Raw genomic sequence first — 277,122 nt, forward strand, 5'->3', positions numbered from 1 at the left:
ACTACTGGCTGTTACATGAGGTGTCGAATGACAGGTGATTGTCACATATATCCCTTTGTTTTTCATAGCTGCTTTATACATCAAATTAAGCTCTCTATAGTTGCCTACTTATGTGCCGAGCTACTGTAGGAGTGAAGTTTGTTTGTAGTAGGTGTGAATGTTTAAACGTGAAAACGAACCTGGGATCTAACCGCTATTTCCCCCCCCCCAAAATTCAAATCACAGTGCAGTTACCACAAAACATATTATTTTTTGTAGGCTATAAAGGCCTGGGGAAAGTTAGGAAGAGTCGAGCTTTATGAATTTTGTTATCGTTTTAATGGAAAGTGACATGTTTTCCATCCCTAGTTTGTAGATAATTCTTTATTACAATTTCCAGCCCTTTGTTCTTTTTCAATTCTTCGTTTTTGTACAGTGCCATTAGCTGAAGCTTTCATGTCTTTATCTGCGCTTCAAAGTGCTGCCGAGGGACTCAAGCATTCAGTTTATGAGTTTTCTGACTTGCAGTTTGTAATAACAACCAGTATCTTCCCTACATATTTCCCCGGCCACGGTGGTTTCCCAGTATGGATGCTATTCATTTTTCTGCACCTTACATGTGGAACAATCTCCAAAACACCCTGAAATTGGGGGAATTGGTGCCTCTAGGATTTTTCAGACTGCTGTTAGGGGACCCTTGAACTTATTTGTTTTTTATGATTGCATTGGGTGTATGATTGTGTGGATTTGTTTTTTATGATGAACGTGTATATTGTGCTTTTTTTGTATAGGTATATTTTTTTATCTACAGGGCTCACCTGCCAAAATATTAATACAAAAAAAGTGTGTGTGTATTAGGACACCCATTCCTCAGTTTCATATAGAATTTGCTGAAACTCATTCCTCTTGATTTCCTGTAATTCAATACCAGTGGGTAAAAATATGTGTGGGGGCACAGCGCAGGAGAAACATTAGAAGCATAGCTGCTGCTGGGAGCCAGTAGCGCCAGAGTCTTGAGTGAGTGGCCTGAAACCGAAATGAACATTTCTCCATGCCGAAGAGACTCCTGTGTTCTTGTTTCTAGTGAGGTGACCAGGAGGAGTGGGGCTTTTGGAAGAGGCAGGGGGGTGTCGGAAACGGTCTGTCTATATTTCAGAAGGCACAGTTGCGACAAGGCTGAGGTTTGGCTGGAATGGGAGTTCTGCCCTTTAAAGCCTTTGTGCAGCTCTCTGTGACTGGGTTGAGTTCAGCTCCTTAAAGAGGCAGACCACTGGGGTTACTTCAGTCTGAGGGGCTTGTGCGTTTGGGTCGTGGCTCCACAGAAGAGCACCTGACCTCCCCTGACTGCTAGCCTTACAGAGCAGCCCTGAGAGGAATGTAGGTTGTCACCAGAGCTATTTTGGCTATGTGCAGCCGCTAATGATTGTAATCACAGAGCAGAACGGGACTCTGAGAAGTTGCCGCCGTTCGTTTTTCCTCCCCAGCAGGTCTCTTGCCATGCTCACTACTGGCTCCCAGGGATTAGAGCGTTAGACGAATGGCACGTCGGCTCCGCTTGCACTTTGCGTCGAGGAGAAGCAACACGGATCCTCTGTCAGAGAGCCTGAGCAGCCATGGTGAGGAGAGTGGTCTCTGTGTGTCAACCCGCAGCCCCACAGAGAGCCTAGCACACAGCTCTGTCCACATGAAGATGATTCCAGGGCAGCTAGCCTTGGCTTTGCCTCCCCTGTCACCGGAGTACGGTAATTTACAGCGCTATTCATCAGTATTTATACCCAAGGTGAACACCGGCAGCGGCAGCAAGAAGAGTACTCTGCAGATCTCCCTGCAGCCCCGTGGCAAGCTGAATGGAGAGCTGGAGAACAGCACTGAGGGCGGGGAGCCAGGGGTCGGTGAGGTGGGAGCGGGCAGTGGCTCAGATGGGGGCTCCTGTAGAAGCAGCACGGCCAGCGACGCAGGCTACTGCAGCAGCAGCAGCATCTTTGAGCCAGAGCTCCCAGATCAGCGTAGGGCAGCCCAGGAGAGGAGTCTGCCCCGTAGGAAAGCCAGGGTCCCCCTGAGACGCTGCTCCTCCCTAGTTATATTTCCACGGAGCCCCTGTAATACACCACCAGCCTCCCCGGTCAGCCCTGTGGCTCTACCCTCCCTGCCTCCAGTCAGGGGCTCCTACCAGACTTCTCACCAGCTCCAGTTGTCCCCCAGTGAGCCCCTGCAGGAGGACGAGACGGGTACCTCGAAAGCGTCCATCGCCACGGCGATGAACGGCCTGCGACTCTCTAAGAGCAGCTTTCCGTCAGTGGAGTTCAGAGACGCCAGGCCCATGGTGCATTTTAACGTTCTCCTTCCGGATAAACCTAAAGACAAAATGGAGGAGTGTGAGAAGACTGACCGCTCGGAAAATTTAGACCGACACTCCAGTGTGCTACTGCACTTTGCCCACCAGCGACTAATGTCTGGGAAGGCATCTACAAACAGAACAACAGTCAATGTTGAATGTCCTGAATCTCCAACCCAGACCCCTCAATCGGAGGGTGAATGTGGCCCTCGCCACATTAAGCTGTTTCGCAGCACCTCGGCTTGCTTGCTCCCCTCAGCTAAACTTTCAGAGAGGAGCCACAGTGCCGGTCGCGCAGACAATGGAAATGGACAGGAAATGCCTGAGGAAAACCATTGTCATCATGCCTTACAAAGGAGCTTTTCTCTGGAAGTCCCCTACCATAAAACTGGTATTTCATGTCACGTTTCCAACCAAAAACTAGGTAACTCTCCACATGTGCACATCCATGTGTCCCATGGCTCTGGGGCAAGGGTCTCTAGCCCTGTCATTGATGTAAACACTAACCACAAAAGGGATCACATACAAAAGAGCCCTGCAAGAAAGACCACGGTGAGTTTTTTTCCTTCACTGGGTGGGGTAGGATAGGAGCTTAGCAGGGCTGAGAATAGAGAGAAATTAGGCCTATGCTTTGGCAAAATGTAGTAGAACGGGTGGTCCGTTTATTGGTTAACTTATGGAATTGATGTTTTCAGCTGTGTAGTGTGATAGTGTATTGGCTCATTGTGGTTGGTCTGTATTTGTACCGTTCACTTCTAACCTCAATAAATAGAGATAGTGAACACCACAAAGTGGGGTATTTATGTTTTACTTGTTATGTCCGTCACCCATAAGATGGCGTATATGAAATGCTCCGTTAGTTTCCATTTTAAATATATTGTGCTGTTTAGGTCCCGTGTGGCTCAGTTGGTAGAGCATGGTGTTTGCAACGCCAGGGTTGTGGGTTCGATTCCCACGGGGGACCAGTACAGAAAGAAATGTATGCATTCACTACTGTAAGTCGCTCTGCATAAGAGCGTCTGCTAAATGACTAAAATGTAGTAAAGCACTAAACCTACTCTCTAAGAGAGATGGCTGAGAGTTTGTGTGTAACTTTCAGTGATGTCCATTTGATAATGCCTCCTCCTTAATTTCTCAACGCTACCTCTCTTAATTTCTGATGCCATATGTAGTCTGTACCCTACATGTTGCTCTGTTTACTCAACCTTTGGGCTCCCTGCGAGCAAGCAGAAGCTAAGTTCAGTAACTGAGAAGACAGCTACAGCTAAGTCATGCGATTAACAAGCCCAATGTGGACGAACATTCAAAGGTATTCAGTTGTATAACAGTAAACCATTAACATACTTGAACCCAGGAAAATGCTAAAAGAGAGAGAAAAGAAAGCCTCCCTCATGTGATACTTGTCTGCGGCGGCCTTGTGAGTGCGTGTGTTTGTGTACACACGTGCTTTGGTTAAGAGGGGTTCTCCGTTTTTATTATTCTATTAACGCTTTGAGTAATCAGTTTAAGTATTTACCCCTGGCTAAATTTAGTTGCGAGAAAATCAGCCCCCCCTCGCTATAAATAAAGCTCCTCTGAAATATTCCCCCCGACTCCAGATAGTCTGGCCCGCTGTTGCACTGACCAGTCCTATGAATTCAAATTGAACAATGTGATACTAGAGTAGCGCTCAGTTATGCCAGCTATCCGCAGGCCTGGGGATCATGTTATGTAGGTAGTGGGTGTTTGGCGACGGAGCCTTTTACAGTAAAAGGATGGTGTGTTCCCTTCCTCGTGGGTCCCCCTGCTAGACCGTGTTTGTAAAGCATCATGTGTCAGTCCTCCCCCTCTATCACTCATGCAACCCTCGCTCCATCTCCCTCTTTGCATTTACCAGCTTGTCAAGTAAGACCTGCACCAGCAATTAGCCAGAGCTGTAACCTTTTATAACAGCTGAACTCTTATATAATCTCATTTAGGACATGAGATCCCCTCCGCTCCATACCTTTTGCTTAAGCCCAGCAGGTCATAAGCATCAGTGCTCCTGTTTTTATGACTTATTTTAATCCAGTGATGGCCTCTTAGAGAAGCTCCTCTGGAAACATAATCTGAATAACAGTTGCAAAACATGTTTATTACATTTATTCCACAGGACACTTTTGACATTTTTGACTGGTATATTCAACTTTAATTAGCTCCAATCAGTACTGTTGCCTGGCAATGGCTTGTGCCATTTCAAGAGGGCTGACTGATGCCATATGTTCCTGTATTTTGACTCTGTCTCAAAGTAAGAGTTATCTCTGATGTAGGGAAAAGTAGATACTCAAAACGCTGGTGTATGTGTAGCCTGTCAGTGGAGCGTGAAGAGAAGGAAGACAAAGGCGTGCTGCCAGAATTGTGCCAGTGTGGTTTAGCCACGTGGAGAGAGCTTTGTTGTTGGAATCAGAGGCGAGCCCACATGGCCTCCACTGTGGCTACATCTCCTCCCTCCTTACTTTGTCTCTCTCGTTCTGTCTTTCCCACTCTCTTCTTCCCTCTGCCTCTGTGTCCCTTTCCCATCTCTCGTGAGCTGACCATATGCCTTTTGGACATTGACAAGGCTAAGCACCATCTTGATCTGAGCCCTGATACCTCACTGAGCCTGATAAGTGACTGATTTCTCCTGGTCAATCGATACACCTTAATCCCTATTTGGTTGTTTAAAGAGTAGCAGCCCCAGGATCAGCTCAGTGTTGTGGCCAAACACAGAGGATAAACAAGACACCAAGCACAATAATGAAGAAAAGGAGAATGAGATGAATGACAGTCTCATAATGTAAACATTGAATCTCCCTAATCATGACGATCAGTCCCCAGGCAGTGAATTTCAAGAGTTCAAAGGTCATGCTCGTTATATGCATCCCATCTGAGTGTTGTCCTGGATGATGCAAGAATTACCTGCTTTTCCTTTCGATGTCATGTGTACAGATACTCTACAGTAGCATAGCTGTTGGCAAACACTTTTCCAGGACCAAGCTGGGTTAACTACAGTAATCGGACTCCACTGAAAATGAATAGCAGGTGACCGCATGCGTTGTTCCCTCTAATTTTTGCGGCACTGAGCAAATTTCAGGTCTGATGAGCACAAACTTCAACGTTGTGAAAATTCTCTGCAACTTCCGTTGTGAACACTTAGGTTGTACCCCCTTTAATTTACTGTTTTAACAGTGACCAGGTAGGCTACTGTGACTATTTGATCATAATCTAGGCCTACCATAAACAAACCTATAGAGAAAATGCATCAGATAACATTTTAACATGGAAACAGAGGTTCTATCATTCAGCCTACAGAAGGCCTACATTCCATGAGACTTTTGGAAAAAAACATGCAGGGCTTGACATTAACCTGTTTATCCACTTGTCCTTCAAATGAGGTGGTGACTGAACATTTTGTTTGTTGCAAGAAACCACTTTACAAAATAAATGCATTATTATTCCCATACCATTATTACAGAGAATCAGACACATTATGCTACCCTCTGCCTATTGGCTACTTAGCTTATTCAAGCCTGTCTCAAAATACAACGCTGGCCCTTTAAGACATAAAAAAAAAAGCTCTTTACCTGACTTGCTTTTCAAAGATGGCTATAAATGTTCACATTTTGTGCTCTTGTAGGAAGCAATCACTTCCACATTTCTGACTACAAATTAGCTATAACTGGGCTAATAAATCACTAACTAGCAAAGAATATGAACAAATGTACACACGTGGCTACACACGTGGCTCGCTTTGATCTCAAAACAAGCGCATAATAATCGTTCATGCTGTAAAACAGTCCAGTTCAAAGTGAATGGCACAAATCCAAATATGGCAATGGTCGATTTGCATATAGGTCTACTGCAGCTCTGATTGGTTATGGCGGACCGGTCTGTATAGAGTGCAGGCCTGAGTCGTGCCTGTCAATGCAATAGAAATCCTACTCCGATGTGCTCTGCCAACAAAATCTCTTGCATAGTTAGTTTTGCATACTAATTCTTTTTGTTTTGTTATGTTGCATTGAAAGTGGCTCTTGCATTGATTCGATCACAATTCCCACAGTAAAGGGACATGTTGATATTGTTAAATAATGGGGAGAACTCTAGAAAGTTGAGTGAAGTTCAATCTCGTGCTTCTCTGCGCAGGCTGATATTTCTTCTGCTTGGCAGTTCTGGGGGCGAACGTTAGAGGGAACATTGACAACATGTATGTTTTTGTTCTTTTTTTGATGCATCAGAGCACCAGAACAGGTTTTTTTCTAAATTGCCTTAGATCACTATCAAGGTCACAAGGTTTACTATCAAAATTGTGTAATTTGTTCCCCCTGAACTCTTACCTTTTTTATCTGGCCTGTGATCTTATCGAGATCTGAGGCAAAAATACAAATGTGTATAAGACCTCTTGTCTTGATGGATTTAGCTTCAGTAGAGAGAATAAATACAAAGTGAGTAGAGCGTATGGAAACAGTTTTTAAGATGAGAAAAGATTATGTGATTCGTCTTGTTTTCCATGTTGAGAGGCACACTTAATGTCCATGGATACGTGTATGGACGTTTGAGCAGAACAGTATGCCTGGCTGACCCAGTTTTTCTGCAAGCTGAGGTTTTGGAAGCTGCTACAGGAAGGGGCTTTGTTTTGTGGCAGAGTGGCTGCAGAGCAGGTGCATCCAGACCAGAGGACCCCACATGCAGACCCAGCTTTGTCCCTCTCTGAGGTGGTTTGTTGGCAGGCAGACTCTCTCCATGGAGCAGAAAATTGTCCTCTTCTCCTGCACAGACCATTAACGAACTCCTTGCAGTTGAAACACTTGGCCAAGGCCATCCTTTCCCTTACATTACCATCACAACTGAGGCTTAAAAACAGAGGCTAATTGCAAAGCATTCTTGTACTTATAATTATTTTTTATACATACCGGTAAGTGGATGTTTTATCTGATAAACCTCATCAAAACAAATCACTCCAGCCTTTCTCTACCCTATAATGGGAAAGGTCTGTTTAGTAGGAGCTGCACTTATTCAGAATTCTACACAGCTTTTTCATTGTTTTCTATTTTCATTATTGAACTTTTCTTTTTTTTTTTGAAAGGACATTCTTTATGACAAGATAATATATCCACCACACCGGGGCTCCAGAGACCGAGAGAGAGAATTCCTCTACTTTGTGGTTTGACCTTAATTTTCAACATTTGATGTGTTTTCCTGAGAGAACCAGGGCATTGAAGAAGAGGAAGATAATGAGTAATATAGTCTAGTACTTTCACATTTTGGATGGACTGTTTACTGCTCTGTTTGTGTGGAGGCCTTCCGTACATTTGTTTTTGAAAACCAGTTCAGACATTGAGTCAGGCAAGAAATATACATTTAGAAACACTACCTTTTGAAGTGGACTAAATGTTTTAGTTTAGTTTATTAATTCGACCATTTTAGAAAAAAAGCACACACAGAACTTGAAAATGCCCTTCACAGTATGGCAGTGAAATAAAAAATAAAAAACAGAGGAACAACATCTATCTCATCATTCCAGTTACATCATAAATGTCATTCATATGGGCACAGAAGACATCAAACATATTTTTACTTTATTTTTAAAGCTGCCCAGAGAGGATGATGTTTTTATGGACAGAGGCAACTCATTCCATTCTGAGGCTCCAGTATACAAGAAAGTACCTTTCCCAGCATTACTTCTGAACCTGTATAAGCACACATCAGCTACACCTGATCTGGTGCTGTGATTGTGTACATCCCTAACACGAGGAAAGTAATCACTTAGATATCTGAGTGCAGGACCATAAATACTCCTGTATTTTTATTTTATTTCACCTTTATTTAACCAGGTAGGCTAGTTGAGAACAAGTTCTCATTTACAACTGCGACCTGGCCAAGATAAAGCATAGCAATTCGACACATACAACAGAGTTACACATGGAATAAACAAAACATAGTCATTAATACTGTAGAACCAAAATAAAACAAAAAGTCTATATACAGTGAGTGCAAATTAGGTAAGTTAAGGCAATAAATAGGCCATGGTGGCGAAGTAATTACAATATAGCAATTAAACACTGGAATGGTAGATGTGCAGAAGTTGAATGTGCAAGTAGAGATACTGGGGTGCAAAGGAGCAAGAAATAAATAAATACAGTATGGTGATGAGGTAGGTAGGTAGATGGGCTGTTTACAGATGGGCTATGTGCAGTGATCTGTGAGCTGCTCTGACAGCTGGTGCTTAAAGCTAGTGAGGGAGATATGAGTCTCCAGCTTCAGAGATTTTTGCAGTTCGTTCCAGTCATTGGCAGCAGAGAACTGGAAGGAAAGACGACCAAAGGACGAATTGGCTTTGGGCGTGACCAGTGAGATATACCTGCTGGAGCGCGTGCTACGAGTGGATGCTGTTATGGTGACCAGTGAGCTGAGATAAGGCGGGGCTTTACCTAGCAGAGACTTGTAGATAACCTGTAGCCAGTGGGTTTGGCGACGAGTATGAAGCGAGGGCCAACCAACGAGAGCGTACAGGTCGCAATGGTGGGTAGTGTATGGGGCTTTGGTGACAAAACAGATGGCACAGAGCCGTCCAGAGTAGTGATGCTGGAAGGGCAAGCAGGTGCGGGCAGTGATCGATTGAATAGCATGCATTTAGTTTTACTTGCGTTTTAAGAGCAGTTGGAGGCCACAGAAGGAGAGTTGTATGGCATTGAAGCTCGCCTGGAGGTTAGTTAACACAGTGGCCAAAGAGGGGCCAGAAGTATACAGAATGGTGTCATCTGCGTAGAGGTGGATCAGAGAATCACCAGCAGCAAGAGCAACATCATTGATGAAAACAGAGAAGAGAGTCGGCCCGAGAATTTAACCCTGTGGCACACCCATAGAGACTGCTAGAGGTCCGGACAACAGGCCCTCCGATTTGACACACTGAACTCGATGAGAGAAGTAGTTGGTAAACCAGGCGAGGCAATCATTTGAGAAACCAAGGCTGTCAACTCTGCCAATAAGAATGCGGTGATTGACAGAGTAGAAAGCCTTGGCCACGTCGATGAATGCGGCTGCACAGTAATCTCTCTTATCGATGGCGGTTATGATGTTGTTTAGGACCTTGAGCGTGGCTGAGGTGCACCCATGACCAGTTCTAAAACCAGATTGCATAGCGGAGAAGGTACGGTGGGATTCGAAATGGTCGGTAATCTGTTTTGTTAACTTGGCTTTTGAAGACCTTAGAAAGGCAGGGTAGGATAGATATAGGTCTGTAGCAGTTTGGGTCTAGAGTGTCACCCCCTTTGAAGAGGGGGATGACCGCAGCAGCTTTCCAATCTTTGGGAATCTCAGACGATACGAAAGAGAGGTTGAACAGGCTAGTAATAGGGGTTGCAACAATTTCGGCAGATCATTTTAGAAAGGGAAGGTCCAGATTGTCTAGCCCGGCTGATTTGTATGGGTCCAGATTTTGCAGCTCTTTCAGAACATCAGCTATCTGGATTTGGGTGAAGGAGAAATGGTGGGGGCTTTGGCGGGTTGCTGTGGAGGGTGCCGGGCAGTTGACCGGGGTAGCCAGGTGGAAAGCATGGCCAGCCGTAGAGAAATGCTTATTGAAATTCTCAATTATAGTGGATTTATCGGTGGTAAGTATTTCCTAGCCTCAGTGCAGTGGGCAGCTGGGAGGAGGTGCTCTTCTTCTCCATGGACTTTACAGTGTCCCAGAACTTTTTTGAGTTAGTACTACAGGATGCAAATTTCTGTTTGAAAAGGCTAGCCTTAGCTTTTCCAACTACCTGTGTATATTTGTTCCTGACTTCCCTGAAAAGTTGCATATCACGGAGGCTATTCGATGCTAATGCAGAACGCCACAGGATGTTTTTTTGTGCTGGTCAAGGGCAGACAGGTCTGGAGTGAACCAAGGACTATATCTATTCTTAGTTCTACATTTTTTTTGCGTGGGGCATGCTTATTTAAGATGGTGAGGAAGGCACTTTTAAAGAATAGCCAGGCATCATCTACTGACGGGATGTGGTCAATGTCATTCCAGGATACCCTGGCCAGGTCGATTAGAAAGGCCTGCTCGCAGAAGTGTTTTTAGGGAGCGTTTGACAGTGAAGGGTGGTCGTTTGGTCGCAGACCCATTACGGATGCAGGCAATGAGGCAGTGATCGCTGAGATCTTGATTGAAAACAGCAGAGGTGTATTTGGAGGGCGAGTTAGTTAGGATGACATCTGAGGGTGCCCGTTTTTACGGATTTGGGGTTGTACCTGGTAGGTTCATTGATAATTTGTGTGAGATTGAAGGCATCAAGCTTAGATTGTAGGATGGCCGGGGTGTTAAGCATGTCCCAGTTTAGGTCACTTAGTAGCTCAGAAGATAGATGGGGGCAATCAATTCACATATGGTATCGAGGGCACAGCTGGGGGCAGAGGGAGGTCTATAGCAAGCAGCAACAGTGAGAGACTTGTTTCTGGAAAGGTGCATTTTTAGAAGTAGAAGCTCGAATTGTTTGGGCACAGACTTGGATAGTAATACAGAACTCTGCAGACTGTCTTTGCAGTAGATTGCAACACCGCCCCCTTTGGCAGTTCTATCTTGGCGGAAGATGTTATAGTTAGTGATGGAGATTTCAGGGTTTTTGGTGGTTTTCCTAAGCCAGGATTCAGACACGGCTAAGACATCAGGGTTGGCAGAGTGTGCTAAAGCAGTGAGTAAAACAAACTTATGGAGTAGGCTTCTAATGTTAACATTCATGAAACCAAGGCTTTTACGGTTACAGAAGTCAACAAATGAGAGCACCTGGGGAGTGGGAGTGGAGCTAGGCACTGCAGTACCTGGATTAATCTCCACATCACCAGAGGAACAGAGGAGAAGTAGGATAAGGGTACGGCTAAAGGCTATACGAACTGGTCGTCTAGCACGTTCGGAACAGAGAGTAAAAGGAGCAGGTTTCTGGGCACGATAACATAGATTCAAGGCATAGTGTACAGACAAAGGTAAGGTAGGATGTGAGTACATTGGAGGCAAACCTAGGCATTGAGTAATGATGAGAGAGATATAGTCTCTAGAGACGTTTAAACCAGGTGATGTCATCGCATATGTAGGAGGTGGAACGTTCATGGTTGGTTAAGGCACATTGAGCAGGGCTAGAGGCTCTACAGTGAAATAAGACAGTAATCACTAACCAGGACAGTAATGGACGAGGCATATTGATATTAGAGAGAGGCATGTGTAGCCAAGTGAACATATGGGTCCAGTGAGTGGTTGGGCTGACTGGGGACACGGCGATTCTGACAGTTAGCTGGCCGACGCTAACAGTTAGTAGGCCGGGGCTAAACAAGCTAGCAGTTAGCAGACCCGGGGCTGGCAAGCTAGCAGTTAGCAGACCGGGTTAGCAAGCAAGCAGATGGCAGACCGGGGCTCGCGGTTGGCAGACCGGGGCTCGCGGTTGGCAGACCGGGGCTCGCAAGTTAGCCTTTGGGGGACGTTGCGATGGGGGTAAGTCTGTTTTTGCCTCTTCGTGCGGTGACGTCGATAGACCAGTCATGGAATTAGTAGGGTTCCAAGTAGCTCTAGGTAGCTAGTAGGCCGCGGTTAGCAGAATGGGCCTTCAGCGGACGTCGCGCCTGAAGGGCCTGTTGGAATCCTCGGGCAGATTGTCGGTATTGCAGTCGTAGAGGATCGGCGGGGTTCCGTGCCCCGTACCGGCAGGAGAAGGGGTCCGGATATTGTAGCCCAGGAGTGGGCTTCGGTGGTAGCACAGGAGCCCTGGCCGGGCTAGCTTCAGGCTAATTGGTGGTTGCTTCGGGATGGAAACGCTAGCCAGGAGTAGTCACCCGGGATTGCGGTTAGCTAGTTGCTTAGATTCAGATGAAAATGTTCAGAGTTTGCGGTAGGAATCCGGGGATATGGGGGGGAAAAAATAATAATAATATGTCCGTTATGCTCTGGTTTGAGTCACGTTGTTCGAACTGGCGAGAGCTTTCCGAGCTAAAGGTTGGCTGATGACTGCTAGCAATGGTTTGCTGACTGATAGCTGCTAGGTAGTTAGCTGGCTAGCTTCAGTTGAGGGATTCCAGATCCGAAGTAAATAGAAATACTTTAGAAAAAAACAGACCACGCCACATTGGGTGAGGCGGGTTGCAGGAGAGTATTTAGAAGCTGAGGTTTAGGAAAATATTTTAAAAAGATATGCGAAGAAAAAGATGTAAAAAGATATATACAAGGGGCACGAAAAGACAGACGTCTGACTGCTATGCCATCTTCGATCTGTAAACCAAACCTAGTCTAATCTGGGACACCCTAGCCTCAACAGGCAGCCAGTTTAGTTCCTGAAAGCAGCTCCTGCCTATGTGAGTATGTGGACTCACCTTCAATACTACCCTGATCAGCTTATTCTGGGCTATCTGGAGCTTCCCCTTCATAAGTTTAGATAAGCCCCCAAACAAGGAAGTACTAGCATAGTCAAAATGGCATTGAATAAGGGCAGTAGCTAGCACTTTCATGGAGTCCTTATCAAGCAGCTTGGACTTTCTAGCCAAAAACTTAGTCCTGGCATTAACCTTCCCTAGCACTTTATTGGCCATGCTCACACCTCCCAAGCTTCCATCAAGGATACATACCAAGTAGCTAACAGAGGTTTTAGTAGTCAGCACCTCACCCCCTAACTCCACTCTGATTTCAGACGACCTACACAATTTAGGTCTGGATCCAAAAATAATTTCTTCAGTTTTCCCCAAGTGCAGAGAGAGCGTATTATCTCCAAGCCATTTGCTAATGTTAGAAAGCTCTGTGCTAAGTATGCTCTCCAACATAGTTTTACTTTTGTGAGACACAAGAAGTGTAGAGTCATCCGCATAAAAAAAAAGACTGCAAGAACAAGCATCTTTCATATCATTAATATACAATAAAAACAGCAGAGGCCCAAGCACGCTCCCCTGCGCAACGCCACAAATCATTGGTTTTGCCTGAGACAGTGAACCATTAACCTCTACTACTTGCTCCCTTCCTGATAAATAGGACTTTACCCAGCCTAGAGGGATACTGCTTAACCCCATGCCTCCAGTTTGGAGATTAGGAGACAGTGGTTAACTGTATCAAAGGCCTTCTGTAGGTCAAGCAGTACCATTCCACACAGATTTCCCTCATCAATCTCTTTCCTGATGAAGTCAGTTAAGTAAAGTAGACATGAATCGGTGGAGTATGTTTTTCTAAAACCTGACTGAAAATCATACATTAGACCCTGTTTGTTAACATATTCATACATTTGCTCATGTACAACTCTCTCCAGGATTTTTGACGTTACAGAGGATAGATACAGGCCTATAATTCCCAGGGTCAGATTTGGGAAAGGTACCTTGTTCATGAGAGAGATTAACGATATGCGTAGTACAAGGGCCAATTTGCTCAGCAGAATCTATAAGAAACCTTGCAGGAATATTATCCAGGCCTGTGGCTTTGGAGCGTTTTAAACTCTGCCAGCATACTGACTATTTTGGCTGTTTCTACCTTTGCAAAAGAAAAAGAGTTTTGCTGAACCCCTACCTCTACATTATACTTCTTGACTTGGTTGCTTCCATACAAACCAGAACTGGTGGGCACCTTGCTAACCAGCTTGCTGGCAACAGAAGTAAAAAAAAAAAAAAAAAAAAAAAAGAGTTGAATTAATTGTCAACCTCTGCTTTTTCATATACCATCTCCCACTTGATGTTCAGTCCAATACTGTTTTAGTTTGTTTTTGGTAGTACTACTACAGCCTAGTTCCTTAAATGATTTCCAAAGCTTTTTAGGGTATTTTTTGTTCTCAATTATTTTCTCAGCGAAGTAACCCCTCTTCGCTTCATCCATCCTGCTCTGTGCTTAATTTCTGTGACGTTTATATAGGACAAAATCATGCTGCTCTTGAGAGTTCTTACATTTTTTAATGACCTTATTCCTTGCTTGGATAGATTCTAGAATTTCATGATTAAACCAAGGGCAGATCTCTGCTTTACCCTGACCCGTCTAATGGGAGCCATCACATTCACCAGATCAAGGAATCTACATTTAAAGACTTCCCAGGCACTGTCTACCCCTACACTATCTTGCACAGGTGACCAGTCAATTTTACCCACTTCCTCCCTAAACTTTTCAACACAGTATTTTTTGAGTCCTCTGATTCAAACGGTTTTGTGACACTTAAATATATCTTTAAAAATCCTCCTTGTGCAAAATGTAATAAAATGTTCACTGATTCCATATACTATTACTCTACTGCGATATTTTAGATTTTTCAGACACCAATATTAAGTCAATCGTACTTTGCACTGTTTCACATGTCCCGTTGGGATCTTTTAGAATTTGGTAATCTACAAAAGTGCATAAATACATTGTGGGTTGGGCTATTCTTTTCGTAAACATCAGTATTGAAATCCCCTAACAAAATTATTTCCTTCAACAGAAGGAAATATGAACTTTGTTTCATCTCGTCAGTTGTAATTGTTTTATCCTTTATGTATACCATTAAATGCTGAGATATTTTAATGACTGGTCAATTGGAGTGTATTTGAGCCTAGCTCGGTAATAGCAATAACAAACGTTCATGTTTTATATTTTAGAGTGAAGAAATCCGAGCTCTTACTTGACAGTTTTAAAGTTACCCATTTTAAAATCCAGACTTATTTCACCAGCTGGAAACTGTTTTTTTAAAAAAAAATGGTTTTATTCCAACAACAAAACCTCTAAGTTGGCCTACTTTTGCCTGCCTTTTTGTCTGGTGGCTTTGAATCCATCATACACATACACTTCCTCTCTTTTTGAATACAATCACAATGCCGTATATCCAATATTTGGAAATAGAAATAATGATGATGACTTCGTAAAGATTCGCAAACTTGAGAAAATAACATTATCATTGCTATGACCTAGTCAGAAATACACAATATGTACAAAAGTATGTGGACATGCCTTCAAATTACTGGATTCGGCTATTTCAGCCACATCCATTACTGACAGGTGTATTAAATCGAGCACACAGCCATGCAATCTCCAGAGACAAACATTGGAAGTATATGGCCTTATTGAAGAGCTCAGTGACTTTCAACGTGGCACCGTCATAGGATGCCACCTTTCCAACAAGTCAGGACGTCAAATTTCTGCCCTGCTAGAGCTTCCCCAGTCAATTGTAAGTGCTTTTATTGTGAAGTGGAAACATCTGGGAGCAACAACGGCTCAGCCGCGAATTGGTAGGCCACACAAGCTCATAGAACGTGAATGCTGAAGCGCACAGCGCAGAAAATTGTCTGTCCTCGGTTGCAACACTCACTAACCGAGTTCCAAACTGCCTCTGGAAGCAACGTCAGCACAAGAACTGTTTGTCGGGAGCTTCATGAAATGGGTTTTCATGGCCGAGCAGCCGGAAACGAGCCTAAGATCACCATGAGCAATGCGAAGCGTCGATTGGAATGGTGTCAAGCTCACCACCATTGAACTCTGGAGCAGTGGAAATGCGTTCTCATGTGGAAATCTCGTTCTCAAGTTCTTATTTACAACTGCGACCTGGCCAAGATAAAGAAAAGCAGTGCGACAAAAACAACAGTTACACATAAACAAACGTACAGTCAATAACACAATAGATCAATCTATGTACGGTGTGTACAAATGTAGGGAGGTAAGCAATAAATAGGCTATAGAGGGGAAATAATTACAATTTAGCATTAACACTGGAGTGAAAGATGTGCAGATGATGATGTGCAAGTAGAGATACTGGGTGGAAAAGAGCAAGAGGATAAATAACAATATGGGGTTGAGGTAGTTGGGTGTGCTATTTACAGATTGGCTGTGTACAGGTACGGTGATCGGTAAGCTGCACTGACAGCTGATGCTTAAAGTTAGAGGGGGGGTTCCAGTCATTGGCAGCAGAGACCTGGAAGGAAAGGCGGCCAAAGGAAGTGTTGGCTTTGGGGATGACCAGTGGAATATTCCTGCTGGAGTGCGTGCTACGGGTGGGTGTTGCTATGGTGATCAGTGAGCTGAGATAAGGCAGGGCTTACCCTAGCAAAGACTTATAGATGACCTGGAGCCAGTGGGTTTGGCGACGAGTATGTAGTAAGGACAAGCCAACGAGAGCATACAGGTCGCAGTGGTGGGTAGTACATGGGGCTTTGGTGACAAAACGGATGGCACTGTGATAGACTACATCCAGTTTGCTGAGTAGAGTGTTGGAGGCTGTTTTGTAAATGACATCGCCGAAGTCAAGGATCGGTAGGATAGTCAGTTTTACAAGGGTATGTTTGGCAGCATGCGTGAAGGAGGCTTTGTTTGTAGTCCACATATTCTAAGTCAGAACCGTCCAGAGTAGTGATGCTAGTCGGACGGGCGGGTGCGGGCAACAATCGGTTGAAGAGCATGAATTTAGTTTTACTAGCATTTAAAAGCAGTTGGAGGCCACGGAAGGAGAGTTGTATGGCATTGAAGCTCGTTTGGAGGTTTGTTAACACAGTGTCCAAGGAAGGGCCAGATGTATACAGAATGGTGTCCTCTGCGTAGAGGTGGATCAGAGAATCGCCTGCAGCAAGAGCGACACCATTGACATCATACAAAGAAAAGAGTCAGCCCTAGAATTGAACCCTGTGGCTCCACCATAGAGACTGTCAGAGGTCCGGACAACAGGCCCTCTGATTTGACACACTGAACTCTGTCTGAGAAGTAGTTGGTGAACCAGGCGAGGCAGTCATTTGAGAAGCCAAGGCTATTGAGTCTGCCGATAAGAATGCGGTGATTGACAGAGTCGAAAGCCTTGGCCACGTCGATGAAGATGGCTGCACAGTACTGTCTTTTATCGATGGCGGTTATGATATCATTTAGGACCTTGAGCGTGGCTGAGGTGCACCGCTGACCAGCTCGGAAACCAGATTGCATAGTGGAGAAGGTACGGTGGGATTCGAAGTGGTCGGTGATCTGTTTGTTTACTTGGCTTTCGAAGATTTTAGAAAGGCCGGGCAGGATGGATATAGGTCTATAACAGTTTGGATCTAGAGTGTCTCCCTTTGAAGAGGGGGATGACCGCGGAAGCTTTCCGATCTTTGGGGATCTCAGACCATACGAAAGAGAGGATGAACAAGCTAGTAATAGGGGTTACAAAAATTTCGGCGGATAATTTTAGAAAGAGATGGTCCAGATTGTCTGGCCCAGCTGATTTGTAGGGATCCAGATTTTGCAGCTCTTTCAGAACATCAGCTGTCATGATTTGGGTGAAGGAGAAGCGGGGGCGGGGGGTTCTTGGGCAAGTTGCTGCAGTGGGTGCTGAGCTGTTGGCCGGGGTAAGGGTAGTCAGATGGAAAGCATGGCCAGCTGTAGAAAAATGCTTATTGAAATGATTGATTATGTAGATTTATCGGTGGTGACAGAGTTTCCTAGCCTCAGTGCAGTGGGCAGCTGGGAGGAGGTGCTCTTATTCTCCATGGACTTTACAGTGTCCCAAAACTTTTAGGAATTTGTACTACAGGATGCAAATTTCTGTTAGGAAAGCTAAGGCTAGCTTTTTCAAACTGACTGAGTATGTTGGTTCCTGACTTCCCTGAAAAGTTGCATATCACGGGGGCTATTCGATGACACCACAGGATGTTTTTGTGCTAATCAAGGGCAGTTAAGTCTGGGGTGAACCAAGGTCTATATCTGTTCTTAGTTCTACGTTTTTTGAATGGGGCATGCTTATTTAATATGGCAAGGAAACCACTTTTTTAAAGAGCAACCAAGCATCCTCTACTTACGGGATGAGGTCAATATCCTTCCAGGATACCCGGACCAGGTCGATTAGAAAGGCCTGCTTGTAGAAGTGTTTTAGGGAGCGTTTGACAGTGATGAGGGGTGGTCGTTTGACCCCGGACCCATCATGCACGCAGGCAATGGTCGCTGAGATCCTGGTTGAAGACAAAGAGGTGTATTTAGAGGGCAAGTTGGTCAGGATGATATCTATGAGGGTGCCCATGGTTACGGATTTAGGGTTGTACCTGGTAGGTTCCATAATCATTTGTGTGAGATTGAGGGAATCTAGTTTAGATTGTAGGATGGCTGGGGTGTTAAGCATATCCCAGTTTAGGTCACCTAACAGTACGAACTCTGAAGATAGATGGGGGCAATCCATTCATATATGGTGTCCAGGGCACAGCTGGAGACTGAAGGGGGTCTATAGCAAGCGGCAACGGTGAGAGCCTTGTTTCTGGAATGGTGGATTTTTAAAAGTAGAACCTTGAATTGTTTGGGCACAGACCTGGATAGTATGACAGAACTCTGTAGGCTATCTCTGCAGTAGATTGCAACTCCGCCCCCTTTGGCAGTTTTATCTTGTCGGAAGATGTTATAGTTCGGGATGGAAATTTCAGGATTTTTGGTGGCCTTCCTAAGGCATGATTCAGACACGGCTAGGACATCAGGGTTGGTGGAGTATGCTAAAGCAGTGAATAAAACAAACTTAGGGAGGAGGCTTCTGATGTTAACATGTATGAAACCAAGGCTTTTACGGTTACAGAAGTCGACAAATGAGAGTGCCTGGGGAATGGGAGTGGTGCTGGGGGCTGCAGGGCCTGGGTTAACATCTACATCACCAGAGGAAGAGAGGAGGAGTAGGCTAAGGGTATGGCTAAAGGCTAAAAGAGCTGGTCGTCTGGTGCGTTCAGAACAGAGTAAAAGGAGCAGATTTCTGGGTGCGGAAGAATAGATTCAAGGTATAATTTACAGACAAGGGTATGGTAGGATGTGAGTACAGTGGAGGTAAACTAAAGGCATTGACTGACAAAGAGAGGTTTTGTCTCTAGAGGCACCAGTTAAGCCAGGTTAGGTCACCGCATGTGTGGGGGGTGGAACAGAAGGGATATCTAAGGCATATTGGGCAGGGCTAGGGCCTCTACAGTGAAATAAGACAATTACTAACCAAAACCGCAATAGACAAGGCATATTGACATTAGGGAGAGGCATGTGTAGCCGAGTGATCATAGGGTACAATGAGTAGCACTCTGAGTCAGGGAGCCAATTCCGTAGTCGCTGCTACGCTAGGCGAGCTGGAGACACGGCGATTCAGACTGCTAGCGGGCCGGGGATAACAGATGGGCATCCTGCGACGTCGCAACGGAAGAGCCTGTTGAAACCACCTCGGACAGTTACGACAGACCAGTCGTGATGGATCGGCAGGGCTCCGTGTCAGCAGTAAAGGGTCCAGGCCATTTGGCAAGAGGTTTTGTAGCCCAAGAATTGGCTGGTGGATCTCTTTGGCTAGCCGGGAGATGGGCCTAGCTCGAGGCTAGCTCCAGGCTAACTGGTGCTTGCTTCGGGACTGAATGGAAGCAAGTCCCCTCAGCGATGTTCCAACATCTGGTGGAAAACCTTCCCAGAAGAGTGGAGGCTATTGTAGCAGCAAAGGGGTGGGACCAACTCCATATTATCAAATGTTATTAGTCACATGCGCCAAGTACAACAGGTGTAGACCTTACAGTGAAATGCTTACTTGCGAGCCCCTAACCAACAATGCAGTTAATAAAAGTAACAAGTAATTAAAGAGCAGCAGTAAAATAACAATAGTGAGACTATATACGGGGGGTGGTAGTAGTACAGAGTCAATGTGCATGGGCACCAGTTAGTTGAGGTAATATGTCGGTGTGTATATGTATATTTTATTAAGTGACTATGCATAGATGATAACAGAGTAGCAGCGGTGTAATGCAAAAGATCTGCGTAGCCATTTGATTAGGTGTTCAGGAGTCTTATGGCTTGGGGGTAGAAGCTGTTTAGAAGCCTCTTGGACCTAGACTTGGCGCTCTGGTACCGCTTGCCGTGCGGTAGCAGAGAGAACAGTCTATGATTAGGGTGGCTTGTGTCTTCGATTTTTAGGGCCTTCATCTGACGCAGCCTGGTGTAGAGGTCCTGGATGGCAGGAAGCTTGGCCCTGGTGATGTACTGGGCCGTACGCTCTACCCTCTGTAATGCCTTGCGGTCAGAGGCCGAGCAGTTGCCCTACCAGGCAGTGATGCAACCTGTCAGGATACTCTCGATGGTGCAGCTGTAAAACCTTTTGAGGATCTGAGGACCCACGCCAAATCTTCTCAGTCTCCTGAAGGGGAATAGGTTTTGTTGTGCCCTGTTCACGACTGTCTTGGTGTGCTTGGACCGTGTTAGTTTGTTGGTATTGTGGACACCAAGGAACTTGAAGCTCTCAACCTGTTCCAGTGCAGCCCCGTTGATGAGAATGGGGACGTGCTCGGTTCTCTTTTTTTCCTGTAGTCCACAATCATTTCCTTTGTCTTGATCACATTGAGGGAGAGGTTGTTATCCTGGCACCACACGGCCAGGTCTCTGACCTCCTCCCTGTAGCCTGTCTCGTTGTTGTCGGTGATCAGGCGTACCACTGTTGTGTCATCGGCAAACTTAATGATGGTGTTGGATTTGTGCCTGGCCGTGCAGTCATGAGTGAACAGTGAGTACAGGAGGGGACTGGGCACGCACCCCTGAGGGGCCCCTGTGTTGAGGATCAGTGTGGCGGATGTGTTGTTACCTACACTTACCACCTGGGGGCGGCCCGTCAGGAAGTCCATGATCCAGTTGCAGAGGGAGGTATTTAGTCCCAGGATCCTTAGCTTATTGATGAGCTTTGAGGGCACTATGGTGTTGAATGCTGAGCTGTAGTCAATGAATAGCGTTCTCACATAGGTGTTCCTTTTGTTCAGGTGGGAAAGGGCAGTGTGGAGTGCAATAGAGATTGCATCATCTGTGGATCTGTTGGGGTGGTATGCAAATTGGAGTGGTTCTAGGGTTTCTGGGATAATGGTGTTGATGTGTGCCATGACCAGCCTTTCAAAGCACTTTATGACTTCAGACATGAGTGCTACGCGTTGGTAGTCATTTAGGCAGGTTACCTTAGTGTTCTTGGGCACGGGCACTATGGTGGTCTTCTTAAAGCATGTTGGTATTAAAGACTCGGACAGGGAGAGGTTGAAAATGTCAGTGAAGACACTTGCCAGTTGGTCAGCGCATGCTCGCAGTACACGTCCTGGTAATCCATCTGGCCCTGCGGCCTTGTGAATGTTGACCTGTTTAAAGGTCTTACTCACATCGGCTGCGGAGAGCGTGATCAGTCTTCTGGAACAGCTTGTGCTCTCATGTCAGTGTTATTTGCCTCGAAGCGAGCGTAGAAGTAGTTTAGCTCGTCTAGTAGGCTTATGTCACTGTGTAGATTTCAACTGTGCTTCCCTTTGTATTCTGTAATGGTTTGCAAGCCCTGCCACATCCGACGAGCGTCAGAGCCGGTGTAGTATGATTCGGTCTTAGTCCTGTATTGACGCTTTGTCTGTTTGATGGTTCGTCGGTGGGCATAGCAGGATTTCTTATAAGCTTCCAGGTTAGTGTCCCGCTCCTTGAAAGCGGCAGCTCTAGCCTTTAGCTCAATGTGGATGTTGCCTGTAATCCATGGCTTCTGGTTGGGGTATGTACGTACGGTCACTGTAGGGACAACGTCATCGATGCACTTACTGATGAAGCCAATGACTGATGTGGTGTACTCCTCAATGCCATCGGAGGAATCCTGGAACATATTCCAGTCTGTGCTAGCAAAACAGTCCTGTAGCTTAGCATCTGCTTCATCTGACCAGTTTTTTTTTAATTGATCTAGTAACCGGTGCTTCCTGCTTTAATTTTTGCTTGTAAGCAGGAATCAGGAGGATAGAATTATGGTCAGATTTGCCAAATGGATGGCGAGTAGGAGCTTTGTATGCATCTCTGTGTGTGGAGTAAAGGTGGTCCAGAGGTTTTTTTCCCTCTGGTTGCACATTTAACATGCCGAAAGAAATTTGGTAAAACTGATTCAAGTTTCCCTGCATTAAAGTCATCGATTTTATTCTCCAAAGATTGCACATTTGCTAGCAGAATGGAAGGAAGTGGGGGTTTATTCTATCGCCTACGAATTCTCAGAAGGCAGCCCGCTCTCTGGCCCCTTTTTCTCCGCCTCATCTTCACACAAATCACGGGGATCTGGGCCTGTTCCCGAGAAAGCAGTATATAGTCCCCGTCGGGCTCGTCAGACTCGTTAAAGGGGATAAAAGGATTCTGCCAGTCCGTGGTGAGTAATCGCAGTCCTGATGTTCAGAAGTTATTTTCGGTCATAAGAGACGGTAGCAGCATCGTTATGTACAAAATAAGTTACAAATAAATGAACAAAAAAACACAATTGGTTGGGGACACGTAAAACGTCTGCCTTCTTCTCCGGCACCATTTTACGCAATTAATGCCCATTATTTTGGAATGAGATCTTCCACGAGCAGGTGTCCACATACTTTTGGTCTGTAGTGCAGTTAAAACCTTTTTGGGATTGGGTTGATAGATTTACATGGAAATTAAGTTTATTTTCACCAGAAACCATTCTTGCTCCCATACACCTCTGACTTGATCAATCACACACTCCACTCTTGGTCATTTTGATATGGCTGGTTTGACAGGTCTTTGAGTGATGTTAGTAAGCATGTGATTAATCCCTTAATAAGTCCCCTCTGTGATGTTCCTGAGAGAATGTCACAGAGCTCAGAGTAGCACCTTCACAGGCTGTACATTGTCCCTCAACCTGGACTCTCCAAAGCCTGCTTGTCTTGGCTTCACTGCCAAGGAAAGGCATGGGGAAGGAATGAGAGGAGGGGAACAGTCTATATCCGTTCAATTGAACCGTCTCCATACCACTGCTGGGCAGTTTGATATGCCGAGGGTGTTTATTTGGTCATGAAGCCGACCCACACAACACTGTGTTTTCAGTTGTTGATGATGTTGGGAGGTGGGTGATGTATGTTGCATAGGAACATGTTACAGTAACTGCATTATAGCAGTGGTCACGTTGGAGCCTCTCTAGAGACGTACTCAGTCAGAATCACCTTTCCTAGAAAGGACACTGCTCCACAACTACATATTAAGACATCTACTGCTCTAGCTATACTGTGGGCTGATAACCCCTGAATTATTCAATCCACATGTCTAATACAGTGGTTTCAAACCTTGGGGTGGGATCCCCTGAAATTGAAATGGGGTCCCCTGAGAAAATCTGCAATCTTATCAAACAAATAAATAACCTTTTTTCTCTTCAAATGGGTGTAAAATACAACCTTTTAGTGTCAGCCTCTTACAATAACCTTTTACACTATGTTGGGACAGCCTGCGGGATGTAAAATTGAGTGAATATGAATACACAGCATTAAAGGGCTACTTTGTGATTTTGGCAATGAAGCCCTTTATCTTTTATTTTATTGAACCTTTATTTAGCTAGGCAAGTCAGTTAAGAACAAATTTTTATTTACAATGACGGCCTAGGAACAGTGGGTTAACTGCCTTGTTCAGAAGCAGAACAACAGATTGTTACCTTGTCAGCTCGGGGATTCGATCTAGCAACCTTTCGGTTACTGGCCCAACGCTCTAACCACCAGGCTACCTGCCGCCCCTTTGTATCTGTATCCAGTATAAAGGAAGTTAGAGGTACTTTCATGAGCCAATGCCAACTAGCGTTAGCGCAATGACTGGAAGTCTTATGGTATATGCTAGCACTGCAGTTACATAGACTTCCAGTCATTGCGCAAACACTAGTTAGCAATTGCACTAACGTTAGTCAGCAACTTCCTTCAAACTGCACGCAGAGACATACAAATGCTATCCATGAGTTCATCTGACTCTGAGGAAGTAGATAAAGGGTTTCATTGCCAGAATCCTGACGTTTCGCTTTAACTAGATATCATTTTCCCAAGTGGGGTCATCTGCATTTTCTAATGTCAATTTGGGGTTGTGTGCAGTGCCATTTTTGGAACGGCTTGTCTAATAGAACTATGTGTATAATGTGCCAATGAATACATTTACAACTAAATCATCCATGAGGGCTGATGGAACATACTGTAGTGGTGCCGTAAAGGTGACTGTCATGGAAAATGATTATCTATCTAGGCCAGTCATGTGGTATAATCTGTGTGTGTGTGTGTGACTCATATCTTTTGCGCTTGAGCGGTGTGTGTGTGTGTGTGTGTGTGTGTGTGTGTGTGCGTGCGAGTCCACAAACATGCCAGATACATTGTAACCACTCCCTTTTTTGATGGACTCTCATGAATGACTACTGTACATGACTCCCCATTGCAATCTCTTATATCCTTCCACAGACACGTGATGACTTTCTGGGGCAGGTGGATGTACCATTACACCAGATACCGGTGAGCCTAGTGCAAGGAAATTGTTTATTTAGCACTTGTATAATGTATGTGGAAACCAATTCTCCTAAATCAACATGTTTCCAATCCCACGTCTAAAGGAGTAGGATAGTCTCTGCTGTTTGGTGTTCCATGTTCTCCTTTAGATATCATTTGTTGGAGATCTTTACATAGTTACTTATCTTCACCAATGAACTGTCATAGGCACACTCATGTAAACATAAACACCCTCATGTCAGAGTCCTTTCCACAACGTTGTCCATAGTTATGGAATTACAGTCCTCCATGTTTGTTACTTTTGCCTTCCTTTTCATAGCATTTACAGCAGACCTACCTTACATCTGTCCACTGTCTATACAGGACTTGTTTACTGTTGATATACAGTTACTGCATGCGTAGATGTTATACAGCAAATATCTTTATAGAGAATTTCAACTGTTTAAATACTTTTTATTTCAGACAGAAAATCCTAACATTGAAAGGCCATACACATTCAAGGATTTTCTACTTCACCCGAGAAGGTTTGCATTATTTCATGATTATTCAAGCCGCTTATCCTACCTGGTTGAACATGGATTTACTTTGTGACATTTTCCTTGACATTTTTATCACATTCAGTCTCTTGGCATTGCATAAATTAATTTGAATTATATCTTGAGTTCCATTCCAGTGAGTTTACCTTTCTTTCCTGAGGTGTATAAATTAAGCTCAAATAGCTACATAAAGTACATATTGATTTTTTCCTTGGAGAAAGCTCAATTTCATATTTGAGTCGGTCACAATGATATATTGTTGGAATGACATTTATTGTGTGTCTGATATTTGATACACCTAAGAGGCTCACATTACTGTTATTTAGAGAGTGCACTGTTTTCCATGTATATTTTTTGTTAAGTGTTTACTTTTTGTTTTGATGCAGTCACAAATCCAGGGTCAAAGGTCATCTCCGTCTGAAGATGACCTACCTACCCAAAAACAACTCAGAGGATGCTGCAGAACAGACTGAAGACATGGATGTAAGACCGCCACCCAACCTGCCTCCTGCCCTCTTTGCCCCCTGACCCCCTGATATTGAATATTCCCACGCCGTCACCCCCCCCCCCCCCCCCCCCCCCCCTTCTTTGATTATGTCTAATCTACGTGCCTTGGCTGTTGCTCAGCCGGCGTGCTTCAGTATATACATGTAACAGCATATTGGTGCTCAGAGCCAGGAGAAAAGACACCAGGCTCGTTTTACCAGTGTCAAGCCAAGATGGCTGATTGCCTGCCATCTCCATCCTGATGTAGTTATTGATAAAACCAGCCAGTCATCATTCTTGAACATGCTTAATGTAAGCAGTGGCTAGGAACACCATGTCCAAAAGGCCAATCTATATTTGTCTCACCATGGGTCCAGGGCCTTTAATGAATATGCTGACATCTTCCTTAGAATGATTTGAAGCCAAACTTCAGTAAAGTATGGGTCCCTATGCTTGCCACTGAATTTTCTGAGTAGTGGCCAAGACATTGTTTGACTTGAACAAACATGTAGAGGATTTGGGCAATGTTGACATCTGCATGTGCCATGTTGTGTAACAGTTTTTTGTTGTTGTGCAGCCTAGCTGGGAGTTTTTAGAGGGCCAGGACATGTCCGGTCCCAGGCACAACCACCTGCTGCCTGCAATGCCCCCTGGCTGGGAGGAGAGGCAGGACAACCTGGGCAGGACCTACTATGTCAACCACGAAACCAGGACCACACAGTGGCACAGGCCCATTGTACAGTAAGTCTGGGGTTCTCCTGTCATGTCTTTATTCTGACAGCTTGAACTCAATCTAGCGTTATTTTAACACATTGGTAGTATTGGAATACAGTAACACCTGGTTGGTCAAGAGATGAAAAGTTGAGTGTGTGTGTGTTTCCCTATGTAGAGACAGTCAGGTAGAGGCAGAGCAGAGGCAGAACATCCACATGGAGGCGCAGCACGCCTTCACCGCCCGCAGGCAGATCTCTGACCAAGAGGACTCCAACGACAGACAACAAGAGTCAACTGAGGTTATTTTCAAGTCAATCGAAATTCAATTAATGTATTGAAAAATTCACATTTAAAGTTAAGTCACTTTAAATTCAAATGTAATTACAGTTATTCTCCTGAATTTGATATTGAAATGGAGACGGTGTTCTGTTATATCCTTTTGCGGTCTCTGGTATATTATGAAACAACCGTATGTGGTGTGCGGTCCAACTATACGACCTACGTAAGATATATAGGTCCAGACCTATAAGGACCATATCTTACAACCATGTTTTCTGGTCCTAGCCCCTCTTTAGAGGCTGCTAACTGAGCAAATTACTAAATGTCAGAATAGTCCAGAGTGGCCCTTAACAGGATCAGGGTGTTCCTGGAAGTGTGCCCCCCCCCCCCAAAAAAAAAGATTGCCCTACTGAAATCATATCACATGTCAGTTTTATGTAATAACGTCACTCCGTGGCAGAATAAGCAGGCCAGAACTGTTTTCTTAGCTCACAACCAGATGAGAAGACAATGACTTAACACCATCAAGACATCCTTCAGAACAGATGGTAAACTCTTCATGTGTCTTGTTTCCTGTCTGCTCCAGAGCTGGGAAATCATAACAGAGGATGAGTCCACCTTCTACAACAGCCAGCGCTCCCCCCCTCCACCCCACTCCCCCCTGGAGTTTCACTCCTTCTGTGACGAGCTCAGTCGCCTCCAGGCCTCGGGTGTCACATCCGGCAACCGACGTACCTCCCTCCAGGTGAATAATTTACTGGCCAGCGCTGACTGGGCTCCCGTTACCAATCGGCCGACACCCAAAGCCAGACTGGGGATACGCTTCCTTAACAGGGTCCTTCCACAGTTCCAAGAAGGGACTGAAACACACTGTGTTAAAACAACACACTGTGTTAAAACAACACACTGTGTTAAAACAACACAGCTGTAATCAGTCCCTCCAGTATTTCGCAGGGATTTTTGGTGATATTCAAAAATGATAGATTTTGCTACGACAATTCTAACATTTTACATGGCAATATGCAAATGTTTTATCTGTGTGGCTTGATTGAACCATATTATGCAGTAAATGGGCACTGCTGATTGGTTGAAATTGCAAGCCCTTGCATAATATTAAAGAAATGTAATGCAATTACGGAATCCTTGAGGGACTGTACTATTTTAGTATTAGGCGGGTATTAGTGCCTGTCTAGAGCTGGAGAATATGTGCCTATTAACACGTGTATGGGTAATGACTGTGGTTTCTGTTGTCTTGCTCTCTTCAGCTACAGGGCCCTTCCAGTCATTCAAGTCACTCCAGTCGGAGAGGCAGTGCCCAGACTCTGACAGTAGAGGAGCACCCTGTTCATCCTGTGGTCAGTCATTCAAGTCACTCCAGTCGGAGAGGCAGTGCCCAGACTCTGACAGTAGAGGAGCACCCTGTTCATCCTGTGGTGTGTGTTACGTTCTCTGAATCCCCTGTGCCCGCCCACACACACACACACACACACACCGCATCACAGGGAAGCACAGCACTCCTGTATTACAGTAGTATTTGTGGGATAGGGTCATCTGAGCTCAGCTTCAGCATGTAAGTCTGGCTTCCATAGTTTTCCCAGGTGATATAAGAACAGTGAGAATGCAGTCATCAGGTTTGAACATGTAGCTCAGTGATTCAGAGGAAGTTATTGTTCTATTCACTTGAGGTATTGTATGGATTGTTTGATGCCTCTCTCTTTTTATGTTGTTCAATAGTTGTTAGCAACCTCAGCGGGGCTGCCTCCAGGCTGGGAGGAGAAGCAGGATAGTAAGAGCAGACCCTACTACGTCAATCACAACAGCAGGATAACCACTTGGACACGGCCACTCATCCAGGTAGGCTGCATTCCTCCTTTTGCTCTCACTTTCTCTCAAACCACAGTGCACTAAAGAAGTATTCAAAGTCATGTGAAAAGCCAATCAGGACCCACTTAACTTGTGTAGATACAGTGCCATTGGAAAGTATTCAGACCCCTTGACTTTCCACATTTTGTTACGTTACAGCCCTATTCTTCAAATGATTCGTTTTTTTCCCTCATCAATCGACACAATACCCCATAATGACGAAGCAAAAACAGGTTTCTAGAAAGTTTTGCTAATTTATAAAAAAAAAAACATATTACATTTACATAAGTATTCAGACCCCTTACTCAGTACTTTGTTGAAGCACCTTTGGCAGCGATTACAGCATTGAATACTCTTGGGTAGGACGCGACAAGCTTGGCACACCTGTATTTGGGAGGTTTCTCCCATTCTTCTCTGCAGATGCTTTCAAGCTCTGTCAGGTTGGATGGGGAGTGTCGCTGCACAGCTATTTTCAGGTCTTTCCAGATATGTTCGATCGGGTTCAAGTCCAGGCTCTGGCTGTTCCACTCAAGGACATTCAGAAACTTGTCCTGAAGCCCTATGTTGTCTTGCCTGTGTTCTTAGGGTCGTTGTTCCAGTCTGAGGTCCTGTCATGTGCCTTTTACTGAGGAGTGGCTTCTGTCTGGCCACTCTACAATAAAGGCCTGATTGGTGGAGAGATGGTTGTCCGTCTGGAAGTTTCTCCCATCTCCACAGAGGAACTCTAGAGCTCTGTCAGTGACAATCAAGGCCCTTCTCCTCTGACTGTTCAATTTGGCCTGGCGACCAGCTCTAGGAAGAGTCTTGGTGGTTCAAAACATCTTCCTTTTAAGAATGATGGAGGCCACTGTGTTCTTGGACCTTCAATGCTGTAGAAATGTTTTGGTATCCTTCCCCAAATCTGTGCCTCAATACAATCCTGTCTCTGTACTCTACGGACAATTCCTTCAACCTCATGGCTTGGTTTTTGCTTTGACATGCACTGTCAACTGTGGAGCCTTTTATATAGACAGGTGTGTGCCTTTCCAAATCATGTCCATTCAATTGAATTTACCACAGGTGGACTCCAAGTTGTAGAAACTTGAGGTCAAGGATGATCAATGGAAATGGGATGCACCTGCGCTCAATTTCGAGTCTCATAGCAAAGGGTCGAAATACTTATGTAAAAAAAGGTATTTCTGTTTTCACTTCGTCATTATGGGGTATTGTGTGTAGATTGCTGAGGATAATTTGGTATTTAATCCATTTTAGAATACGGCTGTAACGTAACAAAATGTGGAAAAAGTCAAGGGGTCTGAATACTTTCCGAAAGCACTGTAGATAATGTTGATGTAGGATCCAGTTCACCCTCCTTTCAGTATATCAATAGTGTTAATCTTCGTCTCTCCTTCCATGGTCCAGATAACCTCAGACGCAGCAGCCCAGGCTGTTCTGTCCCAGAACACCACTGTGTACCAGCCCCCCATGCTCTCTCCTGAGGGCTCCCCCCAGCACTCCCCCGGCTCACAGAGGGAGTGTGGCTTCATGCCGGCGGGCTGGGAGGTCCGCAATGCCCCCAACGGAAAACCCTTCTTCATCGACCACAACACTAAGACCACTTCCTGGGTGAGAGAGCAAGCACCTGCATACCACCACTCTTAAAAGGACATGCAGTACCAGTCAAAAGTTTGGACACACCTACTCATTAAAGGGTTTTTCTTTATTTGTATTATTTTCTACATTGTAGAATAATAATGATGTCAAAACTACGAAATAACACATATGGAATCATGTAGTGACCAAAAAAGTGTTAAACCAATCAAAATATATTTCATATTAGAGATTCTTCAAAGTATCCACCTTTGCCTTGATGAGGCACAGTCTTGGCATTCTCTCAACCAGCTTCATGAGGAATGATTTTCCAACAGTCTTGAAGGAGTTGGCGCATATGCTGAGCACTTGTTGACTACTTTTTCCTTTACTCTGCGGTCCAACTCATCCCAAACCATCTCAATTGGGTTGAGGTCGGGTGATTGTGGATGCCAGGTCATCTGATGCAGCACTTCATCACTCTCCTTCTTGGTTAAATAACCCTTACACAGCCTGGAGGTGTGTTTGGGTCATTGTCCTGTTGAAAAACAAATGATAATCCCACTAAGAGCAAACCAGATGGGATGGCGAATTGTTCCAGAATGCTGTGGTAGCCATGGTAGCCTTGAATTCTAAATAAATCACTGACAGTGTCACCAGCAAAGCACCCCCACACCATCACACCTCCTCCATGCTTCACGGTGGGAACCACACATCCGGAGATCATCCGTTCACCTATTCTGCGTCTCACAAAGACACGGAGGTTGGATCCAAAAATCTCACATTTGGACTCATCAGACTAAAGGACAGATTTCCACCGGTCTAATGTCCATTGCTCGTGTTTCTTGGCCCAAGCAAGTCTCTTCTTCTTATTGGTGTCCTTGAGTAGTAGTTTCTTTGCAGCAATTCGACCAGGAAGCTCTGATTCACACATTCTCCTCTGAACAGTTGATGTTGAGGATGTGTCTGTTACTTGAACTCTGTGAAGCATTTGTTTGGGCTGCAATTTCTGAGGGTGTTAACTCTAATGACCTTTTCTGCAGCAGAGGTAACTCTGGTTCTTTCTTTCCTGTGGCGGTCTTCATGAGAGCCAGTTTTATCATAGCGCTTGATGGTTTTTGTGACTGCACTTGAATTAGCTTTCAAAGTTCTTGACATTTTCTGTATTGACTGACCTTCATGTCTTAAATTAATGATGGCGTGTCGTTTCTCTTTGTTTATTTGAGCTGTTCTTGCTCTTGAATTTGACCAAATAGGGCTATCTTCTGTAACCACCCCTACCTTGTCACAACACAACTGATTGTCTCAAACGCATTAAGAAGTTCCACAAATTAACTTTTACCAAGGCACACCTGTTAATTGAAATGCATTCCAGGTGACTACATCATGGAGCTGGTTGAGAGAATGCCAAGAGTGTGCAAAGCTGTCATCAAGGCAAAGGGTGGCTACTTTGAAGAATCTCAAATATAAATAATATATATATATATATATATATATACTGCTCAAAAAAATAAAGGGAACACTTAAAAAACACATCCAAGATCTGAATGAAATAAATAATCTTATTAAATACTTTTTTCTTTACATAGTTGAATGTGCTGACAACAAAATCACACAAAAATAATCAATGGAAATCCAATGTATCAACCCACGGAGGTCTGGATTTGGAGTCACACTCAAAATTAAAGTGGAAAACCACACTACAGGCTGATCCAACTTTGATGTAATGTCCTTAAAACAAGTCAAAATGAGGCTCAGTAGTGTGTGTGGCCTCCACGTGCCTGTATGACCTCCCTACAATGCCTGGGCATGCTCCTGATGAGGTGGCGGATGGTCTCCTGAGGGATCTCCTCCCAGACCTGGACTAAAGCATCCGCCAACTCCTGGACAGTCTGTGGTGCAACGTGGCGTTGGTGGATGGAGCGAGACATGATGTCCCAGATGTGCTCAATTGGATTCAGGTCTGGGGAACGGGCGGGCCAGTCCATAGCATCAATGCCTTCCTCTTGCAGGAACTGCTGACACACTCCAGCCACATGAGGTCTAGCATTGTCTTGCATTAGGAGGAACCCAGGGCCAACCGCACCAGCATATGGTCTCACAAGGGGTCTGAGGATCTCATCTCGGTACCTAATGGCAGTCAGGCTACCTCTGGCGAGCACATGGAGGGCTGTGCGGCCCCCCAAAGAAATGCCACCCCACACCATGACTGACCCACCGCCAAACCGGTCATGCTGGAGGATGTTGCAGGCAGCGGAACGTTCTCCACGGCGTCTCCAGACTCTGTCACGTCTGTCACATGTACTCAGTGTGAACCTGCTTTCATCTGTGAAGAGCACAGGGCGCCAGTGGTGAATTTGCCGATCTTGGTGTTCTCTGGCAAATGCCAAACGTCCTGCATGGTGTTGGGCTGTAAGCACAACCCCCACCTGTGGACGTCGGGCCCTCATACCACCCTTATGGAGTCTGTTTCTGACCGTTTGAGCAGACACATGCACATTTGTGGCCTGCTGGAGGTCATTTTGCAGGGCTCTGGCAGTGCTTCTCCTTGCACAAAGGCGGAGGTAGCGGTCCTGCTGCTGGGTTGTTGCCCTCCTACGGCCTCCTCCACGTCTCCTGGTAGCGCCTCCATGCTCTGGACACTACGCTGACAGACACAGCAAACCTTCTTGCCACAGCTCGCATTGATGTGCCATCCTGGATGAGCTGCACTACCTGAGCCACTTGTGTGGGTTGTAGACTCCGTCTCATGCTACCACTAGAGTGAAAGCACCGCCAGCATTCAAAAGTGACCAAAACATCAGCCAGGAAGCATAGGAACTGAGAAGTGGTCTGTGGTCTCCACCTGCAGAACCACTCCTTTATTGGGGGTGTCTTGCTTATTGCCTATAATTTCCACCTGTTGTCTATTCCATTTGCACAACAGCACGTGAAATTTATTGTCAATCAGTGTTGCTTCCTAAGTGGACAGTTTGATTTCACAGAAGTGTGATTGACTTGGAGTTACATTGTGTTGTTTAAGTGTTCCCTTTATTTTTTTGAGCAGTGTAAAACATATATATATATTTTTTTTTATTTTTTTTTAAATGTTTTACACTTTGTTACTACATGATTCCATATGTGTTATTTCATAGTTGTGTTGTCTTTACTATTATTCTACAATGTAGAAAATAGTACAAATAAAGAAAAACCTTGAATGATTAGGTGTGTCCAAACTTTTGACTGGTACTATATATGTAGTTTTTCTTGATCAGGTCACATGATCAAGAAATACCCCCAGGTCCTACCTATAGGGTCTAGTCACGCATCATCATGGCCAGAATGACCAATTATCCACTGGACAATACTGCCATTCTCACTGCTCCTTCCTGTTTGTGTGACTTATTTCATGTTTATCTGGCTGATAACAGGAAGACCCCAGGTTGAAGATTCCTGTGCACATGAGGAGGAGACCTTCGCTAGACCCAACTGACCTCGGGCCAATGCCGGTAAGCTTTACAATGATATCATACCCAATAATAGCATTCAAAGAAGGCAATCAGCAGCCCAGTTTCATGAGCCTCTTAAAGTTGAAAGTTGCTGAGTGAATGGTTGATTTTAAGGGAAAAAATTATGTGAGTAATGTTTGTGCTACCCTTATCTTAGCCTGGCTGGGAGGAGAGGGTCCACAGTGATGGGAGGATATTCTACATAGATCACAGTATGTATGACATGTACTACAATTTGTCAAAATGAGTGAAAAATGCATACGCCTACTACCAATGCTGAATAAATCTGATGTATTTTCAGACACGAAGAACACACAATGGGATGACCCCAGACTGCAGAATTCAGCCATAACTGGACCAGTAAGTATAGACGATATTTAAAAAAGTTATAGTTAGAGATTTTTATTTATTAGATTCCGGTAGAGTAATTTTAGGGATGCAATATGGCCCATTCTCTTTTTGGAGTCAGGTTTTCCAGGTTGGCCATAAAACCAAATAATTCATCATGTTTTCATAATTGATTTCCAGTCATTGGATCTCCCCATCCTTGTCTATTCTAGGCTGTGCCTTACTCCAGAGACTATAAACAGAAGTATGAATACTTCCGGAAGAAGCTGAAGAAACCGGTAAGCATTGTTTTTCCGAAGACAGGGAATCATTGTAATTACTGAAGGCCCTATGCTCTTAATGTTCTGTTATTACAGCTAAACCTCACAAATAGGTCAGATATACAGCATATTCACACTGTAAAAGCCTATCTTGTCTTTCTCTCAATCATCCTCAAAATATCTTCTATGACATTTAGTCCAGCTACATCCCCTGACCTGATGTCCACTCATTCAGCATGCTCTATTTCCAATTCCAGGCTGACATCCCCAACCGCTTTGAGATGAAGCTCAGGCGGAACACCGTGCTAGAGGACTCCTACAGACGAATCCTGTCAATCAAGAGGGCCGACTTCCTGAAGGCGCAGCTATGGGTGGAGTTTGAGGGAGGGAAGGGCTTGGATTACGGGGGCGTGGCCAGGGAGTGGTTCTTCCTAATCTCCAAGGAGATGTTCAACCCCTATTATGGGCTGTTTGAGTATTCTGCAACGTGAGTCTCGATTTGAATGTGTTAGAATTCCATTTTCAGGCAAGGAAAAATGGAACAGGCCCTCAATGGGGCTGTTAGTGAATAACATCTCTGACAGAATTATGAATCATTTTAATTAGGGGATATGTTCTGGAATGGATCAGAGAAGGATTTGGATGGCTTTAGAGCTGTGTTAAGTTTCTCCTCTGCATGTTCTGGGGCAGGGACAACTACACTCTGCAGATCAACCCAAACTCAGGCCTCTGCAATGAGGACCACCTGTCCTACTTCAAGTTCATTGGCCGTGTGGCAGGCATGGCTGTCTACCATGGAAAGCTGCTGGACGGTGAGTCTCACTGCTGGTGATTTCACTCATGAACTTTGTCTGTTAAAAGTTCATTAATTCGTATAATAGTAGTGTGACACGAGTGGGTGTGTGTAGAGAAACTAAGAGCTGAGGACAGCTCTATGCTAGGGCCACAAGGATTAGGTGTGTTGAACAGATCCTGACATGTTATTTTTTTTTTAGCCTTCTTCATCAGGCCTTTCTACAAGATGATGTTGCAGAAGCCCATTACTCTACAGGACATGGAGTCTGTGGTAGGTACCTAATACTATCTAGATTACTCTCACATCTTCCCATCACCTAATCCGATAGTAGAGACAAGATAAATCAGACGCCTAAAACAGCAGTGTTTCACCATAAGTGGTAATGGTGTTTGTGTGTTGTTATTTCAGGACAGTGAGTACTTCAACTCTCTGAAGTGGATATTGGAGAATGACCCGATAGACCTGGATCTGAGGTTCACCATAGACGAAGAGCTCTTTGGACAGGTGGGGCCTGCTTCCTATTTGTTGATTGGCACAAGTATTTTCTATCTTGTGCCTATTGAGTGAAGGGGTTAAAATCAATGCTAAGTGGTACTCGGGTATCAGTCATGCTGACATCACATTTCCTCCTATTTAGACACACCAGCATGAGCTGAAACCCGGAGGATCTGAAATGGTAGTCACCGATGACAACAAGAAGGAATACATCCAGTAAGCACCAGAGCCCTCTGCTGGTAGAAAGAGGAAACATGCCACATACACACTGCCATGTAGTGCTGGTTACTTGTAGGTGACCCACAAGTCACATATTTGGCCTTAGAAGGGTTTGCAAATGGACAATTAAACAACCACCCACCACATAATGTCTGCATCATTAGATAAATTAGAAATTATTAGGGCTTTTGAATGCTTCCATTTAAAAATAAACATTTTCTTTCAGTCTTGTCATGTAGTGGAGGTTCGTGAACAGGATACTGAAGCAGATGACCGCATTCAAGGAGGTAAACACTAGGTTTTATTGAGATGTTGTGATAAGATTGAAAGAAATGGTTGACTTACTGCATGTTCCTCTCTCTTGTCTTAGGGATTCTATGAGTTGATACCCCAGGATCTCATCAAGATCTTTGACGAGAATGAGCTGGAGGTGGGTGTCATTCCTATCACTAAGAGATGTATAGATGACTGAGAGCCTGTCTTTCCAGATCGTTGAGTGATGTTCTGTCTGTTTTTTTCCCTCTCTAGCTCCTGATGTGTGGCCTGGGAGACGTGGATGTGAACGACTGGAGGGAGAACACCAAGTACAAGAATGGCTACTGTCCCAACCAGCCTGTCATCCTGTGGTTCTGGAAGGTAAGAGGAAACTCCACCACTAGAGCAGAAGCCTCTTGATTCTAGAGTGTTTTTGTTAGGGATGCACGGTTTATTGGTGACCATATCGGTATCGGACGATAATTGGTTAAAAATATTATGTCGATCTCTGTCTGATGTGGAGACAAAGTATCCGCAATTAGTGGCGGTGACAAACTGAGCGGTCTGTGGCATATTTTTTTAGTTGGGTGACGCAACTTGAAGAAAAACTCTTCCTTTGAATTTGGCTTTAGCGTCCAAATAGTTTGAGCTATTAGCTATTATTAGCTCATTCCTGAAAGCGAAACTCCCAGGAACACATTGGATATCAGTAAATATCTGATATCGGCCCAGAATTTCCACATCGGTGCATCCTTAGTTTTGGGGTGAATTCTCAATATTCATTCCAACTATTTGAATGATATTTTGTCATTCTCAGACTGTTCTGCTGATGGATGCAGAGAAGCGTATCCGCCTGTTGCAGTTTGTGACTGGCACCTCCAGGGTCCCAATGAATGGCTTTGCAGAGCTCTACGGTGAGTCCTCTTCTCTACTTCTCTGTATTAAGACTCATTTGTATAATACAGGGTACATTCTAGGTATGTTTTTAACCATTTCGTCATTACATAGATTGATATGAACTTTGAAACATGGATTCTGAGTTGTAACCAGAGGTGTTTGTATATGATTCTCTCCTCCTAATCTTGTTTTATGTTATGACATCACAGGGTCTAACGGACCACAGCTGTTTACCATTGAGCAGTGGGGAACACGAGACAAAATACCTAGAGCCCACACATGGTGAGTAACTAACAATACAGCAGTTTGGCTAATAGTCCTACCTGATTACTGCAACAAATGTGCATTTGAATTTGGTTCTATTTTACCGTCTTCAGCTTCAACCGGCTGGACCTGCCTCCCTATGAGTCGTTTGAGGAGCTGAGGGAGAAGCTACACATCGCCATAGAGAATGCACAAGGCTTTGATGGAGTGGATTAGGGGAGTGTGTGGCCTATGGCACAGATGTTAAAATGGCAGTTACTGCCAGTGAACTGAGGGCTAGCACCAAGTTTTGTGCCGTAGTTTTGTTTAATGCTGATAAAACACATAATATTCAGGTCCAGACCTGACCTGCCAACCGCCTGAGAAGATGGAGAACAATCACAGACAGCAAAGTCTTTGGTGCTCCTCTCTCCTGCACAGTGGAAGGGATGGATGATGAGTGAATAACTTCTTAAATCACTCTTGGTCTGTGAAGTTTACAAATAGTTTTTGTGTCTCGTAAATATGTATGTATACTTAAACCAGATCTATATACAATTTATCAAATGCATTATATCATACAGATATTATTGTTCATCTATGATAAACATTCTATCATGAGGAGATTGACATTGGACTTCGATATACATTACCGTATATACACTGGTGTCGAAAGGGTTCCACAGGGATGCTGGCCCATTACTCCAATGCTTCCCACAGTTGTGTCAAGTTGGCTGGATGTCTTTTGAGTGGTGGACCACGGGAAACTTGAGCGTGAAAAAGCAAGCAGTGTTGCAGTTCTTGACACAAACCGGTGTGCCTGGCACCTACAACAATACCACGTTCAAAGGCACATAAATCTTTTGTTTTGCCCATTCACCCTCTGAATGGCACACAGACACAATCCATGTATCAAGGCTTAAAAATCCCTCTTTTACCTGTCTCCTCCTCTTCATCTACACTGATTTGAAGTGGATTTAACAAGTGACATCAATAAGGGATAATAGCTTTCAGCTGGATTCACCTGGTCAGTCTATGTAATGGAAAGAGCAGGTGTTCCTAATGTTTTTTTTTACAATCACAGAGTATGTGTCTGAGAAATGGACAGTGAATGCACCTTTGTATAGCTTACTGGGGATATCATAGAACTGATGACTCCACATTAGACTCCATTGAAAAACCATGTTGCCATTGCGCTCTCATTCTTACACACACACTTGCAAAATATGTTTCCTCTGCTGTTTTTTTAATTCAGTGATGGATGTATCATTTTTTTTATTCCGCTATTCCAGGGCTCTCAACCCTGTTCCTGGAGCACTACCATTCTGGAGGTTTTCACCTCCAACCCCAGTTGTAACTAATTAATATAATCAGGAGCGCTAGATTAGGGTTGGACTGAACCTACAGGACAGTAGGTCTCCAGAAACAGGGTTGGAGAGCCCTGCTCTATTCATGGGTGTTATAGAGCAGTATAATACTCTATTTTTAGGAGTACATTTATTTTTTTCAAATTGCTCTATGTAATAATAACTCTATTGAATTAATATCAAGAAATTGATACTATCAATTCTCAAAGATTTCTGGGAAAAAAATTGCCTTTGATTTTCTTGAGGGAATTGACTGTACATATGCAGTGGTGTGCTCTATCAAAGAATGTATTGTATGAATGGTACAAAACATGTTTACACTATCTGGTATGTTTACAGATTGTTGATGAAGGAAAATATGGTATTTTTCATTTCTCTTAAATCAAAATGTTATACTTGTGTTTTTGTAAGGTAAAGCACTTTGTTAAAATAGTTATAAAAGTCTTAGTGTCTTGATCTTTGCCAAACTATCAATTTCAGAATGCATACGTTGAGTATGATTTCATGCTAAAAATCCTCTGCTTTTAAGTGCACATTTGACATGAGTACATTTTACTTGCCATGGAAGAAAAAATCACATTTCATTTCACTGGTAATTAAGACTTACATTACAAATGAAGGCATTGTAATTTATCATAGAATTTGATCATCCAAATCTTTGACATGCTCTTATCCTTTAGTTGAATGGATATATTGTTAACATCCGTTACTCTGTCATTCATTATTTTAAGAGATACTTAGTTTATGTATTGTGTCAGAAACGTAATTCTGACAACTAAGTGGATTTTCTATCAATGCTTTAATGAAATAAAACTTCTGTATCTTGTTGAAAACAACATGTTTTGATTGCATGCCAAAGTAAATGGCAACATATTTAGAAAAACGAATAAATGGAAAATGCCACCTAATCTTCTCCTTTCATATTATTCTGAACAAAAATATAAACACAACATGTAAAATGTTGGTCCCATGATCCATGAGCTGAAATAAAAGATCCCAAGCTTATTTCTCTCAAATCTTGGGCACAAATTAATGAGCATTTCTCCTTTGCCAAGATAATCCATCCACCTGACAGGTGTGGCATATCAAGAAGACGATTAAACAGCTTGATCACTACACAGGTGCACCTTGTGCTGGGGACAAAAGGGCACTCTAAAATGTAAAGTTTTGTCACAACACATTGCCACAGATGTCTCAAGTTTTGAGGGACCGTGCAATTGGCATGCTGACTGTAGGAATGTCCACCAGAGTTGTTGCCAGAGAATGTAATGTTAATTTCTCTACTGCCTCCAACGCCATTTTAGAGAATTTGGCAGTAGGTCCAACTGGCCTCACCACGTGTAACCCATGCCAGCCCAGGACTTCCATATCCGGCTTCTTCACCTGCGGGATCATCTGAGACTAGTCACCTGGACAGTTGATGGAACTGAGGAGTATGTATGTCCAATAAAGCCCTTTTGTGGGAAAAAACATTCTGATTGGCTGCGCCCCTGCCCAGTTGTAAAATCCATTGATTAGGGCCTAATGAATTTATTTCAATTGACAGTTTTCCTTATATGAACTGTAACTCAGTAAAATCGTTGAAATTGTTGCATGGTGCGTTTATATTTTTGTTCAGTATAGTTGTTCGATATTTGCAAGCCAGAGGATTACTTTTATTCTGCACTTTTTGATGACAGAATTTGTCTATTTTAAGACTAGTTAATTTCTCAAGACATGCAGCTCTTTTACTATTCAGTATGTGTCAGTATGTGTATTCAGTATGTCATATGCTCTTTAAGTCAACTGTGCAATAAGCACTTTTTTTTGTTATATACTTTTAAAAATAGCTTTTACCCGTCGTCACCGGGATACAGAGGTTTTGTTTGACCACAATGAACACTGCTTACATATTGGCTGTGTTCGCGCGCATCAAATCAGTGATGTAGTGTTAGTAAATTCGGACTGATTCTAACCCTAACTTCATGCACACATCCCAGTTCAACCCTAACCGTAGCTTCATGTCCACCATCCAGGTCATCCCTCAACCAAAACCCTAACACTAACCCTAGCTTCATGTCCACATCCCCAAATAAGTGAATGGAAGGCTTCCCCTCTAAAGCAGGCAGGGCTCATTCATATGATTCATCTTAACCACAACTGTCCTGTTTTCCCCCAAGCCCCAAAGTGCTGGCTAAAGACCAACCCCCCCAGACTGAAGGGTCAGGTGGTAGGTCACACAATTCAGGCCAGCCTTTTGGACGCTGCTGGGGTCAGTGAGGATGGGTCTGTATGGAAGCAGGATGACACTGGGCTTGTCCAGTAGCAGAAGGCCTTGGATGTGCCGGATACCCCCCACCCCCCTTTTAACCTATTGATCTGGCCCCAGAGCTCGACCTCCATCCATGTGCAGTTATATCTTCACTCCACCCCCTAACAGTGTCGTGTTGGCAGGTGCCCAAAACCAATTCCTAATTGAACATCCTCAAGAGACCCCCCCCCCCCCCTTCCCCCGTGAGGGGTCACCATAAATGAGGCTGCATCTTCACTTTCACATTTTATGTAAGCGCAGGTTAGCCTGGGTCACAAACAAACATATTTTAATACAATGATTTGTCAGGACAGTACTGTAGTATATCTCTACGCAGCCTACTGGATGTTCAGTTTTCGTGATGGATCACATGGTTGTAGTAATATTACATAAGAGGATCATAATGTGTCCACAATGATTGTTCAGACCAACAAACAATATTAGGCTAAGTGATTTTAGAGTTATTGCAGTCATAAGGCACTATACATTGTAAATCAATGTGAGTTCAAAATTAGCAGATCATACATTTTAAAAAAACACTCGTGTCACAAAGATTTTTTTTCCAATGAAGAATCATAAGTCCTTGCACTTGCATTTTAACTTGAAATATTTCACGAGTTCAGTTATATTTCCTAAAATAGTTTTGTATCACCACTTTTACACCTTAGCTTTCATTCATTTTCTCATTGTTGAAGTACACACCTTGATCCTTGACTGTGAGAATCGACTTTTGGTTTGGTTATATTTTGGGCTGGGGACACTCAAGGACACAACAGCTGGGCCTCGAGGCCCTGTTGCTGAATGAGAGTCCGGAGCGGGGAGGAAGGTCAAACTCACTCCATAATAAAACATGGACACTGGATCAATATCTGTATTTAAGCAGCAGCTGTCCTGCTCCTACCAATGCTTCCTGGTAATTGCTGAGCCCAGTTCTCAGTGGTGGAGAGAGTGCCTCATTTCCATGAACAGTTTTTTCTCCTCCAGAGTGACCATTTGCCGGTGAAGTTGCCCTGTTTGACATGGAGTGACTTTTACTGGCCCATGTTGAAACAAACACAAATGTATCTATCTTTACCCATATGCTTTAATAAAGGTCTATGTGACCGAAACATTTTAATTTGTCAGTTATGTTTAATTATGCAAGTATACACAATGAGTTCTTCTACCAGTTCTCTATATCCATGTCGTCACTTTCAAAGTGGGAACATTAGTCAAGATGTTATATGGACCAAATTTTTCAACACCTTCTTTCCGTTGGTCAAGTGTCCCTGAGTTGTCTTAAAACGCATCATACTGGTGTTGGAATACAGCCGTGTCCTTGAGAGCCATTAAAAATAAATGCATGGTGTAAATAGTATATGGCATTGGCAACTGATAGTGTGTAAGGCCAATATGCCAAGAGCTTTTAAATGTTTTAAGATGTAAGTGTCTGAGCATTATGCAATGGAGGTTGCTATTTTAATGACACTTCAGAGTTATGTTGTGGGATATTTCACTAAGAAAGTTACTGAATTATTGAGACTAACTGGGAAGTGTTATGATGCTCTGTCAACCTAAACACTTATGATAGGTAATTATCACCACCCTCTTTATTTTCCTCTTGTTCTCTAACTGTGGCTATTAGCAGTCTTAACTGCAACTCATTTGTGTTAGAATACAGACTCGTCATTGAGGGGCATTACAAATAAATGCAGGCTTGGAAGACAACATGATAACCAGTGGTGGAAAAAGTACCCAATTGTCATACTTGAGTAAAAGTAAAGATAGCTTAATAGAAAATGACTCAAGTAAAAGTGAAAGTCATCTGGTAAAATACTACTTGAGTAAAAGTCTAAGTATTTGTTTTTCGATATACTTAAATATGAAAAGTAAATGTAATTGCTAAAATATACTTAAGTATTAAAAGTAAAAGTATCAATAATTAAAAAATCTTTATATTAAGCAAACCAGATGGCCCGATTTTTTTATTTTTTTTATTTTTTTCATTTACTGATAGCCAGGGGGACACTCCAACACTCAGACATAATGTCACGTTCTGACCAGTAAAAGGGTTATTTGTTATTGTAGTTTGGTCAGGACGTGGCAGGGGGGTATTTGTTTTATGTGGTTCGGGGTTTGTTAGTATATGTGTTTATGTAGAGGGGTGTTTGGTTAGAGCATTCCGGGGTGTTTGGGTTATGTTCTTTATTTCGTATTTCTATGCTCTGTCTATGTTGTGTTTTTCTTTGTTGGCCTGGTATGGCTCTCAATCAGGAACAGCTGTACATCATTGTTGCTGATTGAGAGTCATACTTAGGTAGCCTGTTTTCGCCTGTCCCTTTGTGGGAAGTTGTTGTTGCACTGCTGTGTTAGCCTGCAATACTGTTCGTTCGTACGTTTTCTTGTTTTGTTAATTAAGTGTTCTAAATAAAAGAGAAAATGAGCACTTAACCCGCCGCGCCTTGGTCCACTATATACGACGACCGTTACACATAATTTACAAACAAAGCATTTATGTTTAGTGAGTCCACCAGATGAGGCCGTAGGATAACCAGGTCGGTTCTCTTGATAAGTGTGTGAATTGGAACATATTCCTGTGCTGCTAAGCATTCAAAATGTAACAAGTACTTTTTGGGTGTCAGGGAAAATGTATGCTAGAGGATGGTTCTAAGTAAATCTGAATGTACTTTTGAACAGAATTGTTGATAACCTAATATGAATAAGTGCACACACACACATAAATATTAGGCACAGAATATAACACATTGCCCTGGTTCTTCTAACAGACAACATGATAAATGATTTATTGCATATCCAAACTATCCACATGAACTACAACTCCAAAGCCATTTCCACACAAACACACTTTTCCTGAGGAACTGATGCTTACCAGGAATTAAATTCTGAGTAAGCAATAGACCATAGTCACACCTTGCACATTAACAACTGAGTTTCATGGTGGGTTTCCTCTAGTCATCATTCAGCACTGCACTCAGGGCATGATAGCTGTGCATAATGCTCCCCAGATCTGAGGGCATGTGGATCATATTCTCTCAATGATACTCAATCACGTTCCATGGTTGAAACTCTATATCCTTGTTTATTTAGGTATGTGTATGTCCAGGTGAATTATCATTCTAATTCCCAGGCCTCTTATCATTGATCCTGATGAGTCATCAAAGTAAAGGTCTGCTCCAGGTTTTCAAAAGGCATACGGGAAATTAACAAACCATATGCATTAATCACACATGTGTTGTATGCATTAACTTTCGTGTAACTTTACACTAATACCAGTAACACCTGACCAAAGTATACCTATGTCACTCATAAAAAAAATAGAAGTGATCAAGATGTTGGCCTGTGTATTGATTCGCCGACTGATGGTGGCAGAGGAACTCTCCCATACATCTCCCCCATGAATTACTCAACCGTAGAACGCAGCACTGGGTGGGTGGGGTGATGTCCATCTGCTCCGAGGAAAAAGTAATCCCTGCTGCGATCAGGAGCGCAGTCACTTTCCTCTTGGATTAGCACGTAGTTCGACTGGAGGTAGTGACTGAGAGAGTTAGTATGCGAGAACAATTTGAATAAATGGAGTCTTTTAAAAGGAAATTATATCAGCGCTTCCTGTTTTTTGCGTTTTTTCTTCCAATCTCAGGTAAAACAGTTAATATTGTGTTTGAGTTTGTCAAATTGAAATTATAGTGACTGATTTAGTGGTGGGAAAATGCCGAACTGGACATTGGAAGTGTGTCCATACTCATAACGTTACTCCTATCCTAATAGGGGTTGCTATTTACACTGATAAAGAAGTTAGTTGAAGTGTTCTGTACTAACGAATATTCAACATTGAAGAGTTCAGCCTTAGTTGCGATTTCTATAGATGAATGGACGCACTGCCACTGCCCGGAGTTTAGGGGGCAATGAAATGGCCACGCTGACCACTGACTGCTTCGTCTATTGCCCTATGTAGGCTATACATTTAGATAAACACAGAACCTATACACGTTTATGCTTGGTTTTTGCTTGTGTCTTGAGTTACATGATAACCCGGGTTTCTGCATAAAATTGTATACGTGCAGCACAACACAGTAATCAGATACACGTGGATTGTGCAATATTACCAGCCCTGGTTTGAGATATTGATAAACGCAAACGACATATAGGTTAGCTATTCCCAACTCATGTTATGTTCATTCAGTACATACAAATGAATTATTATATCAATATAAAAACTGGCTACTGATTTTCTCTCCATAAATAATCCACTTTGACGTTTGACGCAGTCAATTAAAATAGGCAATTAACAATTAATATAATGTGTAAATTGCTGTGGGAAGTAGCTGTCCCCCGAACATGGTGATCAGCTCAATGTTTAATATATATATATTGAAATTGATATCCAACAATTTAATTAGTGAATGGTGTTGGATTTTTTTCTTCTTCTAGTAGCCTACATCAAACCTTTTTGACAGCTTGTATTTTCCCCCTTAAGCAAATGTGTAGGCCAATTTGATTATCAAAGTGCATGTGGTATTTCTGAAATATATATAGTAGGCTATACTGGCCTATCATTTAAATAGGACATGCTTTCATCTATTCATTTATCTAATCTCCGGTGTTGGACCATAGAGACATGGGATGGGGTCCCACAGCTCAGATGGAACTTGGCCAGATCAAGTATAGTGTTTGTTTATTAGAGAATATGTGTTATAGAAAGTATTCAAGTGTTCTAAAGTGTTATGTGAAGTCTTATACTGTTGAACATGGCTCAAAACATGTTGCCTGGGTTTATTTAGCACTAGGGAATTCTGATAAACCAAAGGTAGGCTACAAGGTTTACTGTGCTAAAGTGTTAAATTAAATGGTTACAAGCTATTTGCATACAAAAGGCATGTAAAAGGATGTGTGAAGGTAGTGTGAATCCCATAGTTATCTCAGAATGGTTCAGAATAAATTAGGAATTGTTTAACATGAAACTATTAGTAGCCAACAGAGCAATTAACATTTCCATTAGGACGTTAGATGGTTGAAGCCATCACATTTGATTTGGAAAATTATAAAGGCTTTTGCTTCCTGCCTGGATTGTTACTTTATTACAGCTGGCAGTCTTATCATTCAAAGGGGAGCTACTTATGAATTTAATGCTGGGGAGTGCAGTAAAACATTTGTGACTGAATGGAGCCATGAAATCAGTGACTTCACAGCTTTATGAGACATGAGTAATAGGATTCAATTGGAGCAGAAAGAAATGAAATAGGAGTGCTGTACCTCAGTACACCGAGACCTGCTTGCTGTTGGATGGGCTCCAAGCCCTTGCCTGCAGGCACTATGATGTTAACATGCTTTCAAGTGTAGATCCTACCAATGCAATATGCCTGTGGACAAAGTAGAGTAGTTGTAGGTCCTGGCCTAGAAATGTCGCTAATTTCATCACATTGTGTCTTCTCCCACTCCAGCCAGGCACTGACTCTGTTCTCTTCTCTTCCCCACAGGTGTTTTGTGTTTTAGTGAGTTATTTTTTATCAAAGAGCCCCAAGATGTTACTGTCATGCGGAAGGATGCCGTTATATTGGACTGTCAGGCGCACGGAGAGTCGCCTATTGCCATCAGGTGGCTTAAAAATGGAGTAAAAGTTGTAGAGAACGAGCGCGTCTATATTCTCTCCAACGGCTCACTTTCTATTTCGGAGGTGGAGAGCAGGAGAGGAGACAAATCAGATGAAGGGTTTTACCAGTGCCTCGCTCAGAACAAGTATGGAGCCATCCTGAGCCAGAAAGTCTGTCTTACAATTGCAAGTAAGTATCATACTGGAGTTGTGTATAAGCATCACATGGAATAATGGAGAAGTTATGCAGGGCCTCCAACCTTTGGGCCACAGAAGATGTACATCATTGGTCATGTTTGTGCCTGGTCATGGGGAACTTCATAAACACAGTAGAAAAGTAGACAACAGTTTACATTGGATGTACATTGTACACTTACTTACTTAAGATAAGTAACATAAACCGTCCACATTCTCTTTCGAATCTCTTAGTTACTGTGTAGTTACATATAATTACCATTTGATGTAACTGAATAGGATCTGTGTGACTTATTTTAATGTGTTTAATACTTTGAAAGGTTAACCAATCCTTACTCTGAGGATGTTATGTCATAGCATGTCATAATAACATTTACTTGATGAACAAAGGAAGTCATGAGTCACAATTGTGTTTTCATCTTGAAAGCATGGTAATGATATCCACTTTAGAGGTGAGCTTAGTACAAGCCCCACACTATCAGCACAAGTTCTTAACTTCTTAGCAGGTATACAACTGAACAAAAGGTTTCATGTACACTCTTAGAAAAAAGGGTTCCAAAAGGGTTCTTCTGCTGTGCCCATAGGAGAACCCTTTTGGGTTCCATGTAGAACCCTCTGTGGAAAGAGTTATACATGGAATCCAAAAGGATCTACCTGGAAACAAAAAAGATTCTTCAAAGGGTTCTCCTATAGGGATAGCCGAATAACCCTTTTAGGTTCTAGATAGCACCTTATTTTCTGAGTGTAGAGCAACAATCCTCTGTGTTGAAATGATGATTTAACAGAGTGAGAGATCTTGCTTGTAGTTATCTGCTAAAATGTTTCAAGCTGACATAGTCATTGGGGAGTAGATGGAGACTTTACACTCTTAACAGGCATAAAATAGGCATTTCCCAGCTCCGAAACTGAGGAAAGGGGGTATTTCTCTCATCACCAGCAGGGTGCTATCATTTTCTATGTAGTCTGGTGCATCTAATCTCTCTTCTTTCTTCACCAGTGTAATGCCCAATGTTGCGTTTTGGGCATTCCGGTTATCTAATCCACCTAATAGCTGAGGAAAGGAAGGCATTGGAGGCTTCAGTGGTGGCATTGGGGGGAAGGGGGGTTACAGCCTTCAAAGTTCGAGGGCCTTAAGCCAAAAAGATACTCTGAGTGGAGGAGAATATGTCCATTGGTGTGCAAATGAGGGAGCTGCAGGTTTGAAAGGTTAGGAGCTGTCCAGGATGCCGGTTACACCAGTGCTAAAGAGCAGATGACCCCTATTCACTGGACTGGGCTTTCATGTCGTTGCTCCACGATCACTGGGAATTGTTCTTTTGGAATGCTTTTTTTCTCTTCCAGTAGCACATATATGAGCCTGCTGCCTATTCTTGTAAAGGGCCAGTGGAGTAGCTTTAGCCAGAGCTGCTCTTTAGGGACCCTGTTCCCGGGTGTCACCACCCCCCAGGCCATGTTTCTTGCTGTGCTTCTTTTGCACAAAAGAATTTGCCTTTTTTTCCCTCCCTTGCATTCCCTTTCACAGGAAAACCTGAGCTTTTACGTGGCACTTAAGACATGCACCCGTCCAAGAATTTTGTGATGGTTACTAATTCTAATTGTACATGGAAAAGTTAAGTCCTGATCCATGTAAAATTGGGCAGGATTGTTGTGAAATGATTTAGTTGTTAAAATTGTTAAAATGATTTACCGCATGGTTCCTGAAGAGCCCACTAGTTGGAATACTATTCTTTAGGAGCACATCTCCTGTCTGATACTGTATGATCCTGACAATCCACTGACAAGTAGATGTTGAGAGACAAGAATGTGTCAGTCCTGGATCAGTTCCTGATAAAATGTTTGCTTTCCAGATAGGCCTAGATTTATATGTAAAAGAGAAAAAGTTACTATTTTTGTATTTTTGGGCCTTTACAAGCACTTTTGAAATTACTCTCAGGGTAATCTCTCATGGACAGATCTACGTAAACATAACCGGTACCATCTCATCCGTTGGGAAGTAATGGGAATTGCTGGATAATGAGCAGCAGTAGTTACAGTGTTTGGGTTTTTCGCCACTGCTTATTTGGACAAATCACGATTGTGCAAGTGTAAGCATCTTTCGTATTCCGGAAGGGGAGGGAACATTTGGCCCGTAACTTGCGAAGAGAGAGGGTGAAGCTCCTCGTTCCGGTTCCGCTCCTCGTTGTAGCATCTCTTGATCCCTTCTCTTAACTTCTATGGGCTACGTGGGACACTAGCGTCTGCGGGACACACTATTCAACAGCCAGTGAAATAGAATGGCATGAAATACAAAACAGCAAAAATCTCATCATCTCATTTTCTCAAACAATCAACTATTTTACACCATTTTAAAGATAAACTTCTCGTTAATCTAACCACATTGTCCGATTTCAAAAAGGCTTTACGGCGAAAGCATACAATTAGATTATGTTAGGACATAAACTTCACAAGAAAAACCACACAGCCATTTTCCAAGCAAGGACATGCATCACAAAAACCAAAAATACAGCTAAAATATTCACTAACCTTTGATGATCTTCATCAGATGGCACTCATAGGACTTCATGTTACACAATACATGTATGTTTTGCTCGATAAAGTTAATATTTATATCCAAAAACTCAATTTTACATTGGTGCGTGATGTTCAGAAAATGTAGTCCCACCAAAACTTCCGGTGAATGAGCACATCAATTTACAAAAATACAAGACGTTGATAAAATTTACAACAGTTATTGAAAGAATTATAGATCTACTTCTCCTTAATGCAACCGCTGTGTCAGATTTTAAAATAGCTTTACGGGGAAAGCACATTTTTCAATATTCTAAGTACATAGCTCAGCCATCAAAGCAAGCTATACAGATACCCGCCAAGTTCTAAACTCAGAATTAGTATTATAAATATTCTCTTACCTTTGCTGATCTTCGTCAGAATGCACTCCCAGGACTCCTACTTCCACAAGAAATGTTATTTTTGTTCGAAATACTCAATTTTTATGTCCAATTACCTCCGTTTTGTTCGTGCGTTAAGATCACTATCCAAAGGCATAACGCGCGAGGGTAAATCCAGACACGAAAAGTCAAATAGTTCCATTAGCATTCGTAGAAACATGTCAAATGTTGTTTACAATCAATCCTTAGGGTCTTTTTAACATAAAACGTTGATAATATTCCAACCAGACAATAGCGTATTCATTACAGAGGAAAAAGAAGGAGCGGCGCGCCAAACGTGCCCGCGCAGTAAACAACTCACTGGTCCCAGGCAGTCCACTCATTGACTGAGCTCCTATTTTCTGCCCAGTAACAGGAGAAGGATGAAACACGTTTCTAAAGGCTGTTGACAGCCAATGGAAGCCTTAGGAAGTGCAACGTGACCCCACAGACACTGTAGTTTCGATAGGGATTCAGAAGAAGAACTACAATTCTCAGATTTCCCAATTCCTGGTTGGATTTTTCTCAGGTTTTTGCCTGCCATATGAGTTCTGTTATACTCACAGACATCATTCAAACAGTTTTAGAAACTTCAGAGTGTTTTCTATCCAAATCTACTAATAATATGCAAATATTTGACTCTGGGCCCGAGTATTAGGCAGTTTACTCTGGGCACGCTTTTCATCCGAAAATGAAAATACTGCCCCCTATACCTTAAAAAGTTAACATGTATGGACCCAAAACTTAATCGAGCACCTGAACAATTACTATCAGGACAATTGAGTGCAATACAACCTCAATCTTTTTTTGTTTTGGAAGATGCCACATAGACTTGTAGATGCTACACCAATAAAATACAGAGTTAAAGAGTCTTGATTTGCATGAGGTACATGAAAATAGTGACTGCCTTAAAGCCACTTAAACGACTCTGACCCTCTCACATGCTATACAGCGAGTTTCAGTCCGGTATTACAGTGGCCTGTGTCCTTACTGTGATTTTTACAGGACACTATGTGTTTGTAGTTTTATTAATTGAGAGGGTTTGCGCTTTTATATTATGAACTTAAGAGGTGATAAAGGCTGCCAGCGGAGTTTATAGGCTTGTTTTAAAGGGACACTTAGAGACCTGCTTGACAGTCTATCTGGAAGCTCATAAAATTTGCACGTACCTGAGAAATGCTCAATGGTAGAAAACAAAGGTGGCAGTGGGGGTTGTCGAGAATCACACACACACACACACATACAGTACACACACACACAATTTTGAATTTGCCGTTCCCTCATACCACAGCCTTTCCTTGAGTGTCTAAATGGCCAAACTTTATTGCATGGCCAGCCAGTGAGGCAGAGGCTAGTGGTCTCCTCACTATGGTTTTCTGCTCTGCTACTCTGAAGAATTAATGAAAAGCTTTTCACTCTGGCCTTCTTTGTCCACCTTGCCCCCAACTGCCCCCTGACTAAAATTAGTTATTTGGGGGCATTTGTTTGTCCAGAGATCAATGGTTAGGACAGCTGGGCCTATTCACTGCTGAAAGGGTAATTATGACAATGGCACGGCAGAGTGTGATTAAACTTTTTAAATTTAGATTTTGTTTTTGGAAATCTAAAATCAAATTTGATTATCCTAACTTCAATTATGCTTTTTCAATCAACTCTTTTTAAGTTGAGAAAGTGACTTTTTGTAAATGATATGACTTTCCGACATGGCCTATTTTTTTTGTATCCTTAGGTCTTAAGATGCTTTTTATTGATGTTACTGTGCCCTAGGTGTCGTTTATGACGCCCCTGTTTGCATTGAAAAACACTCCTCATTGAATGCTGTGAAAAGATTTCAGAGTGAGCGTTACTGTGGCTCTGAGCTTTTCATGTGTTTGCATCCTTCACCAGGAAGATTGTTTGTGCAACATGTGGGGACCTTTTGTACCTTCTGCCCAGAGGCTCTTCTCACCTCTGGCCTTAATAGATATCCCTCACTATCAGTCATGCTGCCAAGTCCTTTCTGACTCTGGCCTTTAGAAAGACTGTGGCATTATTTAACAAAAAATAACACCAAATTCCGTTCATAGTTTTTTAATTGTATTTATTTCACCTTCATTTAACCAGGTAGGCCAGTTGAGAACAAGTTCTCATTTACAACTGCGACCTGGCCAAGATAAAGCAAAGCAGTGTGACAAAAACAACAACACAGAATTACACATAAGGAAACGTACAGTCAATAACACAAAAGAAAAATAGAAAAATCTATTTACAGTGTGTGCAAATGTGGAAGAGTAGGGAGGTAGACAATAAATAGGCCTTAGAGGCGAAAATAATTACAATTTAGCATTAGTACTGGAGTGATAGATGTGCAGATGATGTGCAAGTAGAGATACTGGGGTGCAAAAGAGCAAGAGGGTAAGTAATAATATGGGGATGAGGTAGTCGGGTGTGCTATTTACAGATTGGTTATGTACAGGTACAGGATCGGTAAGCTGCTCTAACAGCTGATGTTTAAAGTTAGAGAGGGAGATATAAGACTCAAGCTTCAGAGATTTTTGCAATTCGTTCCAGTCATTGGCAGCAGAGAACTGGAAGGAAAGGCGGCCAAAGGAAGTGTTGGCTTTGGGGATGACCAGTGCAATATACCTGCCGGAGTGTGTGCTACAGGTGGGTGTTGCTATGGTGACCAGTGAGCTGAGATAAGGCGGGGCTTTACCTAGCAAAGACTTATAGATGACCTGGAGCCAGTGGGTTTGGCGACGGATATGTAGTGAGGGCCAGCCAACGAGAGCATACAGGTCACAGTGGTGGGTAGTATATGGGGCTTTGGTGATAAAACAAATGGCACTGTGATAGACTACATCCAGTTTGCTGAGTAGAGTGTTGGGGACTATTTTGTAAATGACATCGCCGAAGTCAAGGATCGGTAGGATAGTCAGTTTTACGAGGGTATGTTTGGCGGCATGAGTGAAGGAGGTTTTGTTGTGAAATAGGAAGCCGATTCTGCATTTAATTTTGGATTGGAGATGCTTAATGTGAGTCTGAAAGGAGAGTTTACAGTCTAACCAGACACCTAGGTATTTGTTGTTGTCCACATATTCTAGGTCAGAACCGTCCAGAGTAGTGATGCTAGTCGGGTGGGAGGGTGCGGGCAGCAATCGGTTGAAGAGCATGAACTTAGTTTTACTAGCATTTAAAAGCAGTTGGAGGCCACGGAAGAAATGTTGTATGGCGTTAAAGCTTGTTTGGAGGTTTGTTAGCACAGTGTCCAAAGAAGGGCCAGATGTATACAGAATGGTGTCGTCTGCGTAGAGGTGGATCAGAGAATCACCAGCAGCAAGAGCGACATCATTGATATATACAGAGAAAAGAGTCGGCCCGAGAATTGAACCCTGTGGCTCCCCCATAGAGCCTGCCAGAGGTCCGGACAACAGGCCCTCCGATTTGACACACTGAACTCTATCTGAGAAGTAGTTGGTGAACCAGGCGAGGCAGTCATTTGAGAAGCCAAGGCTATTGAGTCTGCCGATAAGAATGCGGTGATTGACAGAGTCGAAAGCCTTGGCCACGTCAATGAAGACGGCTGCACAGTACGGTCTTTTATCGATGGCGGTTAGGATATCGTTTAGGACCTTGAGCGTGGCTGAGGTGCACCCATGACCATCTCGGAAACCAGATTGCATATTGGAGAAGGTACGGTGGGATTTGAAATGGTCGGTGAGATGTTTATTAACTTGGCTTTCGAAGATTTTAGAAAGGCTTTTACGTTATAAAGATTTTCGAAGATTTTTGTTTGACGATTTTAAAAAGGTTTTATGTTATAAATGTGGGAAGACCATCCCTAACACCATCTTAGGCTAGTTCTGTTTTCAGATCTGGTTTCTACTCTTTGAAAATCCCTTTGTCCTCGGAGCAGACGCTCCCACTTTGAAGCCGGGCCTCCTTTTTTTACCTGGTATTTTTCTGAACAAGTAAATGTTACAGTGTTGAGTCAGAGATAATGATTTAAGTCGACCATTACAGGCAGGAAATGGAGGGTTTGAGAAACGTTAAATGTGAGTTGCCCTGAGGGAAACGATGAGAGGGGATTGTGTCTTGATGAACGGCCATGTGACTTAGTAGCTAACCACGTGAGTGCTGTCAATAGGCCTCCTCAGATTGATGGGGTTCTCCGTAGAGACATAGTCTCATGAGTATGATCCCTCCAGGCATCCTAAACCATGTTTCCAGAGGTTCACAGGGCATTACGCAATACACAGACATTGTAAAACCATATCAGTGTCATTACTCATATCCTTATCCATCGGTTCCGATGCAAGGTCTTACTGTGAGTGTGCTGGGATGTTTTTAGTTGATTAGAAAATTAGCTCCCAGTTGTGTTTTTTCGAGGTTACAAAACCAGTGTAGAGAATATATCTCGCTCATTGATGTCATAAGAGAGAATAGATAGGAGGCATAAAATATATAACGAATCACACACACATCCCTGATGAAAAGCATAGACCAGCATAGGTTGGTTCAGCACAGGTGCTGGTTTTGTTGTGTTTTCGTGGTGCCTTCGCTGTGTTTTTGTGGTGACGAGCCTTCGCTATGTTTTTGCTGGTGACCAACTTTACCTGTATTTTTGCTGGTGACCTGCATAATCAATTAATGTACATGCAAAAAAACACAACAAACAATTCTAAAAATCAACTGCAATAGAGCATGCCGGGAAATATGATAATGATGGGCATGGTCAGACCAGCTTGACCAGCTAAAACCAGCTTGGTCACTATTATACTACACCAACATAAGCTGTTATAAGTCCAAAACACAGTGAAGGCTGGTCACCAGTGTCCAAAATACCTCGAAGGCTGATCATCAGCAAAACCTGCTAGACCATACTGGCCAACCAGCATAGCCAGCTAGACCATGCTGGCCAACCAGCATAACCAGCTATAACATGCTGGTCAAACCAGCTTGACCAACATCTGACCAGCATAGACCAACATGGACTAGCAAATACCAGCATGAACCAGCTTGAAATGTATGCTGGTCTATGTCGTTTTTTTTCAGCAGGGATTTGGGACCATTTTTGACTACCCCGAAAAATGACACGCATGTAGTGCAAAGACACTTGGTCTCTGGAGTAAGCATACAGAATACAGGTAAAAAAAAACAGAGTACATGGTTGTAAGGATTCCTAATGCTGAACAGTTTACTAACTTCATATTGTGGTCCACAATAAAGCACCCGAATGACTATTCCACAGCAGACTTCGTGACTCCCACAAAATGGTTGTTTGACCCCACCAGCTCTCTCCGTGTGTGACCACAGCCCCAATGTTTATTTTGGTTGCTAAGGAATGTATTAGACCTGCAAAGGCTCTGCAGCATTAGGACCACAATAAAGGAAAAGCAAGCCTAAAGGCACAGTAATGGATTGAAGTGAATGTTTGAAATAATTATTTAAGAGAAATAAGTCTCTGAGCCTGGCTTCTTTTCTCCCTCATCAGCATCTGGAATGGTTTCCATGGTTTCCTTGGACTGAAGTTCCAGAGGTCCAAGGTTTCTTTAGATTGCCCAATAGATGTTAGGTACTTAGAGTACTCACGATTTAAATCCTCCCTGCAATAATGCTAGACATTCCTTCTCATTTATCAATTACTTCAACAGTCCCCTATCAGTGCCCACTCAATCTACAGGTATGTCTACCCCAAAAATGTGTTATGTTTTCAAGATTTATTCCATTGGCATCATCTCCTATTGGATTTTGAGCACAAAGCCTTATTTTGTGGTGACTTGTTTTCATTTTAGAGAAACAAAGCATGACACAATAATTGATTCAGAGGGGTTGGGTTAAATGCTTAAGACACATTTCAGTTGAATGCATTCAGTTGTACAACTGACTAGGTATCCCCCTTTCCCCTATCCCCTTAATTAAGTAGAAGACTGTACTGATTTGAAAATTGACTGTTTAAAACCAGCACTCTGATGAAGAGATTAGACACAATGAAAGCACTGTCTCTGGTGGGTGAAGGGCTGATGTTGAATGATTGGAGAACTTTGACACCAGATAAGAGATGGGAGGAGGGGGCAAGTGTCCCTGTCTTAACCCCACTCCCCCACTGGCCAGGGGACTGAGAGGTCACAGTGCTCATGGGATATGTGCTTTGTTTGGCCTGGGCCAATGACCATTGGGCTGTTCTGCAGGCTCTATGGAGCTACCTCCAGTAGCCTGCTTCCCGGCCCAGCCCAGCCAAGCCCAGGTCGCCCGGCCAATGATTGATTTGTGGGGCTTTTCAGCATTGCATTCTTCCCCGCAGTTGCCAGGCTGAGCATTCTTTTTCAGGAACCCTTATTATTTATTAAAGGGGGAAAAGACAAACGCGGTGTGGGGTCTTTGCACATTATGAAGGAACTCATCACTCAAGAGTTTCTTGGGTTCTGTTCCATTGGAGGCATTTAATTTGAAACTCATTAAATAGCCTCCTTTAAAGCAACACAAGGAAACAAAGCAAAGGATCGATTGGTCAACAAGCTCCTTTTGTTTCCACTCAGAGTTAAGGTTGGAGGGAGAGAGACTAGCCTGAGCTATTCTTGTTACATTGTGTGGAATACCTAGAACTCATTCCGATGTGTGACGCTGTCACGCCCTGACCTTAGAGATGTTTCTTTTCCTCTAGTTTGGTTAGGGTCAGGGTGTGATATGGGGTGGGCAATCTAGTTTTTCTATTTCTTTGTTTTGGCTGAGTGTGGTTTCCAATCAGAGGCAGCTGTCCATCGTTGTCTCTGATTGGGAACCATACTTAGGCAGCCCTTTTTCCCTCCTTGAGTTGTGGGATCTTGTTTATGTGTAGGTGCAGGTTATGCACTCCATGACGTCACGGTTCGTTTTGTTTGTTCTGTATTGTTTTGGTGAGTTTCCTTTATTAAACATGTGGAATTTTCTGGGATTCTCAGTTCTTTGCCACCCTTTGACCTTTCATAAAATGTGAGCAGCAAGCCAAGGCAGTGCCCATTTACATGAAACCTCAACAGTTTAATATTTACTGCTTGCTTGCTAAACTGTTTCCTCTCAATCCAAGCATTAGGCCATTCATGTGTCATTTGCGTATGACGTCAGGAAAGGAGCGTTCCTCCCCACCCACTCACCCTCCCATACTGAACCCTTCCCTGCCCAGCTCTGTCCACAGCCCACAACACAGATCTGCTGTCCCTCATTTGAATGAATTGCACAAATCAATATTACCATGTCAAACATTTGTCAGATCATAGTAATTATCACTGAAAAAAATGTTTCTAGAAATTGGTTGAAATCAAAACCAAATGCTTAACAGCTTTAATTGTGTTGTCTCTCTCTGACAGGTCTGATGACGTTGAATGCTAAAGTGGTTAAATGTTCTATTGGGTTCAGTACAGAACTGTCAATATTTGGACCTTGAGGATGAGGCCAAGGATTTTTGTTGAAGTCATAAATAGCTGTTCGCTTCTTCCTCTCTCTTGTAATGCTGTCCAAAGGAATCATCCTTCAGTCCTACTGTTTAACACTTACAGTAATGTTATTTGTCCTGTCACTTATGACTCATAAGGGTGGGAGGAATCAATACTCCTTTATACTTTCACTGATTATGAGTAGGGCCCAGAGGGTTTCCTGACCACATGACCTGACCAGGACCAACTCCAGTCCCTACCTAGTCATGCGTAGTGAAGCTGCAGGCCTGGCCCAGGTCATCTGCAGGATTAGGGCCAGTGTTTCCACTCAATTGCGCTGCAGATCGCTTTTGACAAAGCTGCCAGAGCAGATCCCCCGACCAGCCACTCTGGATCTGGCCTCAGTGCTCATCCACCTTGTTCCAATCAGGAGCGAGGAGAAGCCACACACATAGCCAGGGCCTTGAAGTAGATAGAAAGCTCCAGTTCTGTCCCCTGCTTGACCACTTACTGTGTTTGTCTACTGCTAGGAACCGAGAGGCCTGGAGGAAATTAGTGCTGCAGAGCAGAGCTCAGAGCAGAGCTCAGAGCAGCCATTGACCTGTTGACAGATGCCCTGGCTAAACTCTGAGCTCCGATGCCCCTCCAAAAAAAACGTAGGAATGTTTCTGAGTTACAGCTCAGAGAACAACAAAGTAAACCCCTGACCACAGAGGGATGCATCTGAATGCACACATATTCTGACTGTGCACACTATGAACATTTGCTTTATGGTTTGCTTTGCTGTGAAGATATTCTTTGCTTTTTATTATTAGTGGATTATTCATGCTCATTGGGCATGCTCAGTGGCTGTGTTGAACATTTCCATAACAAAACCTCTCCATACAGCCCGTATAGAACACATTCTTTCCACCTCATTACAAGTATTTTTTTTACCTACACAGTAGTGAGGTAGAATTTGTGCCTGTAGTGTGATCCTTCAAGCTATAGTAATTAGAAGAGAGCAAATAGCTGCTCTGAATATTGGATTCCCATTTGTTAAAGAGCATGTCCACTGGTGGGCTGGGATGGGGAGATTTGGGTTGATAGAGCACCCCTGTACTGTGGAGAGATCAGGGGGAAGGGGGACAGAGCTGGCCCCTGAAGTTTCTAAGGGAACCTTTGTCCGGGCTTGACCTGTCCACTGATCTGCTGTTTACTGAGCTTCTGGCTTCAGCAGACCTCTCGAAAACAAAGAGATCGGCCAGCTGGGAGGCAGGGCACGGAATAATTATATAGTTTAGTTCGGACATTGGTGAATGTGTTTTCAGTGTTCACTCACAGATTTTTTTTGTTGCTGTCAAATTTGTTTCTGTTTCTTAAGATAAGGGTGCAAAGTCTGCATGCCGCAAAACCTTAGAGGTTTAAATGGTCATTACTAATAATGGAACACCCATCATTATGTTTTGTGTTAGAGATTTGATTTATTGTGAATCCCCACTTTGTTCATGATCAATAGCAACAGATTTGTTTTGCAACTCGGCACCATCATCTTCACAGTAAAGCAAACCAACATCTCCCATCTGCACAGTGACTAAATGAAGAAAAGCATTATGCAAAGCGTTGTTCTACTGTAGTATGGAATGGCAGTGGACAGGGTTTAAGAGAAAGAGCACGTTAGCGGGGGCATTTCGTATCTGTAGGAAGGCAGAGTACTACCCTCCCAGTTTTAGGAGGCTCTGAGTGATTGATTGGCAGTTTGCAGAGAGCCAGCAGGGGAACGTCAGGCCACCCCAGCAGTGCTGGTCAGGATTTGTGGAGGTTGGAGGTCAGAGGTGGGGTCACTGCAAGGGGCAGATGGCCAGATCCTCTTTTTGTGTTTCTTGGCACAGGCATTCACCCCATCATTAGAAACAAGCTGGACAAAACATCCGGGTAAACAATAAATTATTTTACAATTTAGCTAGGTGGGTTTGGTAGTTATATATTCTCCATGTGGTTGAATGAAATCTTTAAGTAACATAAACACATTGTGAAAGGTGGAGAAAAGTCAAGTCACCTTTTCATTTATGGAGGCCTTGCTCAATAACTGGACACCCAAAGCTCCAGGGGGGAGGTGCATATGATGAGCATTTGCTGGCAATGCGTTTCAAAAGTCATCTGTAAGGTGACTGGAGGAAGTAAATGGTAAATGGGCGCACAGAGATAGTTGAAGGTATAATCTAGTCATTGTAGTGTGAGCCTCAGCTCATCTGCTTTATATTTCATTTAGGAGCATTAGGTGCCGCCTCTGGCGACCATCATCACTCAAAGGAGATGGTCAATCGCATATTTTGAGCAGCCATGGCAGTGACCACAGCTCGACAAACCCTAGCAGAATAGATTTTAGACTGAGGCTTAGTATTTAATCAATAAGGATCTCTCTGTTTGTCAATCCAGCATTTTTTGTATCTGGGAAGCTCATCCTCTCATGCCCCCAGGCCCCGGGCTACTGGGATGGATGCCTCAATGTTGCATTGCTGCTGTTGTGCAACACTTAGGAATGTGTTTGATGTTGATTAGAGGTTCCACATTTTGTTCCTCCATGGGAGCGTGTTGCTGAGGGATGGGCCCCTGTATCCGTTCAAAGATGGTCCCAATCCAATGCCTGCCTGCACTTATCTCCACAGCAAATATTCCTCTGCAGAGGGCTGCACTGGGCCTGATGCACAAGAGGCCTTACAGCTCAGAACTAATTCAATTAAAAATGCCCAAAGCAAAGTGGCCAGGGGCTCAGTGAAAGGATCAGCCCCCTTGTCTTCAAAAGAACTTTACACAAATAAATGGGCCTCTACAACAACTGGTGGGACACAACCCATTAGATAAGTTAGCATTCCATTTGAAAGTCAAATACTAGAAGTAAAGCGCTCTGCAAATTAAAGTTCAATGCAAAGTGGCGCAGCTCTCTAAAACTGGTCAGGATAGACAATGTAGGTTATGGATCCCAAAATGAATTGGGTTCATTCTGGCTTTGCTCATGAACGGTACATGCTCTGTCCGTGGCCAGTGGAAAAAACAAGGAGGTCTTTACCTTGAAATGTCAGAGGGTCAGCTGCGTTAAGGAGGGACAGAATTCCCCTTGCCGCCTTCCTGAAGACGACACGGAGAAGTTGTCAGAGTGCAGTGCGCTGATCAGGATTCACAGAGAGCCCAGTCTGGCAGTTAGGGCTTTCCCGCTGTTCAACACCACGACACCTGGAAACCCAGGTTACGTCCAGCTATCCATATCGGCCGTTATAGAGGCCAGGACCCAATCCAGTGTGTTTATGACGGGGTGGAGTTTACCTTTAGGCAAGGTTTCTCGAGAGCAGTGCTTGAGATTTACGTTGATTTTAAGTAGTACTCTAAGAAAGGTTTGTTAAGGATACAGCTAGAAGCGTGTGCTGTGTGCTGATTATCAGTGAACTTTGATGAGTGGTAATAGTTCAATTATTCAGACTTAAGGTGCAAGAAGATGTTGATTGGGGTCCTCTCTGATGTCAGTGGCAACAGCTGTTTAATCAGAAACGATGAACCATGCACCTAGTGAGGATTTGCCTCGCTTTAAACCTGAGCTCCTTGTAATCTTTTTGCACAGCTCCTCGTATGTTTTCTTCATCTGTTGGCTCCCCCCCCCCCCTCTTTTCTCCCCTAGCAAGCCTGCTGTGTTTGATGTGCGTTCAGGGTTTTTTGTGTGCAGAATTTAGAGAAGAGGGGTCATTTCTGTGATAAAGTTAGTGGGGGAGCCTCCGAAGGCAAACACTGGCTAGAGTATCTCATTGTTACACTGGGCTAGCGAGATAACTGAGCCTGGGGGGGGGGGGGGAGTTGGATGGAGAGAGAGAGAGCCCAGGAGAGGTACTCTGATGCCCCTCTCCCCTCCCCTCCCCTCAGACTACCTCTTCATCTGTGAGTGCTGATGGCTGCTCGCCCCTGCAGCACAAACAGCATCGGATGTGTGCAGAGGTCAAAGAGCACTGCAGTCTTTTGTTAATCCATTACTTAAGTGGTGCGCATTGCATTCTGAAAACATGCAGCTGTTTTGAATCTGAAGACACATGTCACGTGTATCTTTGAATTATCTGATTCCTTTTTCTCAGAGTAGTAAATGGGTGAAGAGGATTTTGTTTTGTGGTACTTGTTTTGGGTATTTCTGATGTAGTCTTCTTTATATAGTCCTTCACTGATGTAGCCTAGTACGTTGTTTGCACTGGGTCCCAGTTGTACCAGGGGTGGTTTGATTTGTTTATGATAATTATGTTGATGTTATCCAACCCTGGGGCTTTTTGGTAAATATTTGATTTATCCCAGTCCTTCCAAAAATGTGATTTAAATTGAGGTCTGTATCAAGAGCAGCACACCATCATTTATTTTAAAGTAACTGTCCAGCGTTTCCAGATTTCTATGAAATATGATGTATTATTAATTACAATATGAGTGAAATAGTTTTCTTTCCAAAATTTTTAATTAAGTGTGTTACAATACGGCTTTTCTGTGTTGGAATGGTGTGGGCGTGGGACACACTCTTTTCAAGCCACTTCGATACAAAGTGATTTTCGTAGCAGGTTTGGAGAGCATTTTCACTAACCCTAACCTTAACCCTTTTCCTAACCGTAACCTCAGTGTCCTAACATTGTTTCTTATTCAGGAGTGGCGTTTTTAAAAAAAAGTGGAAAACCCCTAAATTATCACATGATGAAAATCATGAAATCACAACCAATAACACTTTCACGTGTGTGTGTGTGTGTGTGGTGTGTGTGTGTGTGTGTGTGTGTGTGTGTGTGTGTGTGTGTGTGTGTGTGTGTGTGTGTATGCGCACGTTTGGAGAGAGCAAAAGGGAGACAAAAAGGAGGAAGGAAATATGTGGTTTATAGGTTACTGAAGAGTTCATTCCTCTTGCGCCAGTCCATGGCAGGGACTTTCTTGGCTGAACGTTTCTGTTAAGTCTCCTAACCTGCTATGAAAAAGTCATTTCGGTATCGAAGTGGCATGAAAAGAGTGTTTCCAGTGTGGGCGTACCCCAACAACAGAGTAGAATTGACTGGTCATATCATCCTCCTCAGGAGGATGACATCATCCTCCATGAGGAAATAGCAAGCATTTTTGAAACAGTCTGTTTGAGATACAAATTTTATGTGGGGTTTTTTAAGTGTTTTTTCTCCAATTTATGCTTTGGCCACAAATACGAGTATAGGATCGTGAGTCAACACAATTATTTGGGTATAAATTAACATATTATTAACTTTTAAAAGTAATATTTTCACTGGACAGTAACTTTAACAAACTATTGACCTGAGGTGTCATTAGTTGAAAAGGGGGATGGGAGTGGATGACCTTAATGGCTTTTGGGTTTTTTATTGCTTAGTGACTGAAAAAGGGGTTGGGCATAATGTTCTAGATTATTTTGTATAACTTTTTTGAAACGATAAACAATTTATTCTAGACATTGAACTACTTGCAACATCATTCTTAACGGTGGATAAGGTTTAGGTGAAATCAGTAATGGGACACACGCTGTGTACATGAGGGTTCTCATGGAGTTTAGTTTCCATACAGTTCAGGTGGTGTCTGAACTGTATGGATTCCAAGCAGGATGTTGCCAGACCTCTCTACCAATCATCACCGTTCGGCTGCACTAATCCCCCTCTTTATCTCAGGGGGATTAAAGTATAAAATCAGTGGCAAATAATATGTTGGTAACAGTTATAATGATGTATTAATTGCTATAAGCATATGAGACATATTATATCTGTTGTCTCTCTAGGAATAGACCTAGAGGTAGGCTGAATTAGGAATTAGATGCTGTGTGTCTGTGAGGACTGGGTGTCTGTGAGGACTGTGTGTCTGTGAGGACTGTGTGTCTGTGAGGACTGGGTGTCTGTGAGGACTGTGTGTCTGTGAGGACTGGGTGTCTGTGAGGACTGTGTGTCTGTGAGGGTTGGTTACATGTGATGTTGTCCTTTTAGGTTCCCACTGGCTGGCCATTCATCTGGCCTGTCAAAGGCCTCACTTTCAGTATCATCTTTCACTGACTGATCTTCCCAAACTCTGCTGCTCCGTGAGCGGGAAATGAATCAATGATCTCAAACAAAATGGATCAAGCTTCCCATCTTCCTCCACATGGTCTCGTCACCAGCTTTGGGCTTAATGACTCTGTGTTCAAATATAAAGAGTTTTATAGCAAGCTTATGAGGAATTTTATTTCAGTTAAAGTATTAGCAGTAGTCATTAGGTGGGCCACTAAAAGTTTGTGTGCATGGCACACATTTGACTGATTGACCTCTGCTCATGTGCGTAGATGTGCATATTAGAGGAGCTAATTAATAAGATGAGCCTAGCAGAGATTTCCTCTGCTCTCTGATCTCCTCAGGGTTTAATGTGCTCCAGCCAGGATGAGCTGACAGGTACATGTAACATGCTGGTTTGTTTAGGTTAGTTAGGGCCTCGGGATCCCCGTCTGATATCCGATGTCTGGTGCTTGTATAACACCTCATTTGAGGGAGAACTGGAGCTTATGCATTTTCAAAGAGAAGGTGAGAGACAGGGCAAGGAGAAAAAAACAACAGCTGATTTCAATAGCGGACTAACTTACATCTCAGGGCAAAAGGGTCTTCCTGTGACTGTCTTGATTAGACGGCAATGCATCAACACATGAACTCTGTCTAGGCTGTAAGGAGAGGAGGTCAGGGAGAGAATTTGTCTTGGAGGGGTAAGGTTGGATGGATTGTGGGGCTCTTCAGATCTTGCTGTCAACAGCCCTTGTGATTATTCTTGGCAAATGTTCAATCTCAGTGCTAATGTACAGAATTTAGGTTGATTTGAATAGGATAGAGATTTCTTGTTGGGACATGGCAGCTCCATGGCAAGTAGTTTCATGGACAAATAAATGAATAAAGGGGATGGCAGTTGGGGTAGTGATCATTTCAGTATAATTGTGCACATAGATTTACCTATTTTCAATGAAAATTGTAAGAATGAGATTCAGCTTCACAGCGCAACTGTCTCACTATCAGGCAGATACTGAAGTGGGTTGGCCTTTGCTGGGTATGGGCTTTAGTGAGATGGTAACCTGAAAGTGAAGTACTGTATATTTTTAAGATATGCCTGGCAGCTCAATATATTCCCTTATTTCCATAAATGTCATTGATTTCCATTTTAACTGAACAGTTCTAAGATACAGAGGCTTAGTTTTACTGATAGAAAGACATGTAACCTTATCCACCAAGATGAGCTGCCGAGCAAGAGAGGATATTGGGCCATGAACATACATTTTTGTGATGATTGGTCTTATAGATCCAAATGGGGGAAAATACAATACTAGAAAAACATAATTTCATAGTTCTTGCTTTCTAATGGCTGCATTACTAGTAATCATCTCTTCGCAAACATGTACTGTACATTAGAGAATGTGTCTACTCTTGTGGTACACAGTGTCTCACCATTCCTTGTTTTGTTCTGTAGGTATCTCCCCCTTTACAAATCAGCCAACTTCCATTGTGGTGACAGAAGGATCAGTCGCCCGTTTCACCTGCAAAGTCACTGCAAGCCCTCCTCCCATCATCACCTGGGAGTTCAATCGGGTCATGTTACCCCTGGCAACTAAAAGGTATGCATTCTCATTATTTCATTATCATGCCATGTCATTAACTTTATCTGTAGATGGCATTTGAGAGTATTGTAGAAGTCTATTACGATTTTAAACTGTACATGTCAGAGTGATAGAAATATCAGAGCTGTGTGCTCATCCACCATTATATATGATGTCAGTTGTATTGATTGTCTTTGTGTTCTTGTCTGTCCCAGAATCACAGTCTTGCCCAGCGGCGTTTTGCAGATCCACGGGGTGGAAAAAGGGGATGCTGGGAACTATCGTTGTGTGGCGACCAACATCGCCAACCGTCGCCGGAGTACAGAGGCAACCCTCACTGTCACTCCAGGTGGGAGATAGTGGAGAATTAGCACTCTTTTCAGATTTAAACATAATATATTCACAAGCATTGCATCAAACGTTATAAGCCCAATAAAAGCCAAGTTATATTTATGTTGAGTAGTGAAGTGGGCACCCTGGTCAAATCCTGTCTCCCCTCCACAGCTCCAAGCCCCAAACTGCCTCAGAGGCCTCGTATCATCGCCGGGCCCCAGAATGCCACTGTGTCCCTGCACCAAAGCACCATCCTGGAATGCATGGCTACAGGGAACCCCCGACCCCTCATCTCCTGGAGCCGAGCCGACAGCAAGTCCATCGATGTTTTCAACACCAAGGTGCTGGGCAATGGCAACCTCATCATCTCTGACATCAAACCCCAACACGGAGGAGTGTACATGTGCAGAGCCACTACCCCTGGCACGCGCAACTATACCATCGCCACAGCCAACATCACTGTGCTAGGTAAACACATGTTAGTCGTCTGTGTAGAGCTCCTATAAGTGTCAGTTGTTATTACAGACATCATTGTTGGTGTTTGTTACATCTAAGACGTTTCCCTTATTCAGCGCCTCCGTCCTTGGTGGAGTGGCCGGAGAGCCTGACCCGTCCGCGTGCGGGCACGGCCCGCTTTGTGTGCCAGGCTGAGGGGGTTCCCCTGCCCCACATCACTTGGCTGAAGAACGGAGAGAAGGTCCACTCCAACGGACGCATCAAGATGTACAACAGGTCTGAGCTCTAACAACAGATCAACTGTAGCTAATAACTCTCTGTTCCTGTTTGTCTCCCTCTCAATTCTTTATTTATATGATCATCCCATTGTTTTATAAATCCCTGCCTCCTAAACACCAACCATATTGTATGTTCTGCTGTATGTTAATTGAAACAGAATCCCTAATTCCTTTACCCCCCAGGTAAGTTGTCTTTGTTGATTGGAAACTCAGTCCCAATTAAAAATTAATCAGCCCTTCCCTACAGAAGAAAGGAAGCTGAATAATTTACTAACGTGCTAATGGCATTTCAGTGGATTTCCCACTAATTTGCTTCCTCTGCCTTGGCTTGTTAATGGTTTCTGATTTGAAAGAGAATGATAGAGCTGGTAAGCGACTGGTTAAGTATTGGTAGGGGAAACTGGAGGAGGGACAGAAGTCTAATATGGCCATGTGTGTTTTGTCCCACAGTAAACTGGTGATCAACCAGATCATCCCTGAGGATGATGCCATCTACCAGTGCCAGGTAGAGAATGAGCAGGGCTCTGTGCTGTCCATGGCCCGGCTCATAGTGGTGATGTCAGAGGACCGGCCCAGCGCGCCCAGGAACATCCGGGCTGACACTGTATCCAGCTCCGCCATCTTGCTGGCCTGGGAGAGACCACTGTACAACTCAGACAAAGTGATCGCCTACTCTGTGCACTACATGAAGGCTGAAGGTGAGATATGATAGCCAATTCAGGGGGAGCCTCTTCTATGTCTTGTACCTTTTCAAGCAGAAACTCTTTTTGATGTTGGCAGAAAATAGTTCATGTCATATGTATTAGGGCATTCCATATTAATGGCCTTGGTAGCCCCAGGAGTTAACAGTTAACACTGTTTAGAGTCCTGAATGCTCCGCTTCCTCCTTGCCCCCAGAACGGAATGTGGGAGATTGACCATCTGTTGTTAATAGTTGGTTGCTGGGCAGAGGTCAAGGAAAAAAATGATTACTGCACCAAAGAAAGAACAGCAGCTTGCTCTGTACAAACAGGACAGGCCTTCCATAGGCGATCTCAAGCCCTGTGCATGGGTTTTAAAGGTGCAGGAGCACCCTACACTAGATGAGATGCAGGATAGACAGGAACCGATCACAAGAATACAAGGGCTGCACTGTTGTCACTAGTCACCCCAGTCATTGACTGCTGGACCTTTAGCTTTCCTGGGAACCTGTATTGTTGATGAAGAGGCACCAAGAGTCACATTCAAACAATGTAACAGTTCAGCACAAATTTTATCCAGTTCATTCAGGCACTGTTGTTCATCGCCGGCTATGGAATACCATTGTATAGGCCAAATGTACGAATTCCATGCAGCAAAAGAAACACCTGCTAGGCTATGTAAGGATAAGGACGTTAACGGAAGTAAGTTCGAAAATCTGCCCCTTTCTCCTTAAATAACTGGCGTCTGTATAGGATTTGGTGCACTTGATTAAGATTACATGAAACATTCTGTCCGGTCTCAGAGAATGGCTGGCCGTTGAGATTGACAGGAGTGGTAGCACCGAAGAATTCTGCACCTGAGGTCTCAGACACAGAGCCTTGGCACTAAATGGAGGTTCTAATGAAAGAAGGAACTAATTAGTCTGTGTGTCAGAGTGTGCTAATCCAACAGAGGAGATTCTGTCAAGGCACTGGGACAGTATGAGCTGGACTGGGAGGGAGGCTTTGTGTGTCTTTTCAGGGAGGTTTCCTGGGCCTTTCAGGCCCCTGGACAAGGCCTTTTCTGTTTACTCTCAAGGATCTTGTTTACCAGGTCAGACTTCAGGCTGGACGATTCAATACGTCCTGGCTACAAGTGAGTCTTTTGTGGGACCTTCCTAATCTGTGCTAATTAAACTGCTATTAGGCTCAGCCAGCAATGTGGGAAAATTGAATGCTGGAAATTGGCTTGAGCAATGTTGATGAAATTGTCTATAAAAGGGGAAGGAACCAGTTTGATTGAGTTGACACTTTTTGTATATTGTCCATAGTGAATGGACCAGAAGCCCACCGTTAGAGACAGATGTACACCGTAACTTTGTAAGAATCAGGTGCCTCAGACAAGGAGGTTCCTAAAGCCAAAGTGATTATGTTCTAATTGCTCTGTATACTGAGAGAAATCATTGAATGATGATTATGGACAGTTATCAAAAGTTGTCTTTGTACTCAGAATGTATGCAAATCTTCATAGACCCTTTTATGATTAGGTCCCCCTTTAGTGCCCTAAAGAGTTTGCATTGAAGGATCAGATCCCCTCTGAAATCCTTGCCTGTACATGCAGCTTACAACTCTCTGGGTGGTAATTGATTCATTGATTAAATGTGTGTCCTTTTCTTCCCTCAAACCAGGCTTGAACAACGAGGAATATCAGGTTGTCATTGGCAACGACACAACCCGGTACATTATTGATGACCTGGAGTCAGTGCGGAACTACACCTTCTACATCGTGGCCTACATGCCCATGGGAGCCAGCCGCATGTCCGACCATGTGTTCCAGCACACCCTGGAGGATGGTGAGGCCTTGTCGTTAGCTCCCACATACACAAACATACAGTCCACCCTGGCCTTTATCGAGCTGTAACCCAGGGAAACAGCCATAACTGTCACCCCAGGATGAATAAAAACACCCCCAGATGAATAGTAAAGAGAATGCTTCATATTGATCCTGTAGTCATTGTGTAAGGTCTTCTATCACTCTAATGGAGGACTCAGAGGATGTTTTCCAGTGTGTTTAAACTGTAATGAATAGGCTGTAGAGAGTGGGCAGTACTGTAGGTCCTGTAATGAATCTAGTGGGGCTGAACCCTAGCTGTCTAATTGGGGTCGTCTCTAAGAGGTGCGCCAGAGGAATAGAGGAGTCTAATAAGGAAGGATTATATGGTGGACCACTCGGCTGGTTAAACATTAGTCAGGCTGATATTTAGAGATCAGTAATGACCCTCTCTACTATAATCTAACTCTCCACAAGGGCCCTTCACAGTTCACACCCCTCCATTAAATGTTTCTGCACTGTGCAACCGTGACCACCACTTATGATCAAGGATAATTACATTTCTTTCATATTCCACAGAAAATTACTGGCCTATTGTCCTTGATTTAGGGAATATCTGTCACATGATTGCATACCAGTCTAAATCAGGTTCCATCTATTTATTGTGTACACTTGCAGACTTACTGAATTGATTTTCCAGTATGATTGAGTGTGACACACAGTGAGCTGATTTGTATCTCTGGGTTTGTTCATTATAGTCTCAGTAGTTAGCTGTTACTTTAGCAATCGCAACTCTTCCTTTGGTCCCCACCAAAACACGATACAAAACAACCATAAATATAGACAGAAACCAGAGACAGTAACACAGTAATGAACAAGTTGGTGACTGTATAAGCCTCTACATGACCACTCGGTCTCCCTCTCCACAGTGCCCCTGCGTGCCCCCGAGCTCAGCCTCACCAGCCGCAGCCCCACAGACATCCAGGTGTCCTGGCAGCCCCTTGCAGCCAAGCTAAGCCGCGGCCGGGTGTCGGCCTACCGCTTGTCCTATCGTACCAGCGCCGACCAGGCTGTCACCCAGCTGGAGCTTCCTGGGGAGAAGACCCAGTATCTCCTGGAGGGCCTGCAGCCCGACACCATCTACCTCCTCCGCATCGCTGCAGCCACTAGCGTGGGCTGGGGGGAACAGTCAGCCTGGACCTCCCACCGCACCCCTAAGGCATCCAGCGCCAAAGGTACTTACACATGCTCCTCAGTAGTAGCGATGAGTTACTGGCTGCTCCCTGATGGGCCGATGCTCCAGGCATTCAGGCATGCACATGGTATTTTTTCTAAAGTTAAACATGTGCTCTGTGTGTCCCAGTCTTATGACTAGGTTGCTGCGTGCACATATGATGTTTGTACAGATATGATTACAACTAATCACTTCCAGTCAATCAAAGTCAAAAGACATACGTAAGCCATAACATCTTTGATGAACCGGAATTTCAACCTTAGATTTGTAAAGCTACCACATCACAGAAATAAACATGTAAGGCCTTACTTCCTGCCTTACTTCCTGCACTGACTTATCATGCACACTAAAACCATCATGCCTTGCAGGCGCATAGTGAGAGCACACTTCCCTCTACACATAGTCAATATAGGAGCAAAGAGGCTGGATTATCTCTGAACCTTTCTTCTTCCCAGTCCTCTGCTGAATGTGTGAGAGAGAGCCATGAGAAGAGCTTGCTCTAATAATCTTGTTAAGGCATTGCGTTTGTTACTTCATGACCTTTGGCCCGCTCTGTCAGTAACATCGGAATGGCTTCAGTCATGGGTCATAAAAGAGAGGCCTCTGGGTGGGAGGAAGAATAGTTCTGTTTAGAGCTCCATCTGAGCCTCAGGGGTGGGGGAGGGGACTGCTGCCCTCTCTCTCTCTCTGTCCCTTTGGAAACAAACAGGATCTTTTCTAGAATTCTGCCAGGATCATGTCTGCTGAATAGGCATTCTGTCAGTAGAACTGAGGACCAGGCTCATCTCTGCTAGTGTGTGTTTGTGCCTGGCTGTGAATCTGTGTGCCAGGCTGGGGCATGGCATGGATGTGCCTCTGGTTGGGGGCTGAAGGCTGGGAGCCGGTTATTTCCATCAGATAAAGCCAGTGAGCCGCTGGGTGGAGAGCATTCCTGTTTTCAAGGAACAAGACAAGCTACAGAGTCAACTTGCTCCCAGCCTGCCACCCTGCATCTCTTACAATACAATACTTTTTGGTGACTTTGCCCCTATTTGTCCAGCAAATTATTTATGGGAAATCTAAATAAGCATGTTTCTGCCATGTTAAATGGTTTACTCTTAATAATTTGGGTATCCCAAACAAATGTGTTCCTGAACAAGTCCTTCATTTGTTGTTAAGGACTAGCTAACCTTTCTTTATAAATAGTTGTGGACTGTCAATAGTAACAAGGCTCTGAATGGTATCTGAATATGAAGCAAATTGACCTTTATGAACACATTGGTGTGGCCTGGCCATTGGGCTTAAGGTAAAGAAGGCCTGATTGGGTAGTGGGGGTTGGGAGTGGGTGAGTTTCATATACTCCCTTGACTTGGTACTATTTCAGATAAGCTGGTTAAAATAAAGACATCTGAATAAAAATGAATAGTCATGCAGGTTGAACTCTGTATATAAGTAGTACAGAGAGATTCTGTTTGAACCTTACATCCTCAGAACTGTACTCAATAAATCAAATTGTATTGGTCACATACACATATTTAGCAGATGTTATTGCAGGTGTAGCAAAATGCTTGTGATAAGAAATAACACACACACAAAAAAATATGGCAAAGTTGCTTAGGAGCTAGAAGCAGAACTGCCATCTCTTCACAAAACAATTACATTAAATAAATACTCAGATGTTTACTGTGACTCTAACCACAGATCTCTCTTTGTGTCTCCCCAAAGGGACTCAAACCACAGATCTCTCTCTCTTCGTGTCTCCCCACAGTGACTCTAACCACAGATCTCTCTCCATTTGCGTCTCCCCACAGTGACTCTAACCACAGATCTCTCTCTCTTCGTGTCTCCCCACAGTGACTCTAACCACAGATCTCTCTCTCTTCGTGTCTCCTCACAGTGCCTCTAACCACAGATCTCTCTCTCTTCGTGTCTCCTCACAGTGACTCTAACCACAGATCTCTCTCTCTTCGTGTCTCCCCACAGTGCCTCTAACCACAGATCTCTCTCTCTTCGTGTCTCCTCACATTGACTCTAACCACAGGTCTATTTCTCTTCGTGTCTCCTCACAGTGCCTCTAACCACAGATCTCTCTCTCTTCCTATCTCCTCACAGTGCCTCTGGCCCCTGAGCTTCAGTTGGAGCCTCTGAACTGCACCACCATCATAGTGCGCTGGCAGCTGGCACCAGGAAACTCTGTCAGCGTCCAGGGCTACAGGCTGTTCTACCACGAGGAGAGCCAGGCTGAGAGTTCCCCCATCCAGCTGCGTGTCCAGGACAACAGGCACACCATTGGAGGCCTGGGTGAGTAGACTCCACATATTACACCCGCCCTATGATCTCATTGTTGCTGATGACATTTGTCTTGATTTTGGATTTCAATTGCAAGATTAAGAATATGTTCTAGTCAATGCATGGTTACACAATGAAAGTTCTCCTTAAATTGGATTCGGATCAAAGATGCTCTTAAAAAACATTTTCCTTGTCCTCACCAGGCATGTTTAAGGTCTTTTTAAGATCAGAAAAGCCCATTAGTTTGGCAAGGACAAAGTCTTTTCATGTGAGTTGTGGGGGCTCATGTCCAGAGGTCCAGAAAGAAGCCAACCCCCCATGACCTTACGGACGTGGCCTGGTTTCCAATGTATGTCCCCCCAACAGATTTAGAAATAGCTGCTAGCTGGGACTGAGGAAGGGGTGTTGGGGGCATATGCTGGTTCTCTGGCCTCTGGGTCAAATTCATTTTGCCAAGTTGGAGAGTGTGGAAGGAAAGGGAGTCCCACACCACTGCAGTGGACAACTGACCATCTGTGGCCAGAGGAGGTCAGCCAGGTGGCCAGCAGCTGAATTTTGAATCAGGAAGCTCTGGCACTAGACCAGGATTAGAAAGCATAAGGGGTGGGGGTGGGGGGGTTTAATACAGTATGTGTCCCCTTTTACCTTTTTGTTTTCTTGCTACAGTATGTGTTTTTGTTTTGTCATGGAGGGGTCTTACTGTGAAGGGGGCGATAAATATGACTGCAGAAACTTCCCCCATTTTGGCATCAGCTGTTGTTTAGAATGACACAAGGCTATAGTATTGAGTAGGTTTTAAAGTGCTGTACTTTATGAAATATTTGTTGTTTTGAATGGATAATTATTTTTCAATAGAGAGTATTTTTATAAAGCTTGAGGTAAAACCTATCGGAGAGATAAGAGAAAGAACATATGAAGTCTGGCTTTTTGTGTACATTCTCCTTTTCCTCATGAACCACATTTTCCTCCTGGAATAATGAACATAATGGACAAACAAGTTGTAGTAATGTGATATAGATAGATATCACTAAAACACACTTACTATGCCTTGGTTTTTCATTAGTTTCTCATTGTTTAATGTCCTCAAATGTGCTTGTTTGATAGAATAGCTGGCAGAGGTGTATTCCAGGGCTGTCTTTAGAGGAGAGGGAAGCTGTTATTGTGGAGCAGATTTATGGTGTGTTTTATGACTGCTGTGAGCAGAGCATTTGGAGGAGCATTCACATCAAAGGCTTTCATTGTGTTAGGCTTTAAGGGCCACAAAGAGACTTAATTGACCAAGAGTCAACCAAATTCAGCCCCTCACCACTGGTAACTGAGTCTTTCTGTAAATACATGTATGACATGTTGAAGAGAAGTATGCATCTCATTTATCTTCCCAAAGGTTTCCCCCCTCAAGGAAGAGCAGTTTAATTTGTCACGTATTACCGTCAGTGTGAGATAGGTTTTAGGTACGATTTCAGTGCCTGCCCATGGCACCACATTTTTACAACGTTGATTTCAGTAAGTGACGTGTTAAACAGAGAGACGGCTTCAGATAACAATACTGACTTGACTCAGTTTCCCCTTCGGATGTGCTTTGGTCATTTTGGTGTGACATTGATAATAAACCAATATGAGAAGTGTAACATTAAGTCATTTTTTTATTTTCGTGGACGTGACCCACATCTCCAAACAGGGTATTTTAATTAAAACGGGGTGTTCTCATCAATTTGAGTCTGCTTTAATGTCCATGTTTGCCCATAATTGAGTAGTCCCTGTTTCGATTTGACCTTCCAAGGACAGAACAGCAGTGGAAAAGGGCATTTCCCTATTGATTTTGTTCAATGTTGTTTGAGTGACAAACCATGACTTATGTCCTTTAATAAACTATACATATTGTTTTCTTACTGACTTTTAATCAGTCTACTTACTATTGAATTGATGAAGTGTTTTTCCATTAGAAAACACTCTGGATACTTCTAATAACAAGATTATTTACCCTCCATGGCATGTCTGAAGTAGAGAGCAAAATGGAGCTTCAATTAAAATGTTCATTGGATTTTATCCAGGATAAAGGATTACGCTGTAATGTGTCTGTTAGTAATGCAATTAATAGAGGCTTTAACTTTAACTCTTTACTTCACCCAAGGACACTTGTGACTTGTGACAGTCACACGGGTTTGGAAACATTTACATTTACATTTAAGTCATTTAGCAGACGCTCTTATCCAGAGCGACTTACAAATTGAAACCACAACCACACACAGACTAGAGAATGTGTTCGATCAGTCAGGGATTATGAACAACACCAATCTCACTGAGTGACTTGATAAGTATTTCAGATCCCTGGGACCTAAATTCACTTAGCTTTGATGTGGTAAAGACAACAAGCCAACCGTTACTGTATTATTGAGTCAATGTTGCTCTATTGTGCACAAATAACATACCTCTCTAACAGAAGAAAAGACATGAACATGGTGAGTTCTGAATCTGTAGTAGAAACAGACCAGCTCTGCTCTGGCCATTACTAAATGATCTCTTAAGACCATTCCACATGACTGAAAGGGCTCTCTAAGTTAGGAATGTGAGAGGTTGTAGCTCAGTGTATAAATGACATGGTGTTGAAATACTGAGGTCCTCCCATTCATGTTTATTCTTCCTGTGGCATAGTCACGGTTGAAATACCTCCCATACCTGTTGGTACCAGGACTGTGTGTACGGTAGTAGATTTATCTCATAGCTTGGGGCCACCTTGCCCATCGTGGAGTGGTCTTTTCTCTGGGAAAACATTAGTTATTGCATGCCTGGTGTCAGATAAAAGGTAGATGGGTATTAGTGAGCCCACTACATCAATAAACTGTGTGTGTGTGTGTGTGTGTGTGTGTGTGTGTGTGTGTGTGTGTGTGTGTGTGTGTGTGTGTGTGTGTGTGTGTGTGTGTGTGTGTGTGTGTGTGTGTGTGTGTGTGTGTGTGTGTGTGTGTGTGTGTGGGTGTGTCAGAGGGAGATATACGCTCCCCCTATGGTATATGCTGCTTTGTGGATCAGTGTGGGAGTTGACATTTATGGCCCTGGCTCAGACCCTTCTTGCTGTGGTCTGGGGGGCCATTCTCAGGGCAGAACAAAGCCTTAGGGGCCTGCAGGATCTGCAAAACGGCTGTAAAAAAAATCAGGTGACCACAAACAGCTCAAGAATTTCCCCACATATACAAACTGGCATCATAATTTATGGGGAGAGCAAAGCCTTGCAAGATTAACCCAACAGGCATGATGGGAAAATGAACCAGCTTCACTTTGGTGCATCTTTATGCAATGGCAGTAAGGGTTAGGCAGATTGTGTATTATTCTGAGGAAATTAGTTATGAACTTTTCTCAAGCAAAGTGAGTAAGGCACAATGAGTTTGAGGGATGTTAGTTTTTGTGATATCTAACAAGAAACATTTGGCCTTGAATCCACACACAGGGTGATTATTGCCCATTTTATATGTGGCAACTGAAGCATATCTTATCTTTGTGAGGGATTTGGTGTTGTTGAATGAACCAGGGCTAATACACATTTCCCTTTGACCAGGGTTTATTGTGAGTGGTGGTTAGTGCAAGCATGGTTGACTCCATACAGAGGGGGAGGTTTGTGTGGACACCTCTTATCTTCAACCATGGAGATCCCTGATAACCTTACCCAAACCATGTGTATTACTCACAGGTTTTAAATTAACACTTCAATACATTTCCATGAAGTAAAATTCCATATTTTCTCCTAAATTGCTTACAGAAAACTTTTGCAAGTTCTGAATTTATTCAGTTTTCTGAATTTATACAGAAAGCAAAGTATAACCTTAGGTCACTCCTATGTTTCAAAGAGCAGTTAAGCTGAACAATTGAGCTTGCCATATCTAATCACGTTTTCATTATATCGGCTATGAAATTGCCCATTGAAGAGTTTTGCTCTCTCGCTTCACCATTTCCTCCTATTGGCACTATTTATCATCACCTATTAAGTGACTTTTTATTTTTGTCTCTTGGTGTTTTTTCCCCCTTTTCTGCTCAGTTCCCCTGCTTGACCCTCCCCCCTAAGAGCAGTGTCCATAACCCTTCCTTTGGCAGGATTTAGCTTGCCCAGATTCCATGTCAAAGGTCATGGCCCAGATGTCAAAGCCTGCCCCCTCTCGCAGCCCCTCTCCTGCATAATTACTGCAGGCCCATTGTGCTGTGGGGCTGGGCAAGGGTGGGACTGTGAGACCCTGACTGCTCCTCTTCAGAGATTGGGGCCGAACAAAAGCCCCTGGGACTGTCCAAAGCCCGGCCAGCCTGACTGTGGACACCAGAGTGGACATGGGACAGGAGGGACAGAAGAGAGCTATGCTAGTGTATACTAATTCATTGTCTTTTCCTAGAGAAAGTAAAGATATAGGAACCTCACAAATATGTGCAATTAATTTCCTATTATTGTTTTCATCAAACAATAGCTAATTAGCATAACTAAATGTTTTCTGTAGCAAATGACAACAGTAGCCTAGTCATTGACCCATCTATAATGAAGAAATATAAAGAGAGAAGCTTCATATTTTTATGCAATCATATTATCAGTAATATTTTCTTTGATCGAAATTCTAAGTTGATGTATCTAATCTTTAGACGATACCACAGATTAAGACACTTTTAAGTATTTTTTTCTCCCCTCCTGCAAGTCACTTCTTTATCTTTCCCAATTAAGGCTTAGGGAACAGAGAAAGGGCAAGGATTCTGAGGGAGAAAAAAAGAGGCTCAACTCGTATTCCACACCCATGACCTCAGATTCCTTCTGAGTTGTATCTATGCCTGACCTGCTGGCTCCATTGAAACTCCTCAGGGCTAGGGGTCTTAGTGGCTCAAACCATACCCCTCGGACTCTACTACTGCCCATCCCCCTGCCTCCCATTGCCCTGACTCCACCCCCTGGACCCTCCCTGAGCCTCAAGGCCCTCAGATTGATCCTAGAAAAAACACAGTTGTTTTAGCTCTTGGAGCATAGTAAACCTGATGAGATGGTTGTTCAACAAAGTGGTTGGATTTTTCACAATGACTGTAATTGCTTTTTGATATGTTCAACTCTTTTGAAGACATAGAGCCTGCTCATCATTACAACATATATTTTCACACACATGCAGTGAATATGATCCTCTAGCTGTTTGTCAGATGATCAACATGGGTTACCCTTGGGTTTAGATCATCTAATTTAAGGTTTCCCAAACTCGGTCCTGGGGCCCCTCCTGGGTGCACGTTTTGGTTTTGCCCTAGCACTACACAGCTGATTCAAATAATCAAAGCTTGATGTTAAGTTGGAATAAGCTGTGTTTAAAAAAAATATATATTTCACCGTTATTTAACCAGGTAGGCCAGTTGAGAACAAGTTCTCATTTACAACTGTGTAGTGCTAGAGCAAAAAACTAAACGGGGGGCAGGTCCAAGTTTGGGAAACCCTGATCTAACTGTCTACATTTTATTTGTCTCTGAGACATGATCACAGAAACTGTTAGTAACGTAGAACTCATAAATGACTGCTTCTGTGACTGGAACTGAGGATAGGCATGACTTCAGTTTGTATCCACACTCCTGTGCTCCTCTCAACGTATGTGTCCTGGAGCACAGCCTAGTGGTCATGTTGTACACTGCATTACTGTTCCATGGCGAAAGGGAAGGGGGATACCTAGTCAGTTGTACAACTGAATACATTCAACTGAAATGTCTTCCGCATTTAACCCAACCCCTCTGAATCAGAGAGGTGCGGGGGGCTGCCTTAATCGACATCCACGTCTTCGGCGCCCGGGGAACAGTGGATTAACTGCCTTGCTCAGGGACAGAACGACAGATTTTTTACTTGTCAGCTCGGTGATTCGATCCAGCAACCTTTCGGTTACTGGTGCTCACTATTCCACTGATACTAGTGATGTTATTAGTACCTGTACATCTTCCCATGAAGTACTGCGATCTAGCTGTATAATTCTGTAAAGCATAGATGACGTTCTACACAGCCTATTACACTTACCCCTCTCTTCGGTTGGATAATGACGTGTCATCCCACAGCCTTTTACGTAGGCCTATGATGTGCTGTAAGATCTCATGTCAGGCCGTGCAGCACTTCAGTTTCCTCTAGACTAGACTGTATTTCAGTGCTATTTCGACAACTGATGACTGAAATGCAAATCAATATGTCCCAGTGTTTTCAAAAATAAACGTATTGAATTAACACTCACAGATTGAAGCTAATTTGCTTAGATTCCTCTGCTTACTCTGTGTGTAATGATGGGTGACATATTTTGAAATATTGAAGAACCTTGGAATTCCTAGGAGGCGGTAAGTCATTAGTTTGATAGATCCTCAGCTATTTCAGCAAGGTCCTCATGGTTGCAGCAGGAGCTTCCTGTAATTGCCTGTGTACTGATATTTTAATACACTGCAGCCGGTTCACCCAATACAGCTTATACTCTAGCTCAGCCAATTTTTCTGGAATGAGTTATACTATTGTTACGCACAAGACAGGGTAATAACACATTAATATGATGAAGAATTACCTTTCCAACCCAATCCTCCTTATCAGAATATGTCATGCACAGTAACCTGGTTATTCCAGGATGACAAGAGATCGTAGTCTAGGAGACAAATTAACCAATCAAAGCAGATATGAAGTGAAACATTTGGATAGTGTTTGGCCTGAACTTTTTATCAGTGGCCTGTTGGGTACAGAGAGGACATTTAACTTAGCAGCGTTTGTTCTACCTGGGGTCTGTAAGGCCACTGACTCTGGCCATGTGATTGACCGCTCTGTCTTTCCTAGGGGGGGGCATTGTCCTGTGGTTTAACCCCCACATCCTGGAGCTGAATAGGACTGACCACTGGCCAGCAGCTCTGGGTGGGGGAAGGTCTCTCCTACTCTCCCTGAAAAGGCAGAGTGATGGATAGAGGAGGCCTCTATTGTGTGCCTCAGTGCCCTGAGCAGGGCAGGAACTGACCTAGGGACTGGCCTCCCAGCACTCAGCATCTGTCGCAGAGCTCCACAGCCAAGCCTCACTGACCTCTCAGCCATGCTCTTTCTGATCCAGCCCACTGGTTGGAGAAATCACACAGCCTCTGGTTCAGTGTAATGCCCCCCAGTGGACAGACACGCTCACTTCCACTGTAGGTCACATTGGTCAATTTGAGGTGAAAGTCTATATGATGTATGCAAAAAAGTATACTATATCCATAGGCCTACAGTGAAAGACATGTAAATGTTGTTATTTTTAGACCCAAGGAAGAAGTACCATGTGAAGCTCCTGGCGTTCAGTTTCATAGGAGATGGCTACCAGGCAGACCAGACTATCAGCACCCCTGGATGTGTCTGTAAGTTCTTCACTTAAAGCAAGCAACCATTGTCTATTGAGACAGATGATAGTTATCAATCCTTCAACGCATGAGTACCTCTAACATAAAAAAAATTCTGTGTGTATCAGCGGTTCGTGATCGTATGGTGCCCCCTCCGCCACCCCCTCACCACGTGTATGCCAAGGCCAACAGCTCGTCTGCCGTGTTCCTCCACTGGGGGCGTCCAGCCTTCACCTCCAGCCAGATCGTCAACTACACCATCCGCTGTAACCCTGTGGGCCTTCAGAACGCCTCCCTGGTACTCTACCTGCAGACGTGAGTGTCCAATATAATACCTTCCTCTTCATACCCCATAGCACATAGTCATTTAACTGGATAGAGGGCGCTTAGTATGGTCATATAAATCAGGTTAGCACTTAGTACGGATTTAAGAATTTGCAGGTCAATTGCCAAAGTATTGGATCTGATTAATAATCTCCATATACAGTATATGTTCTAAATCCATTTTTATCATTGTGGTTCTCCTCTACAGTGCTGAGAAGAACATCCTGGTCCCGGACTTAGAGCCCAACACCAGGTATGAGTTTGCTGTCCGCCTGCACCTTGACCAACTGTCCAGCCCCTGGAGCCCTGTGGTCTACCAGAGCACTCTGCCTGAAGGTGAGCACCAACATGGCTTCATACAGCAGCACATGCTGTATAGATTAATAGAATATACTCTCAACCTTTTTTGGCTCCGATGGTATTTCCTAGCCTACTGAAATAGAATACTTACTGGAATTATTGTGCCTGTCTTAAAACTGCGTATCTCCCCAGGACTCTCGCAGTCACGTATCCATAAGGCTCTGCATTCTGCAAACAAATAACAACTAGAGCGCAACCACTTGACAGCGCCTTGCCAATGAGCTCTCATTTTCCCTCTAATGGGGTTTTGCTCTTCTAAGGATTAGAAAAAGACACACAGGAGCAAATTCATTGAACTGCACAGTAGTCTATATGCTCACTCTCTCACTGCATTATTACACATATCTACACATCTCTAGGGAAAAAAGGGATCATAAGCAAGGGCCATAGCTTGTGAGATGTAGTAATCCTTTTGAGTGACATCAAAGAACCTTCTCTGATTAAAATGTCGCTTTGGTCTAGGCCCTGGTTCAGACATACATTTTCAGTGTTCCTCAAAACTCATTATCAGTTACGAAGAGCAATTTTTTTTATGGCAGTTGTACATCTTCATCAGCGATTTAGCCTCAGGGTTATTAAAACTGGCATTTTTTCTTCCCCAGCACCTACTCTGCCACCGTCAGGTGTGAAAGTGACTCTGATCGAGGACGACACAGCGCTGGTGTCATGGAAACTTCCAGATGAGCCCAACTTGGCGGTGACACGTTATACCATCCTCTACGCTTCCAGGAAGGCCTGGGTAGCTGGAGAGTGGAAGGTGCTGCAGAGGGAAGGTGAGAGAGAAGAGAGAGAGAAGAGAGAGAGAGAGAAGCTGCAGGCTAAACTGGGCTGCAAAGACAGAGCCCTGCCCCAGCTCCACACCATAAAGGCCATTGAAAATCATTGGATAATTGGCCATTGGATAACCCCCTCCTGTTGTCTTACCATTCAAAGGATGGATTCCATACTTGGAGCTTTGATTTAGCACTGGGGGGAAAGAGTATGATCTGTCTTTGTGGCTTTAGGTCCAATATTCTCATTCTCCTCTTTTAAGTGAGTGAAGGACTTCAATCACTCAAGATTGTAATCATTCAACATGAAACACACTGGTCAAGAGTGCTGTAGTTACTATGGACTACTACCATATAGTTAATGTGGCCATAGCAACACACACATATGTTTTGTGTACCCAAAGGCCTGACGTGTGGCAGTAAGTATTACTGGCCGGCTGTGAGAGTGTCCAGCTCCTGGGTAAAAACACAGATTCTGGGTAGCATAGGCGTAATTGAGAGCAGATGACTCCAGGAAATGTGAGGCATCTGATCTTTCCTTCTAAGCCACAGGTGAGGGGGTCAAAAGTGAGGCTGTTCACAAAGCCATCCTGCCTTGCTCCAGCCCCCCACCACTGGAAATCAACCCTGTCGCCCCAACCGTTACTGCAGGGGAGCTGGGTGGTATTGGGAGGGGGGTTAGAGCCCTCTGATCCCTGACCCTCCGTCCTTTGCCTGACAATCTGGTCACAAATATCCCCTCATATGCCTCAGGTTTTTGTGTTTTTTTTCCCACTGAGTTGTATGAACCCCTGTTCTTCATGGGTCAGTTGAAAATGTGAGAGAGGAGCAAAAAAAATCAGGCCTGACATATTTCCTCCAGTTAATTTATTTAGAGATGAATTTGAACAGCTATATTTATTACCAAGTGGTGAATGACAACACTGCAGCGTGTTAAAACAATATTCACATTACCATGTCCTTTTATTGCTGAGGCTCAAATGGGTTGACATAGGTCACTAATCACATATTTCTCGGTGATAGGGAGCATCACCATGGCTCTACTGGAGAACCTACAGCCGGGGAACATCTACCTGGTCAAGGTGTCTGCGTCCAACGATATGGGAGACGGGCCGTTTTCACACTCCGTGGAACTGGCCGTGCAGAACGATGGCTCCACCTCCGGTCACAACCCCAGGCACTCCCATGGCTCAGCTACAGGTTAGTGACTAATGTTGACTAATGTTGTGCATACTTGGTCTGTCTTTCATTGACTTTCATGACAGGATTCCTCTTGTTGTCGTCACTTGACCTACTAGATGTAATTCAAATTCAATAGCTTGGCCTGCAGCCTTGGTCTCCTGCTAAATTATTTACACTGTAATACATCTCTGTGAATGTCAGGGGAGGTGATTGCCAGCTGTATTGATTTTGATACACAGTGTGGAGATGTAGTACCCACACAGAGCCTTGATAGGAGTGTATGTCTCCTGTGGCTGTCTCATCACTTGTGACAACTGTCTTGCAGTGTTCTCTAGTGGCTTCTACCACCTGGACCAGAAGTCGATGACAGGGATCATCGTGGGGGTTTGCATTGCACTGATCTGCATCATCATCTGTGCCTTCATCCTTGTCTGCAGAGGCAAAAACAGGTAACCATTTTAACAGATTTAGTGTGTTGTTGTAACTTGATATGAGATTACTTTTCTGACTGCCCAGTTGGTTTGGATAGAACCTCTTCTGTTATTTCTATATTCATATTGTATGATTGTTTGACAGGAAATCGTCAGCTACTAAAGCCATCAGGCAGGAGGCTGGTCAGGTCCTCTCTGCTTCGGTCCACCTGGGCTCTGAGGGCCAGGCTGAGAATGCTGATGTTATGGTGCCAATGGTGAGAGCAGACCACTTCATTGATGCCAAGGTAAGGGGATATGGCTATGTTACGCCTCTAACATTTCCTCTTGCATTATGTCTCCGAAGTACATGGAAAATAACCAATGTAGACAGATTCAGAGCACTGCAAATTTCATTTCATTTCCAGGGTGGAACAAATCTGATGATCAATAGCCTCGGACCAGTTTATCCAATCACTGAGAAGAGAAATAAGTGGTTTTCCTTCATTAATCAGAAAAAAATGAATGCTAAGAAAAGCCAGGTAAGAAAGATAACAAACAAAAGTGTTCAAGTAAAATAACATTACTTAAATAGAACATAATCGGAGGTGAGACCAGCAGATATTCCTCCCTTTATCCATTTTAATTCCCTTCTTTGTTCACCCTTTCTTACTTACTCAGATCCAGAGGAAGAGCCATGGAATCTGCTCGTACCAGCCAGGAGTAACAGTGCTGTGCTACGAGGATGAGTCTCTGTCGTCACCCAACCAGCCCACCTCCCTGCAGGTCCTGTTTGGCCCACCTTTTGACACAGAGGGCTCCTCCAACAGCGAGGGCAGCCACGAGACAGGCGACTCGGGCCGTTACTCTCATGACGAGACAGAGATGACCAACCTGTCCTCTGGTCCCAGCAGCCACCCTACGTCTCTGAGAGAGGAGAGCGGGGGGTCATTCTGCAGTCCTGCCAAGGAGAGTGAGGGGGAGCTGGGGGAGCAGTCTCACCTCGACCTGGAGATTGGAGACTCCATGGAGAAACCGTGCAACCATCACCACTATCAGGCTACAGACAATTCCCAGCCTGCACTTTCCTCTAGCAGTCTGTGTGACCTCCCATTAATCCCCCAACCCTAAACTCACTCCACTGTTTTAAAAGACAATGAGCAGAAATCCAAAAATCCAGGTTTTTGGAAGAACTGGGCTCTGATTTGGATTCTGGTGATTTCTATCAAAGAATCTTCTTCTAGTGAATGTGTACTCATTTTATTTTGATTCAATGTTTGTGTGTATGTGTTTGAAAGAAAAATCTCACCCACCATGAATGTTTCAAGAGATCGTCAAAAATGTGAAATGTGACTTACATTTCTGACATTATTTAAGAGTTTATCACTGGAGCAAAGTGTAGAGTGAGCCCTTCTTTTGCTGATTATCTACCTCAGTTTACCTCTCGGTAAACTCCAACTATATATTTAATGATAACGACTTATACCTGAACTATGTAAGGGGTCTCTTCCTTTATGGAACAACTGATACTTCCTGATGGCAATAATTAGTTTTTGCTAGGTAAGATTCGTCCCGTATTCATTTTCCTCCTTGTTTATAATGAAGTACGGGATTGTAAGGGTACTGCAGATCTCAATTAAAGCTTTGTTATTTTCTTCTTTATCACAGGTTAATTGGACTATTTCTCAGGTTACTTTACAATAAGCTTTGAGTGTTTGCCTATGGTAGATTAAGGGCCAGTACAATTTACTACATAAGTTGCTGGAATTCAATAATAAGCCAGTATGACACAATGTACTTTTCAGGTTATCCATAGTTTGTTAGTTTGTTTTCTTTGTCAATGTGCAGTTGCCCTTGCAATTCCTGTTTTATACTACCTCTTTTTAAGCATTATTTTGTTGTGTTATTATTTTCCTAAACTCAGGGAACTAGGTTTAGTACATTTGAAAAGCCATGTGTAATGTTCCATGGTTGACTGACAGGGTATCTTCTTAGTCCTGAACTGCTCATTGTAGAGGGTAGTTGCCATAGATCTGTATTGAATGTATCTCTAGAACATTGTCAGTTACGGTTCAGAGCCTTGTGATGCCCCACTCACAGGTGGAAAAACTTCAGTTTGAATTCAGTGCCTGTGGTATGGCAGGCTATCATTTTGGTTATTTTGGGAAAGAACATACCAAAAATGCTTGTGTCGATGTGTTTCAATACAGCAGACCTTAAAAGCTTTATAAATGGCCTTAATGGGGAAAGAGACCCTCAGATGTCGGAGACAAGCAGAAAGGATCATATACCAAAGTCCGATCCATCTGAGGTCCAACTCTTTTACACATTGGGATGGGAGAAGTGTGAAGAATGATTGTTGAAAACCAAAAGCGTTAAATCAGTGCGATGGAAATGAATGGAATGAACACCAAAAAAACATTTTATCTCTAAAGATATCTATATTTTTGTCGACGTTTATGTACTACTGAGTACAGATTGTAGTTACTTTTGTTCTTTAAGTAGTTGATACTTTACCATAGAGTAGGACAATAAGTTTAGCACTTGTCAGATTAGTTTGATTTGTTGATCACAGCCAATGTGCAGCGGTGACTGATGCTATCATACAAAGTAATTGTTTGCTCCCTTCGTTTGTTTTTGATCTCTCAGCGGGTCCCTGGGAAAATTACAATGAGGTTTTTCTCATGTATTAGACCAAAAATCTAACGCAGATCAGCTGAAATGCTGCTTCTAAGACATAGCCTTGCACATGTGTGCCCCCGTTCTGCGACCAACTGAGTTGAGATGCGGGTCCTCTCTCAGAAAGTGCCCCCAGGATTTTGTGCCCTTGATAATGGTTAAAATGACAATTAGAATCAATGTCATGCACACTAACCAAATCACCCTATTATTGGTTTTCTTTAGAGCTTTACTGTTGCAACTAGATGTGTACATTGTAGGGGGAAATTATATTCCGGAGCTATATACAGTATATTATATTGATTCTCATCCTACATTGCAACAGTATTTTCAATCAACGGATTTCTAACTAATAGGATGACAGTTTGCATGAAGTGTGACACAATCAGTTTTACTTTCTTTTGAATGGCAAACAATGTATACCAAAGAATTCAGTTCACTGTTGCGCATTGGCAAGAGATCCATTTAGACATTTATCTCTGCATGATATTTTCTCATTCTTTTGGTTCCAAAAGCTTTATCCCCATTTAGGTTTTGATTACTACTTAATAAATGGGTGTCTATTAGACCACAAACCAAGATGTAAGTGGTACACAATTAGTGCTTTTAAACATGCATTGTTATTTGTCATTGAAGCAAAAAATAGACAGATTTTTCTACATTCTTTTTTACTTTTTCTCACTGGAGGAGAAATATATATTATTGTTATTTCAATGGGGTTTCATATACCCCAGTTTTGGGAAAGTACCAACTGAATTTAGTTTTTTCCTAGATGCCTAAAATGTATTAATCTTTGATACGAATGTGAATACTTTAAACTGTTGTAGATGATCATTAGTCTGAAAAGCTGTGTTAAAATGTCAAGTTCATATTGTATATGGAATATTTGAGTTGTTTTTGCTTTTTATTTACATGTGTAATCCTCTGCATTGTTATAATGCCCGGTGACTGCAATCCAACTCTGATAACTAAAAACTGGAATAGACAAGTTATTATTGAGCAGTAACAGTATTGTTTTTGTCTTTTCAATTGTGATAAAGAGTAACCATAGGGTTCTCATTCTTATATATGTTTTCAGAATGTTCGAGAGGGTTCTGCATTCTCGTATTGGTTGTGAATGTCCAATAAGTGATATACCGTTGTCTACCTCAGGTTCCTCTTCCAGTTTTTGATAGAGATGTGATGGATGCTATAGTCAGAGGGGGTCAGTGTTATTCAAGAGATGGAAGAACGAGTGATGCAGATCCAGTCCTGGGTCTCTTAAATTTCAAGAGTTGTGTTCTCTTTTTTTTCTGAACATGTGAATATAAAGGGGTGAAGTGGAGGACTTCATAAATCATAATTCTCTGATGCTCTGAGTCCCCTTTTCTTCTGCAGTCACGTTTTTCTGTGAAGGCTGTGCTGCTGGCTTTAGCTGCAGTGGTGGAGCGCTGTGGGTCATTTACAGTTAAACTCAGGGGAACCCACAGCTGCTCCACAGTTGTAGTGAGAGTAGCTTTGGGACACAACATTGGGAGTCTATGTAACCAATACACACTCTCGTTGTTGTGTTTCAAAATTATAGTGAGAGCAGGCACAGGCCTTGAAATCGAATGTACCTTTTGTCATTATTTTGTATAAATGTTTTGTTTTCCTTTTTTCTGTTTGCTCTTTGATCACAACACCAACAGCTTTTCTTCAAGGTATTCAAGCAAGCCTTGGTCCTTACAACTTTCTTCATGACAAAAATGTTATAGCCTACTTGTCCAATTAAAGTAAAAAATAATTTAAACAATAAATAATTCTGAGAATGACTGATTGAGTTTAAATAAAAATAAACAATGTGAACTTTCTTGCACGTATTGGTATGTCTGTCCTCACCAATATTAGAGTACTATTATAAAACTATTAGAGACTGTATTAGAGTAACTAGTACATTTAGTACACACACATCAGCACTGATTATAGGTTAATTTGATATTGTTGTAGGTGTATGCAATAGCTAAGTTAGCTATACAAAGTACCAGATAGGTAACCATTTACAGTAACTGCTGTTACTTTTTCCTGTCAATAAACACCATCAGTCAACAAAAGATGTAGCTAATCATACCTTTCTGCAGCAGGTAGCTCTGCCCAGGCAGCTTTATCTTGTAGCAGGTTTAGGGACTAACTTACACTAACCACTACTAGCTAGTATGACTATAGCATAGCCAGTAACCAGGTACAGCTAGCTAGTCAACTTTGTTCAGTTGTTGAGTTTGTTATATTGGCATGCAAACTTTAAGTGCTGCATCTTAGCTAACATTAGTAATTTTATCTTCCTGTCACACTCACACAATCAAATCCTTTCTTTGTGCTACCGACCTAGGCTGTAAACACCCCCCTAAACAATGAATATTCTAAGAGGGGGTGTGTACATCCGGGTATGAACAAAATAAGAAACAAAAATCCCCAAATGTAATAAATTTTTTTGTTATTTGTTTTCCATTATTCCATGTCCAACTTTGACACAATAAATTAGAAAATACATTGACTTTGTTTTTCCACTCGGAAATCAAAATAAACTGTCACGCTCATCATAAGAAGGAGACCACTTAGAGTTCCACATGTTTAATAAATTTGAAACTCACCAAAAACAACACAGAAGAAAACGAAGCGTGACGTTCTGGGCTGCTCACAGGCAGCTACACAAAAACAAGATCCCACAATCACAGGTGGGAAAAAGGGCTGCCTAAGTATCATCCCCAATCAGAGACAACGATAAACAGCTGCCTCTGATTGGGAACCATACTAGGCCAACAAAGAAATAGACACATAGATATGCCCACCCAAGTCACACCCTGACCTAACAAAATAGAGAATAAAACAGGCTCTCTAAGGTCAGGGCGTGACAATAACGAAATGTACACGGACCCTGAAGTGCACTTGTAAGTTCATGTCCTTTGGTCCATGTTGTGACAATGGTTGTCTTCCACACCGAACTTTGGGTCCAAAGACTGAAGGCTTCCTCTTGTAGTCAGTAAAGGCCCCTCTGGCATTATCTTCAGTTATTACAGTCCATCCAATCATTGGTCTTCCCTTATCTGAAAAAGCAGCAGTTAATTACTGTTAATGGATGAGAAACATCAATACATAGATTGTTTAACCCCATGTGTATGACAGTAGTGCCTCTGGAGAGATCTGTAACCTACAAAAAAATGGTGTGGTGTCCACAGATGGCTGTGGATAAGAAACAAAAAAAATCTATAATGTAGCCTATACAACAACTTTATTATTTTAGTACAACATTTAAGGTTTTTGTAAATAATGTAGCCTATTCCTACAATAAAAACAACTTTTGAAGTGTGTAGAGTAGTAGTTAAGCCTATTAGGCTGCAACTCCTTATCATGACTAAGCAGATATCACTTCAGAAAATAAATAGTGCAAAACTCAACCAAAGAGAGTGGTAAATATGTAGTAAACCTCAAATAAACAGCTCTTAGACAGACAGATATTGCCTCTAAATATCCAGACTGGATTTATTAGCTTCCGCCCCAGTCGCATCATTACAGTACACCCACACTTCTGACGGAGCGGCAGTGTAGACACATTCAACATGCCAATGTGGAGGGGGTTCTGTGCTGTCACACAAAGGTTCCGTTTGTCAAAATCTAATATTAACCGTGCTTTACAAGTGCCAAACATGTGCCACGTGGAGAAATAAGTGACAATGATACAATGTTAACAATAATTTCCCTGCGTGACACAATATATCATGAAGTTGAATTTGTCTGCTCCTCCCAAACTTTGCAAACGATTGCAGCTTTCCTCGTCACACAGATAGTTGTGATTGCTGTTGGGGGAAGAGAGCGGTTGGGTACTGTTACCTTTTCAGCACAATTATGCACGTTTAAGTAATGTAAGAAGCTCTGTAATGTCAAAAGAACAGGATAAAGATACCTTCTCGCTCAAAAGAAACAGAGGTAATGCGCGTTTTTGATATTTTTCCCTTCCTGCGCGTGGTATGTTGCTGTCTGTGGGGGCACGATACGCTGCACACAAGTCTCGAGCATAATTACGACGTTGAAGGAGCTTATCGGCCTACCTCAAGGCCTTTGAAGTATTGAATGAAACTCAAAATAAATAGACAGCGCTGGCATTTTCAATTGAAAAAAAATATTGTAAACTATTAAAATCTAATTGACCTTGCTGACGTGGAAAGTTCGTCAAAACTTTCACTATCGGAATGTGTTCGCAATTGTGGAACTGCCACGAACTTAAAAAAATGTTTTTTAATGTAGCCAGCTGACTTTTTCTTATTGCCGTGAACGATATGGGAAGTGCATTTAAGTGACATCTCAGCGGTCAAAATATGACGAATCTTTTAATTTAGTTAACCGACTGTCTGAGACTTGAGTTTTACCTCTGTGGGACAAATTATGTTGCATAAACTGTAGGCCCTATTTATTTATAGTAACAAGATATAGGCTACAGAAATTGAAAACATTGATGATAATTAATCACATGCGCCAGTAGACGACTGTAGGCTATCATACAAGAGCTAGCCTACTGTTTTGCAATTATTCTTTTTTTATAACAATTACACAAACTAGCCCAGCAATGGAGATGTGGGTGGCTTTAATAGCATTGAACAACTGTTACATGTTTGACATATTTACAGAGCTGTGTGTATAGGCTAATAGATTACCAGGCCAGTATGACCCCCAGACCCAGTAGATAATAGATACCAGGCCAGTATGACCCCCCAGACCCAGTAGATAATAGATACCAGGCCAGTATGACCCCACTCCCCCAGACCCAGTAGATAATAAATACCAGGCCAGTATGACCCCCCCCCAGATCCAGTAGATAATTGTAGTGGCATAACAATCCAACACGTCTTTGTGATTGAGCCTTTAATGTACCTTTGCATCCTTGAGGAGCCTTTAGGAGGATGTTGGTTATCGACCGTGTATGAGGACTGGGAGGCTGTCAGGAGATCTATAGACCAGGGTTAGGCCCCAAATGGCATCCTATTGCCTATTTAGTGCACTACTTTAAAAGGGTTAGGTCCAGAGTTCCACTGTATTGATCTATTGTGGTAATAGACCCTGGAGAGGAGAGGAGGGGAGGCTACAGCTGAGTACTGGTAACCATACTTAGGTTACATGAATTTACAGCTTGCCGCATATCATAGGTGCAACTTGGACAACGTGATGGGGCAGCAAGCTGCCAAACATTTTAGATTCTTCTCAATGGAGAAGATTGGACCATTGAAATTGGGTTAAACTCCAAGAAAACAGTGTGCAGCCAGCCTTTCTTATAATTTAATCCTGACACTGCTTGCACATGGACTTCACGAAGGTGTAGGCAATAAGCCATTCATGAGAAAATTAAACAAATTCTGTGTTGTTCAACGTATTGGCATGCCACAAAAAAGTTTTCTATACAATGTCTGTCAGAGTGAAAAGTGTGCCTTGTAGTTTAATGGGAAACCTGCATTTTATGTGGCTGTATAACATTTTGTGTGGTTTTCTTTCTCAGGTAGAGATGGTGGGCTTGATGATCTAGGAGGGCCGGGTGTTCTGCTGGATAGCCCAGACAAGAAAAAGTGCAAGTCGAACACACAGGTAAAATACCAGCACAATAGTCTGACTTTCTGAGATTCCCTTTCTTTGTTATAGGTCGAAAATCTTGTGGTTTCCGATATTGACCAACCTCATTCAGTCAAACAATGCTATATCAAGACAAAACGAATATGCTGCTCACTTATTCATCAAACTTTTGAGAAGTTCTCTGAATGGCTGTTGATAGTCAAGTGTTTGACGCTGCTTGCATAGTTCTGTATCAACTACCTTTATCATTGCCTTTTCATGCTTGTCCCCAGGCTCCTTTCTTCGCTCCCCTATCCGAGTATGCTCCACCACCAAACCGAAGTGCCGACCACCTAGTGGCTACCAATCCTTTTGATGACAACTACAACACACCATCTTTCAAGCCTCTATCCTCTGGGAACCCATATTTTGGCCACCCGCACTACCCTAGCTGCAGTGGCTATGGCCTGCCCAGGATAGACCACCTCATGCCCAATAGGATGCCCTCTTCTTACAGGGGTCCCTACCAGATACGAAACCAGCTCCACCCTTTTGCCCAGACTCAAATGGGCATGGGGTTCAATCGACCCCCTGACTTTAACTATGGTTACCATGAAAATCCCAATTACGGTAACCATCCACCATTAAGTAACAACAACAGTAACATGCCACTTCCACCCAATCAGCCTTTTAGACCGGGTCCCCATGACAACTTGAATCAGGTGCATCTGCATAATGTGACCCAAAGCACTTCTCCTGACATGGGCCTGAGCTTTAGATCAGCAGTCAATCCAATTGGGAATCCACCTCCCCAACCCGGCATGGACTCTAGTCCTGGTTTTACTCGGCAGCAGCAAAACAACAGCTTTACCCAGTCCAATACACCCACACCTAAACAGGACATGAGTGAGGTGGTGTCAAGCAAAAGTACATCCCAGAACACATCTCCACGGAAACGAAGCCATGGCTCAGAGGAGATCATGGGTCAGAAAAACTCTGTCGACCTGAAATCAAAGAATAGAGGCGCGCTGGTCTGTCAGGGTGCAGGTCAGCCTAACACCACAGAGAAAATCAACGGCATCATCCACCCCATTAATGATTCCCTGAAGAAGTCCCCACAGTCAGGCAGGCACATGGAGGCAGCCCCCCTGGAGCGGAGTAGAAGCAATGGAGGTGGTGGTGTGGCCATCAATAAGACACTGATGCATCCCAACAGGCCTAGCCACTCCTCCACGGAGCCTGTGTTTCCATGTGGAGTATGCCTGAATGAAGTGAATGATGACCAGGAAGCTATCCTGTGTGAGGCCTCATGTCAAAAATGGTTCCACAGGGTTTGTACTGGAATGACTGAGACAGCTTATAACCTGTTGACAGCAGAGGTATCGGCAGTGTGGGGCTGTGACATCTGCATGGAGGAGAAAGGGGCACAGCTCCATAGAACAAAGGAGGTAACAGGGCAGCCAGCAGGGCAGCAGTCAACAGTTAACAGCGAGTGATATGGTCATGAATATGGGCCGACAGTAACATTATTCTATTTTACACTGGTCATTTTCTTTGGTATGCTTCCTTTGTAGGTGATTTTTCCTTATGTTTTTACGTAGGGTTTACAAAGGGTCACATTTTTACCATTTTGTTGTTTTATTTGACATTTGGTATAATTTGGATAGCAGTTCCTGTCCCGTGCTTAGACTGATGCAAAAGCTAGACTGAAGTTCTGTTTAATGTCATATGTATTCCCTATTTTTGGGCAGGTACCATTGTCAATGTTGATCACAATAATGTCATTCTCTTAATGAGGTCCTTACTGTTCCTCTCAACTTTCCTGGCTTAAGTTATTACAACATCAGTATGAGTAAGCTATCCGGAAAGGTTAACTGATTGACGGATGCAAACATATTCAACATTTTAATCAGATATTTTTTGCAACTTCTGTTATAGTTTGACAGATTTTGAGCAGTATGATTGTTTCCCAGAAAGTTGATAGTCACAGCTAGAGTGGTGTTCCAAAGCCATACACCTGTACTGTATGCTATACAACCAGAATTGGATCTGATACATTTTTTAGAAATGATTCGATACATGTGGGTTGTTCCACAAATTTGATGCCTTTTGAGATGTATAACTTGGTGAGAAAATGTTTGAAAGTAACAGGATTGAAGATGACATCTTAAAATCAGCCATAAATCCCCTTGTGACAGGGGAAATTGATGTTGTGTGTGCAACAGTGAGGGGCAATTGAATGCAAGCTTAAAAAAAAGTATAAATGTTCAAATATTTTTAGCCTGTCTAATCTATCTATGGGTAACAGGGTTGACGTGTTATGCTCGACCCACTCAGTTTCCCACCACAAAACACCAGACAATGGCCAAAAAGAGTAGAACCAGCTCACCTGCTTTTACACTAGGATTTGGCTATTAGATGTTCAATGTTTATTTTGTAAAAAAACAATTTTTAAATGGATCGTTTCACAATATTAAAACAAAAGTTCAGTTCACGTAACAGGGTTGACCTTAAAATGAGGGCCAGGTTTTTTTTTTTTACCTTAAAATGAATCACCAATCACATTAAATAAATAATCTTCAGAAATTACTTTGCCAAAGCAACAAAATAACTAGGGGTTTACAACTTGGATAAATCTTAGGGTTTAGTGGGTTAAAATCTCCCTGGAAGTCAGAGAGTGCACAGAGGAACATGTCAAAATTGTGGCACTTTAGCAAGTCTTTATTCATATTAAAAATCTGATTTGTTGAATTCTCCATGTGGTTTATATTAAAGGGCACTTTGAATATAACAAGCTTTTAAAATTCAATATTGGTGCACAATTTCTAATTAAAATATCAAAGGGATGCAAAATGCACTAATTTCGTGGAACGATCCATGTGTGTTTTTCAAACTGTTGATATTGAATGTATTTAGAGCCTTAATGAATTTAGTTTGTAAAACATTATGCAGATTAAGCTCATTTAAATGAACCTATTATATAAAAGACATGTTATACTCTAAAAATATGTTTTTAGTATGTGTGCACTTTGCTTTGCTCTAATTGTATTATTTTTGCACCAACATGATGCATTTAAATCAACATTTCTTTATATTTTGTTTTCATTTAGGAAAGGTAAAATAATATGATAATTAGTACTAAGAGATATGCTTACTGCATAAAGGGAAAATAACGTTGGTTCAAAATAAAACTTCTTTGTCAAATTATAGTTTCAAGCATGTCTTCCATTTTTGCTACTAGGGAAGGCAGTTTTAGAAGTAGTTTAAAGTAAACTAAATATATTTTCAAATTGTTTGCTTTTCTCATGTAGATTTGTCTTACTGTTTGGAGAACTTTTCATTAAGTTCGATATTGCAATATTTTGGTGATTCAACTATTTTCAAAATGTCTAATAAATCTATCCCGCCTACTTTCTATGGGAGGACATTGCTCAAGTTAGGCTTCAGCCCATCAGACATAAATATTGTTCAGAAATTCGTTTATATAGTGTCAGTCATTTGAAAAAAAAAAAAATCTAAATCTTCTATAAAACAAATCAAAACTACTGATCAAAACTACTCAACAACTTTTTAAACTACTCAATGTGGCATTGTGAATGTATACAGTACTGTGCTCAATTTTGTATAATGTAATTGTATCAATGTTTGCTTCCTTTTTTAACTGGTATGAACAAGCAGTTAATATTTACTGTTGATTCAGTGCTAACATCAGGATCAACAGCCTTACAAGTGTTTTGATACATCACTTCCAGATATTTTGCTTAATATATCAAGTGAAAAAAATGCATTTGTATGTTGTTGACTGTTAATTTATTAGCCATTTGTGATGTAGCTGAATATTGTGTGATCAAAATATTGATAATGTTTATAGGAATAATATATTATTACCCCATTCCTAATGAATTGATAATGGTTTTGAATCCGGTTTTATTCGACTTAACACAAAAATGGTCATGTACCAACAACAACAAAAATCATTTCAGAAGTACATTCCTTACAGAATAACAACTCCACTTACATATCTCGTTGTTTGCAAAGTGCAGTTAGCTTGATTTTCAAGTTCATTTTTCATAGATGATTGACAGCAGATGCCTTATTTTCTTGACAGTTTAAAATGTTGTTTATTGGTAAATGTAATGTATGAATAACCTGTATGCTCATTGTACATGCACATTAACTATTTGTACTTTTCCTACATCGATTGGCCACCAAAAAGGATATAATTTTCAGATGAGCACCTTATTATATTACCTTTAGGATATTGAATCTACCGGTACATGATATCAAATGTTAATTTCACTCGTTGTTACAACAATGTTATTGTGGGTTTTATGAAAATTATGCAGAGGTATATAAAAAAATGGCAAACAGGACTCAATTGTGAGGTCTGGTAGTAGATTAGATATGAGCCTCTGTAGCATGAACAATATGGTTTAATTTCTTCAATGACCTAAAGCTTAATTTGTTTTGTATTCTGTTCCTTATAATGAATGTATGCAATAATAGTACAGATTCCACAAACTTTTTTTCTAAATTGACAAACATTTTATTGTAAAACTTATTTTAATAAAAACAACTTTGAAATCGTGTCTTCGCTTTTATGTGTGAAATTTTGGGCTATCAGATTTACACCTTCAAAACAGACCTTCAAAAATAGCCCCTTAGAGCACTAGGAACACGACATCAGAACATTTAGAACTATCAGATATTCTTTGCTTCAACCCTTCAAGTCCAGCTGGGCTCTAGGATCTGATGGAAGGCTGGCCTGGCAGTGGCACTTTAACTGGCGCCAAACTTTGAGACAGGAAGTACACAAATCGTTCGCGGAAACAACTTTATTTCTTCTTTGGCAACCGCCAACAATGTAGCTACTACCACCACACAACAATTTAGCAAATCAAAGTTAACTATACAATTGGTTTGAAATGCCTTTGATTGTCAAAGATTACACATGGACACAGACAGAAACGATTGTTTACATAAATGTACCTTTAAAAGGAGTAAAGGTTGGGAAAGTAGACATATTTTCCACAGACGAATATCTGAAGGTAAAAGTTTTTGGGAAACACCCTAAAGCTAGCTAGCTAACGTTAGCTAGCTACCTATCTAAATGTTGTCAACAGTAGTAAATGGTCAATTGCTTTGGTTTGTCTCCTTCATTTTAGGTACATTTCCCCCCGTTTTTATTTGAAGCCAACCAGTTTGAGCCGATAGATGACAAAAGCACAGCAAAAATTGGAAATGGAGTTGCAGTTTTCACATTGCAGAAAAAGGAGACAGTGGGAGCACCTTGTGATTACTAACAGTAAGTCATTAGCTAACAGCAATATAGATATTAGTCTAGTTAGCTATGTAAGCGTTAATCGACGAGGGGCTATGTATTTGAAAATAATAAATGACATGGAGACGCTTTAGCGGAGTGGAATAAAACCTTCCATAGAGTTGCATTATTTTCCAGAGAACGCATTGAGAGCCCCGAGTTGATATCCCTTTTATACCATGGCTATACTTTTGCTGGAAATGTGTTCAACATCCACTGAAGTAGCTAGCAAGTTTACTAGATAGGCTAGCTACAGTAGTTGCCTTGGTAACCACACAAACAGACTTACTAGTTTAGCTAACCAAACCATTAGTCTTAGCATGCTATTATTGAAATCGAATTCAGCAATGCCAATAATGTTTTCAATTCGACTTTTACTTTCAAAAGCTGCTCCAACATAGAACATGTAAGAATGAACTAACGCCATTGAATTCTACCCTGCTGATATACCGTGCCTTATAGGGAAATAATGCACGCTCTAGAATGCACGCTCTAGAATGCCCCTAAAGCCTAACAGAAACAACTATTCAACATTGTCATGGACATGGGTATAAAGTAGCTGCAATACATTATGCAAAGTAGTCACAGTATTTTACAACTTAATTGTATGTATTACATTTGACCCTGATTAGTATTATTCCACAAAGAAGATATTATAATGTGTTTATCTGTGTTTATCTGTTTTAGATGACAAAGACAAATTGAGAGAGATCAGGTATCGAGCACTCCTGAAAGCCCAGATAAAGCTTGCTGCTGAGTCGAAAGCCAAAGCTACAAAAACACAAGAAGAAAGAAAATATGCACTGGAGACCATGATGATGGTGAGATACACTTGTCAAATATATTCTGTGTAATTTGTGCTAGGAATACATCTTAATTTTCAGTTCTATTATATTTTCAGCTTGAAGAAGAGGGGAGAGCCAGGATCCAGAAAATGAAGGATGATGAATATGAGAAAGCAACAGCAGAGTTGGAGGCATGGAAACTGAAGCAGGGGCAAATAGCAGAGGGGGAGGCCCAACCTAAGCTACAAAGTCAGAGAATCAAGGTTGACAAACAAAGCAAATCGGAAAAGATACATGTACCCAGAACATCAGACCGATGCAAGGTCAAGCATGGTAAATAACTCTGGTACAATCAAATTGTACATTCTGCAATCATAAGTTTGTTGACACCAGTTCACACCACGAGTGTTTCCCACAGCCCTACGAGAATCAAGAGTACCAGAGGAGGAAGAGGTATAAACTCATCTTTTCCCTTTCCACTTTCAAGTATTAACCAGGTTTTTCATCAGTGAATCTTTGGAACTGTGGTTTATTAAAGGGCAATTCCGCCACTTTTCAACCTCATATCCATTATCTGCAGCACCATACCAGTGTCTACATACTGTTTGTTAAAAGAGCACGTTTCTGTGATCTGTGGTTAAAAAGATAATAAGAACGGTCCTAAAAAATGCTTCTCTGTGACATCACAGGGTAGGATTAAAAATCAGAAAAACTGATTTTCAAATCCTGCAACGAGTTTCTTGCCAGAGGGAATGTATATTATTGCTCCCCACGTCACTGTGAATCGCAGTATTTGAAAATCACTGTTTATAAAATGTTTTAACTTTTGATTACGTCGTCGGGTAGAACATTTTCACTTAGAAACGTAGAAATGCGCCAATTTCACATATGTAAACACTGGTATTCTGCTGGAGATAATAAAACGTGATGGAATTGCCCTTTAAGTATGGGTATTGATTGCTTTGTCTTTACTGTAAACTATGGACACGGGATGCGTTTGTCCATTCTCGGTTCCATATTGGGAGGTAGCATCATGTTGTGTTTAATTTTTACATTTTATCAAGCCAACCCAATAATATACATTTTCTCTTTGGAACAGTGGCTTCAGAAGCAGGCAGAGGCCAGAAGGGCAATAAATGCAGACCTGGCAGAGCTGAAGGACCTGACAGAAGAAGAGAGGAACCCTGACTGGTTAAAGGAGAATAAGTAGGCTAATCTTGTCAAAGTCAGTGATTATCAAACAATTAAGTATGTTAATATTAAATGTCTTCCCTCCATGTTTTTCAGCAAATTATTTGCAACAGGTAACTACTTGGCTGCGATCAATACTTACAGCCTTGCCATGAAGCTTAACAGAAAGATTCCTGCCATATATTCAAGCCGTGCTGCTTGTCACTTGAAACTAAGGAATCTTCATAAAGCCATTGAGGATTCCTCTTGGGTCAGTATTCATCTTCCTTGTGTAAATGTTTTATTTTACTCAACAGCATTGGTAAAAGAGATAGTTGTATAGAACATGACATTACAATGGTTCTTCATACCCACAATCTCTGTTGATGCCACCCGTGGCTGGCAATGCAGGTGCCAGGACAAGAGCCCATGTAAGACGAGGCACAGCTTTTTGTGAACTGGAGTTCTATACTGAAGGTCTGTGCAACGTCAACAAGGGCATTTCTCAAGCCTCAAAGATACATGGCTCCCCTTGGAACTTTCTATTTTAGTTTTAGACCTCATTGTCATTCATACTTGGACATGTGAAATGCAAAAAAGAGAATACTTTAAACATTTAGTTATAGCACCTTTTGACTTTTTCTACGGATTTAAACAAAGTTCCATATTGGGCTCCGTAGTGGCGCAGCGGTCTAAGGCACTGCATCTGTGCTAGAGGTGTCACAACAGACACCCTGGTTCGAATCCAGGCTGTAACACAACCACCCGTGATTGGGAGTCCCATAGGGTGGCACACAATTGGCCCAGCGTCGTCTGGGTTTGGCTGGTGTAGGTCATCCTTGTAAATAAGAATCTGTTCTTAACTGACTTGCCTAGTTAAAGGTTAAACATATTTTATTTTTAGATTATATTTTGTTTGTTCTGCCCAGATTGAAAAGCCTACTGTCGCCTTGTGACTGAAATAATGCAGCTGTGGATATCCTAGGCCAGGAAGTAGGGACAGCTGGTTTAGCAGACTATCCCTACCATGGCATGTGCAGTCAGCTAAACTTTTAATATTCCTTGAAAAGATTGTCATAGGTCTTCAAGATTACCAGGCTGCTTTGAAGATTGATCCTCAAAATGAAGCTCTACAATCTGACACACAAAATTAGACAAATCATCCAAGGGAGTGCACCCTGTCCTGAATGAATAATACATGTTTAATACATTTGTATATTTTTTTGCAATGAGGAACACTTTCAAATGAATGCTGATAGCCCACCTGTTCAATGTGTTTATAGTGATACAATAAAAAAATAAAGTCAAACATTGTAACTTTCTCCTGCTATTAGTGTTTCTGTATAATGTCACATAACATAAGTGCAAGTAAAAATATGCTTTACTTTGTATGTAGAATGATACATGCATATTGTAGAACTTAAATGTACAGCTTTTATGTGTTTTCAGGACACCAATCATTGTCAATGGAGTGAAGGTCCACCGGGTAGTTTAATCAACACTAAGACAATGTTATACCATGTCAATCAAATCAGATAGTGTTTTGCAAATTAGGGCAGTCATATACCCTGCTTCGATCAAGACTTGTATTGAATGCATTGTCACGTAACATCCCACAGTTCCCAAGGTCTTCCGTGAATCTTTGAAAGTGGGTGGTAGGTACAGGGTAATGATTCAAATGTTGGAGGACTAACACCATAGTCACTTGAGGTGGTCTTGTGGGCTTTGCCCATGGCACAGGAGAATTGTCTTTAACCACTGAGGTCATCATACATGAGAAAACAGGGTTTGCACACAGGGCTCTGCTTTGTTCCTGCTGTTGGGGAACCGACATTGGCAACAGTCTACATAGAAGGTTAGGCGATGAAAAATAAAACACAAATATCAAATAGTCCAGGGTTTCCCAAACTCGGTTTAAGCAAAATACAACAAAGATTATGGATACTAAGAAGATACTGGTCTCTCCGCCTTAACAATGGGAGTCGATGTCCAAAAACCAGCACGCCTATCCTTTTTTTGGATCGGTTGATAGATACATCTCATTATTTTAACACTTTTTTAAATAGTCGATGAGGGTTGTTGACGTCGACCGACTGTATTCAATGTAGAGATGTTATGCTACTAGCCTCATACCATGAATATGCATAGCCATCTCGAGACAACTCCGATATAAAGTTTTTTTTTTGTCAAAGTTGCGGGGATGTCACGTGTCGTAATTATATCAGAACAACCTGAGCATTACGAAACTAATATTCATTTAAATAAACCTAATGTAGCAAATAAGCCATTCATTAATTTCCCCCCTCCGAGTTGGGCCTAACTATCTCTTTCCTTCTTCCGCTCTGAATATCAGCATGCGTTATGACTGGATTTCCTAAACTCGGTTGTGGGCCCTCCCCGCTGGGTGCACGTTTTGGGTATTGCCCTAGCACACAGCTGATTTAAATAATCAAAGCTTGATGATGAGTTGGTTATTTGAGGGGGGGGACTGAGTTTGGAAAACCCTGTTTTACGAAACACTACAAGGTTCAGACAAACTTTGTAAACTCCTAAAGTAAGACTTACCTTGATAGTTGGTTGGTGAGGACATACCTGTCATGGATTCAGAATGTTGGTTACCGTAGCTACCCTCCTTTGCAACGGTTTTGACGCGACAATTGAAGTAGATGTACTAGATCGGAAGGATCAACCTCCTTGCTTAATTTCTCTTCATTCTAAGCCTTGTGTGTATTATTATACAAACCTTACATAAAGTTGGGCGTACTGAATAAAGCCAACCCATTGACATATATTCATTGCAGTAGACTAAAATCATGAGTTTAGTATGTTTGTTTACATCTACGCATGTATTTCTCAGCTGGTCAATCACGTGATCCAGAAACCATATCATATTGGGACCTGTAGTTTCCAACTTTGGCAAACGACATGTGCTCACTTCATGCAAGCTCAAAATTAAATCTACAATTCCCCCTCGTCATTTAACACGTTGTTCAGTTTTGCAAAGGTCTGTGTTATTAGCGTCATGACAGCAGCATTCGCGTCCCGGCGGCAACATTAAGACTTCCGGTTCGACATTTTTTCTCCAAAACAAAAGTCTGCGGTAAAACGCTATCTGTGATTTTTTTCGCAGTTTTGCATTATTATAACTACATCAGATAATCTGAACTAAAGATAATTACTACTCTATATAAGATAATGTTATGTTTTTAATATGTAATTGTATATTATGTATAGGACTGGTGCTATGCTTACAAGTTTTTCTTGGTTTTTACAGATCCTATCACGGTTTGAATTTATTTCCAGTTTGCTTGAGCTGTATTCCTGGATGATTATATTGCCTAGTGGTTTATAGCCTCACGTGTTTTGTCCTAGTAGCATCCTCTAGTGGCGTAAAGCCTCGTCTTATCCTAGTTCTGTGAAACCATAACGCTATGTGCTGTACCCAGCAGTTGTCTTATTATCGTTTGCTAATAAATACGAATTATTTGGTAATTAAGAGTTTGTGACTATTTACCAATGCAACAGAACATAGCCAGCAATACAGTTCACTGTATATGGAATACATATTGAACTCTATCACTGTAGAGGAAAACGATTACTGTCTCAGCCAAAATTAGGTGCAAAAGACTCAGTAGGTTCTCTACTAACCAAATATTGTACCTAATATTTCTCTCCAAATGGACCCTCTTCCACTCATCACGAGTCAATGTAAACACAACATTATTTGGAGTGGTATGCCTGAACCATCCAAAGTTTGGCTAATTTGACAAAACACATTTCAGTGTATCCCTGCTTATTTATACATCAACCTACATCTCCAGTTACATGCTGCTCATCTGTATCAGTTGTCATAGAGCTTATGATTTCCTCATCTGTATGACAACTTGTACCACAACTTTCTATCTTTAAGTGGTAGTATTAATTCCCAATATCTTCAGTGTCTGAGATTTGATTGAGCAGCACCACTAACACTTCATCATATTAATTACTTGCTTCATCAGGATGAAACTCAGAAGCAGATTCTTGATCCTCAAAAGTGTGTACATTTTGCATATTAAGTTGGCAGTCTGAGGGTCTTCTCTGAGCAGTTGACATTCCATCATTTAAACTCTCCACAGGCAATTTGTTTTTGAACCTGAGCCTAATTTACATTCTCTGTTTGTACCATTTTGTTTAATTTCACCTTGTTGTCACTAGCAATAGAATGTATAAATGTGTTACAGTCCGCTTTAAGACTAAATCCATTTTGCAATGGCTGTACATGAACTCGACATGATTCTGAGTTGCATAGAAATGTAGCAAATTCTACATCCTTTTGACTATCTGGAGATAGTCAATTTGCACAGATATCACATGCTAGCATTGCTCATTTACTGTTATTTGGCCATTTACAGAAACAAAGTAGTGTTTTGGGTTTCTTTTAATGTGTGATACATTCTTCACCATGTTTATGTTTCACTGCATTTCTCCTTCCCACTCTTGTGTTTGATTGGTGTTTTTTTTTTTTATCAATTAGTGTACTGTCTTTGACTGTGTTGCACTGACTTAAGTTTGTGCTGTCACGCTTATCTCCTATGTCATTACATATGTGTCACAGCCTCAAAGGGTTTGTCAAATCAAGCTCTTACTCAATCTCATTAACAAGACTTTGAATTTTACTTCTATTCTTCTTCCACATATTCCTAAGAATTTTGATACTACGATTAATGACAATGGTTGTTCCAGATGGCCATTGCAAAGTTTTGTCAACTTCCTCCCAAAATTAGAACTCAAATGTATCATTATGCTGCATGACGGCATGTACTGCCATTGAACTAGCATAATAATCTAAACACGTATTGTATTTTTTCCCCCCTTTCTTTGGCAAGTCTTAACTTTCTGGTGCTCCCCAACATCACGACCACCCCCATACAATTTATGTGTCAAATTTGGGGCTTCAACAGTATTTATAATCTGTTGTGTGAAATTATTCTGATCTATGCTTTTATCAGTATGGTCAACTCCATAGTTAACTTTCTCACTACAGACAACAGCGTCACTACCAGTACAGTCAACTCCTACTATAGCACTAGGTCCACCCTTTACCACTCCTTCCGGTGACTCAATTAATTCAAGCACCTGATTAACACCAGTGTCCGGCACAGACTCCACCACTTTACTATCCCTGCCTATGCCTTCCTTTAGCTGCATAACATAAGCACATAGGCCTATATCAAAATTGTCATCTTTCCAATTAAGCCGCCCGACACAAATCCTTTCTGTATTTTTTGTAGCAGTTGGCCATTGCAGAATTGCAGAACTTCCTTAAAAAATGCATTATCAATCTTTTCACTGTGCTGCATAACATAATTAATTGCAATTGAAATAGCATAATAATCCAGAGGTCTTTGTGTCCTCTCTTTCAGTGTCTGAGCATGCCCTGAATTTACCCTGCTGCCTGTCCCCTTCTCCCCCTGACCACTCACTGATCTTACCCTGCTGCCTGCCCCCTTCTCCCCCTGAACCTTACCCTGTTGTCTGCCCCCTTCTCCCCCTTGATTTTACCCTGCTGCCTGTCCCCTTCTCCCCCTAACCACTCACTGATCTTACCCTGCTGCCTGCCCCCTTCTCCCCCTGAACCTTATCCTGCTGCCTGCCCCCTTCTCCCCCTGACCACTCACTGATTTTACCCTGCTGCCTGCCCCCTTCTCCCCCTGACCACTTACTGATCTTACCCTGCTGCCTGCCCCCTTCTCCCCCTGAACCTTATCCTGCTGCCTGCCCCCTTCTCCCCCTGACCACTCACTGATTTTACCCTGCTGCCTGCCCCCTTCTCCTCATGACCTTACCCTGCTGCCTGCCCCTTCATTGTTAATGTTTAAACAGTTATTTTTCATATATCATGAATAAATACAGGTTATTGACACTTTTATACAATTACGCGTGAGACTTTTATTTAGAACATTTTCAAAGTTCCGTGATCCGGAAGTACTATTTTTAGTGTTGCTGACGAGACGCTGATTGTGTTGTTGTTGAATTGAAATCGATGAAGCTATGAGGACGCAATTGTGACTGCAATATCAAGAATCGTTTGCAGAAACTCTTACTTTCTACGTTGGAAACTTACTGGGTAATGATATTACTGTCTGATGTTTTGTCAGGTTAGAGTGGTTTGTAAGTCATACTTCTTGACGTTACAGAGTAGGATAAGTTAGCTACTAACGTTAGTACGCCTTAGTTTATCTAACTGTGCGAGCGGCTAGCTATTACTGTTAGGTAGCTAGCAATAAACTGTTTAAATTTCAGTCTATCCAGCAGCTGTTTGCAGAAAACACCCCTCCGTTCGCATTTTCACCAGATTGTGTAATTTCTTATGATAATTGTTAGTTATGTGCATATAATAACGCTACATATGTAACGTTAGTTAGCTATATAGCCAGGTATCCATTTATTGAATAATCGATTGCGGATTGGACTCCTCATTTACTAATTGTAACGTAGTTGGCTAGCTAGCTGGCGACATCGCAGGGGCCGACGGCAGCATTGCAATCTTAGACAGTGCAGCTACGAAGGCCCCCATGCATTGAACCATGCACACCAAACTCGGTTTGTTTAAATAATATCAACACTACTCACTAGGCTTCGTTTTCGTTCACCAGTAAACTAGTTAGGTGGTAAAGTAACAGTATTCCAAAATGTTTTTGTTGTTGTGGTGGGATTGACATTTTACCCCCACAACCCACATTCTAGACAACCACTACTGTATCAACTCTTTTATCATGTTCTGCTGCAGAAAGATTATGCCTATACAGAGAAACATACAAACAGTTTTCGATCTCCACAAAAGTGGGGCATTGGTGCAATCATTACTTTAGCGTCTATTGACGATAGTATCTTCTGACCGGGGGAGTTGTGTTAAGTGCCCAGACGCTTACTCTAAACATTAACACGCATCGCTTGCGGTACTGTTTTGGAAATATAAGTAACGTGTCTTTCATATCAGTGAAACATTTTTTTTCCTATAAAAAACGGAAGGTAAATTACTACACACCTTTTCATAGGGTTAGTGTTCCCACACAGCCATATCTCCACGTTAGAGTGCTTGTTAGGATCTAGTGTGTTCAGAACACCCGTGTGTAAGCAGAGAGGAAGAGAGATGTCCAACTCGACAGAAAATCTGTCTCCCTCCTTTAGGTGGTGTTTTTTCGCATACTGAGCAAGGAGTTTTTGTATGGATGTCAATGAATTGTAGTTTACATGGAGCCAAATGTGGGCTAATGTAATGGCTGAAAAACCTCCATATGGAGAATGTTTTTTGAGAGCTAGACATTCCCCTGTCAACATGGCATGCATTATGCTGCAATGTCTGTGTACTGTTGTTGTGAACTCTCCTATCTCAACGTAATATCAGTGAACTGTGGTTTTATGCAGAATGACACATTTTGCATTTGAGTATTCAAATGTTCCTCGTGCCATTTTTTTAAAATTCCCAATGCGTTTTTTACAGTGTGCTCCATTGTTTTTACCAGCTGGCGGAGCCATGTCAGAGAGCTCAAGTGACACAGAGTCCTCCTGTGGGTGGACTATCATAAGTAATGAAGTAAGTCAAGTCTTCCTGACCCTACTTGGGTCCTTATTTGATTTCCCCATCAGCCTGAGCACCTGAGTCCCTTACAGCTAACCCTTGTAGGACCAGTAGTCCAGTACTAGGAACCAGAGCCCTTGAAATTCCTCAGTGCACTCTAATGGGACTGGCCTATGGATATGACTGTTACAGTGACTTACAAATTCAAAGTTTCATGTCATCTTAGTTACATCTTGAGTGCCTTTATGCCAGTCATTGCCATTATGCCGACTGTCTAGATTCATTTGAAAGTCTGATGGTTAATGTAGTGAACTGGAGATCATAGTATGCCTTCATGTAGGGTTGTCTGAAATGTGGTAGGCTAATATAATAGGCTTGTTTCTAAGGGTTCAGATATTGAGGCCCTGGGGCCAGAGAACGGCCTGGAATGTGGGTCTGATCTCCCAGAGAGCGCAGTGCTGGGGCCAGAGCTGCTGCAGGACCAACCCACCTCTCTCTCTGGTAGGAGTTACCATATGCCTTGTTGTGACAAATTAAAGCACTTTGAAATATCTAGGCCTATTACAAAAAAACTATTGATGACTGGGTTAAAACTGTTACAACATTGTAATATACATGTATCAGAAAAACACTACATAATTTGGTTTAACCATATGTAATGAAACACATTTATAGCGGTATTGAGATGTTATTTGCTCACAATAGATGGTGTGTACTCAACCTGTCTTCACATTTTAAATGTCCTCTAAATGTGTTTTAGCTGAGTGCACTGAGGAGAGGGGTGAGTCATCTCTTGATGCCACTCTGAAAGAAGAAACCTTAGACAAGACATTGTCTGCTTCTGAGGTGAGGGATAAAAACAAAACATTCTTCGGCTGTATATTTGTATGATTCCCATGTCGCTATGTTTCCAGTCCCTATGCCAACCATGTGGAATATCCTCTGCAGGCTGGAGGTGAGGTGGCCGGGGACGAGCATGTGACTCTGTGCTCCTCCAGCGACCACTCTGACATTGTGACTCTGGGGGACACGAGGGAGACTGAGCTCGGGCCTTGGGATGAGCAGACAGTGGAGGAGGAGGAGGAGGAGGAGGAGGGAGCAGTCAGTGAGGAGCTCTACCTGGGCACCTCCTCCAGCAGCCAGTACACCTTCAGCGCAGCAGAGACTGGTAGGGCAAACCAACACACCCTTTAGGGGATGTTTCAATGAATTCCAGTATGAGGTAATTTGGAGAATTTATATACATTTATATCTATCTTCGCTGGAGAATTTAGATACATTTGTATCTATCTTCGCTGTTCAAAGTTAGAGATGTTTGCATGCAAGGTTTGATGGTCTGGTGATGATCAAGCAGAGTAAGTGGATTAGAGAACAGATAGGGCATGACGACAAATAGAAGAAACCAACAAAGCACTCCTTCCTATCCCTTTCCCCTTGTCCTAAAGCCAGGCTGATGATGGGCCACTGGAAGCTTCCACAGAGTCTGTGGGACTTGGGCTGTCATCTGAAAGGGCAGATGTCTGGCAGCCGTTCTCTCTCAGGTGGTATAAACTGGACTGGTGTGAATATGATAGCGTGCTGCTTGTCTTGCTCAACACAGTGTAGCAGGCCTAAACCTGATAAGCTGTTGTCGGGGTAAATGCTGTCCGATGATGTAAACAAGTTCTGCTTGTTTTGAAAGGTGTTGCAATCGCCACTAAATGTGTGAAACAAAACACTTGCGTGGTATTTCGGCATGATGTGTGTTTGTTTAGACTTAACAACTGGAAGTTGCCCCAGTGATGATTTGGCAAAATCTATTTGGTTTGACAGATATACCTGATGTATAATTAGCCTATATATAATTCTTCTGAAATAAAATGTATTATCAGAATATTTGATTAGTTGTTAGTCTGGATCTCCTGTATTTATCTTTTAATTTTAGGCTAGTGGTCACCTCTGTGATCATGTAACCTAGATTAAACTTGATACTGAGGCATGTTGTTTACATGTTGCTCCTATTACCAGAGGGATGTCTTAATCAGATTTTGCAATCAATGGTTATTGTTAAGCAAAACATAAGCACATTTTTCACAGCAATGTGTGCCAGTTTTACAGGTTTGGCATTTCCTGTGGAAGACTAAAGCATTATTTTTGTTTCCCCAGTTTACTGTGCACCAACGTCATGAAGCGTAGCTTTACAACAGGGGTCTCCAACCCTGTTTCTGGAGAGCTACCGTCCTGTATGATTTTGCGTCAGTCTCAGTTGTAACTCGCCTGGTTTGGCTTTTCAACCAGCCTATTAGAATCAGGTTTGATAAACTAGGGTTGGAGTGAACCTACAGGACGATAGCTCTCCAGGAACAGGGTTGGAGAGCCCTGCTTTACAAAAAACTATGTATAGGCTTTAAAGGGGGCTTGAGCTTCCTGATTTGGCTTAGTTTTTTGGCTTGATCATTGAGAAATGCAGCAGCCATGACCGAAGCCAAATAAGAGTTGTCTTGGGGGGGGGGGGGGGGGGGGGGGTTAATGTGGGTGTCGTGTGTGTGTGTTCGCACGTGGCAAGCGTTTGTACATTCACTCTGCCAAAACAGTACACAATCACTCACCCTTCTAGATAACTTGAAAGGCTAACCAGGTCTTGTCTTGATGTTGCTTAGGCTAGTTACTGCTAGACAACTTATTTAGCCAATTAGCTTCAGCCGCTGGTGTGCCACTGTGGCAAAGTTGGTTTGACAATGAATAGCCTGTCTTTAGGGCTAGTTATGGGCTGTCAATAAATGACTGTGTAAATGTGCAACATGAAAATATTGGCCCATCTTTTAGTTGTCTCGTTCAATGCTTTCAATATTTGAATTTCCACAATTTATAGCTGGTTTGAGGTTTTTAAGTAAGTAAATTTGGCGCTATTGACATTTTTTTTAATGTTGTCCCATGTACAATGTGTTTTTTATTGATGGTCCCTAAATAGCCCAATAGGGGTATCAAATGTCAAACCAAATTGACCATGGGCATTACAATGGGGTCGCCAGCAGCTGAGCGCTGAATTGATGATTACTTGGGTGCTGCCAACTGTGGGCAGGATTGAAATAAACCCAACCCAAGGAAAACTGTTACGGTACCCATACATTTTTTCCCCCTATCTCACAAATCTTCATTTTGGACGACTGACTTTATGACCAAAATTATCCCATTTACACTTTGTAGTCAATTTTGACAGTAGAATAACTGTTTCTGACTCATATCGATGCCACATAGGCGTTTTCAAAATGAGAAGTATCTTTTTAGGACCCGTCTTTAATTATAATTGAATGGAAACGTGATATATTGCCATGGACTGCACTTTGCTACTAGATCAATGAGGGCAATTAAAACAATATTTTAAGCAGCAATGTGCTGTTAATTATTTTAGCAGCATAAGCATGGTTTACAAGCGTGTCAACCTTGTAATTATGGTTCAGTGCACTAATTATTCTTTGTGTGGGTGTGTGTATGTTGCAGTTTTCCCTGTGGTTGCAGACTCCAGCAGCAGTGAGGATGAGGGAGGAGAGCAGGTCACCCCAGTAGTGCGGAGGCGCAGGATGAGGAAGAGCACCACTAGCTCTGTGGCTGACCATGGAGAGGAGGTGCAGGAGTCTGGCCACAGTGACCGAGAGGAGACTCTAGAGGAGGAGCAGAAGGAGGTACAGGAGGAGGTACAGGAGGAGGAGGTGCAGCAGGAACCTCACATTGCTCCCCCACCTCAAGGCCATGTCAGCGGCACCCTTAACAAATGTATCCTACTAGCCCTCATCATCGCCATCAGCATGGGCTTTGGTCACTTCTATGGTATGCATCATGGGAAAGTATTGGGAAATATGTGATGAAGAATTTCAATGTTTCTAATTATGAGTATGGAATCATTGGTAAAAGTAATTCACAAGGAAGGCTGTTTTAGCAGTTTTAACATGTTGGTTTTGTGTTCTAGGAAAATTTGAAGGTACAGTATGGAGTGGATTGTTTGAGGGTAATTGTCAAACTCAACTTGCTTAGGCGCATATGTCATGATAATGTCATGTGAATGTCATGTGTCATTACCGCATCCGTAGTTTTGAATAGCACAAACTAAACCTATGTGTGTTTAGTGGGATTATGCAAAGCATGTCAAGTGCCTACATTAAGATATATTTGATCATATTGAAAGGATACACATGGATACACATCCTATTAAGATAGTGAAAATAGAATTACAGTGCTTCTGTTGACCTCTTGAATCCATCCTCATCAGAATGTTTATGTGTAGAAAAAAATAATTTTGTCATAGGGCGACAGGTAGCCTAGCAGTTAAGAGGGTTGATGTGCCCTTGAGCAAGGCACTTAACCCTGATTGCTCCTGTAAGTCACTCTGGATGAGAGTGTCTGCTAAATGATTCAAATGTAATACAGTATCTGGGTTGTGGTCAATAAGCAATCAGTTTTCCAATGTTATTGGCAGCTCAGAGCTGGCTAAAAGGTGACATGCTGAATATCACTGATAAACTTAATCATAGAGGGGTGCCACATTTTGTGAGTTGATTACAAACCAGATGCTCATGATTGGTCACTTGTTGAATGTAAGTCAATTTATTTTCTGTTTTTGTGTGTGGTAGTATATCACTTTCTTGTGCCGTCTTCTTTGGTAAGGTGAGGTAACAGTGGGTTCCCAATTTCCCAAGGGTCAGGGAATTCAACACCTACATCCCACACATGGAATGTCGGGGGTTTTCTAATTTGCCAGCGAGTGTGGTCATAAGTCAATAACAATACACACAATAACAAATTGCTGTTATTGAGTTCATTTTGCCACTGCTGACCAATGTCACCAAATAGTTTTGAATCTTGGAAACTAATTGGTCTGCATGGATAAGTCTTGACATTTTGGTTTGTCCAAGAATGGGAACCATTTTTATTGCACCTAACATGACGTAGACATTTCCCCCAACTTTTTCTGCTTCTGTGTTACTATTCTTGAATGTGTGTTATCATCTGGTGAATCATGTCTATGCTTATGCAAAATGAAGGGAATGCCTAATATTTCATTCTAACACAGGCACAGTACAGGTTCAGGAGAGACAGAAGATTGTGGAGAAGATCTGTGGAGTGAACGACCTTGGTAATTCGAAAGATCTGCAGCCTCAGTGTCATAAAGGACCAAATGTCATCAACAAGGTCTGTAAAGAGTTCTTGATACATACAGTTAGGTATCATAAGCCACCTCCCTCTATTATCCTTCTCAAATAAACTAGCTTAATAAAACAAAATACATGTTATTTTTCTGTCTTAAAAACTGTTTCCTAACTTTTCTGTTTCTTTTTGTTTTTATTTATATCTTTGGTGAACTTTGTTTCAGCTATAGAATTCTCTCTTTTTTGACCTAACACATGCAGATTTCAGGCATTCAAGTGCCAGTAGTCCTAATATCACATTTGGAACTATCAGTATCATATTTTAGGAAGAACTTTAAGCGTTTCAATATCAAATTGATCTATCCACAACTTTTACAGCAATGCTCAGTGAGTACTCATTTCACTATTATTTTTCAAGAAAATCGAACTTATATGGTAAGTATGATTATGCCTCAACTAAAGCACACTATTGCTCCTTCCAGAGAGAAAAATAATGTATCTTCACCCCCAACCACATGGAAGGATGTTTTTTTAATATATATTTAATATAACTGTGGCTCAGTTGGTAGAGCATGGTGTGTGCAACGCCAGGGTTGTGGGTTCGATTCCCACGGGGGGCCAGTACAAAAAAATATATAAATAAATGAAATGTATGCTCTGGAAAAGAGCGTCTACTAAATGACAATTTTTTTTTACTAATTATGTCTCAAGTGGTCAAACACTATCTAGCTTTGTTACATTTTCCACTAATCTCAAATAGTTTTTGATATGACACACAGTAGCAAAATGTTTCTTTAGGCAATGAGGTCCTTGTATTGAAATGCATTGCAAGCCCCCTATATTATACTGTGTAACCTATCCTTGTTTTTGTGGTTTATATTTCGGGGTTCACAGCAACGCTGTGAAATCTATTGTTATGCTTAGATTTTTTTTCTTGACCTGGTCAAATAATTTAAGCATCGATTGGTAACATTTTTTGTAATTTGGCACACAGAATCTAGAGGACATGAGTAACTTAGACAAAAATAATTGCACCGATTGGCCTAAAGGTGGTAGTGTTATAAGCTATCTCACTTAAACCCTCATCTGCCGCCCTGTTTAACCTAGATACTTGAAACTTTGTATGTAGGTGTCTTTCTTTATGCCCTCACAAATTTGCCTCAAGGACCCATAAAGTCTGTCAGGATATATTTTGCTCCATCTTGAACATTTTGTAAAACTTTTAGGACCAAATTCAGCATGTCCGCCCATGGTACATCTCTTAACTTTGTTTGAGAAAAGCTAAGGGATTGGTTACAAGATGGCTGAGTTATTGATAATCAGGAAATCAGATTTTACGTATCCATTTTAATCCTTTGCAAATCCACTTCACAATCGCCTATCAACTTAACTTTTAGGGTCATCAAAGACAGCTTGGCATTGATATCTTTAAAAATAAGAAAACTTAACAATTAACTTTTGACTATGTAAAATAATCATAAAAAATCTCATAGACTAAAAGTCAGATTCACTCCAAATGTGGTCTTTGGACTCATCAAAATAGTCCCTAAAGAGTAAATAACACTGATGCATTCAAAGATGGCCACACTATACCAGTAGATGCGTATATGCTAAAATAGATTTAAAATACTTCAAAAATCTTCTCGTGAACCATAGGAACAAATGACACCAAATTTGGAAAGTAAGCCCATGGTACATGTCTTAAATTAGTTTGAGAAAGATGAGGTGATTGGTCAAAATCTGATTTTACGTGTCCATTTAAACCAGTGTAAATATACTCCATAGTGGCCTAGCAACTTGAAATTTGTCATCGCTATCATGGACATCCCTAAGATGAACCACATTGAATTTGGTTTTGATATCTCAAAAACTCGGAAACTATTAACAAGTCATGTAATGCTAATGCTCAAAATCATCTGCAGGCATATTCTCCTCATGAACCATACATCAGATTCACTCCAGATGATGTGTTTACTCATTACATAAGGCTTTTAATAGTTTTTTCTTCTTCTCTGCATTCAAATATGACCACACTGTACCTATAGATGCACGTTGGCACATATGCTAAAAATACTTTTATAATTATCTTCAATGCTTTAACTGATTGCACATAAAGGAAGATTGTTCATACATGATAAAGTGCTTGCTTTGTTATCCAACTGATATTTTCTTCTTTGTCATCCTGTGAACCCTGTTCATATTGCTGCTCGCAGCTATATTTTTGTGATTTCACATTTAAACTATTCATCTTCAATATTTTTATATGCAAGGATTCTCTACGACTTGTTTTTGATGGCTTTTTGCCCCCTTGAGAAACATTTGACACTCCACTTAACTGTGGCGTGAGATGAGGCTTAAGAGTGTATTCTCATTTTATAGCAATGCATTTGCTCACTTTGGTGATGCTGTTTCCACACGTTTAGGACGTGGTTAAGAGTCTGAGAGAAGACCTAAAGGACAAGAGTGACATGATGCTGTCTCTCACAGGGATTATCGACAAGCTTACTAAAGAGAACCAGGATCTCAGATCCAAACAGGCCCAGCTACAGGTAACATGCAAGTACAGGTTAAGGTTCAAATTTAACACTAGTGGTGGGTCTTTCCATATAAATTGAAGGTGGACTAATATCTAAATAAAGATTCAAATACTGCAACAAAATTCACCATTAATTGATTTGTCGTTTATTCGTGAGACTGAAAAAATAGTATTTTGTCATCGTTTCACTTTTAACCATCTTCATTATTAATTTAAGCCTAACTGTTCCCCTTGTTGTTCATATGTTAAGCGTTTTGCTAATACTCCTTTGTGGATGCATAACAAATGTATTTTTGTTTTGAAACAAGGCCCAGAAAGAAGACTTGGTCGTGAAACTGAAGCAGACTGGCGAGGAGAGGGTTAAGATTGAGTCTCAGCAGAATCACCTGATGGTGGAGAACCAGCTGCTGAAGAGCTCCCTGGAGCGTGAGGAGGAGTCCCTGTCCACCCTTCAGGAGGAGCTGAGGAACCTGCGCTCCCAGATCCGAGACCTGGAGGAAACTGGGGCCGGGGCCGACTTCATACTGTCTGAGAACCAGAGGCTGAAGGACCACCTGGAGGAGGAGACGCAGCGCCTCCGTAGCTTCCTGAGCCAGAGGGAGGCCCTGATGGCTGAGGCCCAGACGCTGAGGAGGGAGCTGGATAATGAGCGGAGGGTGACTGACCAGCTAAGGGAGCAGCTGAGCAGCCGCAACACCAGGGCCGGAGGAGAGGCCGACTTGGAGACAAAGGAGCTGCAGTCACGGCTCATGGAGTTGCAGAAGAAGCTGAGCTTTGAGCAGCAGCGCTCCGACCTTTGGTTGAGGCTCTATGTGGAAACCAAAGAGGACCGGGCAAAGGGAGACAAGCAGGCCAAAGTCAAGAAGTCCAAGGACGGCGTGATAGGGAAGGTTAAAGATACTTTTGATGCGGTGAAGAACTCCACCAAGGAGTTTGTGCACCATCACAAAGAGCAGATAACGAAAGCCAAAGAGGCTGTGAAAGAGAATCTGAGGAAGTTCTCAGATTCTGTAAAATCCACCTTCCGCCACTTCAAGGACTCTGCTTCGCGTATGATGGACAAGACTTACCGGCCTCACAATCGGAGGTTTCACGAGAGGAAGGATGCCAAGACTGAGCAGCAGGAGCATCATAGAGATCATGGAAACAAGCACTCAGAGGAGGAACCATGGCAGCCCAGAACCCACAAGCCCCTGCATCGTCACCCTCGTAAATCCACTGACGACTCTTTCCAGGCACACCGTAACACCCGGAAGTCAGGGAGTAAAGTTGAGGAGGACCCAGACGCTGAGCAACAACAAAGAGGAGTGCCCAAAGGTTGCTCTGGGGTTTTCGACTGTGCCTACCAAGAATCCATGAGCCTCTTCAACAAAGCCATGGACCCCATAAGAGCAGATGAGTTCAACCAGCTGCTTCACAGCTACCTCCAGCAGGAGGTTGACCACTTCCACCACTGGACTGAGCTGGAGAGCTTTATTAAAAATTTCTTTCACAACGGCGTCTTCATCCACGATCAGATGCTGTTCACAGACTTTGTTAGTGGTGTGGAAGACTACCTGGAGGACATGGATGAGTATCATGGCCACAACGATGACGTCTTTGAAGATCTTGACGAGTATGTCTACAGGCACTTCTTTGGAGATACCTACTCAAAACGTTATGGGTCAAGGTAAGTTTATAGTTTTCATAACTGTTTTTTCAATAGGATGTTGTGTATTACCATATTCTGACATTTCTGTTCGCCAACTCACAGTAGACCCTTTGAGGGGCCAGATACGGATACTAAAGAAGAAAGACTAGCAAAGCACCAGCAGCGCAATCAGAGGGCCCGGCCACAAAGAGAGAGGAAGTGGAGCAGAGCAGGACGGAACACAGACAGACACATGGCTGATGTAAAAATAGAGTTGGGTCCTATGCCCTTTGATCCCAAATATTGAGAATAATCTTACCTAACAAATCCGTTTTTATGATGGCTGATATTGTAGTTGCAAAGTCTATTTAGGATGTGTTTGATGGAAAGCCTTCTTATTCTTCTGTTTTTGTGATTTTGCACAATGTTCTTTTAACGCTGCCTGAATGTCCCCTTGCTTCCTGTGTTGTGTAAGCAATCCTTAGGTTAGTAGCAATGGTGGTGTATCTGACTGCATCTAATCTCATGCGCACAAAGAAAATGATTGCTGCAATATTTTAGCCATGAATTGTCTTTAAATATGACTAACTAGAGCAATTAAACATGGGAATACAGTAAGTAAATCTGACAGTAGCTAACTCTGTAGTACACATTCATTGTCATCAGGTCATTTGTTACATGTTCATGTTCTTTTTAAGAGCCATCACTGACTGTAATTTGCACAACATTTCTTCTCTTTGGGCCTTGTTTAAAAAATATATTTTTTAAAGCTTACCATTTTAATAGTCTACATTTAGGCCTATTGTGAATGAATAATGATTCATTGGATGGATCCAACAATGGAAAGAAATAGTATTTTTGTCAGTGGCATTGAAGAGTTATGAACTGACAGATACACTTTAATTTCAATTCCAAATTGTCATTAGGTGACATTGGTAATTGTGAGATAATGGCCAAAACAATTGCTGACATTGATACTGTTGTGTGCAGTAAAACTTTAAGTAGCAAAACCACTGAGAAATACTTTTTTTCACATAATATTGAATAATGCAAGAAGCCGGTTCCACAGTTGATTTCTATACTTTGCTGCTACGTTACATATTTGTTTAAAATGGTGAGATAAAGTGCAACTGTGTTCAGTAACATTCCAACTATGGCTTGTATTACTAAGGCTGATTATTTCCTTTCATTTACAGATGTGCTGTTAAAAATGAATTGCAGCTTCCCAATAAAATAAAAGTGAATATTGACTGCTTCTTTCCCCCCCCTACTATAGTAAACTGTCTGGCCAGGTGTTGCATTATTTTCACTGTTTAAAAGATCAATCTGTTCTTCAGTTTTAATTATAATTTATTCCTTTACAATACAGATCCATTTTGATTAACTTCCCAATGGCTCGTGCCAATGGTCAAGATGGTTCTGTTCAGTGCATTTTGTAAACTAGGATGCTTCTTCAAACTCGTCCTTGAGATACATGAGTATGGGAAAATCTTTGTGCTTCTTACAAATGTATTCTCATTCTCTTCAGTGTTTTGCGTTCAGTGCCTTTGATAAACTAGGATGCTTTTTCCAACTCGTCCTTCAGGAACGTGAGTGTGGAATATTTCTGTACTTCTCATAAATCTATTCCCGTCCAAGAATGTGGAGAGCTCCTGAGGACAGAAAAAGATAATACAAATGATTGTAACAGTGAAGGAGCCATTAGTCATTATTAGTCTTGAATTACAAAATGCAGAGTTTCTAACCATCTCCAGAACATCAAAGAACACCAGGTGGGTTGGCAGCATTGACTTATAAGGAAATGAGGTCCTCAACCAATGATGAGGATCAGCGAAGAATCTCTCAGCTTCATCGACATAGCTCTCGTCTCCTGTGAGATCTGGTGGACATTCTAGGAAACGCATCTTCATTGGACAGTGGATGTGACTACAAAAATAATGTATATTGATTATTTACTGCACTGCCTCAGCTATAAGCTTGTCACAGTTCTTACTCATGCAAATGGAACATTAGTAAATAAGCCCCAAAAAATGTACTGCCTACCTGTAGAAAGGTGTAGAGTGACAGGGCATTAGAAAGAGGACTTCAGGCAGTGGAGGTGTTGAAGGATCGCTGTCGTCACACAGGGTCTGGAGGTGACCTATGACATCCAGTGTGCCTCGCTGGTGAAGCAGACCTGTGTACAGGGCTGGGACTAGGTTGGAGACCAATAAGGCGCATGCGGCAGGCCGTCTCCAGGTTCTCAGATTCACCAAAGCTATCCCTGCAATAAACAAGGACCCCGTGTCGTGTATAGGGTATGACTGTACGTTGCTAGTTTGGTTACTTGCAGTCATTGGAATCTTTCAGGAAATTTTAGCACTCACCACAAAATACCATGCAGAAAGGCAAAACAGGGTAGATGAATCTGAACTCCTTGTGCGCCAGACAACTGCATTGAAAAGAAAAACGTGCAAATTCTGAAATTCCCTATGATTTGAATGGTCTAATATAAAGATGTTTTTGGCCCATAAATTACAGTAAGTGCATTTTACACAACACAGAAAGACAAGAGAAAAAATCCATACCTGTAAACCATTACTGTCCAGACTATTGTTATTAACAATATTCTGTATCTTTTTGAAGCCAGTGTGCATCCATACAGGAAGAAAGGAAGATGAGGGCCAATGACAACCACAAAGCCCTGAGTAAAGTACCAGTGCCATGGATGAGAGCCATAGAACTCAGCCACGTTGTGAAAAACATTAAACTTAAGGAAGTTGTACTGCACCAGGGTCCACTGCAAGAGAAAATGGTTTAAGGAAAGTGTTAATTAACACAGACATTACAGCTTGTGATTTATAATTACCTTTAATTTATTATTTGTTAAACAATGCTTTTCCTACCTTTCCATAGAAAATGCAGTCAATCAGTGTTGAAATCCCAAGAGTTAAAGCCCTATATGAAGGAGAGGCTCATTCAATAATTTAAGAATACATAATGTATGGCATGAAAACCTCACTCTGCAGCTGAGGCACAATGGTCTTTCTCAAATCAAAGCACTCACCCAATGGGAAGGCAAAGGTGAGTTATGAGTTTCAGCTTGTTATCTTCCTGCCAGAAGTGGTAAACCAACAGAGGAAGCCACACAATCAAGGCTGTCGGACGAACAATGACTGCCAAAGCAACCAGGATCAAATATTTTGTACTGCGAAAGAAAACAAGAAAAGTCTGTTTTAAACAGAATGTTATTAATGGAGCGTCATTAAAAGGTATAATTTTTGTAAAGGTATTTTGTAACTTGCCGTGTAGTGGGAAATACTTATAGATGCACAGGAAGTGAAATGGTTTTATGTTTGAGTTGTGTAGAGGTGTAGGTTGTGTAGGTCCAACCTGCTGTGTGTTTTAGAGCCAGGCAGAGGATAGTAATAGAGAGCCAGAGTTGTGAGTGTGGTCTCCATGGTGTTGGTCAGGGTCCTGGTGCAGCAGTACCATGTGAACCAAGAACAGAGCTGGCAGAGGTACTAGTAACAAAAAGAGAGAAAGGCTTTGTCACATGGTTTCAGCCCACATTACCCAGGATTGGAATAAGTGAAAAGGTTATAAGAAACAAAGTAGTCCATGTTTTTTTTACCGTCCATTTGGCAACGTCAGAATGCTCCAGTGATTGGATAAGACAGTAGAGTTTAATATCAGCCAATGCAGAAAGCAGTGCCTGCACAACTCGAGGTAGCCATACCTGCAGAATCCACAATATATACTGTACAGATTTTGACAATGGGGTCACATGCAATGCATTTCGCATCAGCACTATAAATTGCTGCAAAAGATGAAGATGTACTCAATATGACTTACCAAGAGTTGAACTGCGTCACAGGTGAAGAAGTGCAATATCTTATATATAGCTGCAAAGAAGAGAGGGTAGGAGAACCCTCTTATACCTGCTGTCCACTCCCACGTCAAATAGCCATAGGTAAAGTTATTAAGGATTTAGCAGAATACACAGACTTGTCCACAAAAAGGTTATTAGAAGGGTACTGCTTAAAGTTTTATATGATTTTTTTGTTGCAAGGATATTCAAAAACCATAAGATGAGCGACTTCAAGGGACTGCCAGTATTCATCTGGGACAAAGCTGGTCTGGACCAGGAAGCAGTTGATGAGACGAAATACCACAGTGAAGACAGTGAAATGGACCCCCAATACACCTGAGGAGAAGAATAAAAAACAAAAACACGTCAGATATCTATCTCTCCACCAGTTAGGCTGCCTGTGTTAGATGTGCATTGGTAATTACATCCATTATCAACTAGTCATTTGAAAGACTCAAGCATTCTGAAACTGCAAGTACCATTGCATGCTCCTAGATCACCTGTTGCCTACTTCAATTTAATTTGTATTTATTTATTTAACCTTTATTTAACTAGGCAAGTCAGTTAAGAACACATTCTTATTTATGTTGATGTAGCTAGCTAAACTAGCTTTTTTCAAAATAAGCGATGTAAACTTTACTTCCATTCTTTCTTTTATCATCAACAGCAGTTTGACATTTGCTCAGTCTGCTAGAAATATGATAGCTGCTATACCAAACAGGGCACATACTGTACCATTATCAAGAGGACATGTTTCTTCTTTACTATATAGTTGGGATTTTCGTTTCCTCAGTTTAACAGGCTCTGCTTTACTTCCGATATTTAAGCGTGCACGAATCTTTTCCATTACTTAGATAAACTATAACTAACTACATATATTGTAGCTAATTCGAGCAGCACCAAAATCCACGTTAGTTCCGTGTTTGTGCTTGTAGGTAGATGACGTCAGACGTTTCCTAGGAAAGTAAATGCGATTGTCAAGGTATCATTATTGTGTTACATATCGGTGATGTAAAGTTATACAGCTTACAATGTTATCTGTAGCACTTATAGAACATATAATTGATTTAATAAATTATTATATACATTTTATGGGGATGAATCGTACAAGTCCCAAATCGAATTTTAAGTTTATTCTTGTCGTTTATCATGTCCCCTTTCATTCGCCGTAGGTGTTCAACCTTTGTACTCAAACCAAATGTCGCTTTCTATCCAACATTAGTTGTTTAATTGTTGGAATTGCTAGACATTTTGGTCTACACAGACTTCATAAAAGATCGTGGTGAGTTATGTTAAAGCAAGAAAAATTATGAAACCAATATAAGATTTGTGTGTCCTTTGTCTCTCACTAGCTAGCTATGGCTAACGACCCACGGTTTTGTCTAGAGGTGGATACAGCTTTTGTGAAAATTTTGTAGTAGGTTAGAATTTACACAGCAGGTTGGGATAACCAATTAGCATTCGTGTAAGTGTAGTAGAGCAGGATCTGGTTGAGTATGAGTGGAGAGTTCTGCAATGTCACAAAGAATCTGGCATACAACAATTCATGTCATTATTATGTCATATGCTGTATCTAGCTGAGGTTCGCGTTTACATCACTAATGCTGTATCATGCACACAATGTTTTACAAATGCTTACATTTCCTTCTCTGTATATGTAGCAGCTTGGTAATGTCACATGTGATTTAAAATGTTGATTTAAAAAAATCTACAGCACAATTGAGCCCCATGAAGAAAGCTTTGTGTGCTTCCTGTAAAAACTTAATGTACAACATCAGTGTGACAATACAAGGCAAAGCTTTTGGGTAATCTCTTCTATTCTTACAGGATCAACGATGCAAGTGTAGGTGGGACTCCTGATCCAGAGAGAACATGTTTCGACGAAGGATACCCTTTGCACAGATAGCCTTTGCCACTGTGCTAGGAGTTGCTGGGGGAGTTTATATACAGTGGGGAGAACAAGTATTTGATACACTGCCGATTTTGCAGGTTTTCCTACTTACAAAGCATGTAGAGGTCTGTCATTTTTATCATAGGTACACTTCAACTGTGAGAGACGGTATCTAAAACAAAAATCCAGAAAATCACATTGTATGATTTTTAAGTAAATAATTTGCATTTTATTGCATGACATAAGTTTTTGATCACCTACCAACCAGTAAGAATTCCAGCTCTCACAGACCTGTTAGTTTTTCTTTAAGAAGCCCTCCTGTTCTCCACTCATTACCTGTATTAACTGCACCTGTTTGAACTCATTACCTGTATAAAAGACACCTGTCCACACACTCAATCAAACAGACGCCAACCTCTCCACAATGGCCAAGACCAGAGAGCTGTGTAAGGACATCAGGGATAAAATTGTAGACCTGCACAAGGCTGGGATGGGCTACAGGACAATAGGCAAGCAGCTTGGTGAGAAGGCAACAACTGTTGGCGCAATTATTAGAAAATGGAAGAAGTTCAAGATGACGGTCAATCACCCTCGGTCTGGGGCTCCATGCAAGATCTCACCTCGTGGGGCATCAATGATCATGAGGAAGGTGAGGGATCAGCCCAGAACTACACGGCAGGACCTGGTCAATGACCTGAAGAGAGCTGGGACCACAGTCTCAAAGAAAACCATTAGTAACACACTATGCCGTCATGGATTAAAATCCTGCAGCGCACGCAAGGTCCCCCTGCTCAAGCCAGCGCATGTCCAGGCCCGTCTGAAGTTTGCCAATGACCATCTGGATGATCCAGAGGAGGAATGGGAGAAAGTCATGTGGTCTGATGAGACAAAAATAGAGCTTTTTGGTCTAAACTCCACTCGCCGTGTTTGGAGGAAGAAGGATGAGTACAACCCCAAGAACATCATCCCAACCGTGAAGCATGGAGGTGGAAAAAATCATTCTTTGGGGATGCTTTTCTGCAAAGGGGACAGGACGACTGCACCGTATTGAGGGGAGGATGGATGGGGCCATGTATTGCGAGATCTTGGCCAACAACATCCTTCCCTCAGTAAGAGCATTGAAGATGGGTCGTGGCTGGGTCTTCCAGCATGACAACGACCCGAAACACACAGCCAGGGCAACTAAAGAGTGGCTCCGTAAGAAGCATCTCAAGGTCCTGGAGTGGCCTAGCCAGTCTCCAGACCTGAACCCAATAGAAAATCTTTGGAGGGAGCTGAAAGTCCGTATTGCCCAGTGACAGCCCCGAAACCTGAAGGATCTGGAGAAGGTCTGTATGGAGGAGTGGGCCAAAATCCCTGCTGCAGTGTGTGCAAACCTGGTCAAGAACTACAGGAAACGTATGATCTCTGTAATTGCAAACAAAGGTTTCTGTACCAAATATTAAGTTCTGCTTTTCTGATGTATCAAATACTTGTCATGCAATAAAATGCAAATAATTTACTTAAAAATCATACAATGTGATTTTCTGGATTTTTGTTTTAGATTCCGTCTCTCACAGTTGAAGTGTACCTATGATAAAAATTACAGCCCTCTACATGCTTTGTAAGTAGGAAAATCGGCAGTGTATCAAATACTTGTTCTCCCCACTGTATATTTATATAGACCCATGTTTGTGCCTCAGCACAATAACACTGTTCCAGGGACTTTGAGTCAAACTGAGGACAATTGGATGCCTGAGAGCCAAGGACAGTCTAGAGATGGTAACAATGTGCCTGAGAGTCCTGGACAGTATGAAGTCAATAGAACTGTGTAGGAGAATGTGGGACAGTCAGCGGCTTAAGCAGAAGTGGCCGTCAAGGAATAATTTCAGTTGATTTGTGGTTTGGTGTGTAAATTAGACATGTGAATTAAGTGTCAAATAAAATCCCTTTGGCTACTGAAAGATCTCACAAATCCAGTAATGTCTGCAGGGTTGGGTAGGTTACTTTCTAAATGTAATCCGTTAGTTACTAGTTACGTGTCCAATTGTAATCAGTGACGTAACTTTTGGATTTCCCAAACTCAGTAACATAATCTGATTCCATTCCGTTTAAGATTACTTTCCCCTTACGAGGCATTAGAAGAAGACAAATGTATGTTACCAATTGAACGACATCTATTGCAGGATAAATTAATGTTAAAGTTTACATAGCTGGCCATATATGGATGTTACATTTTACTTTATGGGTTGGTTATGTAGGCTTCTTCTAACCCATCACTTTCTACTACATATAATAATACAATGAAATTATATCTTTACATTAAAAACCAAAGTCTATCAGAAATCCAGTCATTCCAATAAATGTTATACCCCTTGATCTTCAAGAATAGGACTTGGAAGTATAAATTAGCCAAATTGTTTTACCTGAGCAAGACCCCAAAACGAAGGACTTATTAGCCAGCCCTACTCTGTTTATGATTTTGTCGTCATGGAGAACTGATTGGGCTCATTGATTCGAGTTGAAAAAGAAAATCTGCGCTCCTAGAATGGCATGCTTTGAGCACTACTGAAAAGTGCTATGTTCATGGAAAAAATGAATGTCATATGCTGCATTTGCTATAGGCCTATTGTTTACCTTTTTGTTGGTGACACTTTATCTTGATAATATGCAGCAGTTTAAAGGGCAAATCAACAGATGAAACAATAACAAAACAGTCGCCCTGCCTCTGTTTTGGTAAAAAGCTGAGGGATGGATCTGGAGAAATGTAACCACTCTCAGATTAATAGACAGAGCTATGGATGCACGGACTGACCAAAAATAAAAATGATAGTTTTAACCATGTTATGTTATGAGGCTATACAGTGTTTGTTTACATTGACAATGTTTACAAACACTGGAGTAAAACAAGCTTATATTTTGGGTTCTCATTGAGTGTGACAGTTAAACTAAGCTCATGAGGCATTTATAAATGATACTCTTCAAGAATCACTGGAGATGTGTGTGTATATATATATATATATATATATATATACATCAATTTTTGGACTTACATCCATTTTTGGACTTATATATATATATAAGTCCAAAAATGGATGTATCAACTACAGATTGCCCCTTTTTAAGTCTATCAAAAGTGTGCGAGCTTGAAAATGTGTCCATTTAGGCCTATGATTATTTATTTTTTATCAGCATGAATTAGATTGAGCAATACAAAATAAAAACTTTTAGTCGCAAGAGTGCATTTTTCACTGGCTGTCCACTGGTTTCAAAAACAATGATTGATAGGCAACTTCTTGAATTCCACTATTATTGGGTTCAAATACAGATTTAGATTTGTTTACAAGTATCCACAACAACCACAATATGTAAGGCGCAAATAGCTAAATGAGAGAGCAGCAGTGTGATTCACATCAATGTGCTATGTAGATATCAATAATAAGTGATATCCGTATTGCCGTAGACTACACCACTGCTGTCATCCTTACCTCCAAGTGTTTATTCAAATTGGATAATCTTTGAATGCTGACAGCAGTCGCACCTTTGGAAGACATAGTTTGGACTGTAGCCTACAAAATCTGATTCCTGCTCTTTTCCCGCGATCCATGAAACACATTTGGTGTGTCATCATAGTGGTCTCTGACTTGTGGTCAGATTCGCTCAGGTGGAACAAACTTCAATTTGCTCCATTTTTCAATGCTGATTTGAATGTCTTTCTGAAAATGTTCATGAATTTAAAAGTAATCATCTAGTTTTTCAAAAGTATCTGTAATCTGATTACAATATTTTTGCTGGTAACGGATTACAGTTACCGTTTTTTGTAATCCCTTAATTCATTACATTTTGGTACACCAGAATTACATCATTATTTTCAAATGAAACGGTGCGTTTGCCTTGCAGCATTGCGTTGCAGAGGCATTTGCAGTGCGTTCGGTGTGGTGCATAAATTGGATTTATCAACATATGCGTCAAACTGTATGTAAACGGCTTGACAGAAATGGTAGCAAAAGATGAATGTTGAATTTTTGTTGCATACATATCCATATGATGCTGCATACTATTTTGGCAATGACCTGTTGGTGTGTTCGAAGTGACACACAGGGTTGGGAAGTAATGCTTAGAACACACCGACAGTGTTTTACGCAAAATAGTATGCAGCATCATCAGGATATGTATGCAACAAAAGTTCAACATTCACCTTCTGCTACAATTTCTGTCAAGCCTTTGACGCATACGTTAGATAAATCCAACGTATGCACAACAACTGCCTCTGCAGCGCAATGCTGCAAGGCAAACGCAGCGTTTCATTGGAAAAGTATGTAATTATGGTGTACCAAAATGCAATTACGCTGTGGGTGTGATCGAAGCGTAGTTCCAAAAGAATACTCCTGCGCGGGAAGGGTCGTTTTCCGTTCAGAACTCCCACTGAGGTCTATTACTGTTTGGCGAGAGAGGGAGGGGCTGGCTCACTGCAACTGGACGGGAAGTGATGTTACATTGATTGTGAAGAGGGTTAATGCAACAAATGGATCGAAAGGACTTAGTAAACCCAATTTAGTGAGTTTCTTTTTTGTTAATCAACCAATTGTCATCGCTTTTGAGAGGGCGCTTCTACACGAAACACCAATAAGAAAGTGACGCATATACGCTGGTAAGTTGAATTTCTCGAAATAAAGTTAGCGTAATAAAGTGTGTCTCGGCATATGGAGCTGTTTAGCGGACTTGTTTCTATCGACAGCTATAACTGCAACATGTTACATTTTTTTCAGGACGGGGTTACTTTATCGTATAACGACCACCTGCATTTCCACTGAGCTGAGGCTGCAGTGAAACTAAGTTATTTCCTGCTCACATTTACTACGCCTACTTGAAGCCAAGGCTACTGAAAGTGCAATGACATTTTTTGTTTTTGTTTTTACATAATGCGATGTGTCCGGTTTTATAGTTGTCTTGAAGTGAACTCTTAAATTGGATACACCTACGTTGTAACACAGGATAGGCTACGTGTAGCCTGTACTTAATAGGGTAGGAATGCTACACTTTCATTGGGAATTGAAGTAACATTTTCCTGATCACATTAGTTTTAACCTTATACTGCAATGGGCTAAATCAGGGTCACAGTGTTTGGTAGTCTAAAACAAATCTACTTTAAAACAAATGAGTACACCTCACACACATGGTTATGGGCTTTCAAAAAAATAAGAGACTGTACCATGTCAGATATAGAGTTAAAATGTTGAGTTTACTTCCCAATATTATACTTTCTATACATCACAGAAGACTGGTAACAAAACCGTCTGACATAGAAACAATCGGATTTCGGTGTTAATTGTTTAAAATGTTAATTAATTATGAAAAATATGAATAACATTCCACCCATGAGGCAACTTGACTGTCGGAAAGGTTTTAAGCAAAGCATTCTGGCATCAGTGAGAACGGTAAGACTTATCTCCTGGTGGTATACGTGGCTTTCTCTACGTTGTCTTGTTGTGTATCAATGTAATTATTTATTTGATCACAGTTTGAGAGCGCAATACCATTTGGTATAGTAGGCTTATATAACCTACACAGGTCTATGCCAATTTGAACTAGCAAATCGTTTTTCTCATAACAATATATAAAAACAAGGTGACGTCATCAGAGTTGAACGTAGCACACCTTACAGTATTTAATAGTTTTCCCTCCCTCTTTGTTCCAGTGGAAGGAATAATGAAGAGGGAAACTGTTCAAGTGTAATGGGACCTCATAATTACAACCCTTGTATTGGGTACATTTATCTAGGTTTATCTACCCATAAACCTGCATCCATTTGACTGGTGAAACATCACAAGGTGTCTACCTCACTAACTTGGTATGGTATCTTAAGGATACCAGTCTGGCATTTTGTCTGGAGACATGCCATGCAGAAAAAACATCAGCTCAGACCAAACTAAAAATGGAAACGTTTTTAATTAGGTGTATGTCTTTGTGTTAATACATTTTTATTTTCTCAAGGTTTAAACACATTCTGGACATGATAAACCAATTTATTCCAAATTAACTTTTAGATCGTCTTTAGTTTACTTTACATCTGTCAGCTATTCAAGGATAGACGTCTGTCTAGTCTGAGATTTGAGAAATTGAGTTTGTGAACAAACTGTGAGATATGGTTATTAAACAGGGTCAATGATGGAGTAAAACATGACCAGTCACGACAACCACATGATGACCAACTGTGTTGGGGGTTATTAGATGTTGTTTTAAGTTTCATGTAGGGTTTGTGTCAGCTAATCAATTGTTTTCTTCTTCTGTGTGTCCGCGCCTGCGTGTGTGTGCACGCAGGTATGTGTGTTTTCTGAAATGTTTCTAATGATAACCGCAAACATCATCAGATAATATTTTTGGTCCTATTTCACACATGCACAAGTGTGTTTTTAAATATCCCAACTCCACCTGAAGACACCCTTGGCGAGTGGGGTCATGGCCAGGGTCACCATTGTCCAACGCCCCTGGAACAATAAGGCTTAAATGTCTTCAAACTAGCAACCTTTCGGTTACTGGACCAACGCCATAAACCACTAGGCTAGCCGCTGCCCATAATAATCTGTAAACCACTTCTCATCATCAGAATAATCTCTCTTGACCTTCACTTACAGATATATATAACATATTCATACTCAGAATGTTACAAAATAGTGCTTCCATCCCTGAACATGATGAAACCTGATGATATTTCAGATGCATATTGGCAAGTCATTCTGTCAAGACATATCTGAGATGAGTGCTGTAGTATTGTGGTGCTGCAACACCCTTCATCTTGTGCAGTTTAAGTTCATGTCATCTGCATATCCGCCTCCTCCTTCGAGGAGTTCGCCATTATAGTTGGCCAACTGCCCAGGGTGGGTACTTCAGCTCTGCTGCTCTCAGAATGTCTCAAAGGCTTTGTTCTACTTGCTGGCACAATCTGAGTTGCCATTCCTCCAACTAGTGTGAAATTCGCACCACCAGAGAACAGGGCTTTGCCTAAAGCCTTCTCTTTTAATCACTTTCACTTGAAGTTTAGGAAAGTAAACATACAATAACAACTTTGAAACACCTTTTGGGAAGAAGACTTTAGCTGATCCTTGTTTGTGTACGAGCTCAGTTTGGATCTTCTGTTTTAGAAATGGGCAGGGGTAGCGATGTGAATCAAATCATTTGTGAAGTATGAGCAAATTCATGAACAAATGTGTAGGGATTCTGAATGAATGTTTACCAGATATCAGTGATAGGCAGTGAGGTAGAACTAGCCAGTCAGTGCATAGCTGGGATTTCACTAAAAAATACGTGCAGAAGGCCTACTCAAGATACTCTAATGTCTAACTTGCAAGGTTGTATTTCACACCTTAAAATATTTCATACTGCAGTCACCATAGTGGGCTTCCTCAAACAACCTTATTTTGCTGCACATCTGCAACACATGTAATCACAGCTGTTCAGGTTTCCTTGTAGAAGCTGTGATAAGATTTAGTCTCATGACATTTCATAAAATGTGTTAATTTGTATTTATTTTTTAAACCACTTTCTTTGTCCTATGCTACCTATTTTTCCAAGCCTACTACTTGTTATCCCACTATTAAAAAAAGAAGTAAAAAAATGAATTTAGCATAATTAGATTGTTTTTGTTAATTCTCAACAGGCTGTAGCTTAGGGAAGGGTAGGCAGTTCAATGATACAGTGCCTAGTGAAAGTCTACACATCCCTTGCACAGTCTTCACATTTTGCGGCCTTAAAATGAAAGGAATTAAATTAGATTTTTTCCCCCCCTACCGATCTACACAATCTTTTCCACGTTTTTAAAGTAAATACAAATTATTAAACATTTTCCAAATTGTAAAAAAAGATGTATTGATTGCGTATGTCTTCACACACCAGAGTTAATGCTTGGCAGAAGTCCCTTTGGCAGCCATTACAGCTGTGAATAAGATTCTACCAACTTTACCCAACTCTTATGGCATCATACCTGTAACTGCCAAAATAATGAAAACACTTGCGTAAATAAGGGATACAAAGTATTGAAAGCAGGTGATTCCACACAGGTGTGGTTCCTGAGATAATTAAGCAATTAACATCCCATCATGCTTAGGATCATGTATAAAAATGCTGGGCAGGCCCCAATGTTTTCTATTGAGTTGGTACAGTTATAATTTTTCTTTCACTTTGAGAATGTGGAGTAGGTTGTGTAGACCGGTAAGATGTTTTAAACATTTGTTATTCCTTCTTAGATTTTTTTTTTTTAAGTAGCTAATTGTGAAGACCGTGCAAAGGGTCTGTAGACTTTCACTAGGGACTGTAAGTCTTTGGCCTACATGATTAGCGTCCTCTGTAGCAGCCTGCTTTCACATGAACTTTTGCAGTTAATCTGATTACCATTGGGGGCGACTGGTGCCACCTCAGTGATCCTAACCTATGAAAGAGCAGGGCTGCCCGCAAGCCTGGGGGCCTGTTTCTCTGGAGAAAGCCTCTGTGAATGTGTCCCTGCTGGTCAGATGGTGTACACTTATACCAGCATGAACTGCCTGGCGACCAAGAGATTTGAGACATATCATTTACTTGTACAATAACAGTTTACTGTCTTTTTTGCTTTGACGAGGTCAATCGATTAGGGTGTGCAGTGAACCTAATAAGTCGGTCCATATACAAGCCTTTAGAATGTAAGCTGTGAGGCTGAAGATGGGGTGCTGCTAGTCCAGTCACAGTGTGTTCATCACAGAACTTGATTTTGCTCCAGACTTTTAAACAGCTTATTGCTCAGGATGAGAGTTTTAGTGCTGGACAGAGTGAAATAATGCCCTTTCATACCTTGGTCATATGATGGGCTCTGCTTTCAGTGGGAATCACATCCAGCCTGTTCCCTTGAATATAATTTGATGGATACCTGTATTCGGCTCATCTTATGTCCACCACATTCTTTCTCATTCACAGGCCTCAACTCCCTACCTATGATATAATAACTCTGTAGTAATGCATGGCACTATAGCTTTGTGTAATACATATTTTGTATCTATAAAAAACACACAGATTAATAATGATTTATTTACATAAACTATTTATGGACCAGGACCGATCATGCCAGTGAAAATTCCAGATGCCCAGACAAAGCTCAATACAATTTGAACTCAATTTTGTCAACTCAATGGAAGAACTTGTTTTTCTTGTGAATTTTTACAGGCCGTTGATCAATTGCGTAATTCTTAGTCTTATTTGCCTAATTACCCCCAATTAATCCTCTCGTGTAGAGTTTCAATCTGTAACAGTTGCCCCAAATAGGAGATTATCCACTTTTACCAAGCAAACAGTTCACTGCGGATGGGGTTATAGCAGGATCTATGTTTGAGTATTTCCTTACTGAACATGCGTGGAGGCGAATGTAGTTTCTTTCTTTCGCATAACACATTTGTGTTTCCTGTTACTATGTCAGCATACTTACATGACCATGAGAGCTGTAGGCTAGACTCTCAAGACAGACATAGGTCTAAAACTTTTGTCCTCGGGTCAACTATTTCGTAGGCACTACCCTGGTAGCAAAAGGCACTGGGAACCAAAATCATGGGCATTAATATGGAGTTGACCCCCCCCCCTGCTGCTTAACAGCCTCCACTCTTCTGGGAAGGCTTTCCACTAGATGTTGGAATGGAACATTGCTGCAGGGACTTGCTTCCATTCAGCCACAAGAGCATTAGTGAGCTCAGGCACTGATGTTGGGCGATTAGGCCTGGCTCAGTCGGCGTTCCAATTCATCCCAAATGTATTCGATGGGGTTTAGGTCGTGGCTCTGTGCAGGCCAGTCAAGTTCTTCCACACACGATCTCGACAAACCATTTCTGTATGGACCTCGCTTTGTACACGAGGGCATTGTCATACTAAAACAGGAAGAGCCTTACCCAAACTGTTGCCACAAAGTTGGAACCACAGAATCGTCTAGAATGTCATCGTAAGCTGTAGCGTTAAGATTTCCCTTCACTGAAACTAAGGGGCATAGCCCAAACCATGAAAAACAACCCCAGACCATTATTCCCCCTCCACCAAACTTTACAATTGGACCTATGCATTGGGGCAGGTAGCGTTCTCCTGGCATCCGCCAAACCCGTATTCGTCTGACGGACTGCCAGATGGTGAAGCTTGATTCATCACTCCAGAGAATGTGTTTCTACTGCTCCAGAGTCCAATGGCGGCAAGCTGTACACCACTCCAGCCGACGCTTGGCATTGTGCATGGTGATCTTAGGCTTGTGTGTGGCTGCTCTGCCATGGAAACCCATTTCATGAAGCTCCCAACGTTGCTTCCAGAGACAGTTTGGAACTCGGTAATGAGTGTTAAAAGGACAGACTATTTTTACGGTCCCGTTCTTTGAGCTTGTGTGGCCTACCACTTCGCGGCTGGGTCATTGTTGCTCCTAGGTGTTTCCACTTCACAATAACAGCACTTATAGTTGACCGGGCAGCTCTAGCAGGGCAGAAATCTGATAAACTGACTTGTTGGAATGGTGGAATTCTATGACGGGTTCATGTTGAAAGTCACTGAGCTCTTCAGTAAGGTCATTCTACTGCCAATGTTTGTTTATGGAGATTACATGGCTGTGTGCTCGATTTTATACACCTGTCAGCAACGGGTGTGGCTGAAATGGCTGTATCCACTAATTTGAAGGGGTGTCCACATACTTTTGTATGTAGTGTAGTTTACAAATTATTATCTACAGTCTCGTTTGAGCACAGTTTTTACATTGCTTTCTTCAATGTTTGGTGTTGTCTGGTTTTCAGGTCTGAAATAAGCACTCACTATGTCTGATGGGGACTATGATTACCTCATCAAATTCCTAGCCCTTGGTGATTCTGGAGTGGGGAAAACCAGCTTTCTGTACCAGTACACAGACAAAAAGTTTAACTCAAAATTCATCACTACAGTGGGCATTGATTTCAGAGAAAAACGAGTGGTAAGTTGATTGCCCTAGTCATACAATTTGTCACTTATTGTGTCTGTGTGTGTGTGTCCGTGTGTGTGTCCGTGTGTGAAAACCATGAATTTTATTATTTACATACAGGTACTCCCCTACCACCCGTAGTGACTAATTAGTATGCTGCTTGGTTGAAAGAGTTAACATTTGAAATAGCCAATTATTCCATTCCATGTGAACGTTTTTTATAGTGCAGGTTTTACTGTTGACCATGGAAAGTAAGTAGTAGCTTTAAAAGCATTACTCCTCATAGTAAAGAGAGAGAGGTAGAACTCTGTTTAGGAATCTGAGGAACTCCCAGACCAGGAAAGGATGACTAATATCACTTGAGTTCAGCAGCACCCTCCTAGAAAATAAACACTTCACACCACATAACCAAACACCAGGGTCATTTAAGCATAATCACTCATGCTGTGTATATTGTAGAGATTATCAGGGCAAACATTTTCCATCTAAATGTTTAGGTTCACTTTGGGTTGCAAGATAGTATATGTAGGATGACCAATAGGAAAGTATATTTTTAGGGCCTCATAGCCAGAGTGACCTCACACTGCTTTATATGGGTATGGGTATAATAACGCTCTCTCTGTCTGACAGGTATACAAATCAAATGGTCCAGAAGGGGCAGCAGGCAGAGGACAGAGGATTCATGTTCAGCTGTGGGACACGGCGGGGCAGGAGAGGTAAGCCAATCCAAAACTCATCTCCCACTGACACTCTTGCTCAAGCCCTCACTGGCTCTCAGGTAGTTGTTGGCAGCTTTCAAATGCTAACTTTCTCCAAGCTGAATTAAACTCTGTACAAGGTGTTTTTTCTTGTGTGGTGTCAGGTTTCGGAGTTTGACAACAGCTTTCTTCCGAGATGCGATGGGCTTCCTCCTCCTCTTTGACCTCACCAATGAGCAGAGTTTCCTTAATGTCAGAAATTGGATGAGTAAGTCTTCTGTGGTTGTCAGAATCTACATGTACAATCTCATGTTGACTTCCAAAGAAATGTGCAGTGTCTTAACCACTATCTTTCAATCACGACTGGTGGGCTGATGACGGGCTTATTCTCTTTTTCAGGTCAATTACAGATGCACGCTTACTGCGAGAATCCAGACATTGTACTCTGTGGCAACAAGTGTGACCTGCAGGAGCAGAGGGCAGTCCGTGAAGATGAGGCCCGTGAGTTGGCAGATAAGTATGGGTATGTGTCCCTTACCTATGACTAACCCTCCCTGAAACATTTGCCAAGAAGGCAGTGGCCGATGTGTGTTTACTCAAGGCTGTGCAGGGGAATCTCGAACGATACTAAACGTTAGGCTAGGTTGGTCCTTCTAGAAAGGCAAATATTTACACACATATATCAAGTATCCTGCTTGTGGCTTGAAATTACACATTTAATGAATATAAAGGGATTAGATATTGACCTCCTATGTTTTACTAAAACTAACAAATGCACCATATTTGGGGTCAAACACCATGCCGTAAGAGACTATGGGCTCTATTTTAACAAGCCGAACGCAATAGTAAATATAAGCGCTGGCGGTAGCTCTGTAGGTCGAGGGGTGTGTCAGTAATATTTTTGCTGTTTTCACAGCCGTTATTATGAGCGCAATAGCTGGAGGTGGCGCAAAATGGCCATTTATTTTTTTATGAATAAACAAGTTGTAGGTGGGAGGAAGACTTGACCACTCACTGGCCAATCAAGGTTGCATGTGTTCTGTAGGTTATTGAAGGTCTTTGCATTGTCATCAACTCCAATTTGGCTGGGGGCACGGAATATTCTGTCCTAGACCATTCTAGATTGATAATACAGTTTATTCAATAGCATAGGCTACGGTAATAAGTGATAACAAGAGTTTAAAAAAAACATCCAGTGTTTGCTCTATCTGGAGTGTTGACAGTCAACATTGTTATAATTGGCTTCAATCAGTATAGGCCTTTTGGATATCATACTTAAAAAATAGTCTGCCTTAAATTGTATTGTTTGTGAGGCACATTCTCATTAAGAAAGATACAGCCTAGGCCTACCGTTGATACTGCATAATAGGACTGAATCGTTTAAATACATTTGGAGGAGTGTCTTTTTGAAAGTAACAGCAAATCAATACAAAAAGTATATGGGGAACACTAAAGCACATATCTCTTGTTCCATGTGCATATGGGCAATGTGTGTCACTGCTGGATAGGCTGTGCTTCCGGTGTCAAAATCCATGCCGTATCCAACCGCGTTACCTACGGCCAGCTTTCGGTTTCTCTTAAATATCTCCACCAGTACTGAAATTGCCAATTTGGTGCATGTTTTTAAGGACACAACTTGGATATTGCCACCCCTCCCACCTCATCGCAAGAGAGCTCATACGACAGGTAAATTGCCAATCCTGGCACTAGGGTTTGAAAATAGAACAGCACCGGCTTTAACAGGTCTAAAATGCAAATGAGCGTGGGTTTTGACAATTGCACGAGCTTAAGGCCAGCCGAAAATAGAGCCCCCAGTGCTTAGAGTTATGATCATGTTATGTTCAAAGGCTGTTATGGTGAGCTGAATGGCCATCTTGTGTGCGGAAAATATCTAAGTGACAACAAATTTAGGATGGGTAATCAGATTTACATAGCCCAGTAATAATGTTATTGCCGAATATTATACAGATAGCCATCTGAATCTCCTAACTCAACAAAAGAGTCTGAAGTCTCTCTTCCAGACGCACATCATATTGAGTTGTCATGGTTGACTAGATACGACTCAAATCAGATTGTTAAAGTGTTCATATTTTTTTACGTTATGTGAACCGATGACTCCACCAGTCTGAAATCCAATGTGGTTTTTAGAGAGCCATGGTCCTCTACTATTTCAAAGATGCATCTTCCACTGCTATAGCACAAGTGCAGGTTTCATGACGAAAACAAAGGACACCCAAACAATTCATTTTTTTCAACCTTGATTTCTTTTCAACTGCTGAGAACTATATTCTGTCTTAGTGTAAAGCTTCCAGTTATATCCAAACTTATTCAGGTTGTAGGTAGATAGTTTGCCTCATTCAGAGATGTATCAGTCAATGTTAATCTTATAATCTGTTGCTCTCCTTCCTGTGCAGAATCCCTTACTTTGAAACAAGTGCAGCTAACGGGCAGTTTGTTAGCCAGGCTGTGGATGTCCTGCTGGACCTCATCATGAAGAGGATGGAGCGCTGCGTGGACAAGTCCTGGATCCCTGATGGAACCGTGCGATCAAACGGACACAGTGGTCACACAGACATCACAGAGCCCAAGACCCAGGAGAAGGGCAAATGTGCTTGTTAGGGTCCACATACAGATAATGGTTACACCTTCAGTGATGTTTTGGTAGGACAGGGCTCTATGGCATGTGATGAAAGGCATGTAACATTTGTAAATCAATGGTGTCATAGGAAGTTTTGGCAAGGTTGGGGGGTGGGGGGTGTGTGTGTATGACGTGCAAAGCTGAAAGTAACCACTAACCCCTGCCAAATGTACCAGAGCATTATTATGTTTTGTTAATTTGATTATGCCATTTGGAGTGGTGCCTCTCCATTCACTTGTCAATACAGTGTCAATTAAGTGCCTTTTGTGTTTTCATTTCAGATAATATTATATGTATTTTACGTTGTAAAACAAAAGTGTATTGTAACTATTTTCTAAGATCCAGTAGAAAAGTGAGAAGCCACTGAAAGTTGTATTAGTTGAGAACACTTCCCTGTTTATTAAAAGGGAACCCATTCTTATTACATTGAACTTTTTGACACAGGATATTTTTGTCACAATACACTTCCATTTATTCTTGTACAATGTTAAAGTCCTGAGCACATGCAATCTAGTGAATATAGTGATTTATTGAGTAGGCCTGCTCTAGTATCTGAGTAGCAGAGTCATTTGGTGTCTTTCTTTTTATCACGATGTCGGGATCTTGGGTCTATCAGTAATGTTTGAGGTTCCACGTAAATCAATGCTGATTTTGTTCATATCATACAATCTGCTGTATTCTGTCAAACACTGTTTTTATGCCAAATATGTTACCAAATCCTTTATTCCAGAAAATAAATATATTTATTTAAAGCTCTGTCTCTATTGTCACCTTGGCTACCTCTGAAACTATATTATTATTTAGTGGCAATCTTGTTCTAGTCAATATGTAACATAGTGAAAACATTTTTACAAACAGAATCTGCATTTCCAAGCTTTAAGGTTTAGAAACTTCTCTAGTTACACACTAGGGGGCAGTTTGTAACGATGAAAATATAGGTATTTACCGGAAATAGTACATCGTAACTTCCTTTTAAAATCCTGCCACTCGCATTCCACCACGGATAACACATGGGCAATAAATAATCCAGAAATCTAACGATGCGAATTGAAAAATGTTACTTTTGCTCGGGACCTGTGTATCCCGGGCACGGTACGATGTTTGTGCGGAACGATTGCAAGGTATGATTTTTTTTTTTGTGTCCTACTTTCTGGATTGATGGCTTCCATGCTAATATGTTAGCTGTTTTGCTAACTTCCTACTGTAGCTAGCTAGCTTGTTTTGTCTGCTGGGATGTTTTTTTTCTTCCAAATGTCTGTAGCTATGTAACAACAGACCGTATAAGCCCAGGTGCCCAACTATGCCATAGATAACCTATTTGTTTTTCACCTCTTAGCTGTCTTTCAACGTTTTAGTGCAGTTTCATAGCCAGCCAGGCCTGTTATTGTTGCCAAGTGAAGTCTGTCTCACTCAGCAGTGAAGGAGATATTGGCTTTGCTAAAGCTGTAGTAGTGTTGTTTCCTGTACATTGACCAGACATAGACCAGTTCTTGTTGCTGCTACCATGAGTATAAATTAAGTAATGACTAAAATGTCTTCTCAGACGTTCAGGTTTTGTAAATCAAAATGCCTCAAAAACTTCAAGAAGAAGCGTAACCCAAGAAAGACCAGATGGACCAAGGCTTTCAGGAAAGCATCTGGCAAGGAATTGACAGTGGTGAGTTCCCACATTCACCCATGCAAGTTGTAGAAAGTGATATGATTGATAAACCATCATAAACGATTTGCCCCTGAGTCTCTGACTGAATTATTTCCAACACAGGATAACTGCCTGGAGTTCGAGAAGCGCAGAAATGTGGCCGTCAAATACCAGAGGGAATTGTGGAGCAAGACAGGTACTTGTTATGGCTAAAGTCCAGGGGTGTATTTATTAGTGCAAACCGTAGTGAAACGTGTTGCAATGAAAATTAGTGTTTCTTATTGGACAAGTCAGGGCTGTATTCAGTACTTCCTGCAATGGAAACGGTTTACCGTTTTAAGAACCAAACAAAAAGAATGAAACCGGGATGGACCTACCTCAATTTCTCCAATATAAATTCTAGTTTTTGTTGCAAATCGTTTTCCGCTTGGAGTAAACAGTTTCTGATCCAAAATGTTTCGCAACAGACTTAATTTACATTTTGCAACACAATCGGGTGTAATGAAGACACCCCTGATAGGTGCCTCTGCTTCGGCTCATTTGGTTCTTACTAATTACATCCCTGCCCTCACTTTCATCTTTCAATTGTTTTCATACTCTATTCAAGTCAATTCTCACATGACAGATTGAGATCATGCCCTCCGCACATTTAAATGACAAACGTTACAGTACATTCCATGATGGTGTATGTTACTACTATAGCATAACATCAAGACAACGGTAGCTAACTTATAAGGTTTTGTTAATAGCCTTGTTGATCTGTTAAATCCAACTAATTTTGTTATTTTCAGTGGAGGCAATGAGGAAGGTGGAAGGAATAAAACGGAAACGACAGGCACAGTTCATCTTCAACAGGTGAGCCCTAGCTTTCCCCCCACAGATAAGAGCCTGGCTCAATTTGAAATTGTTGGCCACACTAGGAAGGCATGGGACTTCCAACTTTATAATGGTAATATTAGTATTCTGTAGAGTGAGTTAAACTTTAATTGCACAGTCCCTGCTTCATAACATTACTATGAGTTAGAGGAAAATAACTAGGCTAACATAAGGCCAGTTTCGCCAAGTATTGGAGTCTGATATGCCTTTAAGCACTGTTTTCAAATTGATTTTGCCATATTTCCTCTATCCCTTTCTTGATCAGACTGAAGAAGGGCAAGCAGTTAGAAAAGGAGGAAGCCATCAGCGAAGTGAAGAAGAACATTCACCTCATCAAAGCCCCACATGCAGGTGAGTTCACTGATTTCCCTTGTTGCTGTTAGTATTTTACATTGTATGTGTGTGTATGTATGTTATATATATATATATATATATATATATATATATATATAAATAATTTGAGAAATTATGTGATGGCATTCATTCCACTGAGTTTGCATAATGAAATATAGAATTTTGCTAATCATTTTTTCCCCCCATGTGTAGGCAAAGCCAAGGTTATGGAGGAGAAGATGGTGCAGAAGTTACAAGAAGATGTGGAAATGGGTGACAATTAGCTAGTCCTTATTGGGGCTCTGCTGAAATGGAGACCTACAAAGCAACCACTGGCTCTATTCATAACATCAATAGACTTTCCTTTACCATAATCTGGACAACTTTCTGGGAAGAAACAAGCATGTATAGCACTGTAACCCAGTGCAGTTATGGGGTGCTAACACAATATTAAACACTTTGAAAATAATTTCGGGGTGTGTTGTCAAATGACGGATTTAATCAAGTATTGTGTCCTGACATATTTGTTTTGTTATTCATCCACATGAACTTTGAAATGGCACGTTGTCGAATATGTTTGAAGTTAATTGCAGTTATTTGGAGTTTGGTGGAGACATGCAGAATTCCAGTACTTCCTTGTGGCTCAGTTGGTAGAGCATGGTGTTTGCAACGCCAGGGTTGTGGGTTCGATTCCCACGGGGGGCCAGTACAGAGGAAAAAGAAAATACAAAATTTTTATGAAATGTATGCATTCACTACTGTAAGTCGCTCTGGATAAGAGCGTCTGCTAAATGACTAAAATGTAAGTACAGACATGGCACATAGGGAATTGAATTGCAATATATTTGTTTAGAATGAATGCATACAAAAATCATCAAACAAAAATCCCAATTGCTAAATCCTGCTAAAATAGCGACGCTTAGCGGTTCTAGGAAATGTGCCCGTGCACTTACTGCGCGAGCGAACACGGAAGTGACACGTTTTCTGTTTGTGAGAAAAAGATGGCAGAGAGCAGCCCCATAGCAGTGAAGAGATGCGATTCTGCATGTGTATATGCCGTGAGCATGGAGGCTATCTCAGCTCTGACGGAGTTGGATGATCTGGAGCGGGTCTACCAGCAGCTCTGCACTGAGGAGGTGAGAATTCTTCCAGCGGACAGCTGTAGGGATGCAAAGATGTACCCATAGACTGTGTTAGCATAGCTAGCTAAACCAGAAGCAGTCATCTCTTGGCGTTATATAAACTGGGTGGTTCAAGCCCTGAATGCTGATTGGCCGTATACCACGGGCATGATAAAAAATGCTTGTTTACTGTTCTAATTACGTTGGTAACCAGTTTATAATAGCAATAAGGGACCTCGGGGGTTTGTGGTATATGGCCAATATAACACGGCTAAGGACTGTGTACAGGTACTCTGCGTTCTTAAGAACAGCTCTTAGCCGTGGTATGTTGCTTATATACCACACCTCCTCGGGCCTTATTGCGTAATTACCCATCGCCTTTATCTATTGAGGAGGAATTACCCATTAAAGCTATAATGCCGTGTGTGTGGTGTGAGAGAGAAAAAGAGATGTTCACACGTGTTCATCTACCACAGAAAAAGGTGGAGACTGAGCTGGAGAAGTTGGTTGGACAGCAGGGGAACATTGACACCAAGATGCTCGCTCTTCAAAGGATGGGGTAAGTGTGTGTACTTTAGAGAGGGAGAGAAGTTTCACTGTCTGAGTACATCCCAATAATCTAGAGGTTTCCATTCCTTATCTCCTTTTCTTCATTTGCACTGGTGTGATGGACTCTGGGGAAAGCGATATCTGGTAGACATTCACCACTGTGATTTCAACAATTTCAGATCATTATAGATGAAGGAAAGGAGATTAGTTGTGAAAGCTATTGTAGACTATTGTGATAAATACCATGTCTAATCCAATATCAATTCTCCTGTCACATTGTCCCCCAGGCCCAACCTGCAGCTGATAGGAGGAGATGCCAGTCAGCTGTCTGGCATGATTACCTTCACCTGCAGCCTGGCAGAGAATGTCAGCAGCAAAGTCCGCCAGCTAGACCTGGCAAAGGTACTACCTACAGACATGCTATTTACACCCTCATAGACTCACTCGCAGAAAGCACTTTTCCGTCCACAGTTTTTATACGAGTAAAGTCATACCGTATAAAGAAAATCACGACAGCTGTGATGGAAACAGGAAGTTTTAAAAATGCAAACGGATAATTTGTTCATTCGACATGGTGGATCTTTTTGTTTCTGTAAAAAAAAAATGTGAGAAATGACGGTGGAAATGCCTTTATGTGCAAATATTGACATATTTTTATTTGTATTTATTATGGATCCCCATTAGTTGCTGTGGCCTATGTGCCCTCAGGCCACTTCTCTACTACCACATCTACAACACAAAATCCATGTGCACGTGTGTGCATAGTGCGTATGTTATCATGTGTGTGTATGCATGTGTATGTCTCTTCACAGTCCCCGCTGTTCCATAAGGTGTTTTTATTTGTTTTTTAAATCAAATTTTACTGCTTGCGTCAGTTACTTGATGTGGAATAGAGTTCCATGTAGTCATGGCTCTATGTAGTACTGTGCACCTCCCATAGTCTGTTTTTGACTTCGGGACTGTGAAGAGACCTCTGGTGCCATGTCTTGTGGGGTATGCAAGGGTGTCCGAGCTGTGTGCCAGTAGTTTAAACAGACAGCTCAATGCATTCAACATGTCAATACCTCTCACAAATATAAATAGTGATGAAGTCAATATCTCCTCCACTTTGAGCCAGGAGAGATTGACATGCATATTGTTAATGTTAGGTCTCTGTGTACATCCAAGGGCTAGCCGTGCTACCCTGTTCTGAGCCAATTGCAATTTTCCTAAGTCCCTCTTTGTGCACCTGACTACATGACTGAACAGTAGTCCAGGTGCGACAAAACTAGGTCCTGTAGGACCTGCCTTATTGATAGTACTGTTAAGAAGGCAGAAAAGAGCTTTATTATGGATAGACTTCTCCCCATCTTAGCTACTGTTGTATCAACATGTTTTGACCATGACGGTTTACAATCCAGGGATACTCCAAACAGTTTAGTCACCTCAACTTGCTCAATTTCCATATTATTTATTACAAGATTTAGTTGAGGTTTAGTGAATGATTTGTCCCAAATACAATGCTTTTAGTTTTTGAAATATTTAGCACTAACTTATTCCTTGCCACCCTTTCTGAAACTAACTGCAGCTCTTTAAGTGTTGCAGTCATTTCAGTTGCTGTAGTAGCTGACGTGTATAGTGTTGAGTCATCTGCATACATAGACACACTTGCTTTACTCAAAGCCACTGGCATGTCATTAGTAAAGGTTGAAAAAAGTAAGGGGCCTAGACAGCTGCCCTGATTCCTGATTCTACCTGGATTATGTTGGGGAGGCTTCCATTAAAGAACACCCTCTGTGTTCTGTTAGACCGGTAACTCTTTATCCACAATATAGCAGGGGTTGTAAAGCCATAACGCATACATTTTTCCAGCAGACTATGATCGATAATGTCAAAAGCCGCACTGAAGTATAACAGAACAGCCCCCACAATATTTTTATTATCAATTTCTCTCAGCCAATCATCAGTCATTTGTGTAAGTGCTGTGCTTGTTGAATGTTCTTCCCTATAAGCGTGCTGAACGTCTGTTGTCAATTTGTTTACTGGAAAATAGTATTGTATCTGGTCAAACACCATTTTTTCCCCAAAAGTTTACTGAGGGTTGGTAACAGGCTGATTAGTCAGCTATTTGAGCCAATAAACAGGGCTTTACCATTCTTATGTAGCGGAATGACTTTTACTTCCCTCCGGGCCTGAGGGAACACACTTTCTAGTAAGCCTAAATTGAAGATGTGGCAATATCATCCGCTATTATCCTCAGTAATTTTCACTCGAAGTTGTCAGATCCCGGTGGCTTGTAATTTTTGATTGACAACAATAATTTTTCAACTCTTCCACACTCACTTTATGGATTTCAAGGCTTCTCTTTAATAATTTTTTCAGATATACTTGGATGTGTAGTGTCAGTGTTTGTTGCTGGCATGTCATGCCTTAGTTTGCAAATCTTGCCAATGAGAAAATCGTTAAAGTAGTCGGCAATATCAGTGGGTTTTGAGATGAATGAGCCATCTGATTAAATGAATGATGGAGCTGAGTTAGCCCTTTTGCCCAAAATTTCATTTAAGGTTCTCCAAAACTTTTTACTATCATTCTTTGCAATTTATCTTTGTTTCAGTGTAGTTTCTTCTTTTTATTCAGTTTAGTCACATGATTTCTCAATTTGCAATACATTTGCCAATCGGTTGTGCAGCCAGACTTATTTGCCATTCCTTTTGCCTCATCCCCCTCAACCATACAATTGTTCAATTCCTCATCAATCCATGGAGATTTAATTTTTTACAGTCATTTTCTTAATGGGTGCATGCTTATTAGTAACTGAGATGAGCAATTTCATAAATGTGTCAAGTGCAGCATCTGGTTGCTCCTCATTACACACCACGGACCAATAAATATTATTTACATCAACAACATAGTAATCACGACAAAACTTCTTGTATGACCTCTTACACACTATATTATGCCCAGTCTTTGGAACTTTGGTATTCTTAGATATGGCGTCTATATTGTGATAACTACATCTGATGGATTTGGATACGGCTTTAAAGCTAATTTCTGCAGCATTAGTAAAGATGTGATCAATACATGTTGATGATTTCATTCCTGTGCTGTTTGTATCTACCGTGGTAGGTTGACTGATAACCTGAACCAGGTTGCAGGCACTAGTTACAGTTTAAGCTTTCTCTTGAGTGGGCAGCCTGATGAAATCCAGTCAATATTTAAATCACACAGAAAATAAACCCCTCTGTTGATATCACATACATTATCAAGCATTTCACAAATGTTATCCAGATACTGACTGCACTTGGTCTATAGCAGCTTCCCACCAAAATGAGGTGAGGCAGATGAACCTGTAGTCATATTACTTAAACAGTATTTAACATGAGATCCTCTCGAAGCTTTACAACAATGTGGTTCTGAATATAAATGGCAACACCTCCACCTTTGTCATTTCTGTCTTTTCTGTAAATGACCATGTATTGCTACCACTGTATCATCAAAGGTATTATCTAAGTGAAAATGAATGTCATCTGTTACAAGCAAATTATTGATTTTGTTGGGGTTCGTTTCTTGTTCCTTGTCAATCATTGGGTCATTGGTGAAATTAGCATTCTGACAATATCTTTAATTAAATCATTCAAAAACCTTTATTAATGCAATTGCAGACAGAAGTTGACAACAGGAACATAGCACGCATGTTTCCGAGTAAGTTCTGCAAAATAGAAAAAGGTCCGAGTTGTTTTATTATTCCTACAGTCATATATCTTAGTGATGTCACTGCCTACGTCCTTAAGTTATACTCATGAGACCAAAACCATGCCTACACAGCTATATAAACAAGAGTTTTAGTGTTATCTAAAATAGCAGTAAATGTCCACTCCCCAAGTTGATTTATAGTGGATGTCTGACTAGTCTCTTATCTCTTACACTCCCCTGCAGAGTTCTGTCTCAGTCACACATTTCTCAGACAGTTTCTTTATAAGAGGCAGAGATTTAGAAAAGACTGTGGAACAATATATTAAACCTTTATAATGAATATATATTGTTAATCTGTAGTCTAGGACCCCATAAATGTAAGGGGGAGTGGTCTTATAACCCCTCCCCTTCTATTAATACAACATAAGCATAATCAATTATTATAATACATCAAACATTTGGTACAGCCCCTATCATGACCCCGAGGTGAACCCCTGACATTTCCCCCTTTTGAGACTAATTAGTCTCACAGCTTCAATCATAATATTCTCCTCTGAAATCAAATAGATTAGGCAAATCCCCCGCATCCATTTGATCCCAGGGATGGCCTGCTAAAGGGAGAAACAACTTCTGAGGTTCCTGGAATGCTGATGGGGTGAGTCTGTCTATACTCCCATTCCTCCTGAGTCCTGGGAAGAACCACACGAGTTGAATAAACAATGGGATTAAGAGAAACCAGAAATGTACCAGTCTCACCTTCAGCACGATTTGTTTCAGCTTCCACTAACACCATCACTCCAGCATGTTCAAGAGCAGTTTCAGTCATTCTCTTACAAATATAAACAGTAGCCAAAATCACCAAACCTCCTACAAGTATAGGAGTAAACAATGAAAACAAAGTCAACATAACTTTTCCCATTACATTTACAAATGTAGTATTAAACCAGTCACCAATTTTGTCAAAAACAGATTTTTCAGATTTTGAGAGTTTTACTAGATCAGCAATCTTATCAATTGTTGCAGTCATATTCTCAGAGGAGTCAGGGAGGAGCGTAACACAATTTTCCTTCGCCAAAAGATCATCTAAAACCAACTCATGGCGGCTGATGACTGCTTTCAGATTGGGACATCTAATGAGAGTTGGCTAAATCCTCGGATTGTTAGATTCATATGGGCCTATAAAGAGTAGGTTAAATTGTTAGGACAGCCACACCCCAGGAGGGTATGATTGACATATCAAAATCTCACCCGGGTGTAGGACAAGACCAATAGGCTTCCTGATTATCTGGGATGAGTCGTTTGGCACGCTGCAGTTCCCCAGAGTTGGTTTTACCTGTCTCGTTGAAAAGATCAGTGACTGGGATTCTTAACATGTACATTTTTCTGTTCTCCCCAAATAACAACCCCCCCCCCCCCCCCCCCCATCCAGGAGGTAAAGTGAGATACCCCTTGTCACTGCATACCCACATCCATCCAAAAGGTGCTCCCATGCCTTCCTCTATCCTGGAAAGGTTTACACCTGTTACTGTAAGTCTAACACACTTAAATCCCCTTTAGCGTAGTTTCTCCTATCACTATACTCTTCTCTCAGTTGGCCCATATACATGACAAGCTCTAGTATCTCCCATATCTTCCCTCTACCACATTAGGTAAGTTTGTTACCTTCTTGTCGCCACCCCAACATACGTGTCCCATAATCCCCAAATGTTCAACAGTCTTTTTAGCCAAGCACTTTATTATACATAAAGCAACAGCAAAACACAGTAGTCCTACCAGAAGTGGAACAATTATGACAGACAGGAACACCATTACCTTACCCATCACATTTCCAAGTACACCATTAAACCAGTGTCCAGTGTGGTGGTTCATTTCTGTATTATCAAATTAGGAGAGACAAACTTCACACCCAAGTCAGAGTTATACTTAAACTACTTCTTTAATAATAAGAGCTTTGCAATAGCAATGACTTTCAACGATTCACCATTTTCTAATGATCCGTTGAGTGACAACACAATGGCTACTGAGATCTTTTATAGCAAAGATCCACCACCCTAATCGACATAACAATCCACAGATATTAGGAACAGCTCACAAAGTGAGACTTTATAAATGAGAAAGGAGTATCCCGTAGCCAGATAGCATTCGCTATAAATTATCGTTCAGTTTGGTCCCTAAGACGAGGTTCTAATCTCGTTCCTGGTACTTCATAGCACAAAAACACCAACTCATCCAATGGCATAAATAAATTGTCAACTCTAGATACTCCCATCTCAAGTAAAACCCCTTCTTGACCCCACTCCTGGACAAGCTCACTGAGGGGAGTGAGCCTCTAGGTCATACACTATCCCAGGATAAGTGCAACATCAGAGAGGACATACAATGGTTCCAGCAACACTGCCATACACCTCCCCCCAATGCCAAAGGAGGTAGTGACTTGCGCACAGACATTGTGGAGACAAGTAATTGGTTCCCCATTAATCACGCCTTCCCTTCACATGGTTTAAGAAAAGGTAAAGACACATTCACATATGAAGACAATGTTCCATCTTGTCCTCTTCCCTTTCTGATATTCTGCATAGCACCAGAGACATGTAAAAGACAAGCCTGACCTCTCCCCTCTCTGGGCCCCAGGTGACTGAGCCCCAGCTGAGGGAAGAAGTGCAACTGCCAACACCAGAGTCCAAAGGGATACATTCTAATAACAAGTATATCACATATGCATATTATGCAGATAAGACATCTTAATTATCTATGTTACCCAACTAATTCTGATTCATCCACCACACCAGTTTGGTCAAAGATGTGTTGTCAGCTTTTCACAGAGTACCTCCTAATTTAGCCATGTCATTAATAACAGCTGTCATGTTGTCAGAGGAGTCAGGAAGCAACATGACACAGTAAACCTCATCGTCTATTCCAAGGGACGTGTAGGCCCCTCTGTCTTTAGCCAATATGTGCCATTTTGTCTCTGGTCACTACTGCCTTCAAATTCTGCACATTTAGTGACAACTGAGTGAAACCCTGTACTATGAAATTAGTAAGGGCCTGCATGGAGTATGTCAAATTGTTAATCCCCTTACCCTTAACTACAACTCCTGCACCTGGAAAGATTACTAGGGCTGCCATCTCTACCTGAGAAAGCACATGTCCATAAGCTTCATTATTTTGAGCCACTGCTCTTTTAGCTCTGCCATTCGATCTGAAACTAATTTGCAAATAACTGTTCAGCAACTCAGAAGCAAGTAATGTTGCTACTGTCCGTTCAGTTTTCCCCAGATAACACCCTTTCCATCCCATGGGGAGGAACATGTAGCCATTTCCCCCACAGATCCAGAGATGATCCAGAGGTGTCTCCATGCCTTTGCCTATGTTTGACACATTTACCCTAGTTATCAATTGTTGCCCATCCAGTACACCAAAACTACTAGTATCTGTTTTTAGGCCTGTGTAAGACAGGCAATTAGTCGTGTTTCCTACATCCACATTCCATGAGTTGCAGATACAAACAGGGGGAGTTATTGTGGGTTTTAATCCTGTGAACACAACATCTCCTTCATCATTTAGGGGCTTTACACTACCAGTCAGATACACTCCCCATTGTACTTTTGGAGGTCCTATGCATTTACTCAGCTGGGAATTGTTACCTGGTTGTACCTTCTTCCACCTTGGCCATTTAGTCTCAATTGGCCCACCCTCCTTAAATTCTTTAGCTGCATCTGAACTATTACCTTTTGTCTTATTGGATAATCCACCTTCCCATGCTGCTTCCTTCCCCCTAGTGACCAACATCAGAGTTGTATAATTGCTGTTACTTTGTCGAACCCTGGTATTGTTCCTTTGCATAAAATGGAGTAATCCACATCCAAAATCATTCTTTCCAATTGGTTCCCCACAGTAAGGCTGTGGAGGTGGGTTTCTGGAAAATCATTACCCGTGTGCCAGATGTGTTCCCCTTCCCCTGTAATCCTATGTCTGTCACTGCTTCCACCCATTTATTATTCTCCACATCCCTGTCCACAAAGGGAACGAGTAGGATTTGGAAAGCAATAATTACCCTGCATGTGTGTTTCCATGGTTGCGATTTTCTTGTTTCACAACCATAGTGTGTGTGTATGATGGTGTCCTCGACATCTGATGACTCTTCAGGTTCTATGGCTGAACCCTCTGTTGGTTCTTCTGGCCTTTGGTCTCGGCCCTCTGCTTCTGTCCTTTGGCTCACACCTTCTTCCTCCTTCAGATGTTCTCGGGGCCCTGCTCTCCCTCCCGGGTCTTCACCTGGGATTGGTTCTGCTGCTTTCCTAGTTTGAGAGTGGGGAAGACTTACAACAGAAGTTAGTTCCTTCATGTACTCAAGAAACAACTTGAGCAGATGTCTAGGGTCTTCCAGTCTGTTCCTTTTTGTGGAGTGAGTTGGGGTGGCGAGGGAAAACTCCCTCCAGGAACTGTGCCTTGTTTTTTTTCTTCATCCAATTCTATTGTTCTCATGTCGCTTGTTGCTGCTGTTGTGTCATCCACCTCCTTCAGAGTTTCCTTGAGGATAATTGTGGTTGCTTCTCCATTTTCTTCTGTCAGTGGTATGAGAGGGTAGATCTGTGTATATTCTCCCAGGGGTCCTCTGGGTTTATTCTCATACGGCAGCGGGGCGGTGGGGAGTACTCCGGTTCTGCCTCTGTCCTAATACTTTTATATTTTCTCCTGCCATCTCTGTCCATACATGCCATTTCTTAAAAGTGAATGTAAATTCCACAGCAGGAAACTTATTTTGCATATATTCAACAGGCGTGACAGGCTTCATTGCTCCTATCTCCTCATTCTGGTTTGACTGTGCCATGGTGCTCTGGCTTTTTATTTAGATAGTCTGCGTGTAATGTGTTTTCCAATTTCTATAGGGTTATCCTAAAGTGGGTGTAATATGTATCAATATGCCTATAGAGAGGAATTGATATCTATTTTCAGTGTGTGTGTTAACCTGTTTAGGATAGGGGGCAGTATTTTCACGGCCGGATAAAAAACGTACCCGATTTAATCTGGTTATTACTCCTGCCCAGAAACTAGAATATGCAAATAATTGTTTGATTTGGATAGAAAACACCATAAAGTTTCTACAACTGTTTGAATGGTGTCTGTGAGTATAACAGAACTCATATGGCAGGCCAAAACCTGAGAAGATTGCATACAGGAAGTGCCCTCTCTGACCATTTCTTGGCCTTCTATAGCCTCTTTATGGAAAATAGAGGATCTCTGCTGTAACGTGACATTTTCTAAGGCTCCCATAGGCTCTCAGAAGGCACCAGAACGGGGAATGATGACTCTGCAGTCCCTGGCTGAAAAACAGTAGCGCATTTGGATAGTGGTCGATCTGAGAACAATGAAACGGGTGCGCACGTGCACGTGAAGAGTCCATTTTACATTTTCAGTCTTTGAACGAAAACAACATTACATTACATTTACATTACATTTAAGTCATTTAGCAGACGCTCTTATCCAGAGCGACTTACAAAATGGTGCATTCACCTTATGATATCCAGTGGACAACGTCGCCCGGTCGGAATATTATCGCTATTTTACGAGAAAAATCGCATAAAAATTGATTTTAAACAGCGTTTGACATGCTTCGAAGTACGGTAATGGAATATTTTGAATTTTTTTTGTCACGATACGCGCCGGCGCATCACCCTTCGGATAGTGTCTTGAACGCAAGAACAAACGCAGCTATTTGGATATAACTATGGATTATTTGGAACCAAACCAACATTTGTTGTTGAAGTAGAAGTCCTGGGAGTGCATTCTGACGAAGAACAGCAAAGGTAATCCAATTTTTCTTATAGTAAATCTGAGTTTGGTGAGTGCCAAACTTGGTGGGTGTCAAAATACCTAGCCATGATGGCCGGGCTATCTACTCAGAATATTGCAAAATGTGCTTTCACCGAAAAGTTATTTTAAAATTGGACATAGCGATTGCATAAAGGAGTTCTGTATCTATAATTCTTAAAATAATTATGTTTTTTGTGAACGTTTATCGTGAGTAATTTAGTAAATTCACCGGAAGTTTCGGTGGGTATGCTAGTTCTGAACATCACATGCTAATGTAAAAAGCTGGTTTTTGATATAAATGTGAACTTGATTGAACAAAACATGCATGTATTGTATAACATAATGTCCTAGGAGTGTCATCTGATGAAGATCATCAAAGGTTAGTGCTGCATTTAGCTGTGGTTTTGGTTTTTGTGACATTATATGCTAGCTTGAAAAATGGGTGTCTGATTATTTCTGGCTCGGTACTCTCCTGACATAATCTAATGTTTTGCTTTCGTTGTAAAGCCTTTTTGAAATCGGACAATGTGGTTAGATAAAGGAGAGTCTTGTCTTTAAAATGGTGTAAAATAGTCATATGTTTGAAAAATGGAAGTTTTGGGATTTTTGAGGAGTTTGTAATTCGCGCCACGTCCTATCATTGGATATTGGAGCGGTGTTTTGCTAGCGGAACATCTAGATGTAAGAGGTTAATTAAACAACAGTGGGTGATACTGAAATCCTAATTCTACTCTCACTTACTCCAGGCTATAGTAAATGGTTCTACTAAACTCAAATATATTTCACACATGGGCCTCAGAGACAACCGCATGCTAGACTTCAATTCCTAATATTATATCTTAAGGGTGTAGAGTAACAGTAAGACGTTATACACCAGTGCCACCTGGTGGGGAGAGAATCACAAAGTAACTTTCTATGAAAATCTTTACAGGACTTCCCTTTAATACTTTTACTGGTATACTAAGGGTTGTACATTTCCAATACTGTCCTATGGTAGGAAAGTGTCACTAACAAATACGTTCAACCTTTTATTCAAATAACTTCTCTCCTACTCCTCACTTTTTATTCCACCATTGGGCCATTACCCAATAAACCCCGCCATAATCCACAGACAAAAAAACAATGAAACATACAACGCACTATTCATAACAACTCAATTCATTCACTTGGTAAATTTCACACAAAATGACCACTATTCATAACCAACTCAACTCATTCACTGGGTAAATTTCACACAAAATTACCACTATTCATAACCAACTCATTCACTGGTTACCTCTTCAAAATAAAAAATAACTAGTATTCAGTAATGGTCGCCCGCATTACAACCCGAAATAAAAATTGATAATTTAACTCTCAATCAAATAATACCGGCCACGCTCGTAGGATAGGGTAGCCTCAGACAGCCTCGTCAAGCCACCTCTCCAAAATACAATAACTAGTAAGGGGTAATTGTCGCTGAATTACCTCTAACAAATAAAATAAAAATCATCAATCATTCATTTCATTCATCCTATATTGACATCATGCATTTCACCAAGAGCCCGTTATGTAATTTCTCCAATCTAAAATCCGACTGTCATATTCAAAGTGTATGTCTATATTTTAGAGTGAGTGAGGTGCCACTTACTTGTTAGAGGTAAACCACACCAGTGAATGCCAATTAATTACACACTTAGATTAAACAGGTGTCTGCTTACCTTGTTTAATTTGGAGCTCTGGCACCATGGTGTGTAATCTCCTCCAACCGGATTGGACACTCACTCCTGGCTAGCTCACCAAATGTTGGGGTTCATTCCTTGTTCCTTGTCAATCATTGGCTCATTGGTGAAATTAGCATTCTGACAATATCTTTAATTAAATCATTCAAAAACCTTTATTAATGCAATTGCAGACAGAAGTTGACAACAGGAACATAGCACGCATGTTTCCGAGTAAGTTCTGCAAAATAGAAAAGGGTCAGAGTTGTTTTATTATTCCTACAGTCATATATCTTAGTGATGTTACTGCCTACGTCATTACCTTCTACTCATGAGACCAAAACCATGCCTACACAGCTATATAAACAATCATTTTTGTGTTATCTAAAATAGCAGTAAATGTCCACTCCCCAAGTTGATTTTAGAGGTCGACCGATTATGATTTTTCAACGCCGATACTGATTATTGGAGGACCCCAAAAAAAGCCGATACCGATTAATCGGCCGATTTATTTGTAATAATGACAATTACAACAATACTGAATGAACACTTATTTTAACGTAATATAATACATCAATAAAATCTATTTAGCCTCAAATAAATAATGAAACATGTTCAATTTGGTTTAAATAATGCAAAAACAAAGTGTTGGAGAAGAAAGTAGAAGTGCATTATGTGCCCTATAAGAAAGCTAACGTTTAAGTTCCTTGCTCAGAACATGAGAACATATGAAAGCTGGTGGTTCCTTTTAACATGAGTCTTCAATATTCCCAGGTAAGAAGTTTTAGGTTGTAGTTATTATAGTACTATTTCTCTCTATACGATTTGTATTTCATATACCTTTGACTATTGGATGTTCTTATAGGCACTTTAGTATTGCCAGTGTAACAGTATAGCTTCCGTCCCTCTCCTCGCTCCTACCTGGGCTCAAACCAGGAACACATCGACAACAGCCACCCTCGAAGCATCGTTACCCATGCAGAGCAAGGGGAACAACCACTCCCAAGTCTCAGAGCGAGTGACGTTTGAAACGCTATTAGCGCGCACCCGGCTAACTAGCTAGCCATTTCACATCGGTTACACCAGCCTAATCTTGGGAGTTGACAGGCTTGAAGTCATAAACAGTGCAATGCATTGCAAAGGGCTGCTGGCAAAATGCACAGAAGTGCTGTTTGAATGAATGCTTACGAGCCTGCTGGTGCCTACCATCGCTCAGTCAGACTACTCTATCAAATCATAGACTTAATTATAACATAATAACACACAGAAACACGAGCCTTAGGTCATTAATGTGGTCGAATCCGGAAACTATCACGTTTATTCTTTCAGTGAAATACGGAACCGTTTCGTATTTTATCTAACGGGTGGCATCCATAAGTCTAAATATTCCTGTTACATTGCACAACCTTCAATGTTATGTCATAATTACGTAAAATTCTGGCAAATTAGTTCGCAACGAGCCAGGCGGCCCAAACTGTTGCATATACCCTGACTCTGCGTGCAATGAACGGAAGAGAAGTGAGACAATTTCACCTGGTTAATATTGCCTGCTAACCTGGATTTCTTTTAGCTAAATATGCAGGTTTAAAAATATATACTTCTGTGTATTGATTTTAAGAAGGGCATTGATGTTTATGGTTAGGTACAGTCGTGCAACGATTGTGCTTTTTTCGCAAATGCGCTTTTGTTAAATCATCCCCCGTTTGGCGAAGTTGGCTGTCTTTGTTAGGAAGAAATAGTATTCACACAGTTTGCAACGAGCCAGGCGGCCCAAACTGCTGCATATACCCTGACTTTGTTGCAGAGGTGACACATTTTCCCTAGTTAAAAGAAATTCATGTTAGCAGGCAATATTAACTAAATATGCAGGTCTAAAAATATATACTTGTGTATTGATTTTAAGAAAGACATTGATGTTTATGGTTAGGTACAAGTTGGAACAACGACAGTCCTCTTTCGCGAATGCGCACCGCATCAATTATATGCAACGCAGGACAGGCTAGATAAACTAGTAATATCATCAACCATGTGTAGTTAACTAGTGATTATGATTGATTGCTTGTTTTTTATAAGATAAGTTTAATGCTAGCTAGCAACTTACCTTGGCTTCTTACTGTATTTGCGTAACAGGCAGGCTCCTCGTGGAGTGCAATGTAAAGCAGGTGGTTAGAGCGTTGGACTAGTTAACCGTAAGGTTGCAAGATTGAATCCCCAAGCTGACAAGGTAAAAATCTGTCGTTCTGCCCCTGAACAAGGCAGTTAACCCACCGTTCCTAGGCCGTCATTAACTGACTTGCCTAGTTAAAAAATATTTATAAAATAAATAAATAATCGGTGGCCAAAAATACCGATTTGTTATGAAAACTTGAAATCGGCCCTAATTAATCGGCCATTCCGATTAATCGGTCAACCTCTAGTTGATTTATAGTGGAATGTCTGACTAGTCTCTTATCTCTTATACTCCCCTGCAGAGTTCTGTCTCAGTCATTCATTTCTCAGACAGTTTCTTTATAAGAGGCAGAGATTTAGAAAAGACTGTGGAACAATATTAAACCTTTTTATAATGAATATATATTGTTTCATCTGTAGTCTAGGACCCCATAAATGTAAGCGGGAGGGGTCTTATTAATACAACATAAACATTGTTTTCATTGCTTTACTGGTAAGCTTAGCAGATGTATACATGCTCATGTTATTTATGTTAGTGCAGGGTGAGCTTCACACAGTGGACTTCCTACTAGGGCACACCGGCTCAGTAGGTAACAGTAGAACTCTGGTTCATAGGCACATGATTACTGCATACAATAGTTGTGGGATCAGCAGAAGCAGTAAGAGGGAAATACATTTGGTTACCTACATTGTGTCTTCCAACGTCCCTGGGATAATGTTAGTTTGCTGAAGAATTTTGACAACTCATTGACACAATGGTAGGGATTAACTGAGCTGGGCTTTGAGTCATTGATAAGTCATTGTCTTTGTAATGCTTTGGGTCATTGTAATGCTGTGAAAGGATCCAGGAACCCAAACTATTTGGCTGGGTCTCATCCTCCTTATAAAAAGGGCTTTGTTTCCAGAAGGTATACAAATTGTCAATAAATGTTACACTCACAGAGCTGCAGTAGTCTCGTAGCCAGATATGGAGGGCTAAAAGTCTGCTGAACCGTTCAATGCCACGATTTAGGGAGGGCAGAGGGCCAGATATTATGGGGTGTTTGTTGGTAGTGGTGACCATCATATCGGGGTAAACTTGGAGTCACACAATGATATATGGTGTGTGGAAATAAATTATGATGAACTTCACAGGGTGATAAAAGTACTGATGAGCTTGATACTCCTTTCCAATAAATATTGAGGGTCTTATTCTGGTGACATGATGATCGATGCTTAGCTGCTATTTGACAAATAAAAATATTCTCGCTCTTATCCAAAATAATCTCATGTAGACTAGCCTAGATGTATCTGCAAACTGTTGGCCAAGACCAGAGTAGGCACATTTGCTATTTAACGCAACAGTTTTTGTGACAAAACTAGTTGGAAATGCGATGGAATTACACATTGAACTTTCAATTTTTTTATTCAGTACATTACAACTTAAGCGAATATGTACATTTTGTGTGCACTACATCATCACGTACTGATTTTTATCTGCAATAAGTCCGTTTCCCACTGGTGGGAAAATGCATATATCTTCTTAATGCAGATTTTTGAACATTCGCATCAAAACCAAGCTAATCACACACTTACTGTATGTGTGTAGACATAGTTGAGAGAGGTATTAGGATATAAAAATTATGTTCCTATCAGCTCCAATGAGTGATGTAATGACGCGCTGTTTGTATGTGTTCACAGACCCGGCTTTATAAGGTTATCCAGCGGGCTGATGACATCCTGGACCTGAAGTTCTGCACAGACGGCGTTCAGACGGCGCTACACAATGAGGACTACGAACAGGCTGCCGCCCACATCCACCGCTACCTTTCTCTCGACCAATCAGTCATTGAGCTAAGTCGCCAGGGAGAAGAGAGTAAGGGTGCCCCTATGTTCTACCACAACTCACAACTAGGGTTGTAAAATTCCGGGAACTTTCAATAATTTCCCTGGTTTTCCAGGAAACCTGTTTGGACTGAGCTGGAATCTCCAAATAGGATTTCTGGAAATCCAGGGAATTTATTGAACGTTCCTATAATCACTCTTCCTGATAGCGCAGGGGTGGGTAATCATTTTGTATCGAGGGCCGCATTGGGATTTCTAAATTCAACCGAGGGCTGCAGTTTTTTTGGGATCGATTTTTGTTTTGTCAAAATTAATGATTATTAGTTATTTAAAAATAGGAAGGTACATTATCATTTCTACATACTTTCTAACGGATTTTAGACGTTAATATTTTGTAGAGATGCACCGATGTGGGATTTTTTATTTGATGACCTTTTTAACCATTCTAGCACAGATTCAAGTTTCTATGTTCATAAGGGTAATAAGAAAATATGTCAAATTACTTTAATACGGGAAAGGTGAAAAACATTATTGAATTTGGATCACAGTTACTGAAATGCATTGGAAAGTTCAGGAAATCAGGGAAGCTCATCAGGTAATGTGCAGAAAGTAAGATCTGCATTGCGTTTCAGTTTTTGTCACAGTCCCTTCTAACGTGTTCTGTGCGGTCTTTCATACTATTTTCTGCTCAGGCAGTGCTGTGGACGCTAGCCTGGCCATGCTTCAAGAGGCAGAGCAGCGATTGAAAGTCCTGGTTGCGGAGAGACTGGATGAGGCTGTTACCAGGGGTGATCTGGCGCAGGTGGAAAGATTCTTTAAAATCTTCCCTCTGCTTGGCCTCCACGAGCAAGGCCTGGCTCGCTTTGGCCAGTACCTCTGCAGCCAAGTGAGTGGGGTTGTCCATGCAATAGTGTGTGTGTGAGCGTTAATGCTTGTGCATTTGTTTATCTTCACGGTTGTCTTTTTCTCTCTCTCAGCTGGCCTCTAAAGCAGATGAGAACCTGCTCTTGGCTGTGGGAGGAGAGCTGGGAGAGAGGAGAGCTGCTCTGGTCTTTGCTGACACCCTGACTTTGCTGCTGGAGGGTGAGAGACTGACCATAATGATGATGTATCTCTTTAGACATGTCTGTAAACGTGTTGGTTTGTGTGTATGTATAGGAAAATAGAATTGGTGGAAAATATTTAATGTGTGTTTCAGGCATAGCTCGTGTTGTGGAGACCCACCAGCCCATCGTTGAGACGTACTACGGTCCAGGCTACCTGTATACTCTCATCACTCACCTGCAGCAGGAGTGTGACCGACAGGCCCAGAAAGTAGTTGACAAGTTCATCCAACAGAGAGACTACCACAACAAGGTCTGTGTGTCAATTGCATTCAATTAATTAGATCTTTAAATTACAGACTATATTAAGAAAGCGTTATTAAATTGAATGTCTCTGCCTGCAGTTTCAGATCGTCCAGAGCAGCATGATGAAGAGTGTGCCCACTGAGAAGATTGAACCCAGGTCAGTGTGACAGTTCAGCCTACTTTATTTCAACAGCATTACTCAATGTCATCTTTTGGTGTGGAGGGCAATGCATGTGTACTATGCGTATTTATGATGCGTTTCACCTGTGTTTCACCTGTGTGTGTAGGGAGCTGGATCCTGTATTACTGGAAGTCACTCTGATGAATGCCAGGTCGGAGCTTTACTTAAGATTCCTGCGCCGTCGCATGATGGCCGACTTCGAGGTTGGAGATGCTACGGCAACACCTGGCATCGTCCAAGGTAAGACACCCAACACACACACTTATAAAACCCTGTACACATGTTGTTGACTGTGTTAGTAAGTTTGGTTGTCTTTGTTTCTTGCTACAGAGCACAAGCATAATGTGGAGAAACTGCTGAAACACTGCATGCTGGGCCAGCTCATGCAGGAGCTGATTGGCTACTACATTCCAATGGAGGAGTACTACATGAGGGAGACTGTCAGCAAGGTTAGTCACCACTTCTAAATATACAGCAGGGGTTTCATTTTATCCCTGAATCAGCCCCTCATTAGAAGGAAAATAATGAAAACCAGCAATGCTGTCGTCATCCTCAAACCCGGATCTGAATACCCTTGATACACAGTATACATATACAGTGAGGGGAAAAAAGTATTTGATCCCCTGCTGATTTTGTACGTTTGCCCACTGACAAAGAAATTATCAGTCTATAATTTTAATGGCAAGTATTTGAACAGTGAGAGACAGAATAACAACAAAAAAATCCAGAAAAACGCATGTAAAAAATGTTATAAAATGATTTGCATTTTAATGAGGGAAATAAGTAATTGACCCCTCTGCAAAACATGACTTAGTACTTGGTGGCAAAACCCTTGTTGGCAATCACAAAGGTCAGACGTTTCTTGTAGTTGGCCACCAGGTTTGCACACATCTCAGGAGGGATTTTGTCCCACTCCTCTTTGCAGATCTTCTCCAAGTCATTAAGGTTTCGAGGCTGACGTTTGGCAACTCGAACCTTCAGCTCCCTCCACAGATTTTCTATGGGATTAAGGTCTGGAGACTGGCTAGGCCACTCCAGGACCTTAATGTGCTTCTTCTTGAGCCACTCCTTTGTTGCCTTGGCCGTGTGTTTTGGGTCATTGTCATGCTGGAATACCCATCCACGACCCATTTTCAATGCCCTGGCTGAGGGAAGGAGGTTCTCACCCAAGATTTGATGGTACATGGCCCCGTCCATCGTCCTTTTGATGCGGTGAAGTTGTCCTATCCCCTTAGCAGAAAAACATCCCCAAAGCATAATGTTTCTACCTCCATGTTTGACGGTGGGGATGGTGTTCTTGGGGTCATAGGCAGCATTCCTCCTCCTCCAAACACGGCGAGTTGAGTTGATGCCGAAGAGCTCCATTTTGGTCTCATCTGACCACACCACTTTCACCCAGTGTTCCTCTGAATCATTCAGATGTTCATTGGCAAACTTCAGACGGGCATGTATATGTGCTTTCTTGAGCAGGGGGACCTTGCGGGCGCTGCAGGATTTCAGTCCTTCACGGCGTAGTGTGTTGCTTCTGTGGACAGGTATCTTTTATACAGGTAACAAGCTGAGATTAGGAGCACTCCCTTTAAGAGTGTGCTCCTAATCTCAGCTCGTTACCTGTATAAAAAACACCTGGGAGCCAGAAATCTTTCTGATTGAGAGGGGGTCAAATACTTATTTCCCTCATTAAAATGCAAATCAATTTATAACATTTTTGACATGCGTTTTTCTGGATTTTTTTGTTATTCTGTCTCTTACTGTTCAAATAAAATTATAGACTGATCATTTCTTTGTCAGTGGGCAAACGTACAAAATCAGCAAGGGATCAAATACTTTTTTCCCTCACTGTATAACCACATAATAGTAATAATGATTATATTAATTCCCTTTGCCCCTCTCTTCTTAGGCTGTAGCTATGGATACATATGAGAAGGGTCAGCTGACATCCAGCATGGTGGATGACTGTTTCTACATTGTGAAGAAGTGCATCAGCAGAGCTCTGTCCAGCTCCAGCATTGACTGCCTGTGTGCCATGATCAATCACTCAACCTCAGTGCTAGAGTCTGACTTCCGGTAGACAGTAGTTAGACACACACTCAATCAATCATTTGAACACTCATTTGAATCTCCTTCCAGCTCTCACACCCTCCTTTTTCTCTCTGTCTTCCACCAACCCATGCTTCTCTCCCCACCTTTCTGTCTCGCTCTCTCAGGGAGGTGTTGTATAATAAGCTGAGGCAGGGCTTCCCTGCGACCACGCTGCAGGACATCCAGCGTGGGGTGAGCAGTGCAGTGAGTCTGATGCAGAGCAGCTTGCAGCAGGGCAAGTTCAACAACCTGGGCATTGACAGCGCAGAGGTCGCCAAGGCTGCCTTCCTGGTGAGGGACTTGTGAACACACACAAACACTTACCGCCAAACTGAACATTGAATGCACAGAATCGTTGGCATCGTTCCTGGTAAGAAACACACAGTCTAAAACACAAACGGGTCACAGAGAGCACACTAAGGCAGCATTCCTGATGATAAACACATAACAGACAACAGACACACATTCACTCACACCCGTCTTTCTTTCTATCCCAGGTGACTCTGAATAACGTGGAGGTGTGTAGTGAGAACATCACCACTCTGAAGAGGAACTTGGAGGTGAGTTAGCTTACTGCTTATATCATCTCTTTAGTTTTCTAAAGAGTAACATTTCAATAAGACACACTATGTGTAGTATACCACAGATAATGACGTTTTCCTCCTCTCTTTTTCTCAGAGTGATTGCTCCAAGTTGTTCACTCAGGGGGCGGGATCAGGAGAGCAAGCTAAGATTGACAGCTGTCTGTCAGACCTCGTCAACACGTCCAGCAAGTTCAAGGATCTCTTGCAGGTTGAAGGACGCAGAAATATACTCAGATCAGAGTCACACATGATCTGTCTCTGTGCAGTTGTGTTAAGGGGGTCTTTGACCTCATTGTGCAAGAAATACTAGTAACAGTAGTAGTACTAGCAGCAACATTTATTTGTAAGTCACAGTGATAAACTGAATTGTGTACCAATTTACATGGATAGGCAATATACAACTACAAAACGTCACCAGTGTGTCTAATCTGTATGGACTAGAACTAACTCAGTTGTGACCCTCAGGAGGGCCTGACGGAGCTGAACACCACAGCCATCAAGCCTCAGGTCAAACCGTGGATCAGCAGCTTCCTGTCCATCTCACACAACATAGAGGAGGTACGAACACACACACTAGGCCACACCCTTTCCCCCCAGTGTGTGACTGTACTGTTTTTTTTTTTGTGCAGGAGGAGTTTAATGAGTACGAGGCCAACGACCCCTGGGTCCAGCAGCTCATCGTCAACCTCGAGCAGCTCATGGCAGAGTTCAAGGTAACCTTACTTTTGCTTAGCCTCAGGAATACATCTCCCACATTAGCATTTTACAAACTCTTTCTCTTCTCCCCCTCTCTATAATCTCTCTCTCTCTCTTGTTCTCTCAGGCGGGGCTCTCTTCAGTTATCTACGACACACTGACCAGCCTCATGACCAGTTTGGTCTCCATGGAGATGGAGAAGACTGTCCTGAAGTGCACCTTCAGCAGGGTGAGATATCCCAGGCCTGGCCACAGGGTGGCATCACACCTACCGCATGCACATCTGTGACGTAATGATAAGAGGCCCTCTTTTAATGTTTTATTTATGATTCCAGAAGGATGGTAGATTAAGCTTCTTTCCCCTTGGCATCTGCCTCTTTAGGCGGTGTGTGTGCTGTAATTTAGTGCAAGGATACTAAAGCATTTTATTGCAGGCCGCGTATCCCCTCTTTCTTTTTTTGGGATGTTCTCCGTTTGATCCTTTGATCCTTTTTGATGTGGTCTATGTTTAAATATTTAATTGCTGGTCTGGATACCTTTTTTCTGTTTCATGCTCATGATTTTAACCCCTTATTGCACCTGTCTCTTAGCTGGGAGGGCTTCAGTTTGATAAGGAGCTGCGTTCTCTGGTGGCCTACCTCACTACTGTCACCACCTGGACTATTAGGGACAAGTTTGCTCGGCTCACTCAGATGGCCACCATCCTCAACCTGGAGCGGGTAATCTGCAGTATACACACACATTTCTCAACCCACACACAATCACATAGATGGGGTCACATACAGTGCATTCAGAAAGTATTCAGACCCCTTTACTTTTTCCACATTTTGTTACGTTATAGCCTTATTCTAAAATTGATTAAATAATTTTTTTCCCTTATTAATCTACACATGATACCCCATAATGACGAAGTGAAAACAGGTTTTTAGAAATGTTTACACATTTATTAAGAATAAAAAACAGACCCTTTGCTATGAGATTTGAAATTGAGCTCAGGTGCATCCTGTTTCCATTGATCATACTTGAGATGTTTCTACAACTTGATTGGAGTCCACCTGTGGTAAATTCAATTGATTGGATATGATTTGGAAAGGCACACACCTGTCTATATAAGATCCCACAGTTGACAGTGCATGTCAGAGCAAAAACCAAGCCATGAGGTTAAAGGAATTATCCGTAGAGCTCCGAGACAGGATTGTGTCAAGGCACAGATCTGGGGAAGGGTACCAAACCATTTCTGCAGCATTGAAGGTCCCCAAAAACACAGTGGCCTCCATCATTCTTAATTGGAAGAAGTTTGGAACCACCAAGACTCTTCCTAGAGCTGACCTTCCGGCCGAACTGTGCAATCGGTGGATAAGGGCCTTGGTCATGGAGGTGACCAAGAACCTGATGGTCACTGTGACAGAGCTCCTCTGTGGAGATGGGAGAACCTTCCAGAAGGAAAACCATCTCTGCAGGACTTCACCAATCAGGCCTTTATGGTAGAGTGTCCAGACGGAAGCCATTCAACAGTAAAAGGCACATGACAGCCTGCTTAGAGTTTGCCAAAAGGCACCTAAAGGACTCCCAGGCCATGAGAAACAAGATTCTCTGGTCTGATGAAACCAAGATTGAAATCTTTGGCCTGCATGCCAAGTGTCACGTCTGGAGGAAACCTTGCACCATCCCTACGGTGAAGCATGGTGGTGGCGGCATCATGCTGTGGGAATGTCCAGAGAAAGTCCAGAGCCCGGACTTAAGCTCAATCGAACATCTCTGGAGAGACCTGAAAATTGCTGTGCAGCGACACTCAGTATCCAACCTGATACAGCTTGAGGTTCTGCAGAGAAGAATGGGAGAAACTCCTCAAATACAGGTGTGCCAAGCTTGTAGTGTCATACCTAATAAGACTCGAGGCTGTAACCCTGCCAAAGGTGCTTCAAAAAGTACTACGGGTCTGAATACTTATGTAAATGTTATTTGTATTATTTTACTTTTGTAAATGTTTCTGTTTTTTATTTTTTATAAATGTGCAAAAAAACTAAACCTGTTTTTGCTTTGTCATTATGGGGTATTGTGGGTAGTTTGATAAGGGGAAGAAAAAAAACATTTAATCAATTTTAGAATAAGGCTGTATCGTAACAAAAGGTGGAAAAAGTCAAGGGGTCTGAATACTTTTCGAATGCACTGTATCTATTTACCACTGACCCTCTCACTTTGTAGACTTTCATGTCTCTGTATACACAGGCCTGTTCTCAGAACTGTGTGTATGTTTTTGTGTTTCTAGGTAACAGAGATCCTGGATTACTGGGGCCCGAACTCTGGTCCTCTAACTTGGCGTCTCACCCCAGCGGAGGTCCGGCAGGTTCTGGCACTCCGCATCGATTTCCGCAGTGAGGACATCAAGAGGCTCCGCCTCTAACCCTGCGACCCAGAAAATGTGCTGGTGCACATGTTACATGGGACTAGACTCATGCTGATTGGTCTTTGAGGAAAAAGAGGAGTGTGCAGGTGGATCCCCTGAGAGGAAGTCCCTGCTGCTCCTAACCTCTGCTGGCCTCATAGGAGGTGGAGGAAGAGGTTGCCCCTAACTACAGATACAGTGATGGATATTTGTTTAACCCCCAAATGGTTACAGTTAGGTTTGAGGTAGGGTGATCTGATCCTAGATCTGTAGTTAATGCTACTTCATACAGCCAATCAGAGCCAGGAGTAACAGCAGTAATGGAACTATGGGATTGTGGAACAGTGGGATTATGGATTTGAGCCTTTTGGCTTGGATTAATAAATATTATGTAACATATTAAAGTGTTCTCTCGAAGATGTCTTTTTTTGTCATTAATTTATATTGAAAGCCCTTTAACGGAATCCATCATATTGAAACGGGCACGCAGGGACAGACGAGCTCTATACTCTCTGGTGGAGAGTGGTGTGCCTATGTTTTCTGACACTGAAATGACCCAGTAATGAACATAGAATCCATCAAACTAACAGAACCAGGTCAGATGGCTGATCTAGACTCATCATTCAATATATAAATAACACATTTTAACTGATGACAAAGTCTAATCTAGAAGATAGACCACGATCTTAGAAAATGGAGTTCTGTTGATAGCTGCTACTTTCCAATATTTCCTGACATGATGTTCCATACATATGTAGATGGCAAAGTCTTAGGGCTAGATTCAATCCGATCTGCCATTTTGGCCATGCACTTTTAAAGGCAATGTTTTCGTGGAGACCGCATTCACTGTAAACGCTGTATATGTCGGCTCAATCGGAAATGATCTTTAAATGTCAATGGCGCTATAACGCAGATCGGATTGAATCTAAGCCTTATGCTCTCATGAGGCATAGAAGACCTGTTTTCAGTCTGAAATCTACCCCTGGACACTTCTGGTAGATCTGAGAGGATTAGACATGTAGGCAGTATGGAGGAAAGTCCACCGATCCAACCATAAGAGTCATTGGAGCTATTACCATATTGCACCCATCCGATCATTTCAGATCAATGAGAATATGAGAAGAGCTTTGGGTTGATTTCAAACTAAGCACTGGGAGAAAGACAGACATGGAAAAAGATACTCAATATGGCTGCGGGAATAGTTAGGAAAAGTGTGGCTTTAATGTAAACACAACATTCGATTGGCTCAGCACAAACATTCCACATGAGAGAGCAACCAATAAACTACGGAGAAGGAAGGGGTGCAGAACAAAAGCATTCACAGTAAAAAAAAAAGAAATCTGGTATAATCATATATATACAGTACGGTGTTTAAGATGAAAATGGAAAGGGGGATTGAGAGAAATGAGGAACGACACGTGATAGAGGGATAGGATGCATCTTCAGGTGCACAGGTGAATGAGTGGAGAGCAGTACTTTTCCTCTGTGAAAAGAGAGAACTTGACAGCCGGGGTTTGACTGTGGCCTGCTCAGGGTTGAGGTCAGGGGGTATGGGTTAGGGTTAACCCAAACTCCCCACTGAGAGACTGCTGCTGAATTCCAACTCTACCCCAGCCCCTGCCGCTTGGGCACGCCTGTAGATCTAAAACGATTGTATATATATATATATAAGCAATTTGGCAAAAATACCACCCACTCTATCAGAAGAGAAGGTGACACAATTACCATATTGTCTAACCCATTCACCTCCATGTACTATATTTAGTACAATATCAAAATGTGCCACTGAACAAATTCTATTTGGTGTAAATGCATTACATTTGGTGATAACATAGTTAGTACAAGTGTCTAGACAGGCCACATTGATGTTTTAAGATTGTCATTATCTATCATACCTCCAAAATTGGGATTTTGTGACAATAATAATCATTAAAATGACTTCAGCATATGTATTTTGAAATACATTTCAGAATTATATAGTTTAAAAGCTTAAAGTATTGTTCTTTGACCTGTTTAAGCCCAAATCTGCCAAATAGATGATTCAACTTGTTGTTTGTGAACTACAGCCATTTCTGTATCGTACTATATTTAGTCTTTGGACACATGGGGTAACTGTGTTTTACACATTACCTGAATCATGTCATGTGAATACATGTTCAAATGATCAGATCTTAATCATTTTTGGTAAATAGATTGTCCGGACCAATATAAATATGAAAACAATATCGAAAGAAATCCACTCACTCTCTCACACACACACCTCTAGAATACATGCAGTATTTACAAATCCAATGAAGACTGCAGAGAGAGACATTTTACAACATGTTCTCTCTTTCTCAGATCTTAAACATGTTCAGATCATAATGTTTGCTATATAGAGTTTCTAGACCAATATATGAATATAAAAACAATATATAAATAAATCCACATGCAGTATAAGCAAATTCAATGGAGTAATTTTATCACACACACACACATAGCACAGACATACACACACACATACCACAGACATACACACACACATACCACAGACATACACACACACAGGTGTGCATTGATGTCTGTGGTGTGTATACACACGCGTGTGCTTGTGAGAGAGGGAGAGAAAGAGGGAGAATGCTGTAGCAGGCCTCACTCACCATTGACTTACATTGGATTTGCTTATGCTGTATAATATACTATAGGAGTGTGTGTGGATTTCTTTAGATATTGTTTTCATATTTATATTGGTCCAGACAATCTATATACCAAAAAAGATTAAGATGTGAACATGTTTAAGATCTGAGAAAGAGGGACAATGCTGTAAAATCACTCACTCTCCAGTCTCTATTGACTTGCATTTGATGGGATTATACTGCATGCACTCTAGGAGTGTGTGTGTGGATTCTTTAGGTATTGTTTTCATATATATATATATATTGGTCCGGACAATCTATATGTCAAAAATGTAAAAGATCTGATAATTTGAACATGTATTTACAGGACTTGATTCATGAAATGTGTAAAAAAAAACAGTAACCCCATGTGTCCAAAGACTAAATATAGTACAATATCAAAAGCGTACATTGTAGACAAACTCTTTGACCAATGTAAAATAATTCTTCACATTTGTCCATCAGTAAACTCAGAGAACATGTGTACTAAAGGATATTATACATTTCCGTTATGGACATGAAAAGGTTAAACCAATCAAATCCTTTCAAATCTACAGGACTGCCTAGAGAGGGTAGTATGAATGGATTTGGAATTCAGCATGCTTGCTTACAAGGGTCATCCTGAGCTAAGCACTGTGTGGCTTATCTAATCTACAAATTACCTCAACTTCCAAATAACTGAGCATTCACATATTCATGTTTTATTACATAAAGAGCACCTAGGATGACCCTTTTGAACAAGCAGAGAGACTGGTCAGTGGTCTGTGGCTGTCCTCTCCTAAAACTACAAATCTGTAAGGACTAGTGAGTGAAAACAACACGGTGGAAACCTATCCAGTCCTTTCATCTCAGTGATAAGTGATAAGTGAGAGGAGACCAGGAGACAACCATATGATACATCACTGACCAGTGGACTTGAGTGTGCAAGTCTAAAATGATAACCTATTCCCCATATGATGTACTACTTTTGAAGAAGTAGTACACTACATGGGAGGTGACATTTGAGACGGTCCATCAGAGCAGCTCTAGACCCTCTGAGACTGAGACAGGAAGTGGTGTTCCACCGGTCTGACAGGACAGGAAATAAATATGTGGCACGGGATTCTAGGAGGTAGGAGGAAGCATGGAGGGCATGAGGTTGAAATAAAACCCATAAATAATTTGATGATAATAAAGCGTACGCGTCCCTTCAATTACATTATATTGTAAAGATAGTGTGAAAGTGATCAATGATCTCTAATTCTATTCCCCTATCTGTCATGCTCAGAAGGTTGGCACTGATATCACACTTTCCCGACACAGATATATCATTGGCTGACAGGCATTTCATCACACTGCAGGAGGCCAATGGCAGAGCCTGCCACACAAACATAACCGCCCCCCCTTCTGGATGTTTGAAAGAGAGAGAAATAAAACAGAGCAGAAGGAGCTCATGTAGAGCAGCCCTGTGTGAGTCCAACAGAGAGGGGGGTTCTATCCAACGCTGGACAGAACCCCCACTACGCGCCCCAGCTACCAGTACCTCCCCTATTACATCATCAACTAGAGCACAACATCACCTCTGCAAACGGAGCACCAAGGGGTACATTCATTGGGGCTCAATGTTCTGGATGTTGCAGATAGAGATGTTATGTTTAGAACTGACACAAATCTCTATCACAAGGAAAAGAGGACCTTCTCCGCTCTATGCATAGCATTTCTATCTAATTTGCTGCGAAACATGGCACGAAAACAGAATATACCCCTTGGACCTTCCCTTTTCTGATTCACATCTTACAGTTGTTCATACAATCAACAACAAAACATGAAAGACATTCAGTAGGAAACACATGTTGATAACAAATAAACAAAAGAGGGGTGGTGGAATTCTGAAATTAAAAAAAGGAATAGAGGAACAGAACATGGCAAAGAATCCGTCGTGGTGTCTGGCGGCAGCTCTTTGGGTCCCTTTGGACGTGTAGATTTACATAATTATGCCTTTTAATATCATCAAAATTATTATTATTATTAACCACCTCACACCCTCCAATGCAACCTCTGTGCAGGGCTAGGCCTCAGTATAAGCCACACCCCCTCAGGTTGTTGGCGATGATGATGTCAGTGACTGCGTCAAACACTACCTGGATGTTTCCTGTGTCAGTGGCACAGGTCAGGTGACAGTAGATCTCCTTGTTGGGCGAACGGCTCTTACTCTCAAATTGCACCTGAATGTATGCGGTAGCATCATCATAAGTGTTAGCACCTATGGGGGGATTGGGAGGAAAGGTGGGTGAGGGCGAGAGAGAGGAGAAAGAAGAGTGGGAGAGGAAGAGATATACAGTGCCAGAGAGTGAGAGAGACGTACGACCATCTGTTGTGCATGTATGTCTGTCTGAGTTTGTGTATATGCGGACCGGAGGGAAGTCTTACCTGTATATTCAGGGAAACAGATACTCAGTGGTGACTTCTTAATCTTCTCCTCGAACAGATCCTTCTTGTTGAGGAAGAGGATGATGGAGGTGTCGATGAAGAACTTGTTGTTACAGATAGAGTCGAAGAGCATGAGGGACTCGTGCATGCGATTCTGCAGAAAATACCAAATAAGACAGATGAGATGCATGTTTGAGAATATGTGTGGTGTGTTTGTGAGTAGTATGAAGTGTGTGTGAAGTACTTACAGTGGTTTCATCCTCATGCAGAACCTGATCATAGCCACTTAGCGCCACACAGAAGATAATGGCCGTCACATCCTCAAAGCAGTGAATCCACTTCTTTCTCTCTGACCTCTGACCTCCAACATCAAACAGCCTAAAAGAAACATAAGAGTTATAAACGTACCATAACATACACTACAAATATGCTACAAACAAATATACTGGACTGGTTGTGTACTGTATGTGTAAATCTATGTGTGTGTGGTGGGTGTAACCTAAAGTGCAGGTTTTTGAAGGTGAAATGGGTCTCCACGATGCCAGTGGTCTTGACTCGGGTTCTCAGGATGTCCTGCTCGGTGGGCTGGTAGTCAGCAGCACCAATACGGTCTAAACTGTCCAGGTAGCTAATGAGAGAAAGAAGGAAGGAGAGGGGGAAATGGGGGAAAAGGTACCATCTAGAACCTAAAAGGGTTCTTTGGCTGTCCTCATAGGAAAACCCTTTGAAGAACCCTTTTTGGTTGCAGGTAAAACTCTTTTGGTTCCAAGTAGAACCCTTTCCACAGAGGGCTCTACATGGAACCCAAAAGTGTTCTACCTGGAACCAAAAAAGGTTGTATCAAGAACCAAAAAGGGTTCTCCTATGGGGACAGCCGAAGAACCCTTTTGGAACGCTTTTTTCTAAGAGTGTAGAGCTTCAAAAATACAGTGCGAAGACTAACCTTTGCACTGTAAAGACTAACCAACGCAGTCACTTCAAAGACTAACCTTTGCACTGTGTTACTGTTCAAGAACAGGTAGCTAATTCCAATTTTCAGTTTATGTGAGTATGTTATGTAAGTGGAACTTTCTCACAAATCTCTCATTGACGTCAAAGCATGAATTGTGCTTAATTAAAAGTCTCATGCATTCTGATATGTTTGGTCCCTTAGTGTGTACTCACTAGGCAGCAGAATCATTGAGCTGGTACTCCCTGGCCCTGTTGAAACACTCCTGGGTCCCGGCATCGGCCCACAGACGCTTCATAGCTGTCAGCAGCTCTGCTGAGTAGGGCTCTGTGTCCTCCATACGAGTGACCACATCACACACCAGCTTAGCATCCGCCTGGACACACACATACATAACATATTATGTACAAAAGATATGTGTAAGCACACACTTACACAAGCACACATACACAAACAAAAACACATGCATAGATTTATTAAGACACATATGAGCTGAAGACTGTATAGCTGAATTCCTGGATGTGTACCACCATACCCCACTGGAATCCTCATTGAGGTCTGCTTTGCAGTGCACTTTGAAGTAAGGTTTTGAAAGGGCCATTGGTTGTACACTATGATGAACCCTACCCGGTGCAGGGAGCATGTACCCACCTTTCTGTCCTTGTCTGCGTACTCGATGCCCAGAGAGTCCATAGCTCGGAGGACGGCAGCCAAACTCTGGATGGTGTTGCTGTAGACCACAGGCTTATACTGCTTCACATCATCCCCAGAGAAGCCATCCTCATGGATAATCCTGCATACACACACACACACACACACACATCAGAACACATACAAAATAACACACACACACGTACTGTACGTAGGCTAAGTGTGCATGCATGAGCGCACACACACAAACATTCATACTTCAGTGAACCCATGTTTCAGCATACGCTTTAGTGTATGTGCATGTGTACGCGCGTGCATGTGACCAAGAACAGGGTTGTCTCTGAGCTCTGAGTATCGAGCAGCACCTGCTCCTTAGCACACACCCAGATACACGCAGCACATCACTGGCTGCTACCCCTCTTCTCTTTTCTTCTCTCTTTCACACACAAACACTCACTCACACCTCAGCAGCATCAGCAGCAGCCAATATAGCCACTTAAGGTTTCAGATTTGTAATGGCAAAAGTGGTCTGTACATTTAAACCACTCTTAACAACATTGACGTGAAATGCTCTGATATTGAGGATCGGATTATAAATCCATTACACCAGCCTAGTGTGGAATACACTAAAGAAGTATACCATCGACTTCAAAAGGTGAATAATCCATAGGTATGAAAATCTTATTCTTACAAAGTAAGGTGGTTCACACATTATGTAACACATTTTTCAATGACCTTTTCTTATATTTTTTTATTTTCACAGATGTTCAAGCTGTATAGCCTTCCTCAGTATGTGCCTTTCTTAAATGTGTGTGTACCACTTTGCCAGTCTGTACTAGTACACTATGATTAAATTCTATTAAAACATTATTGTTTTTTTAATAATTAAGGTGTTGGTTTTAAATAATACAGATTGTTGTATACCATTATCAATTTACCTTGCTACATACAAACATACACACACACACACACTTTTTTTCTAATTTGGCACACAGAAAAATGAGTCCATGATTAACTTGGTCAAAGAAAATGGTGTAACCGGTGTGAAATGGCTAGCTAGTTAGCAGGGTGCGCGCTAATAGCGTTTCAATCGGTGACGTCACTCGCTCTGAGACCTTGAAGTAGTTGTTCCCCTTGCTCTGCAAGGGCCGCGCCTTTTGTGGAGCGATGGGTAACAATGCTTCGTGGGAGGCAGTTGTTAATGTGTGCAGAGGAGCCCGGGTTGGGGCGAGGAGAGGGACGGAAGCTACACTGTTACATTGGTGCCGTGACCCGGATCACTGGTTGCTGCGGAAAAGGAGGAGGTCAAAAGGGGGTGAGTGTAACCGGTGTGAAATGGCTAGCTAGTTAGCGGGGTGCACGCTAATAGCATTTCAATCAGTTACGTCACTCGCTCTGAGACCTTGAAGTAGTTGTTCCCCTTGCTCTGCAAGGGCTGCGGCTTTTGTGGAGCGATGGTTAACGATGCTTCGTGGGAGGCAGTTGTTGATGTGTGCAGGTTCGAGCCCAGGTAGGGGCGAGGAGAGGGACGGAAGCTACACTGTTAGGTGGCCTGTAGGTGACGTTGTTATAAGCAGTCTCACTTAAACCCTCATATCCGCAGCCCGTTTGACCTCAACACTTGAATCTTTGCATGTAGGTGTCTTTCCGCAAGCTGAACAAATTTGCCACAAGGACCCATAAGGTCCTTCGGGATAGATTTTCCTCCATCTTGGAAATTTGTGAAAACCTTTTTAAAAAAGTACTCTTGCGTTTCCTTAGTTTGAGAAAAACTAAGGGATTGGTTAAGTGATGGCTGAGTTATAAATAAATCCACTTCACTTCAGTTTGAAACTTTTATAGTCAGCAAAGACATTAACATGATGAACCATGTTAACTTTGGCATTGAGATCTTTAAAAAAAGAAGGAAACTATTAACAATTCACTTTTTTGACTATGTAATGCTAATGCTTAAAATAATCACAAAAATAATCTTCTCATGGACTAAAAGTCAAATTCACTCCAAATGTGGTCTTTGTACTCATCACAATAGTCCCTAACGAGTTTGAGAAAATAACACTGATGAATTCAAAGACGGCCACCTGTAGATGCATATTAGCACATACACTAACTAAAATGCTAAAATATGCTCAAAATACTTCAAACATCTTCTATTTATGAACCATAAGACCAAATGACACCAAATTTGAAATGTAGGCCCACAGTACTTGCTTTAACTTAGTTTGAGAAAAGATCAAAAGATGGCTGAGTTATTGACAAATCAAAAATCTGTTTTTATTTGTGTATTTAAACCACTGTAAATCCACTCTGATCTTGTGTCCTTTCTGTCATCCTGAGAACCCCATTCATTGCTGCTCGCAGCTACACTACATGGCCAAAAGTATGTGGACATCCCTTCAAATTAGTGAATTTACCTATTTCAGCCACACCCATTGCTGACAGGTGTATAAAATCGAACACACTGCCATGCAATCTCCATAGACAAACATTGGCAATAGATTGGCCCGTACTGATGAGCTCAGTGACTTTCTACAGGGCACCATCATAGGATCCCACCTTTCCAACAAGTCAGTTTCGTCAAATTTCTTCTGCCCTGGTCAACTGTAAGTGCTGTTATTGTGAAGTGAAAACGTCTAGGAGCAACAACGGCTCAGCCGCGAAGTGGTAGGCCTCACAACCTCACAGAATGGGACCACCGAGTGGTGAAGCGCGTAACGCGTAAAAATCATCTGTCCTCGGTTGCAACACTCACTGCTGAGTTCCAAACAGTCTCTGGAAGAAACGTCAGCACAATAACTGTTTGTCATGAGCTTCATGAAATGGGTTTCCATGGCCGAGCACCCGCACACAAGCCTAAGATCACCATGTACAATGCCAAGCATTGGCTGGAGTGGTGTAAAAATCACCGACATTGGACTCTGGAGCAGTGGAAATGCGTTCTCTGGAGAGATAAATCACTCTTCACCATTTGGCAGAACACTATCTGCCCCAATGCATAGTGCCAACTGTAAAGTTTGGTGGAGGAGGAATAATGGTCTGGAGCTGTTTTTCATGGTTCGGGCTAGGCCCCTTAGTACCAGTGAAGGGAAATCTTAACGCTACATCATACAATGACATTCTAGACAATTCTGTGGTTCCAACTTTGTGGCAACAGTTTGGGGAAGATATTTTCCTGTTTCAGCATGACAATGCCCCCATGCACAAAGCTAGGTCCATACATAAATGGTTTGTTCAGATCAGTGTGGAAGAACTTGACTGGCCTGCACAGAGCCCTGACCTCAACCCCACCGAACACCTTTGGGATGAATTGGAACGCCGACTGCGAGCCAGGCCTAATCGCCCAACCTCACTAATGCTTGTGGCTGAATGGAAGCAAGTCCCCACAGCAATGTTCCAACTTCTAGTGGAAAGCCTTCCCAGAAGAGTGGAGGCTGTTATAGCAGCAAAGGGGGGAAACCAACTCCATATTAATGCCCATGATTTTTGAATGAGATATTTATTATTATTATTATTATTACACTCTTTTGTAAAACATGATAGGGAATCTCAAGGGGTTTATCGTGTCAATAAAATTCTAGCAAATAAACGTATGGATGTAAGCACATCCACACACACACCATTATCAATATACATACATACAAAAGTACACAAATGCACACACATATGTACACACACAAGGAGCCAATGCTATCTCAGCTCCAGGATCAGTTTTCCCTTTCCTGATCCTGGCATTATGTAATATAACCAATGTAACATATGTAGTTCACAACAGAAGCCGCTCCTGAGCGATGCTTTTGGGTAACTGTCTGTACCGCTAGGGAGAACCCCCAGGATAATTAAATATGGAGAGAGTGCTAGAATGGAAGGAAACAGAGTGGAGTAGAGGGAGTAGTGTGTGTGATGGAAAAAGCAGGGTGTGTGTGGGGCAGATGAGACTGAGCTGAGGTACAGTGAATGCACTGAACCCAACATTTTTTAAATTTTGAAAGGATGTCTGCATAGCAACAGTCATGTTTTATTATGTGCATGAAAATATTATATAATGTGCTTTTCCGGTTGGGCCCTGGATACAGAGGTCTTCTTTAAAGAAGAAATCTAGTAACAGGGTTTAGAAAAAGAACAGTGATTTAGATGAGAGAGTGGTTTAGACGAGAAAGGGAAAGGTTTAGATGAGGTTTTAGATGCCACATTTTCTGAGTAAATCCGCTTTATAGGCAAAGTACTCTCAGCGATATCAGGCACTTAAAGCCATTAAGATTAAAGCAGAGATATTTGCTAATGGAACTGTAGTGTAGTGACCACACTAATACACACATACACACACATTGGCTGCACACAAACACACACAAACACACACACACAGTCACAAACACCCATGTATTCGCCCTCCCTCTTTTTCGATAAGACACATAAAAAACCTCTGGGTAAATTTCAGCACCGTATCAGTGGACAGCACCCCTGTGGCCTGCTACTGACCGTGAGCACCGCCTCCGATTACCGTCTACAGGAGGTGCTCGAATCACTGACAGAGGTACGGTCTCTGAGGAAACATGGCGGAGCTAGCGGCTCAGCCTCACTATGGGCAGGGGAGGCGCAATCTCAGGCCTCGTCAAAGACGCCTATGTCAGAAAAAAACTGCACTTACTTCATCTGTTTGACGATGGTGCTTTTGCCCGATTCTCCTCCCCCTAAAGGGAATAGAGAGCAGAGTGAGAGTCGGTCGTCTTTAGGTGACATGACATCAGGACCACGGAGAGCGCTTGCCGCCCCGGCCCGGCTCTCTGCAATCTACATCAACATCAACCGAACTGTGTAGAACGGGCAGCCCCGTTATAAACGGTGTCTTACCAAGCAGTAGCAGTTTCACCTCCTTTGCGGCAGTGACTCCATCATCCTTCAGGTTTTTCTCGATGGCTTTGCTCCTGTCCAGAGCAGCGCGCTCCTCAGCGCTGAGTGTACATCCCATGTCTAGAGCCGAATGAACAATCCCTTCTTCTCCTCTATTCCGCCCTGTCCCTCGCCGACTCAATCTGTATGTTTGTCTCTCTCTCTCGCTCGTTCAGTCTGCTACAGCATGAGGCCCGGATTGAGGGCAAGTGAAGCCGGCTCCGAACAGGGTTTTTTCTCCGTGGCTCTATGGATTGCGCTCCGTCCCTCTTGGAGCGGGGGGTGGGGTCGTTGTGTTCGAGCCTCGGGGCTGAGGGGTCTCTATAGGGCGGCACTGATGACAGCGAGCGCGAGCGATCTCATCGTTCAATCTCTTCACAATAACCGACAGAGAGCGGAGGGGAAGGGAAGGCAGTGTGCGCGAGACTCACCTAGCGCAGACAATCTCGTTGACGTCAGAGCCAAGGCAAGCGCTAATCGTCAGATGCGACCACATTCAAAGGGGGATTTTATAGACACATTTTGCTTTCGTGGAATAATTTCGCTGAATATACAATGTATAATATGCCTTTTTATTATACAAGGGGCGTGGTCTCGCACGATACTGGAAGTGGGCTATTCTTGTCTTCCGTGTCCTTATAAATAGACTGTATAATCCACTAGGAGTGGGTAAACATTAGCCTATAACGTTAGCCTTTTTATATTAGACATTTTAGTCATTTAGCAGACACTCTTATCCAGAGCGATTTACAGGAGCAATTAGGGTTAAGGGCCTTGCTCATGTAATGTCAACAGCAACAATAGGCTACACAAGGTAGTACAACACAATATCATTACATTTCAATTGTATTAATTATTAATCTAGCAATTGCTTTTATCCTGTGTGTGTGTGTTATGTTGCTTGCATGTATGTATTATGGGTGTGTGTGCGTGTGTTTATGTCTGCAGTGCAGTATGTGTAAAAGTGAATGTGTGTGTATCTGTGTGTGTCTCTGTGTCTGTGTCTCTCTGTGCATGTGTGTGTAACTCTATGTGTGTATGTGTGTGCACATTAAAAGCTTCTAATCCACATGCGGAAAAAGTGGAGTGGTAAGGTGTGAGGGTTTTTACAATGGACTATACTGACACCAAAAGCCTGAATTACCATTTAAACCTACAGCCTTACAAGTACATTCTGCAAAAACCTTCGCCAGGTCAATCCTATAGCCTTCATAAACTATGCCCCAAGCTCTTACCATAATGCAACAGGACATACAGTGAGCTCTAAAAGTATTGGGACAGTGACACGTTTTGTTGTTTTGGCTCTGTACACTACTCCAGCACTTTGGAATTATACAATGACTATGAGGTTAAAGTGCAGACTGTCAGCTTTAATTTGAGGGTATTTTCATCCATATCGGGTGAACCGTTCGGTTGAGAAATAATCCCATATTCCTAGCACGCAATGATTACATTAAGCTTGAGACTCTAGAAAACTTGTTGGATGCATTTGCTGTTTGTTTTGGTTGTGTTTCAGATTATTTTGTGTCCAATAGAAATTAATGGTAAATAATGTATTGTGTCATTTTGGAGTCACTTTTATTGTAAATAAGAATAGAATATGTTTCTAAACATTTCTACATTAATGTGGATGCTACCATGATTACGGATTGTCCTGAATAAATCGTGAATAAAATGACTGAGAAAGTTACAGACGCACAAATGTCACCCCCCCCCCCCCCCCCAAAATACTAACCTCCCCTGTTATTGAAATGCTGAGAGTTTGGTATGTCTTGGGGGTATGATATTTGTGCCTCTGTAACTTTCTCAGTCATCATTATTCACAATTTATTACACACTGTGTGTATACACACACATACACACATAGTTGCACACACACGCATAGAGACACAGACACAGTGACATACACAGATTAACTTTTACAAATACTGCACTGCAGACATAAACATACACACACACGCTCACCAATGCATACATGTAAGCAACATAAGACACACAAATGCATTCAACAAGTTTGTAGTCACAAGCTTGATGTAATCATTGTGTGCTAGGAATATGGGACCTATACTATTCTTTTGACTACTTTAATACACGTAAGTGAATTTGTCCCAATCATTTTGGTCCCCTAAAATGGGGGGACTACAGTATGTACAAAAAGTGCTGTAATTTCTAAACAGCTCACCTGATATGACCCTCAAATTAAAGCTGACAGTGTGCACCTTAACCTCATAGGTTTAACCTACATCCAAAGTGCTGGAGAACAGAGCCAAAACAACACTAAATGTGTCACAGTGTGTGTGTGGGCTCGTATTACTATCCTCGTGGCTACCGGAAATCCCCAAAAGTCCCCACAAGGATAGCAAAACAAGGAAAATTCTCCCTTGTGGGAATATCTCCCAGGTCCCCATGAGGACAAAGGCTGTTTTGAACGTAGGGGTCAGGTTTAAGGTTAGAATTAGGGTTAGAATTTAGGTTTAGGGGTTAGGGAAAATAGGATTTTGAATGGAAATACATTTTAGGTCTCCACAAGGATCCACAAGGATCGTAAAACATTTACTATGTGTGTGTGTACATGGATTAGACACTGCCCATTTCCCAAAGTTGACACATTTTTTTTACCTGGGTGATATTTCCGTAGACTGTAGGGTATTTCAGAAAGCAGGATCAAAGGGTTTCCTAAAGATTCTACGTAGTAATCCATAGTAAAACATTTTATCAGGATCTTGGAAGTGGAAGTGAAATACAACTCTCAACGTGAATGGAAGCAATGGGCAATTCGTTTTTATAAATCCAACACTTTATTTGGAATTCGGAACAAATATTCCACAATCCCATTGCAAATTGTTCAATATCAATCTAGTTTTTGTAATAACTAATGTTTATTGGTAGAATGATCGAATACATCAATGGTCCAGTCTGTGGTGGAGAAAGGGGGTTGGGTTTAAAGCGGAAGAAGAAAAGGCCCGCAGTGATTTCAGTTTGCTCTCCAACCAGAGACAACAATGACGTGACATAGCAATTATGAGAACTATTGGTTTTGTAACACAAGACATTTTTACTCAAATAAAAAAAAACATACAATCAAGCTCACAGACACGAAGCTCACACAGAACTGACACAGGAAGCACCTAGGTAAGTTAGTGCACACACGTTTGCGCTCACACAAACAATGCCACCCACACGTTACCACTCTTTCACACAGACACAGATGCACACACACAGACCAACACACATCCCCAGACAGTGTGACAGACAGTGTCACTCCCGGGGCTGGATGTCCAAAATGTTCTCAGCCAGGCTGGTGAGTTTGCTGTCTTCCAGTGCTCTGACCAGCCGGCCCAGTCGTGCCGCCCTCCCCTCCGCCTGGATGAAGCGGCTCAGCAGCTGATAGGCCTGCTCGTACAGCCCCTCCCTCTCATACTCGTAGGCCAGGTTGTCTATGGCCGGCCCCTTCAGAGCACGGCAGTTCTTGCCCAAAGCCCGCCCCACTTTCCTCCAGTCCCGCCCAACGCCGTTGGAGAACCGCTGCAGGTCCCCCGCCGCCAGCATGCGGTCCTCTGATAGGTCAGGAGACAGAGTGGGAGGGGCTGTTAGAGACATGCATCCAGAATCTATATGTAAGACGTGGTGTAAGTAAGTAAAATACAACAGCAACCTTCCAGGTACTGGCCCTCCTCTCTTACCTCTAGGCTACCCTGCCGTCCCGGGTGTAGTAGATGACCCATAATGAGTGTCCTCTATACCAGAGATTGGGCAAGCTATAATGGTCCTCTTCCTCAAAGGACCACTTAGATTAAAACCAGCACTTGAGCCGACTAAAAGTGTCATCAAACTATTTGAGGCACAGGTCAATATCCTTCCATAGAACAGTGGTGGTTTACTGACCGAGAGGTGAGAAACACTGTTCTATCCCAGTGTATGAATGTAGAGGACCCTGGGGACAGCTCCCTGCTGAACCCCCACTGATGATAAGAAGCAGCCATGGAAGCCAGAGCCAACTCACCAAACACCCTCTTCTGGAACAGGAAACAGTTGCTGGGCACGGGGGGCTCTTCCTGTGTGAGGGTGGGTGGCTGGGGGATGTGACCCAAGGCCTGGCTCTGCAGCTGCTGGTCCAGCTCAGCAATCTCATCATCCCGTAGGCGCTCCGGCTGACAGGAAGTGACATCAACATTTAGAACACCTCATAGTGAGTCATAAGGCACAGCAGAGCACCTGTCAGGTATAGATTGGTGAATTATTACTTGTGATCTGTTTATCATATATTACCAGTAACAACACCACTATATATGGATTCTAACTGGTATATAGTATATTACCTGTGACTGGTGGATGTGCTGCAGACAGAGTTCCAGGTCGTCCAGACAAAAGTCCAAAGTGTGCGTCCCGGCTTTGAGCTGGGTTTCCAAGGCAAGCTCCTGTGGGACGTGGAGGAGGCGGCAGGTGTGCTGGGAGAGAAACTGTTGTACGGCACCGGAGCCATAGCTCTGCAGGAACCTGCGGCACGCCGCCACATCCACAAACTTCACCTCCACACCCAGCAGAGGATCTGCATCGTGCAGCTTCAGGATCTCGTACCCCTCCAGCCCACCAGCTGAGTCTGGGACACAGGCCAGGTAAGGTCAAAGGTTAGAGGTAACCATAGCGAATCACTGGCACAATTGTAATATTTTTCACTGTGACCATAAAATAAATATAACCTGACTGTCTGCCTCCACTACTCTGGTCCAGGCAGAGCTCTGAGCTCAACCGTGTTATGACTTCCTAAAAGATCTCCCAGCGTTTATCTGACAGCAGTTTTTCATAAGCTTTTAACTATATTCATCCCCTCAGGAGATAAGCAGGTCACACTGCAACACTAGCCCTTTTTCACTCCCCATGACCACCAAGCTAAGCCTTTCTTTCTATCAATAATACATCTGCCTCACCCAATGCTCAGCATGCTCCCTACGCTAGCTGGAGACCGGATGGCCTGATGTGGCTCACCTGTGAGTGTCAGCTTGAGGACTTTGAAGACGCTGAACTTGCCCTGCTGGTCTTTGTAGAGAGAGAGCAGGTTCACTGCGGGACAGGAGCGCAGGAAGAGAACCACACATCCTGTCCACGGGCCAACCTCCACACTCAGTGCCACCATTTTCTAAAATATCATATGGAACAACATCCCATATAAGATTAAAGTTCATAATGTCTCTGCTCTGTATGCTACTATTCAGACATTATGCTGAATTTTGTACAGCACAGGAGCTTGTACTTACATTCTTACATACACAGTACACAGTACACAGTACACACAGACTCCCCACTTGACATTATCACACGCATGCGCACTAACAGAAACAGACATGCATGTTGTCCTATAAATAGTTAATGGGAACTGTCTCTGTCCCGGCCTCGTTCCCCTTTTCCCTCTCATACACATCACACCTCCTCTCTCCTGCCTCTCTCAACTAAACATACAGTACCTTTTCATCCATTATGTCCATTGTTTGGGCATTCCCGTCATCTGACCTCAGCTGTCACAAGTTTCTTCTGTGTTCCCTTCAAGCCTCTTCCTTCCTGCAGAGATAGAACAGATATATTACTCAGGCAATCAACAGTCTGAGTTCAAAGGCCAAGACACATCAATCAAATCCATCCTGGTATTAAAAAGAGTCAGGATCCAGATGCAGTCACAATACAATGCAACCTCTCTCTCACTATATATTATCTCACTCCACTATTCTTATCTTACCCTATCTTATCCCCTATATGTTATTACATTAATTTACTATTTTATGTCCCTTTACTACCCAGGGGCGTTTCTAGGATTTGAAGACATTAGGGGCTTAGCCCAAAGCCAGTAGGGGGGTAGAGGGGCATTATCCCCCAGCAAAAATCGAAGGAATTTCAACAGCTAAATGCATTAATTTGGTGCACTTTGAGATTAATATTGAGAGATTAGAATGTTGAGAGAATATATATTTTTCTGGTAACTTGCACCTTCCCACCTGCCACAGGGTCTCTCTACTCTGGAACACATACATCTACAGTGTATTGCCAAAAACCACTAAGACAAAACTGACTAAAGTCCCACAGTACCCAAACAGCCTTTCTATCTACACACACACAGTAATTAGAATCCATAGGGAAGCTTTAAATGATAGTCTACTGTGTGCTCACCCCTCCTCTAGCTCTCTCCATCACTTTCTATGTGTCGTCTGTTGCTGTCTCTTAGTATTCTATGTTGCTGTATTTTGTCTACCCTCCTCTCTCATCCTGTACTGGTTGTAAAAAGTGTTAAAGTAAATAATTATTTTAATAGTAATTTCACATGACTTTTCACCTTACCTGCAAATTCTTTATAAGCCATGTTTAATTTTTTCACTGTCTGAATTTCACTTCTTATAATTTGTGCAAATAAATAAAACAAATTAGATTCTTTAGAGCAGCTTGAAGTGATACAGTTTATTGTGTGCTCAATCCACCTGCCCTCTTCTGTTACTTTCTATGTGTCTTGCCTGTTGCTGTCTGTGTCTTGTTTGTTACCATCTCCCTTGTCTATCCTCTTCTGTTATGGCCTGTTCTGTTCTTCTGGTGTCTCTCTTCATCATATCCTATTCTTCTGTTGCTGTCTCTGTGTCTTGTCTGGTGTCTCGCTGCACCATCTACATTTATGTTGCTGTCTCTGTGTCTTGTTTGGTGTGTTTCTTTAGTTTTGCAATCCAAAACGGTCAAGGGGATACTGGGGTAGCTTAACTTGTTTTGGACCTGTGCCCAGGTCACCTAAATCATCCTCTTCCCTACCATTTGCCACTGGCTGCTGCTGTTCTAATTGCTCCACTGGCCTGCCGTTCTCATCTGTCCTCCTCCTCCTATCTAAAAGGTAGCAAGGTGCAGCATGTCATTAGTTCGTTTTGAAGGGCGACTGCACTTCCTGATTTGGCCTTGTTTTAGATTTGGTTCAATAAGAAATGCTAGCGGCCATGACTGAATTCAAATGTGAGTTGCTTTTGGGGTGTGGTTTGATGTGGGTGTATCGTGTGTATGTTCACAGGCAAGAAGAATTAGCCAAATTATATTGCCAATTAGCTTCAGCCGGTTGGTGTGTGACCTGACTTTGGATAGCCTATCTCCAGGGCTAGTTATGGACAGTAAATAAATTACACAACGTAAATGAGAGAATATTTTCATGCTTAAAATCTAAAACAAGACCTTCTAGTTTTCTCATGGAATGCTTTTAACATTTGTATTTGAAATACTAGAATTTATAGTTGGTTTGAGGTTTTTAAGTCATTGAAATTTGGAGCTATTGGAATTTTAACATATTGTCCCATGTACATTGTGTAATTTACAGAGCCCCATAGGGATATCCAAAGTCAAATTGAATTTACCACAGGCATTATGATCGGGTCGCATGCAGCTGCACTCCGAATTGATTTTTACTTGTGTCCTGCCAGCTGTGGGCAGGATTGAAACAAACCCAACCTTCATTTACGTTGTGATGCAGTCACAACCACAAGTCTCACAAAACTCAGTTTTGGACAAGACTGACTTTATGACCAAAATTATCCTATTTACACTTTGTAGTTCATTTTGACAGTAGAATAAATGTTTCCGACTCATATATTTTTAGGGGCAGTTGCTATTTAAAGTTAGTTTAAAGTTATGACCGGGCAACTGTAAATAAAAATTCAAGTGTCCACATAACAGCACAACACAACTCCAAACATGACAGGTAAGAAACTACATAGCCCCTATGCCAGGGATGGGCAACTCCAGTCCCACCCCATCCCAGGCAAACACAGCTGATTAAACTAATTACATTCTAAACTGAAGATCATGATTAGTTGATTATTGGAGTCAGTTTTTTTTGCCGAGGCAAAAGTTTTACACCAATCAGGCCTCCGAGGACTGGAGTTGCCCATCCCTGCCCTAGGCTATATGACTATAAAGAGACATGAGCCAAAAATATTGACCTGTAGAAGTTGTAAAACCTCTATGAATAATTTAAGTCAGTTCTACCAGCTAATGTAAATGAAATCCAAATAAAAATCCATTTAAATTACAGGTTGTAATGCAACAAAATAGGAAAAACGCCAAGGGGGTGAATAGTTTTGCAAGCACTGTATACACATGGTATACATGGAGTACTCAGTGCAATTAAATGCTGACTTGCAGGTTAACCTGTCGACAATGCAACAACAATAGAAAAGGTAAGTAGCTAAGTGAATAAAAAGACTAATAAAAATAAAAGCTCAATTAAATAATTTCCACAATTTAATGTTTTTTTTTTTACAAATAGTTACATAGCCTATATGGAAGTAACAGACATGAGCCAAGCATTTTTACTTGTAGAATGGAATAGGTTATAAGACTTCTATGATTCATTTCATTTTGTCAGTTCTATCACCTCATCATTGCTTATCTTAAACAAGATTAAATATAATGTTGTAGTAAAGTTCAGCTTCAGTTCACAGGGAGGCACTGTCACTTTCAGAAGATATGGGGCGCGTTTCAGTTGTAAGGCTAAAGCAAATGACTGTAGACTAAAGTCGAGGAGTGAAGTTGGGGGGATGTGCATCTGCAACAGCCGAAAATGGGACACTAATGTGGTTTTCCAACCGCAAGCCTCAGATCAACATGGCAGTGTTGCCATTGTTAATAAAAGTTTTTCTTTATAATGTCAAAATAAACATGGCTCCAACCCCCATATTACAAACTCACAAACTGAAATCATATAGTGTGTATAGTATAGTATGTATAGTGTGTATAGTATATATATAGTGTGTATAGTATGTATAATATAGTATGTATAGTATAGTATGTAAAGTGAGTAAGGTATAGTATATGTATAGTGTGTACAGTATAGTATGTATAGTATAGTATGTATAGTATGTATAGTGCATATAGTATAGTATGTATACTGTGTGTAGTATGTATAGTGTGTATACTATAGCATGTATAGTATGTATAGTTAGGAACAGGCAGTTAGGAAAGCAAAGGCTAGCTTTTTCAAACATAAATTTGCATCCTGTAGCACAAACTCCAAAAAGTTCTGGGACACTGTAAAGTCCATGAAGAATAAGAGCACCTCCTCCCAGCTGCCCACTGCACTGAGGCTAGGAAACACTGTCACCACCGATAAATCTACGAAAATCGAAAATTTCAATAAGCATTTTTCTACGGCTGGCCATGCTTTCCACCTGGCTACCCTTACCCCGGTCAACAGCTCAGCACCCCCCACAGCAACTTGCCCAAGCCTCCCCCACTTCTCCTTCACCCAAATCCAGACAGCTGATGTTCTGAAAGAGCTGCAAAATCTGGACCCCTACAAATCAGCTGGGCTAGACAATCTGGACCCTCTCTTTCTAAAATTATCGGCCGTAATTGTTGCAACCCCTATTACTAGCCTGTTCAACCTCTCTTTCGTATCGTCTGAGATCCCTAAAGATTGGAAAGCTGCCGCGGTCACCCCCCTCTTCAAAGGGGGAGACACTCTAGACCCAAACAGTTACAGACCTATATATATCCTGCCCTTTCTAAAGTCTTCGAAAGCCAAGTTAACAAAAAGATCACTGACCATTTCGAATCCCACCGTAGCTTCTCCGCTATGCAATCTGGTTTCCGAGCTGGTCATGGGTGAACCTCAGCCACGCTCAAGGTCCTAAACGATATCATAACCGCCATCAATAAAAGATAATACTGTGCAGCCGCATTCATCGACGTGGCCAAGGCTTTCGACTCTGTCAATCACCGCATTCTTATCGGCAGACTCAACAGCCTTGGTTTCTCAAATGACTGTCTCGCCTGGCTCACCAACAACTTTTCAGATAGAGTTCAGTGTGTCAAATCGGAGGGCCTGTTGTCCGGACCTCTAGCAGTCTCTATGGGTGTGCCACAGGGTTCAATTCTCGGGGCCGACTCTTTTCTCTGTATACATCAGTGATGTCGCTCTTGCTGCTGGTGATTCTCTGATCCACCTGTACGCAGACGACACCATTCTGTATACTTCTGGCCCTTCATTGGACACTGTGTTAACAAACCTCCAGACAAGCTTCAATGCCATACAACTCTCCTTCTGTGGCCTCCAACTGCTCTTAAATGCTAGTAAAACTAAGTGCATGCTCTTCAACCGATTGCTGCCCGCACCTGCCCACCCGCCCGCCCGTCTAGCATCACTATTCTGGACGGTTCTGACTTAGAATATGTGGACAACTACAAATACCTAGGTGTCTGGTTAGACTGTAAACTCTCCTTCCAGACCCGCATTAAGCATCTCCAATCCAAAATTAAATCTAGAACCGGCTTCCTATTTCGCAACAAAGCATCCTTCACTCATGCTGCCAAACATACCCTCGTAAAACTGACTATCCTACTGATCCTTGACTTTGGCGATGTCATTTACAAATTAGCCTCCAACACTCTACTCAGCAAATTGGATGTAGTCTATCACAGTGCCACCCGTTTTGTCACCAAAGCCCCATATACTACCCACAACTGCGACCTGTATGCTCTCGTTGGCTGGCCCTCGCTTCATATTCGTCGCCAAACCCACTGGCTCCAGGTCATCTATAAGTCTTTGCTAGGTAAAGCCCCGCCTTATCTCAGCTCACTGGTCACCATAGCAGCACTCACCCGTAGCACGCGCTCCAGCAGGTATATTTCATTGGTCATCCCCAAAGCCAACTACTCCTTTGGTTGCCTTTCCTTACAGTTCTCTGCTGCCAGTGACTGGAACGAATTGCAAAAATCACTGAAGCTGGAGTCTTATATCTCCCTCACTAACTTTAAGCATCAGCTGTCAGAGCAGCTTACCGATCATTGCACCTGTACACAGCCCATCTGTAAATAGCACACCCAACAATCTCATCCCCATATTGTTATTTTTTTGTTGTTGCTCCTTCGCACCCCAGTATCTTTACTTGCACATTCATCTGATGCTCATCTATCACTCCAGTGTTAATGTTAAATTGTAACTATTTCGCCACTATGGCCTATTTATTGCCTTACCTCCCTAATCTTACGACATTTGCACACACTGTATATAGATTTTTCTATTGTGTTATTGACTGTACGTTTGTTTATCCCATGTGTAACTCTGTGTTGTTTGTATCGCACTGCTTTGCTTTATCTTGGCCAGGTCGCAGTTGTAAATGAGAACTTGTTCTCAACTGGCCTACCTAGTTAATAACGGTGAAATATATACACTGCTCAAAAAAATAAAGGGAACACTTAAACAACACAATGTAACTCCAAGTCAATCACACTTCTGTGAAATCAAACTGTCCACTTAGGAAGCAACACTGATTGACAATAAATTTCACATGCTGTTGTGCAAATGGAATAGACAACAGGTGGAAATTATAGGCAATTAGCAAGACACCCCCAATAAAGGAGTGGTTCTGCAGGTGGTGACCACAGACCACTTCTCAGTTCCTATGCTTCCTGGCTGATGTTTTGGTCACTTTTAATGCTGGCAGTGCTTTCACTCTAGTGGTAGCATGAGACAGTCTACAACCCACACAAGTGGCTCATGTAGTGCAGCTCATCCAGGATGGCACATCAATGCGAGCTGTGGCAAGAAGGTTTGCTGTGTCTGTCAGCGTAGTGTCCAGAGCATGGAGGCACTACCAGGAGACAGGCCAGTACATCAGGAGATGTGGAGGAGGCCGTAGGAGGGCAACAACCCAGCAGCAGGACCGCTACCTCCGCCTTTGTGCAAGGAGGAGCAGGAGGAGCACTGCCAGAGCCCTGCAAAATGACCTCCAGCAGGCCACAAATGTGCATGTGTCTGCTCAAACGGTCAGAAACAGACTCCATGAGGGTGGTATGAGGGCCCGACGTCCACAGGTGGGGGTTGTGCTTACAGCCCAACACCGTGCAGGACGTTTGGCATTTGCCAGAGAACACCAACATTGGCAAATTCGCCACTGGCGCCCTGTGCTCTTCACAGATGAAAGCAGGTTCACACTGAGCACATGTGACAGACGTGACAGAGTCTGGAGACGCCGTGGAGAACGTTCTGCTGCCTGCAACATCCTCCAGCATGACCGGTTTGGCGGTGGGTCAGTCATGGTGTGGGGTGGCATTTCTTTGGGGGGCCACACAGCCCTCCATGTGCTCGCCAGAGGTAGCCTGACTGCCATTAGGTACCGAGATGAGATCCTCAGACCCCTTGTGAGACCATATGCTGGTGCGGTTGGCCCTGGGTTCCTCCTAATGCAAGAAAATGCTAGACCTCATGTGGCTGGAGTGTGTCAGCAGTTCCTGCAAGAGGAAGGCATTGATGCTATGGACTGGCCCGCCCGTTCCCCAGACCTGAATCCAATTGAGCACATCTGGGACATCATGTCTCGCTCCATCCACCAACGCCACGTTACACCACAGACTGTCCAGGAGTTGGCGGATGCTTTAGTCCAGGTCTGGGAGGAGATCCCTCAGGAGACCATCCGTCACCTCATCAGGAGCATGCCCAGGCATTGTAGGGAGGTCATACAGGCACGTGGAGGCCACACACACTACTGAGCCTCATTTTGACTTGTTTTAAGGACATTACATCAAAGTTGGATCAGCCTGTAGTGTGGTTTTCCACTTTAATTTTGAGTGTGACTCCAAATCCAGACCTCCATGGGTTGATAAATTGGATTTCCATTGATTATTTTTGTGTGATTTTGTTGTCAGCACATTCAACTATGTAAAGAAAAAAGTATTTAAGAAGATTATTTCATTCATTCAGATCTAGGATGTGTTTGAGCAGTGTATATATTTTTAAATAGTATAGTATGTATAGTGTGTAGGCCTACATTGTACAATCAATCAGTGAGAGCCTCAAATATCACATTCATATCCACTCTATACATGAAATGCGGCAAAGTTGGTTCCCTTTTCAGTTGTGTCTTTGGTCAAGTTTGCGTGGTCAAACAAAAAAACCCTAATGATTGGTTGACAATAGATCCTCCCACAAGGCAGGCGATGACTGGAGGATGAAGTTGATAAAGAGCAACTGCAAAAAATTGCAGTCATGACCTTTGATCAAATAATTTTTGTAAAGTTCATGCAGTAGACATGTAGTCGCAAGTTGGAAAACTTTTTATTAACCCCATAATGCAGCACACTTTGAAAGGCTGTGACCAACGATGGTCACCAACTTTAGAAAAGTGATCCTCTCGAACGCACTCATATGCTTTAATCAGAAAATCTTTTTCTCATGTCTTCTGTCTCAGCTAGCTAGCTAGCCAGCCAGTAGCTAACGAAGTGGCTAGCTAGCCAAGATAGCTACAGAAACGAAACCCATCAAATACACTCACTAGAAATAAACACTTTTCCTGATATCATTTTTTTAGCTTGCCCATTCACTAAATATACTGTTAAATAACTCTGACTGACAGCGTAAGGATGCTGAGTGCTAATGCTAGCTTATTAGTATTAGCAAACCCTTATGCTGAGGGAGACTAGCTAGTAAGCTACCACCAACCCTGCACAAACCTGTGGTTAACTCTGCTGCTGCTGCTTTGACTTTCTGGCTGTTCTGCCCTCTCCACCTGCTCGCTTTTTCTGCCACTCTTTTGAAAGAAGTTCTGAATATCCAGACTCTAACTGAGTGACAGGCATTTTGCTGAGTAATGACATCGACATCTACCAGTGCTGTAAGGGTGGGGGAGGGGTCAAAGGACATGAGCGGTCCACTGCGCTGTGAAATCTCAATCAATCACAGCAGGCACTGCGTCACTCCAGGGTCTTCTTGCAGTGCCTAGCGCAGTATATTGTATTGTTTATTTTTGTAATAAAAATGTGTAGTGATGTGTGTTTATGGAAACTTATATCAGACTGAAATGTGAAAAACAATGTTTGGGGCTGAATCCTAAACATCCGGGGCTAAGGCCCCAGAAGCCCAGACCTAATGATGCCACTGCTACTACCCCAACCTACTCACTCACACACACAGTCCACCCTCTCTTAATGCCTGACCTCAACCTAACCCCTATCTCTGGTTAGACTTCTTTCAATGTGACTTGGGTCTGGTTTAGGGTCAAGTAAATGCTTGATGTGCTTGACCTGGGAGAGGGATAAATAAAGGGAAAATAGTATCTGAGCTGGATTATGCCCATATCCTCATATTATACTATTCATTTTGTATTTTATTTAACTAGGCAAGTCATTAAATAACAAATTCTTATTTACAATGACGGCCTACCCCGGCCAAGCTCTAACCTGGACGACTCGGGAGCCCAAAAGAATACATATACAAATCTAACTAACATGTGCATAACTTAGCCTACAATTCAGGGTTTAGAATTTGGCCTGCGGGTGATTTTATTTGGCCCAAGTGTTCTGAGCAAAGCAAAAAATATATATTTTTAAATTGCCGCCTATTGGGGAAGATAAAAGACTGTAAAATCACCAGGAAATCATCTCAAAGTAATTTTAATTTAGGAAATCTGTTCCCAAGTATTCCCACGCATAAATAGAGGCACATACAGTGCCTTCAGAAAGTATTCATACCCCTTGACTTATTTCACATTTTGTTTTGTTACAGCCTGAATTCAAAAATGATTTTTTTTTAAATGATGTCTTACCCATCTACACACAATACCCCATAATGACAAAGTGAAAACATCTTTTAAGACATTTTAGTATATTTATTGAAAATGAAATACATTAATATCATATTTACATAAGTATTCACACCCCTGAGTCAATACATTAGAATCACCTTTGGCAGCAATTACAGCTGTGAGTCTTTCTGGGTAAGTCTAACAGTTTTTAATTGTTTTATTCTTCAAGGTCTGTCAAGTTGGTTGTTGATCACTGCTAGTCAGACATTTTCAAGTCTTGCCATATATTTTCAAGCCGATTTAAGTCAAAACTGTAACTAGGCCACTCAGGAACATTCAATGTCATCTTGGTAAGCAACTCCAGTGTATATTTGGCCTTGTGTTTTAGGTTATTGTCCTGCTGAAAGGTAGATTCGCCTCCCAGTGTCTGTTGGAAAGCAGACTGAACCAGGTTTTCCTCTAAGATTTTGCCTTTGCTTAGCTCCATTCTGTTTCTTTTTATCCTAAAAAAAATTCCTAGTCCTGGCCGGTGACAAGCATACCCATAATGACGCAGCCATCATCATGTTTGAAAATATGTAGAGTGATATGCATGTTTTGGAATATTTTTTATTCTGTACAGGCTTCCTTCTTTTCACTCTTCCATATAGGCTTATATTGTGGAGTAACTACAATGTTGTTGATCCATCCTCAGTTTTCTCCTATCACAGCAATTAAACTGTATAACTCTTTGAAAGTCACCATTGTGGCCTCATGGTGAAATCCCTGAACGGTTTCCTTCCTCTACGGCAACTGAGTTAGGAAGGACACCTGTATCTTTGTTGTGACTGGGTGTATTGATACACAATGCAAAGTGTAATTAATAACTTCACCATGCTCAAAGGGATATTCAATGTCTGCATTTTTTCTTTTTACCTATGCCCTTCTTTGCAAGGCATTGGAAAACCTCCCTGGCCTTTGTGGTTGAATTAGTGTTTGAAATTCTGAGAGACCTTACAGATAATTGTACAGTGCCTTCAGAAAGTATTCAGACCCCTTGACTTTTTCCACATTGTTACATTACAACCTTATTCTAAAATATTATTGTCCCGAAGCCACTCCTGCGTTGTCTTGGCTGTGTGCTTAGGGTCGTTGTCCTGTTAGATGGTGAACCTTCGCCCCCAGTCTGAGGTCCTGAGCTCTCTGGAGCAGGTTTTCATCAAGGATCTCTCTATACTTTGCTCCTTTCATCTTTGCCTCGATCCTGACTAGTCTCCCAGTCCCTGCCACTGAAAAACATTCCCACAGCATGGTGCCACAACCATGCTTCACTGTAGGGATGGTGCCAGGTTTCCTCCAGACGTGACGCTTGTCATTCAGGCAAAATAGTTCAATCTTGGTTTCATCAAACCAGAGAATCTTCTTTCTCATGGTCTGCGAGTCTTTAGATGCCTCTTGGCAAAGCGGGCTGTCATGTGCTTTTTACTGAGGAGTGGCTTCTGTCTGGCCACTCTACCATAAGGGCCTGATTGGTGGAGTGCTGCAGAGATGGTTGTTCTTCTGGAAGGTTCTCCCATCTCCATAGAGGAACTCTGGAGCTCTGTCAGAGTGACAAATCGGGTTCTTGGTCACCTCCCAGATCAAGGCCCTTCTCCCCCGATTGCTCAGTTTAAGAACGATGGAGGCCACTGTGTTCTTGGGGGCCTTCAATGCTGCAGAAATATTTTGGTACCCTTCCACAGATCTGTGCCTCGACACAATCCTGTCTCTGAGCTCTACGGACAATTCCTTCGACCTCATGGCTTGGTTTTTGCTCTGAGATGCACTGTCAACTGTGGGACCTTATATACACACAGGTGTGTGCCTTTCCAAATCATGTCCAATCATTGTAATTTACCACAGGTGGACTCTAATCAAGTTGTAGAAACATCAAGGATGATCAGTAGAAACAGGATGCACCTGAGCTTGATTTTGAGTCTCATAGCAAAGGGTCTGAATACTTGTGTAAATAAGGTATTTCAGTTTTTTATTTTTAATACATTTGAAAGAATTTCTACAAACCTCTTTTCACTTTGTCATTATGGGGTATTGTGTGTAGATTGCTGAAAAAAGTATAATATTTCATCAATTTTAGAATAAGGCTGTAACGTAACAAAATGTGGAAAAAGTCAAGGGGTCTGAATACTTTCCCAAGGCACCGTATGTGTGAGGTACAGAGATGAGGTAGTCATTCAAAAATCATGTTAAATTATTATTGCACACAGAGTGAGTCCATACTGTGACTTGTTAAGCACATTTTTACTCTTAAACTTATTAAGGCTTGCCATAACAAAAGGGGCTGAATACACAAAATACACATTTAATACATTTTGAATTCATGCTGTAATACAACAAAATGTAGAATAAATCAAGGGGTGTGAATACTCTCTGGAGGCACGGTATGTGATCGTTTCTCAATGTAATCAAGGTTTGAAATGATTCTGTTTTTGTCAAATACTATATGTTTGGGATTCTTGCTGTCAATTTGCAGTGTACAAATTATTTATAACTATGTTCCGGCCCCCCGCTCAAGGAAAAATCGGTCCACGGCTGAATGTAATTCTGGACCCCTGGCCTACATGTAATCATAAGCCATCATTACATTCATAGACCGGTAGTGTCATACATTACTAAAACTGAAAGTGTGCTGGATTAATTCACCAGATGTAGCCTAGAATACCATAGAGTGTATGAGGATTATGTCATCATCAAGAGTTTATTAATGCAACATTTAACATCCACCACCGCAGCGTCAAATACTAAAATCATCCTGCCAAGTGCCAACCAAAGGATTCCCTGGACATTGGGTCAATTCAGTGAATGCCATTCCTTAGATTAGGATGAAAACGAGAATCAGTCTACACGGTATAGACTGCCAAACAAGTTGAATTGGTCGGTTTCATTTTTGTAGTGAATACTTATATTGTAGTCTATAGAGAGCAATAGTAATGATTCATTGGGCAAAGCTTACGAGAAAATTGAGTTTTTGTAGGGTTTTTTCAATAAACGCAGAAAATAAGGCCTGTGGTAAACACAGGCTTAGAAGATTTTATAAGTTTTATTCTATGAGATAAATCTCTCTTTTTGTGAATTTTGAATCATGTACATTATAAACAAATACATTCATAAAGGTCATGTTAACTGACGAATAAATCAAATCAAATTGTATTGGTCACATGCACATGGTTAGCAGATGTTAATGCGAGTGTAGCAAAATGTTTGTGCTTGTAGTTCCAACAGTGCAGTAATATCTAACAAGTAATATCTAACAATTCCCCAACAACTACCTAATACACTCAGATCTAACAAGTAATCTAACAATTCCCCAACAACTACCTAATACACTCAGATCTAACAAGTAATCTAACAATTCCCCAACAACTACCTAATACACACAAATCTAAAGGGGTGAATGAGAATATGTACATATAAGTATATAGAACAAAATATATAAGATCTCTTAAGCCTGTGTTACCTCAGACCTTATTTTTGGTGTTTATTATTACAAACTGGTGAGCTCTATGACGGGTTAGACTAATGATTTAAATATACACTAGATGACTGACAGGGGGGGCGCTGTTTTGACGATACAAATATTTTGGAATATTTTATAATGCATTTCTTTGTTTTTGCCACGTTAATTCTATTACAGACACCTTAACGCATACTTTTGAATCATATTATGTGAGCTAAGCATACAAATAAAAATATATAAAAACATTTTCCTTAAAAGTATAATTTTATGTGTCTAATATGTCACTGTCCCCACTGCAACAAAATACTTAAATACATGTAAATTTGTCCTCGAAAGATTTAAATGAAATACTGAAGAATTCTATTCATAACTATGGAACTACTGCTTTTCTGAAGAGTGCCAATATGGCTTCAAAGTCTTTCATTGGCCAACACATAGCATCAGAAATCCAGGGTTTATATAAATCATTGGTTTAAACTACTGAGCCTACAAGACAGGTAGCACTGTGTGGTATGCAGTTCTGTGAAAACGCCAGTCCCGTGAGTCACATGTACATGATGACAGGAATTTCACTACATTCTCTCCTGCTATGAGGCAAGAATATGACACAGCAGACTGGTCTCATAGACTAGACGTAACATAGTAAATGTAAATCTGGGTCACTCAAATCAATATGATATGTTACGTTTGGTATAGTGAAAGAGATGGAGACCCGCACACTGTCGAAAAAAGGAATAATTCCAAAACGGAGGATTGAATGCAAAATAAAGACGTTTATTAGAACATCATGGTTCCCAAATAAATTAAAGGTATATTTACACTGAGAATGGCCTAAGGCTGAAACTTTGGTGTTTTGTTTTCCCTTTTCATTTATGCACTATGAATAACATCAACCAGGAAAAAACTAAAGGAGGGTGGTTGGTAGGGGTGGATGGGTGGGAATATAATGTGAATGTGTTCGAATCTCATCACGGACAACTTTAGCATTTTAGCTAATTAGCAACTTCCCCTAACCTTAACACTTTTAGCGAACCCTTCCCCTAACATAACTCTTCCCTAACCCTTTAACCTAACTTCAACCTTATCCCTAGAGCTAGCTAACGTTAGCCACAATAAAATAAATATTGTGTAACATATAATATGTTTTGGAAATTCAGAACATATTGTATGAATCACAATTTGTAACATATTGTAACGACCCTGGGTTTATAAGCCCGTCTATCGACTCTGCCGCTTGAGCATGCTTTTGTGGCACAGTCGATAGCGCGCTGGACTTCGGGCTAGAAGGTCGAGGGTTCGAGACCTGTGCCCTGCCTGTTTCATTACATTGGTGTCAGAAGTGGTCGAACCTTGCATCCACGACAGTACATGTGCTTGGCCGGTGAGCGCGTTCCTGTAAGACGTAGAGTCGCAAGCTAGCATGAGGACGCGCTCTTTGAAAGGAGGGAGTAGTGTAACGACCCTGGGTTTATAAGCGTGAATATCAACTCTGCCGCTTGAGCATGCTTTTGTGGCATAGTCAATGGCGCGCTGGCTTTTGGGCTAGAAGGTCGAGGGTTCGAGACCTGCGCCCTGCCTGTTTCATTACAATATGGTACAAATTGCAATTTGTAATGTCATATTAACAGTAATTTATAACATATCATACGAAATGGATGATGGACATCCACAAATTAATACTTCCCATACGAAATGTAACATGTCATACTAAATTAAGAAATGTCTTGCGTTTACGTACAGAATAATACGAAATGCTCTGAGACCACGTTGGACACAGTGCGGTTCAGACTTTTAGGAAATTAGAAAAGTAGACCTACTTTATAGTAAATTAAGCTGCACCAAACACCGCCTACTGACCTTCAATAATAATACAAAACTACTGGTGAAGTTTTAATCATACATTGAAGTTGTTACTAAACAGTAGCCTAATCAACAATAGAAAGGAATCATAGCAACTTGAATACATTTTCTTTCATGATTGACGTACTGTTATGCATTTGTTTAATGTCATTTGTGGCATTAACTGTTGTATAGGCTATAATTTCGTTTTGGGTTTAAAGTAAAATCATAATTGTATTGTTAACTTACCTTAAAAGAAAAACGTTGTAAGGACGGCAACACGACCTGACCACAGGAAAACACAGATACAGTAATAATTTCCCGACAGGCAATTGGTTACAGGGAAACCTGAGGCACTGTGATTGGTGAGAAAGAACATGCCGCTTCCCTATTGGTTAGAATCACGTATCTTTACAGGAAGGAAGTAGTTGACTGTTTTTTGTTGCTTGATTGGAAGGAAATATTTGTCGGAACTGATCCTTTACTGCTGTAGCCATTTGCTTGCAACTGTGTAGCTGTCGACAATGTTGAAATTATATAATTGCATGTACCCACTGAACATGACACTAAAGGCAAAATGAATTGACTGAGAAGCAACATACCAAATAAGAAACAGGTTATTTTGTTTTGGCCTATATAGATATATTTACTGTTATTTTATGTTTTTGGAACCAGGGCCGTGGGTGATGTTATTCATTTGCCTGGTTTAAATGTTGTAAACATGTATATTCCTTCCTCGAAGTAATCACTTGAATGTATGGGGGGTTCCTTACGTGCACATCCACATTGTCAGACAAGTGATTATTTCAGAGAAGGTAGGCCACATTTATTAAGCCATTTTGCCACAACTGTGGAAATATGCTCGAGGTCATTGTCCATTTGCGACCAAGCTTTAACTTCCTGACTGATGTTGCTTCAATATATCACTTTCAAAGGAAATACCTATGTTACAGACTGAAACTATGGCAACTGCTTGGGGACAAAAACAGGCCAGATGGAGCCTGTAAACAGAATAGAAAGGATTCACATAAAAAAAACAAAAATGATGTGAGCAAGGCCCGACAGTAAACTGTCGGTCTTATCTAAGCATGACAGGAAATGGCCTCACTATTAATCAGAGAGCACCTTCCAAGAAAATTCGGACAGGTGAAGTCAAGACTGACTTGAGCCCTCTCTTCCTCTCTCAGAATCTTATATGCCAGCGCTTCAAAGTGTGCAAAGCTAAAATATCACTATCGATTAATAAACCCTAGTGCTGAAATATATCTGTAGTGCTGTGTTACTGTCAAACACCCACACACATTAAACATGTTAGACTACTGTTCATCCCCAAGTATCCTCTTTGATCACAGCAGCAAGATTGTAATCATCACAAACACATTCTCTCTACTTCACTGCTGGGGGGGTTCCATTAACAATTGTGATTACCTTTGTGCAAAGGAAGGAACAAATTATTTTCAATAATTTTTATGATAAAGACCATTTTTACTTTGTGGTTGTGGAATGTAGTGAAAACCGTTTATCGTCCACACGTGCTAAAAAATAACTGCACCGCCTTCGCCCAATCTTGATTCGTCCAAATAATCAATGATGAAAACTCAAAACCAGGAACTACCGCTGCTAGTAATAACATTCTATGTGAGCCTTGACAGTTTGACAGAGATTATGCCGCTTTTACATGCTAGTTGGATTTATGAAACTCATACATTTCCGATTTGCCAATTCGTAGAAAAAAGTTTCCATGATGACACACCTACCTCGATCGATGGGAGAATATTTGAAATAGACAAGACGGCAAAGTGCACATCGTTGGATTACTTAATGGAGCAAAACATTTATTTTAATAATGGAGCATTTTCGCACCACTTGCAATTGGACACAGACATTTTAGAAGATACGTTTGTTCGAATCGAGAACGAAGATAGTGTCGCCAAGTTAAAGTTGCTCGAAAATTCTGTGCTACACCAAACAGTACCCAACCTGTAACTCCCAGTAATGGATACCAAAAGCCTCTGGTTAAATCACAATATCTGGTGTAACAATCTATAGTTACAGTATGTAGCTCCATCCTTTGTCGAAATGTAACAGTCAGACTGCAACCATTGTTTCAATATTTTCACTAAGATGACTAAAAACTAAATAATGTATACCGATGTGTTTAAGTACTATGCAATGTATTTAAATAACTATATTTTGCTATGTAACTACTGTGTAAAAAAAGTGCCTTGTATGTAAAATATGAGTCATACGTAAATATAACAACAAATGCTGTAAGAAGAGGGGTTGGGACAATAAAAATACATTTAAAAAGATTAGTGAAATCATAGGTCTGCCAAACATCTAGCTGTTATTACTCATTTGTTATTCAGTTTGATATCCAAGTGAAGAATTTAACATCGGAGTGGTGGTTGTGCGAGTGTGTGTGGATTTGGTTTTCTAATGTTCAATCACTGCTCTGTAGTTTACTTTCCTTGCAGACAGATTCATTTTTACAGTGACAGCATGAATACTGTAAGATAGTTTGAACACATACTACAGACACACACAAATAAACTAGCAATATATAATAATAATATTATTATTATTATTTTATTCCATTTAGCAGATGCTTTTATCCAACGCGACATGCAGTCATGTGTGCATATATTTCACGTCTGGGTAGCACCGGGAAACAAACCCACAACCCTGGCGTTGCTAACGCCATGACCTACCAACCCAGCCATACAGGGCCACAATAACGACACACGATAATGAACACAAAATACTACCAAGTGCTGTCACTGTAGAATTTGTTTTCTTCCTTGCGTTACTCCGTGGCTGCCAACCAAAACCAGGTAACCATAGTAACAGGGTATCCCTGTCTGTTCACTTTAATGAAGAACACATGACATCATGAGGCTTTAGAGTAGACCGACCACCCCTCACAGTGATGTTATATTACAAACCCATACACCTCAACACATACACATAAAAACTCATTCATAATACACAAAGGAGAAGTCATAAACTGCTCTCCTACAATAATCACCAATAGGTAGGGTGGAGCTTCTGTGATTGATATGTTTGACAAATTTGAGAGTCTCTTTGTCCCTGTAGACAAGAGCCAGGGAGTTCTCCTCTGGATACACCATCAGGAGCTGCGGACAGGAGGACACCGATGAGAAATGACAACCATGACAATCACAGGAATCTAGTTGATCAGTTGCCATATGAACAGTGACATCACTCACCTCCTCATCCTCTTCATTAGCAACATAGGAGGTGAAGCCCCCAAACTCGGTCTGCCAGTCTGAAAAATAAAAAGACAGTTATCACACTTTGGATTTGATATTGTGTATGATAACATTCACACTTACAATTTTTAAAATAGTTCCCAAACTATGATTCTAACCTACATTGTGTGTCTGTGTGATTAGGCATGAGTGTCTGATTAAGCGTGTGAGTGTGATTAAGCGTGTGTGTGACTGACCAGGACAGCTCAGGGGCAGCAGTAGGTCAAGGGCGTACTCTGCTCTCGATGCGTCTCCATCGTGCAGTAGTGTGTAGTCCCCGTGAGCCCAGCGACGCAGTTCTCCAACACACACAGGCGTGCTCGGCTCTTGAGGATACACACAGAGGGGTCAACACATACTTACAAAGACATATTCAGTCCTGAGGAGGTACAGAAAGGTCAAGGCTCACAAACACACATATGAGGATACACACAGGGTTCAACACACACACACACACACACACACACACACACACACACACACACACACACACACGAACCCACACATACACTACCGGTCAAAAGTTTTAGAACACCTACTCATTCAAGGGTTTTTCTTTATTTGTACTATTTTCTACATTGTAGAATAATAGTGAAGACATCAAAACTATGAAATAACACATATGGAGTCATGTGGTAACCAAAAAAAGTGTTAAACAAATCTAAATATCTCTTATATTTGAGATTCTTCAAATAGCCACCCTTTGCCTTGATGACAGCTTTGTACACTCTTGGTATTCTCTCAACCAGTTTCATGGGGTAATCACCTGGAATGCATTTCAATTAACAGGTGTGCCTTCTTAAGTTACTTTGCGGAATTTATTTCCTTCTTAATATGTTCGAGCCAATCAGTTGTGTTGTGACAAGGTAGGGGGGTATACAGAAGATAGCCCTATTTGGTAAAATACCAAGTCCGTATTATGCCAAGAACAGCTCAAATAAGAAAAGAGAAACGACAGTCCATCATTACTTTAAGACATGAAGGTCAGTCCATCCGGAAAATTTCAAGAACTTCAAACGTTTCTTCAAGTGCAGTCGCAAAAACCATCAAGCGCTATGATGAAACTGGCTCTCATGAGGACTGCCACAGGAATGGGAGGCCCAGAGTTACCTCTGCTGCAGAGGACTAGATCATTAGAGTTACCAGCCTCAGAAATTGCAGCCCAAATAAATGCTTCACAGAGTTCAAGTAACAGACACATCTCAACATCAACTGTTCAGAGGAGACTGTGTGAATCAGGCCTCCATGGTCGAATTGCTGCAAAGAAACCACTATTAAAGGACTGTCTCTGCCTGGCCGGTTCCCCTCTCTCCACTGGGATTCTCTGCCTCTAACCCTATTACAGGGGCTGAGTCACTGGCTTACTGTTGCTCTTCCTTGCCGTCGCTAGGAGGGGTGCGTCACTTGAGTCACTGACGTGGTCTATCTGGGTTGGCGCCCCCCCTTGGGTTGTGCCATGGCGGAGATCTTTGTGGGCTATACTCGGCCTCGTCTCAGGATTGTAAGTTGGTGGTTGAAGATATCCCTCTAGTGGTGTGGGGGCTGTGCTTTGGCAAAGTGGGTGGGGTTATATCCTGCCTGTTTGGCCCTGTCTGGGGGTATCATCAGATGGGGCCACAGTGTCTCCTGACCCCTCCTGTCTCAGCCTCCAGTATTTATGCTGCAGTAGTTTATGTGTCGGGGGGCTAGGGTCAGTCTGTTATAGCTGGAGTATTTCTCCTGTCTTATCCGGTGTCCTGTGTGAATTTAAGTCTCTCTCTCCCTCCCTCTCTCTCTCTCTTCCTCACCTGGCATGATGACTCTGTTGTCCCAAGTCCACCTGGTGCTGCTGCTCCAGTTTCAACTGTTCTGCCTGTGGCTATGGAACCCTGACCTGTTCACTGTGATTACTATTACTTGACCATGCTGGTAATTTATGAACATTTGAACATCTTGGCCATGTTCTGTTATTATCTCCACCCGGCACAGCCAGAAGAGGACTGGCCAACCCTCATAGCCTGGTTCCTCTCTAGGTTTCTTCCTAGGTTTTGGCCTTTCTAGGGAGTTTTTCCTAGCCACTGTGCTTCTACACCTGCATTGCTTGCTGTTTGGGGTTTTAGGCTGGGTTTCTGTACAGCACTTTGATATATCAGCTGATGTAAGAAGGGCTATATAAATACATTTGATCAATAAGAAAAAGAGACTTGCTTGGGCCAAGAAACACAAGCAATGGACATTAGACCGGTGGAAATTTGTCCATTGGTCCGGAGTCCAAATTTGAGATTTTTGGTTCCAACTGCCGTGTTTTTGTGAGACACAGAATAGGTGAACGTATGATCTCCGCATGTGTGGTTCCCACCGTGAAGCATGGAGGAGGAGGTGTTATGGTGTGGGATTGCTTTGCTGGTGACACTGTGTGATTTATTTAGAATTTAACCTGTTATGGCTAGGGGGCAGTATTTTCACGGCTGGATAAAAAACGTACCCGATTTAATCTGGTTACTACTCCTTCCCAGTAACTAGAATATGCATATAATTATTGGCTTTGGATAGAAAACACTCCAAAGTTTCTAAAACTGTTTGAATGGTGTCTGTGAGTATAACAGAACTCAAATGGCAGGTCAAAACCTGAGAGATTCCTTTACAGGAAGTGGCCTGTCTGACCATTTCTTGAACTTCTTTGCCATCTCCATCTTTTACAAAGGATCTCTGCTCTAACGTGACACTTCCTACGTCTTCCATGGGCGCTCAGAGCCCGGGAAAAACCTGAATGTCGTCATCCCAGCCCCAGGCTGAAACACATTATCGCCTTTCTCAAGTGGCCGATCAAGGGACTGTGGGCTTAGGCGCGTGCCCTGGCTGCCCCCGTCTTTGTGATTTTTCCTCTGTTTGCCGAAAAGGAGATTCCCGGTCGGAATATTATCGCTTTTTTACGAGATAAATTGCATAAAAATTGATTTTAAACAGCGGTTGACATGCTTCGAAGTACGGTAATGGAATATTTAGATTTTTTTTGTCACGAATTGCGCCATGCGCACGACCCTGATTTACCATTTCGGATAGTTTCTGGGACGCACGAACAAAACGCCGCTATTCGGATATAACGATGGATTATTTTGGACCAAACCAACATTTGTTATTGAAGTAGCAGTCCTGGGAGTGCATTCTGACGAAGACAACAAAAGGTAATCAAACTTTTATAATAGTAAAGCTGATTTTGGTGAAGGCTAAACTTGCCGGGTGTCTAAATAGCTAGCCCGTGATGGCAGGGCTATGTACTTAGAATATTGCAAAATGTGCTTTCACCAAAAAGCTATTTTAAAATCGGACATATCGAGTGCATAGAGGAGTTCTGTATCTATAATTCTTAAAATAATTGTTATGCTTTTTGTGAACGTTTATCGTGAGTAATTTTGTAAATTGTTAGCAAATTCCCCGGGAGTTTGCGGGGGGTATGCTAGTTCTGAACGTCACATGCTAATGTAAAAAGCAGTTTTTTGATATAAATATGAACTTGATTGAACAAAACATGCATGTATTGTATAACATAATGTCCTAGGTGTGTCATCTGATGAAGATCATCAAAGGTTAGTGCTGCATTTAGCTGTCTTCTGGGTTTTTGTGACATTATATGCTAGCTTGAAAAATGGGTGTCTGATTATTTCTGGCTGGGTACTCTGCTGACATAATCTAATGTTTTGCTTTCGCTGTAAAGCCTTTTTGAAATCGGACAGTGTGGTTAGATAAAGGAGAGTCTTGTCTTTAAAATGCTGTGAAATAGTCATATGTTTGAAAAATGGATTTTTGAGGAATTTGTAATTCGCGCCACGCCTATCATTGGATATTGGAGCAGGTGTTCCGCTAGCGGAACGTCTAGATGTAAGAGGTTAAATCACACTCAACCAGCATGGCTGCCACAGGATTCCACAGCGATACGCCATCCCATCTGGTTTGGGCTTAGTGGGACTATAATTTCTTTTCAACAGGACAATGACCCAACACACCTCCAGGCTGTGTAAGGGCTATTTTACCAAGAAAGAGTGATGGATTGCTGCATCAGATGACGTGGCCTCCACAATCCCCCGACTTCAACCCAATTGAGATGGTTTGGGATAAGTAGCCAACAAGTGCTCAGCCTATGTGGGAACTCCTTCAAGACTGTTGGAAAAGCATTCCAGGTGAAGCTGGTTGACAGAATGCCAAGAGTGTGCAAAGCTGTCATCAAGGCAGAGGGTGGCTATTTGAAGAATCTCAAATATAAAATATATTTTGATTTGTTTAACACTTTTTTGGTTACTACATGATTCCATATGTGTTATTTCATAGTGAAGATGTCAAAACTATTATTCTACAATGTAGAAAATAGTCAAAATAAAGAAAAACCATTAAACTTTTGACCGGTAGTGTACATACACAAACAAGCAACACACCTTTGTTATTCTTATTAGCTGATGGTGTGTACACAGATGACCCTGTGGCTTCTCTCTCTTCCTCATCTTCTTGGTCCTTCTCTTCCTCCTTGTCTTCGTCACTAGGGCTGAGGTAGTGCAGTCTCAGGCCAGTGAAGTTGGACAGAAGCAGGAAGAATGCCTCCGAGCACAACAGCTCCCAGCATGCACTCACACACTGGGGGAAGGACTCTAACGAAGCCACTTCATAACATCTGCACAACGGACATACACAAAAATATTTACACACATCATATACATTTACAGCCATCATAACACGTTCGGGATCTCTCACTCACACAAACAAATTACTCGACAGGCTCACCTCCTGTTGGGAGGACCTTGCTTGGTCCACTGGACGTCAGTCGATCGCAGTGCTTCACTCACCTCCTTAAACTTCTCCTCCTGTAGAGAGAGACACTGTCAACCAGGAGAGAGAGAGCAGGAGAGAGATGGACAAATGAAGAAGTAGAGTAATGGTGTTACTTTGAGGAAATTCTTGAGCTGGATCTCAGAGCTGTCCTCAAACTCTTGCTGAACCTGTGACTGGTAGTCAACATCCAGATACAGTGGATTCAGCCACTCTAGCAACAGTGTCTCCTGTGAACAGACACACAAAATACACACTCAGGTAAAATGCACACACACACATCCTTGTGACCACATCCTTGCTCTATGGCTGTGAGTTCACTCTTTCAGAACACACACACACTTACATCTCTGGGAAGGTGGGGGCTCCTTGGGAAGGGGGGCTCGGTGTGACGAGGGGGTCGCTCCAAAGACGGCCCATGAAACCAGCCACTCAGAGAGAGACGACACTTATCCTCTGACAACACCTCTGCAACCTGGACAAACACACAGAGAGACAGCCATCCGTAGATTGCACTACTGCTACCTGGACAGGTGAGAGGTGTGTGGTTGTTATCCAGTGGTATAGGAAGAACTACCTGGTGGAAGGAGACAGGTGAAACCTCGAAGAGAACCAGAGTGTTCCAGCTGGGCACCAGAGACTTCACTACACTATGGGGCTGGAATTGATCTATGCACAAAGTAGATTATAAATTAAAACACATTTTTTCACTCACGCCAATATACACACACACACACACACACACACACACACACACACACACACACACACACACACACACACACACACACACACACACACACTTACCATCTGTGCTGAAGAGATCCAGGGTTCCTCCATCGCTGCTCTCCCATGGAGGGACAAGGTAGAGGATGAAGGCAACACGCCTCCCCTCCAACTCATCATCATGACACAACAGAACATCTACCGACAGAGAGATAGAGAGGGCATTGATAAAGACAGATAATGTATATTTCATAATTAATTCCAGAAATATGCATGTCCATATAGACTAACTATGCAGTGGGTAGAACAGGATATCTTGGGGGGATAGCTCAGTGCTTCTGCTCTTTTCTAGGAAGAGCATGCTAATATTAAGGCTTGCTCATTGTTTTTTTGAAGAGTAGAGGTAAAAACATGTGACTCACCAGTGTATTGATACTTGGCACAGGAAATGTCCACTGTGGGCTCCAGTTCTATCCCCAACACTTCCCCCAGCCAGGATCGAAACAGCCCAAATAGTGCTGCCCTGAAAACACACACAAAGCTCAAAAACAGCCTAACTGAGAGCATGCACATGTAAAGAACATCACGCTGCTTGCTTCGTGAGTACCGCTTTCCCCTGATTCAGCGCATACAGAGGCTTGAACTTAGGACCTCTGCCTCGCAAACACGTGACCGCCATCCTGAAGCGTCTTACTCAGTCGTCCAAATGGAGACACTTGTGGAGGCACGCGCAAGTGGAGACATTTCAGGCTGAGGAATGAGTTACACAGATCCCCATCTGGTACACACACACAAAGCAAACATGTTCTCTCTACCTCCCTAAATTGCCCTCACACACACATAGAAATTACCTCAAGCCTGTGATGTGAGGCTCTTTTCTCTTTTTCAGGTCGTCTGACTGTAAGAGAAATTGTCAATGAGTATGATAACTCCCAATGTCATAACTCCAAAAAGCAGAGTAAAGAAGCATTATGAACAAGAAGCAACCCGTTTCAAAACTGTATTCTATCAGTTTTCCTTTTTTACCTGATTAAATTTGTACAGGTCGTTGGACTTCTCATGGAAGTTGAGGTCTAGAAGCTCCCTCTGTAGGTTCTCTGTAAAGCTGTCACTCTGGATGAAGTTTCTGATGATGCAGTGAGGGAAAGGGTGGCAGTCCAGCTCCAGGCCCCCTTAAGAGGAACATCAGCGGAACACTCAACGACTGGTCTACCAATATAAAAAAAGTTAGCACTAATTATGTGAATAAAGGTAACATTAACTAATGTATGTCTTAGAGTCAGTTGTTACCTCTGGAACATTTTAATTTGAGGTTCTAACCCAATCGAACAGCACATAGGAAGGTGGTAAACCTTCTCAATACTCCAAAAACATACTTTTTTGTGACACCCTTTTGTTACTTCTCTTTGGGTGCCATATACGAGAGCCCGTACCACAGCATTCAATGTCAGCAGAACGAACCCGATGAATCGGTGGTGCGCAACGCATACAAGGCAAGCATGTACGAGCTCCGCAAATGGATTTGGGACGCAAAAAGACAATACAGACTGAAACTTGAAATGATGTTCGACATTTCAGACTCACGTCGCATGTGGCAAGAACTACAGACCATCACAGACTACAAAGGCAAATCCAGCTGTGCGGTGCCCACCAAAGCCTCACTCCCAGATGACCTTAACACATTGAATGCTTGCTTCGAGGCTGACAATAAAGAGCCATCCAGGAAGACTCTCGCTGCTCCGGACGACCAGATGCTTTCGCTTTTCAAGGCTGACTTGAGGAAAACTCTAAAAAAAAAAAGTGAATACTCACAAAGCCGCCGGCCCAGATGGCATCCCTGGCCGCATCCTCAGAGGGTGTGCTGACCAGCTGGCATCTCACACATCTTCAACCTGACCCAGGCTGTAGTCCCCACCTGCTTTAAGGAGACCACCATCGTCCCAGTGGCCCAAATTACATTCCCAAATGTCTATCGCCTCGTCGCACTCACATTGGTCATCATGAAGTGCTTTGAGAGGCTGGTCATGGCCCACACCAAGGCCAGCATGCCAGGCAGACTGGACCCACTCCAATTTGCCTACCGCTACAACAGATCCAAATCCATTTCCATCTCTATGTACACGGCCGTAACACATCTGGACAAGAGGAACACCTATGTGAGAATGCTGTTCATTGATTACAGTTCAGCATTCAACACTATTGTTCCCTCCAAGCTCGACACCAAACTCAGAGCCCTGGGTCTGGACACCACCCTTTGCAACTGGATCCTGGACCTCCTGACGGGCAGACCACAGGCTGTGAGGATTGGCAACAACACCTCTTCCACACTGACCCGTAACACAGGGGCCACACAGGGGTGTGGCCTCAGTCCTCTGCTGCAATCCCTGTTCCCCCAGGACTGTGTGGCTTTGCACGACACCATCATGTTTGCTGACGACACCATGGTTGCAGGCCTGATACCAAACAATGACGAGTCAGCCTATAGGGAGGAGGTACGTGAATTGGCATGACAACCTCTCCCTCATGACAACAACCTCTCCCTCAATGTCAGCAAAACAAAGGAGTTGATTATTTTTATTTAACCAGGCAAGTCAGTTAAGAACAAATTCTTATTTACAATGACGGCCTACTCCGGCCAAATAGGGACGATGCTGTGCCAATTGTGCGCCATCCTACGGGACTCCCAATCACGGCCGGATGTGATACTGCCTGGATTCGAACCAGGTACTATAGTTACGCCACTTGCACTGATGCAGTGCCTTAGACCGCTGCGCCACTCAGGAGTCTAAAATGATTGACTTTAGGAAGCAGAGGAGGCAACATGCCCCGATCCACATCAACGGGACTGCAGTAGAGTCACTAGTTTTAAGTTCCTCAGAATCCACATCACAGAGGACTTGTCATGGATCAACACCACCACCACTACTCTTATCAAGAGAGTGCAACAGCATCTCTACTTCCTTAGGCGGCTGAAGAAATCCGGCATGCCGCCCCGGGTCCTCTCCAAATACTACCGCTGCACCATCAAGAGTGTCCTGACCAGTTGCATCACGGCCTAGTATGAGAATCGCTCCGTGCACAAATGCAAGACCCTCCAGTGGGTGGTGAAGATGGACCAGTACATCACTGGAACCATGCTACCACCCATCCAGGACATATACCCAAAAAGGTGCCTGAGGAAGGCACGCAGCATCATAAAGGACCCCACACACAAGGAGAAGGTATCGGAGTATGAGGTCTGATAGAAACTGTCACTGAGCTTGTTTGTATCTACAAGCCATCTGACTGCTGAACACTTGAACTGTTCTTATTCTCCGCATAGCAGCACACATGCGCTCACTCATGCACAGACCCACACAGACATACACATACAGTATACAGTATTCAGAACCCTTGACTTTTTCCACATTTGGTTACGTTACAACCTTATTCTAAAAATTGATCTTTTTTAAGTGAAAACAGGTTTTTAGAAATGTTTGCCAATTTATTAAAAATAAACAGAAATGCCTTATTTACATAAGTATTCAGACCCTTTACTATGAGACTCGAAATTGAGTTCAAGTGCATCTTGTTTCCATTGATCATCCTTGGGATGTTTCTACAACTTGGAGTCCACCGGTGATAAATTCAATTGATTGGACATGATTTGGAAAGGCACACACCTGTCTATAAGGTCCCACAGTTGACAGCACATGTCAGAGCAAGTAAAGAGGTCGAAGGAATTGTCCGTAGAGCTCTGATACAGGATTGTGTCAAGGTACAGATCTGAGGAAGGGTACCAAAAAAATTCTGATGCATTAAAGGTCCCCAAGAACACAGTTGCCTCCATCATTCTAAAATGGAAGAAGTTTGGAACCACCAAGACTCTTCCTAAAGCTGGCCGCCCAGCCAAACTGAGCAATCGGGAGAGAAGAGCCTTGGTCAGGGAGGTGACCAAGAACCCGATGGTTACTCTGACAGAGCTTCAGAGTTCATCTGTACCTAAAGGACTCTCAGACCATAAGAAACAAGATTCTCTGGTCTGATGAAACCAAGATTTAACAATTTGGCCTGAATGCCAAGGGTCACATCTGGAGGAAACCTGGTACCATCCCTATGGTGAAGCATGATGGTGGCAGCATCTTACTGTGGGGATGTTTTTCAGCGACAGTGACTGGGAGACTAGTCAGGATCGAGGGAAAGATGAATGGAGCTAAGTACAGAGATCCTTGATGAAAACCTACTGCAGAGCGCTCAGGACCTCAGACTTCGAACAGGACAACAGCCCTAAGCACACAGCAAGACAACGCAGCAGTGGCTTTGGGACAAATCTCTGAATGTCCTTGAGTGGCCCAGCCAGTCTGGACTTGAACCCGATCAAACATCTCTGGAGAGACCTGAAAATAGCTGTGCAGCAATGCTTTCCATCCAACCTGAGAGCTTGAGAGGATCTACAGAAAAGAATGGGAGAAAGTCCCCAAATAGAGGTGTGCCAAGCTTGTAGTGTCATACTCAAGAAGACTCAATGCTGTAATCGCTGCCAAAGTTGCTTCAACAAAGTACTGAGTAACAAGTATGAATACTTATGCAGATGTGATATTTCAGTTTATTATTATTTTTAATACATTTGCAAAAATGTATAAAATTCTGTTTTTGCTTCGTCATTATGGGGTATTGTGTGTAGATTGATTAAATCGTTTTTTCTCTCATCAATTTTGGAATAAGGCTGTAACGTAACAAAATGTGTTAAAGTCTCGGGGTGAGAATACTTTCCGAATGCTACACACATCACAACTGCTGCTACCAGACTCTTATTATACTGCTCAGATTATACACTGCCCCCCTCCCCAATACACGTGTAAATATTAGCTATACATTTGTGCCTTCCTGTATTATACTTAAGCTTAAAAAGTTATTATATACTACGGTGCCATCTACTTCAAGTTCGTAATCGTATCTTTGTGTTGTTGCATTGTCGAGAAGGAACCTGCAAGTAAGCATTTCGTTAGATGATGTATACCATGCGTATTTGTTAGAAAAGACCAACAAAAAAAATGGACTTCATGAAACGTGATAATGGTAGAGGTAGTTTGACCCACATCTTTTAGTGTTTTCAGATCTGTGGTCATGAAAGCAAAGTTGTGACTAAAGCTTTGCACTTCACTGACAATATTGATATGTAGGGTGACTAATAACGTTTCGATTAAATAACCATCTATGTAACAAGACTAGCCAAAGCATGTGCTTGGTGTAAACACATGTAGCTAAGATAGCTAACAAGTAGCTGACCATGAGAGTACTGCGCTCGCTGCGACCATGCTTCCTTCACTGCCCTCTTCACATCTTCGTCCTCGAGTAGTGGAGAAAGTTCTGCTCTCTCTTCGCGTTTCTTTCTCTTCTTTCCTTTCTCGCCACCATCTCGCTGTCGTTTACAATTCATTTTAGTATAAATGAGTCGCGGTAAAATTGCGTCATAAAAACGCAGCAGTGCGTTAGTGGTTCCGAGTCTTTTCGGTGAACCGGTTCATTTGGCTCATTACACTTAAAAGAGCCGGCTCACAAACGGCTCTTCTTTCAAAATGCTTAAAAATCGAGGGGGTCGGGGGGACTGTTTGATATGTTCATCGAAAGAGATCAGGGTCCAGAGTAGCGCTGAGGTCCTTCCGTTTTATTTGAGAGGCCTGCGCAACCATCGATATTCATTGTCAGATATGACAGCAGATCTCTTCGTTTCTTGGGACCTAGAATTAGCATATTTTCTGTCCGAGTTAAAAAGTAAAGCATTTGCCACCATCTACTTCCTTATGTCTAAAATAGAGGCTTCCAAGTTAGGCCATTTTGTGTCGTCAATATAGCAGTGAAAGTTGACATTGTGTTTCCGAATGACATCACCAAGAGGGTAGCATATATAGTGAAAACAATACACCAAAACGTCATCAACACACTTGTTATAAAAGCCAGTCTACATGAAAATACAAAAAAATAAAAATTAAGAAAAAGAAATAGCATGACAGTAATACAGGTTAAAACACAACAGGAAACTCAATGCTGTTGTTTCTTTAATCAAATAAATGTATTCTGTTGCAAGAGCATAAAATCTGATTCTTGAGACACTGGGTTGCAGTTTAATCATGTAAGAAATAACAGATTTTTTTCAGATCCAAACAAAAAGTCTGACAGTATATTTTCTTCCATCATTGTAAAGAGCACATTTACAGTCCCTTCTCTTGAGATGGTGTTTTTTTTTGTTTTTTTATCAGCCTTACCGGGAAGCCAGAGGTGAGTAGCCTTGTGTTGCTTATTTTGATTGCCCCACATTGTATTACTTCCCCTCCATGTCTTCATTTCACCCATATATGGCTGCACTCACAGAGACAGCCAGCCACTGTGCCCATTCTCACACCATTTAGTTGTAGATAAAGTTGAACCTACAGGAAATAAATATGAATATACAGCATACCTGAGCTCACACACACACACACACACACACACACACACACACACACACACACACACAAAAGTGATTTATATGCAATATATAACACACACTACCTGCTTAGTAGTTGCGGTAGGCTGGATATGATTGGCCCATAGCCGGGGGCATTGTCATAAAGCTCAAACAGAGGGGCTGCCACCAGTTTGTAGTTCTTTGGGACTGCAAACAGAGCTGAAAGACACAGAAGCAAATATCACTAAAGATTATGTGAGTAGAGTATGTAGAACAGATTTTGACTAGCTATGGGGCACTTACCTTTTTCTTGCAGTTGAACTAGGAAGAGCTTTTTATGCTCCTTGGGTTTAGTGATGTGGGCTGGAATGTAGGGATACTGCAGCAGAACAGAAACAAATATTTACCACACACAAATATTTAGTGTAGGCTCAATATCTCCTCCTCCATACATTTCAGTGTAAACTGTACTGTGTGTTGGGCTATGCTCACCTGTGGGGGTTCAAAGTTGGGGCGCCACCAGTTTCCGATGGAGTCATCGATCACCCAATCCTGCTTCACCCCGTCCTGCCGGCCCAGGATCTGACAAAGACACAGTAAAGACAATCACTATGGCATCACGGCATCCTGCAGGATCTTAGAGAATGCTACCCCATTGATAGACGCAAACTACTTTGGCGCCTATTGACGATAGTGTCTTTTGACCGGGGTAGTTTTGTTAAAAGCCCCCGACACTTGCTCTAAACATTAACACGCATCGCTTGCAGTACTGTTTTGGAAACATAAGGAATTCATCTTTCATATCAGCGAGAAATATATATTTTTCTAACTGTAAATTACTACACAACTTTATAGGGTTAGGTTTGTGTTCCCACACGGCCATATCCCCATGTTACAGTGCTTGTTTACGGAAGACATAGGCTGCCACCTGTGCCAATTAGCCATCTTGCGCGCTCCGAACACCTGTGTGTAAGTTAACTGGGGAGCAAGTGTTGTTCATCAACTGGAGGCACACAATGTGTGCAAAACTGCTACAATAGGTTTTGTTTTTTTTAAAGATTCTTTCTCAAAAGCGATGATTATTGACGTTTCTAAACATTAACACACAGCATCAGAATTGGAGTTTACACGGAGCCAAATGTAGGCGAATGGAGTGGCTGAAAACTACATACGGAGAAGAAGAGTTTGAGAGCTAAGAGAATACAAGGATGGATGTCATCTGAGGTTGTGATTCCAACTCTGGCCGGCCTCCTTTGAGAGTGCATGTGTATCGTACCTCTGTCATCAGGCGTTTCAGCCCATCCACCTCATCCTCCCCTGGGCTCAGCTCTCCACCTGGCCTGCAAGAGACAAATAGACAACCCTATAGGAGAACCATACAAACATGCATGCACACACTTTAAAAACAGACTGTTTGTGTAACTCCTGCAGGCTGTGCTTGGTTGGTGGTAGTGCTTACAGTTTGAAGAAGGTGGTTCCCAGCTGCAACAGCAGTACATGGGGCAACCTGTGCTCATGGACAATAAGCACTCCCTCCACCGCCCTCCGCATGCCCAGCTTGTCAAACTCCTCCCGCATCCTCTGGAACCGTGCTGCCACTGAACTGTCCTTCTCATACAGAGGCTCCTTGGTCCCAAATGTGTAGTTGGTGAGAGGGTATCTGAAACAATGTCATGAATACCATTTTTAAACGTGCACATCCCATAGCATGCCTCTACTAACATGCACACACTACCCATAACAGGCGGTTGGTGGCACCTTAATTGGGGAGGAAGGGCTCGTGGTAATAGCTGGAGCGGAATTGGTGGAATGGTTTCAAATACATCAAACACATGGTTTCCATGTGTCTGATGCCATACCAATCGCTCCGTTCCAGCCATTATTATGATCCGTCCTCCCCTCAACAGCCTTCACTGCTACCCAGTAACCCCCCCCCACAAACACACACTGTATAGCTTTTGAATGAGGATGCATCTACAGGACGGTAGACTAGCAATTCATCATTTTGTGTCACAAACTGGGCTGTCAAATTGGACAGAGTCAGCTGCAAAGCTAGCCAGAATTCGAATAGACATTCATTACATTCTCTCTCCAGTCAGAACGTGGCTATGCAACGATCAGGACAGCGCAGAGCCGGCTCAAGATACTGCTTGGAAAACATACCTCAATCCAGGGATGGGAGATGGCAGTGTACTACTAATTGTCTCATCATCCTAAACGACATATCGAGAAGATTGAAATACTGCTAGTCTTTAATGACTGTTTGTTCTTCGTCAGCATGCTAGGATAGCTAATACTATTGCAGTCCACTAGATTCGACAACACTTCCGGTAGTTACTCACCCCAACGCTAGGCCAGAGACGGTAGAGAAAGCAAGACACCCCACTCTCAAATTGTTTCTGATCGGGGCGGGGCCACTCTGGTTTACTTATTGTCTCCGTCCAGCGGGTGCCCCAGGGCGAGACATCTCACTGGCAAATGTTTTCTGGGCAAGACAGGTGGAGTGAAAGGGAGGGGACAATAAGTAGACCAAAGCTAGCTCAAAGATAGAAGAATGAGACAAAAGAACAAGCCAGATATTTCACCTGATGCGTAAATGTGAAGCATCTGGTTGGCATTTCCACTCACAACCAAATATGGTGATGAGAAGAAGCCCAGTGGCTGGCAGTGGGAGAAGATGGAGCAAGATGGATTTTCTCATCGATTAAACATTTGATCTTAATACAGTTTTCTGTTTCCAAAACTATAATCTGTAACAGAGTGGACTGCATTTTGTAGACTTAACCATTTTCCAAAGCTTCTAAAAATGGTGGTGTTTACTACAAATTGTGTTATTGCGCACACACACACTTCAGAGTACACATTCCATAACGGAAATATGCAAATACATGCTACAACGCGCCAATAGGATCTCACTAGCGGGTGTTGAGTGGTAGTGTTCTGTCCTCTCAGACCTGTGGTCTGGAGTAGGATTAGATAGGGTTAAATAGTGGAATGGGGTGGAGATTTTTTTTAATTAAAGATGGCTAATAATTGGAGGGGCAATTTTCCACTAAGGTATCAACAATTTAATGTCGGTAGGCCGTGAATGGTCTCACACCAGTGCAATAGGTGGTGGTGTACGCACCTAAAAGTTGGATGCAATCTGACAACCAAATCCTAAAGAAGAAAAAAGATTGCGCCAGCTCGTTCTTGTTTCACAAAGATAATATATTAATTATTATAAATTCAAATCTGTTTTCACATCAATACATAGGTTCATTATTAGGCTACTTAACATAATTTACATATTTAATTGTGTCAATGGAAGTTGTTCTAGGTCAACTTGTTTTTTGGAGTCCAGCCTTCTTTTTAATTACATTTTGATTTGTTAAAATCCCACCTGTTTCAACCCCTATTACTAGCTTGTTCAACCTCTTTTTCGTACCGTCTGAAATCCCGAAAGATTGGAGAGCTGCCGCGGTCATCCCCCTCTTCAAAGGGGGAGACACTAGACCCAAACTGCTACAGACCTATATCTATCCTACCCTGCCTTTCTAAGTTCTTCGAAAGCCAAGTTAACAAACAGATCACAGACCATTTCGAATCCCACCATACCTTCTCCACTATGCAATTATGCAATCTGGTTTCCGAGCTGGTCATGGGTACACCTCAGCCACGTTCAAGGTCCTAAACAATATCATAACCGCCTTCGATAAGAGACAATACTGTGCAGCCGTATTCATCAACCTGGCCAAGGCTTTCGACTCTGTCAATCACCATATTCTTATCGGCAGACTCAACAGCCTTGGTTTCTCAAATGACTGTCTCGCCTGGTTCACCAACTACTTCTCAGATAGAGTTCTGTGTGTCAAATCGGAGGGCCTGTTGTCCGGACCTCTGGCAGTCTCTGGGGGTGCCACAGGGTTCAATCCTCGGGCCGACTCTTCTCTGTATACATCAATGATGTCGCTCTTGCTGCTGGTGATTCTCTGATCCACCTCTACACAGACGACACCATTCTGTATACTTCTGGCCCGTCCTTGGACACTGTGTTAACCTGTTAGGGCTAGGGGGCAGTATTTGCACGGCTGGATAAAAAAAATGTACCCGATTTAATCTGGTTACTAATCCTACCCAGTAACTAGAATATGCATATACTTATTATATATGGATAGAAAACACTCTAAAGTTTCTAAAACTGTTTGAATGGTGTCTGTGAGTATAACAGAACTCATTTGGCAGGCAAAACCCTGAGACATTTTCTGACAGGAAGTGGATACCTGATGTGTTGTATTACCTTTAAACCTATCCCATTGAAAAACACAGGGGCTGAGGAATATTTTGGCACTTCCTATTGCTTCCACTAGATGTCACCAGCCTTTACAAAGTGTTTTGAGTCTTCTGGAGGGAGATCTGACCGAACAAGAGCCATGGAACGATGATGGCCCATTAGACACCTGGCGCGCGAGTTCATGTTGGGTACCCTCGTTCCAATACGTTATAAAAGAGTATGCATTCGTCCACCTTGAATATTATTCATGTTCTGGTTAAAAAAGGCCCTAATGATTTATGCTATACAACGTTTGACATGTTTGAACGAACGTAAATATATTTTTTCCCCTCGTTCATGACGAGAAGTCCGGCTGACTTAGATCATGTGCTAACAAGACGGAGATTTTTGGACATAAATGATGAGCTTTTTTGAACAAAACTACATTCGTTATGGACCTGTGATACCTGGAAGTGACATCTGATGAAGAGAATCAAAGGTAATGGATTATTTACATAGTATTTTCGATTTTAGATCTCCCCAACATGACGTCTAGTCTGTATCGCAACGCGTATTTTTCTGGGCGCAGTGCTCAGATTATTGCAAAGTGTGATTTCCCAGTAAGGTTATTTTTAAATCTGGCAAGTTGATTGCGTTCAAGAGATGTAAATCTATAATTCTTTAAATGACAATATAATATTTTACCAATGTTTTCTAATTTTAATTATTTAATTTGTGGTGTTGACTTGACTGCCGGTTATTGGAGGGAAACGATTTCCTCAACATCAATGCCATAGTAAAACGCTGTTTTTGGATATAAATATGAACTTGATAGAACTAAAAATGCATGCATTGTCTAACATAATGTCCTAGGAGTGTCATCTGATGGAGATTGTAAAAGGTTAGTGCATCATTTTAGCTGGTTTTATGGTTTTGGTGACCCTGTCTTTGAATTGACAAAACATTACACACAACTCTTGTAAATGTACTGTCCTAACATACTCTAAATTTATGCTTTCGCCGTAAAACCTTTTTGAAATCGTAAAACGTGGTTAGATTAAGGAGATGTTTATCTTTCAAAGGGTGTAAAATAGTTGTATGTTTGAAAAATTTGAATTTTGACATTTATTTGGATTCAAATTTGCCGCTCTTGAAATGCACCTGCTGTTGATGGAGTGCACCACGGGTGCTAGCCCATAGAGGTTAACTAACCTTCAGGCGAGCTTCAATGCCACACCACTCTCCTTCCGTGGCCTCCAACTGCTCTTAAATGCAAGCAAAACTAAATGCATGCTCTTCAACCGATCACTGCCCACACCTACCCACCAGTCCAGCATCACTACTCTGGATGGTTCTGACTTAGAATATTTGGACAACTACAAATACCTAGGTGTCTGTTTAGACTGCAAACTCTCCTTCCAGACTCATATTAAACATCTCCAATCCAAAATTAAATCTAGAATCGGCTTCCTATTTCGCAACAAAGCATCCTTCACTCATACTGCCAAACATACCCTAGTAAAACTGACTATCCTACCGATCCTTGACTTCGGCGATGTAATTTACAAAATAGCCTCCAACACTCTACTCAGCAAATTGGATGCCGTCTATCACAGTGCCATCCGTTTTGTCACCAAAGCCCCATACACTACCCACCACTGCAACCTGTATGCTCTCGTTGGCTGGCCCTCGCTTCATATCCGTCGCCAAACCCACTGGCTCCAGGTCATCTATAAGTCGTTGCTAGGTAAAGCCCCGCCTTATCTCAGTTCACTGGTCACCATAGCAACACCCACCCGCAGCACGCGCTCCAGCAGGTATATTTCACTGGTCACCCCCAAAGCCAATTCCTCTTCGGCCACCTTTCCTTCCAGTTCTCTGCTGCCAATGACTGAAACGAACTGCAAAAATCAGTGAAGCTGGAGACTCATATCTCCCTCACTAGCTTTAAGCACCAGCTGTCAGAGCAGCTCACAGATCACTGCACCTGTACATAGCCAATCTGTAAATAGCCCATCCAACTACCTCATCACCATATTGTTATTTCTTTTTGCTCCTTTGCACCCCAGTAGTGCTACTTGCACACTCATCTTCTGCACATCTATCACCCCAGTGTTTAATTTGCCATACTGTAATAATTTCACCACTATGGCCTATTTATTGTCTCACCCCCCTTATCCTACCTCATTTGCACACACTTTATATAGACTTTCTGTATTGTATTATTGACTGCATGTTTGTTTATTCCATGTTTAACTCTGTTGTCGTTTGTGTTGCACTGCTTTGCTTTATCTTGGCCAGGTCACAGTTGTAAATGAGAACTTGTTCTCAACTAGCCTACCTGGTTAAATAAAGGTGAAATATTAGTTTTTTTTTAACTCCGTGTTTCTTCTGCCCACTATGCTTAATTTGCTACCACTGTAAACGACACAGACGAACTATCTTGGGTTAGTTATTTAATCAATAAGGCCCGAGGGGGTGTGGTTTATGGCCAATATACCATGGCTAAGGGCTGTTCTTTGCACAGCACAACGTGGAGTGCCTGGACACAACCCGTAGCAGTGGTATATTGACCATATATCACAAACACCCGAGATGCCTTATTGCTATTATAAACTGGTTACCAACGTAATTAGCGCAGTAAAAATAAATTGTCATATCCGTGGTATACGGTCTGACATCCCATGGCTGTCAGCCAATCAGCATTCAGGACTCGAGCCACCCAGTTTATAAAAATGTATTTGATATTATGGAGGCACCATGAGCTCACGCGGGGAAGCACACTTACACAGACTGGAAGATTAAACTCTTATCCACCATCTTTAGCTAGAATTCAAATGTTCATGGAATCCAATGGGCTGCTATAGCATTAGCCTAGCATGCTGACGAAAAAAACTAGCAGTCATTAAAAACTAGCAGTATATCAATCTTCTCGATTTGTCAGTTGGAATAATGGGATTGAGGAACATTTTCAGAACCATATCCCTCGCCAACTCTGTGCTGTCCTGATCGTGCCATAGCAGTGTTCCGACTAATGTAATTAACGTTCGTCGGATTCTGGCTACTGCAAAGCTTGCAGTCCATTAACTCTTCCATACAATTGAATGAAAGACGGGTATTGTAGTAGTCTTTGCATAACCACTATACATACACACATAATCTGACGTTAAAAACCAATTGTCGTCGTCCCTTCATCCTGTTACTCACAAATTAATGGTTCTCTCCAGGCTGAGTGGTTTTGCAGGCGCGCTCATGTATTTGTTCCCGCCGAACTGACTGACCCCGCGCGGCCAGCCGGCGGATGAACGATTGGGAGCAGGCACACTCGACATTGCTCCAATACCACTATACAAAATCTAGCTTCAAAATCCTCAGGTAGAAATGCAATGCAAAACATGTATTAGAACAATAACAAAGAAAAATGGAAGGACGTAACCATGCGCAAATTGCCTTCTTCTCTTTCTCTTTTTCCTGTTCCGTGTTTGATGCAGTAGGTATACTTCGACAATTGCGGCATTACCGCCACCTATCTTGCTGGAGTGTAATAACCAGTAATAAAGTAGCTCCTGCAGATTAAAATCTTACTTAAGAGACTGAATTTTGAGGTGGTCGAACTCTATCCAATTGCTTTGCCCTTGTCCAACATACCCCAAAAGGTTCTGTTAAATGTAAAAACTCTAACCCTGCATGGATAAGGTAATGATGGTGCATCAATAAAAGCACTTTTCTCCATCAAATCTAATTTTATTGGTCATGTTCACATATTTAGCAGATGTTATTGCGGGTGTAGCGAAATGCTTGTGTTCCTAGCTCCAACAGTGCAGTAGTATCAAACAGTTCAGAACAATACACACTAATCTAAAAGTAAAATAATGAAATTAAGAAATATATAAATATTACATCGAGCAATGTTGGAGTGGCATTGACAACAAAAAGGTATTTATTTATTTTACCTTTATTTAACTAGGCAAATACAGTAGAATAGGATACAGTATATAAATATGAGATGAGTAAAGCAGTATGTAAACATTATTAAAGTGGCCAGTGATTCCAAGAAAAAAAAATCTATGTATATAGTGCAGCAGCCTCTAAGGTGCAGGGTTACGTAACCGGGTGGAAGCCTGCTAGTGATGGCTATTTAACAGTTGAGATAGAAGCTGTTTTTCAGTTTCTCTGTCCCAGTTTTGATGCACCTGTACTGACTTTGCCTTCTGGAAGGTAGAGGCGGGAATAGGCTGTGGCGCAGGTGGTTGATGTCCTTGATGATCTTTTTGGCCTTCCTGTGACATCGAGTGCTGTAGGTGTCCTGGAGGACATGTAGTTTGCCCCCGGTGATGCGTTGGGCAGACCGCACCACCCTCTGAAGAGCCCTGCAGTTGCGGGCGGTACAGTTGCCATACCAGGCCGTGATACAGCCTGACAGGATGCTCTCAATTGTGCATCTGTAAAAGTTTGTGAGGGTTTTAGGGGCCTCCGTTGAGGTTTTCCTGTAACTCTCATGGGTCAGGAGGCTATACATGAGTGTGTCATGTTGGTAGGCTGTTACCTTCACATAACACAGAGCTGTACACACGTTGTATATTCAATACAGGCCCGGCCCAGAGTCACACACAGGTACTCTTTGTTTACAGCATATCATCACTACCACCAGTAGTGAAGGCAATCTGGGGAACGACTCAGAGCTTAGTGTGTCTCAGTCAGCCCAGCCAGACAGAGGTAGTGAGACATCCCTGTTGAGTTTCTAACCAGCATTCTTTGTGGATTTTAATAGTCTGGACAGTTCGGCCCTATGCAGCACCCAGAGTCCTATCCTTACTGGCACATGACCCGTGTGTTGCCCAGCGTGATCATGGGCTTCTGTTGCATTGTGGGAATCCCTGGGAATGTAGTGGTTCTGGTAGTCGTGGGGCGGAAATTTTCAACATGCGTCTGATGCTGAATCTGGCACCGTGTGACCTGATGGTCTTGCTGTGCCTGCCTCTAGTTATCAACAACCTACTGAGGGCCTGGGATCTGGGCCCCGCCGCCTGCAAGCTGCTCTTCTTCCTGATCTATTGCAGCCTGAATGGTAGTGTGCTGACCATCATGATCCCTGCTGAGTGTGCAGCGCTGCGTCCAGGTGCTGTACCCCCACAGCTGGGCACGGCTAGGCCGTATGGGGTAAGAGGCACTCCTCCTGTCCCTGTGGGGACTGGCAGGGTTCATTGCCTCTCCTGCCTTCTCTGTCCTTGATGTCAAGACATACAACGGCGGCAAATCCTGCAGCTCACACTTCCAGAGCCTCAGACAAGAAATGGCCATCCTACTTGTCCAAATGCTGCTGGGATTTGTAGTTCCCTGCTGCATCCTGATGGTGTCCTACTTCTACCTCCACAGGAGGGTGAGCCAGGCGGCCCTGTTCAGGCAGCGGAGGGTGACCAAGCTGGTCATCTGCATCGTTGTGTCCATCTTCTGCTTCTGGACTCCGCTGCACCTGTTCAACCTGCTGGCCCTGGTGAACTTGGCTGTGCAGAACGAGGTTGTGGAGAATGTGTGTGACTCAGCTTGGAATGACCTCATGGGTTTCACCATCATCAACAGCTCCCTCAACCCTTTCCTCTATGCCTTCGCCTCTTCAGGAATCCCCAGGGCAAGCCCCCACCCGACCACCACATGACACTGGCTTCCATTGAGTAGATATAATTGTTTAAAGCACTATGTACAAGCATTATGTAACTGTGACTATTTTTGTTGTGCTTATATTTTGTTCAAATTATTCTAGAGGACATCTGATGTGATTTGTATTTTATGATAGCAGCCAGTGAATGTTTGCATAAGGAAATAAGTGCATGTGTCTTATTCAAAAGTAAAATTAAGGAAAAAACATCTGAGTAACTGACAATTAAATTCTTGCTGTTGACAAATTAAAAGTTGTTAAGTTCACATTTGCCTGCTTCTCAATAGAGTTGACACAATTCAATTACTAATCTATATTTATTTATCAATATTCAGAATGTTATATAAACAAAACAATAGAGGTTAATAAAAAAACAAAGCTGCCTCTGTACACTATGGATTCAACACAATGGGAAGATGGGGCGATGACCTCAGGTTGTCAACTGGGGTGAGTCTGGGGTCGCAGCTGTGTGTCCTTGACAACCTCCATCTCCATGGAAGGGACCAGGTACCGTACAGCCCAGTGCACCATGCCATCAGGAATCCTGCAGGACACACACACACACACACACACACACACACGGTGCTTTCGGAAAGTATTCAGACCCCTTGACTTTTTCCACATTTTGGTAGGTTACAGCCTTATTCTAAAATTGATTAAAATAGTTTTTTCCCCCCTCATCATTCTACACACAATATCCCATAATGACAAAGCAAAAACAGGATTTTAGAAATATACATTTACATACACTACCGTTCAAAAGTTTGTGGTCACAGAAATGTCCTTGTTTTTGAAAGAAAAGCAAATTTTTTGTCCATTAAAATAACATCAAATTGATCAGAAATACAGTGTAGACATTGTTAATGTTGTAAATGACTATTGTAGATGGAAACGGCAGATTTTTTATGGAATATCTACATTAGGCGTACAGAGGCCCATTATCAGCAACCATCACTTATGTGTTCCAATGGCACGTTGTGTTAGCTAATCCAAGTTTATAATTTTAAAAGGCTAATTGATCAATAGAAAAATGCAAAAGCTTATGTCAGCATAGCTTAAAACTGTTATGCAGATTAAAGAAGCAATATAACTGGCCTTCTTTTGACTAGTTGAGTATCTGGAGCATCAGCATTTGTGGGTTCTATTATAGGCTCAAAATGGCTAGAAACAAAGCACTTTCTTCTGAAACTCGTCAGTCTATTCTTGTTCCGAGAAATGAAGGCTACTCCATGCGAGAAATTGCCAAGAAACTGAAGATCTCATAAAACGCTGTGTACTATGGACCATTTTTTTTTTGCTTTTCTTTTAAAAACAAGGACATTTCTAAGTGACCCCAAACTTTTGAACGGTAGTGTAAGTATTCAGACCCTTTACTCAGTACTTTGTTAAAGAACCTTTGGCAGCGATTACAGCCTTGAGTCTTGGGTTTGGCGTTACAAACTTGACACACCTGTATTTTCTCCCATTCTTCTCTGCAGATCCTCTCAAGCTCTGCCAGGTTGGATGGGGAGTGTTGCTGCACAGCTATTTTCAGGTCTCTCCAGAGATGTTGAATCTGGTTCAAGTCCAGGCTGGCTGGGCCACTCAAGGACATTCAGAGACTTGTCCCGAAGCCACTCCTGCGTTGTCTCGGCTGTGTGCTTAGGGCCATTGTCCTGTTTGAAGTCTGAGGTCCTGGGTGCTCTGGAGTAGGTTTTCATCAAGGATCTCTGTACTTTGCTCCATTCATCTTTGCCTTGATCCTGACTAGTCTCCCAGTCCCTGCCACTGAAAAGCATCCCCACAGCATGATGCTGCCACCACCATGCTTCACCATAGGGATGGTGCTAGGATTCCTCCAGAAGTGACACTTGGCATTCAGGCCAAAGAGTTCAATCTTGGTTTCATCAGACCAGAGAATATTGTTGCTCATGGTCTGAGTCTTTAGGTGCCTTTTGGCAAACTCCAAGCGGGCTGTCATGTGCCTTTTACTGAGGAGTGGCTTCCATCTCACCAAATATTGCAAAGATGGTTGTCCTTCTGGAAGGTTCTCCCATCTCCACAGAGGAACTCTAGAGCTCTGTCAGAGTGACCATCGGGTTCTTGGTCACCTCCCTGACCAAGGCCCTTATCCTCCGATTGCTCAATTTGGCCGAGTGGCCAGCTCTAGGAAGAGTATTGGTGGTTCCAAACTTCTTCAATTTAAGAATTTTATATATTTTTTTTAAATTTCACTTTTATTTAACCAGGTAGGCCAGTTGAGAACAAATTCTCATTTACAACTGCGACCTGGCCAAGATAAAACAAAGCAGTGCGACAAAAACAACAGAGTTACACATAAACAAACGTACAGTCAATAACACAATAGAAACATCTATGTACAGTGTGTGCAAATGTAGAAGAGAAGGGAGGTAAGGCAATAAATAGGCCATGGAGGTGAAATAATTACAATGTAGCATTAACACTGGAGTGATAGATGTGCAGATGATGAAGTGCAAGTAGAGATACTGGGGTGCAAAAGAGCAAGAGGATAAGTAACAATATGGGGATAAGGTAGTTGGGTGTGCTATTTACAGATTGTCTGTTGTGGTATCCCAGGAGGTCTACCCCGGGGGACAGTAATAGAGGGGAGGTACGTGAGGCGACGTTGGCTCCCTCTGCTGGGAATACGGGAGCTGGGCACCCCGACACGGACAGCTCCAAGTGGAGGTAATTAGGGGAAAATGGAGGCCAAATAAAAGGAGCACTGTGGCACACGGGGAGAGACCGACACTGAGCAAAAGTAGAGAAGAAGGACCGAGCCAAACCTAAGTGATTTTCTTTGTTATGTTTATTTTCTGTCTTAGTAAAGTTGTTTTTGCGGACTAAAACCTACCTGTCTCTGTGTCAATCTCTGCACGCTCAACCCAACACCTCACAGTTTATCACACTGTGTACAGGTACAGTGAGCGGTAAGCTGCTCTGACAGCTGATGCTTAAAGTTATAGAGGGATATATAAGACTCCAGCTTCAGTGATTTTTGCAATTTGTTCCAGTCATTGGCAGCAGAGAACTGGAAGGAAAGGCGGCCAAAGGGAGTGTTGGCTTTGGGGGTGACCAGTGAAATATACCTGCTGGAGCGCGTGCTACGGGTGGGTGTTGCTGTGGTGACCAGTGAGCTGAGATAAGGCGGGGCTTTACCTAACATAGACTTTTTATTTATTTTTATTTAACCTTTATTTAACCAGGTAGGCTAGTTGAGAACAAGTTCTCATTTGCAACTGCGACCTGGCCAATATAAAGCATAGCAATTCTACACATACAACAACACAGAGTTACACATGGAATAAACAAAACATACAGTCAATAATACTGTAGAACAAAAGAAAACAGTCTATATACAGTGAGTGCAAATTAGGTAAGTTAAGGCAATAAATAGGCCATGGTGGCGAAGTAATTACAATATAGCAATTAAACACTGGAATGGTAGATGTGCAGAAGATGAATGTGCAAGTACAGATACTGGGGTGCAAAGGAGCAAGATAAATAAATAAATACAGTATGGGGATGAGGTAGGTAGATAGTGGGGCTCTTTACAGATGGGCTATGTACAGGTGCAGTGATCTGTGAGCTGCTCTGACAGCTGGTGCTTAAAGCTAGTGAGGGAGATATGAGTCTCCAGCTTCAGAGATTTTTGCAGTTTGTTCCAGTCATTGGCAGCAGAGAACTGGAAGGAAAGACAACCAAAGGAGGAATTGGCTTTGGGGGTGACCAGTGAGATATACCTGCTGGAGCGCATGCTACGAGTGGGTGCTGCTATGGTGACCATTGAGCTGAGATAAGGAGGGGCTTTACCTAGCAGAGACTTGTAGATAACCTGTAGCCAGTGGGTTTGGCGATGAGTATGAAGCGAGGGCCAACCAACGAGAGCGTACAGGTCGCAATGGTGGGTAGTGTATGAGGCTTTGGTGACAAAACAGATGGCACTGTGACAGACTGCATCCAGTTTATAGGAAGCCGATTCTAGATTTAATTTTGGATTGGAGATGCTTAATGCGAGTCTGGAGGGAGAGTTTACAGTCTAACACACACCCAGGTATTTGTAGTTGTCCACGTATTCTAAGTCAGAGCCGTCCAGACTAGTGATGCAGGTGCGGGCAGTGATCGATTGAATAGCATGCATTTAGTTTTACTTGCGTTTAAGAGCAGTTGGAGGCCACGGAAGGAGAGTTGCATGGCATTGAAGCTCGTCTGGAGGTTAGTTAACACAGTGTCCAAAGAGGGCCCAGAATGGTGTTGTCTGTGTAGAGGTGGATCAGAGAATCACCAGCAGCAAGAGCAACATCATTGATGTATACAGAGAAGAGAGTCGGCCCGAGAATTGAATCCTGTGGCACCCCCATAGAGACTGCCAGAGGTCCGGACAACAGGCCCTCCGATTTGACACACTGAACTCTATCAGAGAAGTAGTTGGTAAACCAGGCGAGGCAATCATTTGAGAAACCAAGGCTGTCGAGTCTGCCAATAACAATGTGGTGATTGACAGAGTCGAAAGCCTTGGCCATGTCGATGATTACGGCTGCACAGTAATCTCTCTTATCGATGGCGGTTATGATGTTGTTTAGGACCTTGAGCGTGGCTGAGGTGCACCCATGACCAGCTCTGAAACCAGATTGCATAGCGGAGAAGGTACGGTGGGATTCGAAATGGTCGGTAATCTGTTTGTTAACTTGGCTTTCGAAGACCTTAGAAAGACAGGGTAGGATAGATATAGGTCTGTAGCAGTTTGGGTCTACAGTGTCACCCCCTCGGGTGAAGGAGAAATAGAGGGGGCTTTGGCGGGTTGCTGTGGAGGGTGCTGGGCAGTTGTCCGGGGTAGCCAGGTGGAAAGCATGGTCAGCCGTAGAGAAATGCTTATTGAAATTCTCAATTATAGTGGATTTATCGGTGGTAAGTATTTCCTAGCCTCAGAGCAGTGGGCAGCTGGGAGGAGGTGCTCTTATTCTCCATGGACTTTACAGTGTCCCAGAACTTTTTCGAGTTAGTACTACAAGATGCAAATTTCTGTTTCAAAAAGCTAGCCTTAGCTTTTCTAACTGCCTGTGTATATTTGTTCCTAACTTCCCTGAAAAGTTGCATATCACGGGGGTTATTCGATGCTAATGCAGAACGTCACAGGATGTTTTTGTGCTGGTCAAGGGCAGACAGGTCTGGAGTGAACCAAGGACTATATCTATTTCTAGTTCTACATTTGAGTGGGGCATGCTTATTTAAGATGGCGAGGAAGGCACTTTTAAAGAATAGCCAAGCATCATCTACTGATGGGATGAGGTCAATGTCATTCCAGGATACCCCGGCCAGGTCGATTAGAAAGGCCTGCTTGCTGAAGTGTTTTAGGGAGCGTTTGACAGTGATGAGGGGTGGTCGTTTGGTCGCAGACCCATTACGGATGCAGGCAATGAGGCAGTGATCGCTGAGATCTTGATTGAAAACAGCAGAGGTGTATTTGGAGGGTGAGTTAGTTAGGATGACATCTATGAGGGTGCCCGTGTTTACAGATTTGGGGTTGTACCTGGTAGGTTCATTGATAATTTGTGTGAGATTGAGGGCATCAAGCTTAGATTGTAGGATGGCCGAGGTGTTAAGCATGTCCCAGTTCAGGTCACCTAGTAGCACGAGCTCAGAAGATAGATGGGGGCAATCAATTCACATATGGTATCGAGGGCACAGCTGGGGGCAGAGGGAGGTCTATAGCAAGCGGCAACAGTGAGAGAATTTTTAGAAGTAGACGCTTGAATTGTTTGGGTACAGACTTGGATAGTAATACAGAACTCTGCAGGCTATCTTTGCAGTAGATTGCAACACCGCCCCCTTTGGCAGTTCTATCTTGGCAGAAAATGTTATAGTTAGCGATGGAGATTTCAGGGTTTTTGGTGGTTTTCCTAAGCCAGGATTCAGACACGGCTAAGACATCCGGGTTGGCAGAGTGTGCTAAAGCAGTGAGTAAAACAAACTTATGGAGTAGGCTTCTAATGTTAACATGCATGAAACCAAGGCTTTTACGGTTACAGAAGTCAACAAATGAGAGCACCTGGGGAGTGGGAGTGGAGCAAGGCACTGCAGGACCTGGATTAACCTCCACATCACCAGAGGAACAGAGGAGAAGTAGGATAAGGGTACGGCTAAAGGCTGTACGAACTGGCCGTCTAGTGTGTTCGGAACAGATTGTAAATGGAGCAGATTTCTGGGCACAGAGGAATAGATGATTCAAGGCATAATGTACAGACAAGGGTATGGTAGGATGTGAGTACAGTGGAGGTAAACCTAGGCATTGAGTGATGATGAGAGGTTTTGTCTCTAGAGGCACCATTTAAGCTAGGTGAGGTCACCGCATGTGTGGGGGGTGGAACAAAAGGGCTAGCTAAGGCATATTGAAGAGGGCTGGAGGCTCTACAGTGAAATAAGACAATCACTAACCAAAACAGTAATAGACAAGGCATATTGACATTAGGGAGAGGCATGTGTAGCCGAGTGATCATAGGGTCCAGTGAGTAGCTAGACGAGGTGGAGACACGGCGATTCAGACAGCTAGCGGGCCGGGGCTAGCAGATGGGCATTCGGGGGACGTCGCAACGGAAGAGCCTGTTGAAACCCCCTCAGATGGTTACGTCGGCAGACCAGTAGAGGATGGATCGGCGGGGCTCCGTGTCGGCAGTAAAAGGGTCCAGGCCAATTGGCAAAATAGGTATTGTAGCCCAATAATTGGCTGATGGACCTCTTCAGCTAGCCGGGAGATGTGCCTAGCTCGAGGCTAGCACCAGGCTAACTGGTGCTTGCTTCGGGACAGAGACATTAGCCAGGAGTAGCCACTCGGATAGCTAGCTGCGATGATCTGGTGTAAAAGTTCAAAGCTTGCGGTAGGAATCCGGAGATGTGGTAGAGAAAAAGCAGTCCGATATGCTCTGGGTTGATATGCTGTGCAGACTGGCAGAATTGACCGGGCTGAGACTGGCTGATGTCCGAGTTAACGGTGATGACTGCTAGCAGTGGTTAACTGACTACTAGCTAGTTAGCTGGCTAGCTTCTGATGGGGGTTCCGGTTCTAAAGTGTAAAAAAAATAGCAGATCCGTACCACATTGGGTGAGGCGGGTTGCAGGAGAGTATGTTCAGTCCGTAGATGGAAAATTACATTTATCTGTGCCTCTACACAATCCTGTCTCTGAGCTCTAAATCAAACCAAATTGTATTTGTTACATGCGCCGAATACAACAGGTGTATACCTTACCATGAAAGGCTTACTTACAAGTCCTTATCCAACAACGCAGTTCACGAAATAGAGTTAAAAAAATATTTACGAAAAAATTTAAATAACACTAACACAAGAAAATTACATAACAATAACAAGGCTTTATACAGGGGGTACAGGGTCAATGTGGACAATCTACTGACAATTCCTTTGACATCATGGCTTGGTTTTAGCTTTGACATGCACTGTCAACTGTGGGACCTTATATAGACAGGTGCGTGCCTTTCCAAATCATGTCCAATCAATTTAATTTACCACAGGTGGACTCCAAGTTGTAGAAACATCTCAAGGATGATCAATGGAAACAGGATGCACCTGAGCTCAATTTCGAGTCTCATAGCAAAGGGTATGAATAATTATGTATTTCTGTTTTTTTTATACACTTGCAAAAATTTCTAAAAACCTGTTTTTCACTTTGTCATTATGGGGTATTGTGTGTAGATTGCTGAGGATTTTTAATTTTTTAATCAATTTTAGAATAAGGCTGTAAAGTAACAAAATGTGGAAAAAGCAAAGCAGTCTGAATACTTTCCGAAGGCACGGTACACACACACACGGTTTACTCACTTTAAATGGCTTAGATCCTTCGAAATGCGGCCACACAGCTGATAAGAATATGAGAACGAAGTGCCATCACTGTGAACCTGAGAGAGCAAGACAGATCATTTACTTCACACCAATCTAACAAAACGGACAGGTTAAAAATTCCACTAAATTGTCAATATATATCCTATTTCTTGGTTGAAAACTGGTCGCCCTTATATTGGAGGGCCTCCGGGGGGCTATTGCTGCAACTGCCTTCTGTATGCAGCTGCTTCCCTCCCCAATCCTGGAAACCTCCTGAGTTTCAAACATCCAGGAGGGCAGGCTGCGGTACTTCTGCATATCTTCCTCGTCCCAGGTGATACCATTATCCTCGGGGGTCTGCACAGAACTCTTCTTCTTAACCTTCCTACAGCTCTTCACAACATCCTCCTCTTCTTCCACCTGATCCTGCTGCCCCGTGACTGGAAGTTGATGTATTGTGGTTGAGCCACTGTGGTGGAGCTTCATGCCAGAGTGTTGGTGCTTTGTAGATAGACTCACAGTGGAGGAGCCGCCACTGGAGGGGAGTAGGCTGTGGGAGGGGCCTGGTTTTTGGAGGAAGGGAGCGCTCGCCTGACCTTTGGGTGGCCCCATGGGTCAGGGTTGGCACCTGGGTGTTGGTTGGCAGGGGAAACGTTGCAAGGGTGACTGGTTGTGGAGTGGGGTCGAGCAGAGACTGGCTCTTTTGGAGGGGGAGGGGCTCCGAGGTGATGGATTCTGTTAGGGAACCAATGAGAGACAAGTTAGAATATCTGTAGTACGGCGCAAAGACAAATGTGCATGGTGTGATGTGTGTGTGTGTATAGAGGTTGAATGATTGAAAAGTTAAAAGGAAAGGAGCACACCGTCAGATGCAGAGGAGGTCCTGAGCAGCTCAGTTGCTGGAGCAAACATGTCCCATGGGAACGCCACTGCTCCTCCGGTCACCCCTGACACCACCTCACCATCCATACTCTCCTCTAGAGAGAGAAAAATATAGATATTTGTACACACACTGGGTTCTATTGTGGTAGCAGCATACTTCAGCTAGCAGTAACTGATAGCAAATACTTAATCTACAGCATTGACCAGTTAACAAACATAACTCACGGAAAAGTGTGGGATCATGGGCAGGATGTCTTCTCTCCAGAGGCACTGGCCTGTCAGTCTGCCTAATGTCAGCAGCAACGATTGGTTGATCTGTCTCTGGTGGGTCTGTCTTCAGATGGAGGGACCAGTCCACTCTGCGTTTCACTGTTGTCTTCTAAATAAAACAACGGTCAGCTCAGAAAGACTGAACAGGTGTAAGTGACTTTCAGGTGTGAGAGAGAGGGTGAGACACCCTTAAGTGTTACCTGAGGGTGTGTGTAGTTTCTGACTCAGATCATCTGGGATGTGTAGGTGAGACACAGGGACATTGAAAGTATCCTCCCTCTAGGGAAAAAACAACAACCTTCTAATAAAGTTGCAGATTTCCTACTGTTTTCTTACATTTAATAGGTTGGTCACACACACACCTTATATCTGAAACTTTCAATAGCCCATCTGGTGCCAGTGTGTGTGAGGGCGTTGGAGGTGGAGGGCTGTGGGGAGGGGGGGTTTGTGGGTGTCCTCAGGAGTTCCATCACATCCTTCAACAGAGACTGGCGCCAGTCATGCTGCCACTCCTCCAGCAGCTCTGACAGACTGAACTCTAGTAGATAGGAAACACAGTCATATACACAGGTGTGGCAAACATTAAGGATACAAATCATCAATGTAGTGCAGAGTGTATAGAGTTCCGTACAAGACTGGGTGTTCTGAGTATGGACAGAATCCTGTGCAAGCAGGGATCTGGGGATAAAAGAAAACACATGATCAACAAATACAATATATAAAGTAATGTACACATGTATTATATGCAACAACAAAAGAAATGCACAAACACAGACTCTTGTCTCTACCTTCTTGCCATTTGTGCTGTTGTCTGTGCCCTGTTTTGTGCTGCTACCATGTTGTTGTCATGTGTTGCTGCCATGCTATGTTGTCATCTTAGGGCTCTCTTTATGTATTGTTGTCTCTCGTTGTGATGTGTGTTTTGTCCTATATTTTTATTTAATACATTTGTATTTTTAATCCCAGTCTTTTGGTAGGCCATCATTGTAAATAAGAATTTTTTACCTTTATTTAACTAGGCAAGTCAGTTAAGAACAAATTCTTAATTTTCAATGACAGCCTAGGAACAGTTCATGGGCAGAACGACAGATTTGTACCTTGTCAGCTTGGGGATTTGAACTTGCAATCTTTCGGTTACTAGTCCAACGCTCTAACCACTAGGCTACCCTGCCGCCCCAGGCAGTAACTGACTTGCCTAGTTAAATAAAATAGAAAAAAACGTATAAATACACACACCCCATGTTCACCTCCATCTTGTACAGATCTTTTGTCTGACTGAGTTGAGCGATGTGCTGAAACAAAAGCAAGTTGGAGAGTCACTACATTTAATGTGTGTATCACAGGAGGCTACTGAGGAGAGAACAGCTCATAATAATGGCTGGAACGGAGCAAATGGAATGGCATCAAAGATCTGGAAACCATGCGTTTAATGTATTTGTTAACATTTCACTCAATCCACTCCAGTCATTAGAATGAGCCTGTTCTTCCCAATTAAGGTGCATATGTGTGGGTGTCTGGGTTTGGAGGCCAGGAGGTACGTCTCTTACCAGCAAGGGCTATTGTCTTTAACAGCCCCAGCTGATGTGGTGGTCAGCTCACCAACCGATAAGTAAAACTGGCTCCTTGTCTGAGAAGATGAGGACACATTTAGAGTAAAATAAAATATGAATGGTAAAGAATAAAGAACAGGAGCTGTCTCTCCAAGACCAAAGGACTACTAGTACCAGTATAATAGGATCATTCACACGCACCTGTTCAGAGTCCATGTTGAACTGCAGGGTGTATGAATACACACACACTGTGCAATTAATGAGACTGGAGAAGCACTCACGGTCCTCCTGCGTGCCAGAGGATACAGATAGATAGACAGATAGATAGATAGATAGATAGATAGATAGATAGATAGATAGATAGATAGATAGATAGATAGATAGATAGATAGATAGATAGATAGATAGATAGATAGATAGATAGATAGATAGATAGATAGATAGATAGATAGATAGATAGATATAGATAGATAGACTGGAGAAGCACTCACGGTCCTCCTGCCTGCCAGAGGATACAGATAGATAGATAGACTGGAGAAGCACTCACGGTCCTCCTGCCTGCCAGAGGATACAGATAGATAGATAGACTGGAGAAGCACTCATGGTCCTCCTGCCTGCCAGAGGATACAGATAGATAGACATGCATCACCATTTGCTGTATGGTTTTTAATTATCTTAATACGTTTTGTCTCGTCTTGTTTCTCCTTATGTTGGCTGTTAGATTTGTACTGGGCTTAACAAGAAATGGTTTATAGGTGGGTTTTAGACATACATGTCATTTAATATGATCTCATAGGAATCTACGCTTGTCCTAAATGTTAACTCATGCCTGAAGAGTCTCCCAGGCATCCTGGGTCAGTATGGTGGGGATGTGCACCACTCCATCAGAGAGGAACAGCAACGTTATCAAACCCTCAGTCGGCCTGGCTTGGGATTCTGACATCCGGCTGACCCACACCCACACACACACTCCTTGCATGAAGTGTATGTACTAGATGCCTCATTACCCCAACAACATGTGCTTTTATCAGAGTGTTCTTCTTCTCCTACTTTGGCTCTGTGCCATAACTCAGGATGACATGCTCTATCCAGGGCTCCAACTTAGTCCTTCTACCCCGAGTCATGGCCACACACCCTAAAATACTGGAGACAGGCATGTACAGAATAATGTGAGAGTTGATGGTGTAACAGTGTAGGTTCCGTCCCTCTCTTCGCCCCAACCTGGGCTCGAACCAGGGACCCTTGCACACATCAACAACTGACACCCCACGAAGCATCGTTACCCATTGCGCCACAAAAGCCGCGGCCCTTGCAACGAACCCTACTTCAAGTCTCAGAGCGAGTGACGTCACTGATTGAAATGCTATTAGCGCTATAATATCCATACACAGTTGTGGATTTATTAGCTAGCTAAACATTGCAGTGAAAAGCATTTGACCAGTAGGCCTATGGTCACATGAGTCTACTCAATTACCCCCCCCCCCCCCCCCCCCCCGTTGGGAACCACTGCCCTAGGTCGTCATGTCGTTCAGATTTACACTATTACATTTGGGAACAGCTGCAATTATATATTGCAACTCACCTGATAGTATTCATGACCCCTTATCTAAAATGTCTGTATTAAAGCACTTGTGGGGAACACCTGTATAGTCCCTTCATCTACCCTTAAAAAAGAAAGGAGATGAGGGAATTATGCCTATATGAGTAACTTATTGGGAGCAACATCCCCTAGTGTAATTGCTCCCCTCCATCTGCCCTTGACAATTTGTCCTTGGAGACAGGTGATGGCCAGATATGGTTCTGCTACCACATATTACCTTCATCAATCCAATCATTTCTGTCCGTCAAGGTGTGTCGTCGAGGGCATATGGGAATAGGGCAATGATTCACTCTGGTACTACCATGAAGAAACACTTCTAACTCAGACCTTCTCTCCTTCCACCAACTTTTGTCATACATTTCTGGTTTAGGCTTAGTTATAGACATTCCAAAGAGATTGGGAGCTAGGAACTAACAGACGACTGAAGCATGATAAAGACATCATGAATATTCCGTTTAATTATCATAAGTAACTATTTGTCTCAAATCCATCTATTGTAAACATATTTCACCACAGTTGATGTATTATTACATAATCATACAATACGTGCAATGCAAATGTAAACATGGTCGAGAAAAACGGACACGTTGCTGGGTCAGTCCATTTGTGTCACACAGAAGGGGTCTCAGTTCTTTGGTCCGATGTTCCACCCTCTGCGGTTTTCTGCTGTGATGTGGTCCCTGTACTCAGTCCCATGGACTGTCCCCCCGTTTATTTTACTGTGGTCTCCCCTGCCTCTATCACAGTAGTTGGTCCCTTGTTTGACTTGCTCTCTACCACCCCCTTAGTTTTGAACTCTTTTTCATCTGACACATTGGTCCCTCCTTCCCTCTTTTTATCCCCATCCTTTTTACACAACTCTCTTTCTTCATTTGATTTGGTCCCTTCTACTCCCTGCCTCATGATCTCATCCACCTTCTGCAGACCCTCCTCCTTCTCCTCTTTTATGGTTTTGCATATGTTGTGCGCCAATGATTTCTGTTCTTTTTCTTTCTCTGTGGCCCTCCTGACATCTTCTTCCTTGCTACGTTTCTCTTCTGTCTCCTTGTTCCTCTCTACCCTCTCAGCATTCAGGTCATCTGTAGGAGAGGAAAGGGAGAGACAAAATGTTATTTTCAACAGGTTATTTCCAAATTTCAAGAAATATTATTATTACTATTGAACGCACACACTTACTTGTACCCTTAGTCATGGACAGCAGTCCCATTGCAGGATTAAGGCTAATTCTCTCCTCAGGTGATGGTTGAATAGTATTAGTTGGTGTAGGGCTAGCAGAGTTAGTGGGGGTTGGACTGGAAGAGTTAGTGGGGCTATGAGTGGAAGAGTTAGTGGGACTATGAGTAACATAATTAGTGGGGATTGAGATAGTGGTGTGTGTAGTAGAGTTAGTAGGTTTAGTGGTGTTGGTGGGATTTGAAGGGTTAGTAGGGGTGTTGGTAGTAGAGTTAGTGGGGTTGGGGCTACTGATGAGGACAGAAGTGTTAGTGGCAGTGGTGATATTAGAACGGCTTGTAGAGATAGTGGTGACGGGGCTAGAGTTAATAGGGGTGGGGGTAGTGGTCAGGCTAGTAGAGTTAGTTGGGATGGGACTAGTAGTGTGAGTAGTGGTGTGAGTAGAAGAGAATGTGGGGGAGGAAATATTGGTGGAGTTAGTTGAGTGAGTGGCAGTGGGGATAGAAGTGACAGTGGGGGAGTGATTAGTAGAGAGAATGGGAATTGGACTGCTAGGGATAGTAGCAGTGTGAGCAGCACAGTTAGTGGAAGTTGAGCTGGTAGAGCAAGTAGGGATAGGACTGGTAGAGTTAGTGGGGCCTGAGGTAGAAGTGAAGTTGACAGAGTTAGTTGCGCTGGTATTGTGAGTTCCGGTTTGGGTAGCGTTGGAGTCAGTGGAGTTTATGGAGATATGGGTAGGAGTGGAAGCACCATTCATAGAATTAAGGGTCGAGGTTGTTATAGTAGCAGCAGGAGATGGAGGTGGGGTAACTGAATTAGTAATTAGGGTAGTGGGGGTGGGACACAGAGAGGTAGTGGGACACAGAGAGTTAGTGGGGGTGGGACACAGAGTGGTAGTGGGGGTGGGAGTAGAAGTGTTGTTGCCAGCAGAAGCAATTATGGAGATGGGAGTATTTAGTGTTGTAGTTGTCGAGTCAGTAGAAGTTGAGGCAGCAGTATCAGTAAGGGTAGCGGTAGAAGCATTAGTGGTGGGGGTTGTTGATGTATGGGTATCAGTATTAGTGTTAACAGTTGTTGGGGCAGTAATGCTTGTAATGGTGATTGTGGCTAGATTAGGGATGGACGACGCAGAGGTGGTTGGGGTGGTGGAGTCAGTGGAGGCAGGGGGAGTTGGGGTGGGGGTAATAGTGAGGATAGAGCCAAAGTTCATGTCAGTGGGGGGGGTGGAAGTTGTAATATTCATAGGGCCAGATGTAGTTGTGATGGAGGTAATGGTAGTGGTTGTGGCAGGGTTAGTACTGGGGATGAAGGTGGTGGTGTTAGGGGTGGGGGCTGTAGTATTGATAGGGGTAGGTGCAGACATTGTAGAGGGGATGATGTCATTGGGGGTTGAATTAGAGGAAGTAGCGGAAGTCAAAACGGGGATGGAAGAGTTAGTGGGATCTGGGACAGGGGAGGGAAGGATGGTGTCAGTGAGAATAGAAGAGTTAGTGGGATCTGGGACAGGGGAGGGAAGGATGGTGTCAGTGAGAATAGAAGAGTTAGTGGGATCTGGGACAGGGGAGGGAAGGATGGTGTCAGTGAGAATAGAAGAGTTAGTGGGATCTGGGACAGGGAAGGGAATGATGGTGTCAGTGAGAATAGAAGAGTTAGTGGGATCTGGGACAGGGGAGGGAATGATGGTGTCAGTGAGAATAGAAGAGTTAGTGGGATCTGGGACAGGGGAGGGAAGGATGGTGTCAGTGAGAATAGAAGAGTTAGTGGGATCTGGGACAGGGGAGGGAATGATGGTGTCAGTGAGAATAGAAGAGTTAGTGGGATCTGGGACAGGGGAGGGAAGGATGGTGTCAGTGAGAATAGAAGAGTTAGTGGGATCTGGGACAGGGGAGGGAAGGATGGTGTCAGTGAGAATAGAAGAGTTAGTGGGATCTGGGACAGGGGAGAGAAGGATGGTGTCAGTGAGAATAGAAGAGTTAGTGGGATCTGGGACAGGGGAGAGAAGGATGGTGTCAGTGAGAATAGAAGAGTTAGTGGGATCTGGGACAGGGGAGGGAATGATGGTGTCAGTGAGAATAGAAGAGTTAGTGGGATCTGGGACAGTGATGGGAATAGTGGTGTCAGTGGGGATAGGTTTAGAACTGGTAGGGGTATCAGTGATACTAGGGGTGGGGTCTGTGGGGGAACCCGCTTCTCCTTCCTGTATTTGGGCTAGGTCATTCTCAGGGGTGAGATGACCGGAGATAGTGGGAGGTGGGGTTGGGCCTCGCTTAATTATTGGCTTAGGAGGCAGAGCAGGTTTCCCAGCTGACTCATGTGCGGACACACTCTGTCGGACCGCTCGTCTCGTATCTAAAGAGAAAGAAGATGAGCATAAGATACACAAAATTGTATACAATACTGTGTGTGTTTGTGTGTGTGTGTGTGTGTTTGTGTTTGTCTGCATGAGTGTATTTGTGCGTGTGTGTGTTACCTGATGAGGTGGACATGGTCCGGGGCTTCATAAATGTGGGTGGGGGCTCAGGTTTATTATCGATGATAGTGCCTGAAACCGAGACAGAAAATGAAGGAAAACATACATCCATCACCACACACAGACTCACACATATACTGTAGCAAGTGTTATATGAGTAAAAGGACTTACCCTCTGATTCAGCTTTTTTCATCTCTCCCTCCTGACTCTGTAGAATGGAATAAGAATGTTTATGTTTTCCTTAGACACACAACCACATACACACTCAGATAAATGCACATACACACCTGTGTCTCTCCTGGCTGAGCTTTGGACACACCAATACATTGTAGCATGAGCTGGAGGCGCTGCTCAAAGCCATGATGGCTGTCAGACGAGTGTTTCTGAAACTAACCAGAACCAAGGAGAAGCAGTCAGTGCCGATAAGAACCAATCCAAACTAAAGAATGATCAAAATAAAAGCAAAAACAATCCTTTCATAGGCATGTGTAGAATTTTTTACCAAATTGCTTTAACCCATCAAATTTTTTTCAAAGGGTCAGTTGAAGACATTTGAATATCTACCTTCCCTTGTGCAGTGTTCTTGGTGTTCCCAGCATTGGCTGCGGATCCGGAGAGCAGAATGAGAGACTGTGACTTCCCCTCTCTTAGCCCACGACGGGGTAGAGCCTCACCCCTCAGTGGAGTGGGACCATCAGGAGGGGTTTCTGCTTCCACTGGATCTCCTGTCACAATGCTGACATCCACACTCTCCTTCTCTTTCACTTTTTCATTCTCCTTCACTTGAGCTTTTTCAGCTCTGGTGGCCTCCCTTAGAGGCCGAATTAGGTCGGCGATGGAGGTCTTCTTGGCCTTCCCCTCTTGGCTTCCCTCTGATTTCACAGCCCTCCGCTTTTTAAGGGTGAAGAACTCGCCCAGCTTCCTCCGTAGGGTTCTGGAAGGGGCGGGGCAAGGGGCGGCGCTAGCAGGCGCTACTTCCACTTCCTGTTCAGTAATGGGAGGTTCCTCAGACTCATTCAGTGTTTTCCTGGAGGAAGAGTCAGAGTAGCACAGGACCAGCATGTGTGTGTTTGTCAATCATAGGGCCCAAGTTTTTCCTGGCCATGTGGCCTGACCTGGACAAGCTAGGGCCTGCATGCAGGTAATGTGCTCAGGAAAATGTATATTATATTTCTTGAATGTACTTATTGTAGGTTGTTATGAATATGAGCATCTCATAAATTACTCAAATTTAAAGAGGTTTATTGTGAGCTGGTTAAGATGTATTGGGGATGAGATAGTGAAGAGTCAGATTATATAAAATGAGTTTGGTCAGATACTCACACGGTGTCGACAGGAAGGACTCGCTTAGTAAAGAACTCCTCAACTCCCTCATCAACTCGCCCCATGTGATCAGGGACTCCATTTTCATTGTCAACCACCGATTCCTGTGTCACACCCATGCACACACGCACAGAGAAAGAGATAAGTGTTACGACATCTGTGATTATTAGGTGTTTGTGTGTGAGAATGTGTGTGAGTGCAGTTAGACTACCAGAGAAATAGAAAGCAAAAGGGTTTCCAATTGGTGGAAAGAGTGCTATGTTGGATATCAGGTTACTGAGAGCAGTTTCCTTCATATAGCACATAGTAATTATTTCATATAATTGTCACCTCCTGGGCTCAGACTTCCCTGACACACAGAATATACACATCAACACCTCATACATATATCCCCTAGATCTACATTATCACACTACCATTGGTATGTACAATTACCAATGACTGACTCAGAAAACCAGTAAGACCCTATGATGTCATCTCCTGTGGCACTAAGGCTGCCCATGTGATTAGGTTTGGTTTACTTCATCCAACAAAACCAGCATTACGTGTTAACTCCGATCGTGACTGATACAGTACCAATGGCAGGCATACAATGGATAAGGTGATGATGGCTAAGGTAGAGAAAATTCACACACACCTACCAAGAAAAAGACCACCAGCTTCAGACGAAGCATTATATAGCCCTAGAAATTAGCCACATACAATCACAATCCTATACACAAATGCAATCCCCCCAAACACACACTATTGGTGTTGAATACGCAAGCAGCTGGTTGCTGTTGCGATACAAGTACCTTGAATCAAGCAGGCACCAGGCATCTTTCCTCCATCCCTCCCTCTCCCCACTGTACCCTATCACATCTCCCCTCACCATTATGCCTCTACACAGCACCCCTTTTTTCCCATCCCTCTGTACCTGTGGTCTGCTGGGGCGGAGGTGTTGGTTTTGTCGGTGTGGTCTAGGTCTGCTGCGGGTGTAGTGCCTCAGCGCCGGCCCGCCCAATGGAAGCTCCATAAGGGGAGACACAGCACTCCGTTGTCGTGGTGCGCCGTTGCCGTGGCACCGTTGCTAAGAGCACCAGCAGCAGTATTCACTGCCTCCACCAAGGTAGGAGGGGCCAAGCTGAGCTAGACTGACAGATTTGACAACAAGGGGCCTCGCCTTTCAACCCCCCCTTCCTCCGAAAGCGTGAGAAAGACCGAAAGAATGAGAAGACAGAGAGAATGGAGTAATTTAGAGCTTGTGTTACAGGGAGAGCGGTGCAGGTGCACAAGGCAGTCTAGCATATATTCATTTATAATAAAAATGAAGGTTCTTCATGGAACTGATCAAAATGCAGAAGGGAACAATATGTGCTAAAATTACAAATGAATAATTGATTTTACATGGATGGGTTATAGAAAATGCAGGGGATGATTGGTGATCTAGGCAATGGGTTTCTGGTGTGTGTAAATCTCCAAGAAGTGATTATAATATCAAGCAAGGGAAAACCATGGAGAGGACTAAAATTGTGTTTTAATGAAGCACTCAATATCAGAGGGTAAATCCTCTGAAAGAAATTCAACAGGAACAACCAAAATAGTCTAGTTCACCTACTACTACTCCAAACAGGTTTCTAAAAAGAGACTTGTGGGCATAAGCCTTCTGTCAGGTGTCAGAACCCTGTAGCAGATAAATAGGGCAGATTATACTCTAGTGTAAAAATGATCAAACATCCTATAGTGTGTATATTTCAGTACTACATGCCAACATAAATTAGCCTAATAAAGGCTGAAACTGAAGCAAATTGACTCATGACACCCCAGTAGGTTGATCTTTTTTTATTTGTATTATTATTGGCTGTACAGTCAAACATTCTCCCACCCCTCCAATCATATCTTGCCATTCAAGCCCCCTAGCATTTCATTTCGATGGTACAAAAGACAAAAGCATCAAACCAAAAAACAAATCAATTCTAAAAGCTTTAACAAGAGCAAGGTATTGTGTTTCATTTTAAAACAGCATCACATTTTGTAAAAGCAGAATATTTCAGGTCATCCGACACGCTAATTCCATGGGTGAAAGCACATAATTGTTTTTAGACAGACAACAGAGCACAAGAAAAGGGCCAACATGAAGAGATCAAATGTGGGCCAAAATATGCAACAGAGAAGGCATTCTGAGGGCCTCGAGAACATAATTGACAGCAGAATGAGGACATGATTTATGACATAATACATCATCATGATCTAAACCACCCCTCTCCTTACATCTTTTCCAGTGACAACAGTCTGCATGTTATCTAGATTCTGTATACAAACATAATTCAACATGAGGGTGTCAGGGGTTTCGCAGTGGGATGTAGATAGAGATCGCAAGAGAGGAAAATAAGCTCTTAAAAAAATAGAATGGGCTAAAGGTATCTTTAGACATGTCCCAGGCATTATCATCAACATCAGAGAGAGAGAGATCTTAGGTTATAACTGGGGTGTGCATGTGTGGTATACGTGTACGGTGTATGTTTGAGAGTGGGTACAATGGGGTGTATGCGAGTGTACAGATAGGGGACAATTTGTATCGTTAGATGTAGACAGAGACTTCATCACCGGTCCATCATACTGAGAATCATTTCAGGAGTGAGGTCACCGTTGGGCGGAGCCTCTGTGACAGACAGTGCCACTTCTTGCACCACCTCCTCCCCCTGGAATGACTCTTCTAGCTGATTGGCAGGCTCTCCTTCAGCATGCTCCACCTCTACTGCTGGCTCCTCATCCTCGACAGCTTCTTCCTCCTGGCTCGCCTGCTCGGCTTTCATCTCTTTCTTCACGATGATGTCATCCACCTCGCCTGTGGTCTCATCCTCCACCCGGATAATTGCCTCCGCTGAGGGAAGAAGAAAACCACTTTTTATACATCTGTCCAGCTGTTTTGGGACTTTTGAGTCCCTTGGGGTACTGATCAGTGATCTGCATCTGATTAAATCTGTGAAGGCCAAAGTATTCACTCGATGCCATGTCTGCATGAAAAGTGATTCCTTCAAGAAATTAAGTAGACAGGGTGGTATTTCTTTATTATTCCAACAGGGTACCAGAGTGTGACTCACTTGGGGCAGGTTTGGCCTTGGGAGGTCTTCCACGTTTCCTCTTGGCTGGCGGGCCAACAGGGGCAGGGACAGGGACAACCGGAGGTGCCTGCTCCACCTCAATCTCAGCTAGCAGCTCCTCCTCCTCTTCCTCAATATCATCCAGCTCAGGCTCTGTGGAAGAGAGGAACAAGAAAGACCTGATTTTAGCGATGTACTCTTAAGATGCATAGTAAACAATATTACATGATATTGTTTCATTGTATGTATAAGAACAATAAAGTGAACTGTGACTTGGTCGTACCGGTGTCGTCATCGTCGTCATCCCGTCTGGAGCGCATCTTCCTCTTCCTGCCACGGCGGCCTTTCTTTGGCGGGGTTCCGTTCTCATCGCCGGTGTTCTCTCCGTTACAGTTCTCCGCGTGACGCAGCATGGTGTTCTGTGGAGCAAAGAGTCATATACAGTGCCTTCAGAAAACAGTGAGATAGTCAATGGGCTGGACGATTCTCATCACTCATCTTGAAAAAATAAGTACTAAAAACATGCAAATAAACCATTAACATAATGAAAAAAATCTAATGATTTATTGAAATAGCATGGGCGACCTAGAAAAACTAATTTGTACAATTTAAGGCGATGTGGCAAATGCAGGAACTAGGGATGGGGTGTGAGCATGTGGGTCTGGGCAGATGAGATGTAGTTGTGGTTCGTATGTGTATGTTTAACTGGTTTAAAAAGAATACATGTTAAATGGAAGAGATCAAAAAATGTAAACAGGTATTCATACCAGTTGACTTATTCCACTTTGTTGTTACAGCCCTAAATTCAAAATGGATTAAATAGATTCTCTCTCACTCATTTAAACACAATACTCCAAACTCCACATTTGAAGATAAATACAGAAATCTCATTTACATAAGTATTCACAACCCTTTGCTATGACACTCCCAATTGAGCTCATGTACATCCAAATTCCTTTGATCATACTTGAGATGTCACTACAACGTGATTGGAGTCCACATGTGACTGATTACATTGTTTGGGCATGATTTAGAAAGAAACACCTGTCTATATATGGTCCCACAGTTAACAGTGCACGTCAGAGCAGAAACTATACCATGAACTCCAAGGAACAATCAGAATTGTGATGAGACATCTGGGGAAGGGTATAAAACCATTTCTAGAGTGTTCAAAGTTTCAAAGAGCACAGTGGTCTCCATCATTGGGAAATTGTAAAAATACGGAACTACCCAGACTCTGCCTAGAGCTGGCCATCCGACCAAACTGAGCAACCATGCAAGAAGGACCTTGGTCAGGGAGGTGACCAAGAACCCAATGACAGAACTACAGAGTTCTATGGCTGAGCTGGGAGAGCCTGCCAGAAGGACAACAGTATATACAGCACTTCCCCAATCTGGGCTTTATGGGAGTGGGCAGACGGAAGCCATTACTGAGAAAAAAGGCACCAGCACGCCTGGAGTTCGCAAAAAGGCACGTGAAAGACCATAAGTCGAAAGATTGTGGTCTGATAAACAATGTCACTCTTTGGCCTGAATGCAAAGCACTATGTTTGGAGAAAACCAGGCACAGCTCATCACCCGTTCAACACCATCCCTACCGTGAAGCATGGATGTGGCAGCATCATGCTATGGGGATGTTTTTCAATGGTAGGGACTGGGAGACTGGTAAGGATAGAGGGAACAATGAATGGAGGCAAATACAGGCAAATCATTGATGAGAACCTGCTTCAGAGTGCAAAAGGACCTCAGAGACTGGGGTGAAGATTTACATTCCAACCGAAAAATGACCAAGCATACAGCCAAAGGAACGCTGGAATGGCTTCAGAACAAGAATGTGAGAATCCTTGAGTGGCCCAGTGAAAGCCCAGACACGAATCCCATTGAAAACCAGTGGAAAGACTTGAAGATTGCTGTTCACCGCGCTCCCCATCTAACATAAAGAGTGACTGCCTTTAAAAAGCAACGATTCCCTTTGAAAAACGACATGTGGCGCTGATGAGTCAGAAACTAGTGTCAAAATTATTACAAGTGTAAACATGATAATTTGGGACAAAGTCAGTCGTCTAAAACATTCATGCATCACAACAGGTAAATTAAGATTGTCAAAACAACATTGTCAAAACAATGTTCATTTGCCCACTAACATGGGATGAACATATGCGGTGATTGCGCTCAATCCAATAGCATAGACAGTGTGACAGACCTGCTCAACAGCCCCGAATGTTCACATAAAACACCTTGCAAAAAAAAATGTTTGCTTGAGAAATACTGCACCAAACACCTTAGTTAGAAACAAAATTGTGTAACTAAAACATCCTTGGCAAAAACGTAAAAATTATGTTTGATTTATTCAGTGACTCATGGGGACAATCATTAACCAAATGCAGAATCGGTCAGGAAAGACTGAAATCTCGTTTTTAATAAGCAACAGAAAAAAAACACCTGCCAATTGCCGTGTTCAGTGGCTCTTTAACAGAGCTTGAGAAAATCTGGAAGAAATGGGAGAACATTCCAAATCCAGAAGGTGATACCCAAGACGACTCAAAGCTGCAATTGCTGCAAAAGGTGCTTCTACAAAGTATTGACTCAGAGGTGTAAATACTTATGGAAATTAGATATTTCTGTATTTAATTTACAATATATTTGGAACAATTTCAAAAAACATGTTTTCACTTTGTGATTATTGGTATTGTGTGTAGATGGGTGAGAGGAAAAAATATTTAGAATTCAGGCTGTAAAACTAAATGTGGAAGAAGTCAAGGGGTATGAACACTTTCTGAAGGCACTAAGACCACAACACACTGTGGAGCAACTAGGCTTCAATCCTCCCCAACCTGGTGGGAGGGTGTGTTTTTTTGAGTGTCCTGTATCCTGCTCAGGAGGATATGCCTTTGTATGTGAATGAGTCCTTTAGCCTGCAGTGTGGATGTGTGTTGTCCCCTTACCCTGCGAGTAAAGGTCTTGCCACACTTGCTGCAGACGAAGGCAGTGGGGATGAAGTTGGGGTCATGGTAACGTTTGAAATGCATGTCCAGCAGCTGCTTCTGCCGGAAGGTTTTCTCACATTGGCTGCAGGCGTACGGCTTCTCCCCCGTGTGTGTGCGTCTGTGCATGATCATGTGACGCTCCTAGGGGTCAGAGGTTAAACATAGGACAGTCAGTGAACACACCGAGGTCTAGAACAGTCTCCGGCTGATTCCAAACATATCCATGGGAGGCATCTCAATTGTCTAAAGTGGCCGCTTCTCATCTCTGAGATTGACGATGGCAAATATCTGGTGGACATCCACCATTTCAAATCAGTGAAAATTTTGAGGAAACAAGTAGAGAAGGTCTCTTTCACGTACCTGTCTGCAGCAATAGTCACACTGGTCGCACTTGAAGCGCTTCTCGTTCTTGTGGGATTTCTGGTGCTGGATGAGTGCGTAACGCTCGTGGAACATAGCGTCACAGTAACGACACTTCCTGCCCATCTCCATGAACGAATGCTGCTTCCGCAAGTGGACACCTGAGAGTGAAAAAGGAAGGACGGGACAATCTAAATGTAAGGAACACAGACTGATCCACTCACGGTTACAAGACCGTATTTCAGCAGAGGAGATATGACTGTGCACAAGCGAGTCGCTTACCCAGGTCGCTCTTGCGGGCGATGACTGTGTCACAGTGGGGACAGTGGAATTTGGCCACATTCTCTGTGTGCTTCTGCAGGATGTGCATCTTCATGGTGCCGCTCTGCGTGAAACGAGCATGGCAGATGTAGCACTCATACGGCTTCTCACCTGCCAGAGAGAGGGACGCTTTATTAGGTTGTATGTGAGGCAGATACACGTGTGTGTGTATGTATGTATATATATATAAACTTAGCAAAAAAAGAAATGTCCTCTCACTGTCAACTGCGTTTATTTTCAGCAAACCTAACATGTGTAAATATTTGTAACCCCCACTCTCCGATCCAACAGGTCCCAGACGTGCTCAATGGGATTGAGATCCGGGCTCTTCGCTGGCCATGACAGAACACTGACATTCCTGTCTTGCAGGAAATCACACACAGAACGAGCAGTATGGCTGGTGGCATTGTCATGCTGGAGGCTCATGTCAGGATGAGCCTGCAGGAAGGGTACCACATGAGGGAGGATGTCTTCCCTGTAACGCACAGCATTGAGATTGCCTGCAATGACAACAAGCTCAGTCCGATGATGCTGTAACACACCGCCCCAGACCATGATGGACCCTCGACCTCCAAATCGATCCCGCTCCAGAGTACAGGCCTCGGTGTAAGGCTCATTCCTTCGACGATAGCTAATCCAAGTTTAGCTAACACAACGTGCCATTGGAACACAGGAGTGATTGGTTGCTGATAATGGGTCTCCGACACCTATGTAGATATTCCATAAAAAATCTGCAGTTTCCAGCTACAATAGTCACTTACAACAATGCCTACATTGTATTTCTGATCAATGTGATGTTATTTTAATGGGGGGAAAAAAAATAGCTTCTTTCAAAAACAAGGACATTTCTTAGTGACCCCAAACTTTTGAACGGTAATGTGTGAAAATAAATAAATAAATATTCACACACAAAAGTATGTGGTCACCCCTTCAAATTAGCGGATTGGGCTATTTAAGCCACACCCGTTGCTGACAGGTGTATAAAATTGAGCACACAGCCATGCAATCTCCATAGACAAACAAGCAGTAGAATGGCCTTACTGAAGAGCTCAGTAACTTTCAATGTGGCACCGTCATTTTATTTATATAACTACGCAAGTCAGTTAACAACAAATTCTTATTTACAGTGACGGCCTACCCAGGCTAAACCCGAATGACACTAGGCCAATTGTGCGCCGCCCTATGGGACTCCCAATCACGGCCGGGTGTGATGCAGACTGGATTCGAACCAGGGTCTGATGCGACGCCTCTTGCACTGCAGTGCAGTGTCTTAGACCGCTGCGCCACTTGGAAGCCTCCTTTCCAACAAGTGAGTTTGTCAAATTTCTGCCCTAAGTGTCCTCAGTTGCAACACTCACTACCGAGTTCCAAACTGCCTCCGGAAGCAACGTCAGAACAATAACTGTTCGTCAGGGGAGCTTCATGAAATGGGTTTCCATGGCCGATCAACAGCACACAAGCCTAAGATCACCATGCACAATTCCAAGTGTCGGCAGGAGTGGTGTAAAGCTTGCTGCCATTTGACTCTGGAGCAGTGGAAATGCGTTTTCTGGAGTGACGAATCACGCTTCACCATCTGGCAGTCTGTCGGACGAATACGGGTTTGGCGGATGCCAGGAAAACACTACCTGCCCCAATGCATAGTGCCAATTGTAAAGTTTAGTGGAGGAGGAATAATAGCTTGGGACTGGTTTCCATAGTTAGTGCTAGGGCCCTTAGTTCCAGTGAAGGGAAATGTTAACGCTACAGCATACAATGACAGTCTAGACGATTCTGTGCTTCCAACTTTGTGGCAACAGTTTGGGGAAGGTATTTTCCTGTTTCAGCATGACAATGCCCCAACATCAGTGCCCAACCTCACTATTGCGCTTGTGGAAAGCCTTCCCAGAAGAGTGGAGACTTACAGCAGCAAAGGAGGGACCAACTCCATATTAATGGCCACGATTTTGGAATGACATGTTCGACGAGCAGGTGTCCATATACTTTTGGTCAAGTAGTGTAGCATCGATCAACAGAACTAAAATCAGGAATACTTGGGTGTAAGGCTGAGAGATTGGGTATGTGTTACCTGAGTGTGTCCTCATGTGTCTCTTCAGTTTGTAGGTGTCTCGGCTGGCGTAGCTGCACAGACTGCACTGGAAGGGCCTCTCGCCTGTATGGGAGCGGATGTGTCTCTTCAGCTTACTCACCTGGGGCAAAGAGAGAGAAACATTTAAACAACATTCCAGAAACATTTCAGTTATACATTGCAAATTAGTTCACAGCTAGATAACATGTAAAAATAGATCAGAGGTGCGTACTTACCTCCACACTAGCGTAGTCACACATGGAGCACTTGAAGGGTTTCTCGAATGTGTGTTTGTAGCGACGATGACGCACCAGCTCTCCACTGGTCACAAATGCCATGTCACAATCTTGGCATTTATGAGGACGAGTGCCTAAAACGGAGAGGGCAATAGTTAACATAAGTAAAACTCACCCTATCCATTCAATAAGGATAAATACAGTTGAAGTCAGAAGTTTACATACACCTTAGCAAAATACATTTAAACTCAGTTTAACAATTCCTGACAATTAATCCTAGTAAAAATTCCCTGTCTTAGGTCAGTTAGGATCACCACTTTATTTTAAGAATGTGAAATGTCTGAATAATAGTAGAGAGAATGATTTATTTAAGTTTGTATTTCTTTCATCACATTCCCAGTGGGTCAGAAGATTAAATACACGCAATGCTACCAAATTCTAATTGACTTTAAATTGTTTAACTTGGGTCAAATGTTTCAGGTAGCCTTCCACAAGCTTCCTACATAAGTTGGGTGAATGTTGGCCCATCCCTGCTGACAGAGATGGTGTAACTGAGTCAGGTTTGTAGGCCTCCTTGCTCGCACACGCTTTTTCAGTTCTGCCCACAAATTTTCTATAGGATTGAGGTCAGGGCTTTGTGATGGCCACTCCAATACCTTGACTTTGTTGTCCTTAAGCCATTTTACCACAACTTTGGAAGTATGCTTGAGGTCATTGTCCCTTTGGAAGACCCATTTGTGACCAAGCTTTAACTTCCTGACTGATGTCTTGAGATGTTGCTTCAATATATCCACATAATTTTCCTTCCTCATGAAGCCATCAATTTTGTTAAGTGCACCAGTCCTTCCTGCAGCAAACCATCCCCACAACATGATGCTGCAACCCCCGTGCTTCACGGTTGGGATGGTGTTCTTCGGCTTGCAAGCGTCCCCCTTTTTCCTCCAAACATAACGATGGTCATTATGGCCAAAGAGTTCCATTTTTGTTTCATCAGACCAGAGGACATTTCTCCAAAAAGTACAATCTTTGTCCCCATGTGCAGTTGCAAACCGTAGTCTGCCTTTCTATGGCGGTTTTGGAGCAGTGGCTTCTTCCTTGCTGAGCGGCCTTTCAGGTTATGTCGATATAGGACTTGTTTTACTGTAGATATAGATACTTCTGTACCTGTTTCCTCCAGCATCTTCACAAGGTCCTTTGCTGTTGTTCTGGGATTGGTTTGCACTTTTCGCACCAAAGTACGTTCATCTCTAGGAGACAGAACGCGTCTTCTTCCTGAGCAGTATGACGGCTGCGTGGTCCCATGGTGTTTATACTTGCGTACTATTGTTTGTACAGATGAATGTGGTACCTTCAGGCGTTTGGAAATTGCTCTCAAGGATAAACCAGACTTGTGGAGGTTTATAATTTTTTTTCTGAGGTCTTGGCTGATTTCTTTAGATTTTCCCATGATGTCAAGCAAAGAGGCACTGCGTTTGAAGTTAGGCCTTGAAATACATCCACAGGTACACCCCCAATTGACTCAAATGATGTCAACTAGCCTATCAGCTTCTAAAGCCATGATATGATTTTCTGGAATTTTCCAAGCTGTTTAAAGGCACAGTCAACTTAGTGTATGTTAACTTCTGATCCACTGGAATTGTGATACAGTGAATTATAAGTGAAATAACCTGTCTGTAAACAATTGTTGTAAAAATGACTTGCGTCATGCACAAAGTAGATGTCCTAACCAACTTGCCAAAACGACAGTTTGTTAACAGGAAATTTGTGGAGTGGTTGAAAAACGAGTTTTAATGACTCCAACCTAAGTGTATGTAAACTTCCGACTTCAACTGTACACATGTACTTTTTTTTTTTTTTAAACAGCCTGTGACTGAACATGTGAGTCTGTAGATACCTGTGTGTGTGTTGAGGTGGTTCCTCAGCAGTGTGACTGTTCTGAAGGCCCTCCCACACAGATGGCATTTGTGTGGCCTCTCATCTGTGTGGCTCTTCATGTGGCGGTCCAGGTTAGAGCGCCGGGGGCAGGTGTAGCTACACAGCTCACACTGGAACGTCTTCTTCACACCTGAGAGAGACAAAAGAGGTTATTTAACACATTAAAAGGTAGACTCAGCAAAATGGTAGACTCACAGATATTGAGATGAGCGAAATGCATGACATCGAGCTCACTGTGACACACAGTATCTGCACAGGGTCGCTTCACGCTGTTAAGAGCGTGGTAGCCACGGGACCAAAACAGCACAGAAGTTGAGCCTTGCGCCTCAACGCTCATAGTTTGTGGAAATTGACCTACTATGCGTTCTACTTGCTGCATCTACGTCATCGCCGAGTCTCCCTTTAACCCACACAGATCTCCTCCTCACCCCCAAAAGAGAGGGGTTGCCATACACCCACCTAGACACAAAACTTGACCTTTCACACAACTCTGACCTTTCTTTTTTATCTTGGTGGGTTTGGGCGGCTTCATGTTGCCCACAACCTTCTCAGCATTGACCTCAGAGAGCATCCCCTCCTGCTGCTCCTCCTCAAAGTCATACACAGACACGTCCATGTCCCGCTCCCCCTCCCCGTAACGCAGGCGGCTCTTCTTGCCCTTCTTCCCCTTGCGGATGCCAGCAGTTGGCTGGTAATCTGGGTCTTTGGACCATGTCTGGTCCTCTACTTGGGGCTCAGCTTCCTCCTCCTCCTCCTCCTCCTCCCTGTGGATCACCTGGAGCTCATCCTGGGCTGCCTGCAGTTCTTCCTGCTCAACTGTCTCCACCTCTCCATTCGCCCCCACCTTCACCACCTTCACCAGACAAAAACAATTTGCCAGGAAGGGGTTAGAGTTGTATTATAGTCAGTGCATCTCACCAGAGCCTTCAGGCCAAAGTGTGTATAGAAACATTAAGCAGGATATTAAAATGCTTGTTTAAAGTGTGTTTGTAGTTGAGTAGCGTCCGACCTGGAAGCCCTCAGGCAGAGGGAGGGTGTGGCAGATCACTGGCTCTGCCTCAGTATTGCCTGCTGAGGCGTCAACGAAGCTGGCCTGGAGCTCTTCCACGGTGGCTGTAGTGACAGGAACCTGCACCAGCTGCAGCTGTCCAAGCCCCAGTGCTGCACTCGTCTGCTCCATGTTCACCACCTAAAGTCAAGACACAGTCGGGGTCAGTCAGTTCTCTGAATAATTTATGCCTACAAGTTTGGCTTACAAGGGATATCTTCCAAACCTCTCTCAACTCACACAAATCACACTAACCTGCAGGGTGATGATCTGTCCCTCGTCTCCCCCGGTGACCGTCACTGTGCCACCCCCTTCAAGGACCTCAGTCTTCATCTGTAGCAGGGCAGGGTCAAGGGTCGAGTCCAGGGTGTCCATCACCATCATTTCAACATTCCCCGTCACCTCTTGGGGTGCCACACCCCCCTCCATCAGGGCAGCATCTGCAGTCTGGAGCAGCTCTGCTCCCTCCCCACTGTCCTGGAGACCCTCGACCTGAGCGGGCTCAATGGAAACGACTTCACCCTCCATAGAAACGACCTGATAATACCAGAAGAATTTTTAAATAAATAACTTTGAAGCATGATACACTAATATATATATATATACACAAATGTATGTGGACACCCCTTCAAATGACTGGATTTGGCTATTTCAGCCACACACTTTGCTGACAAGTGTATAAAATCGAGCGCACCGCCATGCACTCTCCATAGACAAACATTGTCTGTAGACAATTCTATGCTTCCAACTTTCCAAGTTTGGGGAAGACCCTTTCCTGTTTCAGCGATACAGAAATGGTTTGTCACGATCGTTGTGATAGAACTTGACTGGCCTGCACATTGTCCTGACCTCAACCCCATCAAACACATTTGGGATAAATTGGAAAGCACTGCAAGCCAGGCCTAATTGCCGAACACCAGCTGATTATTTGATCTTTAATCCTACTTCTCTGTCTACCAACCATTTGACAAAGTCCCAATAAAAAAAGAACACTCCCAAAATAAGCAGATCATTTTTTAATATATAAGAAACTCACTGATAAAAGGAACCTACCCTATTCACCCTCATGTGTCTTGCCCGGTATTGCGGATGTTTTTGTAACATTACCATGCAGGTTATAGAGGGAGCTCGAGCTCTCATGACAAGTTTTAAATCGAAAGGCGGCTGTAGGCGGACCAGGCTGGCGCGATGGGACGTGGTGCCGATTATAGAAAACCAATTCCTTATCTAGCTTCTGAAGAAGAAATCTACTCTCCGTGCTTGCGGATTTATTTGGCCTACACATTAAGAGATGACTCTACATTCCTCCTTCCGTGTTTACTCAAGGGAACCTTTGTGAAACGTTACCTAGTTACCGAGCCAACTTAACTAGAGCCCCATTTTGAGAAGCCGTAAAATAGCTTGAATCCATAGAAAGTATTACACAATTAGTGCTGATATATCAGAACCAACGGATTGTTGTAGAACATCGACTAAAATAACTACCCAGATCAGGTACTATGTAGTAATTCTGAAATACTACACAGATTTATTGATTACATTTTTTTCTTCTCCAAAGTGTAGCACCATGAGTGATTGGAAACATTAAAGATGTTACATTGATACAATGTATAGATCGACATCGATCCAAAGTTTAAACTCAATGTTAAGCTTTCGTTCTAGAACCCGGAGACGCAGGTTCTCTTCTCAAAAGAGGAAACAAAGGGCACGAGAAGATGGACGCCTGGCCTAAACAAGCCACTAAACATTAAGGCATTTATAAAGCCATCTGTGCCTTAATACGAACCAATAGCAGTCCAAATACACTAATACGTTTAACAGAAGCTCTAACTTCTGGGTTATAAATGTTTTTAGTAAATTTCGATAACGATAGAGGGAGACAAACACCCCCCCGCCAGTCGCCTGGACCGCGAGCCCCACCGTGACACCTAGAGGCCGACGACAGCTCCTACAAAAATGCCCCCCTTCATCGGAGAAAGTGCCGTTTTACCTGCTCCTCGGTCTTCCTTTTTCTGGTAAATTTGCTTGAGCGCTCAGTGCTTGTTCGGTCTTTCTCTGGCAACGGCAGGGAAGATTGCCCTTGCGTCCCAGCGCTATTAATCCTCTAACGCTTTGACAGAGTTATCTCTACACAAAATGGTGGCCTGGAGCGGGCGAGTGTGCATGCGCAGACAGAGGCCCGACGGGAGAAGTGGGAGGGGGGTAGCGCAGCAGTTGTGTGGCAGTGACGTCTGAGCGCCAGTTTTGAATTCCAGGGTTCGTGGGCGTGGTTCTGGATGAACAGTTGTTTCCACATGACAAAAAAGTTGTATTTTTTCTATACTTAGTTTGCGTTACCTTAATAGGGATATATTTCACTATGAAAAGCTAAATATTTCAAGACTACCATGCAACCACAGCATAAATGCATGCTTGTAAGAATAGTTTGTGAAAGATGTTGCTTTCATTATATAACAAATATTTATTGTGGGGCTGGGAAGGCTTGAATCAGGCTATGATAGTGTATATCTAATGCTTGACTTGGGCAAGAGCTCACTGGAGCTGAGTACCTGCACCTCCAACGTTCTACTGCTTGAGCTCCTAATCCTCTTATAAAATATTAGCTCAAAAGTATTGTGAAGCTCCTGCACCTAAAAATATACAGTACCGGCATCAAACATTTGTACCAACACCTATTTTAGTCCAAGTCAAGCACTGTGTATATCCCATATACCTCCTTCCAATTATCAATAATTTAGTTAAAGGTAAAAATAATATTGTGGGAATATGTTTGGCATCCTCTCCATCATGACCCAGGAGAGGGCAGTACCGTTTAGAAAGACGTTAGTCTGGAAGTCATGGATGTAAAGGTGCTGCTTTCGGGTAGTGGATGCCAGCACAGAACATTTGAGGGGTTTTGTTTCATTGTTGTCATTTTCAAATACTGATTTTAAAGCACACCGAAAGTACTCTCATAGAAACACCATCCAATATAGTAGGTTTACCAAGAGATTTTTTATAATAAAGTTTAAACATTTGAAAGCAGGCAACATATTTGCTCAACATTATTTATTTATATGAAACAGTAAATAATTGTATCTTTTATAGTGCACAATCTGTAAGTCATCCTGAAAATAAACAATGTATCAAAACTCTTCTTTATACTCATTCATATTATTTTCTGGTTCGTAATAAAATATCATTTTCTTCATGTATTCGTTAACTGACAATCCCTCTTTCTGTAACTTGAGGCACTTTCTGATTGAAGAGGCTCCATTAGGCTACAAATGTCTCTTCACTGTAAGGTGACTGTGTGTGTACATGTGGCCTTTGGATGAGTGGACAACAATAGTCATTCATGTTTTCAATCACGAGTGGAGTGAGGAAGGCAAATATATTTCTGTTCATTTGCACAATCTCCACCTCCATGGCAGAAATCGCTTGTCTGATCTAGAAGAACTCCATGGCAGAAATTGATTGTCTGATCGAGAAGAGGAGCGGAGCTCTTTGATCTGTTAGTGGTGAAATGGTAAGGATCTCTTAAGAGAGTGGTGGGATTAGGATGGCATCTGATAATGGTCTGAAGAAGTGGCATCTCCATTATGTTAAAGGAGAGTGGTGGCTATACTGCTGTGGGTTGAGGAGCGGGGTTCCTCAACACAGGATGCCTCATCACCTGCATGAAGCATAAATACAACTTACTCTCCACCAATGACAACTCCACAATCAATACAGTGCATTCAGAAAGTTTTCAGACCCCTTGACTTTTTCCACATTTTGTTACGTTACAGTCTTATCCTAAAATGTATTCAATATTTTTTTCCCTCATCAATCTACACACAACACCTCAGAATGACGAAGCGAAAACAGGTTAATAATTTTTAGCTAATTTATAAAAAATAAAAAACCGAAATAATTATTTACATAAGTATTCAGAACCTTTGCTTTGAGACCTGTTTCCATTGACCGTTGATCATCCTTGATGTTTCTACAACTTGATTGGAGTCCACCTGTGGTAAATTCAATTGACTGGACATGATTTGGAAAGGAACACACCGGTCTATATAAGGTCCCACAGTTGACAGTGCATGTCACAGCAAAAACCAAGCCAAGAATTGTCTGCAGCATTGAAAGTCCCCAAGAATGCAGTGGAACCACCAAGACTCTTCCTAGAGCTGGCTGCCTGGCCAAACTGAGCAATCGGGGGGAAGGGCCTTGGTCTGGGAGGTGACCAAGAACCCAATCGTTACTCTGACAGAGCTCCAGAGTTCCTCTGTGGAGATGGGAGAGCCTTCCAGAAGGACAACCATCTCCGCAGCACTCCACCAATCAGGCCTTTATGGTAGAGTGGCCAGACTGAAGCCACTCTACAGTAAAAGGCACATGACAGCCCGCTTGGAGTTTGCCAAAAGGCACCTAAAGGACTCTCAGACATGAGAAACAAGATTCTCTGGTCTGATGAAACCAAGATTAGACTCTTTGGCCTGAATGCCAAGCGTCAAGTCAGGAGGAAACCTGGCACCATCCCTACGGTGAAGCATGGTGGTGGCAGCATCATGCTGTGGGGATGTTTTTCAGCAGCAGCACCTGGGAGACTAGTCAGGATCGAGGGAAAAATGAACGGAGCAAAGCTTGATGAAAACCTTGATGAAAACCTGCTCCAGAGTGCTCAGGACATCAGACTGAGCGAAGGTTCACCTTCCAACAGGACAATAACCCTATGCACACAGCTAAGGCAATGCAGGAGTGGCTTCTGGACAAGTCTCTGAATGTCCTTGAGTGGCCAAGCCAGAACCCAGACTTAAACTCAATCAAACATCTCTGGAGAGACCTGAAAATAGCTCTACAGCGACACTCCCCATCTAACCTGACAGAGCTTGAGAGGATCTGCAGAGAAGAATGGGAGAAACTCACCAAATACAGGTGTGCCAAGCTTGTTATATTTTTATTTAACCTTTATTTAACTAGGCAACCTTTATTTAACTTGTAGCGTCATACCTAAGAAGACTCAAGGCTGTAATCGCTGCCAAAGGTGCTTCAACAAAGTACTGAGTAATGGGTCTGAATACTTATGTAAATATGATATTTCAGTTTTTATATTTTTTATTCATTTGCACATCAAACAAAATAAGTCTGAATACTTTCCAAATGCACTGCATATACAAATTACACACACATCTCGATCAACACCACTCACACTTCAATTCACTCTCATGTCAGCAGATTCCCCTGTGTTGACCCTCCCCCTCACCATGCTCCTGTGTGGCAGGGATGTCCATCTCTGTAACCTGCTCCTCCTCCTTCTTCTTGTCTTCCACTTTCTCCTTCTCTTTTTCTTCCTCTTGCTCTTCCTTTGTCTCAATGGAGGCCTGCAGCTGCTCGCTACTCTCCTCCTCCTATGTAAATGTTACATGCAAAGTTCTCTACAGTTCAGAACACTGAAACCTAAGGCACTATTTATACAGGCATAAACCCATGATCATTATCATTACCTCAGAGCTGCAGTCTGCATCTAGAGGAGGACAGTCCTCATTCCGGAAGCCTTCAGGGGCCTCGACAATGATTTCTATAACATCGTCCTCACACTCATCACTGCTGAGGAAAGCAAAAAGGAGAATATTACAGACCACATTAGAAAACAGCACTATGCAACTTCACCCAGTATTATACAAACTAAATCCACCATCCAGACTCAACTAAATTCACATACCATTCCGCTTTCCAAACACTAGATGGCAGGATGAGTTCAGTTAGAGCCTGATACATAATGGAAGGGAATGCTGACCTCTCAGCAGAGTCCCTTGTCTCGTCTTCCTTCTCCTTCTCATCCCTCTTCTGTTCATCTTCTTCCTCGTCTTCTTGTTCTTTCTCCTCCTCTTCTTCATCGTCAAGGTCAGAGCAGTTGAGAAAATCAAAGCTCTCCAGGGCAGTCTCAACTTCCTGAGTGAAGCTGAAGGACCGACTGTGAGATCGACCCTATGGAGGAAAGAGACTTAGTACACACATCACACAATTACATGTCTACCCACACACAATTACATGTCTACTGTCACATACACTCACAGTCACTGTCTCTTCTGGTAGTGTTAGCACTTGTGGCTGGGTAGATTGGAGTCTGTGATTGTGTTCCGTGGAGGACTTTCCCTCCCTCAGTCCCTCTCCCAGTACACGGTCTGTGGGAAGAGGCTCAACTCCAGCCCTAGGCTTCTCGGCCTGCAGTGTTGAGGCCGGAGGAGCATCACCTTGATCCACTGGGGTTGAAACACATGATTCTGGGACCCCAGATTCAGGAAAGTCCAAGGCTTCATGCATGTCCTGGTTAGAGCAGTGAGAAGCCACACAGGAGACTTCAAGGTCTAAGCGGGGTAGGGGTTCTGGCATTTCAGAGGACTCAACTGATTGGTCAGACAACCTGTTAGTCGAAACACAGTCTATGGCTCTCTCACTGATATGGCTGAGAGATCGAGAACACTTAAAATGGCCATTCAGCAGTGTACACTTCACAGAGTCTGTTTTGCCAAATCCCTTGGTGGCGTCTGGCTCCCCTTCCTCCTGATTGGACAAGAGGGATGGGGTAGAGACGCTTGATTGGCGGGGGTTGAAGGAGATCTGGATAGTGGGTGTGGTCTGTAGGCTGTGAGTGGCCATCATCCTGTGTGTGTGTCCCATGGCTGGGCTGGAAGAGTCGTCTGATGATTCAGAGGAGTTTGACCAGACTGTACCATTCTCCAGCTCCCCTGGTCTCCTCAATAGAGACTACACAGCGATAAATGAGAGAGGGAATGGGTGGGGGCAGAGGAAGAGAGAAAGATGTCATCAATAATAGGCAAGTCCATCTGACAAAACATGGGGAAAAAATATATATTTATTTCCATCTGGAAAGGAGAATTGAAATTCCTATTTTGATGACCTGGTGTTGCTGTCATACAATTTTTTGCTTTGTATTTTTCACCCCTTTTTTCTCCCCAATTTCGTGGTATCCAATTGGTAGTTACAGTCTTGTCTTATCGCTGCAACTCCCGTACGGACTTGGGAGAGGCGAAGGTCGAGAGCCGTGCGTCCTCCGAAACACAACCCAACCAAGCCGCACTGCTTCTTGACACAATGCCCATCCAACCCGGAAGCCAGCCGCACCAATGTGTTGGAGGAAACACCGTACACCTGGCGACCGTGTCAGCGTGCACTGTTCTCGGTCCGCCACAGGAGTTGCTAGTGCACAATGAGACAAGGATATCCCTGCCGGTCAAACCCTCCCTAACCCGGACGACGCTGGGCCAATTGTGTGCCGCCCCATGGGCCTCCCGGTCGCAGAATCTCTAGTGGCACAGCTAGCACTGCAATGCAGTGCCTTAGACCACTGCACCACTCGGGAGGCCTCCTGTCACACAATTAACTTGGCTAAAACATCATTAATGACAGAACAATTACACCAGATATGCGCACTGAACATATGCTTTAAATACAAACATGATTTTCAAAATATCTGAAGGACAAAATAATCAAATTCCCTAGACGGCACTGCATTTCAGAAAATTGCAATGATCAAACTACATGAACCAAGACTCACTCACTGGCTAGTCCACATTGAAAATCATGACTTGTCTACAAACCACCACACACTAACCAGACCACCACATTTCAACTACAGACAACCACACTTCTTCAACTGTATGCAGCCACACACCAACTGTGAGTGTATTCGGCTGGGTGGAGAGAGCCTGTCCGCCAAAGTGGAACGGAACACCTCCAACGTTGACCAGTGTTGGCCCAGTCTGGCCCTGCTCCAAGGAGAAATGCTCTTCGGCGCACCGAGGAAGAGGAGGGAGAAATTGGACTACTACTCAACCACTATTAAACAGCTAATCGGACCACAGCTACATTCATACTCACTTCTGGTCTCACACATATCACTGGTACCCTCATTCACTCTACAACCAGATCTCCACTCTTCACACAACTCACTCCTATCCTCACACACTTCTCTCCTACATTTGCATAGCTCACCAATACACTCACACGCTCCACAACCCACTCTTGTACGCTCACACAGTCCTCTCCTACACAGCTCACTGATACACTCACACACTCCTCTAATACAATCACACACACACCACTGCTACCTCTACAAACACAGCAGCCAGGGAGCAGCTGAAACAGAACAAAATTAAACTAATAATAGCAAGTAGTAATCAATGGTTATAATAACAACAATAAAACAATACAATATTTAGTTTTTCCAGACAATTATGAATTGCTGACTTAAGCATAGGTTAAAGCTGGGGAGAGAGGCAGGGAGGACAAGGTGTGACTCACATAAAACACCTGCTCGCGCATGGAAGGTGTGTCTGGAGGGCTCTGATTGGACAAAAAGCGCTTGGAAATCGTACTGGAGGACGAGGTCTGGTCATCTTTATCAAACGGACTGAGAGAGAGAGAAGGATAGTGTGTGAGAGAGCGAGAGAAAGTGAAAGAGGGCAAGATACATTTGAAGTCGGAAGTTTACATACACCTTAGCCAAATAAATGTAAAAAGTTTTCACAATTCCTGACATTTAATCCTAGTAGAAATTCCCTTTCTTAGGTCAGTTAGGATCACCATTTATTTTAAGAATATAAAATGTCAGAATAATAGTAGAGAGAATGATTTATTTCAGCTTTTATTTCTTTCATCACATTCCCAGTGGGTCAGAAGTTTACATACACTCAATTAGTATTTGGTAGCATTGCCTTTAAATTCTTTCACTTGGGTCAAACGTTTCGGGTAGCCTTCCACAAGCTTCCCACAATAAGTTGGGTGAATTTTGGCCCATTCCTCCTGACAGAGCTGGTGTAACTGAGTCAGGTTTGTTGACCTCCTTGCTTGCACACGCTTTTTCAGTTCTGCCCACAAATTTTCTATAGGATTGAGGTCGGGGTTTTGTGATGGCCACTCCAATACCGTGACTTTGTTGTCCTTAAGCCATTTTGCCACAACTTTGGAAGTATGTTTGGGGTCATTGTCCATTTGGAAGACCCATTTGCGACCAAGCTTTAACTTCCTGAATGATGTCTTGAGATGTTGCTTCAATATATCCACATAATTTTCCTGCTTCATGATGCCATCAATTTTGGATCTGAGCCTCCCCCCTTTTTCCTCCAAACATAACGATGGTCATTATGACCAAACACTTCTATTTTTGTTTCATCAGACCAGAGGACATTTCTCCAAAAAGTACGATCTTTGTCCCCATGTGCAGTTGCAAACCGTAGTCTGGCATTTTTATTTAGGTTTTGGAGCAGTGGCTTCTTCCTTGCTGAGAGGCCTTTCAGGTTATGTCGTTATAGGACTCGTTTTACTGTGGATAGATACTTTCGTACCTGTTTCCTCCAGCATCTTCACAAGGTCCTTTGTTGTTGTTCTGGGATTGATTTGCACTTTTCGCACCAAAGTACGTTCATCTCTAGGAGACAGAACGCGTGGTCCCATGGTGTTTATACTTGCGTACTATTGTTTGTACAGATGAACATGGTACCTTCAGGCGTTTGGAAAATGCTCCCAAGGATAAACCAGACTTGTGGAGGTTTACAATGTTTTTTCTGAGGTCGTGGCTGATTTCTTTTGATTTTCCCACGATGTCAAGCAAAGAGGCACTGCGTTTGAAGGTAGACCTTGAAATACATCCACAGGTACACCTCCAATTGACTTAAATTATGTCAATTAGCCTATCAGAAGCTTCTAAAGCCATGACATAATTTTCTGGAATTTTCCGAGCTGTTTAAAGGCACAGTCAACTTAGTGTATGTAAACTTCTCACCCACTGAAAAATTACTTGTGTCATACACAAAGTAGATGTCCTAACCGACTTGCCAAAACTATAGTTTGTTAACAAGAAATGTATGGAGTGGTTGAAAAACCAGTTTTAATGACTTCAACCTAAGTGTATCTAAACTTCCGACTTCAACTGTATTTACATTAGAGTTATATATTATAGAAACATCTGTATCGTGTGTTATTACTACTGACAAACTGAGTCAGTCTTGACACAAACAGTACTCTTTCTCTCACAAATGGCCTGGTTTGGCTATCACCAATAGAATGGGGAGATAGATGAAGGTGGAACAGGGGTTGAGGCGGAGGGAGGTGAGACAGGGGAGGGAGGTGAGACAGGGGGATGAAATGGTAAAGAGGGATGATTGAGGTGAGACTGACCTCCAGTTGACCTCTAGGTTCAGTTTTACTGTCCCCAAGTCGTTGATATCCACAGCAACCGTCTGAGGCAGTGGACAGAACAGGTCTAGTGTCTCACAGGACACGCTGCCAACCACCACGTGATTGGCCAAGCTCTTCAGCTCAGTCACCTTGGCAACCACAACGGACAAACAACCACAGTCAGTTGAATGGTGGCGATAAGTGATGTTTTTTAGGACTATTGTTAAGTTCTGGGTATTTTTGCAGTTTGTGTACAATAATGTGATAATAACATGGCAATACAGTAATAACGTATCATTATTATAAACATGTTTATAATATCTATATGTTGTTATACATGTTATTATAAACACAAACACGTTTATCCAGAGTTAATTACAGTAAATACTGATTTGATAATAAACACTATCATGCTCCATCTAAAGGGCTTTCTCACCTTGATTGACAGGAGCTCTGTGATGAGAGGCAGGAAGACATTGTCCTCACTGTCCCACACCTGTTTACTGCTGACCTCCACACGACCTTTCATCCGCCAGCGCTGACGCCCATAACGCATCAGGACCTGGGGGTCAAGGGTACCATCAGTGCCTCATGTGTGTGCGCATACTGCATGTGTGCATGTGTCGGTGTAGGTGAGTGTGTGTCAATTAGTTATTCTCACCTCATATTGGTCTCCTGCACACAACCGTGCATAGCCAATCAGACCTGCAATACAAGAGACATACAGTTACAGCACATAACATATGCACACAGAGAGAACACTAGAATGAGAGAGAGAAAGAGAGCGAGGGGGTGGTAAGAACAGATGGGAGTGAGGGCCAGAACAAATTGGTGGGAGAAAGGGGGGGGGGGGGGGGGGGGGGAATTACTCACCTTTCATCTTGATGTGAAACTCTCCCATCTGGTTCTCCAGTTCACTCTCCAGCGAACACATGTGCTGCAGAGAGAGAGAGAGACGAAGGAGAAAGAGGCGAGAGAGAGAGGCGAGAGAAAGAGAGGCGAGAGAGAGAGAGAATGAGTCATTCATATCAATAATAATCTGTGATGTTTGTTGTCAGAGCAACATGACATTGCGGTCAAACTCTTATTTCTGATAAGTTACTTATTTCAAGACTTACTTTACCTTACTTTCCATTCTGTAAATGGCTATTTTAAACGTTAAAAGGCTCTATGAAAGAGCGAATAGCCTTGTTCTCTAACACGTCTCCCCAGTGTACCCATAAACCCCTGTCCCTTACCTCAGTGTACTCCCTGTAGCCCCTGTTGGCCTCATTCAGGCTCTCCCGTGCCTCCTTGCTCCCTGTGGCAGAGTTAAAGGCTGCCACCATCTTACTGGCCCCATCCCGCAGCCGCCGCTGCATACAGTAAGCATCGTACAGCTCCTCTACCTGGAACGTTACAGCAACATTACAGCTGTGCAGAAACATTATTGTGATGCAGACCTGTAAAGCTCCTTAATCTGCTACCAAAAAGTATTAGAGATGGTTACCCTATAACAACACAGAGTTTACTCTGTAGTCACAACATTATGACAACACTATGACAAATGTATGACTAACAGGTATCTTACTGCACTGCAGATGCACACACACACTCAAAGTCATACCTTGCTGAGGTGGAACTCCAAGCGACGCATAAATCTCTCTATAGCCTTCACTTGCTGATAAAGCACAAAGATCAAAGACAAGTTATTCGGTAATTAAATCACCCCAAAATGTACATATTCATTCGTTTATTAATAGAGTTGTGAATTAATACAGTCATCTCCCCTGGTGTGATTGAAACCCACCTTATCCAACTCATACAGAGACCCCTGCAGAGAGGAAAGGAGGTATATAACAGTTAACATCACATTGCATACAGTATTACTCTAACAGAATGTCTTGAGAAATGAAATGTCCACTAAGTGGGATGGTGCAAGCGGCATTGGCCAGTGTGGTGATGATGGGTTAGTATTGGTCAGACTGGTGTGATTGGTGGTGTGTGTTCTCACCAGACGGCCATTTCTCTTGCTCTCTCTGATCTGCTGCCCCAGGCTGCCCAGCTCCAGCTGGTGGACCTGCAGGAATGACCTGAGAACAAAGCATTGTGATGTCATTTCCTGCTTCACTTTGAATAATTTCCTGTATCGCTGTAGACCTGTCTGCTACAACAGCCAGGCCAGTCGTGTTTGTTTGTGTGTGTGTGTGTGTGTGTGTGTGTGTGTGTGTGTGTGTGTGTGTGTGTGTGTGTGTGTGTGTGTGTGTGTGTGTGTGTGTGTGTGTGTGTGTGTGTGTGTGTGTGTGTGTGTGTGTGTGTGTGTGTGTGTGTGTGTGTGTGTGTGTGTGTGTGTGTACTCACTGTAGGCCTCTCCTCAGTGCGGAGTACACCTCATCCAGCCTCTCAGGCTGAGGTATTTTAGGGGTTGGGTTCTTGGTAGAACCTGTAAACATCCTGGCTCCTTTAGAGGTCGATGTCGTGAACTAAACACAGAGAGAGAAATATACTTTGTAATAGACATAGTGGAGTACTGAAGATTAAGAGAGAGACAATAACACACACACATGCAATGGTGTTTGCTCGTAGTGGCTTCATACTCCACAGGGGGTGATAAGTGGCTAGTACACACACAGGCAACCAGACACACACAGACAAACTACTGCCAATGAGTAGATTTGGCTCAATGAGGGAGATAAGGTCACAGTTCAAAGACACTGCAGGGTGGACTTGCTTTTGTCTGCGCGCCAGCAGTCAGTGTGTTACATCATTCAGGTCTGGAGAGTCTGTCTGTGTGTGGGTGTGCGTGTGATTGAGTGTGTCTCTCTTACCTGTGGAGTTAAGGTGGACTGCCCCTACTGCATGCTGGGAGGGCTTAGCACGGCGGGGTGGCTTCCACAGATCCTAGGACACATCCTGTAAAGGAACAGGAGGGAAGACATTACAGGTCGGACACACACGCTCTCTTCCTCCCCTTACTCTCTACCATACTCCATCCCACTCCATGGCTTATTTTCAAATGCATCCTTTCCTAATATCCTTTCCTTCATGACCTTTGATGAGAAAGGACTAGATAAGTGATATTGTAGAAGACAAAATGCGTATGGGGAAGGAGAGCCATTTAACAGACCACAGCCCAGCTCACACTCACTTACTTCCCCTCCTTCCCTCAGAGCTTGTCTGCTGTGTTGTGTCCAATGCTATGTGGCTGCATTGTACATAGCTCAACAACCACAACAACCAACACTGAATCCAGCAAACACTCTGTGCTTTTGCTTCCTCTCTCGTTCTCCTTTCCTTCCCTGTTCCCCATTACCCCGGTTCCCCCCCACTTCCTCCCCCTCTGCATCCAATCCTGAATACAGGAAGTCTGATGGCTGACTCTACACAGGAAATTCTACAGAGGAGCTTGGGCCAGGAATATAAAACCATCTGTGTGTGCAAGTGTACACATATGAGTATGACTGTGTGAAAGAGTGTAAAACTGCCACTCTTCCTCCTGCTCATATATTCAAGGCATTTGTTAGATTGCATGTGTGTCCACTGTGTCATACGCATTACACACACACTACAAAATGTTCTGGTTGAAGTACTCTGGAAAAGAGAGTACAATAACAGTCTAAACAAGCAAGACACCAGCCACATGTACAGTCACCATGAACAGAGCCTCTCCAAGAACAGAGCGTAATAAGCATTACAGCCCCCCCACAGGGTAGGTGTCTTAGCTATGTTAAGAACAGAGCGTAATAAGCATTACAGCCACTCCATAGGGTAGGTGTCTTAGCTATGATAAGAACAGAGCGTAATAAGCATTACAGCCACTCCACAGGGTAGGTGTCTTAGCTATGATAAGAACAGAGTGTAATAAGCATTACAGCCACCCCACAGGGTAGGTGTCTTAGCTATGATAAGAACAGAGCGTAATAAGCATTACAGCCCCCCTACAGGGTAGGTGTCTTAGCTATGTTAAGAACAGAGCGTAATAAGCATTACAGCCCCCCCACAGGGTAGGTGTCTTAGCTATGATAAGAACAGAGCGTAATAAGCATTAGAGCCACCCCACAGGGTAGGTGTCTTAGCTATGATAAGAACAGAGCGTAATAAGCATTACAGCCACCCCACAGGGTAGGTGACTTAGCTATGATAAGAACAGAGCGTAATAAGCATTACAGCCACTCCACAGGGTAGGTGACTTAGCTATGATAAGAACAGAGCGTAATAAGCATTACAGCCACCCCACAGGGTAGGTGTCTTAGCTATGATAAGACAGTAACACAAAAGGATTAAAGGCTAAACTTGATCTTACTAGCGAAGGCCAAACCTACATTAACACAAAGGTTCAGTAAATGAGCTGAGGCGAGGCTAAAACTCCACACGCCTGTAGATGAAACTGACATGACGACTCTGCAGTAGCCTACCTTTTACACAGAACACTCAAACCACTTACTACCAATTGCTATCCCAAACATTGTTAGTTACCCTTACTCCACCCTGCATCTTTATGGTTGGGTGTTTCTGTGAGAGAGTAAGTGGCTGGCAGAGAGAGAGGGAGAGAAGGACGGATGGACAGATAAATAAAATCATCTTAATCTGAAGCCTATTTAATGTACAATAATATAATGTACACATGCAACCTCTACCATCACCATGGAACTGTCCAAGTGATTTCTGGTCTAAGATTGTGAAATCCTTAGACCATGATGAATTCCAAGCGTCCAGTTTAATCCTTAATCCAAGCCGGCCGCTGAGAGGATTAGCTTGGGTTAGTCAAGGTCAGGTTTAGTTTTGGATAGAGGTGTGGTTTGGGTAACAAATCTGATAAATGAAGGCTGTCTTTATTACATTTTATGGATTTTTTTTTTTACCAGCCAACACATACACTAACATAGACATACACAAACACACATACACACATACACTAACATAGACATACACTAACATAGACATACACAAACACACATACACACATACACAAACACACACATACACACATACACTAACATAGACATACACAAACACACATACACACATACACAAACACACATACACTAACATAGACATACACAAACACACATACACACATACACAAACACACATACACAAACACACATACAGACATACACAAAACACAGCAGCCCCCCACATACACCTCTCATCTCAGACATGAACCTCCAAACACACACATGCCGAAACTCAATCCCTGCCAGTGCCACCTCTTGATCCAGTTGTAGACTGCAGTAGATCTATATTTGTGAGGTTTATGTTTTTCTGTGTGTGTACCCATTTCTTCACCAGTGTTAGTGAGCAGTTGATGGGATCATTAGCTATTATTAATCCTCTCCACAGGCGACTCGCACACAAAGGACAGATTGTAAGAATTACCCCACGAGGCTGAGTTTCCATAGTGCTGTTCCCACACACTCAGCAGGCCAGCGCATGAGCAGCAGGCCACTCTCTCACACACAAACACACGAAGCCATACTCTATGGACTTTATGCAAACCATCCAATATTTCTTGACCGTCCTACTGTAGCCTATTGCAAGACTTACTCCACTGTAACTTTGTAAGATTTACAAGACACTGTTAGCCTTCTTGTGAACGATCTCCCTAAAAAGGGTTAGAATTACAGTAATAATGTAGTCAGTGAAGAGATTCATATATTTTTTTTTTACCTTTATTTAACTAGGCAAGTCAGTTAAGAACAAATTCTTATTTTCAATGACGGCCTATGAACAGTGGGTTAATTGCCATGTTCAGGGGCAAAACGACAGATTTTTACGTTGTCAGCTCGGGGGATTCGATCATGCAACCTTCCGGTTACTAGTCCAACGCTCTAACCACTAGGCTACCTGCCACCCCAGAGATTCATTAATTCAATGAAACCATGAGGTCATCATTGTGAGACAGTGGCCTTGCACTGTTGTGCATGTGGAACTCTGTCAAAAATTCATTCAAACTATCCTCCACTGCACAAGCAGTGAGTTACATTCAGGGTAGGGGTGATGGGGACTGGTCCCCTGCATGAATAAACTATTTAACACAGATTATAAAGGAAGGACCATGTGGATAGATGCAGAGAAACCCATTGACAGACACCCAGTGGTGTGAAAAAAAAGAGATCAGAGATTACAGGATTATCGTCAAAGACATAAATGGACCACATAGGCCATCGCGAACAACTCCAAAACAGCGCACTTGCGCAGCGTTTAGGATGCTCCACTGAGTTGGAACATGGCCTCAAAGTTTGCCACCCGGTAAACTCGAGATCCTGGACTCTAGAGCCAGTTGTTGTGGATGTTTTCGCCTCTGGGTCACCAAAAAAGAAAAGTAGGATGTATTGTCGGTCACGATATGGGTGATAACCACAGCGTGACATCTTCTCCCCAACCCCAAATCTCCGTTCACCCCGTAACGCCCAATCCGGTAGAATGAAAAAGAAAAGAAGAAAATGACTTGGCTCTTTCAGTTTGAACAAAACCAAGCCTAGTTAAAAACGTTTAGTAGCCTACCGGAACATCTTCTTATGCGCAATCTGTCACTTTGCCACATAGCGGAAGAGTTTGAGAATGCCGTAAATAACACTGTAAACTGTAAATTACACTATGCATGCAACCCCCCGATTAGAAAAAAAGAGGGAAATTATTCTTACAAATTGCTGTTGTTACGTACATGTCCATAGGATCCGATGTTTCATTCGCCGCTATTCCGACCGGAGCACGAGTCCGATGTTTCGATGCGAGAATAAAAAGGTAGGCCTATCCTATTTCAGCATGGGCGCTGTCCTGCTATCCTTACTCCGACTCCCAACAAATTTTTCACTTTGTCACTGTCACTCTCTCTCATCTCCTCCTCCCCTCCCCCTCTTCTCCTGGCGACGCCACGGGGCTAACCCCCCTAGTAAGGGGTGTGGCGTTCGGGGTAAACGGAAAAAGCGCGTCTGTTTCTGACTACAAGAATCCCGTTATATCTCGGGAATAGGAAGGGGAGGTGAAAATAGGTTTTTCATAAACATCGACGAAGTTTCAGGATTTGCTTGCAGTGTTCTGGAGCCATCAAGCGTCGCACATACCCATCTGCACTTGGGGCCAATAGAAACAGGTTCTAGCACATATTTCTTTCCTTCTCTCTCACACACACAGAAACACAACGTTTAATACAAGGTTGTATGGGCCATGTGTGGAGTAGGCTATAGCCTTAATGTGTCTCTGCGCATTAAGGCACTACCTATTTTCCTTCTCAAGTACAGCGAGCACCTGGGTTATGTAAGCGTTTTGTGCAGAGAGGGGTTGAGAGGTCAGCCAGTCTCTCTGAGCGTGGGTATAGTTCTTCCTATACTGAATTATTCAACAGGTCTGATTAATATACTCTTCCACAGCATAAACTAGGACGCCGAAGTTTGTGCTGTTTCCATGACAACACAGTATGTGGTCGCTTACGTGGTGCTAAATATAGAACTGTTTCACTTTTTTTTCTTACACCAGTATAGTGGTTCACACAGAGATCCTATTAAATTACTAGAAGGGCATGTCATAAACCCTCAAAGTTCCAGAAAGGTGTGAACATCGCAGCTATATTGGTCAGGGAGAAATCCAAACCAGTCTAATTGGAATGAATGGCAGTAGAGGTATAATCAGAGGTTTACTTATGCAGGAAAATAAAAGGCATATAAACAATGAACCTATAACAGCAGAGGCTGAAGAGGTAGCCTAACGTCTTTATGGAACAGCTAACATTTTAGATGTCATCCCTAAATGTTTATTTTCTCAGAAGAACTGCTATGGGAGGAGGGTGGAATATATGCAGAGGGCTACAAAAGGAGTAAGATAACCACAGAACTTTGAAAAATGAATTTCTCTGCTCCCCCCTTTCATGGGACTTAAAGGTTCTCTCCGTCTTATAATAAATCTGCAGCCTAACTTTTTTCTCATAGCCAGCAGCCTCACAGGGATTCCCCACCGTGGAAGTGTCCTGACCTAGAAACTGTTCCCTCAGGAAGGGACCCTCTGATATACAGAGAGACGCACAAGTCTAGATGTGACAAGAGCATGTTGGCTATTCTGTGTTGTATAGCTCCATCTAGCCTCCATACACAGTCTTCCACCATGATGTTTGTGATGTGAGCAACAACTCCTGACAGATGAAGGGGGTCAACAACTATATAGGGATATGAGCAGGGAACTGGTTTGGAATTGGGCCATGATATCTAGTCATCCAGATCAGTGTACTGACCCTGAGCACTCAGGGGTACACAAGAACAGTGTTTCACAATCAACACCAGAAACCCCAAAGAAATGAGCACATACAGATAAACAGTTGAATTAATAAAATATCTTTATTAGTATTATTCTGTGATCAAAACAATACAAAAAGTAAAATGCATATCATGAACATCTACAACACCTAACTGGAACAGTGCACATTTTTGTACTTACAATCATTACCACCCTGACCAAAGGTTCCTTGTTATAAAATGTATTATTTCATATGCTAAACATTAACTACCCACTCACTGCCACAGCGCCAACCACTGCTGACAATAACACAGTACAGCAGTGCTCACTAACCTGGCATAACCATGAGTGTGTGTGCACTGCACCTCCAGTGAACTTAATGAAATGCACCTTCACACGCTCCTCCTTGAATGCACTCCAACATAATAAAACCACAGCAGGACTCACACCACATAGTCATGAAGTCAGCATTTTAAAAACAGTTGGCTAAAAATCCCATTAGTGAATTTTCATCCCGAAGTATCATCTTCCTCCGATCGCTTTCATCTGAAGAGAGATACAGATAAACATTCAGACTGGTGTAGAGGTGTAAATGAGTTCAGTAGATAACCTGAAGAGGTAGTGGTGTAAGGGTGAGTGGTCTAACCAGTTGGAAGGGACAGGTTTCTGGTCAAACCTGCTGGGTGGGAGGGGTAATAGAAAGTAATGAGTAATGTCAACTAAAAGATGTTGGACCCCACTTGTTAAGTGGTGGTTGTGGGGGGAGGGGAGGTTCCAGGTTTCTGTGGTCATCTGACTGTTTTCTCAACTGGAGCTTGGGGATAGAGTGGAGGTTGTGTGTGGGGGGGTATTCTGACCTGCAGGTCAAGTGGTTGCTCCAGTGACCCTCCCAGCTTCTGCAGAGCTGCACTAAGGTCTGCCCTCAGAGCCCTGTAGTCCGGCTGGTCAGAGTACTGCAGAGCCATCACCTGAGACAGGTACACCTGCAGAGCACCTGATACATAGTACACACAGATGGATTACATCCCACGCACACACAAAAACATATTACGCTGTATACAAAAACGAATCACAAGAAAACTGGACTAACTGGAGACTTTCTTCTGTCCGAAGCAGTGACTCAGGAGACCTGGAACATCCTCCATGTACCTGGACCATTACAGTGAAGGGTCAGGTTTGGCCACTCACTCAAGGCTTTACCACTTCATAAATACAGAATAACTTTATCATAATGGCTTTGTTGCCATAGTGAGGACCTCAGCTCTCACCTCTCCTTCTCAGTAGCAACGCGGGCTGGTGTGTGTGTGAGGGAGGTCCAGGGCAGTGCCCCTGTGTACCAGCGCAGCATGCAGTACCCCAAAGCCTGCAGGTCACTACGCCGAGACGGACCTAGAGGTACGATCACACACAAACACTTATGGTTGGTTAAAGGCAACTTGTACCTCCTCCACAGTATCTGAAGGACTGCAGATGATTGACAGGCTGTAGGATGACTCACCTGCTCCCTTGTGAGACTCCAGGCTTATAAAATCTATGGCTCCTTCATGTGGTGTTCGGCTTCCCTCGCGGTACTCCACATGCCGGCCACCAGGACAGTAGCGGAAAGCATGGCAGTACCCTGCAAGGTATACCTACACACATGCATACAGGAGTAAAAGCATAGTAGAGGGTTCTGGCAGCTACACAAACACACAACTATACAAACACACTCTAACCTGTGTTTGTTGTGCTGGGCTGATGTAGATGTTTTCAGCATGGATGTCTGCGTGAACATACTCATTTTCATGGATGAACTCCAACACATCCAACTGGGAAAGGAGGGAGAAAGGCAGAGTCAAACAGGAAGCACATCAGATAGGGAATCCTATTTTGAAGTCATATCAGGGCCTCTATATGAGCCTGAGAGAGCACTCACTACTCTGCAGGCCAGCTGAAGGACCGCTTTCTCAGACAGGAGCCCCTCCCCCTCCTCCATGAAAGACTGAAGAGTTTGGCCCATGCTGGAGAAAATCAAAAACCTGAAACAAAAACACAAATCAAATCTTATTTGTCACATGCACCAAATACACTTATTGTAGACCTTACAGTGAAATGCTTACTTACAAGCCCTTAACCAACAATACTTTAAGGTTTTCAGTAAAAAATAGAAAATAAAAATAACAAATAATTCAACAGCAGCAGTAAAATAAGCGAGGCTATATACAGGGGGTACAGGTACAGAGTCAATGTGCGGCAGTACCGGTTAGTCGAGGTAATTTGTACATGTAGGTAGAGTTAACGTGACTATGCATAGATTATAAACAGAGTAACAGCAGCGTAAAAGAGGGGTCTGGGTAGCTCTTTGATTAGCTGTTCAGGAGTCTTATGGCTTGGTGGTAGAAGCTGTTAAGAATCCTTTTGGACCTCAACTTGGCGCTCTGGTACTGCTTGCCGTGCAGTAGCAGAGAGAACAGTCTATGATTACACATTCAAAACACACATACAAAAGCAAAAACGCACATATCCCCCATATGTTCAAGCAGGCAGCAAACACACATCTCAGTGTACGCACACACACCTGTAAGAGTCTGCATGGAGACCAAATCCTACACAGGTAGGAATTCCAAGGAAGTCCATCTTGGCGTGCTTTATCCACTTGTCCACTAGGGGGAGACAGCATCCCAGCAGTTAGAAAGGCTCATTAGTAACTAACAGAGCCTCTACAATGGGCTTCCACCACCAGTAGTCTAGTCAGTCATACACAAACCAAACAATTCCTTCTACTCTACCTCAGCTTACACAACTTACATGGCCACCTATAGGTACCCATCTGAGTTGCCCAAGTAGCGCCATACGGGCATTGGTGTAAAAGTACTTAAGTAAAAATACTTGAATGTACACCGTAAGTCGTTTTTTGGGGTATCTGCACTTTCCTATTCATATTTTTGACTACTTTCACTACATTCCTAAAGAAAATTATGAACTTTTTACTCCATACATTCTCTTTGACATCCAAAAGCACTTATTACAATTTGAATGCTTAGCAGGAGAGGAAAATGGTCTAATTCACACACTTATCAGGTGAACATCCCTGGTCATCCCTACTGCCTCTGATCTGGCGGACTCACTAAACACATGCTTCGTTTGTAAATGACGTCTGAGTGTTGGAGCGTGCCCCTGGTAATCCGTAAATAATACATGATCCCGTCTGGTTTGCTTAATGAAAGGAATTAGAAATGATTCAAACTTTAATTTTTGATAGTTAAGTATATTTTAGCAAATACATTTACTTTTGATACTTAAGTATATTTAAAACCAAATACTTTTAGACTTTCACTTGAGTCATTTTCAATTAAGGTATTTTTACTTTTACTCAAGTATGACAATTGGGTACTTTTTCCACCACTGCCTATGAGGTAAACATCAGTGATCTGCAAGCCCTCTCTGTGACCTGCTTATGAAAGGATCTTGTAACAATCTTGGCTTTGTATTCTTTAGAGCTTCTGTCAAATGTGTTACTGTACGGCCAGACCTACTTAAATGCGTAGATAGCTATGGTAAGAGGATGGGTAATGCAGTCAGGGGTCCGTATAGAGCTGAAGTCAAGCTGAGGGCTGGCCAGGTATACGAAGGCAGATGTTGACACTCACCGGATGAGGGCTTGGCAGCTCTCTGCAGGAAGTTCAGCTCATTAAACATCTTCCCGTCCTTAGCCCCCTGCAGGAGAACAGACATCAGTATTCACCACATAACATGCAAAACAAAACTGTAGCCAACATAATCATTCTATATTAGAGAACAGTCTGTGCAGTTACACTCACTAGTTTGAGGATGTGCTTGCAGTCACTGGAATTGGCACCTGGCCCATTCTGCTGGACTGGGGAGAGATTGAAGACGAGAAGAAGAAAAAATAAGTGTCTGATTAAATCACCCTGGTCCATGTTTGACACTCCATCATGTGTGAAAGTATTGTTCAATCCTGGTCCTCGGGGTCCCACAGGGTGTTGCAGATGTTTGTTCCAGCCCAGTACTAACACACCTGAATCAGTGAATAGTCAACTAATCATCAAGAATTGTTGGTGCTAGCCTGGAACAAGAGCCCGTACACCTTGAGGGTACCCTGGACAAGAACTGAAGAGTGCAGTGTGACCTCTCACCTCCATAGAACATCTCTGCATCGCTCTGACTCAACAGTTTCACCAGCCTCCATTTCCTGCCAGTTGTGTCACAAAGCTCCTCTCCTTCCTGCAGTGGCTCCACAGCACAGGCCCGCTTGGCCTTCTTCGCCTTCCCCTTGACTACACACACACAGGAACATGCATATACACGCACACATACGAGGGAGGAAAAAAAGGACACAAACCATGAGGACAGGCTGTTGGGAGTCATGTGTTTTGTTAGTTGTAAGTGGCTGTAGTTTAGACTCACCTGTGGAGGGGGACCTGGGGAGAGGTGAAGAGTCAGGTGAGGAGGCCAGCTCCACAGACGGTTCCTTTTTTATCTGTTCCACTTTTGGGGTGACAGCACGTCGTTTCCGTGGAGACATCACAGATTTGTGGCTTTGATCTGCCGATAGGGAGGACACACGTTTTCCATAATTAAAAAAAGCATCAATGTGACAATAACATTTCCAAAGCCCGTCAATGGCTACGATCATTACCTTTCCTTCATTATCACTGATGATAATCATACTGCCCCCGTCCCCTTACCTGTAGTACGTTTCGGGGAGGCAGTGACAGGAGGACTGGCTATACTACTAGGAGTTTCATCGTTCCGGGCCACGGGGACTGAGTTACGGGTCCTACGCAGCGGGGGTCGGGTCGACACAGGACTGGGGGTGGCACAGACGAGACCTGTAAACAAACGAGAGATGTGACAAGTGCATCTTTTCATCTCCAGAAAAATAACCCCCCTCCCAGTCTATTACCTTCTGTGTCCCAGCCAGTCAGTTGTCCTGTGTTTGGAGTAGGACTGCTTGCATTAGTGGTCATGGTTACACCATCAGTGACATGAAGCAGAGATACTCCAGAGGAAGCAGCCTCCACAGGTCCAGAGGGGTCCACAACACACTGCAGCTTGTCCCCACAGGAGGGGCAGAATCGGAATCCAGGCTGTAGTTTGGTGCCACACTGGGGGCAGAAGTGGAAGAGCATCCTGGAAACACAAAATTAGTTTTACAGACAGACAAGATCACGCTGAGCCTGAAACTTTAGCTACAAAGGGTTTTGACCATGATTGATGCCTGTCCTTAAAATGTTCAAAAGCTCACAATGTAGCTAATAACATGTCTACATTTTGTCTTAACTCTCAAAGCTATGATCACAACGTTGATAGCTAAGTTAGTTAACTAACATTACAGAACGATGTCTAATTAGATGTTCTAGCTATATCTAGATAATATACACCTTTCCTCTTTGACTTTATTTGGTCTGATCTTGCCGAAAAACACAAGGTGACATTCTTTACCATACAAATATACATAGAAAACCAAGCTAAAAGCTCACGCTAAACCTAGCTAAATGCTCACGCTAAACCTAGCTAAATGCTCACGCTAGCTATCTCAACGGTGTTATTAGCAAAACAAGTTTAAACAGCTGCCATCTGTCTCTTATCGCTAGCTAGCGAAATAAATTGGTCTAGCTTCAGCTTGTTCTCCTCTGGTACCTTGCTCTTTGCAATCTCGGGGACCTAAATTTGTCAATAAAGATACATCCACGGGTTTCTTATTTCTAGCACACTGCAGAGCTGGAGATCCAGCGAGAGAGATAAGAAAAAAAGAAGTTACTGTGTGAGCCAGTAGACAAAAGAAAATGTCAAAGTGGTGGTGACCGGAAGCAGGTGTGTAATCATTAGCAAAACAGTTTCGTTTTGCAACTAAAACGAGTTTCTATTAGACAAATTCATGAAGGTCCCTCCTCGTTTCGTTAGCTTCTAGAAACGGTCATGCATGTACATGTATTTACCTGGAGTGCCTGAGGGTGGCGCTATTAGTAATTACTACGTGTGATCGTCTGTACTTGCACTTGACCCATGAAATCAGATTTTTTTGTTTTTTTTAAATGTAACTAGGCAAGTCAGTTAAGAACAAATTCTTATTTACAATGACGGCCTACCGGGGAACAGTGGGTTAACCGCCTTGTTCGGGGGGCAGAAAGACAGATTTTGACCTTGTCAGCTAAGGGATTCGATCCTGCAACCTTTCGGTTACTAGCCCAACGCTCTTGGCTACCTGCAGCCCCAGATGAACGTTGTTCTTTTACCCGCCTCAGTGTGCTAATATATTACATGTTGTTAGTAGTTAAAAAGTAATACAAAGGAAAGCTCAACATTACAAAACATGGAACAAATGACACCACCACCTACTCTGAACCTAGAGGAAAATCTAGCCGAAAATTGGGAGTGTGGATCCATAAATTAAACCTTTATATCACAGCTATATCATCTATCATCAGCTGTCAAAGCAGCTTACCGATCACTGTACCTGTACACAGCACACACAACTACCTCATCCCATATTGTTACTTATTCTCTTGCTCTTTTGCACCCCAGTATCTTTTTGCACCCCAGTATCGCTACTTGCACATCTATCACTCCAGTGTTAATGCTAAATTGTAATTATTTCGCCTCCATGGCCTATTTATTGCCTTACCTCCCTACTCTTCTACATTTTCACACACACTGTACATTGATTTTTCTATTGTGTTATTGACTGTACGTTTGTTTAAATGGTTGGTTCACTCCAGACCTGTCTGCCCTTGACCAGCACAAAAACATCCTGTGGCGTTCTGCATTAGCATGGAATAGCCCCCGTGATATGCAACTTTTCAGGGAAGTCAGGAACAAATATATACAGCCTTAGCTTTTCTAACTGCCTATCTTTTTCAAACAGAAATTTGCATCCTGTAGTACTAACTCAAAAAAGTTCTGGGACACTGTACTGTCCATGGAGAATAAGAGCACCTCCTCCCAGCTGCCCACTGCTCTGAGGCTAGGAAACACTTACCACTGATAAACCCACTATAATTGAGAATTTCAATAAGCATCTCTACAGCTGGCCATGCTTTCCACCTGGCTACCCCTAACCCAGTCAACTGCCCGGCACCCTCCACAGCAACCCGCCAAAGCCCCCAGCATTTCTCCATCACCCAAATCCAGATAGCTGATGTTCTGATAGAACTGCAAAATCTGGACCCATACAAATCAGCCGGGCTAGACAATCTGGACCCTCTCTTTCTAAAATTATCTGCCAAAATTGTTGCAACCCCTATTACTAGCCTGTTCAACCTCTCTTTTGTATCGTCTGAGATTCCCAAAGACTGGAAAGCTGCCGCGGTCATCCCCCTCTTCAAAGGGGGTGACATTCTAGACCCAAACTGCTACAGACCTATATCTATCCTACCCTGTCTTTCTAAGGTCTTCGAAAGCCAAGTTAACAAACAGATTACCGACCATTTCGAATCCCACCGTACCTTCTCCGCTATTCAATCTGGTTTCAGAGCTGGTCATGGGTGCACCTCAGCCACGCTCAAGGTCCTAAACGACTTCAAAGAGACATTACTGTGCAGCCGTATTCATCAACCTGGCCAAGGCTTTCGACTCTGTCAATCACCACATTCTTATTGGCAGACTCGACAGCCTTGGTTTCTCAAATGACTGCCTCGCCTGGTTTACCAACTACTTCTCTGATAGAGTTCAGTGTGTCAAATCGGAGGGCCTGTTGTCCGGACCTCTGGCAGTCTCTATGGGTGTGCCACAGGGTTCAATTCTCGGGCCGACTCTCTTCTCTGTATACATCAACGATGTTGCTCTTTGCTGCTGGTGATTCTCTGATCCACCTCTACGCAGACGACACCATTCTGTATACTTCTGGCCCCTCATTGGACACTGTGTTAACCAACCTCCAGACGAGCTTCAGTGCCATACAACCCTCCTTCCGTGGCCTCCAACTGCTCTTAAACGCAGGTAAAACTAAATGCATGCTATTCAATCGATCACTGCCCGCACCTGCTCGCCCGTCCAGCATCACTACTCTGGACGGCTCTGACTTAGAATACGTGGACAACTACAAATACCTAGGTGTCTGGTTAGACTGTAAACTCTCCTTCCAGACTCACATTTAGCATCTCCAATCCAAAATTAAATCTAGAATCAGCTTCCTATATCGCAACAAAGCATCCTTCACTCATGCTGCCAAACACACCCTCGTAAAACTGACCATCCTACCGATCCTTGACTTCGGTGATGTCATCTATAAAATAGCCTTCAACACTCTACTCAACAAACTGGATGCAGTCTATCACAGTGCCATCCGTTTTGTCACCAAAGCCCCATACACTACCCACCATTGCGACCTGTACGCTCTCGTTGGTTGGCCCTCGCTTCATACTCGTCGCCAAACCCACTGGCTACAGGTTATCTACAAGTCTCTGCTAGGTAAAGCACCTCCTTATCTCAGCTCAATGGTCACCATAGCAGCACCCACTTGTAGCATGCGCTCCAGCAGGTATATCTCACTGGTCACCCCCAAAGCCAATTCCTCCTTTGACCGCCATTCCTTCCAGTTCTCTGCTGCCAATGACTGGAACGAACTGCAAAAATCTCTGAAGCTGGAGACTCATATCTCCCTCACTAGCTTTAAGCACCAGCTGTCAGAGCAGCTCACAGATCACTGCACCTGTACATAGCCCATCTGTAAATAGCCCATCCAACTACCTCATCCTCATCCCCATACTGTATTTATTTATTTATTTATTTATCTATCTTGCTCCTTTGCACCCCAGTATCTGTACTTGCACATTCATCTTCTGCACATCTACCATTACAGTGTTTAATTGCTATATTGTAATTACTTCGCCACCATGGCCAATTTATTGCCTTAACTTACCTCATTTGCACTCACTGTATATAGACTTTTTGTTTTCTTTTGTTCTAATGTATTATTGACTGTATTTTTTTTTATTCCATGTGTAACTCTGTGTTGTTCTATGTGTCGAATTGCTATGCTTTATCTTGGCCAGATCGCAGTTGCAAATGAGAACTTGTTCTCAACTAGCCTACCTGGATAAATAAAGGTGAAATTAAAAAAATTAAAAAATATATAACTGTGTTGTTGTTTTTGTCGCACTGCTTTGTTTTTATCTTGACCAGGTCGCAGTTGTAAATGTCAACTTGTTCTCAACTGGCCTACCTGGTTAAATAAATGTGAAAAAAAAATAAAGAAAATAAAAGCTAGTGGCATCTCAGAGAAATTCCGAAAAAGTGAAGTGTGCCACATTCCTGCACGTAGCCAGAATACTTTTGATTTTGATGATGATGTAGATGACTTGGATGTATTAAAGTAGCTTTTCCGAACATACTGGGAGCCAAATCGGACGTACCCGAGGCATATCTTGTAATGTATTGTCCGTGAGAGACTTGAAAACGCTGAAAGTGAGTGCCGATTCCGTGCAAAAATCCAACTGCAAGGTAGTGACGTATTGTGGCCACCAACTAGAGCCAAAAGGCAAGAAACTCCAATGTCAATAGAAAGACAGTGTTCGAACTGGAATTTCAAGTGACATAAGATGCACCTGCAATACTTGGAAGATCAGCTTGTCTGCAAATGGGCTTAATAAAGAGAATATTCAAGCTTGAACAAAGGACAGAGACTGACATTTGGAGTTTATATGAAGATTTATTCACAGGATTTAGATGTGTTGCAGGAGTTCATCACATGCAAATAGACCCAGAAGTAACACCAGTGGTTCACTCACCCAGAAAAGTGCATGTAGCACTAAAATAAAAACTTGAAAAGGAACTGAACCGCATGGAAAACATGGATGTCATCGTCAGGCAAACTGAGCCAACTGAATGGGTAAACAGCTTGGTGACAATCGTGAAGCCAAACAAAAAATGGGTATGCATTGACCCACAGGATCTCAACAAAGCCATCAAGAGAGAACATTATCCTTTACGTACCATTGAAGAGGTTGCTGAAATGCCTAACGCCAAGGTATTTTCAGTAGTTGATGCAAACCAAGGATTCTGGCAAATCCAACTGGATGAAGAGAGCTCCCGACTCTTCACATTTAATACGCCGTTCGGGACGTATTCATTCATTCAAGATACTGCCGTTCGGAATCGCATCCGCTCCAGAGGTGTCCCAGAGGTGCCTCACACAGCATTTGGATGGTCTGGAAGGTGTCATAAACATCATGGATGACATTCTTGTCTGGTGTGATGACACAGAGCAGCACGGCCGGAGACTGAGACAGCTACTGGACAGAGAGAGAAGCATCAACTTGAAACTGAATAAGGACAAGTGCAAAATCAGAATGACAGAAATTCACTACATTGCACGTGTTAAGCAAAGAAGGCCTGAAACCGAAAAGGTCAGACCAATACAATAAATGCCAGAGGACAAAGCAGCTCTTCAGAGGTTCATTGGAATGTTGCAGTATCTCAAAGGTCATCCCAAATATCTCAGAATGTGCCGTCTGCAACACATACGTTGGGAACGGCACCTCCATACCTTCAGGCTCTGATCAGGCCCTACACCCAAACAAGGGCACTGCGTTCATCCACCACTGGCCTGCTGGCCCCCCTACCTCTGAGGAAGCACAGTTCCCGCTCAGCCCAGTCAAAACTGTTCGCTGCTCTGGCACCCCAATGGTGGAACAAGCTCCCTCACGACGCCAGGACAGCGGAGTCAATCACCACCTTCCGGAGACACCTGAAACCCCACCTCTTTAAGGAATACCTAGGATAGGATAAAGTAATCCTTCTAACCCCCCCCCCCCCCCTTAAAAGATTTAGATGCACTATTGTAAAGTGGTTGTTCCACTGGATATCATAAGGTGAATGCACCATTTTGTAAGTCGCTCTGGATAAGAGCGTCTGCTAAATGACTTAAATGTAATGTAATGTAATAAATGTAACATACAAAAACAAAAAACAAAGAGAGCCACTCATGTGTCATCCAATCCCAGAGAGCTTGGGCCAAAGTTGGAGTGGACCTCTTCCATTACAACGACACAGAATATCTACTATGTGTGGATTACTACTCTAATTCCCCTGAAATCTCCAAGCTCAGTGGGACAACAAGTAAACATCATTACAGCACTAAAGTCAATATTCGCAAGGCATGGGTTGCCCAATGTTTTGTGTTCCGACAATGGATGACAGTTGGTGAGTCCAGAAATATTGGAGTTCTTTACCAGCTGGGAGTTCAAACATGTCACGTCGAGCCCTAGATTTCCACAGTCAAACGGCCAAGCTGAGGGAGCAGTTCAGACTGTGAAGAACCTGTTTAAAAAAGCACGAGACAGCAACAGAGATCCTTACATAGCTCTCCTTGAGTACAGAAACACACCCCTGGATGGAGTAGGTCTCTCACTTGCGTAACAACTAATGGAAAGAAGGCTGAAGACAAAGATTCTGACATAAAAGAGATTGTTAAAGCCAGGACTCTATCTAGTGAGAGAAAGAGAACTGCAGGTTTTCAGTGAATTTATGTAAATCACAAGGATCAATTGAATCCTGCGGTGCAGGAAAATTCTCTGTGACATGAGCGATCAAATTAAGATATTATACCTGTAGTTGAAATAATTTAAGTTATGCTGACCTCTGACCTGTCCACAACATTATTTATACTAAAAACAAATGGTTCTAAGGGTTATTTGGTTTGTAACCATAGCGGATCCCTTTTTGGTGCTATGTAGAACCTTTTTTTGAAGGTTCTATAAACAACCATGGTTCAAAATAGCACAAAAAAAGGGTTCCACTATGCCTACAACCCTTTTTGGGGCTATAAAGAACCTTCATGGTTCTATATGGAGAATGGTTCTATAAATCCTTCCTCAATCTCAAAAGGTTCTTTGTAGATACTTTTGAAGACGCATACAGGTTTGTTTTTAATTCTGGTTAGCCATATTATATTGTTAAAATTCCATAACTTTTATTATTGTGTTAATTGATAAGTTGAATCAGGTGTGCTAGCTCTGGAACTGCTGGGGGGGGGGGGGGGGGGGGGACTGGAGAACCACTGGCTTAAGTCAACCGTTCTCAATTGACAGAAGCCCAAACGCAAGTC

At 42.7% G+C, this 277,122-nt stretch overlaps 17 protein-coding genes and 2 long non-coding RNA genes across 42 annotated transcripts; 9 read left to right on the forward strand and 10 right to left on the reverse strand.

The window, feature by feature from the left end:
- The first annotated feature begins 507 nt into the window (after window positions 1–507).
- Window positions 508–36,158, forward strand: LOC106587433 (E3 ubiquitin-protein ligase NEDD4). 3 transcript variants are annotated; one of them, XM_014175822.3, is made up of 22 exons: window positions 516–2,866; window positions 24,425–24,475; window positions 24,932–24,993; window positions 25,392–25,488; window positions 26,069–26,232; window positions 26,381–26,504; window positions 27,071–27,229; window positions 27,750–27,917; window positions 28,219–28,338; window positions 29,749–29,952; window positions 33,327–33,404; window positions 33,562–33,616; window positions 33,706–33,764; window positions 33,965–34,030; window positions 34,270–34,499; window positions 34,703–34,824; window positions 35,008–35,078; window positions 35,217–35,312; window positions 35,446–35,519; window positions 35,749–35,809; window positions 35,893–35,952; window positions 36,051–36,158. In XM_014175822.3, exons 1-20 carry the CDS (start codon window positions 1,517–1,519, stop codon window positions 35,759–35,761), a joined length of 3,363 nt encoding a protein of 1,120 aa, XP_014031297.2. In that variant the 5' UTR covers window positions 516–1,516; the 3' UTR covers window positions 35,762–35,809; window positions 35,893–35,952; window positions 36,051–36,158. The 3 variants fall into 3 exon arrangements, with proteins under 3 accessions (XP_014031301.1, XP_082825635.1, XP_014031297.2); XM_082969509.1 differs by lacking the exons at window positions 35,893–35,952; window positions 36,051–36,158 and having other exon boundaries at window positions 510–2,866; window positions 35,021–35,078; XM_014175826.3 differs by lacking the exons at window positions 34,270–34,499; window positions 34,703–34,824; window positions 35,008–35,078; ... (3 more) ...; window positions 35,893–35,952; window positions 36,051–36,158 and adding an exon at window positions 34,210–34,259 and having other exon boundaries at window positions 508–2,866.
- Window positions 36,159–44,034: 7,876 nt separating this feature from the next.
- LOC106587432 (protogenin A) lies at window positions 44,035–86,195 on the forward strand. The gene is made up of 19 exons (XM_014175821.3): window positions 44,035–44,211; window positions 46,049–46,351; window positions 64,133–64,277; window positions 64,475–64,608; window positions 64,764–65,060; window positions 65,165–65,324; window positions 65,777–66,024; window positions 67,674–67,838; window positions 68,746–69,051; window positions 71,142–71,330; window positions 78,561–78,656; window positions 78,767–78,953; window positions 79,171–79,298; window positions 79,925–80,095; window positions 81,116–81,292; window positions 81,600–81,723; window positions 81,851–81,992; window positions 82,113–82,226; window positions 82,366–86,195. The coding sequence occupies exons 1-19, from the start codon at window positions 44,145–44,147 to the stop codon at window positions 82,813–82,815; spliced, it is 3,603 nt and encodes a 1,200-aa protein (XP_014031296.1). The 5' UTR covers window positions 44,035–44,144; the 3' UTR covers window positions 82,816–86,195.
- Window positions 86,196–86,936: 741 nt separating this feature from the next.
- Window positions 86,937–88,587, reverse strand: LOC145864230 (uncharacterized). Its single transcript, XR_014382827.1, has 2 exons — window positions 88,283–88,587; window positions 86,937–87,425 (listed from the first exon to the last, which is right to left on the reverse strand). It is a non-coding gene; the product is annotated as an uncharacterized LOC145864230 (long non-coding RNA).
- On the forward strand, window positions 88,153–94,505 carry LOC106587430 (pygopus homolog 1-like). Its single transcript, XM_014175817.2, has 3 exons — window positions 88,153–88,305; window positions 89,867–89,952; window positions 90,210–94,505. The coding sequence occupies exons 1-3, from the start codon at window positions 88,257–88,259 to the stop codon at window positions 91,410–91,412; spliced, it is 1,338 nt and encodes a 445-aa protein (XP_014031292.1). The 5' UTR covers window positions 88,153–88,256; the 3' UTR covers window positions 91,413–94,505.
- Window positions 94,506–94,773: 268 nt separating this feature from the next.
- Window positions 94,774–98,512, forward strand: LOC106587431 (dynein axonemal assembly factor 4). Of its 4 annotated transcripts, none has more exons than XM_014175818.3 (8): window positions 94,774–94,964; window positions 95,082–95,221; window positions 95,924–96,057; window positions 96,138–96,354; window positions 96,440–96,474; window positions 97,121–97,227; window positions 97,309–97,462; window positions 98,262–98,512. In XM_014175818.3, the coding sequence occupies exons 2-8, from the start codon at window positions 95,131–95,133 to the stop codon at window positions 98,343–98,345; spliced, it is 822 nt and encodes a 273-aa protein (XP_014031293.1). In that variant the 5' UTR covers window positions 94,774–94,964; window positions 95,082–95,130; the 3' UTR covers window positions 98,346–98,512. The 4 variants fall into 4 exon arrangements, with proteins under 4 accessions (XP_014031293.1, XP_045564095.1, XP_045564094.1 ...); XM_045708139.2 differs by lacking the exon at window positions 94,774–94,964 and adding an exon at window positions 97,603–97,668 and having other exon boundaries at window positions 94,968–95,221; XM_045708138.2 differs by lacking the exon at window positions 94,774–94,964 and having other exon boundaries at window positions 94,968–95,221; window positions 97,603–98,512.
- Window positions 98,513–103,146: 4,634 nt separating this feature from the next.
- LOC106587427 (cell cycle progression protein 1) lies at window positions 103,147–115,294 on the forward strand. 8 transcript variants are annotated; one of them, XM_014175805.3, is made up of 12 exons: window positions 103,147–103,300; window positions 104,678–104,770; window positions 105,142–105,256; window positions 105,516–105,601; window positions 105,704–105,923; window positions 106,201–106,296; window positions 108,236–108,562; window positions 108,702–108,740; window positions 109,803–109,921; window positions 112,302–112,427; window positions 112,723–114,083; window positions 114,168–115,294. In XM_014175805.3, exons 2-12 carry the CDS (start codon window positions 104,711–104,713, stop codon window positions 114,349–114,351), a joined length of 2,733 nt encoding a protein of 910 aa, XP_014031280.1. In that variant the 5' UTR covers window positions 103,147–103,300; window positions 104,678–104,710; the 3' UTR covers window positions 114,352–115,294. The 8 variants fall into 8 exon arrangements, with proteins under 8 accessions (XP_014031280.1, XP_014031285.1, XP_014031283.1 ...); XM_014175806.3 differs by having other exon boundaries at window positions 103,158–103,300; window positions 104,700–104,770; XM_014175810.3 differs by lacking the exon at window positions 112,302–112,427.
- Window positions 115,295–115,373: 79 nt separating this feature from the next.
- Window positions 115,374–118,829, reverse strand: pigb (phosphatidylinositol glycan anchor biosynthesis, class B). 2 transcript variants are annotated; one of them, XM_014175814.3, is made up of 12 exons: window positions 118,630–118,829; window positions 118,101–118,230; window positions 117,879–117,996; window positions 117,658–117,762; window positions 117,417–117,547; window positions 117,091–117,231; window positions 116,930–116,981; window positions 116,612–116,823; window positions 116,411–116,475; window positions 116,088–116,307; window positions 115,790–115,970; window positions 115,374–115,696 (listed from the first exon to the last, which is right to left on the reverse strand). In XM_014175814.3, the coding sequence occupies exons 1-12, from the start codon at window positions 118,739–118,741 to the stop codon at window positions 115,583–115,585; spliced, it is 1,581 nt and encodes a 526-aa protein (XP_014031289.1). In that variant the 5' UTR covers window positions 118,742–118,829; the 3' UTR covers window positions 115,374–115,582. The 2 variants fall into 2 exon arrangements, with proteins under 2 accessions (XP_014031289.1, XP_014031290.1); XM_014175815.3 differs by lacking the exon at window positions 115,374–115,696 and having other exon boundaries at window positions 115,800–115,935.
- Window positions 118,818–121,728, forward strand: LOC106587429 (uncharacterized). The gene is made up of 3 exons (XR_001324443.3): window positions 118,818–118,876; window positions 119,067–119,176; window positions 119,722–121,728. It is a non-coding gene; the product is annotated as an uncharacterized LOC106587429 (long non-coding RNA).
- A 2,429-nt stretch (window positions 121,729–124,157) lies between these two features.
- On the forward strand, window positions 124,158–134,301 carry LOC106587426 (ras-related protein Rab-27A). Its single transcript, XM_014175804.3, has 6 exons — window positions 124,158–124,415; window positions 130,543–130,715; window positions 131,334–131,419; window positions 131,566–131,669; window positions 131,801–131,924; window positions 133,816–134,301. Exons 2-6 carry the CDS (start codon window positions 130,563–130,565, stop codon window positions 134,018–134,020), a joined length of 672 nt encoding a protein of 223 aa, XP_014031279.1. The 5' UTR covers window positions 124,158–124,415; window positions 130,543–130,562; the 3' UTR covers window positions 134,021–134,301.
- Window positions 134,302–134,985: 684 nt separating this feature from the next.
- On the forward strand, window positions 134,986–137,356 carry LOC106587425 (putative ribosome biogenesis protein RLP24). Its single transcript, XM_014175803.3, has 6 exons — window positions 134,986–135,160; window positions 135,583–135,696; window positions 135,802–135,874; window positions 136,470–136,533; window positions 136,820–136,905; window positions 137,101–137,356. The coding sequence occupies exons 1-6, from the start codon at window positions 135,080–135,082 to the stop codon at window positions 137,169–137,171; spliced, it is 489 nt and encodes a 162-aa protein (XP_014031278.1). The 5' UTR covers window positions 134,986–135,079; the 3' UTR covers window positions 137,172–137,356.
- A 230-nt stretch (window positions 137,357–137,586) lies between these two features.
- On the forward strand, window positions 137,587–161,431 carry LOC106587423 (conserved oligomeric Golgi complex subunit 4). 2 transcript variants are annotated; one of them, XM_045708896.2, is made up of 20 exons: window positions 137,587–138,023; window positions 138,485–138,567; window positions 138,845–138,959; window positions 143,659–143,756; window positions 153,593–153,767; window positions 154,429–154,622; window positions 154,714–154,819; window positions 154,935–155,092; window positions 155,184–155,242; window positions 155,373–155,506; window positions 155,597–155,715; window positions 157,167–157,333; window positions 157,474–157,639; window positions 157,846–157,908; window positions 158,027–158,140; window positions 158,398–158,490; window positions 158,562–158,645; window positions 158,756–158,857; window positions 159,219–159,347; window positions 160,898–161,431. In XM_045708896.2, exons 4-20 carry the CDS (start codon window positions 143,718–143,720, stop codon window positions 161,030–161,032), a joined length of 2,037 nt encoding a protein of 678 aa, XP_045564852.1. In that variant the 5' UTR covers window positions 137,587–138,023; window positions 138,485–138,567; window positions 138,845–138,959; window positions 143,659–143,717; the 3' UTR covers window positions 161,033–161,431. The 2 variants fall into 2 exon arrangements, with proteins under 2 accessions (XP_045564852.1, XP_014031275.1); XM_014175800.3 differs by lacking the exon at window positions 143,659–143,756 and having other exon boundaries at window positions 137,609–138,023.
- Window positions 161,432–162,213: 782 nt separating this feature from the next.
- LOC106587424 (guanine nucleotide-binding protein G(o) subunit alpha) lies at window positions 162,214–173,069 on the reverse strand. The gene is made up of 8 exons (XM_014175801.3): window positions 172,526–173,069; window positions 172,323–172,365; window positions 167,678–167,819; window positions 167,242–167,402; window positions 166,577–166,705; window positions 166,326–166,455; window positions 166,078–166,231; window positions 162,214–165,910 (listed from the first exon to the last, which is right to left on the reverse strand). Exons 1-8 carry the CDS (start codon window positions 172,641–172,643, stop codon window positions 165,723–165,725), a joined length of 1,065 nt encoding a protein of 354 aa, XP_014031276.1. The 5' UTR covers window positions 172,644–173,069; the 3' UTR covers window positions 162,214–165,722.
- A 2,270-nt stretch (window positions 173,070–175,339) lies between these two features.
- Window positions 175,340–192,763, reverse strand: LOC106587422 (tumor necrosis factor receptor type 1-associated DEATH domain protein). 2 transcript variants are annotated; one of them, XM_014175798.3, is made up of 6 exons: window positions 192,680–192,763; window positions 178,027–178,120; window positions 177,551–177,701; window positions 176,884–177,164; window positions 176,568–176,715; window positions 175,340–176,121 (listed from the first exon to the last, which is right to left on the reverse strand). In XM_014175798.3, exons 2-6 carry the CDS (start codon window positions 178,045–178,047, stop codon window positions 175,823–175,825), a joined length of 900 nt encoding a protein of 299 aa, XP_014031273.1. In that variant the 5' UTR covers window positions 178,048–178,120; window positions 192,680–192,763; the 3' UTR covers window positions 175,340–175,822. The 2 variants fall into 2 exon arrangements, with proteins under 2 accessions (XP_014031273.1, XP_014031274.1); XM_014175799.3 differs by lacking the exon at window positions 192,680–192,763 and adding an exon at window positions 182,124–182,207.
- Window positions 192,764–195,003: 2,240 nt separating this feature from the next.
- LOC106587419 (prolyl 3-hydroxylase OGFOD1-like) lies at window positions 195,004–207,053 on the reverse strand. Its single transcript, XM_014175796.3, has 13 exons — window positions 206,494–207,053; window positions 202,252–202,397; window positions 202,077–202,123; window positions 201,648–201,748; window positions 201,307–201,423; window positions 201,077–201,168; window positions 200,846–200,974; window positions 200,616–200,729; window positions 200,455–200,534; window positions 200,112–200,344; window positions 195,900–196,028; window positions 195,661–195,719; window positions 195,004–195,567 (listed from the first exon to the last, which is right to left on the reverse strand). The coding sequence occupies exons 1-13, from the start codon at window positions 206,642–206,644 to the stop codon at window positions 195,406–195,408; spliced, it is 1,560 nt and encodes a 519-aa protein (XP_014031271.3). The 5' UTR covers window positions 206,645–207,053; the 3' UTR covers window positions 195,004–195,405.
- Window positions 207,054–207,221: 168 nt separating this feature from the next.
- LOC106587420 (cleavage and polyadenylation specificity factor subunit 5) lies at window positions 207,222–215,401 on the reverse strand. Its single transcript, XM_014175797.3, has 7 exons — window positions 215,112–215,401; window positions 209,112–209,312; window positions 208,929–208,992; window positions 208,145–208,234; window positions 207,956–208,031; window positions 207,757–207,871; window positions 207,222–207,632 (listed from the first exon to the last, which is right to left on the reverse strand). Exons 1-7 carry the CDS (start codon window positions 215,234–215,236, stop codon window positions 207,611–207,613), a joined length of 693 nt encoding a protein of 230 aa, XP_014031272.1. The 5' UTR covers window positions 215,237–215,401; the 3' UTR covers window positions 207,222–207,610.
- Window positions 215,402–230,126: 14,725 nt separating this feature from the next.
- LOC106587415 (uncharacterized) lies at window positions 230,127–235,766 on the reverse strand. Its single transcript, XM_014175786.3, has 8 exons — window positions 235,577–235,766; window positions 234,661–234,764; window positions 233,902–234,364; window positions 233,625–233,726; window positions 233,509–233,545; window positions 233,338–233,409; window positions 230,871–233,216; window positions 230,127–230,773 (listed from the first exon to the last, which is right to left on the reverse strand). Exons 1-8 carry the CDS (start codon window positions 235,673–235,675, stop codon window positions 230,406–230,408), a joined length of 3,591 nt encoding a protein of 1,196 aa, XP_014031261.2. The 5' UTR covers window positions 235,676–235,766; the 3' UTR covers window positions 230,127–230,405.
- Window positions 235,767–236,466: 700 nt separating this feature from the next.
- Window positions 236,467–248,895, reverse strand: LOC106587416 (transcriptional repressor CTCF). Of its 2 annotated transcripts, none has more exons than XM_014175788.3 (13): window positions 248,689–248,895; window positions 246,954–247,235; window positions 246,660–246,839; window positions 246,146–246,503; window positions 245,610–245,780; window positions 243,716–243,849; window positions 243,480–243,600; window positions 241,373–241,522; window positions 241,091–241,251; window positions 240,689–240,871; window positions 238,027–238,162; window positions 237,744–237,896; window positions 236,467–237,523 (listed from the first exon to the last, which is right to left on the reverse strand). In XM_014175788.3, the coding sequence occupies exons 2-13, from the start codon at window positions 247,224–247,226 to the stop codon at window positions 237,243–237,245; spliced, it is 2,301 nt and encodes a 766-aa protein (XP_014031263.1). In that variant the 5' UTR covers window positions 247,227–247,235; window positions 248,689–248,895; the 3' UTR covers window positions 236,467–237,242. The 2 variants fall into 2 exon arrangements, with proteins under 2 accessions (XP_014031263.1, XP_014031262.1); XM_014175787.3 differs by lacking the exon at window positions 248,689–248,895 and adding an exon at window positions 247,752–247,982.
- A 778-nt stretch (window positions 248,896–249,673) lies between these two features.
- LOC106587418 (rho family-interacting cell polarization regulator 1) lies at window positions 249,674–263,800 on the reverse strand. 8 transcript variants are annotated; one of them, XM_014175790.3, is made up of 17 exons: window positions 263,512–263,800; window positions 259,673–259,757; window positions 259,206–259,327; window positions 258,859–258,937; window positions 258,655–258,678; window positions 258,472–258,525; window positions 258,104–258,253; window positions 257,739–257,802; window positions 257,527–257,570; window positions 257,302–257,427; window positions 256,866–257,014; window positions 254,991–255,099; window positions 252,735–253,433; window positions 252,388–252,653; window positions 252,170–252,272; window positions 251,929–252,073; window positions 249,674–250,353 (listed from the first exon to the last, which is right to left on the reverse strand). In XM_014175790.3, exons 3-17 carry the CDS (start codon window positions 259,295–259,297, stop codon window positions 250,283–250,285), a joined length of 2,175 nt encoding a protein of 724 aa, XP_014031265.3. In that variant the 5' UTR covers window positions 259,298–259,327; window positions 259,673–259,757; window positions 263,512–263,800; the 3' UTR covers window positions 249,674–250,282. The 8 variants fall into 8 exon arrangements, with proteins under 8 accessions (XP_014031265.3, XP_014031266.3, XP_014031264.3 ...); XM_014175791.3 differs by having other exon boundaries at window positions 252,170–252,269; window positions 263,492–263,800; XM_014175789.3 differs by having other exon boundaries at window positions 263,492–263,800.
- Window positions 263,801–265,155: 1,355 nt separating this feature from the next.
- LOC106587413 (serine/threonine-protein kinase VRK3) lies at window positions 265,156–271,008 on the reverse strand. Its single transcript, XM_014175781.3, has 15 exons — window positions 270,717–271,008; window positions 269,980–270,206; window positions 269,762–269,905; window positions 269,481–269,618; window positions 269,210–269,350; window positions 268,874–268,929; window positions 268,703–268,769; window positions 267,631–267,715; window positions 266,989–267,091; window positions 266,789–266,881; window positions 266,572–266,704; window positions 266,342–266,462; window positions 266,164–266,222; window positions 265,931–266,067; window positions 265,156–265,619 (listed from the first exon to the last, which is right to left on the reverse strand). The coding sequence occupies exons 2-15, from the start codon at window positions 270,203–270,205 to the stop codon at window positions 265,596–265,598; spliced, it is 1,527 nt and encodes a 508-aa protein (XP_014031256.1). The 5' UTR covers window position 270,206; window positions 270,717–271,008; the 3' UTR covers window positions 265,156–265,595.
- Between the last annotated feature and the right edge of the window lie 6,114 nt (window positions 271,009–277,122).

Source organism: Salmo salar, chromosome 26, assembly GCF_965601325.2.
Source record: "Salmo salar chromosome 26, fSalSal1, whole genome shotgun sequence".
In the NCBI taxonomy this organism is placed as follows: domain Eukaryota; kingdom Metazoa; phylum Chordata; class Actinopteri; order Salmoniformes; family Salmonidae; genus Salmo; species Salmo salar.

Excerpts from the sequence above, each read along its gene's own strand:
- LOC106587433 (XM_014175822.3), top strand. The coding sequence starts at position 1,517 with ATGGCACGTCGGCTCCGCTTGCACTTTGCGTCGAGGAGAAGCAACACG. Across the intron at positions 34,031-34,269 it reads GGAAGAAGCTGAAGAAACCG|GCTGACATCCCCAACCGCTT; the intron begins GTAAGCATTGTT and ends TTCCAATTCCAG. Across the intron at positions 35,313-35,445 it reads ACGAAGAGCTCTTTGGACAG|ACACACCAGCATGAGCTGAA; the intron begins GTGGGGCCTGCT and ends CCTCCTATTTAG.
- LOC106587432 (XM_014175821.3), top strand. The coding sequence starts at position 44,145 with ATGGAGTCTTTTAAAAGGAAATTATATCAGCGCTTCCTGTTTTTTGCG. Across the intron at positions 46,352-64,132 it reads AGTCTGTCTTACAATTGCAA|GTATCTCCCCCTTTACAAAT; the intron begins GTAAGTATCATA and ends TTTGTTCTGTAG. Across the intron at positions 69,052-71,141 it reads TAAGGCATCCAGCGCCAAAG|TGCCTCTGGCCCCTGAGCTT; the intron begins GTACTTACACAT and ends ATCTCCTCACAG.
- LOC106587430 (XM_014175817.2), top strand. The coding sequence starts at position 88,257 with ATGTCAAAAGAACAGGATAAAGATACCTTCTCGCTCAAAAGAAACAGA. Across the intron at positions 88,306-89,866 it reads CTCGCTCAAAAGAAACAGAG|GTAGAGATGGTGGGCTTGAT; the intron begins GTAATGCGCGTT and ends TTTCTTTCTCAG. Across the intron at positions 89,953-90,209 it reads AGTGCAAGTCGAACACACAG|GCTCCTTTCTTCGCTCCCCT; the intron begins GTAAAATACCAG and ends GCTTGTCCCCAG.
- LOC106587431 (XM_014175818.3), top strand. The coding sequence starts at position 95,131 with ATGACAAAAGCACAGCAAAAATTGGAAATGGAGTTGCAGTTTTCACAT. Across the intron at positions 95,222-95,923 it reads GCACCTTGTGATTACTAACA|ATGACAAAGACAAATTGAGA; the intron begins GTAAGTCATTAG and ends TATCTGTTTTAG. Across the intron at positions 96,058-96,137 it reads CACTGGAGACCATGATGATG|CTTGAAGAAGAGGGGAGAGC; the intron begins GTGAGATACACT and ends TTATATTTTCAG.
- LOC106587427 (XM_014175805.3), top strand. The coding sequence starts at position 104,711 with ATGTCAGAGAGCTCAAGTGACACAGAGTCCTCCTGTGGGTGGACTATC. Across the intron at positions 105,924-106,200 it reads CTTCAGCGCAGCAGAGACTG|CCAGGCTGATGATGGGCCAC; the intron begins GTAGGGCAAACC and ends CTTGTCCTAAAG. Across the intron at positions 108,563-108,701 it reads GGGCTTTGGTCACTTCTATG|GAAAATTTGAAGGTACAGTA; the intron begins GTATGCATCATG and ends TTTGTGTTCTAG.
- pigb (XM_014175814.3), bottom strand. The coding sequence starts at position 118,741 with ATGGAAAAGATTCGTGCACGCTTAAATATCGGAAGTAAAGCAGAGCCT. Across the intron at positions 117,548-117,657 it reads CTGACGTTGCCAAATGGACG|TACCTCTGCCAGCTCTGTTC; the intron begins GTAAAAAAAACA and ends TTTTGTTACTAG. Across the intron at positions 116,476-116,611 it reads TGGACAGTAATGGTTTACAG|TTGTCTGGCGCACAAGGAGT; the intron begins GTATGGATTTTT and ends TTTTCAATGCAG.
- LOC106587426 (XM_014175804.3), top strand. The coding sequence starts at position 130,563 with ATGTCTGATGGGGACTATGATTACCTCATCAAATTCCTAGCCCTTGGT. Across the intron at positions 130,716-131,333 it reads ATTTCAGAGAAAAACGAGTG|GTATACAAATCAAATGGTCC; the intron begins GTAAGTTGATTG and ends TCTGTCTGACAG. Across the intron at positions 131,420-131,565 it reads GACACGGCGGGGCAGGAGAG|GTTTCGGAGTTTGACAACAG; the intron begins GTAAGCCAATCC and ends GTGTGGTGTCAG.
- LOC106587425 (XM_014175803.3), top strand. The coding sequence starts at position 135,080 with ATGCGAATTGAAAAATGTTACTTTTGCTCGGGACCTGTGTATCCCGGG. Across the intron at positions 135,697-135,801 it reads CTGGCAAGGAATTGACAGTG|GATAACTGCCTGGAGTTCGA; the intron begins GTGAGTTCCCAC and ends TTTCCAACACAG. Across the intron at positions 136,534-136,819 it reads GCACAGTTCATCTTCAACAG|ACTGAAGAAGGGCAAGCAGT; the intron begins GTGAGCCCTAGC and ends TTTCTTGATCAG.
- LOC106587423 (XM_014175800.3), top strand. The coding sequence starts at position 137,823 with ATGTGCCCGTGCACTTACTGCGCGAGCGAACACGGAAGTGACACGTTT. Across the intron at positions 138,568-138,844 it reads CTCGCTCTTCAAAGGATGGG|GCCCAACCTGCAGCTGATAG; the intron begins GTAAGTGTGTGT and ends ATTGTCCCCCAG. Across the intron at positions 158,491-158,561 it reads TCTCACACAACATAGAGGAG|GAGGAGTTTAATGAGTACGA; the intron begins GTACGAACACAC and ends TTTTTTGTGCAG.
- LOC106587424 (XM_014175801.3), bottom strand. The coding sequence starts at position 172,643 with ATGGGATGTACACTCAGCGCTGAGGAGCGCGCTGCTCTGGACAGGAGC. Across the intron at positions 167,403-167,677 it reads ACGCAGACAAGGACAGAAAG|GCGGATGCTAAGCTGGTGTG; the intron begins GTGGGTACATGC and ends GTGTGTGTCCAG. Across the intron at positions 166,456-166,576 it reads TTCAAAAACCTGCACTTTAG|GCTGTTTGATGTTGGAGGTC; the intron begins GTTACACCCACC and ends TGTTTCTTTTAG.
- LOC106587422 (XM_014175798.3), bottom strand. The coding sequence starts at position 178,047 with ATGGACATAATGGATGAAAAG. Across the intron at positions 176,716-176,883 it reads AGCACATCCACCAGTCACAG|CCGGAGCGCCTACGGGATGA; the intron begins GTAATATACTAT and ends ACTTCCTGTCAG. Across the intron at positions 176,122-176,567 it reads GTTCCAGAAGAGGGTGTTTG|AGGACCGCATGCTGGCGGCG; the intron begins GTGAGTTGGCTC and ends CTGACCTATCAG.
- LOC106587419 (XM_014175796.3), bottom strand. The coding sequence starts at position 206,644 with ATGAATTGTAAACGACAGCGAGATGGTGGCGAGAAAGGAAAGAAGAGA. Across the intron at positions 202,398-206,493 it reads GCGAGCGCAGTACTCTCATG|GGGGCCTGGAGCTGGACTGC; the intron begins GTCAGCTACTTG and ends GTTCCTCTTAAG. Across the intron at positions 200,345-200,454 it reads CAAGGTCCTCCCAACAGGAG|ATGTTATGAAGTGGCTTCGT; the intron begins GTGAGCCTGTCG and ends TCCGTTGTGCAG.
- LOC106587420 (XM_014175797.3), bottom strand. The coding sequence starts at position 215,236 with ATGTCGAGTGTGCCTGCTCCCAATCGTTCATCCGCCGGCTGGCCGCGC. Across the intron at positions 208,235-208,928 it reads TGAAACGCCTGATGACAGAG|ATCCTGGGCCGGCAGGACGG; the intron begins GTACGATACACA and ends TGTCTTTGTCAG. Across the intron at positions 207,633-207,756 it reads CTACCGCAACTACTAAGCAG|GTTCAACTTTATCTACAACT; the intron begins GTAGTGTGTGTT and ends TATTTCCTGTAG.
- LOC106587415 (XM_014175786.3), bottom strand. The coding sequence starts at position 235,675 with ATGGAGCTTCCATTGGGCGGGCCGGCGCTGAGGCACTACACCCGCAGC. Across the intron at positions 233,546-233,624 it reads CTCAGCCAGGAGAGACACAG|AGTCAGGAGGGAGAGATGAA; the intron begins GTGTGTATGTGC and ends TCCATTCTACAG. Across the intron at positions 233,217-233,337 it reads GACCATGTCCACCTCATCAG|ATACGAGACGAGCGGTCCGA; the intron begins GTAACACACACA and ends CTTTCTCTTTAG.
- LOC106587416 (XM_014175787.3), bottom strand. The coding sequence starts at position 247,838 with ATGAGAGCTCGAGCTCCCTCTATAACCTGCATGGTAATGTTACAAAAA. Across the intron at positions 246,840-246,953 it reads GACAGATCATCACCCTGCAG|GTGGTGAACATGGAGCAGAC; the intron begins GTTAGTGTGATT and ends TCTTGACTTTAG. Across the intron at positions 241,523-243,479 it reads ACACATGAGGACACACTCAG|GTGAGAAGCCGTATGAGTGC; the intron begins GTAACACATACC and ends TCTCTCTGGCAG.
- LOC106587418 (XM_014175790.3), bottom strand. The coding sequence starts at position 259,297 with ATGTTTACAGGTTCTACCAAGAACCCAACCCCTAAAATACCTCAGCCT. Across the intron at positions 255,100-256,865 it reads AACCTAGAGGTCAACTGGAG|TCCGTTTGATAAAGATGACC; the intron begins GTCAGTCTCACC and ends TCTCTCTCTCAG. Across the intron at positions 252,074-252,169 it reads ATGCAGACTGCAGCTCTGAG|GAGGAGGAGAGTAGCGAGCA; the intron begins GTAATGATAATG and ends ACATTTACATAG.
- LOC106587413 (XM_014175781.3), bottom strand. The coding sequence starts at position 270,205 with ATGCTCTTCCACTTCTGCCCCCAGTGTGGCACCAAACTACAGCCTGGA. Across the intron at positions 269,619-269,761 it reads CTCCCCGAAACGTACTACAG|ATCAAAGCCACAAATCTGTG; the intron begins GTAAGGGGACGG and ends CCCTATCGGCAG. Across the intron at positions 266,068-266,163 it reads CGGACAGAAGAAAGTCTCCA|GTGCTCTGCAGGTGTACCTG; the intron begins GTTAGTCCAGTT and ends ACTATGTATCAG.